This window comes from Biomphalaria glabrata, chromosome 16, assembly GCF_947242115.1.
Source record: "Biomphalaria glabrata chromosome 16, xgBioGlab47.1, whole genome shotgun sequence".
Lineage (NCBI taxonomy): Eukaryota > Metazoa > Mollusca > Gastropoda > Planorbidae > Biomphalaria > Biomphalaria glabrata.
The window spans coordinates 13,556,758-13,827,527 of NC_074726.1; the positions used below are offsets into that span (position 1 = coordinate 13,556,758).

The window sequence follows — 270,770 nt, forward strand, 5'->3', positions numbered from 1 at the left end:
AGGCTGTAACGGCATGGGCGCAGGTTTGAGGCAAAGAGATGCAGGGCTGACCCGAATAACATGTCGAGGTAGCTTCACAGGCGATTTATGATCTGTAGACTTCAGCCGCTAGCGACCGACATCACTGAAGACAACTTTGTGCCAGTGGCTCTGAACGACGCACTTAGGAAGATCTAAATAATGTTTGATATCACACCGTCCCGTTCTAAGGCCCCACTCTGCTTTAATAAGTACATAGCAATATCAGAGATAAATAAAGCCGGTTGGTCAAAGGGCTGTAGTCTATATGCCCTTTGTGATAAAATAAAATTGTATAAATGAAAACAAAAAAACCCAAAGTAGATCGATGTGCCAAACTTTGAATGCTCATTACTCAAATGCAATCCTGATTTTGTGATTTTTCTTCTTCTTCGTTCTCATATTACATGTCGGAGGATCTCGGATCAGTAATCCTATATCTGAGATGAACCGCGCAGTGGTTTCAGATCAGGCAGTTCTCCGTATAGTTTTTTTTTTTTTTGTATATCATAGGAGGGTCTTGGGTCCAGCGTCTTGCTCAGGCCTATTTTGTGATTAGTTTCCAAGCTTTTTGACCTTTACGATATGTATACCAGAGCAGGCACTTTATGTTTCAGTATTGCAGAAGAATTCATAGTATAAAATGTTTATCCCTCAATTCACCTCACCTATTCATTAGTCTGTTAAATCGTTGGGGCATCACACATGATCTTTCGATTGTCTTTCTCCATTCCTGTCTCTGTGTTGTATATTTGTGTTAAAATGTCTATATATTCGTATTTGTCCGTGATATCTTATATTCAAATGCAACCCTTTGTCATTCAGTTCAATGCGTTGAACTTTTGATCCATTCAAAGTGATGGTTTGAGCTACTAGCTAGATAATGTCAGTTACTTTGTGAGGCCATATCTCTGTCACGACATGATGGTGATAGCAGCCCTAGACAACCTGTTATCACACTTTGTGTCAATGGATTTGAAATGAGGTCAAAATAGATACTTCAAGAAATGGACAAATCAGAACACATGATTCTTACATGTGTGTGTGTTATCTTTTTGTGTGTCGCAGGCGCTGATCATGTGTTTTAAGAAGCTACTTCTTGGTAGTTGTACGACACACTTTTGTTTCGTTTTGACTTTGTACAAACTGAAGGATTTACTTAGCATGTTGACTAATGGATTAGAAAACTGGAACATGTTGGATTCTGTTGTGTGCTATTCTTCAAAGGATTAACTTTTTTTTGTGCTCTAATGTAAGTCACTTGTAGCCTTACGCGAAGTTCAGATTGTGTTCTACTTCTTACGCAAATCTATGCGCCATTTACACATTTATGTTTAAAAAAGTTAAAAGTATATCTTTAAGAAAAAGGACAATAGTAAAGATATTTATTTTACTTTCTCAATGTAGTTTCAATAAAAGTTAGCCAGTTTCATTTATTTGGACACATCTGTGGCAGAAAGTTGATTAAATTGACGCACTAACCTTTGTATATTACTGTTTTAGTTTAGGTCTTCACCTTCACCTATCCCTTAGTCTGTTGGACTTTTGGGTCACCACACAAGATCTGTTGACCGTCTTCCTCTATTACTCTTTATCTTTTGGCTTGGTTAGAATCTCTTTCAAAGTTTTATGTTGTTGTGCCATCGCTTTCTCTGTCTGTCTCTTCTTCTTTTTTTCCTGGTTCTGTTCTCTGCAGGAAGGTATTTTTGAGCCCTGAGAACCTTGTGATATGGCCATAGAGTTAAAGTTTGCGTGTTTGACAGTAGTTAGACGGTCATTGTGGGGTAAATAGCTGGACTAATACTGCCTCTAATCTCTTTGTTTGTGATGCGGTCAGTGTATGTAATATATCTCAATTCCATTGCTCGGATCCTCCTCTATAGATCTACAGTTAGCCTCCAATATTTGCAAGCCTAGGTGGCTAGAAACAGGGAGCGCATCAGTCTGGGTTTAGTTTCGAGGGCTATGTTTTTGTCTTTCCATTGTGTTTGAGTTTTGCACTGCTGTGGACTGTGTGCAATATTGGCCAGTAGTGCAGGTTCTATTACTTCATCTGAAACCAACTCTCGGTGAACAAGTTGTGTGTGAGCAAGTTGTCGGTGAGCGATATGTCGGGTGAACGAATAGTCGTGTGTACGAAATATCGGGTGAACGAATAGTCGGGTGAACGAATAATCGGGTGAACGAAAGATCGTGAAAGATTTGTCGGTGAACGAAATGTCAGTAAATAAATTGTCGTGGGACCCGCAAAGCGCAAGTTGGAAATTCTTCTTCCTCGAGAGCATATCTAATTATGTATTGAAGGGAGATGATAATGTAGACGGTCTGGTCTACCTCCATGGTTTCAAACCAGTCTCTTATGTTTTTGTTGTACGCGCACTAGTGGCCTGGCACTTTCTGGACTCCTTTTATGTCGTCTTTATTTACGTTGCACTTTTCCATTGTCGCCCAAAGTGACCCAGAGTTGAGTGTAGAGTAAAAGAATATTGCATAGAGAGTAGAGTATAAGAATATTGCATAGAGAGTAGAGTATAAGAATATTGCATAGAGAGTAGAGTATAAGAATATTGCATAGAGAGTAGAGTATAAGAATATTGCATAGAGAGTAGAGTATAAGAATATTGCATAGAGAGTAGAGTATAAGAATAATGCATAGAGAGTAGAGTATAAGAATATTGCATAGAGAGTAGAGTATAAGAATATTGCATAGAGAGTAGAGTATAAGAATATTGCATAGAGAGTGGAGTATAAGAATATTGCACAGAGAGTAGAGTATAAGAATATTGCATAGAGAGTAAAGTATAAGAATATTGCATAGAGAGTAGAGTATAATAATAATGCATAGAGAGTAGAGTATAAGAATAATGCATAGAGAGTAGAGTATAAGAATATTGCATAGAGAGTAGAGTATAAGAATATTGCATAGAGACTAGAGTATAAGAATATTGCATAGAGAGTAGAGTATAAGAATATTGCATAGAGAGTAGAGTATAAGAATAATGCATAGAGTGTAGAGTATAAGAATATTGCATAGAGACTAGAGTAGATGAATAATGCATAGAGAGTAGAGTATAAGAATAATGCATAGAGACTAGAGTAGATGAATAAGAATATTGCTTTAGAGTAGAGTACACTGTCGTTAAAAACAGAACCAATGGAGCATGTCATTCCTTTTAATTACAGGGTTTTAAGTGTGTATTTTTTTTTTCGTTTGATCAATTAGACTACGAATTATAGTTGTTAATTTCTCGACTTTGAAGACACAAAACGGAACCAAGCGTTAATTCTTCCCAAAGTGTTCAGTATGACTGCCATCAGATTCTCAACCAAGTACCTTACAGTACTTCACACCTCTCTTTGTGCTCTGTACTTTATGAGTTTCACTGCTACCGCTGCTACCACAGATCTTGCAAACTCCACATTCAGCAATACAACAGTCGCAGCAACACAGAGCACGTCTATAGCATCTACAACCAGCAACTTGACTTCAGCTTCAACCACAGCTTCAAGTACGTCGCCACATACAGCATCCCCGAAGTCTGGCCAATCGCCAACGCTTAAAAGTAAGTTTGAAATTTACGAAAATATATTTTTTTAAATAAACAAATGCAAGACGTGACTGTGGCTGGCTGCGGCAAATCTTTTGGTTGTCTGGATGAACCAGGGTTCATACCCTGCCCGCAGCCATCCCTCGTGATCCTTCGGGAGGTTTGGACTACGAAGTAGATTATCTTCAACTCTGAAGGAACATCCGAAACATTTTATAGTTACAAATGATCTAATTTAATGAGCTCATTCATCTATGACCATCGGTTGTGCTATGTAACAAAATGCTGTTTTTTTACTATCTCTCTACTGGATGACATAACTGTTAAGCTTTTTTTTTTATTCCACAGCTGGTAATATTGCATTAAATTTCAGTATTAAATACAAAAATGAGTTGTATACAAGTAAACTTGGTGATTCCAATTCAGAGGAGTATAAAAATAAAAGTCAAACATTCAAATCAAAGGTAAGAAAGTTCAGTGTCTCGTATTCTTTTAATCCATCATTTTAATGTAATACGATAAGATAAGATATTTTTTTATTGATCCAATCAAATGGAAATTCAGTTTGAGTACAATTGACAAACTCAGCGTAACTACTGTACAATAACAATATAGATGCAAATAAGAATAACATTCACACTCGAAACACTTGCACACTCATAACCAGCGCTTTATAAATTATACTTCTATGTACTTCTCGATGACGACAGCTGATCTTGTAACACTCTGACCGAAAGTGGGATGAAGGAGTTTTTAAATCTTTCTGTTTTTGTCCTAATGGAAAGGAGACGACCATTTCATTCAGATCTTATGTAACAGTGGTTTAATGGGTGCATGTTATCTTTAGGATTCGTGAGTGTTTTGGAAAAGCATCTTTCATGAAAAAGCTCTTCCATTTGTCTTTTGGAACTTTGGGACACTACACATGATTTGTTGACCCTCTCTTTCCATTTTTTCATGTCTTTTGCCATCTTTCAATGATAGACCTCTTCATTCCTTTATGCTGTCTTCCTATTGCATCTATCGTTGGCATCTCATTTTTTGTCCCTAGCTCTGCAGGAAGGTCTTTGCGAGCCCTGTGGATTTTGTGACATGGCCGTACACTAAGGTACATGTATGCGTGTCTAGTATCTATTTCCGGAAAGAGGAGCGCGAAGCCTTTTCGTAGTAGAAATTAACGGATGTATTTGAAGTTATTCCATTCTCGATTATAAATAAAGTAAAAACAACATTTATCACAACTTTTAAAGAATAAATGTTGACATTAATGTGATGTTTTATCTTTAAATTGAATTGTTTTTTCCTGGAATACGTTAGCAACGAAATAGATTCAAACTGTTCTTTGAAGAGAACATTTCAAGATTCTACACCATACATTTAAACATACAATAGCTATTGATAATCTTTTTTTTTTTTTAAAATAACATTCTTTAGTTATTAAGAGCGAAATAATCACTCTATAAGATGCTTAACGGATGTATTTTCTTCTTTTTTTTTAAAGCGTTTTTTAAAAAACGTTTTTTTTGTTTGTAAATATTTTGTTCTTTATCATTAGCGCCTTCTCCCAGAACTCCTTGGATCAATTCGAAAGAAGATTTTGGAGTAAGGCATTAACATTTCTTCTCGTCCTTGTCCCGCTTTATACAAGAAACATAGAGTAAAAAGTATAGAATCAGTTTTGTTTTGGAATTAATTGATGGCTTTGATATACTTTATGTATCGGTTGCGTAGCAAGGTACCCGCGGGACCGGGCTAGAGACAGCCAGTCCAATTAAACCGTTTTAAACTTAATGTAGAATTTGAATAAAACTTGAACAGCCTTTTTTTAAAAACAAAAATGAACATAACTATTATTGACAATATATACACAGCTTATAACTACAGTGTTAGTGTATGTACAAACAATTTTATCATCAATATCTTTCCTTTTCGCTCATCGTGGAACATAGGGTCTCAGTAAAAACACGCCTCTCTCCACGGTCTCTTGCTGGTTCCTCGTGGAACATAGGGTCTCAGTAAAATCTAGCCACTCTCCACATCTCTTACTGGTTCCTCATGGAACATAGTGTCTCAGTAAAAACACGCCACTTTCCACGGTCTCTTGCTGGTTTTTTAATAGCTTCCCAGCTTTTTCCTGTCTTCTCGGATTCATCTTGGTATTCCTCTACGTCTTGTGGACTGTGGGTTCCATTCTAAGGCCCGTCTAGCTCAAAAACACACATGAACAAATAATATGTTAAACAATTGAAAAAGAAATACAACTCTTTCTAGGAACTGACGTTTTCATTTCCCTCATCACCTTGATTCCCACTTTCTCTCCCAGCTAACCTCGACTGCGATGGACGTACTCGTGGTTACGTCATAATTCAACCGATACATACTAATTCTCCACATAGTCTTCCTCAAGGTTACACCAGCCTATATTCAGCCACCCTTTCCTCCACTTTCAAGATACACGATTGTCATCCCAGTAGTTGAACTAGCAATGTGCGTCTGGTGTGGGCCGCACGGAACATCAAGTGGTAAGGGGCATCAAAGTCCCCCCCCCCCCCCCCAGTATTTATTTAGTTCCTATTTCCTTGAACTTGATCTACCTACACTCGGTACATGAAAATATACTTTTTTTTTTTTCCATCTCCTATATTTTCTTTAAACTAAATGTAAGCTGTAGAACAGATTTATTAGATTTGTTTAAATCTCCGAAGGCACACAGTATTTGTCGTTACTTCATGTTCAATGCACTTGTTTTATATGAGGGACACATTTATTATAGTACCTCTAACCTTTGCATGATATCTGTGGATTAAATATTTTTTGCTTCATTGTCCGGTACAGTGGTTTCATCTACATTTAGATTTTATCAGAATATAACTCTAGACTCTAGTAGATGTAGATGTCTAATTTATTTTCAGTTTACTTTTATTCTTTTGAGTTTTAGTCATTTTGAAATTCTTTCATTGCTTCTAGTCTCGAGCACTTTATTGAAACGCACATGAGTGTCAGAGGAGAAGCCGTAGAGATCATTAGAGATACATTTTCAAAAAATTCTAGAAACTCTGGAGACATTGGCTAGTAGAGATGACAAGTCTTCTACTAAGCAGTCTTTTAATTATATCACATACATTGAGTTTACCTTCAAAAATACGAATTGTCCATTAGAGACTGAAGCCAGTGTTTCCTTTGACAAACACATTTAAGGCCTATTCAGATTGAGGGACTACTGCAGAATTTCAAATGCTGCAAAAAATGACCCAGGCGAAAAAGCTGGAGATTCTGTATTAACACTGAAGAAATAGCTTCGGAAGGAAACTTATTGTTACGTGCGCATCTTAGTGTGAATGTGAAATGGTGCGATTGCGTGTTGAAAGGAGGGAAGAATAAAAAATGGAGGAATATGAACAAGAAAGTGTTTCCAGTATTAATAAAGATTAAAGTATTTATAAACTGTGATTTGTCGTTTTCATGTCTAAAGAGTCTCATCCAATATGAAGACGTAACACTTATTTTTTCCTTGAACCGCATCGTTCAAGAAATAATCAACTGACTAAGTCTGACTTGTGCAACTTCATCATCTGCAGATAAATGTGATTTTATTTTTGCCTTCACAACTATTGAGTCCTCAGATCGAAATCAATCTCGATAGCACCACTAGCGACTTTAAAAAAAAAACTTCGTCTATAGCGAAAGAGGCTTCAAAGGTTGGTCACAGTTTTTTCAGAAGCCTCCGAAGTTCCAAAACAAAAAGGCCTAACCTGTGGACTTATGTTGAGTTTTATTAAAAAAAAAACAACAACTATCGGCTAGAATCGTAGATGATTCAGTCCCGAAAATCTAGATTCGCCTAATTCTGACAATGACTAAAGTGGGGGCTCTACATGTGACATAGTTTATCCAAACGAAACTTGACCAAGAATTGATTGCGATCAACGATAAAAAAATTGGCAATTTTGTCCATTAAATAAGAGCTGGTGGAACGAATTGATTTCGATAACATTTAATGATAATTTTGCCTGTATGGAAGCACATGATTTATTTGTAGTATAGTAGCTGGCAGCAGATGGCCCTCTGAAAGAGACAGTTGGAGAGCTCTCACAACAATCGCGGTACATACACTTGAGATCCAGAGAAAAACTTTCCTTGAAGACAAGCGCAGAAAACGAAGACAATATAAAATAAACCTCCAGCGGGCAATGGCTTTGTCTGACTCAGAAAAATATGCTGGTTGTATCTGGCTTTGCATGAAACACGGATCTCATCTTTAATCTTCAGAATCGAATACATTGCCTTTATTATTATTTATATTTTGTAGGCCTACTATTGATTTTTTTCTATACTTTAACAATGAAGATGAATACACATTATTTTTTTTTTGGGGGGGGGGGGACAAAATCTTTTCACTGTTTTATTTATTTTGTTTTGGAGGGCATCATGAGGAGCTGCCGCAACGGGCGTCATATACCCAGGGCCGGTCTTAGGCCACTGCAACCTATGCGGCCGCACTTTCATAGGCCCCGCGCGATGCGAATTCTAGGTGTAAATTATTAAATTAAACCATTTTAACTTATTATTAAAAGGGTTCCCGGAATTCTCCTGAAATTATAAAATATAAGAAAAAGTCATGAAAATGTCATGAAAATGTCCAGATATTATGAGAATCTTCTGAAAACTGATGCAAATATTAAAACAGACAAAATTGTCATTTCCATGTGTCATTCAATATAGAAAACGCAAATCCTACTCGCGATAAAAAAAAAGGCATAGTCAGCTTTCATTTAATAAAAATGTAATAATAAGCCGAATTTTAACCAAAACAAGAAGTTCAAATACTTAATTTACTTTAATAGTCACTGGCATACAAATATAGATCTAAATCTATCTCGACCCCTTATATACAAAAAATAAACAAAAGCGATATTTTGCTAGTCGATAGTAAATGTAAAAGGCAGATCTGTATGTTTATCGGCTTTTTGTTAGAAAACTACTATCTATTGTAGATGGCTCGTAAAGTTAATTGGACAGCAATTTTGTACTTAGTTAAGTATAAATAAAATGCAAAGACGAATTTATTTTCTAAAACAAAATCTTAATTTTCACTTATTATCCTTATCACAACCCAAACTAGGCCCCGCGCTATCCGTTTCGCCTAGGGCCCCGCAACCCGTAGGACCGGCCCTGCATATACCCTAGCTACTCCACTGAGCCATACTTTCTTCCTAAATGTAATAAACGACTATCTTCCAAATGCCCCTGTGGCTCCTAAGTTCCTTTATGTTACTGCAGTGCATATCTTGTGGCTAAATTTGCGCCTGATTTCATTGATCTAATCATGAGCCAAATCAACGCCTTTAAATAGTTGAGTCTATACAAGTTCGATGTAAAGTAGAGAATTCTTGACGTCATTGAAAAACTGATTCCACAAACATTCCAGAAAATGACTCTGTAAGGATTGGCTGTTAAGATGACATGACAAAAGTGCACACCCTTACAAATTAAACATAGGACCTACTTATCTCAATACTAAATATAGTTTTACACTAGAGCCTGGGTGGGCAACCTTTTTCTACCGTGGGCCGCATTAAAAAAATTGGGGACTGGAGGGCCGCATAATTAAAGATATAAAAAAGTATATACATATATATTGTTGTAACCCTGCCTTGCACCAGTGCTTGAGGTGCGCACTAGCGCACTAGTGAACGTAAACAGGAAGAGACTAGAACGGAGATAATAACATTGCATCAGGGATTGTGAAGAGTCTGAATGTTTGGAAACTAAGAAGCCAGCTTTTGGTGCTGCCTGAAGGTTGTAGAAGGGACCTGGAGCGAAGCGGGGAAGGCTGTCGTTGGTCCACATTCGGGTTGCTGTCTAAAGGACTGGTAAATTAGTAGAAAGACTCTGAGGAAGCTGAAGGATGCTATGTGTTTGTCCTAGTGAATAAACACCTGTATTTATTTCCTGTTACACTGTGTTGAGTTGCATGCCTATTCGTTGAGTGCCTAACCTAGAGTTACAACAATTGGTATCAGAAGTGGGATTTAGGCAGCTCAACGAAAGGAAACAATGACAACGCTGAGGAAGCTAGATGAACTAAGCTGTAAACAGTTAAAAGAGGAGCTCCGAGCCAGGGAGCTGAGGATCTTCTGTGCCAAAGAAAAAATGAGAGAACACCTTCGACAAGCCTTGCTGGACGAAGATGAAGATCCGGACTCGTATCTGTTCGAAGTACAACCAGATATCAGAGAGCTCATGAATACCGTGACAGATCAGATGAACTCGTTCCAGGTACAGCTAAAAGAGGTCAACGAGCAGATCTGTACCATGATTAAACAGATAGGTATCAGTACCTCGCTGAACAAGACTGATGATACGTTTGATACCGTGATGAGCAAGACCGACGATCAGATGGCTACCATGTCGACAGGTATAAACAATCCGTTACTCAACGGAGACGCCGTTGATGGTGGCGCTGTCTATGACTGTAATAGTGAGCCGTGCAAGCTTGGCTCCTACGACAAGAATCCTAACATTTGTTGTGAAAGTACTGAGCACAGATCTGATCATGCTATCGTGATTCCTGCCTACACTCAGACGTTGAAAAATAACTGTGATGACGGGACCTCCTCAAAGGGAGAATTCGAGCACCGGAAGACCTGCCAACTAAGTATTTGTCCTGATACCAGTATCAGCAAGAGAAGCGCTGATGGTGGTACAGCAGATGGACACATAGGACGTTGTAAACGTGCCCCACAGATATGTCTTTCAGACAGGCTTAAAGATTATACCGTGTTTGACAACCTGGCCTCCTGGGGGCCCACGGCACATCGAGAAAGCCTGCTGGAGCAACGTGTAAGACAAATGGTCTTGATGACCTACGCTATGACATCCACTGCATCGCTTCTTGCCATGAGTCTGCCGTCGGTGGTAACTAAGAGAAAGGCCAGACAACGGAAACGACTTCCCCTTAACCAAAGGCAGGTCAATTGGAGCAGAAGGAGAAAGCGGCACCTGCAGAGAGCAGTGTGGATTGCTTTGTGGGGAGCACGATCAATGCAATCTGTGACTCCCACTGACCGACCTCCACCTGCACTGGCCAACCGTGAACATGTTTCTTTTCGGGACGAAAAGACTAAGGTGGGGGTAGTGTTGTAACCCTGCCTTGCACCAGTGCTTGAGGTGCGCACTAGCGCACTAGTGAACGTAAACAGGAAGAGACTAGAACGGAGATAATAACATTGCATCAGGGATTGTGAAGAGTCTGAATGTTTGGAAACTAAGAAGCCAGCTTTTGGTGCTGCCTGAAGGTTGTAGAAGGGACCTGGAGCGAAGCGGGGAAGGCTGTCGTTGGTCCACATTCGGGTTGCTGTCTAAAGGACTGGTAAATTAGTAGAAAGACTCTGAGGAAGCTGAAGGATGCTATGTGTTTGTCCTAGTGAATAAACACCTGTATTTATTTCCTATTACACTGTGTTGAGTTGCATGCCTATTCGTTGAGTGCCTAACCTAGAGTTACAACAATATATTATATTGTACTCCCAATTGAGGAATTACAGCAAGATTAAGCAATTTCTTGAACTAATTTTACGAACAATTTTTTAAAATTTTGCTATTGTCTGTTTACATCACAACATTTCACCACAAATGTAGAATAGTACTTAATATGAAGTACAAAACTATTTACTCTCGTGCATAATGTTCCGAAACCGTGGAACTAGCTTAGGAGTTGTTTTTTTTTCTTGTGACTGCTGTGAAATACAGTCAATCAGCAACGATATGTTCTAACACTTGATAATTTTCAAAAAAAAAAAGCTTGTTCACAGATGATTGTGGTTCCATATAATGCGATAGTTTAGCAGCAAGGTTTTATCAAGTGCGGAAATACAGCTTCTGGCATCCATGAAACTCCCGCGTAAGAACTGACTGAAACTTCCCTTTCAGTTAATAATTTGCTTGGAGGTATGTCCTCTGGAGCTGAATCAGCTTCTGCATTAAAGGGTAAGCTGAGGGTATTGAAAACTGGTTCCAGATTCTTGACGTCTTGAAATTTGCTTTCAAATTCCACAATCAAGGAATCCAAATAAGTCTTGTACTTTTCAAGCATTTCACTAGAAATAGTTTCACCTTTCAGCAATGAAAATCAAAAAACCTGATTTCACTTGCTGGTCTCAAGAAATGGAATAGCTTTTTTTTTGAAAAGATTTAAGATGCACATACATTTCATGTGCAAGCAACCTATTGCAATGCTTCAGATGATAAACATGAAGTCTTTCTTCAACTCTTCAATGGAAATATTAGCAACAAGGTCCCAGTCAATTTCCTTCAAGGAACCTAACAATATCTTCCTTGAGATTTCATGTTCTTCTAATGCTGGGCCAGCGGTTACTACTGTGTTACCGAACATTGGAATGTTTTGTTTCCAAATCTTCATTAATCATCATCAAATCACATGAATTTATCATGCCATCTTAATATTTATTAATTCAATTAATCATCATCAAATCGGAACTGCCAGTCGGGGCCAACCTTAGATAATTGGAGGCCCTAGCCGAAGTGAATTTGGTTGCCCAAAATAAAATAGAAAAATAAAAATGTACATCAAAAAAACTAAAAAGTTTGCAATTTATTAAAATCCTGATGTACTTCAACAATAACATTGAGGAAAAGTTTCGCTATTTCTTCTCTAATTTAACAGAATATGCATCCTGTGCAAGGCGCACAACAATTGTAGGCCCTGGGAAGCTGCATAGTTTACCTATCCTTATGATCTACTTAACTGATATCATATCAACATTGTAATTCAATGAAGCTTTATGTAAACTTGCCCGTTACGAGTTTATGGTTGGGAAATTGTTCTTTATTATATTAAAAAGCCTGTTTTTCTCAGTCAAAGCACGGGCTCCATCAGTTGTTACCCTTGCCATCTTTTACAGGCCAACCCAACACTTTCAACACAGTTCTTCATAGCATTGAATAATTTGTCTTTGAATGTTTCGAAATATTGCCATTTAAAATAATTTTCGTTTACTTTAAACTGTTTAGAATGACGTTTAGAGACAATGTTTCTTTAGCCTCTTCATCCTAACTGATAAGAATAACAAGTTTCAGTAATTTCTATAGTTATTTACAATTATTTATTTTTAATATATTTGCATTTTTATATGTGTGTAATGTTTGGGCACACCTGATTTCTTTAGGTGCCGCGGGCCACATAAAACTCTTCGGCGGGCCGCATGTGGCCCGCGGGCCGTAATTTTCCCACCCCTGCACTAGAGTCATGTACACGAACACATCGACAAGTCACTTGTTTTTTTATTATTATTTTTTTAAAGGCTATCATTTTTGTACTCACCAGATCCTTAAATATTTCGATGGGGTCTCAGCGTTTCAGAATATTACGTCTATAACGTTCAGGTAAGATGATTATTATTTCATGCAATCCTTAAATAAACATCAAACAACGATATAAGTTAATACGTTTTAAATATCACATAGAACTACATCTACTTATAGCTGCAAAACCTGCAATTATTGGATTAAAAGAGTTTTGGGATGAATGTATGAAGCCTCTATCTACATGGAATAGAAAGTCTGGCATGACATAAACATAACACCACTCTGTGTATGTATGCACGTGTGTATGATTGCTTGTGTCAGTGTGCATGTGTGCGTTGTAGGTGTGTGTATGTGTATCGTTCTTTAATTTAACTTTCATCTTCAATGTATATATTCTAGAAATGGCAGCTTAATTGTTGACTTCACAGCTCAGTTTCAATATAAGGACGAGCTGGCCACCGAGTTGGCTGACAAAACGCTTCCAAGACTAATTTCAAGTGACATTGATTCCATATATACTCTTCCTTCTTTCACTCGAGGACTTAAAGGTAATATCGGAGTTTTTTTAGAGCTAATATTTGATGGATTTTAGAGGAAATATCTGAGGTTTTTTTTAGAGATAGGCCTAATATCTGAGGGTTTCTTTAGAGTTTCAGCTTAGGTTTATTCTATTGTTTATTATTTTCTCAAATTGTACGATTAAAACTTTGATGTATAAAAGCTTCTATGCATTCTGACTTACATTTGTCAATGAAAGAGAAACGATGCCGGAGTAAGTCTTCTGGGGCGTGAATGCTTAAACTATTGTCTCGTTCGGTTAGACTAATTGGTAAGGAAGTGTTATGATACATCCACATAGCGATGTCTTGTGGACAAATACAAATGAAGAAGACACAAATTGTCAAACTGAAAACCTCTACAACTTCGGAGTTTTAATTTTATGTTTTTATAGTCACTGAACACAATGAGTTTGATAGAAGGTCTATAAGGTACTTGGCCTGTGTGGCTAATCGTTATTCACAATGAGTCGTTTCCCTTAGCAGCTTTTCCATGTTATTGGTGATACCGTATGTATGGTGATACCGTAGACATGGTGATACCGTAGACATGGTGAGATCGTAGACATGGTGATACCGTAGACATGGTGATACCGTAGACATGGTGATACCGTAGACATGGTGATACCGTAGACATGGTGATACCGTAGACATGGTGATACCGTATGTATGGTGATACCGTATGTATGGTGATACCGTATGTATGGTGATACCGTAGACATAGTGATACCGTAGACATGGTGATACCGTATGCATGGTGATACCGTATGTATGGTGATACCGTAGACATGGTGATACCGTAGACATGGTGATACCGTAGACATGGTGATACCGTGTCGAACAGGAAGTGGACTCTTTCTAAGGCCTCAACCTGACACTTTCTTTGATAGCAAATTCTTCGGGCTTCATAAAGGCACCAGCTGTGCAAACCTGTACTTACCACAAGGAGCCCATTATGGCCCAAACGAAGGCTTAGGGGTGAACTTGGGCTCAGACAGGGGGCGTAGAGACAAAACTCTTATGAAATCCTTGTGGGGCCAGAAAGGGACTAGACTTTAGGGCACCAACAGGACCAAACACATGGGGCCAGTTTAAGGTACGAAAGACAGCCATAGTGGGGGCTCATTGCTTTATAATCTCTCTCTATATATTTAACACATTAAAAATGTATTACAATTCGTCTCTCTAGAAATGGAAATTGAAGTTGTTGTGACTTCATTACTACATTCTCTTTCTCAGAACTGTTCATCTTTAGTCCATTGTACAGTATCAATGTCTACCAGAAGATTGTTTCATTAATCCCTACCAAATGTATTATTTCTAATGGTGCTCCCGATCGCACTAAAAAGAGAAGGTCCAGAAAATGGTTTATCTTTTTCTGGAAAACTAACCTAAATGGTATTGCGTGTATTTAATTAGATTTTGAATCATAGAAATCAATTGCATGATGAAATCAAAATAATTGATGCAATTTCACTCAATATAATCAAAGTTTTTTTTAAAAGTATTTTTATATTCAACTTGTAAGAAAAAAAAATCTTAAGAATGTAAATAATATTTTCTATTGTGAAGAAAGTAACAACAATATTTTGTGTGTGTCTGTGCTACTTTTGAAACTTGACTTTTCAATGACGTTTGTAGGTAGCAAAGAAAAAAAAAATATTTGTCTGGAAAACGCCTTCGCGTGTTTCTACTTGTAATGTGTATTATTTAATTTATTACCGGTATAGTATATTATAAATAGACCTCTCAAATCTTGTCTAGCAAATGAAGATGCTGGACCTGATATCTCTGTTTATGAGCGTTATGTGATTCATTTGACTTCAGTATTAGAAACATAGAAGTTATTTAATTTGAATACGTTATGTTACATACATTCATACTTTGCTGAAGGGCGCAAGTTATAGACCTCAATAATGATGGCTACTAATGGAAAAGGGGGGGGGGCTTTAAATTTAACTAGAGTTGACACAATTATCATTCAATTTTTCATGAAGATCGAAGTTGGTAACTTTTCCTAGAAAACATCTGGAAGGAAAGATAATACGATACGCCCCTTGTGTTCGTTAACTCCTCTTGTCATTGTATATTTTTTTTTAAAGACGGAAACAGTAGAGGCTAACATTTAAGTTTGGTATAACGTGAGTGTTACAGGACATTGGAGGGGAGGGTACAGATTTAGAAGATCCTTTTACCCTTGAATCTGCCAAACAAAAAGTTCTTAATTGTGAGCATCAATGATCTAATGCTTCTAACACACAAAGGTCAAATCCCATTTTAACTTCTGCCATTGCTTTCAATCATTCATTAGAAGCAGATGAGTTAAACAATGTCACGTTAACCCAAGTTTCTTTAAATCACTAGGGGCTGACTTTCACCTCCGCCACACAGGGCACCTGAACAGTGGCGTAGCTAGGAATTTGCAATCCTTTGGGGGCCCGGAGGGCTTGACCTCTTTGGGGAACCCTGCATTTTGCGTAATAATTAATATTTAATGTAAAAAACACACATTTTGGGAGCCCCCATCAAGTTGGGGCCCAGGGGGATTTTCAAATTCTTCCCCTCCCTCCCCCCACCCTAGATACGCCTCCGCACATGAAAGTGTATTCAACAGAAGGTTTTCTTTTTTTTTTTCAACAAATGAAAATAATTTATTTGCATGACTATGAACGATCTTTCTGTATTAAATATAAAATGTTGCACGCATTGTTAGAAAAATAAATTACAAGAGGACAATAACAATTTATAAATTAAACCATTGAAATTGTCTTTAGCTGTTAGCGGCTGTGAAATCTACAAATGCCCGGATCATCAGTACTGCAAAGACGACAATGGCTTACCGCAATGTGTCGATAGTTGTACTTTGAACTGTGGCGTCAATGGTGAATGTATCGTCGACCACGTTACACTTAAACCGCTGTGCAGGTAAAGTACAAGAGAAAGAATAAAAGGGGGGGGGGTTGACATTGAGAGTAATGCGAGCTATGATACGTCCAGCGGTGTGGTGGCCAAGTCGGCAACGCGCTGGGCTTCTCAATGCTTCAGATTTCAAATTCTGATTTCAGGCCGTCCACCTAACTACAATGGTGTTGGTCGTTTTTGATGGTCACGTGTTATTCTTGTCATAACCTCGAGCTTACATGATCTGTATTTCTCATTGAATCGTCTTATTATTCTTTGTTTATGCAGCACGGGGAAGAAATATAAATATATAAATCTGTCAAGCTGAATCTTCAAAACGTTGAATTTAATCTTTTATATTCTTTTTTAGTCAAGATAAGCTGTGCTGCTAGGTCTAGATTCTAATGTCGATGTATTCTAGCGTGAAATTGTTGCTTCGTGCAAAGCTTCTATCAACTCACTCTGTCGGTCTATCGTGTCCATTTTGTTTCTCCCATTTTCCATTCTCAGATTAAATTAAAACTTGCACAATTATTCATAGAACCTGACAAGACATAAATCAATTTTTAAAAATTAGCTAATTAGTTCATTAATTGTTGATGGTGAATTAATTTTGTTTGATATCGAAATAAAGGGAGTAAATGCTACTTAATTAGAGATGTGGATGTATATATGGATTTCCTCCCTTACTATGGATTGACACTTTTTTTCTTCCACGTCCCATTCTCAGATCAAGTTGTCATTTTGCATAATTATTCATAGTCGATGACAATACACGTATAAATCCAACAATTAACCAATTAATTAATTATCTATTACTAATTAATTAATTTTGTTTTTACAAAGCAGGGAGCTAAGCACTGTAATTTTCAGATGAATGGCAGTAATTAGCGCTTCTTTCCGTTAGATAAGCTTTTTTTTTTTTTTAAGTATTATTTTCTATTGCTTGTTTAAATCACTTAAATACTTAACTATCTCCGAATAGCTAGAGGACACTGGAAAAATAATCTAAACAAAAGTTCAGGGATGAAGAACTGAAGGCAGGAACATCTTATTAGACGTCATATTTCCTCACTGTAAGACAGCATAATTCTTATTTCATCGCTGTAAGACCGTATAAGTCTTATTTCATCGCTGTAAGATATAAGTCTTATTTCATCGCTGTAATATCGTATAAGTCTTATTTTATCGCTGTAAGACCGTATATACCGTATAAGTAAGGTAATATTATTGTTTATGTCTCACTCTACTCGTATGGTTTTCTGGTTTCAGATGTAAGCAGAACGACGACGAGGTCTATGTCGGAGAGCTGTGCACAGATAAAGTGGAGAAATTCGCACTGCCGAAAGATTACATAATTGCCATCGCTGCGGGTGGAGGGGGCGCCTTGGTGCTCATACTTCTGGTCATTACCATCCTCACCTGCGTCATGAAACCAAAGGACTTGAAACAGGACAGCGAGGATGAAAGAGACAATAGATCTGAGTGAGATCACGTGACTTTCTGTTACTAACATCTCTACCTAAATATAAATAGTTTGCAGTTTGTTTTACCCTCCACTCTTATATGTGATTTGAAACATTGAAACATCTCCGTGACCTAAACTTTTATTTTTAACTTTGCTGGGGGGGGGGGAGAGGACGTCAATATTTGCAGACATACAAGAATATAAATCAATACCGAGCCTGATCTTTTGTTATAATCATTAAAAGTTGATAACAATTTGTCAATAATTTAGTACTAATTAATAAACTTTGGGTTTCTATAGCACGAAGGGATGAACCCTTGTATTTTTCAGAATAATGTCAGTACTTAGCGGTTTCTTCCCTTTAATTACGTTGTTTTTTTAAAGAGTTTTCTTTTTTCTATTGCTTATAAACGTATAAATTCATGATTTTGTTTTGGTCCTTGTTTTTTTTCTTCAGACAATCGTTTCAGTCAATGAAAGACTCAGAAGATCCAATCAGTCAACCATACCGACCTAAAATAGACACAGTCATGGCTGAGCCGACATTTAGGTTGGTGACAATGTGGGTCCCTCCATTACTTTCTCTTTGTTTTGTTTTGTTCGTTAAAATGTTGACGTCTACAGTGAACACAAACTTGGTTGATGTTGTAGACCTTCTGTGTTTCTCAATTAGTCATTTCTTTCATAAGATCCACAATAAATCCAATACAAAAGTAGAGAACACTGCTTAACTCTTTCTCTCCTAATCGATGACACTATCTTTCATTTTGACCTCATTTAAATTTAATTAATGTTTACCTTTTTAAACTTGACTTTGAATTATATAAAAAGAGCATGCATTTCCCTTTAATTCTATACCAAATACAACATTTTCCGATAACAAACAACAAAGCTATTAAAGCCCAATCAAAACGGTAGTGAAATAGTAAAGAGCAAAATGAAGAATTCCTTCCAAAACGTGGAAAAATAATTACAGAGAGAAAGAATTAAACATTTTTGTTTCAAAGCTTCTATCAACTCACTCTGTCTGGTAACATGTTTGTTTCAAAGCTTCTATCAACTCACTCTGTCTGGTAACATGTTTGTTTCAAAGCTTCTATCAACTCACTCTGTCTGGTAACATGTTTGTTTCAAAGCTTCTATCAACTCACTCTGTCTGGTAACATGTTTGTTTCAAAGCTTCTATCAACTCACTCTGTCTGGTAACATGTTTGTTTCAAAGCTTCTATCAACTCACTCTGTCTGGTAACATGTTTGTTTCAAAGCTTCTATCAACTCACTCTGTCTGGTAACATGTTTGTTTCAAAGCTTCTATCAACTCACTCTGTCTGGTAACATGTTTGTTTCAAAGCTTCTATCAACTCACTCTGTCTGGTAACATGTTTGTTTCAAAGCTTCTATCAACTCACTCTGTCTGGTAACATTTTTGTTTCAAAGCTTCTATCAACTCACTCTGTCTGGTAACATGTTTGTTTCAAAGCTTCTATCAACTCACTCTGTCTGGTAACATGTTTGTTTCAAAGCTTCTATCAACTCACTCTGTCTGGTAACATGTTTGTTTCAAAGCTTCTATCAACTCACTCTGTCTGGTAACATGTTTGTTTCAAAGCTTCTATCAACTCACTCTGTCTGGTAACATGTTTGTTTCAAAGCTTCTATCAACTCACTCTGTCTGGTAACATTTTTGTTTCAAAGCTTCTATCAACTCACTCTGTCTGGTAACATGTTTGTTTCAAAGCTTCTATCAACTCACTCTGTCTGGTAACATGTTTGTTTCAAAGCTTCTATCAACTCACTCTGTCTGGTAACATGTTTGTTTCAAAGCTTCTATCAACTCACTCTGTCTGGTAACATTTTTGTTTCAAAGCTTCTATCAACTCACTCTGTCTGGTAACATGTTTGTTTCAAAGCTTCTATCAACTCACTCTGTCTGGTAACATTTTTGTTTCAAAGCTTCTATCAACTCACTCTGTCTGGTAACATGTTTGTTTCAAAGCTTCTATCAACTCACTCTGTCTGGTAACATTTTTGTTTCAAAGCTTCTATCAACTCACTCTGTCTGGTAACATGTTTGTTTCAAAGCTTCTATCAACTCACTCTGTCTGGTAACATGTTTGTTTCAAAGCTTCTATCAACTCACTCTGTCTGGTAACATTTTTGTTTCAAAGCTTCTATCAACTCACTCTGTCTGGTAACATGTTTGTTTCAAAGCTTCTATCAACTCACTCTGTCTGGTAACATGTTTGTTTCAAAGCTTCTATCAACTCACTCTGTCTGGTAACATGTTTGTTTCAAAGCTTCTATCAACTCACTCTGTCTGGTAACATGTTTGTTTCAAAGCTTCTATCAACTCACTCTGTCTGGTAACATTTTTGTTTCAAAGCTTCTATCAACTCACTCTGTCTGGTAACATGTTTGTTTCAAAGCTTCTATCAACTCACTCTGTCTGGTAACATGTTTGTTTCAAAGCTTCTATCAACTCACTCTGTCTGGTAACATGTTTGTTTCAAAGCTTCTATCAACTCACTCTGTCTGGTAACATGTTTGTTTCAAAGCTTCTATCAACTCACTCTGTCTGGTAACATGTTTGTTTCAAAGCTTCTATCAACTCACTCTGTCTGGTAACATGTTTGTTTCAAAGCTTCTATCAACTCACTCTGTCTGGTAACATGTTTGTTTCAAAGCTTCTATCAACTCACTCTGTCTGGTAACATGTTTGTTTCAAAGCTTCTATCAACTCACTCTGTCTGGTAACATGTTTGTTTCAAAGCTTCTATCAACTCACTCTGTCTGGTAACATGTTTGTTTCAAAGCTTCTATCAACTCACTCTGTCTGGTAACATGTTTGTTTCAAAGCTTCTATCAACTCACTCTGTCTGGTAACATTTTTGTTTCAAAGCTTCTATCAACTCACTCTGTCTGGTAACATGTTTGTTTCAAAGCTTCTATCAACTCACTCTGTCTGGTAACATTTTTGTTTCAAAGCTTCTATCAACTCACTCTGTCTGGTAACATGTTTGTTTCAAAGCTTCTATCAACTCACTCTGTCTGGTAACATTTTTGTTTCAAAGCTTCTATCAACTCACTCTGTCTGGTAACATGTTTGTTTCAAAGCTTCTATCAACTCACTCTGTCTGGTAACATTTTTGTTTCAAAGCTTCTATCAACTCACTCTGTCTGGTAACATGTTTGTTTCAAAGCTTCTATCAACTCACTCTGTCTGGTAACATGTTTGTTTCAAAGCTTCTATCAACTCACTCTGTCTGGTAACATTTTTGTTTCAAAGCTTCTATCAACTCACTCTGTCTGGTAACATGTTTGTTTCAAAGCTTCTATCAACTCACTCTGTCTGGTAACATGTTTGTTTCAAAGTTTCTATCAACTCACTCTGTCTGGTAACATGTTTGTTTCAAAGCTTCTATCAACTCACTCTGTCTGGTAACATGTTTGTTTCAAAGCTTCTATCAACTCACTCTGTCTGGTAACATGTTTGTTTCAAAGCTTCTATCAACTCACTCTGTCTGGTAACATTTTTGTTTTAAAGCTTCTATCAACTCACTCTGTCTGGTAACATGTTTGTTTCAAAGCTTCTATCAACTCACTCTGTCTGGTAACATGTTTGTTTCAAAGCTTCTATCAACTCACTCTGTCTGGTAACATGTTTGTTTCAAAGCTTCTATCAACTCACTCTGTCTGGTAACATGTTTGTTTCAAAGCTTCTATCAACTCACTCTGTCTGGTAACATTTTTGTTTCAAAGCTTCTATCAACTCACTCTGTCTGGTAACATGTTTGTTTCAAAGCTTCTATCAACTCACTCTGTCTGGTAACATGTTTGTTTCAAAGCTTCTATCAACTCACTCTGTCTGGTAACATGTTTGTTTCAAAGCTTCTATCAACTCACTCTGTCTGGTAACATGTTTGTTTCAAAGCTTCTATCAACTCACTCTGTCTGGTAACATGTTTGTTTCAAAGCTTCTATCAACTCACTCTGTCTGGTAACATGTTTGTTTCAAAGCTTCTATCAACTCACTCTGTCTGGTAACATGTTTGTTTCAAAGCTTCTATCAACTCACTCTGTCTGGTAACATTTTTGTTTCAAAGCTTCTATCAACTCACTCTGTCTGGTAACATGTTTGTTTCAAAGCTTCTATCAACTCACTCTGTCTGGTAACATGTTTGTTTCAAAGCTTCTATCAACTCACTCTGTCTGGTAACATTTTTGTTTCAAAGCTTCTATCAACTCACTCTGTCTGGTAACATGTTTGTTTCAAAGCTTCTATCAACTCACTCTGTCTGGTAACATTTTTGTTTCAAAGCTTCTATCAACTCACTCTGTCTGGTAACATTTTTGTTTCAAAGCTTCTATCAACTCACTCTGTCTGGTAACATGTTTGTTTCAAAGCTTCTATCAACTCACTCTGTCTGGTAACATGTTTGTTTCAAAACTTCTATCAACTCACTCTGTCTGGTAACATTTTTGTTTCAAAGCTTCTATCAACTCACTCTGTCTGGTAACATGTTTGTTTCAAAGCTTCTATCAACTCACTCTGTCTGGTAACATGTTTGTTTCAAAGCTTCTATCAACTCACTCTGTCTGGTAATATGTTTGTTTCAAAGCTTCTATCAACTCACTCTGTCTGGTAACATTTTTGTTTCAAAGCTTCTATCAACTCACTCTGTCTGGTAACATGTTTGTTTCAAAGCTTCTATCAACTCACTCTGTCTGGTAACATGTTTGTTTCAAAGCTTCTATCAACTCACTCTGTCTGGTAACATGTTTGTTTCAAAGCTTCTATCAACTCACTCTGTCTGGTAACATGTTTGTTTCAAAGCTTCTATCAACTCACTCTGTCTGGTAACATGTTTGTTTCAAAGCTTCTATCAACTCACTCTGTCTGGTAACATGTTTGTTTCAAAGCTTCTATCAACTCACTCTGTCTGGTAACATGTTTGTTTCAAAGCTTCTATCAACTCACTCTGTCTGGTAACATGTTTGTTTCAAAGCTTCTATCAACTCACTCTGTCTGGTAACATTTTTGTTTCAAAGCTTCTATCAACTCACTCTGTCTGGTAACATGTTTGTTTCAAAGCTTCTATCAACTCACTCTGTCTGGTAACATTTTTGTTTCAAAGCTTCTATCAACTCACTCTGTCTGGTAACATGTTTGTTTCAAAGCTTCTATCAACTCACTCTGTCTGGTAACATTTTTGTTTCAAAGCTTCTATCAACTCACTCTGTCTGGTAACATGTTTGTTTCAAAGCTTCTATCAACTCACTCTGTCTGGTAACATTTTTGTTTCAAAGCTTCTATCAACTCACTCTGTCTGGTAACATGTTTGTTTCAAAGCTTCTATCAACTCACTCTGTCTGGTAACATGTTTGTTTCAAAGCTTCTATCAACTCACTCTGTCTGGTAACATTTTTGTTTCAAAGCTTCTATCAACTCACTCTGTCTGGTAACATGTTTGTTTCAAAGCTTCTATCAACTCACTCTGTCTGGTAACATTTTTGTTTCAAAGCTTCTATCAACTCACTCTGTCTGGTAACATGTTTGTTTCAAAGCTTCTATCAACTCACTCTGTCTGGTAACATTTTTGTTTCAAAGCTTCTATCAACTCACTCTGTCTGGTAACATGTTTGTTTCAAAGCTTCTATCAACTCACTCTGTCTGGTAACATGTTTGTTTCAAAGCTTCTATCAACTCACTCTGTCTGGTAACATTTTTGTTTCAAAGCTTCTATCAACTCACTCTGTCTGGTAACATTTTTGTTTCAAAGCTTCTATCAACTCACTCTGTCTGGTAACATGTTTGTTTCAAAGCTTCTATCAACTCACTCTGTCTGGTAACATGTTTGTTTCAAAGCTTCTATCAACTCACTCTGTCTGGTAACATGTTTGTTTCAAAGCTTCTATCAACTCACTCTGTCTGGTAACATGTTTGTTTCAAAGCTTCTATCAACTCACTCTGTCTGGTAACATGTTTGTTTCAAAGCTTCTATCAACTCACTCTGTCTGGTAACATGTTTGTTTCAAAGCTTCTATCAACTCACTCTGTCTGGTAACATTTTTGTTTCAAAGCTTCTATCAACTCACTCTGTCTGGTAACATGTTTGTTTCAAAGCTTCTATCATCTCACTCTGTCTGGTAACATGTTTGTTTCAAAGCTTCTATCAACTCACTCTGTCTGGTAACATTTTTGTTTCAAAGCTTCTATCAACTCACTCTGTCTGGTAACATGTTTGTTTCAAAGCTTCTATCAACTCACTCTGTCTGGTAACATTTTTGTTTCAAAGCTTCTATCAACCTACTCTGTCTGGTAACATTTTTGTTTCAAAGCTTCTATCAACTCACTCTGTCTGGTAACATGTTTGTTTCAAAGCTTCTATCAACTCACTCTGTCTGGTAACATGTTTGTTTCAAAGCTTCTATCAACTCACTCTGTCTGGTAACATTTTTGTTTCAAAGCTTCTATCAACTCACTCTGTCTGGTAACATGTTTGTTTCAAAGCTTCTATCAACTCACTCTGTCTGGTAACATGTTTGTTTCAAAGCTTCTATCAACTCACTCTGTCTGGTAACATTTTTGTTTCAAAGCTTCTATCAACTCACTCTGTCTGGTAACATGTTTGTTTCAAAGCTTCTATCAACTCACTCTGTCTGGTAACATGTTTGTTTCAAAGCTTCTATCAACTCACTCTGTCTGGTAACATGTTTGTTTCAAAGCTTCTATCAACTCACTCTGTCTGGTAACATTTTTGTTTCAAAGCTTCTATCAACTCACTCTGTCTGGTAACATGTTTGTTTCAAAGCTTCTATCAACTCACTCTGTCTGGTAACATTTTTGTTTCAAAGCTTCTATCAACTCACTCTGTCTGGTAACATGTTTGTTTCAAAGCTTCTATCAACTCACTCTGTCTGGTAACATGTTTGTTTCAAAGCTTCTATCAACTCACTCTGTCTGGTAACATGTTTGTTTCAAAGCTTCTATCAACTCACTCTGTCTGGTAACATGTTTGTTTCAAAGCTTCTATCAACTCACTCTGTCTGGTAACATGTTTGTTTCAAAGCTTCTATCAACTCACTCTGTCTGGTAACATTTTTGTTTCAAAGCTTCTATCAACTCACTCTGTCTGGTAACATGTTTGTTTCAAAGCTTCTATCAACTCACTCTGTCTGGTAACATTTTTGTTTCAAAGCTTCTATCAACTCACTCTGTCTGGTAACATGTTTGTTTCAAAGCTTCTATCAACTCACTCTGTCTGGTAACATTTTTGTTTCAAAGCTTCTATCAACTCACTCTGTCTGGTAACATGTTTGTTTCAAAGCTTCTATCAACTCACTCTGTCTGGTAACATTTTTGTTTCAAAGCTTCTATCAACTCACTCTGTCTGGTAACATGTTTGTTTCAAAGCTTCTATCAACTCACTCTGTCTGGTAACATGTTTGTTTCAAAGCTTCTATCAACTCACTCTGTCTGGTAACATGTTTGTTTCAAAGCTTCTATCAACTCACTCTGTCTGGTAACATTTTTGTTTCAAAGCTTCTATCAACTCACTCTGTCTGGTAACATGTTTGTACATGTTATTTCTCCCTCACCGATTCTCAGATAAAGTTGAAACTTTGTACAATTATTCATTGGCAGAGACAAGACGTGAATAAAAACAAATTAACCATTTAATTACTGGTACATAATTATTTTGTGTGATACCAGCAAGTGAAATTAATCCTTCAGTATTTACCCATACGGCAAAATATGTAGGGTTTAGTTCCCTAAGATAATTGCTCCCTTTATTTCTCCCACACATCTCGGATCAAGTTAAAACTTTAAACAATTAATTCATTTTACCTAACCAAACATAACCAATTAGTCAATAACTTATTTGTAATTAATTATTTTGTTTAATATCGAAAAGGGAAAACGCTTCTACATTATTCAGATATAGATGTAAGTGCGGAGTAATTCCCCTTAGATAAGTTTTTCAAAAGGACTTTTATATTTTGCTTGTTTTCAGTTATTTATTTAAAATTCTCTTTCATTACACAAGAAACATTTTTTAAATTCTAAACTATAACACTTCCATTTTATTGTACGTTCTCCAACTGTAATGTTCAAACATTAATTGATGTAAAGTAATGTAGAACGACTTATCCCTAGTTGTAAACTGTGAGTGTGGTACAAACATCAGCTGAGCAATTTTTATGGGAACAAAAATTGTTCAATACATTTTTATTTATGCCATTTAGGAGAAACGACGGGAACGCGAGAGATAACAGTCCAGCTCCTTATACAGTCGCCGCAATATCAGGTCTACCGGCCACAAGGCCATCTTATGACTTAACCGGGAACATGACATCAGAATACCAGTACAGCGGGATAAGGTAAATTACGACTTAACTTGGTCGTCAGAGATTTTCACGACAAACTAAACAATGTCAAGGGCGCTCAATGAACTTCAAAAATGACCAACTAAATAAAACCTAGAAACAGAAGAGCTTAAAAACTTGGGATTCTGCAGTGGTGCACAAAGATTATCATGAAACTTTTAAAAAACACAGCCTTTAGTTTGTACACCGGATACGCCAAAAAGCTTTGCTATTTATAGGTTTGCAGCCATGTATGAAAATCTCCAATATCTAGATCTGGGGTTGGGGAAGGAGAAAAGCTTGTGAAATGACAAAAAGTAGCTTGAAATTTTGTTGAATTCTTTCTGATACATCTTTTTGTAAAAATGTTTCACTGACTGATTGATTGTTTTAAACAAAAAAAAAAAATTAACACGTAGCACTTCTAATAGCGTGAAGTTCGTATTCACATTTCTCTTTGCGATGTCTTTAAATATTTTTACAAGCCTATATCAACAAACTCCGGTAAAAGGTGTGTAGATGTAATGTTATTACTGCCCATGGGCGTAGCCAGGATTTTTTTTCGGGGAGGGTTTTTGGGGGGGGGATTTCAAATCCCCCCCCCCCCCCGCAAAAAAAAATATGTGTGTGTGTGTGTGTGTATATAATTAATCTTTATTACATTCTGACCCTTTCGGAAGACGTTTATTGTTTATTGTAGACTCCCCGCCGTTGCTAGCAAGGGGGTCTGGGGGAGTTCGCAGCGCTCCCCCAGCGCGGGGCGAAGCCCCGCCGCCGAACACTATTTCTGGTATTGAAAGCCAACAAAATGCATATTCTGAGGTATCTACAGTGAATTATCTTGCTATTAAAAAGTATTATTTCAAAAACCTAATGTGCTATTCTTACTGACTTAGACCCTCTCGCGCCGTTCGACGCATTTTCCGGCAAGCTGTTTACGCAACTCTTATTTTGCGTAATTCATTTTGTCGGAAAACATGTCCCGCAAAACCTCATGCGACGCTCTGTCACAACCTTACTAAGGATTCGACTCTCAGTTCGGCATATGATTTCTTTGATTTAGACCCGATCTCTATGACTGACTCCTAAAATCTGTCTTAGCCATCTTTGTTGAGACACATTTAATGATTTTCAATTTCGGCAGAAGACTATTCACACTTAATTAATGGAGCCCAAGCCACTGGTAGAAATTTGTAACCTTTCTTGACTACGCTCTAGGAATTACATGCCTGTATTTCTCTTAGATTTTATATGGAAAAGGAAAGTTTTTTCGTGAAATCATCTGTTGAGGGGTTTTAAACTAAAAAATCTCTGAGTTTTTTTTTTTGTTTTGTTTTTAATTCAAAACCCCATTTAGCTACGATCAAAGAATTTGGTGACTGTAGTTTGCTTTAAAATAATATTGAAGAGAGAGGTTTTCAACTCTAAACGCTCTGTAGGGGAATTTTAAACTCAAAACCATCTGGAGGGGTTTTAAACTTTAAAGAAAAAGCCATCTGGAGGAGGGGGATTTAAACTCAAAACCCCTTTGGCTACGCTCATAGATTTTATAGTGTGTAATTTGCTTTTTTTTTTATATTGAAGAGGTACTTTTTAGCTTCAAACCCCAACTGGAAGGGGGAGGGGGGTTAAACTCAAAACCCCTTTGGCTACGCTCATAGAATTTTGAGTGTGTAATTTGCTTTTTTTTATATTGAAGATGGGGTTGTCGTAAATTTTGGATGGGGTTTTAAAATCAAAATCTTCCTCAACTGTGCTGTTGGAATTTGGGGATTGTTGTTTGCATTTTTTTGTGTTTTGTTTTATAGAAGAGGGGGATTTAACTGCAAAAACCTCTGGTAGGGGCTTTAAAATTCAAAACCCCCTGTAGGGGGTTTTAAACTCAAAGCCCCATGGTAGAGGGATTTGTATCTCAAAACCCCCTGATAGGGGTTTTTAAAATCTCAAAACCCCCTGGTAGGGGGATTTAAACTCAAAACCCCCTGTAGGGGGTTTGAAACTCAAAGCCCCCTGGTAGAGGGATTTGTATCTCAAAACCCCCTGATAGGGGTTTTTAAAATCTCAAAACCCCCTGGTAGGGGGATTTAAACTCAAAACCCCCTGGTAGAGGGTTTTTAACTCAAAACTGCCTCGGCTGTGCTGTGGTAAGTGATGATTTAGTATTAAAATCTCACCTAAAATAAACAAAATGAAAGCAAAAATCAGTCACTTAATTCCGTCCCTCCCCCCTGCGGGGGGGGGGGGGGATTTCATTTCGGGGGGGGGGGGGTTTGAACCCCAAGAACCCCCCCCCCTGGCTACGCCCATGTTACTGCCAGACCCATTCTCGGATCAAACTGAAACTTTGCACAATTATTCATTGACATACACAAGGCATGAATAAAAAAGTTACCAATTAGACAATTAATTACTGGTAATTCATTGTTTTGTTTAATAGCAACAAGAGAAACTAAAACTTCAGTATTCACAAATATGTGTTGGGTTTAGTCCCCTTATATAGATGTAAACGCTATTTCTCCCTCACGCAATCTCCGATCAAGTTAATACTTTAAACAATTATTTATTGTACCTAACAAAACAAGAATCAACAAACAGAAGTACTCATTCAGTCAATTAATTATTTTGTTTGATATTGACTACGGGAAATAGTTTTAAGGACTGAGCTTTGTTGTTGTTTTTTTTTAAGGGATTTTTTTATATTTTGCTTTTTTCTTGCTATCTATTGGTGATTCACACGCTAAACGTTTATCCCAGAATGCTCTTTGTTTACACTTGATTTTAAAGATCACTCTCTTATTCCTGCGGATAGTCACCCCACGAAACAAAACAAGAGGGGAGGGGGAACAAGTATTCACCGGTCACTACGGGTCCTGGTCGTGCGGTTTGCGCGCTGGACTGTCGTTTGGATTTATCAAACACTGCCCGCTTCCATCCCCGTTTGTCCTTCAACTCTGAAGGATCATATGAAACATGTAAACATTTTACAAACACTGAATAGCAGCGCCAGACTTAACCATTGTGACCAAGAAGTCATGGAAAGAGAACAAGTAATCTACTATGTCACTAAATAGCAGGGCCGGACTTAACTATTGTGGGGCCCTATGCGTAACGTATTTCGCGAGACCAAGTTTGGTTAGGGAAGCAGTTAATAAATGAAATTTAAGAGTTTGTATTAAAAAATAAATTCGTCTATGCATTTTATTTATTCTTTTCTACTTACAGAACTACTTTATGAGCCTTGCGTGTTGCAAAGTCATACAGTATATCATAATAATTCTGTTTCCTACATAGATCACGCTCAATAGCAAGAATTACCAAATGTTTTAATCTATCTTGTTGACCTCAAGTAATTCTTCATTAGTTTGAGGCGCGAGAAGCTTCTTTCACCAGATTACACAATTACGGCTTATGCATAATGCCGTTTTTTCTTATCTCGCGTAGGATTGGCGTTTTCCATATTGAATGAATGACAATGACAATTTTTATCTATGTATTTCAGGAGATTTGTATGTGTTTTCTAAAGATTTTAAGAATTTCCGGATATTTTCAGGACTTTTTGGTATATTTTGCAATTTCAGGGATTATACAATGGTTTAACTGCGATCACCTAAGGCCGGCTCTGCAAAATAGCGGCGTATGCTACGCCGCCGGTCGACTAGTATATACATAATTCTCTTCATGGCTCAACAGTTTAGACATCAAGAAGTAATGGAAAGATCACTCTTTTATTTCTGCAAGTCGAAACTTTAGCGGCGAAAAAAAAGGCGGGGGGGGGGGGCGGGCGAGAGCAAGTAATCTACTCTGTATTCACCCGTCACTAAATAGCAGGGCTGGAATAACCATTGTGGGGTCATATGCGAAACGGATTTCGCAGGCCCAGTTTGGGTAAGGATACGGATAATAAGTGAAAATTTAGAGTTTGTATTATAAAATAAATTCTTCTTTGCATTTTATTCATTTCTTACTATGCACAGATTGCTTTACGAGCCTTGCGTGTAGCGAAGTCATACAGTATATCATAATAATGTTATTTCCTACATAGATCACGCTCAGTAGCAAAAATTACCGAATGTCTATATCTATCTTCGAGAATTGTTGACCTCAAGTAAATCTTCATTAGTTTGAGGCGCGAGAAGTTTCTTTCACCAGATTCCACAATTACGAGTATAGCATAATGCCGTGTTTTTTTTTTTTTTTGTCGCGCGTAGGGTTAGCGTTTTACATATTAAATTTGGTCTATATATTTCAGTAGATTTTTATGAGTTTTCAAAAGATTTTAATAATTTCCGGAGATTTCCAGGACTTTTTCCTATGTTTTTGCAAGTTCGGGAGATTTCCACGAGCTCCTGGTAAATCAGGAGACCGCGGGAAATCTGTTATAAGTTATAAAATAGTTTAATTTAATAATTTACACCTAGAATTAGCGCGGGTCCTATGAAAGTGCGGGGCCCACTGCGGTCGCATAGGTTGCAGTGGCCTTAGGTCGGCCCTGCAAAATAGCGGCGTTTGCTACGCCGTGGGTCTACTAGTTCTATATTACTTACGACCTAATTCGAATCAAGCATGGATATGACGTGACTGTTCGTTTTTGGTGATTGAAGTCCATTGACGCCATATTGACATATGGTTGCTGCCAACTAAAAAATGAAATTGCTTTGCGCTACAAAGGATATTTCTAAGAGCTTAGAAATGTAAGTCTGCAGTGCTAAAAAATGCACATAAATTTCCATGTCTTATAAAAATACTTCACTTATCAATATTTCTGTATTCTGTACACCGGTTACACCTAATAGCTTGCTATTTAAAAATTGGCCTCCATGTATGAAAATCTTCAATGTATACCAAATACTTTGGTTTCAGAAGTCCAGGAAATAATGGAGACATGAGAAGACAGAGCAGAGTTCGTGTAGCAGATGACATTGAAAATGTAAGAAACGTGTGCGTGTGTTTGTATGTAGCTGGATATATTTATACACAGCTGTGTATATGTGTACATTGAGTTATGATGATATTGTAAGACAGCAAACTTGGCAATACATTAGAACCGGAACATTTCAAAACTTAGTTGTTATTTTTTATAGGTAACAGATACCTAGAAGATATATGGAAAACTCAAGCTCAAAAGTCATCCCATTGGAACCTTTCTCTTTGAAATAATAAAAAATAACAATAACAAAAAATCCAGTTTGTCTGTGTGTGTGTGTTGAAATAATGTATATTTTAGTAGGAAAATCCACAAGTTACTTCCATTTATAATTTAGCCTACTGTTTTAAACTAAATATTGACAGACTCCAGATTATAACAGAAGAGATAGCCGAGCAGCCAGAGATTCTATTGATGGTGTTAACTTTAGAAAGGTCAGTCTATGTTAACTTTAGAAAGGTCAGTCTATGTTAACTTTAGAAAGGTCAGTCTATGTTAACTTTAGAAAGGTCAGTCTATGTTAACTTTAGAAAGGTCAGTCTATGTTAACTTTAGAAAGGTCAGTCTATGTTAACTTTAGAAAGGTCAGTCTATGTTAACTTTAGAAAGGTCAGTCTAATACTCGGAGATACAGAAGCTCAATTCTTTTTTTCAATACAAAATTATCTTTATTTGATTGAGTGCTAGGAAGTGATACGCATCCTTTACGAAGGAAAGTACAAAACTTGTACATCAAAACAAAACAAATTTACAAGCTGGTGGATGATACAAGTTTTGAGTGCTAGGGAAAATGTCAAAAAGCCCGCGGTGTATGAGTGCGCACCAGGCGCCCTAACAAAACCTTCCACTGGTAGAAACCTAACAAACTATGATGTTAGGGTTAGGACTTCCTTTAAAGCCTTGGCTCGTTTGCCCGGACTCTTGACATTCTAATGAAGCAAAATGTAACAAATTAATACATGATGAGTAAGTAATATTTCATATTTAATGCAAGAACAAAATTAGGACATTCATTTGGGGGTGCCCTTAAGTTGGGGCTCGGGGGGGGACTTTCAAATTTGAACCCCTCCACCAATCCTAGCTAACACTGTTTTTCATGCATGCCCATGACTTTCCCAGGTCTAAAAGGCCTAATTCATCTTGACTTGCTCGGAAGCAAAGGTTACACGTATAACACGACTTTTAAAAGGCAGCGTTAATGTTTACAAGTCCACATTCAAATACAGTTTGTTACCAATTATAAATGAAGTATGGAATGTTAAGACAATGCTGCTAATGTTAATTCTTACACTGCGGATGTTTCAAGTCACTTTCATTTGTATCAACAGAATTCAAATTTCAACATTCTACCACAACGACGTCGATCGTCTGCTACGGCAGACATGAGAAGCAATGTCACCTCGGTTTGTACAGAGAAGAAAGAGAATTATACGAATAAAAAGAATAAAATATTTCTAAAAAATATATATCTTTTAATTATACTTTTGATGTTTAAGGGATGTTTTTCCTTTCCCAGAATCCTTTGTTTGGTATACCGGAAAATCGATATCGCAGAAAGTCGTCAGTATTCTCAGAAATAGAAGACAATTATTCTAAGGTAGGCATGTGAACAAATGTAAAACATAAACTAGTAGATCTACGTCGATCAAGGCTGGTAGGGTGAAAGGTGAAAGTGGGGCCAAATGTGTATGATTGGCTGATGCGAGACATGCGCTGGAGTTATAAAATGCATTAACAGAGAGAACGGAATGCTAAATTGACCAACTTTTCTGATTCTTTTTATACTTAATGTACCATTCAGGCTCGAATTTTACTAAGTGGAGGCCCTGGGCTGGATAATTTAAGTTACCGAGGCCCCCATTACCAAATCGGTAAGAAATGCACTTAATACTACAATTACGTTTCAAATTTTTGAAGCAAGAGTTAAAGTAATTGTAAACTTACTTTTGGGGGTACTGTGGCCTAGTGGTTAATCTTGGCTTCCGAACCTTTGGTCCTTGGTTCGGATCTCGGTGAAGACTGGTATTTTGAATTTCGGGATTTTTTGGGCGCCCCTGAGTCCACCCAACTTTAATGGATACTCACCTTTAGTTGGTTATTGGTCGTTGTGCTTTTCACATGACACCCTGCTCTTAGCCGTTGACGAAAGAAACAGATGACCTTAGCAACATAGGCCCTATTAATTGCGATGGCAAGGTCTGAAAAGTGGAACTTTACTTACTAAACTTACTTTCATTTAATGTATTTTCATATATTTTATATGCATATGCAATATATATATATATATATATATATATATATATATAGGTTTGGAGTTTTCGCAGAGGTTCCTATAAAAAATTTAGTAACTGTATATTTTGCCTCCAAGATAATTCTTCGTGTTTACCTTTCTTTTTGCTCTAGTCTACAATGTACCAACCGGGCAAAAACACAGACTATCCAATAAGACCAGGAGCCAATGCTCGAGTTTTTGATTATTACAAGAGGAAAGATTCAGAGGTAGCACTACAAAATATTTAGAATGTTTCCTCTCAAATTGTAGTACTTTTAGCAAAAGTTCTTTAAAACATTTTTTTTTTAAACTTTGAACTTCATAAAGCAATAGGCCTAATAACCATATAACTCTTGTTTTTAAATATTCAAATTATTGCAACTCCAACAAAATAATTTAGTGTATCATATATGAAAAAGTTAATCAGAAGTTTGCTACACTAGGGTTGTGATGCCCAAAATGCGGCCCGCGGGCCACATACGGCCCGCAAAGTGGCTCCGTTCGCCAAGTCGAAACGTCGGCACAAAGTGTAGAAAATTACCATCCAAAAATAACCTCACAAAATAACTTGACACGAGTGTTAGAAATTAAAATGGCCCGCGACACGAGTGTTGGAAATTAAAATGGCCCGCGACAAAAGTGTTGGAAATTAAAATGGCTCGCGACACGAGAGTTGGAAATTAAAATGGCCGAGTAAGGTTGGGCATCACTGCTTTAGATGATTCATTAGACTCTATAAATGGATTAGTAACTAGCAAATAGTGAATCCACTGACATTTTCTTTTCATATTACAGAAACTATTTTGTATTTTTCTTTTGTACTTAATCATCAAAAAGTATAGCATGAATATTCTTTCACATTAGGCCTATTTGTTAAATACAATCATTTATTTTTTAACCCTCAAGGTGTTTCCATCAACCGGGAGACTAACTTCTCAAACAGAAATCTATGACTATGTCGATGCCAATAATCGAATGGTAGGTCCAAAAAAGTCTTTATGAGATAAAATATATTTACTGCTTGACTTATAATATGAAAAACACGTCACAACGTTCACCCATTGAAGTTTTTGGCTCAAAAGAGGTTCGGAAGATTATGTATAAAACTTAGAACTTTATAATAAATTTTGTTTTTTACTATACTATATTATTGTACTAGAAATATATTACCAGCGGCACGCGGGTCTTAATTTGCGTATTACTGTCGATATAGTCAATGAGAGTGCTTTGGAAACAATTAAACGAAAAAATAATGCTATAAGAAAGCGAATGCGTGAATTTAAAAAATAGTATGAATGGAGTTATCAAAATAGCTAATCGACCAACATCCATTTTTTTTATAAAAACATTTACTTTTAGGTCTACATATATTTAGATCTAGATCTAGAGTCTATATACTATTATCATATAAACATGATAAACATGGCCTAGATCCATAAAATAGGAATACTTTCATAGAGCTGGGCAACTTTTTTTTTTGCAGCCTATGCGACCACAGTGGGCCCCTCACTTTCATACGACTCGCGCTGATTCGAGTTGTAAATTATTAAATTAAACCATTTTATAACTTATAACAAATTTCCCACGGCCTCTTTCATTTACCAGGAGCTCCTGGAAATCTCCTGAAATTGAAAAATATACGAAAAGGTCCTGGTAATCTCCGGAAATTATTAAAATGTTTCAAAAACTCAAAAAATTCTCCTGAAATATGTTGACAAAAATTTTCATTTTGGAGTGTCATTCAATATGGAAAACGGCAATCCTACGCGCAATAAAAAAAAAAAAAAAAACGGCATTATGCTATACCCGTAATAGTGGAATCTGGTAAAAGAAATTTCTCCTCAAACTAATGAAGAATTACTTGAGGTCAACAATTCTCGAAGATAGATTATTATTATTATAGCTTTTATATAGCGCTACTTTCATGCTTATAGCATGCTCAGAGCGCTTTGGTCCAGTTTTATTTGTGGACCGGTGGGGGGGGGGGGTATCTAGGAGTTGGTTTTCTGTGCTGGTTTTAGGCGCTCAGTAAACACAACTCTGCACGAGACGGGTGTCGAACCTCGAGCCCCCTTCTAGGTAGCCAAGCCAAGCCAAGTTATATATAGATATAATAGATATAAACATTTGGTAATTCTTGCTATTGAGCGTGATCTATGTAGGAAATAGAATTTTTATGATATACTGTATGACTTCGCTACACTCATGGCTCGTAATGTAATTCTGTAGGTAGTAAAGAATGAATAAAATGCAAAGACGAATTTATTTTCTAATACAAACTCTTAATTTTCACTTATAATCCGTATCCCTACCTAAACTTGGCCCCACGAAATCCGCTTCGTATAGGGCCCAACAATGGTTAAATCCGGCCCTGCTATTTAGTGACGTGAATACATAGTAGATTACTTGTTCCCCTTCTTTTGTTTTTCGCGCTAAAGTTACGTGGGGTAACTCTAGTACGACTTGCAGAAATAAAAGAGTGATCTTTCCATGACTTCTTGGTCACAATAGTTAAGCCCGGCCCTGCTATTTAGTGACGGGTGAATACTACTTGTTCTCCCCCCCCCCCTTTTTTTTTTCGCCGCTAAAGTAGCGTACAGAAATGGTGATCTTTCCTTTACTTCTTGGTGTCAGGAATGGTTGAGCCATGAAGAGAATTATATATAAATATATATATATATATATATATATATATATATATATATATATATGATTCTCCCCTCCCCCGAATAATTCTTTTTCGAATTATTTTGACTGTCATGAACGCATATTGCGAAATATGGCTGGCTGGCTGCCTGGTCATGTGGCATGTGCTCGCACTGTTGTCTCGAAACCCTGCCCCTGCAATCCTGTGTGAGGTTTGGGTGAGAATGGTATTATCTTTATCTCCGAAACATGTACAACATACATACTATGAAAGGTCAGATTCCTTACCTGAGACCATGAGATTGACATGATTAAAATGCTTTATGTTTATATGCTTAGATACATTACATAAAAAGTATGGCATGTATATTACGCATCACGTATCATATATGTGGTGATTAGATTGATATATTTATCATTTCTAACAGTATGGTATTAGGAAACCGCAGCCGAATCCGTTGCAAAGATATGTAAGTCAATGTTTTTTTCAACGCGTCTTTTATGAAATAACTTTTTTAAATGTCATTTTAAATTAATTTAATTTTTAATAACTTTTTTTTTAAAAGAAGAAAATCCTTTTTACTTGAAAATATAATTAGGAATTTCGTCCCATCGCTACATTAGAATTATTTCTAAAATTGTCTCATGTAGAAACATTGTATAGGTCTATAGGTCTTTTTTTTTTTGTTTTTTGTTTTTTTAGTCTTTCTTTTCAAAGATAACTAATTTAAAAAAAAAATCATTGTATATCATTATTTCTTTTTTTTTTCAAACTTCTTTCGTATACAGACATAACATTCTTAAGTCTTTCATTTCAGTGAGTCGCTAATGGAAACACTTTCAGAAATTCAAAGAATCAAGGTTTTAAGTCTTTATCAAGTTATCTTAACACAGCTACAAACTTTGATGCCTAGAAAATACCTACAATGATTGAATACTACTACTACCATTCTGTTAAACCTAGAGAGAGAGAGAGAGTAACAACATGGCAATGAAGAAATTTGTGGACTTTACAAGGCACCCTACAACGTATAGTTTTATATCAGTGTCGTATAGTTTTATATCAGTGTCCTATAGAAATATGAGGCAATACACTGCCTTCAGGTATTTTCTTACATTCATTGTAAATAAACATCGGTCCATTTGATTACTTTTCCTGCCTATAGAATACATGTAATAAACATTAAAATATATATAGCTCAGTGCTTGCACATAGCTAATATGACGTTATTCAAATTTATTTAATGACAAATATAAGCAAGACTAGATACATGGGCGTTAGGGGGAAGCGTCGGGGTTCAAACCACCAAACCCCGAAATGAAATCCCCCCATCACTTGCCCCAGCGCAGCTATAGTGGGTTTTGAGTTTAAAATCCCCTCCATGGAGTTTTGAGTTAAAACCCTCCCTCTTCTATAAAAAAAAAATCAAACGACAAACACCAAATTCCATGAGCATTGCTAAGAAGGGTTTGAGTTTACCCCCCCCCCCCAAAAAAAAAATTGTTTTTACGATAATACTCCCTCTTGAAAATAAGACTAAAGCTGCTAAAGCATACAACAGTCACCAGATTAATCAATTTATTATTATTATAGCTTTTATGTAGCTCTACTTTCATGCTTATAGCATGCTCAGAGCGCTATAAACCAATCTCATTTGTGGGCAAGAGGGGGGAGGGGATATCTGGGAGAAGGTTTTCCGCGCTGCCTTTGGGCGCTCAGTAAACACAACTCTGCTCGAATCGGGTGTCGAACCTCGAGCCCCCTTCATAAGTAGCCAAGGCAAGCCAAGTTCAAGTGTTCTTAGCCTCTCGACCACGCTTTCTATGAACCATAGGGTTTTGGGTTTAAAACAAAAAAACAACCTTCCATCTGGTTTTCAAGCAAAAAAACTACCTCTTCATTATAAATTTAAAGCAAAATACAGTCACAAAATTCTATGAGCGTAGCAACCCCCCCCCCTCAAAATAGCTTTAAGTTTAAAACCCCCTCCAGATGGTTTTGACTTTAAAACCCCCCTACAGAGAGTTTTGAGGTTTAAAACCACTTCTTCAATTATATTCTAAAGCAAAATAAAGTCACCTAATTCTATAACCGTAGCTAAGGGGTTTTGATTTTGTTTAATAAAAAACATCAGATTTTTTTTTTGTTTAACCCCCCCCCCCCCTACAAATCGTTTTGACGATAAATTTCCCTCTTCAATATAAAATCTAAAGCAAACTACAGTCTAAAATCCCCTCCAGATGATTTTGACTTTAAAACCCCCCTACAGAGAGTTTTGAGGTTTAAAACCACTTCTTCAATATTATTCTAAAGCAAAATAAAGTCACCAAATTCTATAACCGTAGCTAAGGGGTTTTGATTTTGTTTAATAAAAAACATCAGATTTTTTTTTTGTTTAACCTCCCCCCCCCCAACTAATCGTTTTGACGATAAATTTCCCTCTTCGATATAAAATCTAAAGCAAACTACAGTCACCAAATTCCATGAGCGTAGCCAAGAAGTGTTACCGATTTCTATCAGTCGCTGTGTTCCATTAATAAAGTGCATTGTATAGAAGATTTGGTTTTTGAACACAATTTTTTAATAGCAGCATAAAAAGCTCAGGACTCCACTGGTGGAGCTCACAGCGCTCCCCCAAACCCCCTGTCTAGCATGGAGGGGGGTGTCTACTGTCATTTCACTAACTCCAGGAAAAATTATTCTAGGGTACACAGTCTTCCGAAAGAATGAAGGGTTGGAATATAACAAATATTAATTAAAGACATACATATATACATATATTTGGGAGGGGAATAATGGCTACGCCCATGAATAGATACAAGAAGTATTAAGGAGAAAATTTTATGTGTTGCATTTCTGGAAGTCTAATTAGCACACACAATAAAAGCTTTAGTGAAACCTACAATTCAAATTTCTATTCTCCGTCGAACTCTAGCTAAGATTTAATTTTGCTATAAAAATAAGTTAAAGGATTACATTTATTTCCCTGAATTGTAGAACTCGTTTATTTCTAATGATATTTTTTGCATCATTAAAGATTTCGTCTAATTGAAACAATGCCTGTAATGTATAAGATTCTGATAACCATTGTGTGGAGGCAGAATTTATTGTTCAGAATCGATTCTATTCTTTTTATATTTGATTCATAATTTAAAAGTTTTCTGAGTGTGTATGTGTGTGTTCAATTGTTACACTTGTTGAACTGATGTTTTTTTTTTTTTAATATTCGCAAATTACCCTGTAATTTAAAAAAAGTCGATTGTTATTGCCTCAACAAAAAATAATTAACAAATTGAAGAAACCTAGTAAATGCATAGCGTACGCTGTATAAATATTAATATAAAAATTATACAATATCTTGATGACTGTGCAAAATTTATTAGTTTTTTTTTTCATGTAATATAAATATTTGACCTAGTTTGTTTTTTTTCAACTGGAAACTAAAAGTCATGGAATAGATTACTTCTGTCATTTCCTGAAAAGGCCTCTCGAAATAAAAATCTGATCTTTTAGTTGCTCATTAATGACGATCACTCTTCATCAATCTTAACGCTATTGATGACATGAATGCTATTAAAAAAAAAGCAATGTGTGTTAAACATGTTCCTGGCCTTTTCCAGACACTGACAAGCGCTGGCGCTCTGACGTCTGCTATAGGCAAACAATTACCAAACGTTGATTCCTTATTGTTCTTGTCCTTACCCCAATTCTTTCTCCCCCTTGTTGTCCTAATTGGGCGCCTTCTATTGACCTGCTGAATGAATTCAATGGCCCCTGCTTTTCATATATATATGATATATATTATTTGAGGAACGCATATGATTAGAGTCCCTGGCAGCTGTAGGATAATGTTGGTTTATTTTGAGTCTCTTTCAATCACGTGAAATATATGGTCACTGTTGACAACTTTTCAGCCGTGAACTTTGTCCGATAAGAACAATTAGAAATAGACAATTTTTTTTTTTACTGTAAGAACTCGTTATTTAGTCAGTGAAATTTATTTACATTATATTACAAAATTGACACTATTATCTTTCATATTTTCTTAATAAAACAAAACAAAATAACAAAAGATTTTTTTAACTACTTTTGTCTATTTTTCAAGCATTGAATATTGCACTGAGCACCTAGGGATGCCGCAGACCAAACAAGATCACGTGATAAGACTTGAAAGGGGAAATAATATTACACTAGTTACAGATTTCCTCTGGAAACCTAAGAAGGACGGGGTTGAGTTGGTGGGACATTTTTTTTTAATGCCTTCTATTTCCGAACAATGATTTATCGGTAAGAAGATTACACAGAGAGTTTGTGTCATCACATAAACTCGTGCGTCCCGCCGAAGGATCCACCCATTATTCAGAATTGCAAATAGGTTTACTTTAGGCAGTGCTAAAAAGGTGCCGGTACTCAATAATAAATTTCGTAACTTTTAACTACTAATAAATTAATATAAAAAACACGTTAAAATACAAGAAAAGTAATAAATTTTCCCCACATAGATAAAGGTGCCGGTACGCCGTATCGGTGCGTACCGTCACCAAAAAACAACAACACTGGGTTTAGATATTTTCAGCAAGAATATCAAAAGCTATGAACTACCAGCTACCAATAACCACAACTCCCTCCCTACTAAATGGTCATTTAAAGAAAGATTGACTGCGATGACACATATAACACAATGCGCAAGTTTCTGCATGTCGACTGTCTGAATTCGGCTAACGTTAATATTTTGTGATTTTCTACATGTAGACAAGGAGATTTCTGGCAACATTGGGGTCCTAGTGAATGATGACTATATACGGATTGGGTTGAATGAGAGTTGATAAGGGCCCTTTGGAACAGGGGATGACGTTTTCATTTGGATTCATTAGTTCTTCCTGTTATTTATGATTTATAGAACAACAGTAAATTACAGGTGTATATGTATTCATAATTCCACTTCTAAATAAGTGTATCAGATGACACACAAATAAGTGTATCATATGACACATACATAATTGTATTAGAAGACACATAAATAAGTGTATTAGATGAAACACAAATAAGCAATACAAATATGTAAAATGTTAAAAAAAAACAATGACAGAAATGAATCCTCTTTATTATTGTTAAAATAATCTCCCTTACATTTATGTATTGTTAAAAAAAAAATATTTTTGAAAACAATGGCATGCATAATTATTTAAAAAACAAAATGGTTCAATTTCAGAACATAGAAAGTAGACATTGAGCCTAAACATTGCAAGTCTCAAAATGTGGTGAAATAAGATTTGAATAGCTCTTATAGTTTTTGACCTCTAAACATGACAGAAAGATGAAACAAAACTAATAGAGACTTCTCCTCTTACTGAGACAGCTAAAAATGGATTGTAATAGTGAGCTTCAAATGTAAATCTTTACTAGATCCTAAACAACATATAAAAATAAGACTTTATCAGTTCTGAAGTGGACTTGTGGACCTGCAATGAATAGGATGACCACATCTATTCTTAACAAACTCGGAACAATACATTCTAATAGGTAACATCACTTTTTGTTTGACTTCAAATATTTATTGCAATGAAAAAATGTGTGTCTTGGTACTCAAATATGTGATTCAATTAAAAAAACAAAAAACAACTTATATTGGCGTCAGCAACAATGACTAAAGGAAAACTTACATCTAAAACTAAAATTGAAAATGAAAGCACATAGAAAGAGTATATTTAATTTGTGTAGCAATAAATTACAAACTGGGAAATTGTAGACCAGTGCTAAAGTTCGTTACTTCCAAACAGAGGGATCTTGAGTGTGAGTCCCAGTGAAGACTGAAATTTTAAGTTCCGGGATTTTTAGGACGCCCATGTACCAGCCACAAAAAACAGACAAGCTTTACAAAATCTAGCCCCAAAAAGTTGCAAGATTTAAAAGTGGTACCTTAAATCACAAACTGGCCTTCACATTATCCGCTCATTTAATTAGCAGTAGCTAACAATCTTGAAATATATTGACAGAAATTAACATTACAAAAGTATGACTTTAAAATAAATGATTTTTTTTTCTTGAATTTCCATTCTTTGTACTTATTTGATATAAAAAAGGTAAAAAAACAACATAAAAACATAATTTTTTTGTCAGTCACTAAAAAATCATTCTGAAATGTAAACTATAAAAACAACAAGAAACTTCTGAGAATACACAAAATGTCTAGTCTAGCTACAATTTCTCAATGCGTATTATAAAAATGGTGTAAAGATTTATCAGGTACTAATAATTTATATTAAAAAATTGTTTTAGTTAATTAGTTGTTTTTTTTTTAACTTCTTAAAAATTTTATGGGTTAGAAAGCCAGTGGAGTATTTTTGTATTTTTTTTTTCAATTTATTAAGTTTTTCATTAGTTTTATAAAGTTGTAAAAACAAAAAAGGACAGCAACAAGTTGAAACAAGAGTGATGATTGAAAACAAAAGGACAGCAACAAGTTGAAACAAGAGTGATGATTGAAAACAAAAGGACAGCAACAAGTTGAAACAAGAGTGATCATTGAAAACAAAAGGACAGCAACAAGTTGAAACAAGAGTGATGATTGAAAACAAAAGGACAGCAACAAGTTGAAACAAGAGTGATGATTGAAAACAAAAGGACAGCAACAAGCTGAAACAAGAGTGATGATTGAAAACAAAAGGACAGCAACAAGTTGAAACAAGAGTGATGATTGAAAACAAAAGGACAGCAACAAGCTGAAACAAGAGTGATGATTGAAAACAAAAAGGCTGCATAAAAAAAAAGTTCTTGCATTCAAACAAGGTATTGAAAGTTTGTAAAACAAACTAGTGGGGAGACCCTGTGAGTCAGTCAATCTTTCACATCTCAATGCAAACCAATAAATATATCCCAAACAAGTTGATAAACACACACAAACTATTAGATTTGTAATGAAAAATGTTTATATCTATGATGTAAAATGTAATCATCTGTATTTAAAAGAAGATGTGTCTGTCTCTTTTACTCTGTTTCATGTCCTATCTGTATTGCTCCAGGATTAAGGGTTTCTCTTGTTTCCTGCATGAGTTCATGTTCACAAGTACTGCTACGATGAGCAACTGTGTGTGTGTGTGTGTCAATAAGGAATATAAACTATGTAATGTAGCGTGTTTGACTTGTAGAAATATAGATAAACAGATTTATTCAATTTACAATGCATATAAAATGAACTGCCTGTTAAGTCTTAAGTTGGCGTAATTGCCTAATTATGTTTTGTTAAACAAATTGCACAATTTCATAAGTACTCAGTAGTTTAAGGGACAAATAATGCCCATTAGAACTTAAACAGGTATCTAACATTAGTTGTGGAGAGAAAAGAATATATATATATATGTATGCATGTATGTATGTGTGTGCATGCTTGTTTGTGTACATGTGTGTGTACATACATTTGTTGAAAGTAGCTTTATCAATTATTTGTCTTGCCAAAATGTAGTTTGAAAGAAAACAAATATATCCAAACAAAATAATGTGTTCCAAACTATTCCTTGGTTCCAATTGACACACACAATAAGGGGGCTTATGCAACATATAAATGGACAAAAACATTACTTTAAAACAAAATCCTTAAACATCAACATAAAATAAAGCAAGAAAAATATCTAAAATATATAAAAAAATAAAGCTTATATAAAGCGTAATTGTATCAATTAGTTTGGATCAGTCATGTAATTAAATTTTGTAACTAACAATAATAAATTTGTGCAATTAGAAATATTGTTACCAATTGTGTTTGTTTAGTGCAATCTCATGCTTTTTGCTTTCTCAGTGGGCTATGATCCTATCTCTTGTCTGAACCAGTTGGGAGGGGAAGGTGGAGAAAGAAAGGAGGTAATGTATTTTATAAAAAGAAAAAATGTAAAACTTGAATTCAAACTCATGGGCTCATGTCTCCTTAAGCCAATACACTAACCAATGTGCTAGCCAAGTGTTTACAAAAATAGATTTCATAATTATCTATTATTGGTTTCAAACTTTTAAGTGACGACCTAATTCTCTACACAAAGTATAATGGGGACTAATTCAACTTATACTGCCAGATCTGTCAAGTAGAATTTCTTTTTTATTTAATTAGATATTGATTCTTGATTTGTCAGATACAAGAAATAATGGTGTGAAATTTCAACTTGATCAGAGATTGAGTGTGGGAGAAATTATGTGTTTCAAAAACTGTACAAGACAGACAGATAGACTAAGTGAATAGATATAAGCTTTGTAAAAACAAACAACTAACAATCAATGAATAATGTGAAAAACACACACCAAAATAATACTAAAAAAATATTGTGATGAAAAGATAAAAAACATCTGAACAGAGATGTATTTTGTATGTTACAATTTCTAGGCAAACAATTCATCAGATATTTATTCACTATTGAGGTAAATTCCAATAAATAAACACACTTCAATGCTATGAATCAATCAAAACAACTAAGGTCTAAAGTAAATTTAATAGACACACAAAATCATTGTAGAAAAATGTTTAAATACCAGTCCTACTAATGACTGCCTAATACCTGACAAGCGACTGATGCCAGTATGAAAGCATGTTATGATAGTTACCTGTTTTAAGTGGGTGAAGAATAAGGGTTGGGGAACCATCAATAGGAAATTATGTACTATAAAAAAAATTGGATAAACTTGATGAAAACCCTTACCTAATCTAAATCCGACTAAAGCCAATAAATTTCTTGTGGAAAAAATAGAAGAGTTGACTAGTTTATACATAAATATAACCAAATTATAAATGCATTTTTTTTTCTTTGGTGTTTTCATTATATAATGACCACTGCAATAGAAACATCTTAGACTTGCATTACAATTTTTGTGGTGAACCCCAAAAAAAAAGAGGAAATGATGACATGGTAAAAAAATGAAACTTAATAAAAAGAAAAATATAAAATATACTTTTTTAAAAACAAAAATTTTAGTAAGCATAGTTGTATCAATTAGTTTGGATCAGTCATGAAACTGAATTTGAAATAGATTTAGACTAACAATAATAAATCTGTGCAATGGACATCATTCACCAATCGTAAACAAACAACATTTAGTCACATGATCTTATTGATAAAACAACGAAAAAAACTGTCACGTGACAACCATCAATGAATTAAACATAAGATCGTAAATTATATAAAAGAGATAGAGCACCACATGGCTAAATGTTGTTTGTTTACGATTGGTGAATGAGGTCCATTAGAAATATTTTTACCAACATTTTTGTATAGTGCAACTCATGCTTTTGGCATTCTCAACATGCTATGATCCTATCACTCTGGGTTGGTTGGGGAAAGGATGGAGGGAAAAAGAAGGAGACATCTAGGTGAATGGTAATGTAATAGCTTTTAATTGCATTTATAAAAAAAAGGATAATGACCTGAATTTGAACTCAGGGATCAAGCCTCCTCAAGCCGACATACAAACCACTAAGCTAGTGAACTGCATAAGAAAACAGAATGTTTTGTAGTATTCTTTTGTTAGTTAAAAACTTTAAAGCGGTAACCTATAGAGGGGACTAATTCAGCTTATACCAATACATCAGTCAAGTACAATTTCTTTCCCTTTTCAAAACCAAACAAACAAAATAATTAACTACCAATTGGTTAATTATTTTTTTTATTGAATCTTGTTTTTTGAAGTAAAAGAAATAGTTGTGCAAAATTTCAGCTTGATCCGAGATAAGTGTCAGAGAAATAACGTGTACAAACAGACAGACAGAGACAGTGAGTTGATATAATTTAAAAAAAAAATAACTGAATGAGACTAAATAAAAATATGTCAGAGCACAAAATAATGACTCTTTTTCAATGGGGTTACAAATATAAAGGATTGTTTTTTTTAGTAAACATTGAGATTGAGACAATTAGTGACAACCAAATGCTAATGATCAGACAGCAGTATAGAAGTTGAATCCCAAACAACAACAATGTCATAGTAACATCCTATTTGATAGCTCTGTCTTCTAGCAAGGACAGTAGCTATGCAAGTGTTTGAGAAGAAAACAAACTATTCAGTGAGCTTGGAATACAAATATGTTGAACAGTTGTCAGTCTTTGTTCAATAAATAATGCCAAGGCAAAATGTCAATAAAACTTAGAATTGGCCTCTTTGGGCCACACATTTCCAAATACCTGCTTTTTACAAATAATGTCCAAATGTGCTATTATAGTTACATTTAAATAAATAAAAGCTGTAACAGCAAACAAAAAAATTTACAATGGAAGAAAATAATGCTTTAGGTAAAAAAAAATACTTTGAAAAAAACTCAATGCAGCATCATGGTTCCATCAAATCTATTCTAAGCAAAGATAGCATATATTTGTGAGAGTGTACCGTGTGCAATTACCTGATAAAATAAATGTTGCATTATTATGACTCAAGGATTTCAGGAAGTGCATAATTGATATAAAAATATTGAATACTCTAGGAAATTAAATACATTGAATACTTGAGGAATGAAAAAATAAACTTTTTCATAGATGCATATTTTTGTAGAATGGATGAACACCAAGTTGAACAAAAATTAAAAGTGGAAGCCAGAAAAAAGTTTAGTAACTGTGTTGGCTAGGCTAACGTAATGTGAAGAATAAGTGAAGTAACTGAGTAGGCTAATACAATGCCAGGGTAAAGTGAAGTTATGATGGATTTTGAAAGCACTGATAATAACAAAGCATTTATCACATTTTTTTTTATGTTATGAAATTGCGAGAATCAACTAAAAAGAAATCAATATCATAAAGAACTCAATCAATCTGCAGATAATGGCCAGGGAAATCTTGTGCCTCAACTTTAGGTTTTATTGTTTTTTTTTACAATGTAAAAAAACAATTACATTTGACTAATGCATTTTAGAGCAATATAACAATATACATATCAAAATAACAAGGAAAATGCTTTACTGTATAAATAAAATTTAATTTGTTGTTCACAACTTCTAAAGTGCGCCTTGAAAATTGAAAGTAATTATATCAACTTCACGAGGTCTAATATGTTTTCAATACTGTGGATTAACTCCGGTGGGGGGATGATCAAACTGGACTTGTTGGATGTGTTGGCCAACAGCTCTTGAAAGTCTGCCTCGTCCACCATATTTCTGACTAGCTCTAGGACACGCTGAATGTCAAAGAATGCTAGGTAGTGGCCGCAGTGAGCCCAGTGTGGGCAATGATGATGTTTGCACAAGGAAACTGAGGATTGCACTGAAGGATCTTGAATGAGGTCTTTATTAGAATATTCTGATTTGGAATTATAGTGAACAACAGTGCCAGTTCTTAAACATAGACATTCTTGACATGGCAAATGATCTTGACATTTTGTTTTAGATTGTTTTCTTTGTTCAAGTTCTTTAACATGTTGTAATTGAACAGGGGTATTTTGTAACTTGTGTGAATCCTCTAATGATAGTGATGTGGGATGATCACTAGTTTTATCATCTGTTTTTACCTTTCCATTATCACAGCTATTGCTAAAGCACTCAGTTTGAAATCCTGAGAAGTCATGGTTAAAATTGTCATCAACAAAAACTATCACAGAGCTGTCCAATGTTACACATTCAACACAATGTAAAAACTTAAGCTCCAGAAGAGTCTCACTTGTCACAATCTTTGTATCACAGACTGAAGTGTTTTCTAGAAGGGCCACAACCACATCACAGCTAATCACATTGTTAGAGGGGAGAGAGCCCATAGGGTTCTTGAAAGCATTCCTGTTAGAACTAGAGTGCTCAGATATCATAGAGTACACACTATCTGTGAGAAGAAACCTTTGCACATATTTCTGCAGCAGGGTATTCACCAAGTAGCTATGCAGAGCTCTTACCCTGTGGTTGGCAATGGTGGCCAGGAAGTTGTAGAAGTCAATGTAATTCATTCCACTGTCAGCTTTTAGTATCACCTGAAAATGTATTTGATTTGTACATGATCTAATCATTTCAATGATCAAATTAAATAAAAGATTTAATAATATACATGTTCTGAAAAGGACACTTTAAAATAGCAGCAACAAAGTTTCTTAAAAGAACAAGTGGTGGATAGGGCACACAATGGAAATCTGATCTGTAGCTAATGGTTTAATGACAATAACCAAATAAAAATATCATTAACTCATTAGAAATGGATGAACTAGAAGTATGTGATCCCAGTCTTCATCTTAATTCAAACCTGAGTCTTTCAGTTCTGAAGTTTGTCATATGCCTACCATGACCTCCCCGCTTCCCCTCTAAAACATAATTCTGTCTGTAATAATGAATAATAAAATATTTTTTATCACTCAGTTCTTGATTGTACATACCCATTATGCTGTTCAAATATCATGATGCATGTTCCTTTCAATAAAGTGTTTTCTTAAATTCTAATATTTTTATTGTTACCATCCTGTACTGCACACAAGTTTTCACTGTGCACATAATGCATACCAATGCACCATTCAAAACAGACCATAAAAGCAATGTTGTGAAACAAGGACACAAAGGCAGTGAGAGAGAGAAAGAGGCAAAAGGTAGGTAACTATTCTATGATGGGGGTCATCACCATTAAGAACTTCTGTAGTAAAGGAGATATACTGTATATTGGGAAGTTGTTCTCTGGAAGAAGAAGATTTATTAGTAAAACTGGAATGTGTGACTAATTCTTAAAGCAATACTGGACAAGACTGTTGTGCATCACCATTCTCATTGTGAAAATAAAAAATCCATGTTCAATTTGACTCCCTTTCAATGATTTGCCTATATTTACAACATCAATGCAGAAACATGCAAAGCATGTCTTAGAAATCATTTTTAAAAACTAAAACGACATTTAAATACAGAATAGAAACATCAAAGTTCAAATACTGGTAAACAACTGTATTGTGGAACCTTTAATGTTTCTTTGATGGATGGATGGAAGAATTTGGGGAGAGTAAAGACATTGATTGTGATGGCAAAGCAAAGATCAGTGTGGATTAATGAAAACCTTATATTCACTTAACTACATACCATCATGTCTCTTAGCATACTGGCCACAAAACAAAATGTAAGTTTTCACCATTTGGATTAAAAATGTTGCCACCATCTGTGAATACAAACACTAACAATCTACTTGCCTGGCAATGATCATTCCAGTTCTTCATATCCTTGCAATCACTAATCTCCTTCTGGATGGCATTCAGGCGATCCCTAATGTATATCCATACTAGATGGCAATTGCATCCATTTATCCAGTTATGGTTGATGGATATTGTGTCATCCTGGTTAAACAAAAAATCTCAAATTAAATTATTACAATTTATGTTTTCTGTAAAAAAAAAATGTGAGTTGGAGCATTTTCCTCTTCATCAGGGTGTGACAGGTTAGGGAATATGACGTGTGTTTGGCGCGTTTAATGTCTAGGGGATGATTATTTTTGATATTATCACACACCAACCTGTCAGCATATAAATCAGGAGCAGACATGCAACGAGACAAGCAATGAAAGATATATACAAAGTTAAAAATGCAGAATATTTATTTACATAAATATTTACATAGAGGAATAAAAAGGGGGAGGGTTTGCATCTATCTCTAATTGATACTAATTTTGATCATCACTCTTGCACTTAATAAGAGAGTATGTCACTTTGTCTTCTGAACTTAGCTGGTTGTCCTGTTGATGTCGCAGCTGGCTGTGATCCTGGCTTGAGGTTCTGCAGCTGGAGGTGGCGCTCTAGCTGGCTAGCTGGTAGAGGGACGCCGGTGATATAGTTCTTGTGGAGTCTCAATCCAAAGTTCTGATATCTGTAGTGGGCACAGCAGGGCGGGTGGCCAGCTACCGTGGGCACAAAGGTACTGCGGGCAGAGCTGATCTGCCATGGGCAGCGTAGTTACAGGATATGTCCAGTGAGTTGTGAAGGGTTTGGCGTAGCTATGACGTCTCACACAGATCTGGGTCTATAGGGACATCGCACCTAATAAGTTGACAGGTGGGCTGTCGAATAGGCGGGCAAATAGATCCGATAGCGCCAAGTAGTAGAGTTGAGTAGATCCACATAGGCAGTAGATGATACTCAATAGCAATAATAATAGTAATCTTAATTATCCATAAGGATAACAATAAGTGCATTACACCAAACAGAACATTATAACTATAGAAAGCTAAAATATACATTCACACCAGACTCACTCATAATTTACATTCAAAAAGTTTGGGTATGTATAATTACTGATGAAGCTTGTAATACAAAATATGGATTAGTCAAAGAGGTTGATCAAGTACAATCTTATATTGACAATGTTTGACTTTCATTTTAACAATAATCTTTTTGCACTACCTCCCCCATACCCCACCCCTTAAAAAAAGCTATTTTAAATGATGTTGCTTTTTTTACCTTAAAGCTCTTATTTGTTCAATATTCCTTTGGAACAGCCTACTTCAATCACATCAATCTACTTCAACAAGATTATAATAATGTCTTCACTAACAATTTTTATTTTTATTTAATATCTACTTCAGCTTCAGATGGAATGAAATCAAGAAATATTATCATCTTGAGGACTTAATAAGCATCAACACAAGATGGAAAAGTACACTCCAAATAATGACCTAAAGTAAATATAGCTAGTATTATATGTTTGCAGATAAAGAAACATTGAGGAATAAACCAGTTATGAGTGCTACTTGGTGGTTATTGACAGTGTCACAACGTGTGTTGTGGTGCCGGGGATTTCACTTGAATTAAAATAGTTGAATAAATGACGATCTAGGATTCACAATAAAAGATTCTTTGTTAAAACACAACTCTGGAACTTTATTTAAATATAAAACGTAAGTACAGCTTATGTACAAGTTACAGATCAACAAGCACAAGTAATATTACAAAGGCTTTAAATCAGAGCAATTAGAAAACGTGACTGTCTACTAGGACATTCTTTCATCGACTGGCGTTCTTTCTACTCTCGTCCATTCTCTGGCGCTAAAATGTCTTTATTTATTTTCAAATCAACCAATAGATTTGCAACATCGTAATTACGTCTCGGGTAAAACCTGAGGCGCTGTCAAGGATCTAGATTTGTGGGGTAATTCCTGAGGCTCAGTCAAGGGTTTATATTTCTATTTACACATAAGCTTTTAAATGTGAAATATACAAATAAATCTATAATGGCATCTGTGACAGACAGCAAAAAACCAAAACAACTAACCAGATTAATAACTTGATGGTACCATCCACTAGGTATAAAAATAATCTCCCCTGGATTTTGAAACACAGTAATGGCTTCCTCCAAGGCCATCAACGCTTCAGGGAATAGCTTTGAATCTTTTAGCTCATCTGACCTGATGTCAAAAGCCATTTGTTTGTGTTTGTCTAGAAGTTTGGTTTCACATCCTATATAAGGTATAAATTGATAACAAGACAAAACAGTAAAAAAAAAATCCAAGTCTAAATTAAAACAAAATAAACCAGCAATAGAAAAAACAATACTTTTAAAAACAAAGCTTATCTAAGGGAAGGAACTGCTAAGTACTGCCATTTGTCTAAAAATTACAGGTTTTATCTCTATTTCTGTTATGTAGAACAAAATTAATGAATTAGTACTAAATTATTAAATAATTGGTTCATTTTTGGATTGGTTCGGGTATTGCTAAGAATATGAATAATAATGCAAAATTTCAACCGATCTGAGAATGGGAAGTGGGAGAAAAAACATGTTCAAACTTTTTTCCAGACAGACAGAGTGGGTTTGTAAAAAGAGGAATTATGCATAAATGTACAGAATAGTTTTAGGGGTTTTGGACAGAAAAGTGTTCCTCATCTAACCTGGTGGGAAAAGTATCCATTTCTTCTGTCCACAGATATTAGCAGACCAGCTGTAGGAGTGTAGAACATCTACATGAAATGGTGTCCAAGAATGCTTGGGTCCCATGTACACAAATCTGTAGTCATCCTTAGTATTCATATCCTTCCTGACATCCCAGAATTCATTCATCCAATCAGAACACAGAAAAGATGGTGGGATGTATGCATTGTACAAAGGGAAATGCCTAAGGGCAAAATAAATAAATAAATATATATATAATATATTATCTGAGGCATGCTTATATTAATCCATTTCTAAATCCCATAGTGTGTGTGTGGAAAGCATAAGTTTATGTTACATCATTTATGTGTTGAGTGACCTAGTCTGGGTGGGTGTATTAAGGAATAAAGAATGTCCAGCTGATATCTCTCCCTTCTCTTCTCTATCTCACAATCACCAGATGATATGCTCTGCTGTTAGGGTTTGAACCATGCAAACTAGGGCTAACCTTTCTCTCTCTTTTGTGACCGAACATGTACACTGAGTTATACTCACAGAACTGACTAGTTTACCTTTGAAAATGCCAATCTTTTAAATACAAGCATTTTTCTTTAGTTTTTTCCTGGAATTTCTGCTCCTGCCAATAATTGATGTAGTTCTTGACCAGCATATCTGTTTTAGGATGGGTAGAGAACTCTTGCTTATTACAATCTGCCACTGAGGCAGTTGTCTCCCCTGAAGGAAAAAAAAAATTAATATGATGACTTTATCATCATTTGAAGAACAGTTTATTGATGTGCACTATAAAGGTTTTCTTTAGGTGAGATACATAAAAAAAAATACTATTCCTATAATCAAGAAATACTCTTTTAAGGCTTAATTTTAGTTAAACATAGATGAAAAAGGGAAAAAGATTAAAACAATTTGCACTATTAGAAAATAAAACATTTCTGATTAACATTTTGAGGGAAATGTGAAATGTACATGTAGAAAAAAGTGATAATAAAATATAATAAACAGATGTGGTACCCCCCACCCCCACACACACTTTGTTTAAGAAGATAGAAAGTGTTATCCTGTTAATATATTTAAAATCAATAGTCTATTTAAAATTCCAATAGCTTGACAAAAAAGAAATGTTATTGTGCATCTTTTTCACTCTTTTTAATTTGAAAAGCATTAATGAACATATCAAAGTTAATTTTGTTCAAAATAAATAATAACTTGGTGTCGTCACAAGCAATTCAGTTTTATTACAATCCTTGCAGATGTGTGTTCCCCAACAGTGGCAATTTAAAACACTTCTTCATTAGCACATGGAGTTGGTTTTTGTTTTATCAGCAGATGTTTTGAAGCTTCAAAATTATTAGCTTTTTAGAATTTGCATAATTAGAGTACGACCTTTTTGATTGCCTTTTGTAGTTCACATGCATGAGCATCTTTGGGGTTAGCAGCATTGCAGGCTCTACCAGGGTATAGCAATTAGTGCTGCAAACTGGCGAAGGGTTGCCATCTCCTGATTTTTCCTCAGGGTAACTCCCATAGTTGGGTATAGCTGCAAGACAACAGAGGTTTGAATTCAGAATTTTCCTTCTTCTAGGTGGGTAGCCAACGATGGCTAATGAGCCCCTTCTGCCCAAGATGTTCAGAAGGACATTGGGTGGTATGTGCTCTAGATTGTCTTGATAGTCCAAAGTTTGGACCCTGTCCACTGCCATCTTATGGGAAGTTTGGGCTAGGATGAAATAATCTTCAATTCTGAAGGAACATTTTCATCATCATCAAATTATATCACAAAACAATTACCATAAGTTTTAACCCAGAACTTCCAGGCACCATAAAAGCTGCAAAAATAGGGATGTTTTTAATATATTATTAAAAATCCCTAACATTCTTTGGGATTCAAAATTGTTGAGATCATCAAGTCAAACACTTGGTTACCACAGCTAAAAGTGAACATATATATTCTAATTTTACAATAACTCTAAATGTCTAAGAAACAGAACAACAAAGAAATCAACACACAAAAAAAGTTATCCAAGAAAATTTTAAAGGTTGCCTCATACCATAATTTTCAACCAGAAAGTTAAAATTGGGACTTCCATCTTCAGAGACCCAGTCTTTCTTGCTGGCCCAATGGGAAGTAACACTTGGCCCGAGAACACAGAGTTGATTTTTGAGAAAAATGTCTTGAAAAAACTGATCATAGGACAGATGGTAATCAATATAGATTGCACCTTTGTGAACAGGGTCATTCAACTGCCATGGCTTTGCTAGCAGTGCAGTTTGCTGGTTTATTTCAGGAAAGTCCATGATAACTATAAATAAATAATGAATAAGAATGAAAAAACAAGCAAAATATAAATTAATACTTTTCTAAAACTTTTCTAACTTCTTATTTAGATCTAGTATAGATCTAGATTAGATGATGATCATCATGTTATTCATGTATTATTATTTTTTATAAAAATAAAGTCACTGTATTCATGATAATGATGATGCTAATTGATGTGAATCATATCATGATCAAGACTTAAGTAATCAAGATATAGATAATAGATAGATTAAATATAAGAAGATTAGAAGGAGATCTAGAATCTAGATCTAGATTTTTATCTGCTTTCTCTAGTCTTTCTAATCTATATTCTAGACTCTCTACTACTACTACTCTCTACTACTAGTAACTAGTACGCTAGTCTCTACTCTAGTGACTCTAGTAACTAGTCTCTACTGATTCATAATTACTTCAATTACTAATAATATTACTAATTACTAAACTAGATTAGAATTTAATATTTTTTTTATTAGATTTAGATCTGTCTGTGTCTCTAGAACTCTTAGACTGACTAACTAAGACTGAGTCTACTAATTACTTACTTACCCTTTTTAATATTTAGTATAGCTCAGCTACTTGACTACTGACTACTGTCTAGAGTCTAGACTTAAGACTAGACTAGAGACACTAGAGTACTCACTTTAGAGTCTAGAGAGGAGAGGAGAGTCAGAGACAGGCTGTCACTGTCAGAGTCTTAGTACTCTTAGTCTTAGACTTAGTCTAGAGTCTAGACTCAAGAGCATAAGACTCTACGACTCTACTCTTACTCTACTCAGACTCTAGGTCTCTGCCTCTCAGCCTCTACCTCTACTCTGGCTCTACTCTACAGAAACAGACTAACATTTAATCTTAACTAAGAGTCTAAGATTAAGTAAGACAATCATAATAATAGACTAGATCTAGATTTGACTAGAATCTAGATGATAGATCTGATCTAGATATATCTAATCTAGACATTTTGATTTTCAACTCATTGAAGTCATTGCTCTTCTGCGATTCTGAAAGGTGAAACGAACGTCCATGTCACAGGAAATAATTCTCAACAAATCGAAAATAAAAGTTGTTTATTATATCTAAATACCGAAAACCATCATTACCCTACATCTAGACCTACTTAAAGGGAAACTCCGATAGTTTTTCAAATTTTAGTTATTGACATATTTAAATTCTGCGTAAAAAGTTGTAATAGTAAACATTATATCATTTTTTATTTAAATGCTCGGAAAATTTTATATTTAATAAATTAGACAGAAAATTCTCCACGCCCCCCAAAAAACGGGATTCTGCGAGATGTTTTTAGTTTTTAAAAACGTGACGTCACGAAGGTGCTGGCTAAATATAGATCTAGACCTAAACTCTCTAGTCTAGATCTAGACCTAACGGATCGCATTTATTGTTACGCTTCACAGCTAGATCTAGTCTCCACGTTGATTTATAATCGGTCATTGTTTATAAACCTCTATTTCTACTTAAAGAAAATTAAATATTGTTCTTCAGCTTGTTGCAGTAGTTCCAATCACAAAGATAAAATCAGCAAGTATGCTGATACAGAAATTAGTGTCTCTTTTCATTTGTTTCCAAGAGATGAAGTTTTAAAGGGAAAATTTATTCGCCTGAAGAGCAAATATTTTACAAAGGCATTAGCTAATTCCTGTTTGTGCTCAAACCATTTTGAGAGAAGCTGTTTCAGCAACTTCATTGCTGTGGAAATGGGATTTAAAAAAAAAATTGAAGTTAATACCAGGTGCAGTACCAACAATACATTGGATTTCCAGGCCAAAGAATTCAATTAATGATACTACTGAGACATTTTAAACAACTGAAGTTCATAAATATAAATGAAATCAGATTTGTGAGCTAGAAATTTACTACGAATACTAGATCTACTATTAAATTTCTTATTTAATAAGTAGATCTATCGTCTACGAAACTCAATTCCAACTTTTTAACTTTTGACCTTGGGGGTGTGTCTCGCCGGCTGAGCCAGCGTCAAGCTCTCTCATCACTTTTTCCATGTCAACCAATGTTAGGTCGAAACAGCACAAAAAAATCATAATTTTATTACGGTCAAACATACAGTCATAATTTATACACCATTAGAAATTTCTTTTAAAGTATTTTAATGATGTAATAACGAAAATTTTTTTTTATCAAAGATAATTTCTTTTTCGCTTCCCTATCAATGAGTATCAATAGGATTTGAGTGCACCGTCGTGACGTCACACAGAAATTCAGTGAAAATCTGACTGTTTTGGATGCGCAGAAAAATTATGTCACAAAAACATCAATTACTAAGTTATTCTTGCAAATAAAAAAAAAGAATAATATATTCATTATCTATAAATCAAAACACATATTATATCAAAAATTGTCAAAACCATCGGAGTTACCCTTTAAAGGGAAACTCCGATAGTTTTTCAAATTTTAGTTATTGACATATTTAAATTCTGCGTAAAAAGTTGTAATAGTAAACATTATATCATTTTTTATTTAAATGCTCGGAAAATTTTATATTTAATAAATTAGACAGAAAATTCTCCACGCCCCCCAAAAAACGGGATTCTGCGAGATGTTTTTAGTTTTTAAAAACGTGACGTCACGAAGGTGCTGGCTAAATATAGATCTAGACCTAAACTCTCTAGTCTAGATCTAGACCTAACGGATCGCATTTATTGTTACGCTTCACAGCTAGATCTAGTCTCCACGTTGATTTATAATCGGTCATTGTTTATAAACCTCTATTTCTACTTAAAGAAAATTAAATATTGTTCTTCAGCTTGTTGCAGTAGTTCCAATCACAAAGATAAAATCAGCAAGTATGCTGATACAGAAATTAGTGTCTCTTTTCATTTGTTTCCAAGAGATGAAGTTTTAAAGGGAAAATTTATTCGCCTGAAGAGCAAATATTTTACAAAGGCATTAGCTAATTCCTGTTTGTGCTCAAACCATTTTGAGAGAAGCTGTTTCAGCAACTTCATTGCTGTGGAAATGGGATTTAAAAAAAAAATTGAAGTTAATACCAGGTGCAGTACCAACAATACATTGGATTTCCAGGCCAAAGAATTCAATTAATGATACTACTGAGACATTTTAAACAACTGAAGTTCATAAATATAAATGAAATCAGGTTTGTGAGCTAGAAATTTACTACGAATACTAGATCTACTATTAAATTTCTTATTTAATAAGTAGATCTATCGTCTACGAAACTCAATTCCAACTTTTTAACTTTTGACCTTGGGGGTGTGTCTCGCCGGCTGAGCCAGCGTCAAGCTCTCTCATCACTTTTTCCATGTCAACCAATGTTAGGTCGAAACAGCACAAAAAAATCATAATTTTATTACGGTCAAACATACAGTCATAATTTATACACCATTAGAAATTTCTTTTAAAGTATTTTAATGATGTAATAACGAAAATTTTTTTTTATCAAAGATAATTTCTTTTTCGCTTCCCTATCAATGAGTATCAATAGGATTTGAGTGCACCGTCGTGACGTCACACAGAAATTCAGTGAAAATCTGACTGTTTTGGATGCGCAGAAAAATTATGTCACAAAAACATCAATTACTAAGTTATTCTTGCAAATAAAAAAAAAGAATAATATATTCATTATCTATAAATCAAAACACATATTATATCAAAAATTGTCAAAACCATCGGAGTTACCCTTTAAAGGGAAACTCCGATAGTTTTTCAAATTTTAGTTATTGACATATTTAAATTCTGCGTAAAAAGTTGTAATAGTAAACATTATATCATTTTTTATTTAAATGCTCGGAAAATTTTATATTTAATAAATTAGACAGAAAATTCTCCACGCCCCCCAAAAAAACGGGATTCTGCGAGATGTTTTTAGTTTTTAAAAACGTGACGTCACGAAGGTGCTGGCTAAATATAGATCTAGACCTAAACTCTCTAGTCTAGATCTAGACCTAACGGATCGCATTTATTGTTACGCTTCACAGCTAGATCTAGTCTCCACGTTGATTTATAATCGGTCATTGTTTATAAACCTCTATTTCTACTTAAAGAAAATTAAATATTGTTCTTCAGCTTGTTGCAGTAGTTCCAATCACAAAGATAAAATCAGCAAGTATGCTGATACAGAAATTAGTGTCTCTTTTCATTTGTTTCCAAGAGATGAAGTTTTAAAGGGAAAATTTATTCGCCTGAAGAGCAAATATTTTACAAAGGCATTAGCTAATTCCTGTTTGTGCTCAAACCATTTTGAGAGAAGCTGTTTCAGCAACTTCATTGCTGTGGAAATGGGATTTAAAAAAAAAATTGAAGTTAATACCAGGTGCAGTACCAACAATACATTGGATTTCCAGGCCAAAGAATTCAATTAATGATACTACTGAGACATTTTAAACAACTGAAGTTCATAAATATAAATGAAATCAGATTTGTGAGCTAGAAATTTACTACGAATACTAGATCTACTATTAAATTTCTTATTTAATAAGTAGATCTATCGTCTACGAAACTCAATTCCAACTTTTTAACTTTTGACCTTGGGGGTGTGTCTCGCCGGCTGAGCCAGCGTCAAGCTCTCTCATCACTTTTTCCATGTCAACCAATGTTAGGTCGAAACAGCACAAAAAAAATCATAATTTTATTACGGTCAAACATACAGTCATAATTTATACACCATTAGAAATTTCTTTTAAAGTATTTTAATGATGTAATAACGAAAATTTTTTTTTATCAAAGATAATTTCTTTTTCGCTTCCCTATCAATGAGTATCAATAGGATTTGAGTGCACCGTCGTGACGTCACACAGAAATTCAGTGAAAATCTGACTGTTTTGGATGCGCAGAAAAATTATGTCACAAAAACATCAATTACTAAGTTATTCTTGCAAATAAAAAAAAAAGAATAATATATTCATTATCTATAAATCAAAACACATATTATATCAAAAATTGTCAAAACCATCGGAGTTACCCTTTAACAGTAGATGACATAAGTCATATTAATTTATACCGTCTTGTGTTGTTTTGTTTTGATCGATTCAGTCATTCATTCACGCCAAGCTCAATTTTAAAAGTTATTCTACTATAGAATGGCAAAGGACAGCAGCAGCTTTAAACTCATCGTGATGATAGACGTCTGCTGTCGCTCTGTCATATAGGATAGGCTATGACAGTACCCAGTTCGAAGCGCATCATCATCATGACACTGCCAAGCAGCCAAGCATTGTAATGATTGTTTAATATAATTGATTAGATCAAGAATTTAATGATCAAAATTTAAATGTTTTTATGTTAAGTACTAGATATTCCCCCAGCAATATTTATTTAGGTCTATATATATATATATATATATCATGGGCGTAGCCATGATTTTTTTTCGGGGGGGGGGGGGGGGTTGGGGAATTTTTTTTATATGTATTTATGTGTGTGTGTGTGTGTGTGTGTACATATTCTTTATTGCGTTCTGACCCTTCATTCTTTCGGAAGACGTTTATTGTGCCCTAGAATAGGTTCTTCCATGAATTAGTGGGAAAATTGTAGATTCCCCGCCATTACTAGCAAGGGGATCTGGGGGAGAGCTAGGAGAACATATATATGTCCCTCAAACCTCATGCGTCGCTCTCTCACAATCTTGCTATGGGGTCGACTCCCAGTTCGGCATAGGATTTCCTTGATTTAAACCCGATCTCTATAACTGACTCCTAAAATCTGTCTTAGCCATCTTTGTTGAGCCACATTTAGTGTTTTTCAATTTCGGCAGATGACTATTCACTGCAGTTTATTAAGGGAGCCCTGCCACTGGTAAAAATGTGTAACCTCTCTTGAATACGCTCTTGGAATTAAGTGACTGTAATTTGCTTTAGATTTTAGATCGAAAAGAGAAGTTTTATCGTCAAAATCATCTAAAGGGGTTTTAAACTTAAAAAAAAAAACGCCATCTGTAGAAGAGGGGTTTAAACTCAAAACCCCCGATAGGATTGGCTACGCTCAAATAATTTTAGTGTGTAATTTGCTTTTTTTTTGATATATTGAAGAGGTCTTTTTTAGCATCAAACCCCTCTGAATGGGGATTTAAACTCAAAACCCCTTTTGGCAACGCTCATAGCATTTTGAGTGCGTAATTTGCTTTTTTTTTTCTTACACTGAAGATTTTTTTTTAGCCTCAAACCCCACTGGCGGGGGGTTTAAACTTAAAACCCCTTTGGCTACGCTCATAGATTTTAGAGTGAGTAATTTGCTTTTATTTATATTGAAGAGGTACTTTTTAGCTTCAAACTCCACTGGAGGGGAGTTTAAACTCAAAACCCCTTTGACTACACTCGTGACATTTTGAGTGTATAATTTGCTTTGTTTTTATTATTAAAGAGGTATTTTTTACCTTCGAACCCCGCTGGAGTGGGGTTTAAACTCAAAACTACGCTCATAACATTTTGAGTGCGTAATTAGCTTTTTTATATTGAAGATTTACATATCGTAAATTTTGGAGGGGGTTTTAAAATCAAAATCTCCCTTAACTGTGCTCTTGGAATTAGGGGATTTTCGTTTGCATTTTTTTGTTTTGTTTTATAGAAGAGGGGGAGTTAACTGCAAAAACCCCAAGTAGGGGGTTTAAAACTCAAAACCCCTGGTAGGGGTTTTTAAACTCGAACCCCCCTGGTAGGGGATTTTAAATTCAAAACCCCATTGGTTGTGTATTAAAATCTCACCTAAAATAAACAAAATCAAAGCAAAAAATCATTCACTAAATTCCGATCCCCCCCCCCCCCAAGGGGGGGGATTTCATTTCGGCGGGGGGGTTTGAACCCCAAACCCCTCCCCCTGGCTACGCCCATGATATATATATATATATATATATATATATATATATATATATATATATATATATATATATATATATATATATATATATATATATATATATATATATATGTATATATGGCTCCTTCTGTCTCGGAAGACAATGGATGCGCCCAGATGAGTCACTGGCTTTGGTTCAGCAGTACCAGTGTTTCCTCTCTCGACCTTGCTGATATGATCCAAATTAAGGAACGCATCCATGGGCGCCCACAGGATTTTTTTGCAGGGAGGTGCAAGCTGCCACCCATGGCTCAAAATCGTATCCTAAAACTTTCTTGTTATATTCGGGCCCTCATACATAATCGATATTAAATGCACAATAATTTTTTTTTCATGAAATAAAAATAAAAAAGAAACTAAACACGTGAACAAAGTATTTACTGTACACAATGTTAACTTTATCCGTGAGGCCGTGCGGGCTTGCCTACGTTCGATCAAACAAAAACTGCAAATGTTGACTGTGGTTGAAGAAACTGTATCTATTCTATTGTAAACTGGTGGACGTGTTTAACCTGCAGTTTTATCGAGCGCTGACACCGACCGCAACTCCGAAAAACTCTTTACTTTTGTTAAAAGAAAATATATCATTTATCACATCGAAAGATAATTGGCAAAAAACAAAAATAATATTCTAGACCTTAACTAAATATTATAAAAAATAATTGTGGCATTTTACGTCTCGAAACGATTTTTTTCTCTTTGCAATGCAACTTCTTGTGAGACTAAAGAGGCCAATCCTTTGTACTTTCACCCTTCTTTCTACTACTATTGTGTATGGCATCTACAATCCAGGACCTTCCTTTAATGCTCGCTCTTCATATGGATCTATCCAGTGCCACTTTTCCCCCAGCTGTTAAATTAGTGCCGATTTTGAAGAGCTTGCATACATCAGTATACCTTAGCAGTGGACGACCAGCGAATCTCCTGCCTTCTGTTAAATCACCATACAAAATGTCTTGTCATCCTTGTGGCATTCATAATAACTATAGCTATGTGCAAATATAAAAAAATTGTCACGACTAACATGCTATAGAATATGTGACATCCTTTATAGAGCAAAGAATTGCAAGCCTAGAATAAATCGTACATGGTATGACATGAACTACAGATTTGTCTATTCTAGTTACAATAATAGCATATCTTTACAACTGTACTTCAGTGGTAGCACCACATGTTAAGATACTACACTTTATAAAATTCTAATGATAGGCCTTTAGATTTAGGCTTAGAAGACGATGCGGAAAATTTTTCTGAACATTAATTTATGAAACTCTTGAATCAATAATGCATGGGCACCCGCAGGGGGTATATTGTGGTCACTTGCACCCCCCTGGATTCAGATGCGGAAAATTTTTCTGAACATTAATTTATGAAACTCTTGAATCAATAATGCATGGGCACCCGCAGGGGGTATATTGTGGTCACTTGCACCCCCCTGGATTCAGACTAAATTTTAATCTACATCTACATAATAAAAAAAAAACAGACCTGAAAGATGTATTCCATTATGGTTGACCATCCATTTCATACGTCTAGGTTAATCTGCTTATTAAATTTCTACTACTACATTAACCAGAGGAAGCACTACTTGTTCAGTTGCTACTTAGAAGTTAATTGATTTGATGGTGAGAAAAAATGGCTAGAATTTGGCTACTCAGAATCCAGTGGGGTGCAAAGTGCACCCCCTTGAACCCTCCTGCGGGCGCCCATGAACGCATCGCGTTACATTTGGCACCAACTGAGTTGCAGAAGTTGTCAGAAGCTATAAATATATACGGGCGTAGCCAGGATTTTTTTTCGGGGGGGGGGTTAAGGGGATCCCCCCCTCCGCAATATATATGTGTGTGTGTGTGTGTATGTTTGTATGTGTATATAATTAATCTTCATTACATTATGACTCTTCATTCTTTCGGAAGAAGTTAATTATACCCTAGAATATTTTCCTGGAGTTAGTGGAAAATTTGTAGACTCCCCGCCTTTGATAGCAATCGGGGTCTGGGGAGCGCTGTGAGCTCTCCCAGCGCGGGGCAGAGCCCCGCCGACAAGCACTATTTCTGGTATTGAAAGACTAAAAAATGCATATTCTGAGGTATATACAGTGCCTTATGCTGGTATTAAAAGTTTTATTTTAAAACCTGTGCTATTCTTACTGACTTAGATCCTCCCGCGCCGTTCGGCGCATTGGGCGTCAAGCTGTTTCCACAAACATCTGTCACTGGCAATGTCTGAAGCATCTTCCCACCTGTTCTGAGGACCTCCATGAAAGTGTGGCGCCAAGTTGTTATAGGATGTCCCTGTTTGTGCCTTCCTCGTAATGGCCTACTTGTCATCGCAACTCTTATTATGAGTAATTCATTTTGTTGGAGAACATGTCCCGCAAACCTCATGTTACGCTCTGTCACAATCTTACTAAGGGGTCGACTCCCAGTTTGGCATAGGATTTCCTTGATTGAGACCCGATCTCTATAACTGACTCCTAAAATCCGTCTTAGCCATCTTTGTTGAGCCACATTTAGGGCTAACCCTAACCCCTAACCCTCGCGGCAACAAAAAAAAAAAATAATTCTTTGAACTTTGAACTATGGTTGCTTTAGGCCTCTAGCGGATCCAGAACTTTGGAGTGGGCGGGGGGGTGATTTTTTTTCCAAACCCTAACCCTAACGCCGAGTAAACCCTAACCCTATGCATAAACGTGCGTACAGCATATATATATATATAAATATATATATATGAGAATAAAATAGAGCAGTGTTTCTCAACATTCGGTGAAAAAAAAAGGTCATGTTGAAGCATTTCTCTTGTAAGCTTGGGGGTCTGGGGGAGCGCTGTAAGATTCCCCAGTGGTGTTCGAGGCGAGGCCCCGACGCCAAAAGCGTTTTCTTGCATTTTTCACTGAAGAAACGCATTCTCCTGACATTTACAGCTCATTATTCATAAGTGGGGTTCGGGGCGAGGCCCCGAGGCAAAAGCGTTTTCTTGCATTTTTCACTGCAGAAACGCATCCTTCTGACATCTAGAGCTCATTATAATATTTATCAGTGGGGTCCCGACGCCAAAAGCGATTTCTTGCATTCGTCACTGAAGAAACGCATTCTCCTGACATTAATAGCTCATTATTCATCAGTGGGGTTCGGGTCAAAGCCCAATCACTAAAAGCGTTTTCTTGCATTCTTCACTGAAGAAACGCATTCTCCTGACCTAAAGCTCATTAAATACTGTTAAACTGTTATCAATGTTATAGATTTAGATATATATAGATTTATTTTTTAATTGCTATCTCGGTAAATTTGTATAAGTTTTGGTATGTTGGCTAACTAATTCTAGTCTATATACTATATCACAGACCTATGTAATCTCTCTACCTAGACATAATGACATAGTCTATAGTCTATATATAGGAGATAGATCTGTTTACCTGTTGTAAACATCAATGATTGCATACTTTTGTAATGTAGTGTAATTAACTGTAAACACTCTACACTAGTCTACACTCTACTCTAGTAAAGTCTCTAGACAGTGACAGTCTAGATTGGCTAGATCAGTAGATTCTAGATAGATACTCTAAAAAAGAAACTCAACTCTATAATAATTAGTAAATTACTATCTATAACTTATAACTATAATTAAATTAATTAGTATAATTATTATAAACAGCTGAGTAGTACACTACATTAAAAGTTACAGTACTCAAGACAATACTCAAGTCAGTCAAGTACTCTACTGAAAGTCTACACTCACACTGTCTACAGTACTGTGACTGTAGATGATAGTAAGTTGAGTGATAGTGTCTAAGTCAAGGCAAGGGAATCAACAACCTATTCATAGATCTATTAAATCTATACATTTTAAAACATATAATACCTTATCATCATATCACATGACATGTCTTATGCAAGTTTATGTACAAGTTTTGTAACAACAGCACCAGTGCTGTTTCTGCCAGATTTTTTTTTAAGTGCAACACATCAGTCTAGATCTATTACTAGATATAATAATGAAGAAAGCCTAACTGATTGTATAAATGAGTTGGGTGATGGTGATGCTCCTTCAACTGTCAGCTGTTTTATAAGTCCATTCATTGACAACACAGACTACAGAACTATCAGGGTAAGCCTTAGATGCCTTAGTACACAGTACACAGTGTTTATCAAACATGTACACTCCCTTACATACTTACTAAACAACATAGATTAGAACAATAAAACAAGCTGCAATGCTGATGTAATTTTAATTCTAAAGATTTAAAATTAATTAGATAAAGGTATAATTTATTTGTAGATACAGAGATGCTATAGGTCTACCAGCGCTCACATTCAAGGTTTAAGAAGCAAGCAAACAGATGATGTACAATTATAATTGTATGATCAAACTCCATTTGAGTGAGGGCTTGAGAGGCTTAAATCCTCTCTTGCAAAAGCCCTGGACAGAAACCCTGCTGTTTTGCGTAGTGCAAAAGTCACCATACGGGTCGAGAATTTTTGGTTTCCCAGACCTGTTGAGACGAAGATCAGCAATTCTGGGGCAGTCAAAAAGAATATGAGACACAGTTTCCTCTGATCAACCGCCGCCCTGGAGACTAGTGAAGGGTCAAGCCATTAAAATCTGCAGGCTCTAAACTGGTGGTTAAAAAAAAAAAATTCTCCTCCCTCTCTCCAGTTTGGTAGAGAATTTCTTTAGTTAAAAATAGACAAAAAGATTTGATAAATGACAATGCAAAAACAGTAGGGATAACAATAGTAGGGAGAAATGATAATAACCTTAGGAAGTAATTATATAAATAGAAAGTTGTGAAAGTTAAATCATCTTTCAACAGCTGATAGTATGAATATGTGTACCCTATTGTTTTTCTGACTTAGCTTAGTGAACAGTTAACACTTTGTAGTGATGATTTCTTCAGTAGAGAATGGTTGCAAATAATATGCAGATTAAGCCTGTTTAGTATTTATATATGCTGCGGGAAGAGTCAGTATATATAATGGTGACTCTGTCTCTAATTTAATTAATAGTTTCCCAGAGAGATGCATCATATCTCTGTATTTGGGGGCTTGCCAATTGTTAAGACCTTCATAAGCTGAGGGTACTGGGATTGAAGAGAGTGAAGGTTTTGCCTTGTGATTGGGCTATACCTATATATTTTGTAGTAAGCAATCTTTACATAAGGAATATAGTAGTATAAAGTAAAGCTAATTGCCCCCTTTCAGACCTAGATGATGATCTGTTTCTATGCTCAACTGGGTTAACCAGTGTGTTAGGTGGCTTGCACAATGACCATCCACCTTTACTTTCCCCAACTGATGTCAGGTTGGGTGGATTCAGGGCATCCTAAAAATCCCAGTCTAGACAGAGATTCAAACTGAAATCCCTTCTGTTTGGAAGCCAAGCACTTCACCACTCCTCTACTCTGCCACCACATAATAAATATATGATGTTTTAATGCTAATCTTGACTATTTCTTGGAGATTAGTCTGTCTCTAAAAAAAATAGTTAGGACATTCTAGATTTGTGATTCTTAGAAAGAGAACACTCCATTGTGTTTGTTTAATTATTGGTATAGTTTGATGAAAAAAAGTTTATTATCAGAGTAGATATTATAATGTTTGATGTAACAGCCTAATTAATTATTGTGGCTGCCACACTTTTTTATAGATATGATTTAATATTATTGAAGTTCATCAACTTAGATGCAGTTATGTTCTCATGTTAAGGATGAACAATAAAACCACACAGCCCTGCACACATATCATTTTTTCTTCAAGAAAATAATACTAATCCTTGAAATATCTTCATATATTCTTACAAATATATCTAATCACAGTAATGAACTTCAACAGTCATAATTACACCAAATTAACAATATAATGTACTATGTTCTTCATACAAAATATATTCAGAAATATGCACACACAAAAACGCCATTACAAAACTGCAAACAAATGCAAACTTTTTTTTGCATCATGTATTTCATCTTCTGACAAACTTTTACCTTAAATACCATATTATTTCAGTCTCTACCTATATATCTATAAGTCTTGACTATATGGTATAAGGTACACAATATCTATATATGTTACATTTTGTAATGTCTGAGAGTGTTAAAATTTTCTTAAATTTTGTTTTTACCTTATCAGAATATAGAAGAGACAGGAGATGTTCTGACAAAAAGGAAAGAGATCAGACATGTCAAGGACTCATCAAAACGAGAACTAAAATTAGAAAATGAAAATGCTGAAGCTTTCTTGAATTTTCCTTTCTTCACTGATAGAGCTACATGCATGCACTTAAAGAGACCGAGCACAAAAGTTATGTTTATCATGAGAGGACTCTCCGGCTCAGGCAAATCTACCATTGTCCAGAAGATAAAATCAATATATGCTAAAGCTGTCATCTGCTCAGCTGATGATTATTTCTATTCTAAGGATGGTGTCTACAACCATGATAATAATTTGCTGGGAGCTGCTCATGCTGACTGCCAAAGTAAAGCAGCACAAGCCTGCCAACAGAATGCACCCATCATTGTGATTGACAACACCAATGTCAAGAGGTGGGAGATGAAGTATTATGCTGACCTTGGCAATGTCCATGGCTATGTGATTGTCACCGTGCAGCCCAAGACACCCTGGAAAATGGACCCAGTGCAGCTGGCACAGAGAAACAAACATGGAGTGCCTTATGACATTCTTAAAAAAAAGGTCCAGATGTTTGATGATGTCGTCCCAGTCTATTATGGCTGGTTTCTCTGTGAGAAAAAATCAAACAGTCTTATGAGCCTGGCATCAAAAATATTTCTTGAATGTATAATCAAACTTCCAGAGTTTAAAAAGTATTTACTGAATGCAATGAACATTAAGCCTGAACATATCTCTGATGGTAAGTCACATTTCATAAGCAGTATTATTTTTCAATAGTGCATCATCCTGCTCCTAAAGCAAGCTCAATTTGCTCTGGTCCAATCTCATGTGCCGGGGGGGGGGGGGGGGTAGGTCTTTGTGTTCATTTGCTGCCATTAAGCTCTCAGCAAATACAACTTAGATTGAGTCTTCTTCAGGATTTAAACTCCAGCCATTCAGTTGTACTGAAGTCACACATCTCATTCATCTAAGTTTTATTTTAAAAATTGTGTATTGAATTAAAAAAAAAATTGTTTGCAAAATTTTTAAGAACAAAAAAATTAAAATTGCTATATACATCTAGTTTTCATTTTCAAAAGATTAGCTAAGTATACCTTCTCATAATGAAAAGCTCTTCTTATACAAAAGACTCAAAAACTGCTGGTAACTTCTTTATTGCTTTGTACTACATTTGGATTTAACTGTAAACACTGCATTCTATCACACAAAGAGATATGTGTTGATATTCAACTAACTTTTTAAAAATCTATTTTCCTTTTCTTTATCATACACAGCCATAGTAATAATGCATATATATTAATATATAACAGTGATGCCTAACCTTATTCGTCCTGCAAGCCATTTATTAAATTTCTGACACTCCTGTTGCAGGCAACCTAGCCAAAACGATACAAATAAGAAAGGAAATCAACTTGAAATCATTTTTAAAAAAATAACAGTGGACCTTGGAATGAATAGGAAACAAAGTGCTCTATAGCACACACCATTCACTTAAGAGCAAAACAATAGCAAGGAAAACAAAGAAAATGATATACAAAGCCATAATAATACCATTAGCCATGTATGCAAATGAGACTTGGATGCTGATAAAAGCAACAGAAAATCTGCTAAACACTTGGGAGTAAAAAATACTTAGAAAAATGTACAAGATGAAAGTGGTTTGACCAAACAACTAACCATGAGATATACCAATTGTATGAAGACCTACCTGTTGTGATGGAAATAAAAAAGAACAGACTTTGCTGGGCAGGTCACCTTGAAAGAATGTCAGAAAACAAAGAACCAAAAATAGTATGCTGGCAAAAACCAAAAGGCAGGCACCTCAAAGGCAGACCACAAATATGATGGCTTGATGATGATAAGCAGATCTACTACAGCTAAGAGTTCAGGATGGGAGACAAAAAGCTCAAGAGAGATTTGAATGGAAGGATGTGTGGAAGCACTTATATGTTGACTTTATAAAGACCTTTGGGAATAAAACTAAAAAAAAAGTTTTGGGTAACAGCAACTGCTGCCATTTTGATAGTGAAATGTGCTTAGTTGTTTTAGTTACACATACAGTTAAATTTTTTGTACTTTTTTCAACCACCAAAATTGTGGGAGAATTAGTGATATATGAACCAATCATTCAACCATTCATTCAGGGCTTTGGCTTGTATAGAAGTTAGTTGAAGCATTACAAACCACATTGCAGAACTTTGTCTCAAATGTTCTTTAAAATGCCACAGTTTAGATTTTATTTAGTAAATCAAACTGTAATAATTGTTATATTTAAATGCAACTACAGACATTGCTGTTCACATATAGCTTATTATTGCCTCCCATCTCCTAAGTTATTGTCAATAAAAAGAATGTTGACTTGTAGTGTTATTTCAACACTTATTTCTTTAATCTGATTTTGTTGAACTCATTTTCTTTTCCTAGAAATGGCTGAGCACTTATTATCAACCTACCACACCAAACCTGTCAAGAAGAGCCCACTTCTGCATTGTACATCCATGTACTGTGGCTCAGGCAGAGCACCAGGCTGTCTACAGTATCACAGGAGCATCAACATTCAGAGTGCTTGTGGGCAAGTCTTTGAACTGGCCCTGTCAGGATTAATTATAACAAAGAGGACAATGGCAGCTAGGGTGACATTGAGTTCAGCTGCAGCACCCCTGTTCAAAAATGCAGCTGTAGAAGAATGGAATGAAAGGACATCGCAAGCAAATTTAAGTTCCAGAAAAAATGAAAAGTTCAGAAAGATAAAGAGCAAGAAAAATGGCAAACTTAAAAAAAATATGCCAGATGTTCCATTGTTAATGGCAGATGATAATTTAAACACGAGTCCTTTCTTGTCATTCCTGACAAGAAAGTTTCCTAAGCTTACTGTCAGTGGTTCATTGAGAAATGCTCACTTCACATTAAAAACAAGTCCAGGAGTTGAATCAAAAGAAGTCAACACAGATATTTTAGACATTTGCCAAGTTGAAAGCTCAAGTGCGATAGAAATTCCAGAATTTGTACCAGTTACTGGGGGTCAAGCATGCTATCTTGGTGATGGGATTTGCTGTGTCTACTTTGATGTTACTCCAAAAGTCAAAACCATATTTTCAGGCTACTATTAAATCATATTTAAAAATGCGTTAATTCCAGTCCTTAACATAGTGATAAAAAAGAAAGTAAAGTTTCCCATTCAGACCTTGCCATCTATGGGGCAGATGATGTAAAGTTCATCTGTTTCTGTGGCCAACAGTTAACAAGAGTGTCATGTGGTCAGCTTAACAACCTGCTGCCTTTACTTTTCCCCAACTAATGTTAGAGCTGGGTGGACTCAGAGGTGCCCAAAGGTCCCGAAATTTAAAATTCCAGTCTTCAACAGGATTTGAACCCAGGACCCCCTATTCAGAAGCCAAGTGCTTTACCGCTCAGCCACCAGGCCTCCTTTAACATAGTGATAATTGTTACTAAATATTATGTTGCTAAACAAATTTTATTTTAAATGTATATTTCGCTAGAGGTTTTTTTAATTAACTTTTTAAAGGTAAGTCTTTTTGTGTGTATGTGGGCCATATTTATTTCCATTAAAATTTTTTTTTACTCTTTTTTAAAACAACATCTAAACATAGATGTTAAATGTTAGTATAATGTTGTTGTTGTTTTCAAATTCATTTTACTAATTCTTTTTATTACAAAGGCTGGCTGTTTAAATTATATTCTAACTATTGGAGATCAAAATATAAAACTTTGTTTCCAGCACAGTTAATTTTTGAAGGCTTATTCCCCTTTGAACCATTCATTGTGATAGCACTGATGAATAATCAAACTGCTCTTATAATCAGCTCGCTGTGATGTTGTACAAAGTACCAGTAAATTTTTCTTGAATGTTTGCATGTGAAGAATAAAGAAAAAGATCAGTTCCAACAGGACTATAATCCTAGACCCTCGGTTGTATTTTTTAATTTTCTCTACATATCTGTCATGTGATCAATATTGATGTTTCTCTATAGTTTTAATTTCTATGTGAACCTTTCTTTGAATATTAAACCCTAACCCTAACCTCATGTTTGATTTTCAAATCTTACCAAATAATGTTAGGATTCCATTGCAGTTTTAATTATAACTCTGAAGTATTTTTCATTTTTGGTTTGAGTTTTTATTTAATTCAGTTGTGTATTTTTCTAAAAGAAACAAGCTTTAATTAGCTACTCATTTTCGAACACAATAATTTCATTTTGCAAAATTCTTGTATGTTTTGTTTGATTGTTTAAGCTGCTTGAAAATAATCTTTTTTTTTTCGTTCCTGATTTAATGCAACAGGGTAGCCTTAAGATTTTTCAGTAGGTAATAAAAATGGCACCAGTATTTTCTTATCCAATGATGTTATTAAGACTTGTATTCTGAAAAGAAAATTTTTTAACTGATAATGCTTGTGGCACCTTGAATGCTGCATATTGGCTACCTACTTCTACCTTTGAATTTTTGTGAGTCATTTCCTGTACCTTTATATCCTTCATTTCTTTCTGAAAAACTTATCTTGCTTAAATTCTTTGGGTCACTTAAATGGTCAATGTTTATTCTCTTAGTCTTTGGCTGGGGGAAAATGTACTCCTTTTTAAGGAGTGGTTTGACCTTGCTTATGACCAGCTAATGGTTGCAATCTGTTATCAGAGGCGTAGTGAGGAAAACGTGCGTCCAGGGCAGGGTACTTTATTGGTGCCCCACCCCCTTTCCATGAACATCAAATAGAAATATAAGGTTATAAATAAAAAGTATTTAATAATAATAGGATACAAATAACCTTAGGATGTATTACCTAACTAAAATATTCACAATAATTTTAATTTTTTTTTGGTCCCTCTCTGCATGCGCTGCTCTACTGGTGGTGGCGCCCAGGGCATTGTGCCCCTTGTCCACCCCTCACTACACCTCTGGGGTTAATGACACTTGAAAGCATTTCTCACCTTTTTTTTTTGAGTTCTATTCTCTCATAAGCTGTCCCTAACAAATGCATCTAGCTTGACATCCTGGCCTATAAAATTCAAGTAAATCTAGTGACTTGTTTTATTAACAGGCATGTCTCCTATCAGTGGTGGGCATTCTCTAGAATAATTTCTCTGTAAATCAATCTTTTCCTATCAATAAAATTAACACTTCTCCCTATTGTTACTTTGATAGTTGGTAACAGGTTCTTTTTATTGGTGCCAATTATTGGTCCTCTCTACTTTGTCTTCAAATAGGGTTATCTAAATTAGCATAGACTAGGAGATATCTTTTAATTTTAACATTAATCCATATTTAAATTAATATTCCAACTCAGTTTGTTTTAGAACCCATTTAGATATTTTATCTGAGAGTATAAGTCTTGGACTCTAAAATAGATTTTTCATTCATTGCATCATGCTTTTGTTTCTAATGTACTGTTCCCAGAGCTGTCAAATTGTAGTTCATCTTCTAGTCTGTCACTTTTGAAAGATGTGATGCTTGTTTACTTTCTCTGTACAGGTACTATTGGGATTTTGTTATCTTGACTGTCAGAATAGTTTCTGTAATGAGATTTTGTTTTCTTCTATTGTTCTGATTCTGATAATGAACTGTTGATTTTCTATCCTTGGTAGTTCATTGTCACAATCATTTCTGTTATTGTTTCTTGTACTCTATTGATTCTAATAGTGAATCACTGATCTATCCTGATAACTTGATGTCATTGTCTCTTAAAGCACTGTCTAGCTATAAGCTCTGTGTTGTTCACAATTATATACTACTTGTATTCTCTCTGTCCATATGAAGCATTACTAGAGGCAGCAGCAACACAAACTGGGCTCTACTTGTTATTTTTAAATAAATCTTCTCCATGGTGTGAATTGAAAAAAAAAATGTTTCTATACTTTGTTCTGCTTTGTTCTCAATTGTGTAAAGTTTGTCTCAAATTAATAAGATACTCATGGAAGTCAGCCATTTTTCTGCAACCATTATGTTTTAATTGACCCATCGCATAAAACAATTTGATTGCTATTTTAAACCATAATCCTGTCAGTATTATCATTTGTTAAAATTCATTGGTCATGCATTATTGTTGGCTTATATTTTGGCACATGGGCTTTTTTAAAGTCAATATCTAAAAGTGATTATTATGTAATATTTTATTTTTTTTTATAATAAAAATAGTAAGATTAGAGATTTTATTTTAAAAAATAATGTACCACACTAACAAAAAATAGTACCTAAGTACTCAATTTTTTTAGTAGGTGGCAGAAAAGTTTAAGCTGTGCTTGTAAACAAAAATTATTTCTACCACTCTTACAGTCTACTGGTAACTAAAGAATTGTGATATTTGATAATAAGAGTGAAACCTAAACTCAAGCCACATTCCAAACCAACACAGGTAACACAGTAATGAATTAGTTTATGCAATCTGTGATTATTCAAATTATATAAGAATTTAATTAGAATTTCATGTTATCTTTTCAAATCTTTTATGTTATTGTTATTTCATTATTGACTCATATTTGTATTTTCTTTCAACCCTTTTGTTTTTGATGGAGTTTAAACATTGTCTCATTTTTTTAAAATCTAAATAGCTGTTCCATGCCTAGTAGAATTCATTTCTTATTTCTTGAGTTCATGAAATGTAAAATATGAAAGATTAATATTTATATATTTTGAATGAATTTTGAGTGGGGTATTTGTTAAAAAAACAAACAAATTCAAATTGTGGAGGTTAGTTTTAGTTTTCTTTTGAATTGATATTTTTCTGCTTATGTTACACTTGTATGTTATGAAAAATATTGAAATAAATGACATTCTTTACAAAAATTTTCACTGTTTTTTTAATGAAGGTACTTGAAAGACAATACATTGCTCATAATGAGAACAATAAAATTGCCTTGTTTGATATTTGTCATTTAATGGTAGTCTCCTGAATAGTTTTAATGAGTTCCCCAATGAATTTTTATTCAAATCTACAATGATTGCATAGTATTTGTTGTGGAAATGTGTGATTGGTTGCAACATTAAACCAGCACTAACCAATTGCCTTAGTAACACATCTTTAAATCATCAGCCCCAGAACTGCTAAGTTATTATTTATATGTTGACTGGCCTTGCTACAAAGTCTACTAGGCAAACCTTTTCAGAAAATCGATAGGGTTATATACTACATAAAATCTTAACATTAAAAAATGTAAATTAAAAAAAAGGCCAGTTAACAAAGAAAAAAAAATAATACAAAGCTTATATTGAGTGAAATAGCATCAATTATTTTGAATCAATCATGTAATTAATTCTTGGTAGATATAGACTAACAATAATAAACTTGTTCAATTGGAAATAATTACATTATTTTTGTTTTAATGCAAATTCCATGCTAATAGAATGCTCAGTCCAATAACTATTGTGACTTATTAGTATTTTAGTTTTAAAATTTTAGCAAATGACTTAATTCTCTACACAAGGCGTATCTTCCCTAAGCTTAGAAGGTCTCTATCTAAAATGAAATTAATTAATTATGACTAATTGATTAACTGTTTATTTTTTCTTTGACTCATGTTGTCATCAACAATGTGATTAGCAAAGTTTCAACTTAATCCAGTAAGTGGGATAAAAAACGATAAAATAATGAGCTTTGTAAAAAAAAAATGTCAGGAAGTTGTTGATAGCTTTGATTCAAAGGAAGTTCAAATAAAAGGAATAAGACAGCTTCTTGTCTCTACCACTTGGGTCAAATTGTGATCTGAAAAGTTTTCTTAGTGTTTTGTCAAATCATTACTACAATTAAAGAATAAAATCAATACAGGTTTCAGTGAATGACTTTATTGATATTACTGGCATAAAAAAAAAAATTATTTACATTTTAAAATATATACACAAGATGACTAAAATATTACATGTAGTACATGTACTGATTACTGTAGTACATCACAGAAAGAAAGACAACTACTTGTTCATGTTTTCATTTAAAATTTCCACTTCTTTTTAATGTAATTTATAATTATACACTTAAAAGCTATTACAAATATTATGACTCACAAAAACATAAGTTAACAGCCTAGATGAAAGAAAGGTCTGAACACTACAACCTGATAATAAAAAATATTTGCCAAGTACGGTAAAAAGTTCTCAGAATAAAAATTTAGCTTTGTTTGAACAAGCACAATGGTTATGAATTATTGAAAAAGAAATGCTGGAAAATTATTGCAGAATTCTTGAATATTGAGTATACAAGACAGATTATTAAATACGTAAACAAGACTGAATGAATTGTATTTGGAAGACAGAAAAAAAACTTTTAAGGAAGCAGCAGAGAAAATACTGACCTACAAAAACATTAGATTTTATATAAACCTTTGAACCTTATTCTAAAAAAAAAATTAAAAATTTCATCATGTCAAGGTTTAAAAAAAAGGCTGCATGATCATGTAAATTTAAGTTTTATTGAGAACAAGTTGTGCACACAATGTGAACTCAAAACTGTGAGAAAATACATAACGTAAGTTGATTTTAAAAAAGAAAAATCAAATTTACTTTGATCGTCAAGCTTACAAAGTGGTGCTCAAAGTGACAGCTTTTTGGCTTTCAGAAAAAAAAAATTAAAGGCAAATTAAATTAATCTCTCGTAAATACAATATTTCTTGTGACAAACTTATCTAGTAGAGCATGAAGAGAAGAGAGTTCTGCGACCATCAAAGTGAATTACAAGATTCAACAATTAATGACATTTGTTGGAAGATATTTATTAGGTTTTAAACAATACCGAACTAAATTTAAAACAGAAATGAAACTTAAAGGTGATCAATAAATTCATGTATCTTATCTAAAAACCAAAACACCTTTCTTATTTACAGTCAAAAGTCAAGATGTGAAAGAACAATGCTTAAGTTGAAGAAAACATTTTCTCTGCTTCATTGAACAAAATACTGGCCTTATGCTTTCTTTCAAAACTTTTTTTGGGGTTGTTAAGATTTTTAACATTGCATCAGAGAACAGTGAAGATCCACCATTTATCAATGTTTATAATGTGCTGTTTTGGCAACATATCAAAATAGTATCATTTCTCTCTTCTAAACAATCTTGCCTCCAAGTTTCACCAGTACTACAAGTTTGCTTCCTTTCCAGATGCAGGCTTAAGTCTTTTTAATACATGTATTTATGAATGCATGACCAAATAAAAAAAAAGTAATAGTCATTACAAAATAATTGTTTGCTATGACTGACAAAGCTTTCATTGAAAATTTATACAATTTAAAAAAATATTTTTTTCCATTACATTAAAACATGCGTAAACCAAACAAAAAAATCAGCTGTCAGTATTAAGATAGAATAAGGTTGAAGTCTTGAATAACTTTATTAGTAACAGCTTTCTTGTAGATGTTGAATTACATTTATCTAAGTAGAGTACTCATTAAAATGTTTGATGTTAATATCAATGTTTTAGCTTTCTAATGAGGCACAGAAGCACATAGGTTTCTTAACAGGATTGTGTGGCCAGCACAAAGACACAATTTTTTTTTATATTATTTCCCATACAATGTTAGACCATATTCATGAATTTGTATCTTGTGACCCAGGGATTCAATTCAAAAACTAAATAGCTTTTTCTTCAACAACACAACCATGATTATTACATTATTATTTGCCTGTTTATAAAAAAAAAAAAAAAAGAAAGAAAGAAAAAAAAGCTTCCTAATGAGGTAAGTAAAACATTTGACCACAAATTACTGCTGTGAGAACTGGCCAAAAAAATTAAATTATTCCAATATTGGCAAGGATGGAATCAGGTTTTGGACACACACAAAATGAAAGCAATGGGGGGTCAATTATGTGCTTCTTTAAGGAATGAAACCCTTTTCCAATTAAAAAAAACAAAAAAAAAAAAAGCTCCACTACTCTAGAAACATAAACCTAAAAATACTTAGTGATATAAATAAAATATTCTAACAACCATGAAGTTGAAATGATGAGAATCCTTATTAAACAAGATCGTGGCTTAATCCAATTCATGAAACAGTGTTAACATGGCATGACACACTCAATTACACACCATTTTGAGGTTACTCTAAAAGTGGTCTAAAGTTTTACCCAAATTAATTTTTAAAAAAAAGTAGTAATAATGAAAATAAATTTGAAAAGAAAAACAGTAGGAAGGAGAATATAATAAATAATAAGAAGTTTAAATTGTAATTTATGGTCATTTTATGATTAAATGAAATATAAAAAAAGTTTTCTGACCATTGTCATTGACCTGCATAAAAAATAAATTATACATTATAAATATTATACACAGATATATTCATACATGAGTATTAACACAAGAGAAGTCATTCTTGATGGACACAAAGAATTAAATTTTGAAATTATTAATTAATAGAATACAAGAATTAAATTTTTAAAGAACATTATTTTTTCTAATAATCAAAAGAAATCAAAATAATGAATTACGTAACAAAAAAAAAAGACATCTATATTTGGACAAATTTTGATTTTATTTTTGTTACATTGACAAATACTTTGTCCTATATACAAAAACAAAAATTTCATGGCTGGTAAAAAAATTTTTAATGGGAAAAAGATGAAAATCAAATACAAGATGACTGATGCCACTGTTTAAATTTTTTATCGAGTTCGAAGTTAATTTTCTGCATGCTAGTTTTCCTCATAGAAACTACACAACTACAGAGTGTCAGATAGTCCTAACTGATGCACAAATACTTTACACTGTACCAACTATAGAGCAACTTTATTATATTACAACTACACAACTGTCACATAGTCGTTTATTGTGTAATTGTTATAATTCTGTACTGTCTTTTAACAACGTTATAAGAATACAAATAAACTTTAAAATTATTTAGTCTTGAGGTAACAAATAATTAAGTCAGCCATGTTGTGTTGAAAATGTCTGATTATTCAACCAAGACTAAATTATCTGCTTTTAAACATATAAGCTATTTAGTATAATATTAGTATAATCTAGTTCATTACAAGAAGCATTTTGAATATTGTAAATAAAAAGAAAACAAAAACAAATGTGCTTGTTAAATTTGAAATAAGTCTGAAGTTTAGGCCACCCAACCTAAGATACAAATAATACTTTTCCCTGTTTACTGCTATGACTGTTACCCATTTAGTTGATGAATGTACAGGTGAGAACAGGTGTGTACAAATCTACCCCCCCCCTTCTTTCTGATACGGTATGTTGCTTATGCCAAGACATCATCAGCACACTTACACTTTAAAGAGGATCAAACTAGAGAGTATTCCTAACCTACTATTTAAAAAGTAAGTTGATCTATTTAATACATTGTTTCAATGAAACCTTTCTTTTAACCTGAGTCTTATTCTCAATAACAGTTAGCAGGGGGAGAAGGTTTGAACAAATCTGACTGGTGCAGTGCAGTGCATTAGCTTCTAAGGGCGTCATGATGCCAGCAAAAGAGAGCATAAAAGCTATGAAAAACTTAGTTTATAATTGTTAAAATTAACCATTATTTTTGGTATATTCTTCTAGGGTTGTGTCATATTCAAAACAGTTTGAACTGTAAATAAATATATATATATACATATATATCACATTCTAATATTAACACCAATTAATGCAATGTACATGCATCAGAAATGGCATTTATTATTTTTAAGCAGATTGAAAAACTTAAGGGATATACAGTTAATTTAAAAATATAAACCCAATCACCAATAGATCTTGTGACATGATATGATTGATATATAAATGTATATGTAGATTTGAAAAAAAACATTACAGCAATCTTATATTATCTTATAAAATACATACGTTACTTCAAAAAAGAAGATGATTACCTCCTACGTGTGTCCCTAGGTCAATCTAGTCATGCATGTTAACCAAATTCTGCCTAGTCATTGGTCCTCCTGGCTGGCTCAGGCAACCCATTTCATGCTCTAATAGTACTAGGAAAGAAGGAGCATTGCACAAATTTGTCCTAGCATATGGAACGAGTTGTAATCATTTTATCAGTCAAGTATCAGGCTCCTTAAATATTTATTTAAATGTCTAATTTTGTGAAAATGAAAAGGTAAATAAGAAGTGGACTAAAAACCTATTTAATATGGGATGTGACAAAGGTGCTGCAAAATTAACAAAGAGTAAGAATGTTGTGATTTAAAGGCTGATTTACAGAACTAGAAACATCTAGATGGTGGAGTCAATTTCTTGCATGATAAAATAATAGTTTAGAGAACTGTTTGAACCAACAAGTTTTACCTTAAAGTTGAACAATTTAGTTCAGCTTGAAAAAAAGTATACAAGCTTTTGAATTGCATAAGTATTTTTTTCCCCTTAAGATAATGTGTTTGTTAACACTCAGTACTTGTTTGACCAAATTTCATAGTCAAAGGTTTCTTATTTCCCAACAAGCCCTTGACCATTCTTCAGAAATCCATCTTTATAGGCGACTGGCCATTTTCTTTGAATGCTCATAAGTTATTGTAAAAAAGTCTTCATCTTTTCTTTTTCTACACTCCAAAGTAAAAGTAAACATTAGTCATTGGTCACATACTTAAACTCATCCACTCACACCTATATACTGTAACAACTAACATTTACACCCTGACGACTTGGTCTCCTCTTCATTTGTCAAACGAACGCCTTGATTAAAATTTCCTGGAGACTTCGTCAAAAGCTTGTGTGCTAGAGTTAATAAGAAGTCAAAACCAAATTAATCTGAAATGCCAATTTTATAAAGTAGCTTCTATTTAATTAGCTAGGCTATTTATAATTAAGAATTAAATAGTAGGTTTAGTGTCTTTAAATGTGAACATTGAGAAAGTATTTAATATGGTGATGTAGACCCAACTCTAACAAATATTGTCACATCTGATGGAGATGAATCCATTGTCTAGAGAGAATTGATTTTTCTATCACTTGTACAGGCTGTCTTTTGAAGGAATATTTCTTTTGGGTCTGAGATGCATGTGCTGTGGTCTCGTTCTAAGTCTTTTCCAGCTTTTGGAGGTCAGTTACTGCAAGGCTGTTCTTATGTCTTCCAGTGAGAGTAAGCTGACTCCTCAGCCAGTCTTTAAATATTTCCCAAAATACATGTTTCTTTTTTATATCCTATTTTAACTCACTAAAAAAGATTTCCTTTTGGCATTTAGATGTCCAACTGAGAACAGCTGTAACATGAATTGCCTTTATACTATCCAGATTAGCATTCACCAGAATATCCTTATTCATTGTTTAGTTTTGCCTTTTAATATCCTAATGTAGATAAAGGAGTTGCCAACTTTAATACAAGTGTTCTAGTAGTTTAATATTTCTGTTTAGCTGGCATGTATCTGAGAACTTCATAATGGCTGCAAGTTCTGATAAACATATTTGTTAGTTGGAAGACAAAGAGGCTTATATTCCATTTAACTCTTATTAAAGGTAGTCATTAGTGCAGCTAAATTTAGCCAGGTATTCAAGGGCAGTATTATATGCTAAAGGTATCACAATAATACTTTGACAAGAAAATAATTAAATGTAAAAATAATTGACAAAAGTGAGCTAAAAAATAAGGCTTTCACCTCTTTATTGAGAAAACGACCACTGATAGTGAGAAAATACTTGTTAAAGTAAACAGTCCCCACCACAGGCAGTATCACAGTACCTCATTTAAAATTAAATAGAAATGTGTATGTCCTCATCCAAAGAGCAGAAGACCATTTGATCAATACTGTTATGGCACAATAAGGAATTAGTTATTTGTTTCGTAAATAAGGGATGTTTTGACTTAGAGACAATGACGCGACTAGTAAAAACAATAATAAAATTTTAGGAAGAATAGTGAAACGTAAACAGACTACTCCTGACGGCTGTAGAGAGACGAGCTTTTTATGAACATAAGGAGGTTTATCTTGACGACATTCGATGGTTACTTTTGGCTATTATAAACTTCTTGTTTTACATTCGCTATCAGCATTGACTAACTTCTCTTGTTGGCCTTTTGCCTGTGGTATTGGATTTTGTTATTTGAGTTTTACCTCCATTTGACTTAGCTGCATAAAACACAGCCAGGAAGCACCTAACAATACTCAACAAAAAAACAAAAGTTAATGGCCAACTTACCAATCATTAAAAACATTTCATTGATAGCCAGACCTGTTCTGGCAGAAGCTTCAGCAAAAATCAGTCCATTTTCTTCTGCAAATGCCCTGGCTTCCTGCAATGTATGATATAAAATAACACTGATTTGCTAAAGTACATTTTTATGGCGTACTCATAGTTACTTATATCAACAAACAGTGGCATGTAGAAGTCTCTAGATGTCTGCTGCCAACTTTCTAATCTAATACAAGTATAGTAACAACAAATGAAAAAACAAATAAAAGGACAAATATTTAGTATACTGGAGGCTGAAGATTTTTATTTTTTGTTCTTTTATAGCATTTTACTTTGATCTCTATTTACTATAACCAGTGATGGGAACTGACTTTGCAAAAATTTTAGGAAATTTTGTAAGCGCCGCCCCCCTCCCCCCCTTTGAACTGGCCTGTCGCGGCGAATTAAAAAAAAAGATGTTGCTGAATTTTTTAAAACTAAGTAGAATCATTTTATTTAATATTTTCTTTAATTAATGTTGTATTACATAACATTTACACTGCATGAGCATTACTGCACACAAAATGCATGCATAGCACTATTGTTTGTATATATAGATGGGAGGAGAAAGCTTTTTGCAGTCTGAGCATTCTATAATAGATAACTGCTTTACAGATATTGTAACAACTTCTCTCTTTTGAAAATCAAAACATGCTTGAGTTTTGGAAATACTTCAAAAGTATGAGCTACACTTCTGTTTGTTTCACTAATTATTAAATTTTGTACAGGAGAAACTGTTTACTAAGCTTTGCACATGAAGTCCACCAAAAATGCTTTGAAATTGAAAAGCAATTGAGAGAAAGCTGCTGAATCTCAGCTGAGTTCTTAGGCAAACGAGCAAGAACAACCAGTTGAGGAGCAATGCTTAGAGGAAGAAAATGTTATGCAATAAAACTGCATATTGAGGCTTCCTTAAGTGACTCTTTTTCATGCTGATACAAGTTGTTTAGAATAAGTGGATCTCTACCACACTGGGCCTTTATAGCTTTAGTAAGGATAAGTTATTAGTTAGAGAAAATTTTTAAACTTTAATATATATATTTCTCACTATAGATCTATATCTAAGCTACTTATATCTAATAACTTGGATCTACCTCTCCAGTGACTCTAGATTCAATATATTATTATTAGAGCTACATTCCATCAGGCTTATACTCAGTAACTCACTATAGTCATGTAAAGAAGGCCTATTATATTCTATATATATATATATATCCAGATGGCCGGTAGGTCTACTAGATCTAGATCTTATTATTATTATAATAGATCTAGATGTCTAAATCTAATCCCATTTGAACTCATGGAAGTCGGCAGGCAGGGTTTAAATTAGAAAAATCTAGGGGCCATTGTAACAGCAGTGAAAAAATAATAGATCTAGAATTGTAGTAATAGCAGCGATACTCTTAAGTCTAATACTTTTCAAAAGCTGGCAAGCAGCCATTGAAGTCTAGATGCTCTAGATCTAGATCAAAAGTATTCAAATTAAAGAATCTAGATATCTTATCTAGAATATACCTATCTAGACTGATTCAAACCACTCTAGTTTAGACTCTAGACCAAGACTTTTATAAGAGAATACGGTAACACGAGATTTATTTAAAAATAGAACTTTAACTGTGTCAAAAGAACGGATGTGCACATGTTCAAAACAAATCATAAATATATTTCGCATTCTTCCGAAAATGGAAAAATAATAAAAATCTGATTTTTTTTTTTCATAAAAAATAAATTGAAAAAAAAATTGATTTAAAAAAAAAAATGTCAGGAAAATTTCTGATTTTTTAGCTAGAAAATCGGATCAGAAGAAATTTTCGGAATTCGACAACTGCCGGAAAATTCCCATCATATAAAATCCCTAAAATATTCCAAAGATGAAAAATTTAAGGCAAAAAAAAAAAAAAAAAAAAAAAAAAAAAAAAAAAAAGAGATTATTTTACTTCTGTGGCAACAGCTCTGTGTTCTGCAGCAAGATCTGCTTTGTTGCCAGCTAAAACAATAATGATATTGCCTGTGGCTTGTTGTCGCAATTCTTTCACCCATGTGACAGCCCGATTAAATGTGTTCTGTAAAAAACAAAAACTCTTTAATTACAAAAAGTTAATGACCACAACAATAATAACAGTCTCATTTTTTTTTAAAGCCAAAGGACCTTTCATGAATTTCAGTTATCTGGAAAGATTTATACTAGATTACATTTTAATTGCTAATAATAATTTTGTGTCATCATCTTTTAAAGCTAAGATTATGTTTATTATCTAATCAGGCCTAGAGCTAAGAATTATCTATATTCTAGAGAACATTTCTGATAGCTGGAATATAGCTTAAAGTGGCATAAACATGAAACAAAGAAATAATGATTTTTTGTACAAATAGTCCAAGAAAAAAATTTAGAAATTAACCAGGGCAAGAACCCTGACACAAGAAGCACCACACAACTGCAAGATTGACATAGCAAGAAGCTCTAGGCAGTCTATGTGACAGCATGATCCCTCGATGATCAATGCAAGGCCAGGTAAAAAAAAGATTTGTTTTGGAAGCTGGCTAGTAGGTCTATACGTTCACTTCACTGGCCAGAGGTAACAAGTTTGTGCCTTAGTTGGGGGGCTGATCTTCATAGTGATTTCTTTTATTGTTTCTCTAACAGACAATTTGTTTGTTTTTGAAATGCATGCTCATCTAATGCTGCTATCCAGTGTTTATGTTACTTCTATAGTCTGGAAAACAAACTTGTAATGATCTCCCAGTTTAAATTGAATAAGACATAAGGTTAAGGCAAAGGACTTAAACTTTCTTTGTATGTGGATGTTGGAGGAGGCTGTCTGTGTTTCCAAAACTTACTTTGTATGTGGATGTTTGAGGCTGTCTGTAATTCCAAAACTTATTTTGTATGTGGATGTTTGAGGCTGTCTGTGTTTCCCAATCTGGTGAAAATTTAGTAGTGTGCATTTACATCTTGTCACACTTCAGTGCGTAAACCAGAGAGAAAGAGTGGGCTAGTTACAAGTGTGTATAGTGTCACACTTGACAAAACACAATATTGACTGACCAGTATTACTCAATATTATGAGGTCACATTGAGATGTGTGGTTAAAGTATGCCGTTTTTGCTAGACTCAATAGAGTTACAAAACCTATATATAAGGTAAAAAAATAATTGTACTATGGGAAGGTGATAGTAAATTCTAACAGTGTCGGTTACTATCCAAAAAATTCTATATACACTACTATATAAATGTGAAACTAGCTATGGCAAGGGGTCAGTCAGTCACTCGCTAGTCATCAGTCATTGTTCCATGTCTACTATTTAATGTGCTTCTTCAATATTGGATTACATTATATTTACTGTGTTTTATTTCAATTACTCTATTTAAGATTTATACTTAGGATTATTTATTTTCTCAATATGAGTTTGAAGATTAAACTCAAGAAAAATATAGTTCATGGCATTGTTTCTTTAGTGTATCCTAGCAGTGTGCTGTATATATTTATAGGTACCCCTGAGTCCGAGTAAGTCATATGATTGTGGAGACAATACACAGTATCTAGAACAGGTTTAATATTAAGAGCTGAAGTTACTTACTGCATTATTGATATCATAGACAACGACTGCAGCCTGGGCTCCTCTGTAGTACATTGGTGCTAAACTGTGATATCTTTCTTGACCAGCTGTATCCCAAATATCTAGCTTGAGACTTTGCCCTTGGGTTTGTATTGTCTGTGTCAGGAAGGCAGCTAAGAGATGTACAGATTCTAGTTACTAAAGTATTTATAAAAATCTGTTGTAAATATATATAACTATTCTTTTAGTAACCAGTAGCACTTCAATAATGAAATAGTGTTTTTTTAATGATTAAATGGAGCATAAGCTTAACTTTTTTACCAGACAGAGAGAGTGAGTTGATATTTATAATAAGCTTTGTAAAAAGCTGAGAGTCTTCACCAGGTTTCACAACCTTTAGTGCGTGTTGATGCATAGCCGTTATAATAAGATGGATAAATGTTACTTTCTCATAATATATTTATAGTTATTATGAAGTGACAGAATGTCTTTTACCTCCTACAGTTGCTTCACTGTGCTCAGGAAACTGGCCTCTGACAAATCTCAAGGCTATACTAGATTTCCCCACACCTTGGTCACCAAGGAGCACAAGCTTAGCCTGATGCCCCCTCTGGCCACCTACAGGAGCAGTGCGAGGGCCCGTATTGCGTCGGGCAGAACTCATGTTTCATACAAGGAAATATCACAGAGGAAGTTTGTGTTAAGGCACTGGCTCTATAAAGTATTGATTCAATCCTTTAATCAAACCTGGAAACAATAAGTATACTATTGTTAAATATACAACAAATAGTTAGGTGTAAAAGTTAAATGTAAATTGAGTTATATAAAAGGGTCATGCTTTTTTTTTATAAAGAAAAGTAAAATAAATAAAAGCTAATATTTTACATTGTTTGGAAGTTATGTAGAAAAATAAGAATGATTGTGGAATTACAGTTTAATAAAAAACAAACAAACACATTTTTAATTAATATGTGAAAAAAAAAAAACCCACTAAAACTCAGAGCCATAAGAGAACAAAGACATATATAATAATCAAACAAGAAAACATTCATAAAAAAAAATTGCCAGTTAGAAACACAGAACAAAATAAAGTCATGCTAATGAAAACAGATGCAAATAAATTACAAAATAGAACAGAAAGTAGAACAAAATATGAAAATAGAGCAAATAAAACTACAAGATAGAAACAAGGTTAAAAAATCAGGCAAATCAAGTGGCTAAAGAACAGAACAAAACATAATTAGCAGACACAAAATAAAGAGAGAATGCAAGACACTTTTAACAAATGAGAATAATATTGGAAGATGTTTAGCTGAAAAAAATTGTTCTGGTAATATAAGCATTGATGGTATGGCTAGCATTTTAACAATAATGTTGCTTTTAACTTACATTTACTCATTAGCTTCTAAGTCAAATCTAAAGGCCAGGTGATACCATTGTTAGTAACAGAAGTAAACATGTTACTGATACACACACCAACAGAATGACTACAGCCTACTTAGGCAAACAAGATATTTGTCAGTATCAGCTGTGTATCAAGGGTAGTAACTCAGAGCAAACTTTTAAAGAGAGCCTGCTCCACTATGGAATTGTTGTTTGTTGATAAATAACAAACTAATTATATTCAGGGTCGTATTAATTTATTTTTATTACTTTATCGTTTTAAACTCTAATACTGATTGATAAATTAAAGTTAAACATCATTTATTAAAAGATAGGTCTATCACAACATATGAGATGGTGAGTGTGTATGTACAAGGCCACCAACTGTAAAGGCGTATGTGGGATGACCAATGTAGAATATATATATATATATATATAATATATATATGCCTAAAGCCATAATAGATTAGCTAGGTGTAGACATAACAAACCACACACACAACAACAAAAAATTATGAAAAGTTTTGAGTTTATTTTTTTTTAGTTTAGTTTAACTATTTTTTTTAAATTGGTGATTAACTTTTAGTCCAACTACGTCTTTTAATTTTTTACATTTAGTTTAGTTCCCATCACTAATGAAATATAGTTATTGTCACGTAGCATTTAAATTAAAGCAGTTGTCGCACTAAGTTTATTTTTAGTTTCTGCAACCATCTCCAAAACAAGGTCTAGGTGTTAATTGTCGATGGGTTCTAGCAACAAGCATGCTTTTTAGGAACAGAAGTGATTCCATAACCATAAAAGGAGTTGGGATTTAATGGGCAAAAGGTTTCTGTTTGTTCGCAAATGCAGAGAGAGGTTGATTAATAAAAGGTTTTGGAATGACGGGGAAAGTCAGTTGTAGATATGAGGGTGAAGATAGTTTTATAAACTTGCTTTTAAAATTGGACAGTGATGTTACTATAAATAATAACATCCTCTGTTTTTCATGCAATAATGTAGTCTAGCATTTTATTGTTAGTCAGTAACTTAGAATACTGCAATCATAATCTTAAATCTAGTTTATTAGTCTTAAATCTAGATCTAAATCTATTATTCTAACATTTACTAAGAAAAATAAATCTAGAATCCAGATTATTCTAGATAATAATAATAATAATAACTTTATTACAGACTCTAGATCTTGTCATCTATGAGTATGAGTTAATTTTATATAATATAAAGTAACTTTATCATATATATATATATATTATATATTATATATATATATATATTATATATATATATATATTATATATTATATATATATTATATATATATATATATATATATATAATCAATGACTCAATTGACTTAATGACAATGACTTGGTTACAATTTTCTGCCAGATAATAAAATTTAAATAATTACCAGTAATATTAGCTAAGTGTAATTTAATTAGATTTTATTAGATCTAGATATAGACTACATCTATAGATAGTAGAGATCTTATTTCTTAGTATCTATATTTAGAAAAATACCAGATACTGAAGTCCTTCAAAGAGTGGGTCTGCAAAGCATCCACACAATCCTGTAGTCTCGACTGCAATGGGCAGGACATGTCTGCAGAATGGAAGACTGCTGCATCCCTAAAAAACTTTTGTATGGCCAACTAAGCAAAGGAAAGCGCTAGCAAGGCGGTCAAAGAAAACGGGACACCCTCAAAGCTTCTCTGCATAGACCCAGCCACCTGGGAGACAGAGGCACATGACAGAGCATCATGGCGTCGGGCTGTGAAGACTGGCGCACATGTTGCTGAGGAAAAGAGAACAACACTGGCAGAAGAAAAACGCCAGAGAAGAAAAGCAAGGCCAATGACACTAGCTCCAGCTGGAATAACCTGCCCAGTGTGCAGCCGAACATTTCAGCTCACATAGGTCTCACCAGCCACATGGCTGCATGGTCGTGTGGTTTGCACATTGGACTGTCGTTTGGATTTATCGATGGTCCCGGGTTCAAACCCTGCCCGCTCCCATCCCCTGTTGTCCTGCTACTAGGAAGTAAACTATCTTCAAATCTTCAACTCTGAACTGTCTGAAGGAACATCCGAAATATGTAAAACATTTTTAATCATTTTACAAACATTTTTATATCTAGTAGAGATATAATCATATACTTCATATAGAATCTTCAGATCTAGATTTATAATGACTAGATTCTTAGTATCTCTACAATTATATTTAAATTTAATAAAATTAATAAATATTAAATTTTAAAATAAATTAAAATTTTATTATATCTATTTTTTTAAATTTTAACTCACCTATTAGTCCTATTTTATCGTTCGACCTACAGAAACTACTCTCAAAATGGAAAGGAAATAGTCTATTTAATATTTTTTTATTTGATATTTAAAATCCAAATCTATTATATAGATCTAGTTAATGCTTCCATGCACAGGTTTCCTTTTTTAGATCTTGGCCATTAGCATGTTTACCCATTAATGATTAATAAAATAGTGTTAGGGGGTTGTTCATCCCCTTGTTTATTTTTCTCATGGACTTCCGTTTGTGTTTCATAACTACTTCCTAGTTCAAAGTAATGCTGTGAGCACAGACCTATATACTGTGTACAATGTGTGACTGTGAAGAGTGTGGACCAAAAATAATAATAAGGCTTGTCTTTAATAATAATACTAATAATAATAATAATAATCTTTATTATCCGTAAGGAAATTTGTCTTACAATTTGTGCATTACCAAACAAAAAACATTATAACTATAAGAAACCAAAGTGTACATTCACACCAGACTCACTCATAATTTACATGTGACAAAGTTTGTACCAGATTGTTCTTATTTAATGATTTGATTGCCAGGGGAATAAAAGAGTGTTTGTGTCTGTTTGTCTTTGCTATCGGTGACCTACATATTTTGCCACATCCAACGCAGGCATAACCAAAATGAAACACGTAAAATAAATTATAAATACTTTAAAAAACAAACAAACTTATATGAAGTGTAATTGTATCAATATGTTTGAACCAATCATGTAATAAATTTTAATACATAAATATATCATTCAAAAATGTGTACGATTGGAAGTATTTTTTTTCTTTACACTAATTTTCATGATTTTGCCACACTCAGTGCGCTATGGCCCAATCATGAAACTAACCACTTGTGTGGACCAATTAAAGGGGGGTGGGGGTAGGCCTATATGTGATAAGATTTCTGTGCTGTATTTTTAAAAGCAATTTTTTTTTATATTGCTTGAGTCTGAATTCGAACTTTATGGCTCAAGCCACTATGATCATGGAAGAGCCACTGATTCCTATTGATAGACCTATCTGTGGTCGTCTTCCTATTTCCGCTACTTATCATCCTGATCGCCAAACATTATATCTTCAGCGTGTAGGCATCAATGCCATTCATTGTATTTAGCTTCACATTTGTATTTACGTTTAGGAGATTATTCGTTACACACTCGCTTTAGCCTTATTGTGTTAAGTTTAAGGGGCTGCCCAAAACTAAGTCCCCCGGGCCCATCCGTCCATCTGAGAAGGTCTTCAAAGAATTTCAAGCCCATTTGATACGCTTTCTTTCTTTAAGCTTGGTTTAAAAAATAAATCTAGTATTTTTGACAAAGCTTATATCAACTCATTCTGTCTGTTTGTCTGGTCAAAAGTTTGTACACGTTATTTCCCCCACATCCAATCTCGGATTAGCTGAAATTTCGCTCAATTATTTATTTTACCTGACAACACAAGAATTGATAGAAAAAATTAACCAATTAGTTAATAAAATATTGGTAATTATTTTTTATTTGTTTGGTATCTTGAACAAGGGAAAGAAATAGTACTTGAAAGATAAGGTGGTATTAGTTGAAATAGTCCCCCTTTGAGGACTAAGCCATGAGTAAATATTGTTTATGTGTTTAAAAAACGATCATGTAAACATTCACCAAGATACCCCCCTTTTCCATCCCTCTTTTTACAACTGGCCCAGGCAAATGATAGCATCATAGCGCATTGAGAAAGCTAAAAGGTCAACAAAAATAATTGGTAACAATATTTATAATCGCACAGATTAGATTATGTCTAGGTCGATTATGTAGCCTATAGATTTACATGACTGATTCAAACAAATTGATACTATTACACTTAATATAAGCTTTTTATATATTTTTTTTCGTCAAAGCTTTTAAAATCAATTACAGTAAAATCTACACAGATATCCCTCCCCCTCCCCTCCCCAATTTTCCCAACTGGTCCATATAAGTGATAGATCAAAGTGTATTGAGAAAGCTAAAAGCACGAAATAGCACTAAACAAAAACAATTGGTAATACTATTTATCGCACAGATTTATAGATCTTTTACAAATTAAATTACATGACTGATCCAAACTCATTGGTAGGCCTACAATACGCTTCGTTTAAACTTTGTTGTTTTTTTTTTAAGCAATATTTTATTTTTTGTCATAGAAGCTAATTAGGAAACTAATATAAACAAGGTTACAAAAGACAGTTTGTGTTTCCACACAAACTCAAAATCGGCCCCCGAAGTAAAATGTTTTACATAATTCGAATAATCCTTCAGAGTTGAAGATAGTTTACTTCCTAGTCCAAACCTCCCGCAGGACGACGGGGGATGGGAGCAGGCAGGGTTTGAACCTTCGATCGTCGATAAATCCAAACGACAGTCCAGCGCGCAAACCGCACGACCAGTGGTCCACCCAGGTAGGCTTCAATATTTTCAGAAAGAACATCCGAATGAAATTATATCAAAGACAAATGAGAGATAAGAATGGAGAAAAAAAGTTAACAGATCTTGTGTAGTGCCCCAACCGTCCCGCAGATCAAAGGATACGTGAAAGTGAATGTAAAGTTAGATGTGAACCTGGCCTAACTAGTTTGTGGTCTATAGGGCAGATGATGTAAAGTTCATCTGTTTTTGTGGCCTACGGTTAACGAGGGTGTCATGTAGCCAGCACAACGACCAACTAATGTCAGGTACCCATTAGAGCTGGGTAGACTCAGAAGTTGAAAATCCCAGTCTTCACCAGGATTCGAAACCGGGACCCTCGGTTCGAACTAAATAAGTTAATTGTTTTGAAAATGTTCAAACTCATATTCGAATTCTCAAAAAAAAAAAAAAAAAAAAAAAAAAATCCTCTATATAGAAAAATGTTCAGGAAAATTATGTTTATAAGATTACTATTCGTCTTAAATTAGGTCTAACATATAATGCATACTAATTAGCTTTTTCTTATAAAAAAAACTGCTTGCATAATTGATTTTAAAAATTAGAATTTTCGCTTTCAGGAAAAAAAAAAAGTAGCCGTTGCATCAGAACTTTGAATGGTCTAAAATATTGTGAAGTCGAGATCTAAACGGGACGGACGGACAGACATTTCGCACAAAACTAATAGCGTCTTTTCCCCTTTCGGGGGCCGCTAAAAATTCAACAAAATAACTGAACTGATAAAAAAGACCATACATCGACATTTAGCATAAATATATATTTTACAAATGTATTGATATGATAGATTTGTATTTAGGTAAGTATGACATCTAAGCATTGGTAATATTAAATAAACAGTAGCGTATCAGCAGTCTCCGTCAGGGGTGTTGTCCAGAATGTTGGATTTGTTCTTTCTCAGACATTCCTCTCTTTTGGAAAAAGTTTCGCTGTAAATTTAAGAAACTATAAAATAAATATTTACTTATTAATTATGAGATTTTATTACTTCTGCAAAATGGGATAACCAATTTTTTTTTTCATTTGAATTATAGGCTACACATAGAGGTTAAGCTCTGAGAAATTCGAATACCACCAGGATGACTGGCTGGTCGTGCGGTAAGCGCATTGGACTGACGTTGGGACTTGTCGATGGTCGCGGGTTCATACCATGCCCGGTGCCATCTCCCGAGGTCCTGCGGGAGGTTTAGTCTAGGAAGTAAATTATCTTCAACTGTGAAGGAACATCCGAAACATGTAAAACATTTTACAAACAAACGTTCAACTTATTTGTAACGATTATCTTTGCTAAACATGTCTCGAATGTTCCTTCAGAAGATTATTACATTCTAGCTCAAACATCCCGCAGAAAGACGCAAGATGGCACCGGGCAAGGTTCAAACCCGGGACTGAAGAGACCATTAAGACATTAGTCCAGAGTGCGAACCACACATGTTGATATCTTGCTTCTTCCTTTGTTAATAATACATCTTAAATGGATTTAACGATATTTTAAGGAGTTTCCAAGACTTTAGTTCAGGAGGCTTTTCCGGAAAAGGGAGAGAGAGGGAGGAGAAAAAGAGGGATAGGCAAGGAAGAGAGAGAGAGAGAGAGAGAGAAAGGACAGAGAGAGATGAAGAGACAGAGAGAGGGAGAGAGAGAGAGAAAGAAAGAGAGAGAGAGAGGGAGAGAGAGAGAGAAAGAGAGAGAGAATGAAAGAGAGAGAGGGAGAGAGAGAAAGAAAGGGAGAGAGAGAGAGAGGGGGGAGAGAGAAAGAGAGAGAGAGAGATGGAGAGACAGAGAGAGAGTTTGAGAAAGAAGGAAGGCGTGATGGAAGACAATATACATCTAACTATTGAATGTGAGTTGTTGTTTTTTTTTAATTTTCTTTGTCATATTGGGATAACAATCATAACATATTGGGCTTTGCGAATAAATATTAGGAAAATTAGCAAATAATATGATATGCTAAAAATATACGAAATATCACACAGATACATTTGTATACACATGTATTCAACTAACAAGAATATCGAAAAGGAAACTACCTGGAATCTGGCGACAGTGCCGACAGAGACACCGGTCCTCGACTACTGTCTAAATAGAACAGAAACAGTTATTTCTTAAATTATGCGTTTTAATTATTTAAAAAAAATTGTCAGGGTCACTTCAAGACTCCACGAAAACGTAGTAGAGTCAATCGTCTGGACACACTGGGACTGGACACACTGGGACTGGACACACTGGGACTGGACACACTGGGACTGGACACACTGGGACTGGACACACTGGGACTGGACACACTGGGTATGTACACACTGGGTCTGGACACACTGGGACTGGACACACTGGATCTGTACACACTGGGACTGGACACATTGGGTCTGTACACACTGGGACTGGACACATTGGGACTGGACACACTGGGACTGGACACACTGGGACTGGACACACAGGGACTGGACACATTGGGACTGGACACACTGGGACTGGACACACTGGGTCTGTACACACTGGGACTGGACACATTGGGTCTGTACACACTGGGACTGGACACACTGGGACTAATCTCAGCGAAAATATCCTACGCACTAAAGCCAATGTAGAAACATGACAGGCTTTGAGATCAATATCATTTCACTGCTTCATCTAGACACTTTAGTTAGACACCAGACATTTCAGCTAGACACTGTTTAAAGGTGCCAGAATCATAGCAGAGTTATTTTGTCTTCTACTTTCTTTGTAGACCTTCTGCTGTTTGTTATATAAAAAAAAACTTGCTGGTAATCTGAAATCATTGCAGACAGAGACGATGATAGCGAGAGTATTGGTTATATCTGAAGCAGGCAGCCAGTAGTACGGGACTTCCAGAGAGTATTGGTTATATCTGAAGCAGGCAGCCAGTAGTACGGGACTTCCAGCATTGAAATTAAACACGAAGAAGGAATTTGTGTAGGCTACATGTGAAGTCACATACACGTTACATATATGAAAGCAGAGCTAGGGACCACATTTGTTGATGAGAGAAACTGGTGAATTAATATAGAACGAAACAGTTCGACAACTCCGCCAAAATTTTAATGAGAGGTGGGGGAGGGGCTGGACATCGGATGTGACCGTTGACCTTTAAGTGGCATTAAGTGCATGCTTGAAAGTAGCTCATTAAGATCTTTTTAGATATCTATGCTCTAGTGGCCTGGCACTGGGTTGCTAGTGCGCGGATCGAATGGTCCATGTGCAGTCCCTTATTTCGTTATATATAATTTAATATGTAATGTAATATGTATTGTTTCAGTACTCAGCTTTACATTTGTATTCACACTGACCGCCCGACAAGATGTCTGCCTACTTCCTCTGGGCCCATTTCACTGACCAGTGTCATGTGAGACAATTCTTTGATTAGCCCAAGCCATGCTTTTTACCTCTCTCTCCTCTCTACTCCTGAACAAAGAAACAAAGGGGCGCTTTGAATGAAAGAGATAATCCTTAGCTGGACTCAGTGACGTAACATCTCTCTGGTAAATTCCCCCTCCCTCCCTCCTCTGTCTTTTGGTTAACGCTCATACGTCATCTTTCCCTAGTCGCTGTGTTTCTCAGGTCAAAGGGTACATCTTGCCAATTGTTGAGGAAATGTCTATGTGTTCCCTGGTCGCTCTGTTTCTCAGGTCAAAGGGTAAATCTTGCCAATTGTCGAGGAAATGTCTATGTGTTCCCTGGTCGCTCTGTTTCTCAGGTCAAAGGGTACATCTTGCCAATTGTCGAGGAAATGTCTATGTGTTCCCTGGTCGCTCTGTTTCTCAGGTCAAAGGGTACATCTTGCCAATTGTCGAGGAAATGTCTATGTGTTCCCTGGTCGCTCCTTTTTTCAGGTCAAAGGGTACATCTTGCCAATTGTTGAGGAAATGTCTATGTGTTCCCTGGTCGCTCTGTTTCTCAGGTCAAAGGGTACATCTTGCCAATTGTCGAGGAAATGTCTATGTGTTCCATGGTCGCTCTGTTTCTCAGGTCAAAGGGTACATCTTGCCAATTGTCGAGGAAATGTCTATGTGTTCCCTGGTCGCTCTGTTTCTCAGGTCAAAGGGTACATCTTGCCAATTGTCGAGGAAATGTCTATGTGTTCCCTGGTCGCTCTGTTTCTCAGGTCAAAGGGTACATCTTGCCAATTGTCGAGGAAATGTCTATGTGTTCCCTGGTCGCTCTGTTTCTCAGGTCAAAGGGTACATCTTGCCAATTGTCGAGGAAATGTCTATGTGTTCCCTGGTCGCTCTGTTTCTCAGGTCAAAGGGTACATCTTGCCAATTGTTGAGGAAATGTCTATGTGTTCCCTGGTCGCTCTGTTTCTCAGGTCAAAGGGTACATCTTGCCAATTGTTGAGGAAATGTCTATGTGTTCCCTGGTCGCTCTGTTTCTCAGGTCAAAGGGTACATCTTGCCAATTGTTGAGGAAATGTCTATGTGTTCCTTGGTCGTTCTGTTTCTCAGGTCAAAGGTTACATCTTGCCAATTGTCGAGGAAATTTCTATGCCTTTACACCTGCCTGACCTACCCCCAAACACTCTCCGCCATCTTGAAGAGCACTTCTCGCCCACATTGAAGTGATTCTGCCTTTTGGCTCCTGTTTGCTATTTCTAGCTCCCATTTTCGGAGCGATGCCTAATATTCCACAGGTCTCTGCCCCTGTGCTACACCTTGTACTAGACCTCAGTGCTAAACCTTGTACTAGACCTCAGTGCTAAACTTCAGAGCTACACCTAGGTGCTACTTAGTAGTATCCCTGGATGCCTATAAACACACGATTGTTGGTTGCCAGTATCCTAGTATTGTACCTGTGCGTATCAATTTAAGTGCAAGTGTAATTTAGTCAAACCCATCCACTAGACATCACGCGACACGCAAACCCTGCACAAAACCCTACGCGGGTCACAATTTCATCCATTCCATAGAGAACCCTGGCCTGCTTTAGCACTTCTTTCCATTCTATCCTGAGCTTTACGTCTCCTTGCCCGGACTCTAAGCCCTAAGTTGTTGTAGATCTGCCTCTACATCATCCAGCCACAGTACTCGTGGTCTGCCTTTGGGGCGCCTGCCTTTTGATTTTTGCTCCTCTGTTCTCTAACATTATTTTATTATTATAGCTTTTATTTAGCGCTACTTTCATGCTTATAGCATGCTCAGAGCGCTTTGGTCCAATTTTATTTGTGGACCGGGGGGGGGGGGGTATCTAGGAGTTGGTTTTCCGTGCTGCCTATAGGCGCTCAGTAAACACAACTCTGCCCGAGTTGGGTGTCGGACCTCGAGCCCCCTTCTAGGTAGCCAAGACAAGCCAAGTTCAAGCGCACTTACTTTAAAGGTGACCTACCCAGCGTAATCTGCTCATTTTTATTTCCACTACAGTATCAATTTTCAAAACGTGGGGAGATACAAAAACATAACTTATGTCTGCGTTCCACAAATGTTTTTGTTAACTCTGCTCTACATTGACTACTTTAATCTCACCCCTGCTCTCCCCTACAGTATTATGAAGTTCTAAGCAGTCGATTAGCATATAAGCCAATGTCAGTCGTAAAATACATACTTTTTAGATCGGGAGGTACTTCTCCCAAGCACAGACAGCAGCAATCTCTGCAGGGGAAGAATAGCAGACGAACTTGGCTTCGCAATCGTTTCTCCACGAAGCAGTAGAGAAAATAATTCACAGTGTGGTTCATAAAAAGTAGAATTCTAGCCATCGTATTATCTGAAAAAAAAAAACAACAACAACAAAACAAACTTAATTATTTTAAAGAATATATGCAAGTGTTGAATTACTACAGCTACTTCAAAGGTAAGAACATTCTGAATTGCAGTTAATTTTTTAATTAGTCTATGAGATCCTTATCGATAAATGGTTATGGTTTTAATCGAAGAATATAATATCCTTTTTACTCTATTGAACACCAACTTACACAAATTTGTCTCCGCTTGTGTCCTAAAGAATTTTTCTTTAAAGTTCTCCACCATTCTGATGGGTAGAGAGGTAACAATAATCAATAAGGTCGACATGAAGACCACAGGCAACAAACGTTTGCTCAAACCTGTAGGGGTCAAGTGTTTAACATGTAGTTATTAACTTCATTGTTCAGTAGAATTTTTTTTTTATTATTATTAAAGAAGATCTCTAGTGTTAAGCACACTTTGTTTTTAAAGCTTAGTTGTAAAAAAAAAAAAAAAAGCTTAAGGAAATTAATTGAGCAGACGATACAGTGCTACTACTTTAAAACGAATTATCTACCTTTAGAAGTGGTTAACAGAATGTTGTTCACGGGAGTTAAGGCAATGTTTGAGACCCTAGGGACCTGAGCCAATAGAACAGATTCCCTGCCTTTTTCCATTTGGTATTTATGAGAAATTGACTCTTTGGTGGCAGCAAGGTTGATGCTAAAGGTCAAGCACCACGAGGGAACTCATCCCCCTAGTCTATATAAAATGAACCTCCTTGACCATTCGTAGTTCAAATGAAGTACCAAATTTGTTTACTTTAAAGTAAATATAGACCTAGCCATTTATTTTCCCCTCACAGAAGGCCTACGTTGTAGAAAAAAGAGTTAAACAAATATTTTTTTCCCTAGCAAAGAGTAGCTTTCGGGAACCCTGCTCGCTTTGGTTCTGTAATTATAAACTTATTTAAATATTTATTACAGAGATCCAACAGACAAAGTAAGATGAACCTCGAGCAGTAAGACCAAAGTTGGAGGTCCGAGACCGGAGGTACAAGCTAAGCAAACACAAAGAGACATCACACATGAGTAACAGGGCCATTGGAAGAAATGCGTTCACTGTAGACTCGAACCAGAACTGCCAGGTACCAGCGTCGAGCTCACAGAGTGAGTGGGTTCTGAAATGTACATTAAAATAGAAAGGAATGAGCAGAAACTTCTTTTTTTTGGGGGGTGGGGGTTAAGGGCGATGGGTCAAAACAGTATAAAGAAAACGAAGGAACAAAAAGAAAAAAAAAGAAGGTTATAAAGACAGTTTGTGTGGAAACACAAAACAAATTGGCTCCCTAAGTTGTCCGCTCAGGCATGCACAAAGACAAAGTTTCAATGTTTTCAGAATGAATATCTATAACATTTTTTTGTGTGTAAATGTGGGTAGTAAGTATGACAAACATTTCTTAACTACGTAATACAATAAAACCGTTTGCATAACTACATTTTAAAAAAATGGTAAATTGTCACCTCCCTTACTATATAGTCTCCCGTGTTTGTAACTATTAGCAGTGTATATTTGAAAACAAATTGTGTTGTTTTTTTTAATGAAGAAAACTGCTTGCATAGTGGATTTTAAAAATTAAATTTTTCGCGTTCAGACATGACAAAATTAGCCGTTGCATCAGAACTTTAAAATATTTCAAATATCATGATGCCAGATTTTCAATATCTTTTCTAGTTTACGAGATCTAAAGGGGACGGACGTACGGACAGACAGACCAGACAAAACTAATAAGGGCTTTTCCCCTTTCGGGGGAGGCCGCTAAAAAAAGACACATTTCCATTCATTTTCTGTTGAATAGTAAATAATTAAATTATCTCGCGCAGTCACAGATTAATTAAAAAAAAGGAAGATACAAACGAGGTTGTAAAGAAGTTGAAACCAATTTATCCAGTACAATGAACAACATCTACTATACAGTGTATAACAGGCTCCATTTTGCCCTCACCGGCACAGAGGATTACAGCCTGCAGCAAATGGTCTCTGAAAGACACAGCTGGAGAGCTTTCACGAAGGTCGCGGAACAAATTTAAGGCCCAAAGAAACGCTCTTGCCGAAGATAGTATCAAACAACGAAGAGACCTCCAGCGGACAAGGGCTTTGTCTGCAGCCGTGAGGTCGTAGCTGGATCTGCATAGTCAAGTAAAATACTGCACTCATCCTCAAAAATCTTTAGATTATTTTTAGATCTTCCTTAACGCATAATATAATCGACAGTTATGGTCCTTAATAATCCAGGGCACAATACTTTAATGCCAAAATAATAATATTTTTTTAAAGTGGAAACAATTGGACTAGTAACAAATAATGTAAATCCTTACCCATTGTTAGTGAAGACTACGAGTCCTTTCTGAATCAGAGTTGCATTGACCATACTGCACAATGTGCACAGCAAGAGAATAGCAACTACACTGCACTTCTGTGAACTGAAGTTTCTGGGTCTGTACAGAAATCAATATGTTCATTCATAATAATACTAATAAGTAATAATAATAAAAATAATTTGCAAAATTAATATACCAATATTTGACTTTGATCCATAATTTGATTAATAAGGATACGAATCCTTATTACAAATACTCGCCAGTATGGGCACATTTTGACGGACATAATGATGGATTTTAATCGCATTGATAAAAAAGAAAAAAACAACGCTACAATCATTGACATTGCCGAACCACAATCCCATAATATAAGGAAAACTGAAGTGGAAAAACAAAGAAAATATGGGAGCCTAAGCTTGAAGATCAATCGGTCATAGATGCTGTCTAAAATAATAATATATCCTGTTGTCATATCAACTGAGAGGATAATGACACCTTTCAGTTACCTTCACGACCCTTAACATCCCTAAGAAGATTCTCGTTGCCTTTCAGAAGGCGGCACAGCTGCAGACATGCCACATCGCCAGGAAACTTCTTAGATAACACTGTTAAAGGGAGACTACAATGAATTTTGTTTCTTTCTAACGAAGCTCGACCCTGGCAGTGCCAGAGAATGAATATTAGTTCGTTTTTCAATATAATAATAATAATAATAATAATTTATGACACACTTTTAACAAACATAATGTAGGTTCAAGCGTGACCCCTGTGACCTCTATGTCGAAAGTGTCGATAATGTTGACTGTTTTCATTACATTTCTTTTATTTATAGAGTTTACTACAAGCAGAAACAAATTGTTTCATGTAGTTGATGATAATCTGGAAATGATGCAACAGTTTGTAACGAAGGGGGCAGGGCTTTAAATACAGGAAAGAAGTGAATGAAAGGCGGGAAAGGGGAATGTCACGTGCGGGCCGCAGCAAAGTTGCCAGAAAATTGTAAACAGGGAGTTGTTTACATTCTAGTAACTTCCAGTTTCTGCACAAAAGAGCTATTCAATAAAAAGGAGAGACATGTTTTCCGGTACCTACAATTTTGAGAACTTTTGATTTTTAAAAGAGTTTAGGAAACTATAAATAGGGATCCACGCCAATATCGAGGTCAATTCAGTTCATACGTTTTAAGCTTTTATAAGTTTATTGTTAAGAATGTATTTTTGAATTCGATTATAAAGTGCGTGTACAATCGTTTCATGATTTCTACTTAGAAGATTAAACTATTTTATAAAGACAAGTCTTCCTTTACGAAGCTGATCACTTTTTGTAACAGCGATTCCTTGACTCAAAATCTTTCTGAACGTTTATTGATGTAACTCTTTAATGACTACACGACGAAACATACGGAAATACATGCTTACGTATGTATGTTTAAGATATAGATTATGTAGACCCAGTGGCGTCACTAGGGTCGGTGTCACCCGGTGCGGTAAGCTCAGGGTGTCACCCCCCTCCCTAGGAAGAAAACAATCTCCCCCTTTCTCTTATGTTGAATAATAAAACTGTAAGTTAATTAATTGATTGGTTTCACCCGAAAATGGTTTACTATTCTTTTTAAAAAGTCGTTGTTTGACATTTTATCAAAAAAAAAAAAAAAAAAAGAAGCTTGATAGCTCTAGAAAATAGCAAGAGAGTAAGGCATCTCACAACAATTTATCCAGATTCAGGGACATGTCTAAAGTAAAACAAGCTGCTATGTCACAACTGACGCTCAGACTCTTCAACACCGAGACGAATATGAGATTAGGGTTTATCTTATCCCCATTTCTCTTTCTTGTAGCCATCGGCGATGTCATAGAAACAGGCTGCATCCGGGTTCCCATGACGTAAAGCAAACCGCGTTGGATTTTGCAGACGACACAGCATTACTTTGAAATAGAATTAAATGTATACACGATATGACGGATAAAGACGCCCCCAAAGTTAAGCATATTGGGAGCAGGTGACCCAAAACGCCCATCAATATTAGTCATACAGATCTTGAACCAATAGAAATTTTAACTTATTTAGGCAGTGTTATCTTAATCAATGGAGTTGCATATCATGGTGTTGCATGTCGGATTGAAAAGCAGGAGCAGTCTTTCAAAAAAGTACGACCTATCTAAATAAACAAATCAATTAGACTGTAGATTAAAATCAACCTACTCAATACAATAATTGTCCCAAAGGCCACCTACACTTCGAGATGTGGAAGGCTGAAAAGAAGCTGAGTAGTGATAGCTGAGAAACATCCTACCGAGATAATGTTACCAATAGAGAAATCTTTTCAAGCACATTCGCAGTCTTAGGTAAGTGGCAACTGAACGTCGATTGAAATTTGTGAGACATATCATTCAAAAAGACGTAACCAAAGTCAGCAATAAGATGAAAGCCAAAAAGAGGAACGCCATAACATGACCGTCCACGTTTAATCGTGCCGTCACACCTTTTTAGAAGGAAAGTGGCTGTGAAAGTCGTTTAAGACTAATTAATGTGGAGAGAGCTTGCAGACATATGCGTCGAATGTTTCTCAACATTTTACAATAAAAAATGTTACGTTCGCCACTCAACTGATCAGGTTAGATGTTTGTGAGAGCACCTTAAGCTCACTCGGATTTTCCGGGGCAAAGTCCCGGCGCCAAGCGATTTTTTTCTTACATTTCTGAGCTTCAGAAACTTTTTCTCCTGGCGTCTATAACGTATTATTTTTCTCATAATAGGAAAATTACAAGTAAAATAGAATTAAATTAAGAAAGTTTGGGACGTTGATACTAAACTGAGACATTCAAGCTAGTAATTTGTATTTCTAAAAGTTGCTTTTTGAAAAAGTGCATTTTTCCGACTTGGGTGTCACCCCCTTGATGGGTGTCACTCGTTGCGGCTCGCACCTCCATAGTGACGCCACTGTCTAGACCTTCAGAGTGAATTAATTTTAAAGATTATGATATCTTTAAAAATCGTAAGGTAAAACCAGAGTTTTCCCTGTGTGGCCAATTATCTAGTAATGTTTTGCCAAAAATTATCTGCTAATATTTTTTCCCCCAAAAATATAAATAAACTGTCAAATTTTTAGGAAAATTATTAGAGCCATTTCCAAGATCCGTGTTTAGTGTCCACTTACCTTTTTCTACCCATGAAGAATTTGCAAGCTGATAAGAGGAATTGTAAAAAGGAAACTTAAAATGAGTCACATGGAGCACTCACCTACACAAAACGTAGACTACTCGACACACAGTAATAAACGTCACGTGCCATGTTGTTATGGACACTAGGGTCAAATCTAACCATAGGAGATACCTTTCAGCATAGCAAGTAGAAAGAAAGGTACTTTAATTTTCTTATTTAATAAACATTACCTAGTGTATGTTTACTGTATATTTCTTTTGGATGAAAGACCATTATAGCAGCTTTGTAAAATAAATCTATAACAACCCATTGTAAAATAAAGCTTCATCGAAATACAACTAAAGTAATTCGTACAGTCACGCCTAATATAACATCTCGCTTAGTTTTCCCGCTCAACCTCGTTTACTTTTTTTCTAGCACAATCTCGTTTGTTCATGGTTACTAGACTAAAAAAAAGTTCCACAACGTTATTCAATAGTTACAACATTATCTCCTCTTTGTTTTCTTAGCACATTTTGAATTGTTTTATTTTGAATTTACAATTAAGGAGTCAAATAGATTAGGACAGACATGTCAAACTCGTTAAGGTGTATGGGCCGCATAAAAAACTTACTATATCCTAAGGCATGGGCGTAGCCAGGGGAGGGGGGGTTTGGGGTTCCAACCCCTCCCCCAAAATGAAATCCCCCCCCCCCCTTCGAGTCGGAATTTAGTGACTGATTTTTTGCTTTGATTTTGTTTATTTTAGTTTAGATTTTAATACTAAACCATCACTTGCCCCAGCACAACCAAAGGGGTTTTGAGTTTAAAACCCCCTACCAAGGGGATTCGAGTTTAAAAACCCCTACCAGGGGGGTTCGAGTTAAAAACCCCTACCAGAGGGGTTCGAGTTTAAAAACCCCTACCAGGGGTTTTGAGTTTAAAACCCCCTACCAGGGGTTTTGAGTTTTAAACCCTTTACCTGGGGTTTTTGCAGTTAACTCCCCCTCTTCTATAAAACAAAACAAAAAAAAAAATGCAAACGAAAATCCCCTATTTCCAAGAGCACTGTTAAGGAAGATTTTGATTTTAAACCCCCCTCTAAAATTTACGATAAACCCCCTCTTCAAAAAAAAAAAAAAAGCTAATAACGCACTCAAAATGTTATGAGCGTAGCTAAATGGGTTTTGACTCAGTTTTGAGTTTAAACCCAACTTCAGCGAGTTTAAACCCAACTTCAGCGGGGTTTGAAGGTAAAAAAAATACCTCTTCAGTAATAAAAACAAAGCAAATTATACACTCAAAATGTATGAGTGTAGTCAAAGGGATTTTGAGTTTAAACTCACCTCCAGTGGAGTTAGAAGCTAAAAAGTACCTCTTCAATATAAATAAAAGCAAATTACTCACTCTAAAATCTATGAGCGTAGCCAAAGGGGTTTTGAGTTTAAACCCCCCGGGAGGGGGGTTTCAGGATAAAAAATACATCTTCAGTGTAAGAAAAAAAGCAAATTACGCACTCAAAATGCTATGAGCGTTGCCAAAAGGGGTTTTGAGTTTAAACCCCCATTCAGAGGGGTTGATGCTAAAAATACCTCTTCAATATAAAAAAAAAGCAAATTACACACTAAAATTATTTGAGCGTAGCCAATCCAATCGGGGGGTTTGAGTTTAAAACCCTCTTCTACAGATGGCTTTTTTTAAAAGTTTAAAACCCCTCCAGATGGTTTCGAGTTTAAGATCCCCCTACAAAGCATTTTGAGGTGGAAAACCCCCAACAGATGATTTTGACGATAAAACTTCTCTTTTCGATATAAAATCTAAAGCAAACTACAGTCACTCAATTCCAAGAGCGTATTCAAGAGAGGTTACACATTTTTACCAGTGGCAGGGCTCCATTAATAAACTGGAGTGAATAGTCATCTGCCGAAATTGAAAAACACTAAATGTGGCTCAACAAAGATGGCTAAGACAGATTTTAGGAGTCAGTTATAGAGATCGGGTCTAAATCAAGGAAATCCTATGCCGAATCGGGAGTCGACCCTTTAGTAAGATTGTGAGAGAACGACGCATGAGGTTTGCGGGACATGTTCTCCGACAAAATGAATTACGCATAAGAAGAGTTGCAATGATATCCTAGTACAACTTGACGCCACTCATTCATGGAAGTCCTCATGGCAGGTGGAAAGAGGCTTCAGACATTACCAGTGACAGATTTTTATGGAAACAGCTTGACGTCAAATGATCCGAACGGCGCGGTAGGATCTAAGTCAGTAAGAATAGCACATTAGGTTTTTGAAATAAAACTTTTTAATAGCAGGAAAATGCTGTGTAGATACCTCAGAATATGCATTTTGTTGGCTTTCAATACCAGAAATAATGCATGGCGACGGGGCTTCGCCCCGCGCTGGGGGAGCTCCTAGCGCTCCCCCAGACCCACTTGCTAGTATTGGCGGGGAATTTTTCCATTAACTCATGGAAGAACCTATTCTAGGGCACAATAAGCGTCTTCCGAAAGAATGAAGGTTCAGAATGTAATAAAGATTATGTACACACACACACACACATAAATACATACAATTTTTTTTTCGCGGGGGGGGGGGGGGGGGAATCCCCCAAACCCCCCCCCCCCCCCCCCACCACCACCACCACCCACCGAAAAAAATCCTGGCTACGCCCAAGTCCTAAGGGGCCGCGGCCAAAAATCAGTTGCAAAACAGCTTACTAGTTTTATGTAAATTAGAAACAATACAATAGAATACAATAATTAATGGCATGCATGTCCCTTAGTTAGCTAAATTTGCAGTGCGGTTTCATAATTAAAAATTACTAAGATTGCGCATTTTTTTCTCTGTCCTGATTCTTGACATATTTCTGGGATACAAGTTTATTTTATATCGGGTGCAAGTTTGTTTGTCACTGACACTATCATCACTGACGACAAATTTTGATCAGATAATCTCGAACGGTGAGGTGATTTGTAGCTTTCATTATAGAAAAGAACTGCTCACAGAGATCAGTGCTTGCAAAAATAGCTAGAATTCTGGCTGCAAATCTCCGCAATTGAACGTACCGTTTAGGTATATAACTAAATTTTGGCTCAGCCACTTCTTTATTCTTCGCTTTCAACAAAGAATCTAACTGCTATTCTATCAGCTCTAGTTGCACACTACCAGCAGCATTTTCAGAAGCAAATGAAAGTGGTTATAAAAACAACGAAAACTCTTGCTCGTATCAAACAAAGTCATGAAAACAGCCAGTGGAAGCATCTACTAACGATTCCAGGTGTAAGACATAGTTACCAAATGTTGTAGCCGTATTTAATCTTTTTAGTTTCTGACAAGTGAACAAGATTTTCTCTTCATATTTGGTTTATCCACAGTCATAATTTTGCTTGAAAGCACTTCATATGATCACACGCAGTGGTGACAATTTAGTCTTTACTTTGAAGTTTCAAATTCAAGTCTTGCAGATGACCAGTGAGATCAATTGCAAATGCCAAATCCTGAACCCATTTGTCAGTATGGAAATGTTCAACAGGTTCACCTTTCATGTTCAGAAACAATACAATTTCTTCATGCAGTACAACAAATCTCTTCAATTCTTTATGACAGGAGAGCCAGCAAATTTCGTGTCCAATGTCATTCAGAAACATTGAAAATTGGCAATGATTTAAGCCACGGGCATGAATAAAATTGAAAGTGACTGAAATCAGTCTTATGACATGTTGGAATTGTAATTGCTTTGTGCGTTATGTTTCTTGGTGAATGATGCACTGAAAATGAGCAAATTTAAAATTAGCATTAGTCTCTCTTATTTTTGCAAGTAGCTATGCATCAAAACCATTTCATAATGGTTAGTGCGCCATCCGTTGTTAGACTAGCTAGCTTTACCAAAGGTAAATTGTACTGCAATATCACCTCCTGTTATTTCTCAAAAAACATCCTCGCTTGTTGTGGTGTTATGTATAGAACAAAGTTCAAGTAGCTCCTCAAGTATCTCAAAATTCCTGTCACAGGTCCTTATGAGTATAGCCAACTGTGCAACACCCTTTACATCAGTTGACTCATAGTGAGCCAATGAGAATATTTCAAAATCTATTTTGTTCTTTAATTGTTCACTCAAGCTGACTGACATGTCAATTATTCTATCTGCCACAGTGTTACTAGTTAAAGTTATTTCTTTCAATGCTTTCACATTTTCTGGACTTCCGCAGCTTTAACGACACACTCTTTCATAAAATCCCTTTTCACTAAATGATTCGCTATGGCTTGCAAATTAAGTTTGAAAAAATGTAGCTGGCTTTCACTGCAGACTCTATCTCGTTGTTCAGTTTAACAAATACTATTTTTCAATTCAAGTAGCTTGTCATCTTATATAGATACTGCATTGTCCAATTATTATTTGGTATTGTATGATAAATGGCAAGTGATGCGGGACTTCATCAAAGATATTAACATTATTAATGCTACCGAAGCCCTAGATCAAAATGCGAATAGCTCAGTACTTCTAACCAACCGAATCAGAGAAAATTTAGGACACTCTGGCTGCCAAAAAAAAAATGGAACTCAGTACTGTGAAGAGACGAAAGTTGAGCTGGTTTGGTCAATTTGTAAGACTTGACTCACTGTCACACGAAGAGAGAGTCATTCAAAGAAAAGCTGGCTGGACAACGTAAAAGAATGGACGGGAACCTCTCCTTCTAAAACAGCTGCTGACCGGGGAAAGTGGAGGGATTGTGATACCGGTACGCGAACTGCCTCTACAACGAAAGTCAAAGGATCTACGGTGGTGATGATTTTAAAAAATTTTAAGGGAAATAGTATTTGGAATAAATTAAGGGCCATAATATTTTCACTATAAATGTTCGATCTTAAACAATGTCAAGGACACTATATGAACAAATCACTGGTGCCAGCTAGATAGAAACCAAGCAAAAGCGCTTAGAAAATTTGATTTTCTAGTGCTAAAAATTTCACAAAATTTCTCGTATACTTTAAAACTACATAACTAATTAACACATTCCCTATGTTCTGTATATAGTTCCTAGTTGTGTGGCTCTGATCTGTCCAGACTCACATGCAAGCAGTCATGTTGAACTGTGAGACATCCTTCTCTAGGACGTACTCCATCAGGAATCTGGGAACACGCACGCACAGGACCACAATGTTGAAGCAGCACAGGCTGGCCAGGAAAAAGTGTAGGTTCCGGTCTTTCAAAGAGCGACGGTAGAGGACGACGACGGTCAGCAGGTTGCCTGGGAACAGGTCAGTTGGTTAGTGTAGAGACACACACATAGCAACACAGGCTCTAATGGCATGTCAGTTGGTTAGTGTAGAGACACACACACATAGCAACACAGGCTCTAATGGCAGGTTAGTTTGTTAGTTTAGAGACACACACATAGCAACACAGGCTCTAATGGCATGTCAGTTGGTTAGAGACACACACACATAGCAACACAGGCTCTAATGGCATGTCAGTTGTTTAGTGTAGAGACACACACACATAGCAACACAGGCTCTAATGGCATGTCAGTTGGTTAGTGTAGAGACACACACACATAGCAACACAGGCTCTAATGGCATGTCAGTTGGTTAGTGTAGAGACACACACACATAGCAACACAGGCTCTAATGGCAGGTCAGTTTGTTAGTGTAGAGACACACACACATAGCAACACAGGCTCTAATGGCAGGTCAGTTTGTTAGTGTAGAGACACACACACATAGCAACACAGGCTCTAATGGCAGGTCAGTTTGTTAGTGTAGAGACACACACACATAGCAACACAGGCTCTAATGGCATGTCAGTTGGTTAGTGTAGAGACACACACACATAGCAACACAGGTTCTAATGGCATGTCAGTTGGTTAGTGTAGAGACACACACACATAGCAACACAAGTTCTAATGGCAGGTCAGTTTGTTAGTGTAGAGACACACACATAGCAACACAGGCTCTAATGGAAATTGTAGACACATACATTACCGCAGTCACTATTGGTTATTTTAGACACACACATCACTACAGACACCACTGGTAATTGTAGATACACATCATTACAGAAACTATTGGTTATTGTAGACAAACACACCACTACAGACTGTGTGAAGACACACAGATCAATTCAGCTACAATTTGTTTGTAAATATATAAACTTCTATAATTAACTTAAGGTTACTACATCTCAATAATAATAATTTTAATGATAATACTAATTTTATTTATAAAGCACTGTTAACAAACAAAATTTGATTTGCTAGAAAATTACTTCAAAAATGTAAATTGTAATTGAACTTTTTCCATTTTATATCTTTTATTTATCTTTTTTCAAAATTATTTTCTTGATTATGTGTGTGGTGTGTGTGTGTGTGTGTTTGTGTTGTAACAAAGTAAATAACAACAACAACAACACAACATTATCTACTTTTACTTAAAACTTTTTCTTCACTTATTTAAAAAATAATTTTTTTGATCTTTACGTTATATGCGCGTCTGTCAGTCGCAAAGCGACTACGGTTCATCTCTTAGAAATGAGATAATGGGCGTTATCTTTGATCGGAGCGATGTCATCTTCAGTTTCGCAAAGCTGATTTGTTCAAAGGAACGGCAAGTGCATATACAGTTTAGGATCTGCGGGGTAGAAAGTGCTGCAAGCTGCATAACGTCACCGGTACTTGATTTTTTCCTGAGGGTTGACTTCCTAATCCTTTCCCATGTTTGGGTATAGCCGCAAGGCAGCGGAGTATTGAATTCAGTTTCCTTCTCCTATGTGGGTCGTCATCCAAAGCTAACGAGCCCATTCTGCCCAAAGTAACTGGTTTGGGTGCCAGTTATTCGCCTTTGCCCCTTCTCCTATCATTTAACAGCAATGCCACCGGACCAGACCCAATATCTGAGCCACACGTTTAGGCCAGGAATCGGACTGGTTGTCAGAGGCTATTTGAGACGCATGCCATTGGAAGCATTTTATAGGTCTTGGAGTTCTTATACCCATAAACACTTCCGAAATAACAACAAATAAAGGTACCACTAAACCACTAAAGGTCAAATGCAAACTAGTAATCTTCCTGCGATATCTAAACCATGACCCGTGGGTCGTCTCCGGTCCGTCATGCGGTGCTATTATACCTTCGTAACTTCTACCGAAAATGCAAAATGAACCACTGAGACTCAACAGTGTCGCTCGAATATTTTATAGAATAAGGTTAACTAGTTATACAGATAAAGTTTACCTAGTCATACAGAAAAAGTTTACCTAGTCATAAAGATAAAGTTTACCTTGTCATATACATAAAGTTTACCTATTCATATAGATAAAGTTTACCTAAACATATAGATAAAGTTTACCTACTCACACAGATAAAGTTTACCTAGACATATACATAAAGTTTACCTATTCATATAGATAAAGTTTACCTAAACATATAGATAGAGTTTACCTACTCACACAGATAAAGTTTACCTAGTCATATAGATAATGATTACCTAGTCATATAGATAATGGTTAGATAGTCATACGGATAATGGTTACCTAGTCATATAGATAATAGTTACCTAATCATATAGATAATGGTTACCTAGTCATACTGATAAAGGAAAGGTTACTTAGTCATAGCGTTAATGTTATGATTTCAGGTCAAAGCATTATATATCTATAAATCAAATCACATTACATAGATCTAATACTTATCTATTAAACCGACCAAAAATAGCCTTTCTAGTTGCAGGCACTAACTGCTTTTATATTGCTAATTTCCCGAAATGAAAAAAAAAATTGTTTCCCCATTTCCTTTCACAAATGCCCACCACCCCTCATCACCCTCTCCCGATATCCAATACCTGCCTGGTATGCCGAAAACCAGCAAGATGAGACTCCCAGACAGCAAGGTAAGTCTTGTGAAGAAAATAAATTTCTTGTCCATCTCTTCAGTTTCTAAGGACGTAGTGGTGAAATTCTTCATGGCATGCCCGAGACGCTCATTCTATAATTCACGTCGCAGGGTGTGACCAAGGCGTCAAGAAAATACAATTCACATGAGCTCTTTACAATCAACCAAAATAACCGGAACTGATGCAATCAGCTTGATATGTTCGTGTTGGGGAGATGTCCTTGTCTGAACCACATTCTTCTAGAAGGGATAGAAAACAGAAGTATTGTATTACATTTCGTTAATACATTTTGTAAGACACTTTATGGAAACAGCTTTTATTTGTTGGGATTCTCACACTCACATCTGTTTCTCAAGATCAATACTCGTGTAAAAGTCGTGTAACTCAGCTGAATCCAGATATTGCACTGCTAAAAAAAACAAAACTGCATTCTTTTGATATTTCAAAGTTTCTTAATGACTCATTCACTTTTAGCTTTTAGTTGATACTTTTATTACACGTTTTGACTACGTTAATGAGTGTTTCGAGTTTTAAAATTGAATTGGTGCATAGTTATAACCTAATCAGAGGCTAATCAGCTCAAATATCCTCTTAGAGATCATCCCTAACCCACGTGAAACTTAGAAAACACAAGATTCTGATCTTTAGATTTTAAAATGACTCAGTTATTTATTCATCAAAGTTTGTAGACATCAGAACGAGAGGAACCCCATTTGTGTTCTATTGGTTCAATTCTTATCAATGAACTTCCAAAAGTACACATTAAGATGGCGTGTGCAGAGTGTGTCAAGTTGAAGCGCTAGGATTTGTATATTGGACTCCTTCAGTCATAGAACGACTATGATTCATCTCGAAAAGAGAGATGAAAACCTGGGCATTGTCTATGGTCGGAACAATGTCCCCCTGGCAGCAGTTCTTAAGGTTCACCAGCTCCTGAGTTTTCCTCAGAGTTGTCTCCCGAAACTTTCCTGTGTTTGGGTATAGCCGCAAGGCAGCGGAGGTTTGGAATCAGCGTTTTCCTTCTCCTAGGATTTGTATTCGCATGATATTCGAACTGAGGTCTAGAAAAAGAAAAATCTTTATCGCCGAGCAAGAGACAAGGATCTAAGTTATAGCTCATGTTGCCAGTAGGTAAAACCAGCACTGAGAGGGCGACACCTACATAGAATCATCTTAAGTCTTCTTTCACTCTTAACATAGCCAACTGAATGTTTGCACTTCCATCACACAATTGTTTGTTAAGATGTTAATCAACTCATAATCGTGAACTGCCGATACCTAAAAAAACCCAACCCAGTTAGGAGGGCGACCTCTCCTATGACACATTAACTCTTTTGATCTGTTTTTGATGCACTCTTTGCGCAGGCTATCAATGCCGATTATAAAGATGTTAGCTTCCAATGAAAATGTAGCAAACTTCAGCTGCATCTCATCCCCTACTTCTTATTAATACAATGTTTATATTTGGAAGCTTTACAAACCCGCGCCATAGTAATTGGTAATAGATCTAAATCTAGAATCTAGTTCTAGTCTGCAACAAAATGTGGATATAAAATGAATGTCAACAATTAGATCTAGTCAGACTTCTGTGAGCTCTCTATAAAAAGTATATAGATATAGTATATATATAGAGAGAGTATAGACTTATATAGAATGTATCAATTCTAGAGAATGCTAGTCAAAGTGATCTCTAGGTTTCTAGATCTGTCTTATCTTCTTATAGATTACAGACGTTACTTCAAAAAAGAAGATAATCACGTCTTACGCATTTCATGTGTCAATCTAGTCATGCATGTTAATCAATGACTTAAACTCTGCCAAGTCTTTGGTTTTCATGGCTGATTCAGGCAACCCATTCCATTCTCTTATGGCACTAGGCACTAGGGAAGAAGGAACATTACACTTGTACAACTTTGTTCTAGCGTATGGAATAATAAATGTGTCTTTATCTATCTCTACTGATCGAATTAAAAATAAGAAAAATTTCTAAACACAAAAAGATCTAAATAAAGCTATTGTCCTACAAGTGACTAAGTGTAGATTGTAGTCACAACGTAATCTAGTCTTTGTACAGGTAGCAAAATTTGAGATTTATACTATTATCATTTTGTGACTTCCGATTTTGATAAGTAAAAAAGTCGAACTTCCTATCTAAGACTCTGACGTGTTTTTTAAGAACAAAAATGAATTATCATGCTAATACAAGAAACAATATTGTTTTAGAAAGTAGCCGATTGTCCGAGCCTGTAAAATGAACAAGTTTCGTCCAATTCATTAATTTATTGGTTTTCTTTTCGTTATCGCTTTCATTAACTCTTTCTCTCCTAACTAACGATACCAACGTTGATTCCACCAGAATGTGGTAAATAATTACGGAGGAAAAGAGTTAAACTTAATTCATATTAAATTACTGTCTTACTCGATACTAATAACACGCCAACCAAATGTTTATTTAATTTGTCAGCTGAAGTGCTTAAAGCCTTAAGAAGGCTCAATCAGTTGCTGACTTTGTAAGCTCTGCCTGGGAATAGTTTATCTACACCTTCATAGCATGCACTAGCAACTCCAAAAAACAACACAACAACTAATAAAATAAACAAACACATGCACAGAACAAAAGAAATAAAGGCAAATTAAAATATTACAACAATTTATTATACCAGTGTATAGAGTTCATACCAATATATATTTATAAATAAATACGTCTTTGATTCGCTTGTGTAAAAGTTTATAACATCATATTTATACGACCCTTCATGATAAGGCCAAAACAAAACAACAAATACAACATGGGGTTTATATAAATAAAGTTTACAAAAGAAGATAACTAATGTAAAAGCTAAGAAACATGTTTTAGGGTGAATCGCAAGTCGTGAATAGAGGTGGTGGGTGGTGAATAGGTGACATTCAGGCACATTTGTTGTTTATTCTTTGATATTATGTGGGCGATGGATGGATAGGATAACAAAAAAAAAAGAGTTATTTCTTTAGATTGCACTTGGATACAGATAACTCGATTTCTGTATGACTTGATCGTAGTAAAAAAGTTGATTGTCATTTATAACAAAAATATAGCAAGAAAAGAAAAGAGAAGTACAATTATTGAATGCACAAAAAAAAGTGACTTTCTTTTTCACAAATTGATTGTAACAATTTGACATAAAGAAATAACTCAAACTACTTAGCAATGCAGTCAACTACCACACTAGATTGTGGGTCTGTACTAGGAAAAGAGAAAGAGACTGCAAGAGATTGTCAGAGACTGTAAAGAAAATCAGAGACTGTAAGTGAAAGAGACTGCAAGAGATTGTCAGAGACTGAAAGGAAGTTTTGAGACTGTGAATGATATTCAGAGATTGCAAGGGTAAGTCAGAGATTATAAGAGATTGTCAGAGACTGTAAAGGTAAGAAAAGAGACTGTTAGGGATGAAACTACAAGTGTAATCAGTAGCAGTGTTTTAAGATGACTTCTAACCCACTTCATTTGATGACTATCATCTTCTCACGCAATGCCAGGGACATTACACACCCAATAATATAGAATTGCGACGTGTGAACACAACTTTGAATTTGATTGTAAAAACAAATATTTTAAATGAGGTTTGACACTCTTGGGAATCACAAGAAACAATGCAAAATACTGTTTCCTTCTTTTCAGCTCTAATATAAAATCAACAACAAACAAAGAAATCATATTTAAAAAAAAAGAAATAACACAGAGTTATAATTAGTACCCCCAAAGTAGGTCAGAAAAGAGTGTTTAACAACCATAAAATCACAAGAGATGTTATTTATTATGTATAACTAACATAACAAAGAGACGCGATGTCCTTGTAACAAAGGTAACAACGCAGAGACGAGAAGTCATTATAAATATTAATCATAACAACAAACAAACGCGAGATGTCATGGTGTGGAATAAACATAAAGAAAAAAACAAAAGAGATATATATTCTCACTATTGCTGTTTATCAAAAAAAAAATATTTTTTTTCATAAATAGAATCAGTTTTAATCTACACAATTACTGATCCATTGAACAAAAATCAAACTACATAACCAGTTTTAAAAGAAAGACGAATTCGTTCAATAAGTTTTTAAAATGATACTCAAGATAACATGTTTTACTTTCAGCAGAGAATTGTACAACAAAAAAAAACAACACATAATTACATCAGCATATAACGCAGAATTTAATCTAAATATACACTGCCTATGTTTGTAAGGCAAGGATTTATTTAAGGCTACAATTATATAAACATATCGTATATAGATAGATAAATACAAGAAGGCATTTAAATGTATATAAAAAAGGTTAAATAAATGGATTTAAAAGAGTGAGGTGACCCATGCAACATTTGTTGAAAGAAAACGTCAGGGACTCAATGATGATGTACAAACGACATGTCCGATGACCTGCTCGGAACTTCACACATAACGTTTTTGTTTACCATTATTTGTAACATACTGGTATGTACATTTGCACACTAGCTCGTCTATGCAACACCACTTGTGCTTACGCAATTTAAAAAGTTCCTAATATGTCTTCCCTCATCAAAATTTCTTTGTTAATTGTTTAACACAATTATTTTACATGGTGTCAGAAGTGAGATTGAAATAAAAAAAATACTCAACAATAGGCAAAGAAATACATTTACCTATGTCTGCAGAGATTCCCATTAACTATTTTTATTATTTCATGCATAGAAACATACGAATGTTTTAAGTTCATGGTATTATGCAGTCTATGCTGAAAGTGAAAAACTGAGTGGTTGTTTAATTTGTCAGTTTTAAGAATTTAATTACAACACTTTTCTTTTACTCCCCAATTTTATCTTTCTGCCTCCTTATATAAAACAAAGAAACATATACATTTTTCTAACTAACTTTTTCTAATTACCATTTCCAACAAACTCTTGACAAGATATGGCCAAGATCTCAAGATCAAATCTAATTATTAAGACTAGATTTTAGTGGAAATCTTACACGAAAAAGATTAGGGTATGCTGTCCGGTTAATTTATGCATGGCGCAAATCACTACAAAGATCATGGGATAACCCTTTTTACTTATTATAGGGTAATAAATTGTTCAGTTTTGTTCATAGTTCGGGAACCCAGTGGCTGTCTGGTTTTCTTGTTTATTTCTTATCACAATAATTTGAAAGAATGTCAAGTAAACATTTTTGTTTCGAGCTGTGGAGAGTAGGGTGAAAGATAAGTGTGGATCTAGCCACAAAAATCACAGGCTTATATTTGGAAAATAATTCAGAAATCTTTTCTCAAAACTAGGCTTCAATGATTTCCAAGCCCTTGTTGAAAACCCTGAATCTAATGACGAAACGAAAAAAAAGTAACAATGTTTTGTTATTTTCAGAGTTTCGAAAAAGAACTATGTTGCAGTGTTTCAGTGATAGAGAGTCGACTTCTTGTTTATCAAGGATGAACAAAAAGTCATTATGCAAGAACGTGTATTTTCTTGAAAAACTTTTGCCTAATAGCAGCACTACCAAAACCAAAAGAAGAAAAGAAAATGAAATTGAGTAGAAAAAGGGAGGAATTCGTATTTTAAAAACTTTCTCATATTGTATTACAATGATTTAAAAAGATTGATAAAACTGAGACATTGTTTTTCTTGATATTACCTTCAACCTGTGCAGTTTTTTGTTATGTTATTGCATCCATTGTCAGGTGCACATTGAACTGTCATGACCAAGTAAATAGAATACACATTTGTCTTTGGGGGTTCAAGTACACACGTGTTTAAGCTGATTCACCCCCATCACTCCAAGAAGACCATCTTGCATTCCAATTGGCCCTGGGATTGTGAGCAAGTGGAAGACCGCGGCCGAACTGGCTGGCTCGAATGTCCCTAAAACGGCCCTGGCTTTCCCCTGCCGACTGTCTTCCAGCGATATCGGAGCCCGAATAAGGGAAGCGCGCATCTGGTGGGTATATGGACTCCTGGTAAGCTAGACTGCTTTGACGTTTGAGTTGGCTTGGCTGCCTGGACACCCTGGGGAGTCTCAGGGTTTCGAAACGCCCATATAGAGCCGGCTGTAAAGGAGCAGCTCCATCAAGAGGTGACTGTCGGGTCTCAAAGTCACTTTCATCGCTTGAAGTTGGCGATTTTTTGCTGATGTGAAGAAATAAGTACAACATTTCTTTAATATGCTTGCTTTTAACGAAATGTAGCATATACTATATTGAGGCTTAAATGGATAGGCCTATTATTGTTGTAAGTAAAATAAACTTTTGATCCTACAGTAGAGATCCTAGAATTATGCGCATACCTTTAAACTATTTTTATTTCATTCTCTAATGTCTATAATTTATTTTTCATTTTTTTTCCCATTAGAGTACAGTAGTAGATTATAAATAGTCATTAAGCCGTGGATATATTTCTTGGAACCTTTAGACTTCTATAGGAAATAAGGACAGATCCTTCCAAAAGGATCCCAGTATCAATGATTTCGTTCGTATACAATAGAGGACAATGGACGACCTGTGACCGTCAAGTTTAGACAGTTTATGAACAATGTTAATGTGAATTGTGTAAGCCGGGAGCTTACGTTTTCATCTTACGGGTTATGTAATCTCTTCTCGAGAATAAAAACATAAAAAACTGTGGATCAATCTACCATCTGTATCTTTAAGTATTTCAGATTGAGAAAATTTAGGCAAGTCATCGTGTGTACACAATTCATTTTTAAGTGGTGTCAGTGGACCGAAACGATGAATCGATGACTCGGTCTCGTATTGGTATGTACTTAAATACGTTGATTGTTTTTCATATGGAGGTCAAAAGTTTTCCATTTATATATATATATATTTATTTAAAGCAAGGGAATTTCTATTCTTCCCCAATATTTTCATTAAAGTGGCATTGTGTCGTTAGAAAGCACATGTTAGTACTAAGTTTAGTACTAAGTAAGTACTAGGTGGAGTAAAAGGTCCACGGAAGAAAGCGAGCTTAAAGGAGAAAGAAAACGTTTATGTCACACCTGAGAGCTTTCAACGTGGACCCTGCCACCTGCGAGACGGAAGCTAATGATTGTGGCTATTGACACAGGCTCTTGCAGGAATAGCTCACTCAGTGCAGCGAACATTCCGGAATCACATAGGTCTAGTCATACACACGCGAAGAGGCACAAAACTACAGCCCTCAGCCACCTTGACGACAAAAGTAGTCGTCATCTCATATGCATTCGAGTTTACAGCTCTCAAAGTATAGGGAATTCACACATTAAATAATCTCTACCCGAGAGGAGAACTGAATCACACCATCAATGAACGTCCGTGTTTAATTAGTGTTTATCATGTTTTTTTTTTTCCATTAATAAAGAAGATTATTAATCCGGACTAAGTTAAGAACTTAAGAGATGAAAGAATGTGTTGACCACTTACTGACGTCGTCGCCTGTACACAATGGCCAGCACGATAAGGATGGTGAGAATAATGGCAGCCAGCCCAACGCTGACAGCAATGGCGATGATCTCATTGACTCCAAGGGCCAGTTTCTCTACGGCCACTGCACAGTCCTGTCCACTGTAGACATACTTGTCACTGGACTTGCACCTGCAGCAACACACACACACATAAAATGTTAGGCAAAATTTAATTTAAGACTCAATGGATTTGCAAACAAATGATTTCAATAAAAAGATAAATACGCCTAAATAACGGAAATGGCGGATTAGAGACTTAAACAGGGATCAGTCAATGGTATCCATGACCGATTCATGCCATCCATTCCACATTCTGTAAAGGCGCAAGGGAAGGAGCGCGTGTATAAATGGGTTCCTAGCATATGGAATAAGTTTCTGAGTATTTCATTAGCTTGTGATTTGTATTTGTTAAGTTTTGGTATGGCTATAAGGTATATAGTTGGGTAGTTTTAGAAAATGAAGTTTTTCTGCCTTTTTTGCATTCCCTAGTGTGTAACTTTTGTTTATGTCAACATTTATTTTATCTTAATTTTTATTGATAAATAATTGGTGAAAAAAAAAGTATATACCCACTAATAGACGCGAAAAAAGGCAGAAAAACTTCATTTTCTAAAACTCTTGGCACTGTTTATCAAACTTTGTAGCAATGAAAAATGAATAAACAGGAAACACATAGATTTGATATGTGCACTAGAATACTATAGGCTTTTATTGAAAGAATATGGTGACTTGAATGCAATGAATTTAAGATATGCTCCGAGAAGACTACGAACAAAGAACAAGGATTGGGGCCGTGACAACAAGGCGAGTCAGATTCATATTTCTTTATCTCACACTAACAGAATTTCATTGTTACAGTGAATAGAATATAATGCAATCAATCAAATCAACCATCATATCTTTTAACCAGTACTGCCCAATCTTTTGTTTTTCGTCCAAGGGGCCAAATAAATTTCCTTCACATTTGTCAAGGGCTGAGTAAAAAAAAAAACCAGTCCGTTGGATCATCTGAGGCTTTACTGTGGGAAGAAGTGTCGAGAGGCCGGATAGTATAGCGCCACGGGCCGAATCTGAACCGCGGGTCTTAGTTTGGGCGTCACAGTCTATAGGAATTATCACAGTGAGGAAAGAAATTTTCCCGATGACAACAGTTAATGCCTTGTTTAAACTTGAACATGCCCTAGTCTACTTGAGATATGGAACCTTTTTGGGACCCTTTAATATAATATTATAGGTCCAGATATTATATGTCAATGCAAAATATTTCTTGGGTGTTCTAAGCTAGAGCTTGTGTTGTGTAACAGGACTTCCAACAATTTAATAAAAATGACCAAGACGAGCAGAAACCCTAAACACAAAAAGAACTTGGTTTGCTCCTTAGAGGCATTCCCCAACATCAACTCACAACTCAGAAAACTTACTTGCACTGTGGATTGTTGAATGTGTTGATAAAGCACTCTGCGTTCTCTGGGCATGTGTAGTTGGAACACAGGCTGTGGCATTCAAGCCTCATTGTTGCTTGGTTGAATGTACAAAACTGCGAAAGGTCACAAGCACTGGGAGCCGAACAAGGGTCATTATTTACTTTTGTGGCCATTGCCGCCGCTGTAACAATGTAGGAACAGGATATTATTTTAAAGGAAGAAAAGAATTATGGTTGTGACCTAAATTCTAAAATATTAGCTTCGATTTGTGGACACCCCCTTTTTTTTAAAATAAGAGAACCTCATTCTCTGATTCTGAAAAGCTTAATCCCATAATAATAATAATAAAAAATAATAATTACTAGAATTATAATTATGAGAGTAATAATCGTAATAATAGACATATGTGAGAAACTTTTCAAATACAATATTGTTACCACATTAAGAAGGGAGGTTAATCTAATGTGCATTTTCGCAGGAAATAAAAATTCCGCTATGAGCTCTTTAAAGTGAAAGACATGCCGAAAGATAAGCATTAAATTGATAGAAATGTCTTTCTGTTTCAAAGAGGTAGGCTACTTGTCTAATTATGCAATTCATTGGATAAGCTTCCTAGGCTAATGATCAGTTTTGATTTACACAAGACAAAATGTTCAGCTTTTCCAAAGCTACGATTTGGATATCACTGAGGCCTGAAGAGGAACAGATGATACTAGATTGTCTAGAATAGTCTAGATCTACTCATCTACATCTACATGTTCATGTTGACAATGGCAATGTTGGTAACAATGGAATATGATAAAGATGTAATATACTTTTATATAGGCTAGTCATAATTGTGATTTAGAATGTTATATTTTTGTATCTAGACTTATTATAGATCTATACGATTTAATTTAGACCTAGATCCAGAGGTCTACTATCTATACGTGAACCGTATTTTAACGACAGCACCCTTGCATACTAGTCTTACTAGATCTAGAACGATGTCATATGTGAGTCTAAATTGATCAAGTTTTAAATTATTATGAAATTACATGGATTTCTTCATTTCAAATTTCACTATGCGATGTCAATGCGGGAAAATTACTCTTTATAATTCCTTTTATGAATACAAACAGTTTACACAGAGTTACAACGGCACACCAGAGGCTTTGGACTATTGTAATGTTTTACCAACCCAAGAAAATAAAAAAAAAAAAAATAACATTGCCTTTCAAAAGCTACCTGCATCTAGATCTACTACGCAATAACTACAAGTATCGTAAGTCTACCAGCTCTTTCAGTGATGGTTAAAATGGTATGTAGCCTATAATTATTATTTTTTTTACAAAGCTCTGTCTGTCTGTTTGGTAAAAAGATTATACACTATTTTTTTCTCCCACACCCATACTCAGATCAAGCTGAAATTTAGCTCAATTCTTTCTTTTACCTGACAAAACAAGAATCAATAAAAGGATAACCGATTAGTGAATTAACTATTGGTATTTATTATTTTGTTTCATAACTCGAACAACGGAACGAAATTGTACTTGACTGATGTGAGGGTGTTGAATTAGTCCATTTATACATTTGTAGAGAGAAAAATTTAAAACTAACAATAGATAACTATAAAACCTTCTATTTTTATAAGCTTTTTCCTGGCACAGTGGTTGATGTATAAACTTGAGGAGACTTTAGTCTTCGAGTTCGAATTCAGGCCGTTCAACTTTTTTCTTTTACAAATGCATTTAAAAAACGATCACGGAAATATTCACCCAGAGCCCCTCTTCTTTTCCAGCCGTCCCTTTCCCAACTGATACTGTATAAGCGTCTTATCAAAACTTTTCACGATTTATTTGTTAGTTTGAGTGAACTTCAAGTAATATCTTGTTTATAGACTTACCGCTTTTTATCTGTGCGGGAAAAGTGAAGCTTAAATAGTCAGAGTCTATCCCGGGAGTGTTAGATAATGCCATTTGGACATCTTTTAGTTCATTTTTGAGTTTTTCAGCGTCAAATTGTTTTTTTGTTTGATTGAGTATGACGTTGAACTTTACAATAATACTTCCAGGCCTGTGACGAAGTACAGAGATCAGAGAGTTACTATTAGTCATGGACACAATAAATGGTTAACCACACTATATATCTATGCTAACATATGCCACACCAACGGCTATTCTGGTCATATCTTTTACTCTCCAGAGATTTTGAACGATATTGAAAAACGTTCTCGACAAATAGAGCTTCTATAAACTTATTTCACCCACCCCCCTGTCTATCATTATCATCATCATCATCATCAAACTTCATTTTAGTGAGAGCCTGGGAGGTTCAAATCCTTTCTTACAAAAGTCCTGGACAGAAACCTTGCTGTTGTGTGTTGTACATGTATGCATGCTATGTACAAGTCAAGGCTTTATGGTTTCTCAGACCTGTCAGGGCGAAGATCAGCAAGTCTGGGGCAGTTGGAAAGAATATGAGACACGGTTTCCACTTCTCTCCCTCCCACCTCCCGTGAGTCGAAGTTTGACCCGAAACGTTCAAAATGCGAACCAACGATGAGGGGATCAACTTGCACTGCACTATATAGTAGCAGGTTCGGGGCTGGCTGCCTCCCCCGCGGTGGGGGGGGGGCCTTGATGTGTCCTAGAGTCTCTACACTTCTCTGAAGTTTTGGGTTTTGTCCCAGCAATCAAACAACATATTTATCGTTTGAATTGTTGCCAGAGCAGGTACCCCCCCCCCCAAAGAGTTAGAGATGATGGCTGTGTATCAGACAACGAAAAATAAAAATATTTGAAGAGCCAAAATGTTACAGAAATATTGTTGTAACTCTATACACCAATATTTATGGTGAAATCCAGCACACTGATTCGGGCCGAGACATTATTGTTATGAAAAAGTGATTGCGGCTTGTGTTCAAATAGATGAGATGAAATGAGAGTTATTGAAGTTGAAATGGAGAAAGAGACGCTTTTCTTTCTGCAGGGTATCTGTCCTGTTACGACATTTTCGCTGTTGAAAGCTTACTTGTTTTAGAGAAGGTATTCCTAGGCAGATGGAGACTTGTTTGTATGGCTGTGGATCCATGCTACATTTGTTCCTATCATTCCTGTAGTACTCCTGACCAGTTGAAACACTCAACAGTTTTAGTTGTTGCTGTGTAACGGATGTATGTGTGAGTTGCATTTGATGTATTTCTACAGTACCTTGATAACAATTCTAGATGCTTGTGTTTACTGTATGGTGTATACTGTATGGTGTATTACAGATGCGAGTTCTACTACTAAGACATGCACCGTCACAAACACAGAAGTAAAGGGTCAATGCCCATTGTCCAGTAACTAAGTTCACTCGCGATGAAGTCAATAACGAAACTTGAATACAGAATGGGCCACAGTCCAGTCAGTAACTAAAAACGATGTTATCCCTTCATGAGCCTAGCAGGAACTGTCCTAAACGTCTTCATCAATAATCTCTAACCCAATGCCTATGTGGTCACTAAAAATGTCGCCTTCAAAGTTTGTCTACTACAGTGCGTCTCTTACTAAACTAAGTGTCTAACAGGAGGTTCCAGATTAGATTAGCAAAAGAACTAGTGAACCTACAGATTGTACTGCTGGGATGAGCTGAAACTCGAAGACTCTGATTTTATGTTTTTTCATCGTTCGTTGTAAGTAAAATTCACCATTAACTCTGATTTCCTTTTGTTTAGTTGAAAAAGAAAACTTCTAAACATAGACACTTATAGTTGACTAGTACAGAATCATTGTGTAGAAGCCGACTCAAATCGTTCAGGTTCTATTGATGTGCGCTGTGGTAGAGATCATTCCGACCATAGCAAATGGCCAGGCTTTCATCTCATTTCATTCACTTCATCTCATTTCATTCATTTCATTCCTTCCATTCATTTAATCTCATTTCATTCACTTCATCCCATTTCATTCATTTTATTTTCATTTCATTCATATCATCTCATTTGTTGGGTTTGACTCACAAAATGTACAAACTATAACTAATTTATTGTACACACACGTATATGTATAGAGTATATCTATAAAAGTGGTTGAATCACTTACAAAAATTGTGTGATGTCTATTCTATCGAAGTTTTGCAAATCTTTGAATTTAGCTTGTAGCTGGGGAAAGGAAGAAAAAAAAAGACAAAAAAAAAATCGATTTAGTTTGTATACTTTAAAGAATAAAAAGCCATAAATTACGTTGTCCTCGTTGGGGGTTATGTTGATGTACTTTGATTCTGGGTAGGGTGACTGTTGCTTTTTTTTTGCTGTCCATAGAATGAGTTATGTTATATACCATAAAGTTTGGCTTGCATTACGATGTATTGAGTTTGTTTCAATTTCATATTTTCACTTTCCATGTACGTGTGATTTATTTCGTATCAATAGATTTACAGTGAGGAATTATTTCTTTATTAGTCGTATTTCAAAATTAGACAAATATATGTATCGCCAGATAGTGTACTTTATATAGCCTACGATACCTTAAACATTTTGAAGAACTAAACCTACCTGTTCAGTGTAATTCTGATTGGTCTGTAAATAGAGTTCGGAGGTCGAGTTATACAAATCTTCACTAAAGTTGTCAGTAAACTTGACGAAGAAGGGCAACTCTACAACACCTCCATCTGAAAAAGAGTACAAAATGTCATTACCTTAGGAATAAGTAAAACAAAACAAAATAAAAAAGCAAGATAATTACGTCATACGCATTTCATTTGTCAATCTAGTCATGCATGTTAATACATGGCTTGAACTCTGCTAGTTCGTTGGTTTTCCTGGCTGATCCACTCTCTAATGGCACTAAGGAAGAAGGAGGCCTTATACGATTTTATCCTAGCTTAAGGAATAAGAAATGTGCGTCTAGCTTTGCCCGGGTACGCTGTTCTGCCTCACCGTGGCACCCGGGTGGAAACGGTTGCTTGAGGGGGCAACTAGGCTAAATGAATGGCGAAACATAATTCCCGTGGGGATGCCCACGGGTAGACGAGAGTCCATGCCCACGGGTAGACGAGAGTCCACCTCTTGCACGGGCGGATTTGCAAAAAAGTCCCCACAACCTGTCACACACCCATGCGCTGTTCCTCAAAGGGACCGTTACATAAATGGCGAGTCCCCAACGGTTAGCTTGGTATAATGAAGGAAAATGGTGGAGGCTCCCGGTGTCCTCGGCCTTCGGCCATGTGCAGCCAAGCATGCGTCGGGGGCCAAAGGCATTGGAAATAGCAATGCTTTACATAGGCATTGACTCGGGTCTCTCTCAAACAGAACTGTGTTCCCACATGTTTTTTTTTTCAAACTTTGAGCTCGAAGAGCCTTCGGCTCAGCTCATAAGACGATCAAACGGCGTCTAGCTTTGTGTCTTTCTGAGTATTTCGTTAAGTTTTTTTTTTTTATTTATATATTATAGTTTGGTGTTTTACGTATTATAGCTACTTTTACTTTGTATTCTTCTACCCTGAAGTCTCTCTACATTTAGTGTTTTTACTCATTCTTGTCAATTAGAAACAGTAGTGGGCATAAGAGTTTATTATTGGTGCTTGTTCTCTTCCTATAAGAAAATCTTAAAACCATTGATGTCATGAGCCATTAATGTCAAAGTATTTTAGCTTTTTAAGCAGGCTATGGGGGTGAACTTTGTCGAATGCCTTAGAAAAGTCGAATAAAATTGCATCTATTTGCTTATTATTATTTAATCCCTTCGGAAAATCATGAATTAATCCTATAAGTTGAGTTTTACATAACCTATGTAACCTAGTCATGATGGTATGGAGTGAGGACATTAAGGGATTTTATGATGTTTTTACATATTATGTGTTCTAGTATTTTACACGTGAAGCTGGTGAGTGATACTAGTCTGTAGTTCCCTGGATAAGATTTTTCTCCTTTTTTAAATAGGGGGTTGACATTAGCTTCTTTCCAGTCCCTAGGTACCCTGCCCTGATTAAATGATGCCTGAAAAAGTACTTTGAACACTGGTGCTAGCTCGTGGCCTAGTTCTTTGAGCAATCCAGCTAAAATACAATCAGGTCCAGAAGCTTTATTTGGGTTTATGCTAGATAATAGATTTTAGATCCCTTTTTCTTGTATATTTATATCTCCCATGTTTTCTACTTGGTTTAAATTTATTAATATGTGTTTGTCTCCTGTGGCTCAGAATGCTGATGCAAAATATTTTTTCAAAATGTTTATATATAGTTGCCAAAGTAACTAAAAGTTAGCGTGCTTCAGAGAGTTACATGCTGATCAACCTTAACTAATTTACTAAGACAGTGAGAACATGATCCTTCATAAATGATACATAAATCATAATACTGCATTAAAAAAAAGTATAAATGACACTCTACTATACACACCTCACGAGTTATCTATCTGACTATTAAAGTTCTACGTCTATAAAGCACTAAACGTATACAAAAGTACAAACTAAACAATCATTATTATTATTATTGGCCTCCTTCAGTCGTAGAACGACTATGGTTCATCTCAGAGCACACTTCCTCATGTGGCTGTGGAGCCCTATTTTGGAGAGACACTCGCGTCCACAAATAGCGCAGGTTAGGGTTAGCTTTTGCTTCGGTGGTAGAGGAGCTGGTCATTTTTCGGATTGTAAGTTTTTCTTCCTGAGCTGAGACCCATGTTCTTTCACTGTCCATAGCTTTCTTGTTCAGTCTCTCTTCCTCTGGTGCGGTCTAGAGCTATGTCTTCCCAATGGTCAGTATTGATGTTCACTGATTTGAGGTTCCGTTTTATTACATCTATGTAACGGAGAACATGTCCAAGCCAGCGCAAAAAGGCGTTGTTTGAGGTCTGTAAAGATGCTGGAAATACATGATCTTAGTATTGCACATTTTTTCTTTCCAGTTTTCTTGCATAACGCATGCCTTGTAGACTTCCATTTTGGTCACCGTAGTTAGCTTCTGGTTTTCTCAATTTCTTGGCCTGAGTCTAGCGATGGTCGAGGCAGCCTCCCTGTGCGTTTTTTCTTTATCTCTTCTAGAGACAGGCCATCTTTAATTGTGGATCCCAGATAGCAGAATTCGTTTACGGCGTCCAGCTTATTATCGTCTATGAGGATGGAGGGTGGTGCTGTAGCAGGTGGTCCCATAACATTTGTTTTCCTCGTGCTAATAGTCAAGCCATATTCTTTTCAGGCCTGAGAGAAGCGGGACATTAGTGACTAAAGTTCCTCTTGCGTGTGTGCCACTACCGCTGCGTCATCTGCGAATAACATGTCTCTTACGAGGGTGGTTCTGATTTTAGTTTTGGCCCTCAGTCTGGCAATATTTAGGAGTTTGCCATCAAATCTGGAATGGAGATAGATGCCTTCGGTGGATTTGTCAAATGCGTTGTGGATTATCAGTGAAAATAGTATTCCAAAGAGTGTTGGGGCTAGCACACATCATTGTTTAACTCCGCTGTTTATACTGTAACTTTCGGAGCTGGCACCGTTGAATTGCACTGTACCCATCATATTTTGGTGGAAAGATACGATTACATTTAGTAGCTTGGGTGGACATCTGTAAAATTTTAAATAGGCCATCTCTGCTGACTAGATCGAAGGCCTTTGTCAGGTCAATGAACACAATATACAAAGGCATCTTTTGTTCTCTGCACTTTTCATGGAGTTGTGATGGAGAAAATCATGTCAATCGTGGATCTCCCTGAGCGAAAGCCGCATTGTGATTCTGGATAGACCCGATCAACGAATTTTTGTAACTGGGAAGTATCACTCGAGCAAAGACTTTGCATAAAATACTTAAGAGGGAGATTCCCCTGTAATTGTTGAAGTCGCTAGTGTCATCTATGTTCTTATAAAGTGTAATGATTTTAGTATCCCGCAGGTCTTGTGGCACAGCACCTTCTTGCCAACATTTGCGGAGCAGTTCGTGTAGAGGTTGGATTAGAATAATATTGAAAGCTTAAGATTCTATAGCAGGCTTAAAAAAACAACAATTCTAATCAAATCAAATCAAGAACTATTAAAAAGACAATTAAAAGAAATTCAATATATCTAAAAAAAAAAAAACAGAAACAAAACAAACTTACTTGAATTAACAAATATAATATCGTTTGAAGAACTAGTTGTAGTAGTTATAGTAGTTGTAGTAGTTGGGGTAGTTGTAGTAGTTGTAGGAGTAGTAGTAGTTGTAGTAGTTGGTGTAGTTGTAGTAGTTGGTGTGGTAGGTGTTGGTGTAGTTGGTATAGTAGTAGTTGGTTTAGTTGTAGTAGATGGTGTGGTAGGTGTTGGTGTGGTAGTAGTTGGTGTGGTAGTATTAGTTGGTGTAGTTGTAGTAGATGGTGTGGTAGGTGTTGGTGTGGTAGTAGTAGTTGGTGTGGTAGTAGTAGTTGGTGTGGTAGTAGTAGTTGGTGTAGTTGTAGTAGTTGGTGTGGTAGTAGTAGTTGTGGTAGTTGGTGTAGTAGTAGTAGTTGGTGTAGTTGTGGTACTTAGTGTGGTAGTAGTAGTTGGTGTAGTTGAAGTAGTTGGTATGGTAGTAGTACTTGGTGTGGTAGTAGTTGTTGTGGTAGTAGTAATTGGTGTGGTAGGAGTAGTTGGTGTAGTAGTAGTAGTTGGTGAAGTTGAAATAGTTGGTGTAGTCGTAGTAGTTGTAGTAGTTGGTGTAGTTGGTGTAGTAGTAGTAGTTGGTGTGGTAGTAGAAGTTGGTGTAGTTGTAGTAGTTGTTGTGGTAGTAGTAGTTGGTGTGGTAGTAGTAGTTGCTATATTTGTAGTACTTGGTGTGGTAGTAGTTGGTGTGGTAGTAGTGGTTGGTCTGGTAGTAAAAGTTTGTGTAGTTGTAGTAGTTGGTGTAGTTGTAGTAGTTGGTGTAGTTGTAGTAGTTGGTGTAGTTGTAGTAGTAGTTGTTGTGGTAGTAGTAGTTGGTGTCTTAGTAGTAGTTGGTATAGTTGTAGTACTTGGTGTGGTAGTAGTTGGTGTGGTAGTAGTGGTTGGTCTGGTAGTAGTAGTTTGTGTAGTTGAAGTAGTTGGTATAGTTGTAGTTCTTGGTGTGGTAGTAGTTGGTGTGGTAGTAGTGGTTTGTCTGGTAGTAGTAGTTTGTGTAGTTGTAGTAGTTGGTGTAGTTGTAGTAGTTGGTGTGGTAGTAGTATATGGTGTGGTAGTAGTAGTTGGTGTGGTAGTAGTAGTTGGTGTGTTAGTAGTAGTTGGTGTGCTAGTAGTAGTTAGTGTGGTAGTAGTTTGTGTTGTTGAAGTATTTGATGTAGTTGTAGTAGTTGGTGTAGTTGTGGTAGTTGGTGTGGTAGTAGTAGTTGGTGTAGTTGTAGTAGTTGGTGTGGTAGTAGTAGCTGGTGTAGTTGTAGTACTTGGTGTAGTAGTAGTAGTTGGTGTAGTTGTAGTACTTGGTGTGGTAGTAGTAGCTGGTGTAGTTGTAGTACTTGGTGTGGTAGTAGTAGCTGGTGTAGTTGTAGTAGTTGGTGTGGTAGTAGTAGTTGGTGTAGTTGTGGTACTTGGTGTGGTAGTAGTAGTTGTGGTAGTAGTAGTTGGTGTAGTTGAATTAGTAGTTGGTGTAGTTGTAGTTGTTGGTGTGGTAGTAGTAGTTGGTGTAGCTGTAGTAGTTGATGTGGTAGTAGTAGTTGGTGTGGTAGTAGTAGTTGGTGTAGTAGTAGTAGTTGGTGTGGTGGTAGTAGTTAATGTATTGGTAGTTGTTGGTGTAGTTGAAGTAGTTTTCGTGGTAGTAGTAGTTGGTGTGGTAGTAGTAGTTGGTATGGTAGTAGTTTGTGTTGTTGAAGTAGTTGGTGTAGTTGTAGTAGTTGGTGTAGTTGTGGTAGTTGGTGTGGTAGTAGTAGTTGGTGTGGTAGTAGTAGTTGGTGTGGTAGAAGTAGTTGGTGTAGTTGTAGTAGTTGGTGTGGTAGTAGTAGTTGGTGTGGTAGTAGTAGTTGGTGTAGTTGTGGTAGTTAATGTGGTAGTAGTACTTGGTGTGGTAGTAGTAGTTGGTGTAGTTGTAGTACTTGGTGTAGAAGTAGTAGTTGGTGTGGTAGTAGTAGTTGGTGTAGTTGTAGTAGTTGGTGTAGTAGTAGTAGTTGGTGTGGTATAAGTAGTTGGTGTAGTTGTAGTACTTGGTGTGGTAGTAGTAGTTGGTGTGGTTGTAGTAGTTGGTGTAGTTGTAATAGTTGGGGTAGTTGTAGTTGTTGGTGTAGTAGTAGTAGTTGGTGTGGTAGTAGTAGTTGGTGTAGTTGTAGTACTTGGTGTGGTAGTAGTAGTTAGTGTAGTTGTAGTACTTGGTGTAGTAGTAGTAGTTGGTGTAGTTAAAGTAGTTGGTGTAGTTGTAGTAGTTGGTATGGTAGTAGTAGTTGGTTTGGTAGTAGTAGTTAGTGTAGTAGTAGTAGTTGGTGTGATAGTAGTTTGTGTTGTTGAAGTAGTTGGTGTAGTTGTAGTAGTTGGTGTAATTGTGGTAGTAGGTGTGGTAGTAGTAGTTGGTGTAGTTGTAGTAGTTGGTGTGGTAGTAGTAGTTGGTGAGGTAGTAAAAGTTGGTGTGATAGTAGTAGTTGTTGTAGTTGTAGTACTTGGTGTGGTAGTAGTTGTTGGTGTAGTTGTAGTACTTGGTGTGGTAGTAGTAGTTGGTGTGGTAGTACTAGTTGGTGTAGTTGTAGTAGTTTGTGTAGAAGTAGTAGTTGGTGTGGTAGTAGTAGTTGGTGTAGTTGTAGTACTTGGTGTGGTAGTAGTAGTTGGTGTGGTAGTAGTAGTTGGTGTAGTTATAGTACTTAGTGTGGTAGTAGTAGTTGGTGTAGTTGTAGTACTTGGTGTGGTAGTAGTAGTTGGTGTAGTAGTAGTAGTTGGTGTAGTTGTAGTACTTGGTGTAGAAGTAGTAGTTGGTGTGGTAGAAGTAGTTGGTGTAGTTGTAGTAGTTGGTGTAGAAGTAGTAGTTGATGTGGTAGTAGTAGTTGGTGTAGTTGTAGTACTTGGTGTGGTAGTAGTAGTTGGTGTGGTAGTAGTACTTGGTGTGGTAGTAGTTGGTGTGGTAGTAGTAGTTGGTGTGGTAGTAGTAGTAGGTGTGGTGGTAGTAGTTGGTGTATTTGTAGTTGTTGGTGTAGTTGTAGTAGTTGGCGTGGTAGTAGTAGTTGGTGTGGTAGTAGTTTGTGTTGTTGAAGTAGTTGTTGTAGTTTTAGTAGTTGGTGTAGTTGTGGTAGTAGGTGTGGTAGTAGTAGTTAGTGTAGTTGTAGTAGTTGGTGTGGTAGTAGTAGTTGGTGTGGTAGTAGTAGTTGGTGTGGTAGTAGTAGTTGGTGTAGTTGTAGTACTTGGTGTGGTAGTAGTAGTTGGTGTAGTTGTAGTACTTGGTGTGGTAGTAGTAGTTGGTGTGGTAGTACTAGTTTGTGTAGTTGTAGTAGTTGGTGTAGAAGTAGTAGTTAGTGTGGTAGTAGTAGTTGTGGTAGTTGGTGTGGTAGTATTAGTTGGTGTAGTTGTAGTAGTTGGTGTTGTAGTAGTACTTGGTAAAGTTGTAGTAGTAGGTGTGGTAGTAGTAGTTGCTGTGGTAGTAGTAGTTGGTATAGTTGTAGTACTTGGTGTGGTAGTAGTAGTTGGTGTAGTTGTAGTAGTTGGTGTGGTAGTAGTAGCTGGTGTAGTTGTAGTACTTGGTGTCGTAGTAGTAGTTGGTGTGGTAGTAGTAGTTGTGGTAGTTGGTGTGGTAGTAGTAGTTGGTGAAGTTGTAGTAGTTGGTGTGGTAGTAGTAGTTGGTGTGGTAGTAGTAGTTGGTGTAGTTGTAGTAGTTGGTGTGGTAGTAGTAGTTGGTGTAGTTGTAGTAGTTGGTGTAGTTGTAGTTGTTGGTGTAGTAGTAGTAGTTGGTGTAGTAGTAGTAGTTGGTGTAGTTGAAGTAGTTAGTGTGGTAGTAGTAGTTGGTGTGGTAGTAGTACTTGGTGTAGTATTAGTAGTTGGTGTGGTGGTAGAAGGTGGTGTATTTGTAGTTGTTGGTGTAGTTGTAGTAGTTGGCGTGGTAGTAGTAGTTGGTGTGGTAGTAGTTTGTGTTGTTGAAGTAGTTGGTGTAGTTGTAGTAGTTGTAGTAGTTGTCGTAGTTGGTGTGGAAGTAGTAGTTGGTGTAGTTGTAGTAGTTGGTGTGGTAGTAGTAGTTGGTGTAGTTGTAGTAGTTGGTGTGGTAGTAGTAGTTGGTGTGCTAGTAGTAGTTGGTGTAGTTGTAGTACTTGGTGTGGTAGTAGTAGTTGGTAAAGTTGTAGTAGTTGGTGTGGTAGTAGTAGTTGGTGTGGTAGTAGTACTTGGTGTGGTAGTAGGTTGTGTAGTAGTAGTAGTTGGTGTAGTTGTAGTAGTTGGTGTAGAAGTAGTAGTTAGTGTGGTAGTAGTAGTTGGTGTAGAAGTAGTAGTTGGTGTGGTAGTAGTAGTTGGTGTAGTTGTAGTACTTGGTGTGGTAGTAGTAGTTGGTGTGGTAGTTGTACTTGGTGTGGTAGTAGTTGGTGTGGTAGTAGTAGTAGGTGTGGTGGTAGTAGTTGGTGTATTTGTATTTGTTGGTGTAGTTGTAGTAGTTGGCGTGGTAGTAGTAGTTGGTGTGGTAGTAGTTTGTGTTGTTGAAGTAGTTGTTGTAGTTGTAGTAGTTGGTGTAGTTGTGGTTGTAGGTGTGGTAGTAGTTAGTGTAGTTGTAGTAGTTGGTGTGGTAGTAGTAGTTGGTGTGGTAGTAGTAGTTGGTGTGGTAGTAGTAGTTGGTGTAGTTGTAGTACTTGGTGTGGTAGTAGTAGTTGGTGTGGTAGTACTAGTTGGTGTAGTTGTAGTTGTTGGTGTAGAAGTAGTAGTTGGTGTGGTAGTAGTAGCTGGTGTAGTTGTAGTACTTGGTGTGGTAGTAGTAGTTGGTGTGGTAGTAGTAGTTGTGGTAGTTGGTGTGGTAGTAGTAGTTGGTGTAGTTGTAGTAGTTGGTGTTGTAGTAGTACTTGGTGTAGTTGTAGTAGTTGGTGTGGTAGTAGTAGTTGCTGTGGTAGTAGTAGTTGGTGTAGTTGTAGTACTTGGTGTGGTAGTAGTAGCTGGTGTAGTTGTAGTACTTGGTGTCGTAGTAGTAGTTGGTGTGGTAGTAGTAGTTGGTGTGGTAGTAGTAGTTGGTGTAGTTGTAGTAGTTGGTGTGGTAGTAGTAGTTGGTGTGGTAGTAGTAGTTTGTGTAGTTGTAGTAGTTGGTGTGGTAGTAGTAGTTGGTGTAGTTGTAGTTGTTGGTGTAGTTGTAGTTGTTGGTGTAGTAGTAGTAGTTGGTGTAGTAGTAGTAAATGGTGTAGTTGTAGTAGTTGGTGTGGTAGTAGTAGTTGGTGTGGTAGTAGTAGTTGGTGTAGTAGTAGTAGTTGGTGTGGTGGTAGAAGTTGGTGTATTTGTAGTTGTTGGTGTGGTAGTAGTAGTTGCTGTGGTAGTAGTAGTTGGTGTAGTTGTAGTACTTGGTGTGGTAGTAGTAGTTGGTGTAGTTGTAGTAGTTGGTGTGGTAGTAGTAGCTGGTGTAGTTGTAGTACTTGGTGTCGTAGTAGTAGTTGGTGTGGTAGTAGTAGTTGTGGTAGTTGGTGTGGTAGTAGTAGTTGGTGTAGTTGTAGTAGTTGGTGTGGTAGTAGTAGTTGGTGTGGTAGTAGTAGTTGGTGTAGTTGTAGTAGTTGGTGTAATAGTAGTAGTTGGTGTAGTTCTAGTAGTTGTAGTTGTTGGTGTAGTTGTAGTTGTTGATGTAGTTGTAGTAGTTGGCGTATTAGTAGTAGTTGGTGTAGTTGTAGTAGTTGGTGTGGTAGTAGTAGTTGGTGTAGTAGTAGTAGTTGATGTGGTGGTAGAAATTGGTGTATTTGTAGTTATTGGTGTAGTTGTAGTGGTTGGCGTGGTAGTAGTAGTTGGTGTGGTAGTAGTTTGTGTTGTTGAAGTAGTTGGTGTAGTTGTAGTAGTTGGTGTAGTTCTCGTAGTTGGTGTGGTAGTAGTAGTTGGTGTAGTAGTAGTAGTTGGTGTAGTTGTAGTAGTTGGTGTAGAAGTAGTAGTTGGTGTGGTAGTAGTAGTTGGTGTAGTTGTAGTAGTTGGTGTAGAAGTAGTAGTTGGTGTGGTAGTAGTAGTTGGTGTAGTTGTAGTACTTGGTGTGGTAGTAGTAGTTGGTGTGGTAGTAGTACTTGGTGTGGTAGTAGTTGGTGTGGTAGAAGTAGTTGGTGTAGTTGTAGTACTTGGTGTGGTAGTAGTAGTTGGTGTAGTTGTAAAAGTTGGTGTGGTAGTAGTAGCTGGTGCAGTTGTAGTACTTGGTGTCGTAGTAGTAGTTGGTGTGGTAGTAGTAGTTGTGGTAGTTGGTGTGGTAGTAGTAGTTGGTGTGGTTGTAGTAGTTGGTGTGGTAGTAGTAGTTGGTGTAGTTGTAGTAGTTGGTGTAGTTGTAGTAGTTGGTGTCGTAGTAGTAGTTGGTGTAGTTGTAGTAGTTGGTGTGGTAGTAGTAGTTGGTGTGCTAGTAGTAGTTGGTGTAGTTGTAGTACTTGGTGTGGTAGTAGTAGTTGGTAAAGTTGTAGTAGTTGGTGTGGTAGTAGTAGTTGGTGTGGTAGTAGTACTTGGTGTGGTAGTAGGTTGTGTAGTAGTAGTAGTTGGTGTAGTTGTAGTAGTTGGTGTAGAAGTAGTAGTTAGTGTGGTAGTAGTAGTTGGTGTAGAAGTAGTAGTTGGTGTGGTAGTAGTAGTTGGTGTAGTTGTAGTACTTGGTGTGGTAGTAGTAGTTGGTGTGGTAGTTGTACTTGGTGTGGTAGTAGTTGGTGTGGTAGTAGTAGTAGGTGTGGTGGTAGTAGTTGGTGTATTTGTATTTGTTGGTGTAGTTGTAGTAGTTGGCGTGGTAGTAGTAGTTGGTGTGGTAGTAGTTTGTGTTGTTGAAGTAGTTGTTGTAGTTGTAGTAGTTGGTGTAGTTGTGGTTGTAGGTGTGGTAGTAGTTAGTGTAGTTGTAGTAGTTGGTGTGGTAGTAGTAGTTGGTGTGGTAGTAGTAGTTGGTGTGGTAGTAGTAGTTGGTGTAGTTGTAGTACTTGGTGTGGTAGTAGTAGTTGGTGTGGTAGTACTAGTTGGTGTAGTTGTAGTTGTTGGTGTAGAAGTAGTAGTTGGTGTGGTAGTAGTAGCTGGTGTAGTTGTAGTACTTGGTGTGGTAGTAGTAGTTGGTGTGGTAGTAGTAGTTGTGGTAGTTGGTGTGGTAGTAGTAGTTGGTGTAGTTGTAGTAGTTGGTGTTGTAGTAGTACTTGGTGTAGTTGTAGTAGTTGGTGTGGTAGTAGTAGTTGCTGTGGTAGTAGTAGTTGGTGTAGTTGTAGTACTTGGTGTGGTAGTAGTAGCTGGTGTAGTTGTAGTACTTGGTGTCGTAGTAGTAGTTGGTGTGGTAGTAGTAGTTGGTGTGGTAGTAGTAGTTGGTGTAGTTGTAGTAGTTGGTGTGGTAGTAGTAGTTGGTGTGGTAGTAGTAGTTTGTGTAGTTGTAGTAGTTGGTGTGGTAGTAGTAGTTGGTGTAGTTGTAGTTGTTGGTGTAGTTGTAGTTGTTGGTGTAGTAGTAGTAGTTGGTGTAGTAGTAGTAAATGGTGTAGTTGTAGTAGTTGGTGTGGTAGTAGTAGTTGGTGTGGTAGTAGTAGTTGGTGTAGTAGTAGTAGTTGGTGTGGTGGTAGAAGTTGGTGTATTTGTAGTTGTTGGTGTGGTAGTAGTAGTTGCTGTGGTAGTAGTAGTTGGTGTAGTTGTAGTACTTGGTGTGGTAGTAGTAGTTGGTGTAGTTGTAGTAGTTGGTGTGGTAGTAGTAGCTGGTGTAGTTGTAGTACTTGGTGTCGTAGTAGTAGTTGGTGTGGTAGTAGTAGTTGTGGTAGTTGGTGTGGTAGTAGTAGTTGGTGTAGTTGTAGTAGTTGGTGTGGTAGTAGTAGTTGGTGTGGTAGTAGTAGTTGGTGTAGTTGTAGTAGTTGGTGTAATAGTAGTAGTTGGTGTAGTTCTAGTAGTTGTAGTAGTTGGTGTAGTTGTAGTTGTTGATGTAGTTGTAGTAGTTGGCGTATTAGTAGTAGTTGGTGTAGTTGTAGTAGTTGGTGTGGTAGTAGTAGTTGGTGTAGTAGTAGTAGTTGATGTGGTGGTAGAAGTTGGTGTATTTGTAGTTATTGGTGTAGTTGTAGTGGTTGGCGTGGTAGTAGTAGTTGGTGTGGTAGTAGTTTGTGTTGTTGAAGTAGTTGGTGTAGTTGTAGTAGTTGGTGTAGTTCTCGTAGTTGGTGTGGTAGTAGTAGTTGGTGTAGTAGTAGTAGTTGGTGTAGTTGTAGTAGTTGGTGTAGAAGTAGTAGTTGGTGTGGTAGTAGTAGTTGGTGTAGTTGTAGTAGTTGGTGTAGAAGTAGTAGTTGGTGTGGTAGTAGTAGTTGGTGTAGTTGTAGTACTTGGTGTGGTAGTAGTAGTTGGTGTGGTAGTAGTACTTGGTGTGGTAGTAGTTGGTGTGGTAGAAGTAGTTGGTGTAGTTGTAGTACTTGGTGTGGTAGTAGTAGTTGGTGTAGTTGTAAAAGTTGGTGTGGTAGTAGTAGCTGGTGCAGTTGTAGTACTTGGTGTCGTAGTAGTAGTTGGTGTGGTAGTAGTAGTTGTGGTAGTTGGTGTGGTAGTAGTAGTTGGTGTGGTTGTAGTAGTTGGTGTGGTAGTAGTAGTTGGTGTAGTTGTAGTAGTTGGTGTAGTTGTAGTAGTTGGTGTAGTTGTAGTAGTTGGTGTCGTAGTAGTAGTTGGTGTGGTAGTAGTAGTTGGGGTGGTAGTAGTAGTTGGTGTAGTTGTAGTTGTTGGTGTAGTAGTAGTAGTTGGTGTAGTAGTAGTAAATGGTGTAGTTGTAGAAGTTGGTGTAGTTGGTGTAGTTGTAGTTGTTGGTGTAGTAGTAGTAGTTGTTGTAGTAGTAGTAAATAGTGTAGTTGTAGTAGTTGGTGTGGTAGTAGTAGTTGGTATGGTAGTAGTAGTTGGTGTAGTAGTAGTAGTTGGTGTGGTGGTAGAAGTTGGTGTAGTTGTAGTTGTTGGTGTGGTAGTAGTAGTTGCTGTGGTAGTAGTAGTTGGTGTAGTTGTAGTACTTGGTGTGGTAGTAGTAGTTGGTGTAGTTGTAGTAGTTGGTGTGGTAGTAGTAGTTGGTGTGGTAGTAGTAGTTGTGGTAGTTGGTGTGGTATTAATAGTTGGTGTAGTTGTAGTAGTTGGTGTGGTAGTAGTAGTTGGTGTGGTAGTAGTAGTTGCTGTAGTTGTAGTAGTTGGTGTGGTAGTAGTAGTTGGTGTAGTTGTAGTAGTTGTAATAGTTGGTGTAGTTGTAGTTGTTGGTGTAGTAGTAGTAGTTGGTGTAGTAGTAGTAGTTGGTGTAGTTGTAGTAGTTGGTGTGGTAGTAGTAGTTGGTGAGGTAGTAGTAGTTGGTGTAGTAGTAATAGTTGGTGTGGTGGTAGAAGTTGGTGTATTTGTAGTTATTGGTGTAGTTGTAGTGGTTGGCGTGGTAGTAGTAGTTGGTCTGGTAGTAGTTTGTGTTGTTGAAGTAGTTGGTGTAGTTGTAGTAGTTGGTGTAGTTGTCGTAGTTGGTGTGGTAGTAGTAGTTGGTGTAGTTGTAGTAGTTGGTGTGGTAGTAGTAGTTGGTGTAGTTGTAGTAGTTGGTGTGGTAGTAGTAGTTGGTGTGGTAGTAGTAGTTGGTGTAGTTGTAGTAATTGGTGTGGTAGTAGTAGTTTGTGTAGTTGTAGTAGTTTGTGTGGTAGTAGTAGTTGGTGTAGTTGTAGTAGTTTGTGTGGTAGTAGTAGTTGGTGTAGTTGTAGTACTTGGTGTGGTAGTAGTAGTTCGTGTAGTTGTAGTTGTTGGTGTAGTTGTCGTAGTTGGTGTGGTAGTAGTAGTTGGTGTAGTTGTAGTAGTTGGTGTGGTAGTAGTAGTTAGTGTAGTTGTAGTAGTTGGTGTGGTAGTAGTAGTTGGTGTGGTAGTAGTAGTTGGTGTGGTAGTAGTAGTTGGTGTAGTTGTAGTACTTGGTGTGGTAGTAGTAGTTGGTGTAGTTGTAGTAGTTTGTGTGGTAGTAGTAGTTGGTGTAGTTGTAGTAGTTTGTGTGGTAGTAGTAGTTGGTGTAGTTGTAGTACTTGGTGTGGTAGTAGTAGTTGGTGTAGTTGTAGTTGTTGGTGTAGTTGTAGTAGTTGGTGTGGTAGTAGTAGTTGGTGTGGTAGTAGTAGTTGTTGAAGTTGTAGTACTTGGTGTGGTAGTAGTAGTTGGTGTAGTTGTAGTACTTGGTTTGGTAGTAGTAGTTGGTGTGGTAGTACTAGTTGGTGTAGTTGTAGTAGTTGGTGTGGTAGTAGTACTTGGTGTGGTAGTAGTTGGTGTGGTAGTAGTAGTTGGTGTGGTAGTAGTAGTTGGTGTGGTAGTAGTAGTTGTGGTAGTTGGTGTGGTAGTAGTAGTTGTAGTAGTTGGTGTGGTATTAGTAGTTGGTGTGGTAGTAGTAGTTGGTGTAGTTGTAGTAGTTGGTGTTGTAGTACTACTTGGTGTAGTTGTAGTAGTTGTTGTAGTTGGTGTAGTTGTAGTTGTTGGTGTAGTAGTAGTAGTTGGTGTAGTAGTAGTAGTTGATGTAGAAGTAGTAGTTGGTGTGGTAGTGGTAGTTGGTGTAGTTGTAGTAGTTGGTGTGGTAGTAGTACTTGGTGTGGTAGTAGTTGGTGTGGTAGTAGTAGATGGTGTAGTAGTAGTAGTAGGTGTGGTGGTAGTAGTTGGTGTATTTGTAGTTGTTGGTGTAGTTGTAGTAGTTGACGTGGTAGTAGTAGTTGGTGTGGTAGAAGAAGTTGGTGTAGTTGTAGTAGTTGGTGTAGTTGTGATAGTAGTAGTTGGTGTAGTTGTAGTAGTTGGTGTGGTAGTAGTAGTTGGTGTGATAGTAGTAGTTGGTGTGGTAGTAGTAGTTGGTGTAGTTGTAGTACCTGGTGTGGTAGTAGTAGTTGGTGTAGTTGTAGTACTTGGTGTGGTAGTAGTAGTTGGTGTGGTAGTACTAGTTGGTTTAGTTGTAGTAGTTGGTGTAGAAGTAGTAGTTGGTGTGGTAGTAGTAGCTGGTGTAGTTGTAGTACTTGGTGTGGTAGTAGTAGTTGGTGTAGTTATAGTAGTTGGTGTGGTAGTAGTAGTTGGTGTGGTAGTAGTAGTTTGTGTAGTTGTAGTACTTGGTGTGGTAGTAGTAGTTGGTGTAGTTGTAGTACTTGGTGTTGTAGTAGTTGGTGTAGTTGTAGTAGTTTGTGTGGTAGTAGTAGTTGTAGTACTTGTAGTACTTGGTGTGGTAGTAGTAGTTGGTGTGGTAGTAGTAGTTGTTGTAGTTGTAGTACTTGGTGTGGTAGTAGTAGTTGGTGTAGTTGTAGGTGTAGTTGTAGTAGTTGGTGTGGTAGTAGTAGTTTGTGTGGTAGTAGTAGTTGGTGTAGTTGTAGTACTTGGTGTGGTAGTAGTAGTTGGTGTAGTTGTAGTAGTTGGTGTGGTAGTAGTAGCTGGTGTAGTTGTAGTACTTGGTGTCGTAGTAGTAGTTGGTGTGGTAGTAGTAGTTGTGGTAGTTGGTGTGGTAGTAGTAGTTGGTGTAGTTAAAGTAGTTGGTGTGGTAGTAGTAGTTGGTGTGGTAGTAGTAGTTGCTGTAGTTGTAGTAGTTGGTGTGGTAGTAGTATTTGGTGTAGTTGTAGTAGTTGTAATAGTTGTTGTAGTTGTAGTTGTTGGTGTAGTAGTAGTAGTTGGTGTAGTAGTAGTAGTTGGTGTAGTTGTAGTAAATGGTGTGGTAGTAGTAGTTGGTGTGGTAGTAGTAGTTGGTGTATTTGTAGTTATTGGTGTAGTTGTAGTGGTTGGCGTGGTAGTAGTAGTTGGTGTGGTAGTAGTTTGTGTTGTTGAAGTAGTTGGTGTAGTTGTAGTAGTTGATGTAGTTGTCGTAGTTGGTGTGGTAGTAGTAGTTGGTGTAGTTGTAGTAGTTGGTGTGGTAGTAGTAGTTGGTGTAGTTGTAGTAGTTGGTGTGGTAGTAGTAGTTGGTGTGGTAGTAGTAGTTGGTGTAATTGTAGTACTTGGTGTGGTAGTAGTAGTTGGTGTAGTTGTAGTAGTTTGTGTGGTAGTAGTAGTTGGTGTAGTTGTAGTAGTTTGTGTGGTAGTAGTAGTTGGTGTAGTTGTAGTACTTGGTGTGGTAGTAGTAGTTGGTGTAGTTGTAGTTGTTGGTGTAGTTGTAGAAGTTGGTTTAGTTGTAGTAGTTGGTGTGGTAGAAGTACTTGGTGTGGTAGTAATTGGTGTGGTAGTAGTAGTTGGTGTGGTAGTACTAGTTGGTGTGGTAGTAGTAGTTGGTGTAGTTGTAGTACTTGGTGTGGTAGTAGTAGTTGGTGTAGTTGTAGTACTTGGTGTGGTAGTAGTAGTTGGTATGGTAGTACTAGTTGGTTTAGTTGTAGTAGTTGGTGTAGAAGTAGTAGTTGGTGTGGTAGTAGTAGCTGGTGTAGTTGTAGTACTTGGTGTGGTAGTAGTAGTTGGTGTGGTAGTAGTAGTTGTGGTAGTTGGTGTGGTAGTAGTAGTTGGTGTAGTTGTAGTAGTTGATGTTGTAGTAGTACTTTGTGAAGTTGTAGTAGTTGGTGTGGTAGTAGTAGTTGCTGTGGTAGTAGTAGTTGGTGTAGTTGTAGTACTTGGTGTGGTAGTAGTAGTTGGTGTAGTTGTAGTAGTTGATGTTGTAGTAGTACTTTGTGAAGTTGTAGTAGTTGGTGTGGTAGTAGTAGTTGCTGTGGTAGTAGTAGTTGGTGTAGTTGTAGTACTTGGTGTGGTAGTAGTAGTTGGTGTAGTTGTAGTAGTTGGTGTGGTAGTAGTAGCTGGTGTAGTTGTAGTACTTGGTGTGGTAGTAGTAGTTGGTGTGGTAGTAGTAGTTGTGGTAGTTGGTGTAGTAGTAGTAGTTGGTGTAGTTGTAGTACTTAGTGTGGTAGTAGTAGTTGGTGTAGTTGTAGTAGTTGGTGTGGTAGTAGTAGTTGGTGTAGTTGTAGTAGTGGGTGTAGTTGGTGTAGTTGTAGTTGTTGGTTTAGTAGTAGTAGTTGGTGTAGTAGTAGTAGTTGTTGTAGTTGTACTAGTTGGTGTAGTTGTAGTAGTTGGTGTGGTAGTAGTAGTTGGTGTAGTTGTAGTAGTTGGTGTGGTAGTAGTACTTGGTGTGGTAGTAGTTGGTGTGGTAGTAGTAGTTGGTGTAGTTGTAGTAGTTGGTGTGGTAGTAGTACTTGGTGTGGTAGTAGTAGGTGTGGTGGTAGTAGTTGTTGTATTTGTTGTTGTTGGTGTAGTTGTAGTAGTTGGCGTGGTAGTAATAGTTGGTGTGGTAGTACTTTGTGTTGTTAAAGTAGTTGGTGTAGTTGTAGTAGTTGGTGTAGTTGTAGTAGTTTGTGTAGTTGTGGTAGTAGGTGTGGTAGTAGTAGTAGTTGGTGTAGTTGTAGTAGTTGGTGTGGTAGTAGTACTTGGTGTGGTAGTAGTAGTTGGTGTGGAAGTAGTAGTTGGTGTAGTTGTAGTACTTGGTGTGGTAGTAGTAGTTGGTGTAGTTGTAGTACTTGGTGTGGTAGTAGTAGTTGGTATGGTAGTACTAGTTGGTTTAGTTGTAGTAGTTGGTGTAGAAGTAGTAGTTGGTGTGGTAGTAGTAGCTGGTGTAGTTGTAGTACTTGGTGTGGTAGTAGTAGTTGGTGTGGTGGTAGAAGTTGGTGTAGTTGTAGTTGTTAGTGTAGTTGTAATAGTTGGTGTGGTAGTAGTAGTTGGTGTGGTAGTAGTACTTGGTGTATTAGTAGTAGTTGGTCTGGTAGTAGAAGTTGGTGTAGTTGTAGTTGTTGGTGTGGCAGTAGTAAATGGTGTGGTAGTAGTACTTGGTGTGGTAGTAGTAGTTGGTGTGGTAGTAGTAGTTGCTGTAGTTGTAGTAGTTTGTGTGGTAGTAGGAGTTGGTGAAGTTGTAGTAGTTTGTGTGGTAGTAGTAGTTGGTGTAGTTATAGTACTTGGTGTGGTAGTAGTAGTTAGTGTAGTTGAAGTAGTTGGTGTAGTTGTAGTAGTTGGTGTGGTAGTAGTAGTTGGTGTGGTAGTAGTAGTTGGTGTGGTAGTAGTAGTTGGTGTAGTGGTAGTAGTTGGTGTATTTGTAGTTGTTGGTGTAGTTGTAGTAGATGGCGTGGTAGTAGTAGTTGGTGTGGTAGTAGTAGTTGGTGTGGTAGTAGTTTGTGTTGTTGAAGTACTTGGTGTAGTTGTAGTAGTTGGTGTAGTTGTGGTTGTTGGTGTGGTAGTAATAGTTGGTGTAGTTGTGGTAGTTGGTGTGGTAGTAGTAGTTGGTGTGATAGTAGTAGTTGGTGTAGTTGTAGTACTTGGTGTGGTAGTAGTAGTTGGTGTGGTAGTAGTAGTTGTGGTAGTTGGTGTGGTAGTAGTAGTTGGTGTAGTTGTAGTAGTTGGTGTAGTAGTAGTAGTTGGTGTGGTAGTAGTTTGTGTTGTTAAAGTAGTTGGTGTAGTTGTAGTAGTTGGTGTAGTTGTGGTAGTAGGTGTGGTAGTAGTAGTAGTTGGTGTAGTTGTAGTAGTTGGTGTGGTAGTAGTAGTTGGTGTGGTAGTAGTAGTTGGTGTGGAAGTAGTAGTTGGTGTAGTTGTAGTACTTGGTGTGGTAGTAGTAGTTGGTGTAGTTGTAGTACTTGGTGTGGTAGTAGTAGTTGGTATGGTAGTACTAGTTGGTTTAGTTGTAGTAGTTGGTGTAGAAGTAGTAGTTGGTGTGGTAGTAGTAGCTGGTGTAGTTGTAGTACTTGGTGTGGTAGTAGTAGTTGGTGTGGTAGTAGTAGTTGTGGTAGTTGGTGTGGTAGTAGTAGTTGGTGTAGTTGTAGTAGTTGGTGTAGTAGTAGTAGCTGGTGTAGTTGTAGTACTTGGTGTGGTAGTAGTAGTTGGTGTGGTAGTAGTAGTTGTGGTAGTTGGTGTAGTAGTAGTATTTGGTGTAGTTGTAGTACTTGGTGTGGTAGTAGTAGTTGGTGTGGTAGTAGTAGTTGTGGTAGTTGGTGTGGTAGTAGTAGTTGGTGTAGTTGTAGTAGTTGGTGTGGTAGTAGTAGTTGGTGTGGTAGTAGTTTGTGTTGTTAAAGTAGTTGTTGTAGTTGTAGTAGTTGGTGTAGTTGTGGTAGTAGGTGTGGTAGTAGTAGTAGTTGGTGTAGTTGTAGTAGATGGTGTGGTAGTAGTAGTTGGTGTGGTAGTAGTAGTTGGTGTGGAAGCAGTAGTTGATGTAGTTGTAGTACTTGGTGTGGTAGTAGTAGTTGGTGTAGTTGTAGTACTTGGTGTGGTAGTAGTAGTTGGTATGATAGTACTAGTTGGTTTAGTTGTAGTAGTTGGTGTAGAAGTAGTAGTTGGTGTGGTAGTAGTAGCTGGTGTAGTTGTAGTACTTGGTGTGGTAGTAGTAGTTGGTGTTGTAGTAGTAGTTGTGGTAGTTGGTGTGGTAGTAGTAGTTGGTGTAGTTGTAGTAGTTGGTGTGGTAGTAGTAGCTGGTGTAGTTGTAGTACTTGGTGTGGTAGTAGTAGTTGGTGTGGTAGTAGTAAATGTGGTAGTTGGTGTAGTAGTAGTAGTTGGTGTAGTTGTAGTACTTAGTGTTGTAGTAGTAGTTGGTGTAGTTGTAGTAGTTGGTGTGGAAGTAGTAGTTGGTGTAGTTGTAGTAGTTGGTGTAGTTGGTGTAGTTGTAGTTGTTGGTGTATTTGTAGTTGTTGGTGTAGTTGTAGTAGTTGGCGTGGTAGTAGTAGTTGGTGTGGTAGTAGTTTGTGTTGTTGAAGTAGTTGGTGTAGTTGTAGTAGTTGGTGTAGTTGTCGTAGTTTGTGTGGTAGTAGTAGTTGGTGTAGTTGTAGTAGTTGGTGTGGTAGTAGTAGTTGGTGTAGTTAAAGTAGTTGGTGTGGTAGTAGTAGTTGGTGTGGTAGTAGTAGTTGGTGTAGTTGTAGTACTTGGTGTTGTAGTAGTTGGTGTAGTTGTAGTAGTTTGTGTGGTAGTAGTAGTTTGTGTAGTTGTAGTACTTGGTGTGGTAGTAGTAGTTGGTGTAGTTGTAGTTGTTGGTGTAGTTGTAGTAGTTGGTGTGGTAGTAGTAGTTGGTGTGGTAGTAGTACTTGGTGTAATAGTAGTAGTTGGTGTGGTAGTAGTACTTGGTGTAATTGTAGTAGTTGGTGTGGCAGTAGTAAATGGTGTTGTAGTAGTACTTGGTGTGGTAGTAGTAGTTGGTGTGGTAGTAGTAGTTGGTGTAGTTGTAGTAGTTTGTGTGGTAGTAGTAGTTTGTGTAGTTGTAGTACTTGGTGTGGTAGTAGTAGTTAGTGTAGTTGAGGTAGTTGGTGTAGTTGTAGTAGTTGGCGTGGTAGTAGTAGTTGGTGTGGTAGTAGTAGTTGGTGTGGTAGTAGTTTGTGTTGTTGAAGTGGATGGTGTAGTTGTAGTAGTTGGTGTAGTTGTGGTAGTTGGTGTGGTAGTAGTAGTTGGTGTAGTTGTGGTAGTTGGTGTGGTAGTAGTAGTTGTGGTAGTAGTAGTTGGTGTAGTTGAAGTAGTTGGTGTAGTTGTAGTAGTTGGTGTGGTAGAAGTAGTTGGTGTAGTTGTAGTAGCTTGTGTAGTAGTAGTTGGTGTGGTATTAGTAGTTGGTGTAGTTGTAGTAGTTGGTGTGGTAGTAGTAGTTGGTGTGGTAGTAGTAGTTGGTGTAGTATTAGTAGTTGGTGTGGTGGTAGAAGTTGGTGTAGTTGTAGTTGTTAGTGTAGTTGTATTAGTTGGTGTGGTAGTAGTAGTTGGTGTGGTAGTAGTACTTGGTGTATTAGTAGAAGTTGGTCTGGTAGTAGAAGTTGGTGTAGTTGTAGTTGTTGGTGTGGCAGTAGTAAATGGTGTGGTAGTAGTACTTGGTGTGGTAGTAGTAGTTGGTGTGGTAGTAGTAGTTGGTGTAGTTGTAGTAATTTGTGTGGTAGTAGGAGTTGGTGAAGTTGTAGTAGTTTGTGTGGTAGTAGTAGTTGGTGTATTACTTGGTGTGGTAGTAGTATTTAGTGTAGTTGAAGTAGTTGGTGTAGTTGTAGTAGTTGGTGTGGTAGTAGTAATTGGTGTGGTAGTAGTAGTTGGTGTGGTAGTAGTAGTTGGTGTAGTGGTAGTAGTTGGTGTATTTGTAGTTGTTGGTGTAGTTGTAGTAGATGGCGTGGTAGTAGTAGTTGGTGTGGTAGTAGTTTGTGTTGTTGAAGTACTTGGTGTAGTTGTAGTAGTTGGTGTAGTTGTGGTTGTTGGTGTGGTAGTAATAGTTGGTGTAGTTGTGGTAGTTGGTGTGGTGGTAGTAGTAGTTGGTGTGATAGTAGTAGTTGGTGTAGTTGTAGTACTTGGTGTGGTAGTAGTAGTTGGTGTGGTAGTAGTAGTTGGTGTAGTTGTAGTAGTTGGTGTGGTAGTAGTAGTTGGTGTGGTAGTAGTAGTTGGTGTAGTTGTAGTAGTTGGTGTGGTAGTAGTAGTTGGTGTAGTAGTTGGTGTAGTTGTAGTAGTTGGTGTAGTTGTAGTTGTTGATGTAGTAAAAGTTGGTGTGGTAGTAGTAGTTGGTGTGGTAGTAGTAGTTGGTGTAGTTGTAGTAGTTGGTGTGGTAGTAGTAGTTGGTGTAGTTGTAGTAGTTGGTGTAGTTGTAGTAGTTGGTGTAGTTGTAGTTGTTGGTGTAGTAGTAAAAGTTGGTGTGGTAGTAGTAGTTGGTGTAGTTGTAGTACTTGGTGTGGTAGTAGTAGTTGGTGTGGTAGTAGTAGCTGGTGTAGTTGTAGTACTTGGTGTGGTAGTAGTAGTTGTGGTAGTTGTAGTACTTTGTGTGGTAGTAGTAGTTGGTGTAGTTGTAGTAGTTGGTGTGGTAGTAGTAGCTGGTGTAGTTGTAGTACTTGGTGTGGTAGTAGTAGTTGGTGTGGTAGTAGTAGTTGTAGTAGTTGGTGTGGTAGTAGTAGTTGCTGTGGTAGTAGTAGTTGGTGTAGTTGTAGTACTTGGTGTGGTAGTAGTAGTTGGTGTAGTTGTAATAGTTGTTGTGGTAGTAGTAGCTGGTGTAGTTGTAATACTTGGTGTGGTAGTAGTAGTTGGTGTGGTAGTAGTAGTTGTGGTAGACGGTGTGGTAGTAGTAGTTGGTGTAGTTGTAGTAGCTGGTGTGGTAGTAGTAGTTGGTGTAGTTGTAGTACTTGGTGTGGTAGTAGTAGTTGGTGTAGTTGTAGTACTTGGTGTGGTAGTAGTAGTTGGTGTAGTTGTAGTAGTTGTTGTGGTAGTAGTAGCTGGTGTAGTTGTAATACTTGGTGTGGTAGTAGTAGTTGGTGTGGTAGTAGTAGTTGTGGTAGACGGTGTGGTAGTAGTAGTTGGTGTAGTTGTAGTAGTTGGTGTGGTAGTAGTAGTTGGTGTGGTAGTAGTAGTTGGTGTAGTTGTAGTAGTTGGTGTGGTAGTAGTAGTTGGTGTAGTGGTAGTAGTTGGTGTATTTGTAGTTGTTGGTGTAGTTGTAGTAGTTGGCGTGGTAGTAGTAGTTGGTGTGGTAGTAGTAGTTGGTGTGGTAGTAGTAGTTGGTGTGGTAGTAGTTTGTGTTGTTGAAGTAGTTGTTGTAGTTGTAGTAGATGGTGTGGTAGTAGTAGCTGGTGTGGTAGTAGTAGTTGGTGTAGTTGTAGTACTTGGTGTGGTAGTAGTAGTTGGTGTAGTTGTAGTACTTGGTGTTGTAGTAGTTGGTGTAGTTGTAGTAAATTGTGTGGTAGTAGTAGTTGATGTAGTTGTAGTACTTGGTGTGGTAGTAGTAGTTGGTGTAGTTGTAGTTGTTGGTGTAGTTGTAGTAGTTGGTGTGGCAGTAGTAAATGGCGTGGTAGTAGTACTTGGTGTGGTAGTAGTAGTTGGTGTGGTAGTAGTAGTTGGTGTAGATGTAGTAGTTTGTGTGGTAGTAGTAGTTGGTGAAGTTGTAGTAGTTTGTGTGGTAGTAGTAGTTGGTGTAGTTGTAGTACTTGGTGTGGTAGTAGTAGTTGGTGTGGTTGTAGTAGTTGGTGTAGTTGTAGTAGTTGGTGTAGTTGTAGTTGTTGGTGTAGTAGTAGTAGTTGGTTTGGTAGTAGTAGTTGGTGTAGTTGTAGTACTTGGTGTGGTAGTAGTAGTTGGTGTAGTTGTAGTACTTGGTATGTTAGTAGTTGTTAGTGTAGTTGTAGTAGTCTGTGTAGTTGTAGTAGTTGGTGTAGTTGTAGTAGTTGGTGTAGTTGTAGTAGTTGGTGTTGTAGTAGTACTTGGTGTGGTAGTAGTAGTTGGTGTAGTTGTAGTAGTTGGTGTAGTTGTAGTAGTTGGTGTAGTTGTAGTTGTTGTTGTAGTAGTAAAAGTTGGTGTGGTAGTAGTAGTTGGTGTAGTTGTAGTACTTGGTGTGGTAGTAGTAGTTGTTGTGGTAGTATTAGTTGGTGTAGTTGTAGTAGATGGTGTGGTAGTAGTAGTTGGTGTGGTAGTAGTAGTTGGTGTGGAAGCAGTAGTTGATGTAGTTGTAGTACTTGGTGTGGTAGTAGTAGTTGGTGTAGTTGTAGTACTTGGTGTGGTAGTAGTAGTTGGTATGATAGTACTAGTTGGTTTAGTTGTAGTAGTTGGTGTAGAAGTAGTAGTTGGTGTGGTAGTAGTAGCTGGTGTAGTTGTAGTACTTGGTGTGGTAGTAGTAGTTGGTGTTGTAGTAGTAGTTGTGGTAGTTGGTGTGGTAGTAGTAGTTGGTGTAGTTGTAGTAGTTGGTGTGGTAGTAGTAGCTGGTGTAGTTGTAGTACTTGGTGTGGTAGTAGTAGTTGGTGTGGTAGTAGTAAATGTGGTAGTTGGTGTAGTAGTAGTAGTTGGTGTAGTTGTAGTACTTAGTGTTGTAGTAGTAGTTGGTGTAGTTGTAGTAGTTGGTGTGGAAGTAGTAGTTGGTGTAGTTGTAGTAGTTGGTGTAGTTGGTGTAGTTGTAGTTGTTGGTGTATTTGTAGTTGTTGGTGTAGTTGTAGTAGTTGGCGTGGTAGTAGTAGTTGGTGTGGTAGTAGTTTGTGTTGTTGAAGTAGTTGGTGTAGTTGTAGTAGTTGGTGTAGTTGTCGTAGTTTGTGTGGTAGTAGTAGTTGGTGTAGTTGTAGTAGTTGGTGTGGTAGTAGTAGTTGGTGTAGTTAAAGTAGTTGGTGTGGTAGTAGTAGTTGGTGTGGTAGTAGTAGTTGGTGTAGTTGTAGTACTTGGTGTTGTAGTAGTTGGTGTAGTTGTAGTAGTTTGTGTGGTAGTAGTAGTTTGTGTAGTTGTAGTACTTGGTGTGGTAGTAGTAGTTGGTGTAGTTGTAGTTGTTGGTGTAGTTGTAGTAGTTGGTGTGGTAGTAGTAGTTGGTGTGGTAGTAGTACTTGGTGTAATAGTAGTAGTTGGTGTGGTAGTAGTACTTGGTGTAATTGTAGTAGTTGGTGTGGCAGTAGTAAATGGTGTTGTAGTAGTACTTGGTGTGGTAGTAGTAGTTGGTGTGGTAGTAGTAGTTGGTGTAGTTGTAGTAGTTTGTGTGGTAGTAGTAGTTTGTGTAGTTGTAGTACTTGGTGTGGTAGTAGTAGTTAGTGTAGTTGAGGTAGTTGGTGTAGTTGTAGTAGTTGGCGTGGTAGTAGTAGTTGGTGTGGTAGTAGTAGTTGGTGTGGTAGTAGTTTGTGTTGTTGAAGTGGATGGTGTAGTTGTAGTAGTTGGTGTAGTTGTGGTAGTTGGTGTGGTAGTAGTAGTTGGTGTAGTTGTGGTAGTTGGTGTGGTAGTAGTAGTTGTGGTAGTAGTAGTTGGTGTAGTTGAAGTAGTTGGTGTAGTTGTAGTAGTTGGTGTGGTAGAAGTAGTTGGTGTAGTTGTAGTAGCTTGTGTAGTAGTAGTTGGTGTGGTATTAGTAGTTGGTGTAGTTGTAGTAGTTGGTGTGGTAGTAGTAGTTGGTGTGGTAGTAGTAGTTGGTGTAGTATTAGTAGTTGGTGTGGTGGTAGAAGTTGGTGTAGTTGTAGTTGTTAGTGTAGTTGTATTAGTTGGTGTGGTAGTAGTAGTTGGTGTGGTAGTAGTACTTGGTGTATTAGTAGAAGTTGGTCTGGTAGTAGAAGTTGGTGTAGTTGTAGTTGTTGGTGTGGCAGTAGTAAATGGTGTGGTAGTAGTACTTGGTGTGGTAGTAGTAGTTGGTGTGGTAGTAGTAGTTGGTGTAGTTGTAGTAGTTTGTGTGGTAGTAGGAGTTGGTGAAGTTGTAGTAGTTTGTGTGGTAGTAGTAGTTGGTGTATTACTTGGTGTGGTAGTAGTATTTAGTGTAGTTGAAGTAGTTGGTGTAGTTGTAGTAGTTGGTGTGGTAGTAGTAATTGGTGTGGTAGTAGTAGTTGGTGTGGTAGTAGTAGTTGGTGTAGTGGTAGTAGTTGGTGTATTTGTAGTTGTTGGTGTAGTTGTAGTAGATGGCGTGGTAGTAGTAGTTGGTGTGGTAGTAGTTTGTGTTGTTGAAGTACTTGGTGTAGTTGTAGTAGTTGGTGTAGTTGTGGTTGTTGGTGTGGTAGTAATAGTTGGTGTAGTTGTGGTAGTTGGTGTGGTGGTAGTAGTAGTTGGTGTGATAGTAGTAGTTGGTGTAGTTGTAGTACTTGGTGTGGTAGTAGTAGTTGGTGTGGTAGTAGTAGTTGGTGTAGTTGTAGTAGTTGGTGTGGTAGTAGTAGTTGGTGTGGTAGTAGTAGTTGGTGTAGTTGTAGTAGTTGGTGTGGTAGTAGTAGTTGGTGTAGTAGTTGGTGTAGTTGTAGTAGTTGGTGTAGTTGTAGTTGTTGATGTAGTAAAAGTTGGTGTGGTAGTAGTAGTTGGTGTGGTAGTAGTAGTTGGTGTAGTTGTAGTAGTTGGTGTGGTAGTAGTAGTTGGTGTAGTTGTAGTAGTTGGTGTAGTTGTAGTAGTTGGTGTAGTTGTAGTTGTTGGTGTAGTAGTAAAAGTTGGTGTGGTAGTAGTAGTTGGTGTAGTTGTAGTACTTGGTGTGGTAGTAGTAGTTGGTGTGGTAGTAGTAGCTGGTGTAGTTGTAGTACTTGGTGTGGTAGTAGTAGTTGTGGTAGTTGTAGTACTTTGTGTGGTAGTAGTAGTTGGTGTAGTTGTAGTAGTTGGTGTGGTAGTAGTAGCTGGTGTAGTTGTAGTACTTGGTGTGGTAGTAGTAGTTGGTGTGGTAGTAGTAGTTGTAGTAGTTGGTGTGGTAGTAGTAGTTGCTGTGGTAGTAGTAGTTGGTGTAGTTGTAGTACTTGGTGTGGTAGTAGTAGTTGGTGTAGTTGTAATAGTTGTTGTGGTAGTAGTAGCTGGTGTAGTTGTAATACTTGGTGTGGTAGTAGTAGTTGGTGTGGTAGTAGTAGTTGTGGTAGACGGTGTGGTAGTAGTAGTTGGTGTAGTTGTAGTAGCTGGTGTGGTAGTAGTAGTTGGTGTAGTTGTAGTACTTGGTGTGGTAGTAGTAGTTGGTGTAGTTGTAGTACTTGGTGTGGTAGTAGTAGTTGGTGTAGTTGTAGTAGTTGTTGTGGTAGTAGTAGCTGGTGTAGTTGTAATACTTGGTGTGGTAGTAGTAGTTGGTGTGGTAGTAGTAGTTGTGGTAGACGGTGTGGTAGTAGTAGTTGGTGTAGTTGTAGTAGTTGGTGTGGTAGTAGTAGTTGGTGTGGTAGTAGTAGTTGGTGTAGTTGTAGTAGTTGGTGTGGTAGTAGTAGTTGGTGTAGTGGTAGTAGTTGGTGTATTTGTAGTTGTTGGTGTAGTTGTAGTAGTTGGCGTGGTAGTAGTAGTTGGTGTGGTAGTAGTAGTTGGTGTGGTAGTAGTAGTTGGTGTGGTAGTAGTTTGTGTTGTTGAAGTAGTTGTTGTAGTTGTAGTAGATGGTGTGGTAGTAGTAGCTGGTGTGGTAGTAGTAGTTGGTGTAGTTGTAGTACTTGGTGTGGTAGTAGTAGTTGGTGTAGTTGTAGTACTTGGTGTTGTAGTAGTTGGTGTAGTTGTAGTAAATTGTGTGGTAGTAGTAGTTGATGTAGTTGTAGTACTTGGTGTGGTAGTAGTAGTTGGTGTAGTTGTAGTTGTTGGTGTAGTTGTAGTAGTTGGTGTGGCAGTAGTAAATGGCGTGGTAGTAGTACTTGGTGTGGTAGTAGTAGTTGGTGTGGTAGTAGTAGTTGGTGTAGATGTAGTAGTTTGTGTGGTAGTAGTAGTTGGTGAAGTTGTAGTAGTTTGTGTGGTAGTAGTAGTTGGTGTAGTTGTAGTACTTGGTGTGGTAGTAGTAGTTGGTGTGGTTGTAGTAGTTGGTGTAGTTGTAGTAGTTGGTGTAGTTGTAGTTGTTGGTGTAGTAGTAGTAGTTGGTTTGGTAGTAGTAGTTGGTGTAGTTGTAGTACTTGGTGTGGTAGTAGTAGTTGGTGTAGTTGTAGTACTTGGTATGTTAGTAGTTGTTAGTGTAGTTGTAGTAGTCTGTGTAGTTGTAGTAGTTGGTGTAGTTGTAGTAGTTGGTGTAGTTGTAGTAGTTGGTGTTGTAGTAGTACTTGGTGTGGTAGTAGTAGTTGGTGTAGTTGTAGTAGTTGGTGTAGTTGTAGTAGTTGGTGTAGTTGTAGTTGTTGTTGTAGTAGTAAAAGTTGGTGTGGTAGTAGTAGTTGGTGTAGTTGTAGTACTTGGTGTGGTAGTAGTAGTTGTTGTGGTAGTATTAGTTGGTGTAGTTGTAGTAGTTGGTGTAGTAGTAGTAGTTGGTGTGGTAGTAGTAGCTGGTGTAGTTGTAGTACTTGGTGTGGTAGTAGTAGTTGCTGTGGTAGTAGTAGTTGGTGTGGTAGTAGTAGTTGGTGTAGTTGTAGTAGTTGGTGTAGTTGTAGTAGTTGGTGTGGCAGTAGTAAATGGTGTGGTAGTAGTACTTGGTGTGGTAGAAGTAGTTAATGTGGTAGTAGTAGTTGGTGTAGTTGTAGTAGTTTGTGTGGTAGTAGTAGTTGGTGAAGTTGAAGTAGTTTGTGTGGTAGTAGTAGTTGGTGTAGTTGTAGTACTTGGTGTGGTAGTAGTAGTTAATGTAGCTGAAGTAGTTGGTGTAGTTGTAGTAGTTGGTGTGGTAGTAGTAGTTGGTGTGGTAATAGTAGTTGGTGTAGTAGTAGTAGTTGGTGTAGTGGTAGTAGTTGGTGTATTTGTAGTTGTTGGTATAGTTGTAGTAGTTGGCGTGGTAGTAGTAGTTGTGGTAGTAGTAGTTGGTGTAGTTCTAGTAGTTGGTGTTGTAGTAGTACTTGGTGTAGTTGTAGTAGTTGGTGTGGTAGTAGTAGTTTCTGTGGTAGTAGTAGTGGGTGTAGTTGTAGTACTTGGTGTGGTAGTAGTAGTTGCTGTGGTAGTAGTAGTTGGTGTGGTAGTAGTAGTTGGTGTAGTTGTAGTAGTTGGTGTAGTTGTAGTAGTTTGTGTGGCAGTAGTAAATGGTGTGGTAGTAGTACTTGGTGTGGTAGAAGTAGTTAATGTGGTAGTAGTAGTTGGTGTAGTTGTAGTAGTTTGTGTGGTAGTAGTAGTTGGTGAAGTTGAAGTAGTTTGTGTGGTAGTAGTAGTTGGTGTAGTTGTAGTACTTGGTGTGGTAGTAGTAGTTAATGTAGCTGAAGTAGTTGGTGTAGTTGTAGTAGTTGGTGTGGTAGTAGTAGTTGGTGTGGTAATAGTAGTTGGTGTAGTAGTAGTAGTTGGTGTAGTGGTAGTAGTTGGTGTATTTGTAGTTGTTGGTATAGTTGTAGTAGTTGGCGTGGTAGTAGTAGTTGTGGTAGTAGTAGTTGGTGTAGTTCTAGTAGTTGGTGTTGTAGTAGTACTTGGTGTAGTTGTAGTAGTTGGTGTGGTAGTAGTAGTTTCTGTGGTAGTAGTAGTGGGTGTAGTTGTAGTACTTGGTGTAGTAGTAGTAGTTGGTGTAGTTGTAATAGTTGGTGTGGTAGTAGTAGCTGGTGTAGTTGTAGTACTTTGTGTGGTAGTAGTAGTTGGTGTGGTAGTAGTAGTTGTGGTAGTTGGTTTGGTAGTAGTAGTTGGTGTAGTTGTAGTACTTGGTGTGGTAGTAGTAGTTGGTGTAGTTGTAGTACTTGGTATGTTAGTTGTTGTTAGTGTAGTTGTAGTAGTCTGTGTAGTTGTAGTAGTTGGTGTAGTTGTAGTAGTTGGTGTAGTTGTAGTAGTTGGTGTTGTAGTAGTACTTGGTGTGGTAGTAGTAGTTGGTGTAGTTGTAGTAGTTGGTGTAGTTGTAGTAGTTGGTGTAGTTGTAGTTGTTGTTGTAGTAGTAAAAGTTGGTGTGGTAGTAGTAGTTGGTGTAGTTGTAGTACTTGGTGTGGTAGTAGTAGTTGGTGTGGTAGTATTAGTTGGTGTAGTTGTAGTAGTTGGTGTAGTAGTAGTAGTTGGTGTGGTAGTAGTAGCTGGTGTAGTTGTAGTACTTGGTGTGGTAGTAGTAGTTGCTGTGGTAGTAGTAGTTGGTGTGGTAGTAGTAGTTGGTGTAGTTGTAGTAGCTGGTGTAGTTGTAGTAGTTGGTGTGGCAGTAGTAAATGGTGTGGTAGTAGTACTTGGTGTGGTAGAAGTAGTTAATGTGGTAGTAGTAGTTGGTGTAGTTGTAGTAGTTTGTGTGGTAGTAGTAGTTGGTGAAGTTGAAGTAGTTTGTGTGGTAGTAGTAGTTGGTGTAGTTGTAGTACTTGGTGTGGTAGTAGTAGTTAATGTAGCTGAAGTAGTTGGTGTAGTTGTAGTAGTTGGTGTGGTAGTAGTAGTTGGTGTGGTAATAGTAGTTGGTGTAGTAGTAGTAGTTGGTGTAGTGGTAGTAGTTGGTGTATTTGTAGTTGTTGGTGTAGTTGTAGTAGTTGGCGTGGTAGTAGTAGTTGTGGTAGTAGTAGTTGGTGTAGTTGTAGTAGTTGGTGTTGTAGTAGTACTTGGTGTAGTTGTAGTAGTTGGTGTGGTAGTAGTAGTTTCTGTGGTAGTAGTAGTGGGTGTAGTTGTAGTACTTGGTGTAGTAGTAGTAGTTGGTGTAGTTGTAATAGTTGGTGTGGTAGTAGTAGCTGGTGTAGTTGTAGTACTTGGTGTGGTAGTAGTAGTTGGTGTGGTAGTAGTAGTTGTGGTAGTTGGTGTGGTAGTAGTAGTTGGTGTAGTTGTAGTAGTTGGTGTGGTAGTAGTAGTAGTTGGTGTAGTTGTAGTAGTTGGTGTAGTTGTAGTATTTGGTGTGGTAGTAGTAGTTGGTGTGGTAGTAGTAGTTGGTGTAGTTGTAGTACTTGGTGTGGTAGTAGTAGTTGGTGTATTTGTAGTACTTGGTGTGGTAGTAGTTGTTGGTGTAGTTGTAGTAGTCTGTGTTGTTGTAGTAATTGGTGTGGCAGTAGTAAATAGTGTGGTACTAGTAGTCTGTGTGGTAGTAGTAGTTGCTGTGGTACTAGTAGTTGGTGTGGTAGTAGTTGGTGTAGTTGTAGTAGTTGGTGTGGTAGTATTAGTTGCTGTGGTACTAGTAGTTGGTGTGGTAGTATTAGTGGCTGTGGTAGTAGTAGTTGGTGTGGTAGTAGTACTTGTTGTGGTAGTAGTAGTTGGTGTAGTTGTAGTTGTTTGTGATGTTACATGTAAAAATATAGCTAATAGGACAAATATTGTTTCACTTCGATAAAATTTTTCCATATATCTTCTTTGTTTTTCCATTTCTCTGTTTATAATATAGTTTCCGATTCGTTTCTAGTTTTAGAATAATAATATTAAATCTCCGTTTCAAGTGCTGTACAATTTTATATTGCAAATGTTAACTGTGTTTTTTGGATTCATCTCTTTCTGAAATAAAAAAAAAAGATAAATAGATAGATATAGGTATAGAAGTATAGATATATATAAATATAAATACACTCTACTACATATACATATATTGTGCATCTATATTGTTATTGTACAGTAGTTTTTCTAAGGTTGTCAACTGTAGTCAAACCGAATTTCCATTTGATTGGATCAATACAAGTTTTCTTATCTTATCTTGTATATCTATATTATAAAGTAGAATGTGAGGTGTATGTATGTATGTTACTTATAGACATCAAAACCGCTTGACCAATCTTGATAAAACTAAGCAGGAATGTTCCTTGGGTACTAACTTAGACCGTAGTGTATGTATTGTACCCTAAAACAAACTTTAGACCCTCAAAAAAAAAATAAAGTTGTCCGACTCTATTACAGCTATAGTATTTTATGGATCTAGGCCATGTCTACAATGTTGACATGAGAAAAGATAGAAAGGATTTAGACCTAGATCTAATTTTAAGAAATACACTTTGCGCAGATAGTTTTTTACTTTGACACATGAAAATACAAAAGAAGATCCATTGATTTCATTATATAATAAAATTAACCTTCAATTTTGTGTTTCAAAAGCATTTTTTGCATTAATTAGTTCGTTATATCTGTGACTACAGATTTCCTTGCGAACATTCTTTCATTAGACATTACCAAATGGTTACACATAAACACATCTCTCTACTGAGTCTTTTCCTAGGCCTAGGTGTAAAACCCTCATTGAACTCTAAGATGATGAAATTTCTTTTCGGAAAGATAGTTTTATGCTTTAACACATAAATATACTAATTATTGTCCATTCATTTCATATTTTAATCAAATTAACATTCAAATTTGTTTTTCTACAGCATTTTTAATACATTCGTTAGCTGTTCGCTAAAGCTGCGTAGCCGTGTAGAGACAGGCCATATATTCATTCATGAAAAAAGGTCACGCATGCGCAACACAGAATGAACTCTATAAAAGCCAATTTAGATTAGTGTAGATTTAGATCTATGTCTACCTCAAGATCTACTTTATACTCTAACACATGAACATACAAAATTAAGTCTATTCATCTCAAATTTTAATCAAATATATGTAGGCCTACAAGCGAATGTTTTAATTTGAAAAAATGGATTTAAGCCTATTAGCTATTTTGATTTGATAGCTTCATTCACACTATTTTTACATTGACACATTCGCTTTACTTATTACATTATTATTTCGTTCAATTGTTTAAAAAACACTCTCAGTGACTATATCGACAGTAATGCGCAAATAAAGACCCGCGGGTCGCGGGTAACATATGTCTAGTCTATACTATAAAGTAGAATGTGAGGTGTATGTATGTTGCTTATAGACATCAAAACCGCTTGACCAATCTTGATAAAACTTGGCAGAAATGTTTCTTGGGTACCAACTTAGACCTTAGTGTATGTATTGTAGCCCTAAAAGACCCTAAAAAAAAAGTTGTCCGACTCTTTTAAAGCTATAGTATTTTATGGATCTAGGCCATGGTTAACAATGTTGACATGAGAAAAGATCGAAAGGATTTAGACCTAGATCTAATTTTAAGAAATACACTTTGCGCAGATAGTTTTTTACTTTGACACATGAAAATACAAAAGAAGATCCTTTTATTTCATTATATAATAAAATTAACCTTCAATTTTGTGTTTCAAAAGCATTTTGTACAAATATTAGTTCCTGATATCTATGACTACAGATTTCCTTGCGAACATTCTTTCATTAGACTACCGTAATGAATCACGTACTAAAATTAATTGGTTTTCTAAAGCATTTTCGTTTACGAAAGCTGCGAAGCCGAGTTGAGATAGGCCTAGATCTATATTCATTCATGAATTGTGTACTAAAAATTATTTTGTTTAATTGTTCACTTTATAATCCCATTCATTTAACAAAGCTATCGCTCTTTTCGTTTTTAATAGATATGAATGTATCGGCTTCGGGTAAACCCATTTTCGCAAAACTGATTTTATTTTCGTAGCGAAAGAGAAAAAACTTGAAAGGATCATTAGCTAAGTTTAACATACATCTAAATCCAATCTACTAGATTAGTAAACATAAACTTAGACCCGCAGGCCGCGGGTAATGTCAGGCTAGTATACATATATATACACAAGCCGAGCTCTCTTTACTAAGACTCAAGGTCCGTTAGTCGATTAATGATAAATAATAAGCAAGATATCATTTTGTCTCTGGAATATTCACAATTTGTACGAGGCTTCGCTGTCCTTAAAGCACAGAAAATAGATTGTTTAAAATTATTTATGCTATTGGCGCAAATATGCTTAAAGAAACATACGGAAAGCGAGTTGAACTCTTTTGGAGATTTCTGTTATTCCTTGATGTAGATATCAAGATGGTTAATAAAGTGCTTAATTTGTGTATTTGTGTGTGTGTGTGTGTGTCTATTTATTTTATTTACTATTTCATTTGGGGGCCACAAAAAATATAACTTATTTCTACTAGCAACTGTCAATTATCTCTTTGTATTCTGAAAAAATAACGGAACACCGTGCACATTTTTTTCCCAGATTCATACTTAGAGATAAAAATGCCTTTCAGTAAGATGCTAGAAATTTTTATATATTTTCAGCGGCCCCTGAAAGGGGACTAGCCGCTATTTGTTTTGTGTTGTCTGTCTGTCCGTCCCATTTAGATATAAAAAAAAACTAGAAAAGATATTGAAAATCTGAAATCATGACATTTTAGATCTTTGAAAGTTCTGATACAACTTTTGCTTTCTTTTCTGAAAGCGAAAATTTTAATTTTCAAAATTAACTATCCAATCATGTTTTTAAAAAAAATAAAAATACACTTTTTTTTTACAACCTTTCATTATTAATAGTAACACACACAAACAGGGTAGCTATATTAGTAATGGAGGTGAGTTTTCAGTATATTTTTCTACACATTTATCCATAAGGTGCGTTTGTCCGATCACATATCAGACACAGAAATCTTAAAGTTGTCCAACATGAACAGTATCAATGCGACAGTGTAAATATCGTAACTTCGATGGGCTGGACATGTAGTCCGCATGCCAGACAATCGCCTTCCCTAACGACTTCTGTGTATGGAGTTGTATGTAGGAAAGCGCTCCAAGATAGGTCAATACAAGCGCTATAAAGACACTTTCAAGAGCTCCTTCAAGGAATGCGATATCGACATTCACTGCTGGGAAGCATTAGCTCATGGCTTGAAGCTGTGAGTCTCGGAGTCTCGAGATTTTAAGCAAGATGAGTGGCCAGTTGAAAGAGCGCCGAACAAACAAAAAGCTGAGAGAAGAAGCAGGCCTATCTACAACTGACCTTACCTACCCATGCCATGTAAGCGGCCGGCTTTTTAAAGCGAGGATTGGACTTTACAGTCATCTTCGAGTGTTCATATGAAATGAGAAATGTGCTCATTTTCGACCACGAAGGAGGAGCTATATATTGCTAACAAGATCCTCGAAATAAAGAATCACCCTTTGTGTCAGGATTTTGTGATTTTACCATCACAAAAGAGATACAAGACACCGATAGCAAAGACAAACAGACACAAACACTCTTTTGTTCCCCTGGCAATCAAATCATTAAATAAGAACAATCTGGTATAAACTTTGGTTTCTTATAGTTATAATGTTTTTTGTTTGGTGTAATGCACAAATTGTAAGACAAATTTCCTTACGGATAATAAAGATTATTATTATTATTATTATTATTATTAAATAAAGTATTTTCTGTCATACGGGTTACTTAAGTTTTTATATAAATTGTTTACTTTTGTCTTAAAATAGAAAGAATGCAATTAGTATGAATATAGGACGAATATAATTTTAGATATCAACTAATAATCAGCATATCACATTTATAGGATATTAGTACCAATGTTTATATCATCGGTATGTCTCCAGAGCGTTGATCAGTCAAAAAGCTCTATGCACGAGAGCGTTATGCCCGATAAATGCCTAAGAAATATTTGAATAACAGCCCTCTATATACACAATTTATATAGAGGAGGTATTTAAGAAACTTGTCAATTTTCTGCTGTGTATGTTTAAATCAGATGATATGAAGAAGAGAGTTAAATTGATGAAAAATATGCGACCGTAGTAGACAGCAGAGGGAAAGTCTAACATTTTTACTCTATAGGCCGAAACAAACGAACATGGGCCCCCCCCCCCCAAAAAAAGGCACTTTTGTCGGCTGGGGGGGGGGGTGTCAGCCCTTGACCCTTCGAAATGAAAATTCGTTGAATATAGGGGCGATTGTGAGGCTGACCCCCTTACTCGCAGCGTATCCAAGCCAGGGGTTTTAGTTAAACCCACTCTCCAATAAACAACTAAAGTTTTACTAAAGCAGAAACTACATTCACCAAATTTCATGACTGTAGCGGAGTGAAAGGGATTGAGGTTCAACTATAATTTTGGCAATTATTTTTTTTGGTCGAGGTTTCGGGGTTCAAACCCCTCCTAAAAAAAGCAAAAATATTGTAGCGTAAAAAAGAACCTCCAAAAAAAAAAAAAAAAAAAAAGAAGTATGTGTCTGGAAAGAAACTAAAATACAGACATTATCAACTCTACATCTCACGTCCATGTTAGATTTAAGTCAAGTCGCAGATGGAACGACGTAAAAAAAAAGTTTCCCCTTTCAGACCTTGTGCTCTATAGGGCAGATGATGTAAAGGTCATCTGTTTCAGTGGCCTACGGTTAACAAGGGTATCATGTGGCCAGCACAACGACAAACCGCCTTTACTTTTCCCTAACTAATGTCAGGTACCCATTAGAGCTGGGTGGACTCAAGAGACCCCTCTCCAGCGGGGTTTGAAGCTAAAAACCCTAAATCCCCCTACATAGAGTTTTGAGGTTGAAAATCCCCTCTTCAATATTATTCTAAAGCAAACTACAGTCACCAAATTCTCTGAGCGTAGCTAAGGGGGTTTCGAGTTTCTTCAAAAAAAAACTCCAGAGATTTTTTACTTTTAAACTCCCCGCCCCCTTTCAATAGTTAGTTTTGACTATAAAACTTCCCTTTTGGAAACTACAGTCACAAAATTCAAAGAGCCTAGCCAATAGAGGTTACACATTTCTACCAGTGGCTGGGCTCAATGAATAAAGTGCAGTGAAAAGCATGGAAGCCATCTGCCGAAATTGGAAAAGGACTAACAATGGCTCAACAAAGACGAATTTTAGGAGTCAGTTATAGAGGTCGGGTCTCAATCAAGGAAATCCTTTGCCGAACTGGGAGTCGACCACTTAGGGAGGTTGTGGCAGAGAGTCGTATGTTCTCCGACAAAATGAATTACGCTTACCATGAGTTGCGATGACATGGAGGCTATTACGAGGAAAGCGCAAACGGGACACCCCCTTTCATGGAGGACCTCAGAGCAATGGACACCAGGGTTAGGGGTTAGGAGGCTTCAGACATTGCCATTTTATATATGCGAGTGACAGATTTTTGTTGAGACAGCTAGCCGCCCAATGCGCCGAACGATGCGGGAGGATCTAAGTCATAAGTAAGAATAGCAGATTAGGTTTTTGAGCTAAAATTTTGTAATGCACTGTAGATACCTCAGAATATGCTTTTAAATACCGGAAATAGTGCCTGGCGTCGGGGCTCCACCTTGTAACCCCGCTGGGGGAGCTCACAGCGCTCTCTCAGACCCCTTGCTGGCTGACAATGGCGGAGTGTCTAAAGAACTTATTCTAGGGCAATATAAACGTATTCCGAGTCGGGGGGGAGGAGAACAAAATCCCCCTCTCCCCCCCCCCATCCCCCAAGAGATTCAACAAGTAATGCCAACCAAACGAAATGAAATTGTAATATCAATTATCTCATTTCTGTTCGTTGCCATTATGTTGGAAAATCCCATTTGGTGATGAACGACTTCTCTAGCACTAGTCCTTCAAAGAAATTATATATCTTGGCCCCCTCAATCTCAATACTGCAAGGTTTATACGCCCTTTTCTATTTCAAAGAAAGTTATTTAATTACCCTTAATTGATGAGCTAATTGGTTATTTTTTTTTTGTAATTGATTCGTGTTGTGTCTCCGACTATGAATAATTGTGTAAAATTTCAACTTGATCTGAGAATGTGAAGTAAGGGAAATAATTGTGCAGGAATCCTCATAGACAGACTAAGACTGCTTTATTGATCCTTACGGAAATTTGTTGTGATTACAAGGACTCGTTTCTCATATAAAGACAACACAACAGAAAAGTACACATAAATACAACAGACAACATAAAGAGTTCATTCAGCGACTACACACAGGTATCTTGGTGCATTTCATGTTCCCTGATCAATGAGTGGCGGTGATAGAGTCTGACCCAGTGAGGTACGAACGAGTTTTTGTACCGCTTCGTTCTTGTTTTGATTGACAGCAGTCGCCCACTTCGCGACGACCTGGCGTAGTTCTGATGGAGCGGGTGGCCGTTGTCTTCCAAGATTTTTTCGATTTTTCTTAGGCACGTTTGTTCAAAAAGTTCCTTTAAATGTGGTAATGTTGTGAGTGTAATTTTTGACAGACGGAGTGTTAATATAAACTTTGTAATGAGAAAAACATAAGACAAAACTATAAAAAAAAAAGGTTTATATTGAATGTAATTGTATGAATTACTTTGGATTAGTCATATAATTAAATGTATAATAGATCTAGACTAACAATAACACAATCTGTGCGATTAGAAATATTTTTACTAATCTTTGTGGCGGGCACCAGAGTACAACAGGGGAGGGATTGAATCCTCGAACCGTCATGGCGATATTGCGAAACTCCGTTCACATTGCACGCTATTCATCTTGGTCTGTAGATACCTCAGAAGTCTTACATGAGAGAGAGAGAGAGAGAGAAAGAAAGAAAGAGGCAGAGAGAATGAGGGAGATAGAGATGTGGAGAGGGGAGAGAGATTAAGGTAGATAAGGGTAAAAAGAGGCTTTAGTGGTAGAGATGTAGTAGAGAGGTAAAGAGTGAGGATAGAGAGATGTAATCATCCAGTTCAGTGTTTCCCAAACTGTGTTCCGCGGAACCCTAGTGTTCCGTGAGGCCTGAATAGGTGTTCTACGAACTACTGGAATAATTAATTAATCTCCCTAAAAATAACCAAAGTGTTCCGCTAAATACTCAGAATAAGTGAAGTGTTCCTTTAAGGAAAAAGTTTGGGAAACACCGATCCCTGGCCTCTGCAAGAAGTCCTACCCTTTTGTATTGGAGCTATTGATGTTTTAATATTAAATACGAATCAAAGCGAATTGAATTTCATTTATAACAAGAGAGTGTGTGATAACACGAAACCCGAGGCGGCCCCACTGAATTTCGCCTATGGGCACGGAATATTCAACCAAGGTCTTATTTAGATAGTCTAAAGTAATACGATTTCAAATAATCTTTTTCTTACTTGAAAACAAACTTAACAACCTATTAACGATACCTCTGGACATTTAGACAAGAAAACTAAATGTAATATTTCAGAAAAGCGATTTCAGATAATCTTTGAGCGTTTTTTTTAAATAGAAAACAAATAATACATCTTATTAGGTTTTCGTATTTTTTAAAATAGAAACGTGACAAACCGACAGACAGACGATACAAAACTTAATGTGGGGTTTCATTTTACGGAGTCCGCCAAAAACAGCAACTGGAAACAAACTATTATTTGAGACTTTTTGGAGACTAACATAGCCCCCCCCCCTTTTTTTTTGTGAACACTAAAGGCCGATAAACTATCAAAGGCGGGATCATCTATGGAACAACCAGATAGACCTGTTAACCACCTCACCCTATGGTAAATGTTAGTCAACAATAGCAAAGAGGAGTGGCTCAAACCAATGGGCATAAGGAAACAGACAGAGCTATGTAAAAAAAAAATGGCCATGCCAAACAAACTGGACAGCATTGACTTTCTCCCCCGCAAAGAGCAATCTACAACCTTCCAACCAAGAACTGGACACACACCTCTTTTAAATTACCATTTTAACAAAATAAATCCCACACACCTACCCCTTTGCAGACACAGCGCCCACCCTTATGAAACTGTAAGCAACATCCTCTTTGATTGCCCCTTCCGAATCCTACAGCCCAACAAAACCAACACCCTGTACGTCAGTGCTGAACAACTGAAGAAAACAACACACTATTTTTCCTTGGCACAGTCTGCAAAAGAGCTCAGCAGCAAAAAGCTGACTAGAAGAAGAAGATCATTGTCGTACTATGATTGATTTTCAGGTTTATGTAGGGCCTACATAAGTGGACTAGGTCTAGGGTTAGGGCCTACTTAAGTGGACTAGGTCTAGGGTTAGGGCCTACATAAGTGGACTAGGTCTAGGGTTAAGGCCTACATAAGTGGACTAGGTCTAGGGTTAGGGCCTACATAAGTGGACTAGGTCTAGGGTTAGGGCCTACATAAGTGGACTAGGTCTAGGGTTAGGGCCTACATAAGTGGACTAGGTCTAGGGTTAGGGCTTACATAAGTGGACTAGGTCTAGGGTTAGGGCCTACATAAGTGGACTAGGTCTAAGGTTAGGGCCTACATAAGTGGTCTAGGGTTAGGGCCTACATAAGTGGACTAGGTCTAGGGTTAGGGCCTACATAAGTGGACTAGGTCTAGAGTTAGGGCCTACATAAGTGGACTAGGTCTAGGGTTAGGGCCTAGTAAGTGGACTAGGTCTAGGGTTAGGGCCTACATAAGTGGACTAGGTCTAGGGTTAGGGCCTACATAAGTGGACTAGGTCTAGGGTTAGGGCCTACATAAGTGGACTAGGTCTAGGGTTAGGGCCTACATAAGTGGACTAGGTCTAGGGTTAGGGCTTACATAAGTGGACTAGGTCTAGGGTTAGGGCCTACATAAGTGGACTAGGTCTAGGGTTAGGGCCTACATAAGTGGTCTAGGGTTAGGGCCTACATAAGTGGACTAGGTCTAGGGTTAGGGCCTACATAAGTGGACTAGGTCTAGAGTTAGGGCCTACATAAGTGGACTAGGTCTAGGGTTAGGGCCTAGTAAGTGGACTAGGTCTAGGGTTAGGGCCTACATAATTGGACTAGGTCTAGGGTTAGGGCCTACATAAGTGGTCTAGGGTTAGGGCCTACATAAGTGGACTAGGTCTAGGGTTAGGGCCTACATAAGTGGACTAGGTCTAGGGTTAGGGCCTACATAAGTAGACTAGGTCTAGGGTTAGGGCCTACATAAGTGGACTAGGTCTAGGGTTAGGGCCTACATAAGTGGACTAGGTCTAGGGTTAGGGCCAACATAAGTGGACTAGGTCTAGGGTTAGGGCCTACATAAGTGGACTAGGTTTAGGGTTAGGGCCTACATAAGTGGACTAGGTCTAGGGTTAGGGCCTACATAAGTGGACTAGGTCTAGGGTTAGGGCCTATATAAGTGGACTAGGTATTGATATTGGGATGGAAGCTGAAGGGAGTATCACAGAAAGAATGGGGGAAAAAAAAGAAATTGAAGAAATGAACATCATTGAAAGTAGCTTTTGGGGGGTGGGTGAGAGGGGTGCATTGTTCAAATAAATGTCAACTATTGTGACTCAACCTAAAGGTGCCCCTAACCCTAACCCCACCAGTATATCTGCTTCTAACTATCTCACATGCTCTGGGACGTGCTAACGATAAACAAAGACTTTGTACGGTGTTTAATGTGACATTTAATGTTCCCAAATTGTCTCCTCATGGCATTGTCCATTGTTCGCTACCCATGGGGCGTCCGGTTCATTCGAGTGCTCTTTCTACGAGTTAGGGCGGAGGTGAGAGTTGAACATTGTGTAACCAGACAGTCCGAATTCAGACCTGTGTCAATAATGCGAAACCAAACAGGAACTTGAGCTGTAAAATGCCTCGCATTTTTTTTTAAATTTCTTTTTTTATTAACTCATTATTTCGTAATAGTCAAAACCTTTTCTCAATAAGTCGAAATCACAAATATAAAAAAAAAAAAAATTGAATCATTTATTTCCAGTTGTTAGAGCGTTGTTGTAATACGATAATGTCGTGGGCTCGATTCTTTTATTCTGACCTTTTTTTTTTCATTTCCATAAAAAAGATGATTGTTAAGTTTGCTACATTATTTGAACATAAATAAGGAATATATTTTTGTTTAAATTACATATTTCTTGTTTAATAATGCGTTTCTGCAGTAGAGATGGGAATCGAACCCAACTTTTAAAGTTCGGGTTCGGTTCGGTTCGGTCAGATTTAAGTTCGAGTTCGGTTCGGTTCGATGACGAGTATAGTTCGAGTTCGGTTCGGTTCGGTCAGGTCTAAAGTTCGGGTTCGGCTCGGTTCGATGTTATGAAATTATGTAATAGCAAAATTAAGTTATAAGGTTTAATACAATTTATCAGTTAAAACACTTTCATTTTAATTTTTACATAAAACAAATACTTTGCAATATATAATATGCCTATGGGCAATACTTTTTCCAAAATAATGTTGCCTACATACATTTAAAGCGTTGTAAAAATTTCTTAATGGAGATAGAAATAAAGATGCGGCAGGTTTTCGCTCAAGTAGGCAAGTGGTTTCATTCAGGGCGTGACTCGGCGCTAAGCGAATTTTTTTTAAAAGGCTAATATCGATGTGCTTTCTTTCAGAACGCACTATTTATCATAATAAAAAAGTCGAGGGCCATATTAAATCTAATAATAAAGAGGCAGACCTGGTCAATAGAATTATGCAAGGGACATTCTAGGTAGGCCTACATATTGCGCACGTACTTCTATAATGGGCGTGATCTTTTTAAAGAAATATTCTTCATGTAAAGACGTCTCTATCGAGGATTTTTTTTCACACATAAGTCGTCACTATTATAAATTGCAATATACGGAAGAAATTCGACTATTCTGTGACAAAAAAAATGCAGAAGAATCACACTAGCGGAGATGTTTTAAAATGTTTTCTTCAAAACGTTTTGACCCACATTGTGCATACGCGCCTCGCAAAAAGCAGTCTTCAGTTGACAAGGTCTTTTTAGAAGATAAAATGACATCTCCTACTTAATATATTTTAATTTTTAAACATGTAATTATACTAATATTCAGATAAGTTACACTAAAAATAAAACTTTTTTTTTCGAAGCCCCCTCTCTTTGTTAGTTGGTCGTTGGTTTATCGCTTACAAACAGCTAGTACAATTGAACCAATATAGGCGTTTTATATTTTTACCGGTAAGGATAGTATAGATGGACTTCTTATGGTCCGACAGTTATGCTGGGCAGGGCACGTATCCCGTATGGGAAACGAACGTATGCCAAAGGCAGTCTTTTTTTTTGGTGAGCTAAAAGATGGTCAACGTTACAGAGGCGCCCCATGGAAACGCTTCAAAGACCAGCTTAGGAGTCAACTTTCCTTAGCTGACATAGAAGAGAGCACCTGGTCACATGTGGCCTTAGAACGAGTCAGTTGGATTTCACTCCCGAAGGCCGCGGGATACACATTTGAGACCAAAAGAAAATCCGCTGCCGGGGACAAACGCAGACGCGAAAAGAAAAAACTAAATCGACCAAATGCGAACAGTGGTTATGCTTGCCCTGGATGTGGCAAAATATGTAGGTCACAGCTGGGCCTGCGCAGCCATGGGAAAAACTGCATTCCTCACTAATCTTCGGACTCGAAGACAAGCCTTATAATAACATATAAACTTAATACACTTTCAAATAAAGTTCTTATGTGAACAACTCAATATAGCCTAACTATTATTACAATATTCACATATTTAACTTGTGATAGAGATGTAATATTAATGAAATATACTGATATTTAAACAAAATCTAGGTCACCACAAAACCACGTCTTTACTCTTTCATGTCTCAAAATTGTTTGCCGTTTCACATTTGCATTACGCTAATTTCATCATCCTTAATGCATAAACACCAATCAATCGCTTAACCTCTTCTTACCGCCACCAGAAAACACACACACACACACACTCTATGACACCCATTTTTGTCAAGAAGTTGCGCCTCCACATCCCCCAATTCAAGATACTAAACATCCCCACCCACTTGAAAGGACCCAAAGTTTGAGAAATGCTGCATTAAAAATACTGATGATCAATGCAAAACAGAATAATAGTAAGAATATTCAGGGGCGTAGATAGGAATTTTTCATCATTAGGGGGCCCGGGAGGGGCTGGACCTCTTTGGGGGCCCCTGCATTTTGCGTAATATTGAATATTTATTGTAAAAAACACTAATTTGGGGCCCCCCTCAAAAGGGTGCCGGGGGGGTTACATTTCTCACCCTCCTCCCCCACCCTTGCTACGCCACTGATAATATTCCAATATGGAATACTTCAAAATTTTGTAAAAATAAATCACTTAATAGAAGATAATTAAAATTTATTTTAAACTAGAACACAAATGAACCTATTTATATCTATCTACACTCTCTAATCGGCAAAAAAAATTCTACTCTTAACTAACAGCCATCTCAAATAAAAGTGTCAATGTTTTAATGTTGACTTTCTACTTACTAGGAACTTGAATCTAGATCTAGATTTAATTAGAGGGCGCCTATTCGACTCAAAACCAATATTGCAAACAGCCCGCGAACATTCAAGGTTAGGGGAGAGTCGGCACGTACGGAAAAACCCATGGGAATCAAAGCGAGCCGCTTTTTTTTTTTTTTTTTTCAAAATACCACCACCACCCCCTCCCAAGTTTTCAAAGTATAATGGAATCATTAGAATTTAAATAAAATATTGAAGTAATTTTTTTTTAAACCCAAAATATAAAAAAGGGATGTAAAAATTGCAAATTAGTTCGGTTAAGAAAAGGAGGGTTCGTTCGGTTCGGTTCGTACCAAGCAGTTTCAAAGTTCGGGTTCGGTTCGGTTCGGTCATAAGTGAGGTTCGAGTTCGGTTCGTTCGGTTCGGGTTCGGTTCGTTTCCCATCTCTATTCTGCAGCTCATAATCATGACTTCCACCTCTTATTTCAGAATAATGGGGCATCCTTTGCCCTCAACCATCCAAACCCCAGGTCTGTGGCTAATCAAACGTGTGGAGTATGCTCATCTTTTAACTAGTAGTTATTGCAATGCATAGGAACAAGTATGACACCAAAAGAAAGGGAAAAAAAGGTGTGAGGGGGAGGAGGTGGCTAAGTAGTACACACTATGAAACAAATATTGTGACTAGTCATTCTTTACTATGAAACAAATATTGTGACTAGTCATTCTTTACTATGAAACAAATATTGTGACTAGTCATTCTTTACTATGAAACAAATATTGTGACTAGTCATTCTTTACTATGAAACAAATATTGTGACTAGTCATTCTTTACTATGAAACAAATATTGTGACTAGTCATTCTTTACTATGAAACAAATATTGTGACTAGTCATTCTTTACTATGAAACAAATATTGTGACTAGTCATTCTTTACTATGAAACAAATATTGTGACTAGTCATTCTTTACTATGAAACAAATATTGTGACTAGTCATTCTTTACTATGAAACAAATATTGTGACTAGTCATTCTTTACTATGAAACAAATATTGTGACTAGTCATTCTTTACTATGAAACTAAACTGCTGATAATGCAAGTCCACCATCTTTGGCTGTACCACCCCCTTCTCTCCCCCTCCCCGATCCCGCTGCGACACTGAATGCTCTATGGTAGGCCTGTGGGTTTGTGGCTCATTTTGCGTGTGTGCTCTATTTGCTATGGTAGACGTACCCTTTTGACCATTGACAGAATTGAGAAATGTCTTGACTCGTCTCTACAAGCCTTGTAAAGACAATTTGAATATGAAGTCGATATAAAGTCAATTGAACACATCGGACGCGTTAGGGCGCCGAAACTATAAGCGCTTCTCAAACTGTAGGTGGCGCGCATTAAATTTATTATTGGAGTTTGTTTTTTTTTAATTGCTCTCTGCAGTGTAGTTATAAATCCACATTTGAATATTAATCCAGTAAAAATGAAATTACTGCCAATCTTTCAACGTCATTTAGAGATGTCACAACGTTTACGACCTTTCAATGTTTCGCTAAACAGGCTCTCACCAATGTTGTTGCTGTTGGAGAGGATGAAGACATCTCTGTAAGTCCTACTCAACCCGATTCTACTCAACTTTCTTATCTCAGAGAGATCAAATCCAGACTGGTGTGCATGGTCGACACGATTTGAAGGGATAAAAACAGGCCCGCTTTAAGATATCTTGCTTAACCTAAAGATGATCTTTACATTATCACGACAAATGACATAATTACGTGCGCTTTATATGGATCGAATGTCGCTCGATTTTTTGATATTTATTTTTTTTTTTTTTTACCTGGGTTTTTTAATTCAAAAAAAAAATAGGATGAATATTACTCCTGAGGAATACATTCTTTTTAAGCTCGATTCGGGGAAACGTTTGTCATACTCTCCGAGGACCTTACAGCACACCCAAAAGTTTTGTCGTCTAGGGGGACATCTCAGGTAAAAGTTTTGAGTTGTCATACTTTCCGAGGACCTTACAGCACACCAAAAGTTTTGTCGTCTAGGGGGACATCTCAGGTAAAAGTTTTGAGAAACACAAATCTAGGGCATTTTTCGCGGACCACGAAGCAGAACAGTTCAGAACAATCAGTCAAAGACCACGTTTCCTGATCTGCAAATGGTTGTAGTCAGTTACGTTCAAATGCGTTTAAAAATGTTATGGAAATACTGTTACATAGTTGGGGAAAAAAAAGAATTCAAGACTAAACAAATGTTGCACCAACGGACCGTGGTTTGAATCTCTCTCTCTTTCTCTCTCTTTCTCTCTCTTTCTCTCCCTCCTTCTCTATCTCTTACACACACATACACTTATAAACGCTCGCATTTTAAAAATTGAGAAAAGATGTCAAATGTTGAACCAACGGACCGTGGTTTGCATCTCTCTCTCTCCCTTTCTCTCCCTCTCCCTCCTTCTCTCTCTCTCTCTCACACACATATACACTTATAAACGCTCGCATTTAAAAAATTGAGAAAAGATGTGAATGAGAGATGGGTTCTATCTATATCTTGAACAAATAAAGAGAAAAGAGGCGCTTTGTGACACTCTCTACAAGCATATGTCAGAAGTAAAGAAAAAAACATGAGACAGAACTAAAGAAAGACATAAATAGTACAGACCTTTGACAGAAGAAATACATGTAACATAAAAAAAGAAAGACATATGACAAATGAGATGACATATTCCCTAGCTCTTATGCTGAAGTCTAATGATAAATATTATTTAAAAAAAAAACAGAATTAACCACTGACCCTAACGCTTACACTGACCCTAACGCTTACACTGACCCTAACGCTAACTCTGATCCTCTTACACCGATCCTAATGCTTACACTGATCCTAATGCTTACACTGATCATAAAGCTTACACTGATCCTAACGCTTACACGGATCCTAACGCTTACACTGACCCTAACGCTAACTCTGATCCTCTTACACTGACCCTAACGCTTACACTGATCCTAACGCTTACACTGATCCTAATGCTTACACTGATCCTAACGCTTACACTGATACTAACCCTCTGACCCTTACCAAACTTTGATCAAATGCTAGGATAAATTTTAAATTAAAATTAAAAAATATTTTTATTTAGAAATTTTTACATTGTGAATCTCTTAAGTTAGTTTTTTTTTTCTTGGAAGATCTTCCGTGATGTTTGATTTTTATTTCCCTTCACTTTTTGTTTCGTTTTCATGTCAATTGACAGAACCAGACTTCGTAGATCTATAGATCTATATGTTGACATACTTTAACACCCATGCCAATTGACAGAACCAGACTTCGTAGATCTATAGATCTATATGTTGACATACTTTAACACCCATGCCAATTGACAGAACCAGACTTCGTAGATCTATAGATCTATATGTTGACATACTTTAACACCCATGCCAATTGACAGAACCAGACTTCGTAGATCTATAGATCTATATGTTGACATACTTTAACACCCATGCCAATTGACAGAACCAGACTTCGTAGATCTATAGATCTATATGTTGACATACTTTAACACCCATGCCCATTCTCAGAAAATTATATTTCAGGTTTTTTATTGCTTTATTTATTTGGGTAGATTTGTTTCCTGTTCAGATAACAAACGACAGACTAGCAGGTGATTCGGTATGTTAAGGTTTGATCGATAAAGTGTAACAAGACAATAATAAAAGTGTGACGTCCATGTGTCATGAAGTAAATGAGGTCGTGTCTCTAATCGTATTGTCTTGGAAAATGTCTGCTGATCATGTCTCAATGTTTTGGGTTGTTGTTTTTTTTACTTTCATCTTGTCTTTTTTCTGTCATATGTTGTTTTTTTAAAAACTTTTGTCATATGTCTTTCTTTATTTCTTTCGTCATAGGTCTCTACTTTTTATTACAAAGCTTATATTAATTTATCAACTCACCCTGTCTGTCTGGTCAGAAGTTTGTACACGTTATTTATCCGACACCCAATCTCGGATCAAGCTGAAATTTGACACTATTATTTTTTTTTTGCCTGACAACACCAGGATCGATTAACTATTGGTAGAAAATTACTTTGTTTGGTATCACATACAAGGGAAAGAAATAGTACTTGACCGAAGTGGTGGTATTAGCTGAATTAGTCCCCTTTATATATTGCTGTCTGAGGCTTATTACAAAGCTAATTACATGATGATCCAAACCTAATTGATACAATTAATATAAGCTTTTTTTTTAAAGTACACTTTTGTATTTTGCTTGTTATATCTTCCTTTAGTTCTGTCATACGTTTTTCTTTACTGCTGTCATACGATGTATGCCTTGAGCTGGTGTCACAAAGCGTCTCATTTCTCTTTATTTGTTCATGATATAGATCCCTTGTGTTTGTGTCTCTTTGATTCTCTCTTTGCAGCCTGTCTCATTGTGCCTCTCTTTACATAGGTCATGACATATGACTGGTGTCAATGTCTTAATATTTATCTCTTCAACCTAAAAAAGAAACACCAACTTGAAGAAATTACTCTGGAATCCTCGATACACTATAATGAATCTCCACCCTGGGACGAAAGCCCTCTTCCTACTATAAGGGACCATATTGAAAACATAAAAAGAAAATCTGATTACAGACCAACAGAGCTCAAGGAAATAGTGAACTGTTTTCTACATACCAATTACCCTAGCAATCAGTGGATCAGAGTTTACACGGATGGCTCATCCCATAAAGCCACCACACATGGAGGAGCTGGAATACTTATCGAATGGCCAGATGGAGGAAAACTAGAAAAATCCATTGCAACTGGAGAGCTCTCTGACAGTCACAGAACAGAAAGGGAAGCACTAGCACTAGCTGCTACCATGCTAGCAAATCATCCAAGTTCCCCTCACAGTCAGATTGTCTTTCTAACAGACGCGAAAACAACCCTCCAAAGCTTGCAAAACTCCGATTCCCCTTATATTAAAAACCTCAGAACAGCACTTATAAAGCTCAACAACAACAGCAAAAAAACTGTTATTCAATGGATACCAGCTCACATACAACTAGCAGGAAATGAGAAGGCTGACACACTCGCCAAGAGTGGGAGAACAAACTCACAAGTAAACTCTGCACTCTATCCAGAAGAAATGAAGAAATTAATTGTACATAAAATAAATGAGAAATGGACGAGCTCTCATCCAAATCACAAGAAAGATGACGCTTACTATAAGCTATCCCGACAAGACCAACGTCTAATCTTTCGACTCAGGACCGGACACAACAGAATGCGACAACACATGTTCCGGAAGCTCAAAATTGGAACCAGTGAAATCTGCCCATGTGGAGTATCACCAGAAAATGCCGACCACGTCCTCCAAAACTGCTCTCTCTACCAAGAGGCCCGTATAAGACATTGGCCCCAAATCACCCCAATAGAAAGAAAACTATATGGAGAGCTCCCTGATTTGGAAACCACTGCGCAGTTCATCTCATGTATTGGTCTAGTCATATGAACACTCCAACATAACAATGAGAACGATGAAGAAGAAGAAGAAGAAATCTCTTCAATTCTTCCGTCAGCACAAATGTCAGTGCAGGCGTGTCTCGGTGTGTCTCAAATGCCAGTGTGTCTCAAATACCAGTGTTTCACTCTTTGATAATTTACTAGTCGACCCAAAGCGTAGCATACGCCGCTATTTTGCAGGGCCGGCCTTAGGCAACTGCAACACATGCAACTGCAGTGGGCCCCGCACTTTCATAGGAGCTCCTGGAAATCTTCTGAAATAGCAAAATCTACAAAAAAAAAAAAGTCATGGAAATCTTGGGAAATTATTAAAATCTTTTGAAAACTCATACAAATCTCCTCAAATATATAGACACAAATTGTCATTGTCATTCAATATGGTAATTCTTGCTAATGAGCGTGATGTATGTAGGAAATAACATTTTTATGATATACTGTACGACTTCTCTACACGCAAGACTCACAAAGTAATTCTGTAAAGAATGAATAAAATGCAAAGACGAATATATTTTCTTATACAAACTCTTAATTTTCACGTATTATCCGAATCCCTACCCAAAGTTGGCCCCGCGAAATCCGTTTTGCATAGGGCCCGACAACGGTTGAGTCCGGCCCTGCTATTTAGTGACGGGTGAATACAGAGTAGATTACTTGTTATCCCCCCTTCCCCTCTTTCTTTCGCCGCTAAAGTTATGTGGGGTAGAAATAATTTAAAGAGTGATCTTTCCATGACTTCTTTGTCACAATGGTTAAGTCCGGCCCTGCTATTTAGTGACGGCTAAATACTACTTGTTCTCCCCCCTCCTCTTTTTTTTTTCGTGGGATAACTCTAGTCCGACTTGCAGAAATAAAAGAGAGATTTTTCCTTTACTTCCTCGTGTCCAAGCTGTTGAGCCTTGAAGAGAATTATATAGAGAGATTTTTTTCAATCACCCAGAAGTTTCATTATCACTTTTTTTATAAGCCGGCTTTCCCTTTGTCAATAAAAAAATACAAACAACCTTTATACTTAAAGGTTTATCAGATAAAACTACTACTAGTAAACTAAAGTCTTCATCAACTATTTCTGTTCGTTCGTTATTCGTTATGCGCGAACATGGGGGCGAGGTGAAATAGTGGTAAGCACTTGGCTTCCAAACCTAGGGTTTTCGAGTTCGAATCTCGGCGAAGACGTCCTGAGTCCACCCAGAAAGAGCTTCAGGCCCCATGTTATGTGTTGCTCTTATTTAGCACCGGGTGAACTTACCTACTGCACCAGAATGAGGTCATCTTGTTTAGGTGACACGTGTGTAGCGAGACTTGACTTATATCGACAGAAGGAATAAAGAGGTAGGGAAGGGGTGCAACTCTACGCGTGTTAAACATCTAAAAACAACAAACAAAAAATTGGGGGAGGGAAACTTCGACAAGTTGAAATAGAAATGTGTAATGACGGGGTGGTATTAACAAGAGAGAAGTCAATCGAACAGAAACCAGGTGCTTAATCTCGAACACAGTGATTCTAAAAACTTTTACAAGTGACCTCGACCGAAATAAAAATGTGTATATTTAGCGCTCCCCCCCCATGCCCCCCCCCCCCCAAACCTTAGTCAGCTAGGAATTGGATGGATCGCTGTTAGTTCCCACAGTATGTTCGAACCCTTGCGTTTTCCTTCATTCTGAGTGATATAAATTCATTGTCCCGGCGCCTCATCTCACAGGCCCTCCGACACTTTCCTCCATGCGTTTCGCGTTAGAGTTAGATAGACTCAGGGGCGCCCTAAAAATCACGGAACTCAAAATCCATGTCTTCACCGAGATTCGAACCCAGGACCGCGTGTTCGGAAACCAAGCGCTTAACTCAGCCACCGCACTCCAAACAAGACGGTGTGTACATTTTGACAGTTTAAAGAACATTATGCGGAAAAAAACGAACGTAACCCAATCACTCATTAAAAAAAATTTAATAACAAAATTAAACCCCCAATGCTAAAGGTTTTATCTCTATTCCACTAAATTTAATGTAAAAAAAAAATACTACCATAAGAGTATGATTTGTAATATCTGAGCTTGATCATGGAAATACGAAGAAATCAATACATTGGGATTCTTTAATTTAAATCCAGATAAGTCTAACATAATCCTGGGCAGGAGTTTTAAAAATACTGAATGATTTTTATGATCAGACTTTTATCAAGAATTAAACGTACTCTATTACCTAAATAAAATCACTCCCAATAGAAAAGCCCCCGTAAATCTTTGGAATTTATGTCATATTTAAAACCCAACGCTATAATTGGAAATGTCTGAGAGCCTGTACAGGGGTGTTACTAGAAATATAGCTGACTAGGAGTGGTCCCTTCGGTAAGAAAGGAGTTTGATTAACTTAAAGGCTTTTTGGCTAGAGGAAGAGACAGACTTGAGGCAGGACTGGGTTATCTTTGCATTGTACTTCAGCTTTCCGTATGTAGCCCCGCCTACATGTCTACAGGTGTACATTTGATTTAAGAATAGTTTTTTGATGACAATACACTAAACATATCACGGCTCAGTTCACACGATTCAAGAGATGTTCCGCCATGATTGTTCTATATCAGCGGTTCTCAGCCTTTTGAGCTCCGCGACCCCCTAATACAATTTTTTTACCAGGGCGCGACCCCCAACCATAAAAAAATTTTGTCATAGGTCTAGGTTAATGTGATTTAGCTAATGATATGGTTATCAAAATGTATATATCTAATATCCATGATGTTAATTTTTATTGTTACAAACGTATCCTATTGATTTAGTGCAAAATAAATTTGTGCTTTAATTTTTAAAAAAGCAGATTTTATTATTTTTAATTTATTTACTTATCATTGCGTGTTTATAATATTCACATTATATACATATTTAATAATTTAAAAAGTATTAAATCATGGAAACTGTTGAGACAGTATAATCAAACACGTCAAAGTTAGTGCGAAGGTTGAGCTTGTTTTTATTTCACTAGTTTAGGAATTCACATCAAGTTTATTTCTGTATTTAGACTTGATCATTGACAGGCAGAAAAAAAAAACATGTTTCACAAAGATACAGGGTTGGAAATGGAGGAGGAAGTCTAGAACAAATCTCCAATAAAACAGAATGACTTCAAACACTTGATCCAAAATTGTGTAACTGATATTGAAGAGAAATATTTAGATGCATTGCTAATGACGTTGCTAATATATATGTCGATGAATCATTAACGAGTTACAATGGATTCTTATGGTGACTCATTCTGTACCAAACATTGACATCCAGACCGACATCCAAGCATACTTACAGCACCATCTGTGCAGACACCACAAATATTTTTCCATGAGGTCTTTTACTTTTTCAAATTTAACCAACTTTGTCAGTTACATCACACGCTGTAGATGTCGTTTATAGAGGTTTGCATAGAAACTAATCTTTAAAATCGCCATTACCGGAACTAGTAATTGTGAACAATTTACAACAACAATCAATTTGGCTCCAATCATAACGAGCTTTGGCCGCTGACAAGAACTTCTTGGTAATGGTGTGAGGTTTCAGAACTCTGGCGATTCTGAGAGCCACCAAAATAAGAAGCTTCAAACGCTTATATGTTTTAATTATGGTACTGAATCAAGTCTGAACTTCATCAGGATTCAAAACTAAACCACTGAATTTCGTTATCGACAAAGCTCGGCCGTTTGTTCGGCCTCCATTCATACGTCAGAGAGAACTTCATTACAAATGCTGCATAGTGGTCTCTGTATTCCTGCTTAAACTATTGAAGTAAAACTTTAATCGTCATTCTCCAACGACCCCTGGCAAATGGTCATTCGACCCCCAAAAGGGGTTGCGACCCACAGGTTGAGAACCCCTGTTCTATATTGATTCGTATCAATTCTTGATCGTATTAAGCCATTATTTCGTTTTATTATCGACTTGTTTTTTCTGTTCAATCTAGAGGTATGTTTCGAGTTAGCTAGATTCACATGTTCCCGGTTTATGAGCCCTATCGCCTGCTCATCTATCGATATCAGTGATGTCCCCTTTATGCTCTTCAAAGTACTGAATTCTTAACAGGGGTCTATGACATCATCGCATATGGCTTCCTCCTGATATCATATAGACAACGGGACAAATAAAAGAAAAGTAAAAGTTCCCTTTCAGACCTTGTGCTCTATAGGGCAGATGATGTAAAAGTCATCAGTTTCTGTGGCCTACGGTTAACGAGGGTGTCATGTGTCAAGCACAACGACCAACCGCCTTTACTTTGCCCAAAGAATGTCAGTTACCCATTAGAGCTGGGTGGACTAAGAGGCGCCCAAAAATCCCAAAATTTAAAATCCCAGTCTTCATCAGGATTCGAACCCCGGACCCCGGTTTGGAAGCTAAGCGCTTTACCGCTCAAACACATCGCCTCATTGAATTCTTAATATGGTCTATGAAATCTTCGCATATGGCTTCCTCCTGATATCAAGTAGTTCAATATACAACTGAACAAGTAAAGGTGTTTTTTGAAATTTCCTGATTTTACGGTACCGCCAGCGAGTCCAGTGATAGAATTGTGACCTGAAATTTAGAATGTTAGATCGAGCAAAGTAATCCGGTTCCTATAAGCTTAAGATCGTCCCAAAAGAAAACAATGTAAAATAAGGTTACAAAGCAAATGTGTATTCTTACACAAACTCAGAGGCGACCCCCCGCCCCCCAAGCGTCTACCTCTTTGGTGACCAGTGCAAGTCAAAAGAAAAGCAGGTTTCAATATTTTTTTTTAATTAAATAACCCAAGTATAAAGTGAAAACAATCAAAAAACCGTTACAATTGTTCAAAGTAAAAAAAAAATTAAGTTTAGCTAGAGAACGAGAACACATTGATCTAGAACGGGTATTTCCGCTTGTAGGCATTAGTCATTCCAAAGTTTATTAATGAATATTCACGAACATTTTGCGCATCGTCTTTTATTGGAATTTTATCCAGTCTAGTAGATTTTACTTTCACATAACCAGGATGTCTTCTCTATCGGAGGGGAGGAGGAATTCGGCGTGGGAAAAAAAATTTTCAATTTTTAAAAATGTAACATTCCTTAGTGATTATAAGATAAGATAATCGTCTTATAAACTGTAGAAAGGATGTAATGTTTGTTGTTTTCTTGTTGACATACTAGACGCAAACTTGAAACCCGGCAACGCAGTCATTGACATTTAGAGTTGGCTGTAAATGAGCACATCATTGATACAATTTTCATTCAGTTGTGATAACACAGTTATTTAAAGGCAGCTCCGAGTCCGCGTATGTCATAAGATTGTGGAGACAATACAAAGCTCTCTCCAGAGATAATATCGTGACAACATAAACTTAAAGTTTTATTACATGTTTCAATGAAAATTAATTCATTATACCTGATATTTTGTATAAAATAAAAAATAAAAATAAATTCCGAAAAGTTGTTTTAGTTTTAATCAGTTTTATTTAAGTATTTTTAAAAATTATTTCATGTATAGGAAGCGGGAGCGGAGAATGTTGCATTTTAATTTAAGTCTTATCACTAGAAGTATGACAACTTTCCTAATGTGACGAACTTCTAAATTCTCTGAAATATGCATTGCATTTTAGTCAAATGTTTTGAGTATAGAGAAAAAAAAATTAATTTCCATATACATAGTTTAGCTTTGAGATGTAAGAGGACCTTTATTAAAAACAAATGTTTAAACACTTCTATGGAACGATACACTGATTTTGACCAGTCCAAAGTCCTATTTCTAGATGAAAAGAGGTCGTCGAGAGTTCAACCTATTCTATTATTCCTCCATGATGTTTGCACTGGACTAACAGAATCAAGAAATAATTGTAGCACACTCCGGGGACACTCGTAGTTCAGCAAAGCTCTCATACTGGTGTGGTCCATTTGCATTCATTTGGTTCTATTGGAAGTGAAATTTTCTTATTTTGTCTTTGAGGTGACCAAAGGTGATTCAAAGTGAACCTAATTGTATATACTAATGGGTAGGGGGGTATCAGCTTTCAGGAACCCAACCCTTTGTATGGGTTGGGCTCCTGAGACCCTGATTGGTCACTTTCACTCTAGCATTCAGCCAGAGTAGTAAACAACATAAATAAAACCTTTATTCAATAATAATTTCATATTGATGTCCTTCAGTCGAAGAAAGACTATGGTTCATCTCGAACACTATGTCATGTGACTGTGGAGCCCTATTTTTGGAGAGACATTCCCGTCCAAACAACCAAGAAAAGAAATCACTGGATGCCATACCCGGAGTTGAGAGATTAAAACAAGTATTAAAAAACAAAGCTTTTTTAAAAAACAAAAGCTTTTATTAAGCTTACTTGTATCAATTAGATTGAATCGGTCGTGTAATTAAATGTGTAATAGTTCTAGACTAACAATAATAAAGCATTTTAAAAACAACAAAAAAATGGAATTTTTACTCATGGCTCAAGCCTTCTCAGGCTTCTCAAGCCAACACGGTAACCACTCTGCTAGTGGACTGCGTTTTATAGATATATAGTTATATAGTGTTTCTCTGTCTCTTCCTATTTTCAGTTTTTTGTTCACTCAGACTCAGACAACGACCTTTAAAGTGGACTAATTCAGCTTATACCATCACTTCAGTCAACTACAATTTCTTTCCCTTGTTCGATGGCTGCCTGGTCGTGCGGTTTGCGCGCTGGACTGTCGTTCGAGGGTTCAAATCCTGCCCGCTCCCATCCCCCGTCGTCCTGCGGGACGTTTGGACTAGGAAGTAAACTATCTTTAACTCTAAAGGAACATCCGAAACATGTAAAACATTTTACAACATTTTTTTACCAAACAAAAATAATATATTAACATTAGTTAATTAACTTATTGGTTACATTTTTAAAATTGGTTCTTTTAAAATTGGTTCTTGTGTTGTCAAAAGAAATAATCGTGCACAATTTGCTGCTTGATCCGAAATTGGGTGTGGGAGAAATAACGTGTACACAATTTTTAACAGACAGACAGACAGAGTAGATACAATGTTTTGTAAAAAAAAAAAAGGATACCCCTTTCAGATATTGCGGTGTATAGGGCAGATAATGTAAAGGTCATCTGTTTCTATGGCCGACGGTTACGAGGATGTCATGTGGCCAGCCGCCTTTACTTTCTCCAACTAAAGTCAGATACACTTTATAGAGATACTAATTCCGAAATTAAAAATTCCAGCCTTCATGGAGATTTGAACCAGGGACGTCTCGGTTTATAACTTAGCCACAATGTTTAAACTAATGTTATAGGAGGTCTAGGAAAGAATTCCTTTTTTTTTTAATTCATTCAAGTATAAAGACGAGATCAAGAAAGAAACCAAAACATTTTTGCAATCAATCGATAAAAAGTTGTATAATTTATTTACAAAACAAATTCCTTAAAGTTGTATAATTTATTTACAAAACAAATTCCTATTTAATGTTCCAATAAAATTTTAGCTGCCATTGAAAAATAAAAAAAGATGGAAGAATAATTGGACAGTACGGGGTCGAATCCATGACATTCTTGTTGTCAGCGCAATGCTATATCATCGTAGCTATTAAGCTTTTCTACTATGTGCGAAATTGTAGCTGTAATGGGTACCTGACATTAGTTAAAGAATAGTAAAGACGCTTGGTCGTTGTACTGGCCACATGACCGTTAACCGTGAGCCACAGAAATAGATGACCTCTACATCATTTGAAAAGGCTTAGCTCTTTTTACTTCACTCTCAAAGAACTGAGTCTTAAATTAAAGGGAAAAAATCTATTTACGATAAGCAAATACAAATCAAAGCCTCAGAGTTTTTTTGCTTTAAAGAATGCATTATGTTTCAAAGGACCGTAGACGACAAAGAATGGCAAGTCTACATACTCAATGTAATAAGATAAAACAGAGCAACAACTCACGCTGTTAGTAAATCCTCGACATTGTAACACCATGCGGCTTCTTAAGTTTTGTTTTCTGTTACTTATTAAAAATAATCAAAAGAAAACCGCTGGGGTGTTGTGTGTTCTGTATAATATATCCAACTGAATATTTCTCATAATCCTATCTGGTCGTCTTTGAGAATATCACTTTATCCATAGACAAATTGATAGTTCGAATCACAGACCCAACATTTGAATGAAACTCATTAGATCTATTAGGGTTTCATAATCACCTGCATTTTGGACTACTATTCTATTTTTAGAATAAAAAAAAATGGCTTCATAAAAAGATATTTTATAAGAAAATCACTTTTAGTTCCTGAATGTTTGGATGATAAACTTTATGTCCGTGCTTAACCATTACAATCTGTTCTATTGGTTTCTCTCTCTCTCTCTCTCTCTATATATATATATATCTATCTCCCTCTCGCTCTCTTTTACGAGTGTTGTCCTTTTAATGATCCAATTACCATTTGATTTCTTTTCTAGATTCCAGTCCCACCCCCACCCTTCTCTTTAAATAACATTAAAAGCATGAATATAAGAATCGGCCGTGCGTCTTTATGAAACCAGGCCACGAGAGCTAGACAAGGAAGAGAGGTGACATAGTTGTTTCAAGTTTGTGATTTCAATCTAACGGAGAATTGAGTTGTTTCTGATGTTATGTTCGTTAAGAGAACACAAACACAGTTTTAACCATTGAGTCACACTAGTTGTACTCGTTGAAACACACATTCATAAAATAAACTCGATTTCACACAAATAGTTGTTTTATAATAGACTGGATATTGCACAAATAATTGTCATATAACGGACTCGATTTCACACAAATAGTTGTCATATAACGGACTCGATTTCACACAAATAATTGTCATCCGCTTTCCTTTCCTTTACTGATGTCTGGTCCCATTGGAGTTGGGTGGATTAAAATCCCGAAATTAAAAACCCCAGTCTCTCTGAGATTTGAACCCCTCGGTTCGGAAGCCAAGCACTTTACCATTCCACCACCACGACACGGACATTTAGACAACAATCCTCATTTCTTAAGGAGCATATGGAAAGTACATATTAATGTTTACTTTTTCTCATTACTCTTTCTCATTTAGAGAGATCAAATATGAATACTAAATAAATCAACTTGTAGTGAACTCTTTCAGAAATTAGTAGCAAAAAATTCGTATGTGAGTTTTTATTTTTTGTTGTTCAGAAAATGAGAAGAAATGATTACCAAGAAACTTATGATCAATTTCTACTTTCATTTTCTGAAAAATAAAAACTCACACACGATCCTTCAACAAAAATACTCAGTTCCTAAGCACAATTCACTTGCTATGGATTCATGCTTCTGTTCACTACAAGGCTATGCGGGTAATAGTGCACTCGACCAAACCTATCCAAGCCACTCTTAGACATTTTAAATCAAAGAGACAGGGTAATGCAAGCTGACTTTACGAAAACAAAGAAATATTTATCTTCCACAATTAAATTTTTTCAAAATGAGTTTCTTCATATTTCTGATTTTGTTTTCGTTTTTCTCATTCTTTCTATTTGTTTGTCTTATATGCCTGAGTTTCTCATTCTTTCTATTTGTTTGTCTTATAAGCCTGAGTTTCTCATCCTTTCTATTTGTTTGTCTTATAAGCCTGAGTTTCTCATCCTTTCTATTTGTTTGTCTTATAAGCCTGAGTTTCTCATCCTTTCTATATCTTTGTCTTATAAGCCTGAGTTTCTGGAAATTACCAGAACACTTAAGTAAAACTGTGACATGTTATTTTAATGAAACTCTGTACGACCCTAAAGAAACGACAGACATGGGCCTACCATCAAATGCATTACTCTATGACACAATGGAAATAAGGTAAACATTTCCTTGACAGTCTCCTACTGCCGAAGTGTTTCTCTCCCTGCCTAAGCTCGGGTGTCTCAGAAAATAGCAAAAGCTATTTGCCGTTTATATAGGCAAATATAAATAGCACTGCGGTCCAGCCCTCCCCTCTCTTTCTTTCTTTTTGCTTCTCCCCCCCCCCTCAACAAACAGCCACCCTCCTTCCAACCCACTTCGTTTCATGTAGCACTGTCCAACGTTGTTAATCTGAATGTCGAGACACATGGTAAGGCCTATTGGTAAATTCTAATCATTTCAATAAATAAACGAACACACACACACGCCCAATAGACTTTTGTTCCTAGCGTTAACAGAGCGTCTCAAAAAAGGAAACGCTGGATTGCGAAGAGTTTTGATTGTAACCGTTTTGTTTTCTGCAGTCGAAATGTGAACATTGTTTTTGGAGGTAGAATATTAATCTCTACATTTGATTTGCTTGAAGCTGAGAAACTCCCTTCAGCTTGTGCATGTATCTTCGACAAAAAAAAAATAGATGGTGCTTTGCATTTGTGCAATTTGAGAGTCCCCGTTAGTACGCACAAAATTGATGCCAAAGGCAAGGTTAGGAATTGAATGCACCAACAGTTTTGAAAGAGTTAATTGTAATATATTTTTTTTAAAAACATATTTGAACTTGAATCACTTACAAATACAGCTATTCCAATGGGAAAAGAAAAAAATAAATCTGTTAAAAAGGGCAATAACCACTAGGGCAAATGATTTTCGACGAGCGTACCAGATTCAATAAGATTGTTAACTGGAGAATTACCTTCTGCCTTGAACTACAATGTGTGGATTTTCTTGTTCATTTTCCTGGGGTTAACGCTTCACATTTTTACAGTTCATGAGGAATTCAACTTAATTTAACTCTATCCCCCCTTCCCCTCGATTGTCTTCACTCGTTCACTACGGTAGTTCTGGATTCCGAACTCCTCTATTCCAACGCCACTTGATATTCAAAGTCATAGACATCTTCTTGTGTTTCGCAAACGGTGAAGCCATTCAATTTGGTGTATGTGTAAGACCAGTCATTGTTTTCATTCACTAGTGTTTTTTTTTCTTGAGCTTTTCACGTTGTGTCCTTGTAGGACAAGTATCTAGTGTCCTTAAGTATTTTGATGAGATTAACGACACATTACGACATAGTCTTTCTATCTGAATTATTTTTGTTTCCCATTTCTTACACTCTCTCCTCCTGGGTGATGGGAAGGTGGAAGAAAAAAGTGGATCAAAACCTGGCAGTCTGGTGAATACGAAACTAATGGAAAAGTATGTAGAGCGGAGCTAAAATAGCGTGAATGGCGTGAGTTCGATTTCCTGATTGGCCAGTTCTTTTTCAACAATACGATCCTATAAGATTTTATTGGAGTAGGAATTAATTTTAAATTTTAAATTACTTGTTTGAAGTTTATCATGATCCAAAATCTACTTTTCAAATGTGAAGATGTCTCTTGAGTAGCTCCCTAAGGCAGTTCCTCTAAATGTGTTTAACCTTTAACCCAAACTCTGACGTTAGAGAGCGAAGACGAACAGACAACACCGAAGTACGCTTAAGTCAAATCGTTGTGTCTGTAACGTTGGCTGTCTGACTGAATGACATGGCTACCTTAAGTGACCTGAGTTCGAATCCCAATGTAGACTAACATTTGACTCAAGCTAGGGCGTGTTTGCTGAGCTCCTAAAGGGAGCAGGAAAACCTTTTTCCAAGTACTCGCCTTGCCCCCATGAAACGATGTAGAAACATGAAATGCTCACTGTACAGAAACAATAACAACAATAAGAATAGGCTGTAGCCTTTTTTATTTGTTTGCATCCTGTGCCATGGAAAGTTTTGCGAGATGTTCATCTCCTGCTCCGCACTGCCATACAGAGTGTTGGTCATGCTGGATTGTTGTCGTAATACTGTCTGTAAGTGTAAAAAAAAATGGACACATTCTAAATGAAAATTGGACGGTTTCATAAGGATGGGGGAGGCCCGAGGGGCATGTATGGGTTTATTTAATCTATTTAGAGGGGAGTTACAGGCTGTACATCCTGTTATGAGTTGAAAGAGTATAGTGTGGGAAAATGTTATTGTTTAGTTTATTGGGCGTTTACATTTGTGTGTACTAATGCCCTGATATAAATCGTGTTAAGAGACGTAGAATTTATCTGGAAATAAAAATATATATATAAAAAAACTAGATTACCTTGTTGACCATTGCGAGTTTAGTATTAAAATCGTGCCGAAAAAGGATACATACATAAAATAAAACGGAAGCAGAATCAAAGTTTTTCTTTTAAAAACTCAACTATATGAGTTGGACCTCTATTTATTTATGTGTCTACATATCTTAGACATTTATCTATAAGGACTCTCTTCTTTCTTTCACTCATGCTTTCTCTCTCTCTACTTCTCCCACTCCTCATGTCTCCCTATCTCTCTACTTCTCCCACTCCTCCTGTCTCCCTATCTCTCTACTTCTCCCACTCCTCCTGTCTCCCTATCTCTCTACTTCTCCCACTCCTATGTCTCCCTATCTCTCTACTTCTCCCACTCCTTCTGTCTCCCTATCTCTCTACTTCTCCCACTCCTATGTCTCCCTATCTCTCTACTTCTCCCACTCCTCCTGTCTCCCTATCTCTCTCTACTTCTCACACTCTTGCTGTCTTTCTCACTCTCTCTCACACTCCGTCTCTCTTACTCTAAATTTAAACAAAAAGTATCCTATGATACGATATCCTAGTTAACTGTCAGCCATAGTTACTTATGACCTATTCATATTCTTCCCCATTGATCGCAAGCTCTGAAAGGGAAACTATTCTGTTGTACATTTTCCTGAAAATGCGCCACTACTTTGTGCGTGCTCAAAGGTAACATTGGTTCTTTTAAAGGAAGTCATGGTCGGCAATGACAGTCACGCTTCACTCCTAGTCACGTGAATACTTTTCTTATCAAACTGATCATTATCAAAGACTACTTTTACTTTTTTTTTAAATTACTAATGTACTTTCTCTTGCTGACATAGTCCCTAACTTGTCAATCCTTTTTATAATCTTTTCTTCCTGGGGCGTCGTCTCATTGCGGTTTGTTTCTTTGTCAGGAAGTCTCTGATAACATTCTGATAACACAATTATCACATTGTTACGACCAGTCACTCGCTCGTCTAATAAACAAAAAGGGTTTCCAAGCCTGTGGTACGCGTGTCCTTTGTGGTTCTCGTTCCTTTTCATAGTGGGCATAAGAATCAGATCATTTTCTTAATAGGCTCTGAGAAACAGAACTTTTTCAAGTCCTTTCATACTGGGCTTTAAGAAATAGGTCCATTTCCATATGGGCACTGAGAAACGGAGCCGGTCTTAGGCCACTGCAACCTATGCGGTCGCAGTGGGCCCCGCGCTTTCATAGGCCCCGCTCTAATTCTAGGTGTCATTATTAAATTGCAGAGTATATACGAAAAAGTCATGGAAATCTCCTGAAAATAATCAAAATTGTCATTTGTGTGTCATTCATTGCGGAAAACGCCAATCTTAAGCGCGATAAAAGAAAAAAGGCATTCATCCTTATTCCCACCCAGACTAGGCCCCGCGCAATCAGTTTCGCGTAGGGCCCCGCAATTGTTAGGACCGGCCCTGCTGAGAAACATGTCCTTTTCTTAATGGTCAATGAGAAACATGTCCTTTTCTTAATGGTCAATGAGAAACATGTCCTTTTCTCAATAGACACCGACAAACAGGTCTTTTTTCTTTATGAGCACTTAGAAACAGTTCCTTTTATAATGAGTACTGAGAAACATGTACTTTTTATAATGGACACTGAGATACAGGTTGATCACAAGCCAGCATAACTGCACTTAAAAGTACACTTTTGTAAGCTGTAATCTACCTGGACTACACAATCATATATATACACATACACACATTCAAAGAAGATCATTAGAGTCGCGCCTACGTTTTAGAAGTAACGCTTTCATCTGTGAATACAGTATGGACTAGATCTACTTGAAATAGTCCACCAAACATTCTTAAAATAGTCAAACTATTGTTTTGTTTCATATGCTAGTGGACATTTTCAAGATCAAGTAAACAATGCAAAGGACGCTAAATTGAACTGCCCTGTTGCCAACTCAATAAAAAGAATTGAGCCTTAAATTTTAACGCTATCTCAATGCCTGACAGTTGATCTTCGTATAATCCTTCTTTATTACCGCTAGTTAGTGGCCTTTTTAGTGTTTTTTTTTAATACGTTGTGAGTCATCGAGTGAAAGTCTAATGCTTCCTTCTAGTGAAATTATTTTGTTACAAATGGAAGAGCTTAGAAGTTTTGATTCTGCAGCGCTAAAAATAACAGAAATAGTATCATATACATTTAAATTCAACCTAGCTTTTCAAAGAATCCTGTAGTCTCTACACCGGAGACACCAACAAGTGAACTATTTATAGGTTTTTATCCAAAACTTTATTTTGTGTTTCCTCTTTTAATAAGTTAATTTTAAAATAAACGAAATAATTATTCTTGCTTGCTCTAACAACGTGCGGTCTATATATTGCGTATGTGTCTATAATTAGCTGCAAAAAAAAAAAAAAAATCAAATCGTAACGATATTATAATCTGTTATTTCAGCAATTATGCCACAAGGACAACTGCTACAAGACTTTCTTTTTGGTGATCTTATATAAGGGAGAAGAGCGGTAAGTCGCCCACATTCAATATATACTGATGTTTGCAAACGCGACATGATAAAACCTATTGTACAATTTGTGCACAGCCATCAGGAGGCCTAATTCTGATCTGATTTTTTAAATGTGATAATATTATCATTGAAGCAAGAGAACTAGCTTGTGCTATATAGGCTAATACAGAATTTTCACGGAAATAAAAAAAAAAAGAAAACATGTTTGATTTCAAGCATTATGATGAACGAAAATCAGGCCTAGTATACCTCTACCAGCTCTAAGTCTTATTGATTAGAGCGCATTGCTTAATATGGGATTTGGGCAGTATTCTGGAAGGAGTTTTCTCGCTAATGACGGTAAAGTAAATGCCATGGTAATTAGAGCACTCGGACGTGTCGCCTTTTTTTTTTTGTACAGGGATGTGGTGGTGTCGTCCTAACGTAAAGTGAAGAGGTCTGTTTGACTTTTCGTGAGAGAGGTACACCTATTTTAAGGACTTCTGCTGGAAGAGCATCAGAGCCAGAAGCTTGATGTCTTTTTTGAGTTTTCCCATTGCCGCCTCAATTGATGGGAAGTCATATCTTTGATTTAACTGTTACCTGCAGAGTTTCAGAAAGGAGACGTCTCAGAGACAATCATTTCGCCTTTAAAAAGTAAATTATCGTGCTCTGTCTTCCGGTTAACATTAACCTGTCATGACGAGACCGGCGGCGTTTCTCAGAGGAGTCATAGTCCGGTATGTTGGGTCGTAGGCAGAAAGAAGCGACTCAAAGATAGTGCAATAGTCTACAGTGTCAGCTTTTCTCTGTGTCTTTTCTGAAAGCTTCAGTCACCATAGACGACCATCTGGCTAATACTAAAGAGCTTTTGGTCGTCTCCAAATGAGAGTATTGTGGAATGGGGTTCTACACCTACCAATGTATACAAGCAGTGGTTTTACACTTTTGTATGCGTCTGAGGACTAGTGTTCTATGTGAGGCGTCAAAGGCTCCACGAACGCTTCCATCAAATGTGCCTTCGCTCCATAATGTGAATACACAGGAATGACTACATTACAAATTACCTTTTTTTTTTGCTGGAGGCAACTGAATAGCTATTTGATATATATGTTGAGGTATGCAATAACTTATTGAAACATTGAAGAGCATAGAAATGTATTTGAAACTTGAAATGGGTTCCGTTGAAATACTGGAATATATTTGTAGAAATACATTTTCCTCAACTTGTTCACATGTAGTAATTTTATTGCAAATTTTTTAAAACTCTTTCAGTGTCAATGGTTAGAAGCAACGGTCATTTTCAAAATAAAACTACTTTAAGTTACCCAAGAATAACAATGTCACAAGATTGACAATCAGCGCTAGCACTGACGGCATGGAAGAAATGTAAATTCGTGGTTTTACTTTAAGTATGAAATATTTTGTTGTTGGTAAGAATCTACAGTGAAAATTTGTTGTTGTTTTTTTTAGTAAACATTTCTAGTGTGAAAACTTATGTTTAGACTACTCCAATGATTAGCGATAAGTGTCCATCTGCTAACACATGCACCATTACATACCGCATTTATATCCAATAAAAAAAACTGCGAAATACATATAGGGTGGGGCGGCACATGCCTCGCGCTGGAAAACTGAATCACTGGATAGATCCAGCTGCAGAGCAAGCATCAAGGAAGGCTCATGGATTGCTGATGGCATACACACCAGAAGTAGATAGAAGGGTGAAAGTACAACGGAGCCTGGTGATTACATATGCCAACCAGTGGCCGCAGATGTGTATCAAGGAGTGGCTTCTTTAGTCACATGAGAAGTCGCAAAGAGAAAATATTGTCTCTTAAAACTTAAAAGATAGAAAGAAAGAGAGCCCCGCCTGCCCTACACCAAATCCGGCCCTGGGTGTGAGGATGACATCAAATATATTTTTTAAGACCCTGAACAGTCCAGTTCAACAAATCGATGTGAATGGCCATCTCCTTAATGTTGTTGACCACTTGACCTATCTAGGCAGCATAACGATGCGTCACAGTCCAGAGAAATAGCCGTCTCGCAAAGGCCAATGGCACTTTTTGGACCTCAGACTGAGAGTATGGCGGAAAAGGTCTTCACCTAGCAACAAAAATCAAATTTTTATAATGTATTGGTTCTCACTACACTCTTGTTTGACTGTGAGACCTTGGTGCTCTAACGAAGGTATTTAAAGGCACCTCGAACGCTTCCAATCAACGGTGCCTTCGCCTCTTGATTGGCATACGTTGACTAGACCACATTACAAACAACTATATTCTGCTGAAGGCTGGAGTGGACAATATAAAAGCACTAATTACCATTCGACACCTGTGCTGGGTTGGACACTTATCCCGCATGGGAGACGACCACACGCCAAAGGCGATCTTTTCTGGCGAGCTTAGAGGAGGACGGCGTAGCAGTGGTGCTGCCCGTTATCGCTAAAAAGATCAACTGGGGCGCCCTTTGCCCTCACTGGCATAGAGGAAAGTAGCTGGCAGCAGATGGCCTCTGAGAGAGATAGTTGGACAGCTCTCTCAAAGGCTGCGGGATAAACATTTGAGACTCAAAGAAAAGCCATTATTGAAGACAAGCGCAGAGGACGGAAAGAAAACTTAAATAGAACGCCAGCGGACAATGGCTTAGTCGGCACAAAATGCGGGAAAATATGCAGGTCGTAACCAGGTTTGCGTAGTCATGTGATACATTGCACTCATCCTTAATCTTCGAAATCGAAGATGTTGCCATTATTATTATCATCATAACTATAACAACTATAACAATAGAGCTATTGTACTTTGCGTCACAGAATAAACATGTTAAACTTTTGAATGGAACCACTGAAGCTCTCAGTGGCCCCAAAGTAAACATAATGCTAGAACTGTATGCTTTTGTTTATACAAGGTCTTACGAAGACATGCAGGACAGGTGAACAAATACGTTCACACCCAATCAGGATGTAGAGAATAGCTAGTATTACGTACAATCATGACTTTTCTCCCTTTAGGAAATGAGCTCATGATATGTTCAATAACTTTAAATCTGAGATTAACGTTTGTAATTTTTTTTTTTACAAAGCTTATATTAACTTGCCCCGCCTGTCTATGTGGTACAAATTGTGCACACTTTATTTCTTCGACATCCTTTTCTCGGATCAAGCTGAAATTTTGTACAATTATTTATAATCGATGACTACTTGGATCAATAAAAAACAAATAACTAATTAGTAAATAATTAATTGTAATTAATAAGATTCATATTATTTAAAGAAAAAGTGAATTAAACCTTGCAGCATTGAGAGACAATGCGGTGATTTAGCAGTTCTTCCTCTTAGATAAGCTTTGCCTTTTTTTAAAAGTTGATTTTTTTTTTATTTTGTTTCATCTTATCTTTAAGAATACCTGTGTAACGCAATGAGGAGATACAAATTGAACTTGTTTATTTTTAAAACAGCACAACAACATGAACAAAAACCAAACGCTGAATCACCACAACGGGGGCACTGAAGCGTGCTGCCTAATGTGTGATGCGTATGATTGGAAATAGACTGTGGAGACATATTCACGGTCCCAGCAGACCACGACACTTTGTTTATGTATGAATGGCTCTAAGCTTGGCCGAATCCATTTTGTCATTGTTCTTGTTGACTTCAACTATATTTTAAATTTTTACTTAAAAATTAAAATGTGTTCCATATATAATCTGTAGAGTATATAACCTGTAGAGTCTATAACCTGTAGAGTATATAACCTGTAGAGTCTATAACCTGTAGAGTATATAACTTGTAGAGTATATTACGTAGTATAAATAAACATTTGAGTATATAAGCTGTGGAGTATATAACCTGTATTGTATATAACCTGTAGGGCATATGACCAGTAGAGAATATAACCTGTATTGAATATAACCTGTAGGGCATATGACCAGTAGAGAATATAACCTGTATTGTATATAACCTGTAGAATGATATATACTAATAATTTAAAAAATGTGAAGGGTACATTCACCATGTATGACATAGATCTAAATCAAATCCACTAGCTAGATCTGTAATACCCAAAATAAGTCTGGTCTGGTCTTATCCAGCTAGATAAAAATATAACTAAAATATAGGCACAGTTCTAACCAATGAAATATCCAATATAAATGAATAGCCAATAGATCAAATCTTAGTTGTACTAAATGATGAAAGTATATCTTTCAACTCTAGAAACTCACGCCCAACTGTCCTGGACAGGAAACAAAGTCCATACTGTTTAATTAAGAGTTGCATTCAATTCAAAAGAACATATCTCAAAGAAAAGAAAACAAATTATCTTCAAGTAAACAACCTGAATTGCCCCCCCCCCCCCTTCTCCTGAGAGGAGACAGAGACTGACCAAAACTCAGTTATGAATATTCTCCCCCTCCTCTAATTTTGCCTGTTTCGGGATAACGTGCATAGTATATAACCTGGCCTGTAGATTATATAACTTGTATATAGCACGTAGTATATATATATATATATATATATATATATATATATATATATATATATATATATATATATATATATATATATATATGTATATAAACGCTTCAGGGACAACCTCAAAGCTTCTCTGGAAGCCTTCAGCATTGACCCCAGCCACCTGGGAGACAGAAGCACATGACAGAGCATCATGGCGTCGCGCTGTGAGAACTGGCGAAAAAATAGCAGAGGACAAGAGAACCGCGCTGGCAGAAGAAAAGCGTCAGAGAAAAAAAAAAAGCAAGGCCAATGACACTAGCTCCAGAGTAATTACCTGCCCAGTGTGCAGCCGAACATTACGGGCTCACATAGGTCTCACCAGCCACTCGAGGAGGCACAGAACCGCAGTGCAAAGCCCTCAGCTCCCATGGATTACAAGAGTGGTCATCATTGAACCACGATGGACGAACTATATATGTAACCTGTAGTGTATATAGCTTGTAGAGTATATAACCTGTAGAGTATATAACCTGTAGTCACTGGCGGATCCAGGGGGGGGGGGGGGGGGCGGAACAATTTTATTATAGAATTCACAAAATTTGTATACGAATTTATTACTTATGTTAATAATATATACTAATTATTTATATTTCAACCTATGTTTAAATTATTTCGCACCCCCCCCCCCTCTAGTATGTTGGCCGATTTGGTGGCGTCGGGAGTGGGCGATGGTATCAATCCCGCCCCCCCATACACTTTCGATTGGGGGGGGCGGTCCAATTTATTTGTAGAAATCACAGCATGCTAACAGAATCTATTAAATATCTATATGATTATAACTTGTTATTGATATTTTAACCGATCTTTATATATTGTCGTATTTTCGTTCCCCTTTTAGCCGATTGGGTGTGGGTGTGGGGGGGGGGGGCGAATACATCTACTGCCTTTCCAACCTAAACCCTGTGAGTGGGGGGGGGGGGGGGCGGTCCGTTTTTATGGAGAAATCATAGTTTGTGAACAAAATTAGTTGAATTAATATATACATTTTATATTTGTCGCTCCCCTTCTGGTATCTTAGCCGATTCGGTGGGGTTGGGGAGAGGGCAATTGCATGTACTGCCCTCCCCACTGTAGCCCTCTGAGTGGGGGGGGGGGGGCGTGTCTATTTTTATGGAGAATCATAGTTTGTGAACAAAATTAGTTGAATGTCAATATAATATAAACTACTTATTGATATGTGACCCATTGTATATTATGTCGTACCACACTCTAATCTCAAATTGTATCATTAGTAAATTTAAATGAAAAAGGGTTGTACCAGGTGGGAGGGGTGATACATGCAATTGCATTTCCCCCATCGGACAAATCAATACTTTTTCTTTTTGTATTATAGTTATGAAATTACAAAATGTAAAAAATCTGTCACTAATATAATTTATATATACTATAAATCAAATTCTTATATCGAGTCGCCCCACACATATTCTTTAAAGCCAAATGCAAACTTTAGCAGAAATTATGAAAGGAGCGAGTATTAATGTTTTCACTCTACCGCCCCTCCCATTTCCAAACAGAGTTTATGTAATTTCACATGAATTTATCATAATTATTTTATGAAGGACTTTGCATTGGAAATGTTAGAATTCAAACGAAATTTCTCAGTATAAGAATCATGATTGAGATGAGTTCTAAACCCACATAGTCTTTTCATAGTCGCCCTTTCCCAACCTTTACTCAATCTGATATTTTTCTAGTTAAAAAAATTTGGGACTATAACTCACAATTTATACTTCAATATTCTTGATTATTATTTATGGAATTTTTTTTTTCGGCGGCGATCCTCAAATCCAAAATCTAAATATGTGGGGTATCTTATCTTTTCAAGGAACACATCGGTTTTATTTGCAATGTATTAGGGGCATATAAATTCATATTAGAATATTTTTCAAGTACAACATTATTGAAAAGGTCCTTTTTTAATAGTATAAATAATGAGCTTTAGGTCAGGAGAATGCGTTTCTGCAGTAAAGAATGCAAGAAAACACTTTTGGCGTCGGGGCTTTGCCCCGAACTCCATTGATGAATAATGAGCTGTAGATCTTAGGAGAATACGTTTCTGCAGTGAAAAAAGCAAGAAAACGCTTTTGGCGTCGGGGCTTCGCTCCGAACTCCATTTATTAATAATGAGCTGTACTTGTCAGGAGAATGCGTTTCTGCGATTAGGAATGCAAGAAAACGCTTTTGGCGTCGGGGCTTCGCCCCGAATTCCATTGATGAATAATGAGCTGTACTTGTCAGGAGAATGTGTTTCTGCAGTGAAGAATGCAATAAAACGCTTTTGGCGTCGGGGCTTCGCTCCGAACTCCATTGATGAATAATGAGCTGTACTTGTCAGGAGAATGTGTTTCTGTAGTGAAGAATGCAAGAAAATGCTTTTGTCGTCGGGGCTTCGCCCCGAACCCCACAATAGAACCTTATAGCGCTGCCCCAGTTTTGTTTTTCGCGAAGGTTGAGAAATGCTGCTTTTTTTATTCTCATATGTATATGTGTGTGTGTGCGTGTGTGTGTGTGTGTGTGTGCTGTACGCATGTTTATGCATATGTTTAGGGTTTACAGGGCGTTAGGGTTAGGGTTTGAAAAAAATTCGCCCCCCCCCCACTCCAAAGTTCTGGATCCGCTAGTGCCTGTAGTGTATTGTTGCTAGACGAGAGTTTTATTAATATTTATCTTGATCATAGACAAACAGAAAACACAATTGAAAGCATTCTCTATTGAATATTTTGTAACAGTCATTGGATCTTGTCTGGTCGAGGCACTATCAAAAGTTGTGTTTATTTGATATCTAGTGCATGTATTGTCACTTACACAAGTCAGGGTGACTTAGACCACGCCCACTGATCACTTCAATTGTTCTTTTCCAAACATTAACATTTATTACGCTCAGGATCATAAATAAATCAACTTGCCAACCTCAAGCGTTCAATCGCCTCAGGGCGCTACGAGTTGCAGGGTAGGTTTATTAGATCACCTCTCGTGTGGCGTAATATTCGTATTTTACTAACCTCCATTGGTGAGCTGAAAACAAAAACATCAATAGAAAAACAATTTGAAAATGTCATCTTTAAAACATTACCAAAGAAAAAGTAACCATCGAAACATAGCAAAAAGCTCCGGAAAGATTCTCGTTGTTTGCGTGGAAATGTTTTTTTAAGAAAACCGTCCTCGACTAGTTTGTTAATGCACGTGCAGTATTTTCTTGGGACTGTCGTCATGACGGTCTTGAATTCGAGTTCGAGTCATCCCCCCCTGTCTTATGGGCACTGTTGCTCCACATTGGAGTCGTTTGGCTAATGCATGAGATGAAATCCGGAATGTATATCTGATGACTCGATATCCATTTGTAGTCTGAGATCCTCGGCTGATGTGAAGAAATGAAAGAATCTTCGTTACGAATTAAAATATTTTAAACAGACCGAACAACAAGCAAAATGAAAAATTAAAAAAATTTCAGCGAAGCTTATGTAAGGGAAAAGACTACACAATTACTGATAAATAAATATATATATATATATATATCAATGTTGCAAAATGCTCTATCTAAAACCAAAATAATTCATTACCACTAATCAATTAACTAATTCGTTTTTTTTTTAATTGATTCATGTGATGTCGTAGACTAAAAGTTATCATGCAAAGTTTGAACTTGATCCGAGAATGGGAAGTGGGAGAAATAACATGCATAAGATATTTGTACCAGACAGACAGACGGGCTGCGTTGATCTAACAATTATAAGACCAGAGGCTGTCCCCCTCAAAATGTTGTATAGCTAGATTTGGCACAACGAAACCTGTGCTTTGCGAAACCGACATTGTCAGATAAAAACTCGTCCACATCACAACAAATAATGACGTAATATAAACATATTAGCACAGCGGCGACGGGGAATTGGCCGCGTGGCAAGGAGTTGATACACTGGCATATTTATGAGGAGTTTGTGAGTTTTAAAAAGAGGATTTGAAAGATTGAATTCAAGTCGTGTAATAAAAGCAGTTGCAAACAACATCTGTATAAAAGCTGATACTTAGGGCCGACGCCTGCCGGACTTCAGACACTACCCATAGTAACCTATCTACACCATTATTTTCAAATGATATTCAAGTCATTCTGTACAACTGGCATATCTGTTCTGTACAACTGATATATCTGTTCTGTCCAACTGATATATCTGTTCTGTCCAACTGGTATATCTGTTCTGTCCAACTGATATATCTGTTATGTCCAACTGGTATATCTGTTCTGTCCAGCTGGTATATCTGTTCTGTACAACTGATATATCTGTTCTGTCCAACTGGTATATATGATCAGTCCAACTGATATATCTGTTCTGTCCAACTGGTATATCTGTTCTGTCCAACTGGTATATCTGTTCTGTCCAACTGATATATCTGTTCTGTCCAACTGGTATATCTGTCTGTCCAACTGGTATATCTGTTCTGTCCAACTGATATATCCACTATTTTATTCTAATGATAAAGATCCACGCGCCAGAATGTTCAAGTTATACACACGTCATTTTTGTTTCTAAACGTCTTTCATGCCATTCTAATCAAAGACTCCCCCACCCACTTTCTGATGTTCAAATGTGTTTCAATTTGGTTCAACACAGACGACACAGAGGTTATGCTAACCGTCCTAAATGTGTAACAACTCTGACTCTATGGTAAAAAAAAAATGAAGGAACTGTACCAGAATTGCCATTCGATATTATTCAAATTAGTTTCTAGTCATAGCATGCTGAAATTGAATATCTTGGCGAGCTCGGTATTCAGCATGACAAAATTGTGGGCAGATAATAAATCACATTTAAGCATGGCATTACTTCCTGTTGCAGCAAATGTTTTGTATTTTTATTTACTGTACAGGATTTAGAAACAAAAATCTACGCTGTTATTTCCCTTGCTTTCAGTGCAAGATTTAAACTCGATTATGTCCAAAAGTATTCAAGATATTGGGCACTTTATAATTCCAGATATTTTATGTTAAAGCCAAAAATGATTTTCGGATACCTTGAACATATACATTTAAGAAATATAAAGATAGTGATATAAGATATCTTTAAATAAAAATCATTATTATTCATAATAAACATACGAAATAAAGCAAACTATGGTAAAAACAAAAGTTCTCTTATTAAAGCGGCACAATTTTCTTCAGCGGAAAGTATTACAAAAGTGGGACTATCCCAGAAGTGAGCTTCGCATGACATTCACCATTCCATATTATTCAAATTAGTTTCTAGTTAATTGTATGTTGAAATTGTATATGTTAGTGTTGTTCTTGTTTAATGTTACCAAATGTTATATCCTATGGCTTGTCGTGTAGTCTGAAGCTGAATGAGGAGTACAGCATTTCATTTTGCCTCCAGCCTGCGCTGAGTATGTTTAATGGGATGATTGGCTTGAGCAGTCTAATCTATTTTATCTAATCTGTTTTATATAAAAAAAAATGCATGCGTTTCCCTTTAATTCCATACCAAATAAAAAAAATTCTGATAACAAACGTTATTGAAGCTTAATAATAACAAGGTAGTGAAACACTTAGAGAAAAATGAATAATTCAGTCGGAACGTGGAAAATAATCACGTAGAGAAAGGGTTAAGCCAACATGCATCTAGACTCGTGGGTCATGCAGTGATTGATTAGTATTGTGAAATTCATCTATAGAGTTACTCCATAAATATAACATTACCATATATTTCAACTCCAGTGTTTTCACAATGTTTATGGGCTGATATCTTGTTTGCTTACTTTCAAGAACGCGATTGTCCTTTCAAAACCGATATTGGATCTAGAGTTGTAGACCTATATCCAGTTCTCTAGCCAAATTCAAATTTATTTCATTTTTTAATTACAAAAAGATAATTGTCAAACTAGAATTTTTCCGGTGTGGCCAATGAGCAATTAATTCTTTTCTCAGCGATCAACTGTTAAATTTCTAGAAATATTGTTAGAGCCGTTTATGAGATCAGCGTCAAGGTTCCACCTTCCACCCACCCACCCTCCATAAAGTTCTGACTTAATTAGAGGTATTGTAAAAAAAAAAAGTTTTTTACATTAAAATAAAATATGTTTTGTTTAATTTATACAGCAAACAATCAAAAAGAAACACAAAGAACCAAAAGAACACAATAAAACAACAAGCAACAGAAAGAACACAAATCATGCACAAACCCAAAGTAAAACAAGATTACAAAGAGAGTTTGCGTTACACAAACTCAGAGGCGGCCCCCGTCGAAGTCGGATCCCTGTCGGATCTGCATATTCGCAAATAATATTCAAGAGGTGATTTAATTTTGATGTAAAATGTTTTACACGTTTCGGATGTTCCTAGAGTTGAAGATAATTACTTCCTAGTCCAAACCTCCCGCAGGACGACGGGGGATGGGAGCGGGCAGGGTTTGAACCCTGGGCCATCCATAAATCTGAACGACAGTCCAGCGCGCAAACCGCACTACCAGGCAGCCATCCAATGGTCAAAAGTAATAATGTTTCAAAGATTCATTTGCCGTAAATTTAAATTTGAATTCAATAAAAAAATAGATTAGTTTTAGTATATTAAAACATTACAATATTGATCAAAACGTTTGGAAATAAAAATCTACACTTTTTTTACACTTTAAGTTTAGAAATTGAAATTCTACATCTTAATCTAGTCTATTTTAGTCTAAACTAGATCTAGAAATTCTAGATCTAGACTCTAAAATAATTTTAATTAGAATATAAATCCAGATCTAGATATACTGTAATAAAAATCTAGATCTAGTTTAAAAAATCTAGATTAGATCTAAATCAAGATATCATTCCTTTTTTAAACGCGAGTCACATAACGAGGCTTAATAAACATTACTATGCCGAGTTCTTTTTTCATTTCGTTTGAAGAATTTATTCCATATAACGTCAGAGGGAAAAAAAAACACTACGTCACACGGCCTAGCTAGACTAAAAATCGCCTTCATCTATAAGAGCCATTTATCGAGTGTTCATAGACTTTGGTGCACCGAGTGCGTTCTTTAAGCATTTCATTTAAAGAATTCATTCCATATGACGTCAAAGGAAAAAAAAACACTACGTCACACGGCCTAGCTAGAATAAAAATCGCCTTCATCATTACGAGCCTTTTATCGAGTGTTCATAGACATTGGTGCACCGAGTGCGTTCTTTTAGCATTTCTTTTAAAGAATTCATTCCATATGACGTCAAAGGAAAAAAAAACACTACGTCACAAGGCCTAGCTAGACTAAAAATCACCTTTATCAACACGAGCCATTTCTCGAGTGTTCATAGACATTGGTGCACCGAGTGCGTTCTTTTAGCATTTCATTTAAAGAATTCATTCCATGTGACGTCAAAGGAAAAAAAAACACTACGTCACACGGCTTAGTTAGACTAAAATATGTTTTCATTAATACAAGCAATTTTTTCGAGGGTTAATAGACATTGGTGCACCGAGTGCGTTCTTTTAACATTACATTTAAAGAGTCCATTCATATGACGTCAAAGAAAAAAAATTCCATTACCTCACAATAGGCTAGTACCGGTACCATAAAAAAAAATGTCTTTATTTACACGAGATATTTAACGAGGGTTCATAGACATTTGTGCACTGAGTTCTAATAGATATTATTTAAAAAGGATCAAAGCCGCATTGTTTTTGCGTTTTGTCTGTCAGTCGGTCTGTCCGTTATCTTGATATAAAAAAAACAACTAAAAGTTATTAAAAATTGATTAACCTTTATTTTACGTTTCAAAACATCGCAATAATTTTTAGGTATGAACACAATTGAAAAGTTTATATAATAGATTGTTCCGGATGTTTGTATAAATAGTAAAAGAAAAAGAGAATTTCAGATAAATGTAATACCGTTAATTAAATTTTTTGGATGGTCTCGTATAAAAATTAGATGTACTACAGCCACGTGGAGAGATTTTCATACCTTACTTTGGTGTTTGGATTCTGTTTTCCTTAAAAATCGGAACATAATATTAACGATAATTAGATTTTTTAATGTTTTAGGTAGAAAGTTAAATGTACTGTAAGGGAGTAGTGAGTTAAAATATTTTTCATAAAAATCCGTAAAAACATTATTTCGTAAATGAGAAGATTATTTGTTTATTAATTAGAAGAGGGAGTTTAAACAATTATTTGGCGTTAGTAGATTTTTAAATAAATTCGGAAATTTCTGGCGACGATTTGTAAGAAACAAAATCCGGAACTTTCTTTATCGATTACAAAACTTCTATGTTATGTTTTACAAGAAAATTAAATGTCTAAAAAGTAATTTTCAGTAATCAATTCTAGTAAATTACTTTTTTTAAAAGCCTTATGCGATTTCAAACAATCATTAGGCATAATTCATGTTTTATAAAACAATATCCGGAACTTTTTTACACTTAATGAAATATAAGTCAGTATAGAGATTTTGATTTAGCCTTAATATGCTATTTACATAAAATACGGAACAACATATTATTGATAATGTGTTTTTGCAAAGTTTAAGCATGGAAATTGAATGTAATATAAGTTAGAAGAGCAAACAAACATTTGTTGGCGTTGATTAGTTTTGCACAAAAAAATCCGGAACAATCAATTATTAGATACTTAAAACTATTGAGATGTTATGGGAGGAACATTAAAGGGTAAATCAGATTTTCAATAGCTTTTAGAGTTCTAGTTTTTTAAATCTAATCGTGACGGACAGACCGACCAACAGACAAAACGCACAAAAATAAGCTTCTTTTATTCGGATGGGGGCACTAAACAAAAAAAAATAAAATCTGATTTTTTTAAAAAGTTTAAGGAATTGGTTTAGCACCTGATCATGTTGCGACGTTACGCTACTGCACGAAAATCGCTGCATAAAAAGTCCATTTAAAAAAATGTGCGTGATATTTACATACAAAGTGCATTATTAGCCTTTATAAACAAACAGAAATGTTTTCTTTCAATTTTAGCAGCTAGTTGACCAGAAAAAACGTCTTTAACTATTATTTATATTTGTTGTAAACATTTCCTGTACATTTTTAAAATATATTTGACTTAGTGATACTAAAAATACACAGAAACTGTTCATCTTTGTTAGCATATTGTAACATTGCCTCCCTTACATTTACGTAATTGTTTTAGAATTGGTGTATTTTTATGAAAAAATCGCTTGCATAATTAATTTTATAAATTAAACGGTTTGCTTTTAGAAAACCAAAAGTAGCCGTTGCACCTAAACTTTTCAAGCCGGATTTAATGATGAAATAATATTTTTCATATCTCTTCTAGTTTTCGAGATCTGAGTGTGACAGACGGACAGACGGACATTTTGCACAAACCTAATAGCGGCTTTTTCCCCTTACGGGGGCCGCTAAAAACAACAACAACAGAATGTCAACTCAACAAAAATATAAGTTACAAAAAAAAAAAACGACAAAAAAAAAGAACAAAACAACACACACAAAAAAAAAACAAGAACATAGGAACTTAATAACAGAACACAACTCAAAGAATCTATAAAATATATATGAAACCCATCGAAGTCACCAATGGACCAGGAATATTTAAGCCATAGTCTTGTTTTCATCGTTTACATTAATAAAATTGTAAAAAATCATTTGGCGTTTTTTTTTTCACATAAAAGCAAACATCACAACACTTTATCTTTGATAAGACTTTATTTATTCCAGAAGAGTTAGAAGAGATCCAACTGATCACCTAAATAAGTAGAGTAGAGATCCAACTGATCACCTAAATAAGTAGAGTAGAGATCCAACTGATATCCTAGAAAGTAGAGTAGAGATCCAACAGATCACCTAGAAAGTAGAGTAGAGATCCAACTGATCACCTAGAAAGTAGAGTAGAGATCCAACTGATCACCTAGAAAGTAGAGTAGAGATCCAACTGATCACCTAGAAAGTAGAGTAGAGATCCAACTGATCACCTAGAAAGTAGAGTAGAGATCCAACTGATCACCTAGAAAGTAGAGTAGAGATCCAACTGATCACCTAGAAAGTAGAGTAGAGATCCAACTGATCACCTAAAACGTTAAGTAGAGATCCAACTGATCACCTAGAAAGTAGAGTAGAGATCCAACTGATCACCTAAAAAGTTAAGTAGAGATCCAACTGATCACCTAAAAAGTTAAGTAGAGATCCAACTGATCACCTAGAAAGTAGAGTAGAGATCCAACTAATCACCTAGGAAGTAGAGTAGAGATCCAACTGATCACCTAGAAAGTAGAGTAAAGATCCAACTGATCACCTAAAAAGTTAAGTAGAGATCCAACTGATCACCTAGAAAGTAGAGTAGAGATCCAACTGATCACCTAAAAAGTTAAGTAGAGATCCAACTGATCACCTAAAAAGTTAAGTAGAGATCCAACTGATCACCTAAAAAGTTAAGTAGAGTAGAGATCCAACTGATCACCTAAAAAGTTAAGTAGAGTAGAGATCCAACTCATCACCTAGAAAGTAGAGTAGAGATCCAACTGATCACCTAAAAAGTTAAGTAGAGTAGAGATCCAACTGATCACCTAGAAAGTAGAGTAGAGATCTAACTGATCACCTAAAAAGTTAAGTAGAGATCCAACTGATCACCTAGAAAGTTAAGTAGAGATCCAACTGATCACCTAGAAAGTAGAGTAGAGATCCAACTGATCACCTAAATAAGTAGAGTAGAGATCCAACTGATATCCTAGAAAGTAGAGTAGAGATCCAACAGATCACCTAGAAAGTAGAGTAAAGATCCAACTGATCACCTAAAAAGTTAAGTAGAGATCCAACTGATCACCTAGAAAGTAGAGTAGAGATCCAACTGATCACCTAAAAAGTTAAGTAGAGATCCAACTGATCACCTAAAAAGTTAAGTAGAGATCCAACTGATCACCTAAAAAGTTAAGTAGAGTAGAGATCCAACTGATCACCTAAAAAGTTAAGTAGAGTAGAGATCCAACTGATCACCTAAAAAGTTAAGTAGAGTAGAGATCCAACTGATCACCTAAAAAGTTAAGTAGAGTAGAGATCGAACTGATCACCTAGAAAGTAGAGTAGAGATCCAACTGATCACCTAAAAAGTTAAGTAGAGTAGAGATCCAACTGATCACCTAGAAAGTAGAGTAGAGATCCAACTGATCACCTAGAACGTAGAGTAGAGATCCAACTGATCACCTAAAAAGTTAAGTAGATTAGATATCCAACTGATCACCTAAAAAGTTAAGTAGAGTAGAGATCCAACTGATCACCTAAAAAGTTAAGTAGAGTAGAGATCCAACTGATCACCTAGAAAGTAGAGTAGAGATCCAACTGATCACCTAAAAAGTTAAGTAGAGTATATAGAGATCCAACTGATCACCTAGAAAGTAGAGTAGAGATTCAACTGATCACCTAGAAAGTAGAGTAGAGATCCAACTGATCACCTAGAAAGTAGAGTAGAGATCCAACTGATCACCGAGAAAGTAGAGTAGAGATCCAACTGATCACCTAAAAAGTTAAGTAGAGATCCAACTGATCACCTAAAAAGTTAAGTAGAGATCCAACTGATCACCTAGAAAGTAGAGTAGAGATCCAACTGATCACCTAAAAAGTTAAGTAGAGATCCAACTGATCACCTAGAAAGTTAAGTAGAGATCCAACTGATCACCTAGAAAGTAGAGTAGAGATCCAACTGATCACCTAAAAAGTTAAGTAGAGATCCAACTGATCACCTAGAATGTAGAGTAGAGATCCAACTGATCACCTAAAAAGTTAAGTAGAGATCCCACTGATCACCTAGAAAGTAGAGTAGAGATCCAACTGATCACCTAAATAAGTAGAGTAGAGATCCAACTGATCACCTAAAAAGTTAAGTAGAGATCCAACTGATCACCTAGAAAGTAGAGTAGAGATCCAACTGATCACCTAGAAAGTAGAGTAGAGATCCAACTGATCACCTAGAAAGTAGAGTAGAGATCCAACTGATCACCTAGAAAGTAGAGTAGAGATCCAACTGATCACCTAGAAAGTAGAGTAGAGATCCAACTGATCACCTAGAAAGTAGAGTAGAGATCCAACTGATCACCTAAAACGTTAAGTAGAGATCCAACTGATCACCTAGAAAGTAGAGTAGAGATCCAACTGATCACCTAAAAAGTTAAGTAGAGATCCAACTGATCACCTAAAAAGTTAAGTAGAGATCCAACTGATCACCTAGAAAGTAGAGTAGAGATCCAACTAATTACCTAGGAAGTAGAGTAGAGATCCAACTGATCACCTAGAAAGTAGAGTAAAGATCCAACTGATCACCTAAAAAGTTAAGTAGAGATCCAACTGATCACCTAGAAAGTAGAGTAGAGATCCAACTGATCACCTAAAAAGTTAAGTAGAGATCCAACTGATCACCTAAAAAGTTAAGTAGAGATCCAACTGATCACCTAAAAAGTTAAGTAGAGTAGAGATCCAACTGATCACCTAAAAAGTTAAGTAGAGTAGAGATCCAACTCATCACCTAGAAAGTAGAGTAGAGATCCAACTGATCACCTAAAAAGTTAAGTAGAGTAGAGATCCAACTGATCACCTAGAAAGTAGAGTAGAGATCTAACTGATCACCTAAAAAGTTAAGTAGAGATCCAACTGATCACCTAGAAAGTTAAGTAGAGATCCAACTGATCACCTAGAAATTAGAGTAGAGATCCAACTGATCACCTAAAAAGTTAAGTAGAGATCCAACTGATCACCTAGAATGTAGAGTAGAGATCCAACTAATCACCTAAAAAGTTAAGTAGAGATCCAACTGATCACCTAGAAAGTAGAGTAGAGATCCAACTGATCACCTAAATAAGTAGAGTAGAGATCCAACTGATCACCTAAAAAGTTAAGTAGAGATCCAACTGATCACCTAGAAAGTAGAGTAGAGATCCAACTGATCACCTAAATAAGTAGAGTAGAAATCCAACTGATCACCTAAAAAGTTAAGTATAGATCCAACTGATCACCTAGAAAGTAGAGTAGAGATCCAACTGATCACCTAGAAAGTAGAGTAGAGATCCAACTGATCACCTAGAAAGTAGAGTAGAGATCCGACTGATCACCTAGAAAGTAGAGTAGAGATCCAACTGATCACCTAGAAAGTAGAGTAGAGATCCAACTGATCACCTAAAAAGTTAAGTAGAGATCCAACTGATCACCTAAAAAGTTAAGTAGAGATCCAACTGATCACCTAGAAAGTAGAGTAGAGATCCAACTGATCACCTAAAAAGTTAAGTAGAGATCCAACTGATCACCTAAAAAGTTAAGTAGAAATCCAACTGATCACCTAGAAAGTAGAGTAGAGATCCAACTGATCACCTAGAAAGTAGAGTAGAGATCCAACTGATCACCTAAAACGTTAAGTAGAGATCCAACTGATCACCTAGATAGTAGAGTAGAGATCCAACTAATCACCTAAAAAGTTAAGTAGAGATCCAACTGATCACCTAAAAAGTTAAGTAGAGATCCAACTGATCACCTAGAAAGTAGAGTAGAGATCCAACTGATCACCTAGAAAGTAGAGTAGAGATCCAACTGATCACCTAGAAAGTAGAGTAAAGATCCAACTGATCACCTAAAAAGTTAAGTAGAGATCCAACTGATCACCTAGAAAGTAGAGTAGAGATCCAACTGATCACCTAAAAAGTTAAGTAGAGATCCAACTGATCACCTAAAAAGTTAAGTAGAGATCCAACTGATCACCTAAAAAGTTAAGTAGAGTAGAGATCCAACTGATCACCTAAAAAGTTAAGTAGAGTAGAGATCCAACTGATCACCTAGAAAGTAGAGTAGAGATCCAACTGATCACCTAAAAAGTTAAGTAGAGTAGAGATCCAACTGATCACCTAGAAAGTAGAGTAGAGATCCAACTGATCACCTAGAACGTAGAGTAGAGATCCAACTGATCACCTAAAAAGTTAAGTAGAGTAGAGATCCAACTGATCACCTAAAAAGTTAAGTAGAGTAGAGATCCAACTGATCACCTAAAAAGTTAAGTAGAGTAGAGATCCAACTGATCACCTAGAAAGTAGAGTAGAGATCCAACTGATCACCTAAAAAGTTAAGTAGAGTAGAGATCCAACTGATCACCTAGAAAGTAGAGTAGAGATTCAACTGATCACCTAAAAAGTTAAGTAGAGATTTAACTGATCACCTAGAAAGTAGAGTAGAGATCCAACTGATCGCCTAAAAAGTAGAGTAGAGATCCAACTGATCACCTAGAAAGTTAAGTAGAGATCCAACTGATCACCTAGAAAGTAGAGTAGAGATCCAACTGATCACCTAGAAACTAGAGTAGAGATCCAACTGATCACCTAAAAAGTTAAGTAGAGATCCAACTGATCACCTAGAAAGTAGAGTAGAGATCCAACTGATCACCTAAAAAGTTAAGTAGAGATCCAACTGATCACCTAAAAAGTTAAGTAGAAATCCAACTGATCACCTAGAAAGTAGAGTAGAGATCCAACTGATCACCTAAATAAGTAGAGTAGAGATCCAACTGATCACCTAAAAAGTTAAGTAGAGATCCAACTGATCACCTAGAAAGTAGAGTAGAGATCCAACTGATCACCTAAATAAGTAGAATAGAGATCCAACTGATCACCTAAAAAGTTAAGTATAGATCCAACTGATCACCTAGAAAGTAGAGTAGAGATCCAACTGATCACCTAGAAAGTAGAGTAGAAATCCAACTGATCACCTAGAAAGTAGAGTAGAGATCCAACTGATCACCTAGAAAGTAGAGTAGAGATCCAACTGATCACCTAGAAAGTAGAGTAGAGATCCAACTGATCACCTAAAAAGTTAAGTAGAGATCCAACTGATCACCTAAAAAGTTAAGTAGAGATCCAACTGATCACCTAGAAAGTAGAGTAGAGATCCAACTGATCACCTAAAAAGTTAAGTAGAGATCCAACTGATCACTTAAAAAGTTAAGTAGAAATCCAACTGATCACCTAGAAAGTAGAGTAGAGATCCAACTGATCACCTAGAAAGTAGAGTAGAGATCCAACTGATCACCTAAAAAGTTAAGTAGAGATCCAACTGATCACCTAAAAAGTTAAGTAGAGATCCAACTGATCACCTAGAAAGTAGAGTAGAGATCCAACTGATCACCTAAAAAGTTAAGTAGAGATCCAACTGATCACCTAGAAAGTAGAGTAGAGATCCAACTGATCACCTAGAAAGTAGAGTAGAGATCCAACTGATCACCTAAAAAGTTAAGTAGAGATCCAACTGATCACCTAAAAAGTTAAGTAGAGATCCAACTGATCACCTAAAAAGTTAAGTAGAGTAGAGATCCAACTGATCACCTAAAAAGTTAAGTAGAGTAGAGATCCAACTGATCACCTAAAAAGTTAAGTAGAGTAGAGATCCAACTGATCACCTAAAAAGTTAAGTAGAGTAGAGATCCAACTGATCACCTAGAAAGTAGAGTAGAGATCCAACTGATCACCTAAAAAGTTAAGTAGAGTAGAGATCCAACTGATCACCTAGAAAGTAGAGTAGAGATCCAACTGATCACCTAAATAAGTAGAGTAGAGATCCAACTGATCACCTAAAAAGTTAAGTAGAGATCCAACTGATCACCTAGAAAGTAGAGTAGAGATCCAACTGATCACCTAAATAAGTAGAGTAGAAATCCAACTGATCACCTAAAAAGTTAAGTATAGATCCAACTGATCACCTAGAAAGTAGAGTAGAGATCCAACTGATCACCTAGAAAGTAGAGTAGAGATCCAACTGATCACCTAGAAAGTAGAGTAGAGATCCGACTGATCACCTAGAAAGTAGAGTAGAGATCCAACTGATCACCTAGAAAGTAGAGTAGAGATCCAACTGATCACCTAAAAAGTTAAGTAGAGATCCAACTGATCACCTAAAAAGTTAAGAAGAGATCCAACTGATCACCTAGAAAGTAGAGTAGAGATCCAACTGATCACCTAAAAAGTTAAGTAGAGATCCAACTGATCACCTAAAAAGTTAAGTAGAAATCCAACTGATCACCTAGAAAGTAGAGTAGAGATCCAACTGATCACCTAGAAAGTAGAGTAGAGATCCAACTGATCACCTAAAACGTTAAGTAAAGATCCAACTGATCACCTAGATAGTAGAGTAGAGATCCAACTAATCACCTAAAAAGTTAAGTAGAGATCCAACTGATCACCTAAAAAGTTAAGTAGAGATCCAACTGATCACCTAGAAAGTAGAGTAGAGATCCAACTGATCACCTAGAAAGTAGAGTAGAGATCCAACTGATCACCTAGAAAGTAGAGTAAAGATCCAACTGATCACCTAAAAAGTTAAGTAGAGATCCAACTGATCACCTAGAAAGGAGAGTAGAGATCCAACTGATCACCTAAAAAGTTAAGTAGAGATCCAACTGATCACCTAAAAAGTTAAGTAGAGATCCAACTGATCACCTAAAAAGTTAAGTAGAGTAGAGATCCAACTGATCACCTAAAAAGTTAAGTAGAGTAGAGATCCAACTGATCACCTAGAAAGTAGAGTAGAGATCCAACTGATCACCTAAAAAGTTAAGTAGAGTAGAGATCCAACTGATCACCTAGAAAGTAGAGTAGAGATCCAACTGATCACCTAGAACGTAGAGTAGAGATCCAACTGATCACCTAAAAAGTTAAGTAGAGTAGAGATCCAACTGATCACCTAAAAAGTTAAGTAGAGTAGAGATCCAACTGATCACCTAAAAAGTTAAGTAGAGTAGAGATCCAACTGATCACCTAGAAAGTAGAGTAGAGATCCAACTGATCACCTAAAAAGTTAAGTAGAGTAGAGATCCAACTGATCACCTAGAAAGTAGAGTAGAGATTCAACTGATCACCTAAAAAGTTAAGTAGAGATTTAACTGATCACCTAGAAAGTAGAGTAGAGATCCAACTGATCGCCTAAAAAGTAGAGTAGAGATCCAACTGATCACCTAGAAAGTTAAGTAGAGATCCAACTGATCACCTAGAAAGTAGAGTAGAGATCCAACTGATCACCTAGAAACTAGAGTAGAGATCCAACTGATCACCTAAAAAGTTAAGTAGAGATCCAACTGATCACCTAGAAAGTAGAGTAGAGATCCAACTGATCACCTAAAAAGTTAAGTAGAGATCCAACTGATCACCTAAAAAGTTAAGTAGAAATCCAACTGATCACCTAGAAAGTAGAGTAGAGATCCAAATGATCACCTAAATAAGTAGAGTAGAGATCCAACTGATCACCTAAAAAGTTAAGTAGAGATCCAACTGATCACCTAGAAAGTAGAGTAGAGATCCAACTGATCACCTAAATAAGTAGAATAGAGATCCAACTGATCACCTAAAAAGTTAAGTATAGATCCAACTGATCACCTAGAAAGTAGAGTAGAGATCCAACTGATCACCTAGAAAGTAGAGTAGAAATCCAACTGATCACCTAGAAAGTAGAGTAGAGATCCAACTGATCACCTAGAAAGTAGAGTAGAGATCCAACTGATCACCTAGAAAGTAGAGTAGAGATCCAACTGATCACCTAAAAAGTTAAGTAGAGATCCAACTGATCACCTAAAAAGTTAAGTAGAGATCCAACTGATCACCTAGAAAGTAGAGTAGAGATCCAACTGATCACCTAAAAAGTTAAGTAGAGATCCAACTGATCACTTAAAAAGTTAAGTAGAAATCCAACTGATCACCTAGAAAGTAGAGTAGAGATCCAACTGATCACCTAGAAAGTAGAGTAGAGATCCAACTGATCACCTAAAAAGTTAAGTAGAGATCCAACTGATCACCTAAAAAGTTAAGTAGAGATCCAACTGATCACCTAGAAAGTAGAGTAGAGATCCAACTGATCACCTAAAAAGTTAAGTAGAGATCCAACTGATCACCTAGAAAGTAGAGTAGAGATCCAACTGATCACCTAGAAAGTAGAGTAGAGATCCAACTGATCACCTAAAAAGTTAAGTAGAGATCCAACTGATCACCTAAAAAGTTAAGTAGAGATCCAACTGATCACCTAAAAAGTTAAGTAGAGTAGAGATCCAACTGATCACCTAAAAAGTTAAGTAGAGTAGAGATCCAACTGATCACCTAAAAAGTTAAGTAGAGTAGAGATCCAACTGATCACCTAAAAAGTTAAGTAGAGTAGAGATCCAACTGATCACCTAGAAAGTAGAGTAGAGATCCAACTGATCACCTAAAAAGTTAAGTAGAGTAGAGATCCAACTGATCACCTAGAAAGTAGAGTAGAGATCCAACTGATCACCTAGAACGTCGAGTAGAGATCCAACTGATCACCTAAAAAGTTAAGTAGAGTAGAGATCCAACTGATCACCTAAAAAGTTAAGTAGAGTAGAGATCCAACTGATCACCTAAAAAGTTAAGTAGAGTAGAGATCCAACTGATCACCTAGAAAGTAGAGTAGAGATCCAACTTATCACCTAAAAAGTTAAGTAGAGTAGAGATCCAACTGATTACCTAGAAAGTAGAGTAGAGATCCAACTGATCACCTAGAACGTAGAGTAGAGATCCAACTGATCACCTAAAAAGTTAAGTAGAGTAGAGATCCAACTGATCACCTAAAAAGTTAAGTAGAGTAGAGATCCAACTGATCACCTAAAAAGTTAAGTAGAGTAGAGATCCAACTGATCACCTAGAAAGTAGAGTAGAGATCCAACTGATCACCTAAAAAGTTAAGTAGAGTAGAGATCCAACTGATCACCTAGAAAGTAGAGTAGAGATTCAACTGATCACCTAGAAAGTAGAGTAGAGATCCAACTGATCACCTAGAAAGTAGAGTAGAGATCCAACTGATCACCTAAAAAGTTAAGTAGAGATCCAACTGATCACCTAAAAAGTTAATTAGAGATCCAACTGATCACCTAGAAAGTAGAGTAGAGATCCAACTGATCACCTAAAAAGTTAAGTAGAGATCCAACTGATCACCTAGAAAGTTAAGTAGAGATCCAACTGATCACCTAGAAAGTAGAGTAGAGATCCAACTGATCACCTAGAAAGTAGAGTAGAGATCCAACTGATCACCTAAATAAGTAGAGTAGAGATCCAATTGATCACCTAAATAAGTAGAGTAGAGATCCAACTGATCACCTAAAAAGTTAAGTAGAGATCCAACTGATCACCTAGAAAGTAGAGTAGAGATCCAACTGATCACCTAGAAAGTAGAGTAGAGATCCAACTGATCACCTAAAAAGTTAAGTAGAGATCCAACTGATCACCTAAAAAGTTAAGTAGAGATCCAACTGATCACCTAAATAAGTAGAGTAGAGATCCAACTGATCACCTAAAAAGTTAAGTAGAGATCCAACTGATCACCTAGAAAGTAGAGTAGAGATCCAACTGATCACCTAGAAAGTAGAGTAGAGATCCAACTGATTACCTAAAAAGTTTAGTAGAGATCCAACTGATCACCTAGAAAGTAGAGTAGAGATCCAACTGATCACCTAAAAAGTTAAGTAGAGATCCAACTGATCACCTAAAAAGTTAAGTAGAGTAGAGATCCAACTGATCACCTAGAAAGTAGAGTAGAGATCCAACTGATCACCTAAAAAGTTAAGTAGAGTAGAGATCCAACTGATCACCTAGAAAGTAGAGTAGAGATCCAACTGATCACCTAGAACGTCGAGTAGAGATCCAACTGATCACCTAAAAAGTTAAGTAGAGTAGAGATCCAACTGATCACCTAAAAAGTTAAGTAGAGTAGAGATCCAACTGATCACCTAAAAAGTTAAGTAGAGTAGAGATCCAACTGATCACCTAGAAAGTAGAGTAGAGATCCAACTGATCACCTAAAAAGTTAAGTAGAGTAGAGATCCAACTGATTACCTAGAAAGTAGAGTAGAGATCCAACTGATCACCTAGAACGTAGAGTAGAGATCCAACTGATCACCTAAAAAGTTAAGTAGAGTAGAGATCCAACTGATCACCTAAAAAGTTAAGTAGAGTAGAGATCCAACTGATCACCTAAAAAGTTAAGTAGAGTAGAGATCCAACTGATCACCTAGAAAGTAGAGTAGAGATCCAACTGATCACCTAAAAAGTTAAGTAGAGTAGAGATCCAACTGATCACCTAGAAAGTAGAGTAGAGATTCAACTGATCACCTAGAAAGTAGAGTAGAGATCCAACTGATCACCTAGAAAGTAGAGTAGAGATCCAACTGATCACCTAGAAAGTAGAGTAGAGATCCAACTGATCACCTAAAAAGTTAAGTAGAGATCCAACTGATCACCTAAAAAGTTAAGTAGAGATCCAACTGATCACCTAGAAAGTAGAGTAGAGATCCAACTGATCACCTAAAAAGTTAAGTAGAGATCCAACTGATCACCTAGAAAGTTAAGTAGAGATCCAACTGATCACCTAGAAAGTAGAGTAGAGATCCAACTGATCACCTAGAAAGTAGAGTAGAGATCCAACTGATCACCTAAATAAGTAGAGTAGAGATCCAATTGATCACCTAAATAAGTAGAGTAGAGATCCAACTGATCACCTAAAAAGTTAAGTAGAGATCCAACTGATCACCTAGAAAGTAGAGTAGAGATCCAACTGATCACCTAGAAAGTAGAGTAGAGATCCAACTGATCACCTAAAAAGTTAGGTAGAGATCCAACTGATCACCTAAAAAGTTAAGTAGAGATCCAACTGATCACCTAAATAAGTAGAGTAGAGATCCAACTGATCACCTAAAAAGTTAAGTAGAGATCCAACTGATCACCTAGAAAGTAGAGTAGAGATCCAACTGATCACCTAGAAAGTAGAGTAGAGATCCAACTGATCACCTAAAAAGTTAAGTAGAGATCCAACTGATGACCTAGAAAGTAGAGTAGAGATCCAACTGATCACCTAAATAAGTAGAGTAGAGATCCAACTGATCACCTAAAAAGTTAAGTAGAGATCCAACTGATCACCTAGAAAGTAGAGTAGAGATCCAACTGATCACCTAGAAAGTAGAGTAGAGATCCAACTGATCACCTAAAAAGTTAAGTAGAGATCCAACTGATCACCTAGAAAGTAGAGTAGAGATCCAACTGATCACCTAAATAAGTAGAGTAGAGATCCAACTGATTACCTAGAAAGTTAAGTAGAGATCCAACTGATCACCTAGAAAGTAGAGTAGAGATCCAACTGATAACCTAGAAAGTAGAGTAGAGATCCAACTGATCACCTAAAAAGTTAAGTAGAGATCCAACTGATCACCTAGAAAGTAGAGTAGAGATCCAACTGATCACCTAAAAAGTTAAGTAGAGATCCAACTGATCACCTAAAAAGTTAAGTAGAGATCCAACTGATCACCTAGAAACAGAATGGAAACCTCCCAGACAGTGTCTGTGGCACCTGGTGCGTTAGCTCAAGGTGTCATCCCTTCCCATCAACTTTCTTCAAATATGTTCCAATAAACACTATTGCTAGTGAGTTGTTTTTGTTGAACAAATACAGTGAACTGATTACCTACTACTAATAAACACTAGTGCTAATTAGTTCTTTTTGTTGAACAAATACAGTGAGCTGATTACCTACTATTATTGAGTTTTACTCAAATGTAAAATGAGTGTCGATTCTATTATAAAATGACACTGTTTATGTTATTGCAAATTTTATAATGATATTTATTAAAATAAGAAACAGACTGAACATCATATGAACATGTTTCTTTTCTTATACTTTATAACGTTGTGCTTTGACATTTAAACTTACACTACAATCTAGACGTGTCGAGGCATGTTTGGGCATATATCTAGAGATTTTAATATAATTATCTTTTCCTATGTGTCTGCTTTTGCCAAGATATAATTTTTAAAACTTGGTTGTCATCCCCAAAATCGTTTCACACTGTGCTACCGAACCCCTCGCACCCCCCTATTGACGCTACTGCTACTAGATAGGCCTACGTACCTTTCCCCAACAATGTCGATTAATATATTGGAGTAGACGGGCTAGGAAATTAAAAAAAATAGCCCGCACAAATAACCGGTTTCCCATGTGAACAGCATAGTGCACTATTACCAACTTAATTTGTAGACTAGTTCTAGATGTTGTGTAGATATCTAGGTCTAGACCTAGTATCTAGACTAGGTCTAGATCTCGAGTCTTGATTTGGTCTAGATCTCGAATCTAGACTAGGTGTAGATTAAGATCTAGAACTAAATCTAGAATACAGGCTATATCTAGAATGTAGACTAGAATCTAGACTAGACCTGGAATCTAGATATATAATCTAGATCTAGAATAGAATTCGTATGACTTTAAATCTTAAAATTACTAGAGTTAGGAAATTAATATGTTCAGGATTAGATGTAGATCTAGTAAATTCTAGTAGGCCTAGTACTGGATAATAAATAATGCACTATGCTGTTCGCATCACATTCACTTCTTAATGTGATACTGCTGTTTACATAATAAATAAATCTGCAGCCCTAAACTGTAAGAAGATAAACTATTTCCTTAATAATTTATAGATGTAAATTTTGTTCAATACGTTCAAATCTAAAGCTAGATCTACACCTGGCCTCTGTTGTATCTAATTTAGACTGTTGTCAAGTGTATAATGAAGATATGTCAAAACCACGCGCTATAAAAGTAGTTTGTTTTTTGTAACTTTAAACTAAAACAAAGTTCGTATTAAAATTATATTTAAAAACAATATTTGAATCAGTATTCTATTTCATGAGTTAGTTAATAAATGGCTAATCTATTTTATAATTATCCATTGATACTTTTTTCATTGTGACCTTAGACTTAGATGCTAAGTTTTTTTTTACCAATGCGGCGATGCGCGAATCTATGAATGAAGCTCCATTTTATTAATTAAGAAGTCTGTGGCTTTTTCAAAGACTTACCTCCCCTGAAGTTTTTCATTTAAAAGTGGTGTATTTGAAAAAATCTGCTTGCATAGATAATTTTAAAAATTAGATTTTCGGAAAAGTAAAAAGAAAAAAATAGCCGTTGCATCAGAACTTTGAATGATCTAAAATATCATGATGTCCGATTTTCATTTTCTCTTCTAGTTTCTGAGATCTAAAAGGGACAGACGGACAGACACAAAACTAATAGCTTTTTTTTCCCCTTTCGGGTGCCGCTAAAAATGTTTTTAAAAAGCACATACACAAAACTATGAAGTCAAGACATATAAAACAGCGTGAAGTGGTCAACATTAGGATAGAATTAAAACAATTTATGCTTCAGTCTCATACTGTCTCTATAGAAATAAAACAGTTAACACTATCTCATAGTAAATGACAAGTTGATAGGCTCTACTAGTAAGATTAATATTTCATAGCATCTTAGTTTAAAAGCTTTTGGAATGATATAAAGGAATGGGTTATAATATTAACTCCACCCAGTGCGCCCTCAACCGAAACCTTAAATACGCCTCAAACGTAGTTTAAAAGGGGTTCGAAAAACGTCATTGCGACATTCATTCATTTCACCCTAGAAAAGATAGAGTTGAAATCCAAAAGAAAACTTAGCTGCGCCTTCCAGCGTAATCTGCATTCCGGGGGGGGGGACACACGATTTCCACTTTGAATAAATGCAGTCTGAACAAGAAATAAAGGTCGGATGAACATATGAACTTATGTATATCACAATTACATCAACTATTGAACTACTATTGAACTACTAATGAAATAACCATACATCAGGCTCCTGTCTTGTGTTTTATATTGGCAACACCGCCGAGAAGCAAGCAAATATTTATTGATATTTTTTTTATTACATTAAGTTCAGTATTTATCATCATAATTGTTATAAGATTTGATATGTTCTCGATAAACTAAACAATGTCACGGACTCTCAATGGGACATTAAAGTTGCCAACTAAATTAAATTGACAAAGTGGGGAGCTGAGGAATGTCATTCTGCAGTCCTAACAAAGTGCTCATACTCTCTACACTTGACTTTTTCAAAACGTAGGTCATCAAAACTTCTTTGAGTTTGTATACCGGCCACACCATGCTATTTATAGTTGGTACCGCGATGTGTGAAACTCTTCAATAGAGATATTTTATGAGAACGTTTCTGTAGCTTTAACAAACAGGATATACACTGTCTCTCATCGTTCTCTTGTTTGATGTATTGCTTGGGGGAGGTAACCATAGCAATACGTTATATGAACATCAGATAGGTAGACTGAGCTGATTGAGTTGAACTTGAAACAGGTGTTTACAAACAGTGGCGCATGAGAGGACAGACCTTCAAACGTGCTAATCATAGGCCTGGTTGCTTTTTTTTTTTTCCCTAAGCGCTATGATCCAATCGCATAAGATTATCTGATTGGATCAGAGAGAGAGAGAGAGAGACACACACACACATTTGTATGTTAACTCAGACGGAGAGGACGGGGAATACGAGTGATTTTTAAATGCTTGATGTGTTGCCTTTTTTGGAATTCAAGAAACTTAGCTTAAGCTAAATCCTAGCCTTTATTTGAAACCTAGAGGTCTTCATTGTGAGGGTGTATACCAGAAACATGTTTTTGTGTTATCTTTATACTTATGTTTTCTTGGTTTTGTTTCATTTCTTGAATTGTAATAAAAAATTTACTTTCTTTGGCTGCTTCTAACGAAGCTGATATTTAATTATTGTAATAAACCTGGTGGTGACACAGATAGGGGTAGTGGTGTATGTAGACAGCCGACGCAAATCGCCTCCAAGCCCGCGCTAGAGGAGCAATCAACCGTGACGAGCCAAGACGGTCAACTGCGATGTCTGGCTAAGTTTGTAGAAACGTCTAGAGTGAATAGAGCTCAGGAGCGTCAAGAGGGATGTGGTCATGTGATTAACCGAATCATAAACCCCATTAGTAACGAAACATGCTGGGAATTACTCCATTAGAGCACGTGAGAGGAAGCGAGCAGTGAGTCTTAAGGTCGCCTTGTCCCCATACAAGGACAACCTTTGTGTCGGACATGTACCAGTTATCTCTCTATCAAATCCTTGTCCCAATCATCCTTCGTGCAGAACTCTGCATTCATAGAGAATGTGTTCTATTGTTTCATCGTCCTCCATGCAGTGGCGACACCGTGTGTCGTAATTTTCACTTCACCGTCCGAAATAAACACCAATTGGACAGTGGCCGACCCGGAACTAGGCTAGGACCCCATGTTCCGCACGATTAAGTTGCCAACACGCATCTCTTTTTTCTGGTCTACTCATTGCCCTGTGGAGCTCACGTCCCTTGTCCGAAGAATCCCAGCCATCGTACCAAAGCGCCAACAAACGTTTGTCGGCCAATGCATCGTACATTTTGGTATGTGCACGGTTCATCATGCACGAGTGCCGTCTGGACCGCGGTTTTTGCGAGGTGGTCAGCCAAGTCGTGGCTTACCACTCCACAATGGACGGGCACCCATTGTAAAGTAATGCTCACTCCGAATCGTAGGAGACGCCCTCCGACCGTTAAGACGTCCCATACCCTTCTAACACCTTCTTCTAAGGCCTCTACTGCGGACATCGAATCCGTGAACAAGACTACGTTTTTGGCTGGCGCAGCCCCGCTACGTACTTTGTCTTCCACCCAATCCAGTGCCTGAAACATTGCCTCCAATTCAGCCTCGATGCTGCTTTTCCCCTGGCAGGGTCACATGAGTTCGTCTCTTTCGGGGGTGCCAGAGAGTCAAACTACCGCTCCATACCCAACTTTCACAGTGCCCTCGAGCGTCTGCACAGAGCCGTCTGTGTAGATGGCGGTCACTCTGGCTGGATACGATACGATAGCCTCTCTGGCTGTTGAAGTAACCGTGTGGGATGACTCTGCTTTGTTACCACTGGGTCAAGTAGGCACTTCCGTATCCTCGGCATGCCGAGAGTCTCCATCGGGAAGAAATAGCCGGACGTGGAAGGAGCAGCCCGCTCCACCGGCAGATTCGCCTCTCTGACCAGCCCACGCCGCATATATCTCTCGTGAGCTAGTATGACGGCTCGCTCTCTGTGAAATTTTAACGGTGGTACGTTTGCCATAATCTCGCCAGCGGCTATTGGCGTTGTCCTGAAGGTTCCACAGTCTAGTCGTATGGCGCGGTTCTGAACAGCGTCTAGGCTTGCTAGAGTCGTTTGTGAGGCCCAGACCTGAACAGGAAGACTGTAGTCCAAGTGAGAGCGTACTGCACCCATGTACAGACCTCTCAGCACGTCCGTAATTTCCCCTCTACCGTCCGAAGTAAACACCAATTGGACAGTGTCCGAGCCGGAATATATATACATGAACACAAGAATTGCTCGGTTAAGAGTATAGGATATATTTAAAACCAGTTCCCGGTCATTTCATCCTCGATCATTTCATCTTTGGTCACTTCATCCCCGGTCATTTCATCCTCTGGTCATTTCATCCTCTAATGCATCAAATAATCAATACTTCATATATTTATTTTCATTGACGTGACAAACAAAAGTGACACATTAACTAAGACTAGAATAGAATGTCATTTAAAATATAAAAATGTAGCATCTATAAATATAAAGCTAGTGTAAAAATTGTTGTTGATTTTTAACTAAAATCAATAAGTTATGGTGTTGAATTGTTGATAGTAGGTACAGAAAACGATCCATTGATTTCGTATTGCTGTACACTGTTTGTAATTTCTTGGCCAGTGTTGCTTATTTCTTGAAGTCAGCGTTCGTTAGACTAAATAAAACATGATATCAGGGTTTGAACTGACACGCTCATACTCAAGAAAGAATGAATGACAAAAAAAGTGAAAGATGGCCTTCAGGAGATAAGTTATCAGAGGCGTGATCATATGTATTCTAATCTTTCTCGTCTCTCAAAAGATTTTCATTACTTCAACCACACCTTTGATCATTACATCATGCAATATGCGCAGGATAATATTGACATTCGTACATCAAATAGAAACACTATAACTAAATACAAACCCCGCATCACAATATATCTACTTATTGACATATGTTCTTTCATTTATCTACAAGTATGAAGAGAGGAGGGGGAACACTATAAACACAGGAGGGAGAACACTATAAACACAAGCGGGAGAACACTATAAACACACGAGGGGGAACACTATAAACACTGGAGGGAGAACACTATAAACACAGGAGGGAGAACACTATAAACACAGGAGGGAGAACACTATAAACACAGGAGGGAGAACACTATAAACACAGGAGGGAGAACACTATAAACACTAGAGGGAGAACACTATAAACACAGGAGGTAGAACACTATAAACACAGGAGGTTGAACACTATAAACACTGGAGGGAGAACACTATAAACACAGGAGGGAGAACACTATAAACACAGGCGGGAGAACACTATAAACACACGAGGGGGAACACTATAAACACTGGAGGGAGAACACTATAAACACTGGAGGGGGAACACTATAAACACAGGAGGGAGAACACTATAAACACAGGCGGGAGAACACTATAAACACAAGAGGGGGAACACTATAAACACTGGAGGGAGAACACTATAAACACAGGAGGGAGAACACTATAAACACAGGAGGGAGAACACTATAAACACAGGCGGGAGAACAATATAAACACAGGAGGGAGAACACTATAAACACTGGAGGGGGAACACTATAAACACTGGAGGGAGAACACTATAAACACAGGCGGGAGAACACTATAAACACAGGAGGGAGAACACTATAAACACAGGCGGGAGAACACTATAAACACTGGAGGGGGAACACTATAAACACACGAGGGGGAACACTATAAACACACGAGGGGGAACACTATAAACACTGGAGGGGAACACTATAAACACAGGAGGGAGAACACTATAAACACAGGAGGGGGAACACTATAAACACACGAGGGGGAACACTATAAACACAGGAGGGAGAACACTATAAACACAGGAGGGAGAACACTATAAACACAGGAGGGTGAACACTATAAACACAGGAGGGAGAACACTATAAACACAGGAGGGAGAACACTATAATCACAGGCGGGAGAACACTATAAACACTGGAGGGAGAACACTATAAACACAGGAGGGAGAACACTATAAACACAGGCGGGAGAACACTATAAACACACGAGGGGGAACACTATAAACACACGAGGGGGAACACTATAAACACACGAAGGGGAACACTATAAACACAGGAGGGAGAACACTATAAACACAGGCGGGAGAACACTATAAACACTGGAGGGAGAACACTATAAACACAGGAGGGGGAACACTATAAACACTGGAGGGAGAACACTATAAACACTGGAGGGAGAACACTATAAACACAGGAGGGAGAACACTATAAACACAGGAGGGAGAACACTATAAAGACAGGAGGGAGAACACTATAAACACAGGAGGGAGAACACTATAAACACACGAAAGGGAACACTATAAACACAGGAGGGAGAACACTATAAACACAGGAGGGAGAACACTATAAACACTGGAGGGGAACACTATAAACACAGGAGGGAGAACACTATAAACACTGGAGGGAGAACACTATAAACACAGGAGGGAGAACACTATAAACACAGGAGGGAGAACACTATAAAGACAGGAGGGAGAACACTATAAACACAGGAGGGAGAACACTATAAACACACGAAAGGGAACACTATAAACACACGAGGGGGAACACTATAAACACACGAGGGGGAACACTATAAACACTGGAGGGGAACACTATAAACACAGGAGGGAGAACACTATAAACACAGGAGGGGGAACACTATAAACACACGAGGGGGAACACTATAAACACAGGAGGGAGAACACTATAAACACAGGAGGGGGAACACTATAAACACAGGAGGGAGAACACTATAAACACTGGAGTGAGAACACTATAAACACAGGAGGGGGAACACTATAAACACAGGAGGGAGAACACTATAAACACTGGAGGGAGAACACTATAAACATTGGAGGGAGAACACTATAAACACAGGAGGGAGAACACTATAAACACAGGAGGGAGAACACTATAAACACACGAAAGGGAACACTATAAACACACGAAGGGGAACACTATAATAACGTTTCAAAAATATCAAAAACCATTTCAAATAAACAAATTTATATATTAGATGAAATGAGGGCTTAAATGCAAAGCCTTAACAACACAATTACACAATGACTAAGAAAAAAATATTTAATTGGGATGAAATGACCGGTCATTTAAAAAAGACACAAACAACTCAAATGACTGGGAAATGCAATGATATCGGCAATACATATTTATATCTTATCTTATCTTATTAAATACAGACGTAACTTAAAAAAAAAATAATGATAATTAGTATTAATTACGTCTTACTCGTGCTCCTAGGTCCATCTAGTCATGCAAGGTTCTGAACTTCCCATTGTTCTCTGACCAACTAAATGCCACTGTCACGTAGCATAATGAAGCTTAGTATATTTTTAGTTCTCTGCAACCATCTCCATAGCAACGTCAAGGTTGAGTGTCGACAAGCTCTTGCAGCAATCATGCTTTCTTGGAAAATAATTAATTCAATGACCATAAAAGGAGCAGCGAAGATTTAGCTGCGTGAAAGTCGTGGCTTGTTCGCAATTGCAGAGGTTAATCGCTAAAAAGTTTTGGAAGGATAAAGAAACAAGTAAGTTGCAGTTTGAGTTATAGAACCAGAACCATGGCTAGTTTTAGTTGTAGTTATGAGCTTGAACGAAGAGAGTTAACTGGTTTAAGTTTATTGTACAGTGTGTATTTGATTCAATTGATTCCTAGTTCCAGAATCAAAGCTTTGTATTTATTATTCAAGGATTTTCATTGTTTGAATTAATGTATGTATTTGAATCTCTGGCATGATGATCTTATTTAAGTATTCAGTAATTGTTTAAAATAAAAATCTACACTAATTTGTAATATCAGAAACACATTGTCTGATCAACACAATCTCATGGTAACATCAAGACATTGACATTTCTACATGAAGCACTCAAAAACAAAAGACAGTCACAGCTATACTACATTCAAATACAACATTTACACCTACTTACTGAAAAGTTTTTTTTACCTACTAACTGAAAAAGTAATTGTTTTTGTTTTTTTTTGGTTTTGTTTTTGTTTTCCATTCTCCATCTAGTGTCTATTCTGTTCTCATAACGCCTTGAGTCGACGTTAAGTTTGTTAACAGCACTTAATAAAGTGAGTTATTATTGGTTTCTATTTTTAATCTCTTCCGGCTTACACAGTATGATAGTTTATACTCTTCTACAAATAGTTTAAACACAAATACCTATAGGACAAGTCTATCTACTTGGTGCTTCACTCTGAATTCGTAAAAAGTGAGTTTATTTTCGGCAGGCATATTTTCTCCGCAAAGAGAAGCTCTTGAAAAAGAGAAGCCCTGTATGAAACATAGTCATTCCGACCTACATTTTTTTTCCAATCTGCAATCTATTGATACGTACAAAGCAGTGAGAGTTAAGTGTGTGTTCCCTCCCCTTGCTGGAATGTGACCTTCTTATATGGTCACGCCTGAGGTAACAGTGAAACAGATTAAGTCCTTTTTGGGGACAATTTGAGCTTATCTTTTCTCTGGTTGAATGCATGAATGTCGCAATGTAGTCTTTCATATCGCATTTAACCAGTTTTACGATGTGTTTAATGTTTCCTTTGAGGGCGTGTACGAACAGTGTTGGGGTTAATGTAAACAAAAATAACCTGGTCTTTATATTTCATCAACTTTAAGGATAATATGTTCTATTGATTTGTTATTGTAAATTTGGCGTTGAGAATTCCAAATAAACTTTCTTCAGATCAGGAAAAAGAAGAAGAGGCAGACAGAGAAACCGACAACATACACACAAACACACACATATATATTTGCCGTGGGGGGGGGGGAGAGAAAAATCCCCCCCCCTCCGAAAAAAGATCCTGGCCACTCCCATGTTAACCACTGTTATCTTGTTTCATTTACTTTTGTCGTACCCTGTCTTTCCTTCTTTTAAAACATTTTCTTTGAATTTCTATCTGCAAAAACTTTCTACTTCGTTGATTATTGACTATTGATAGGGTTTAAGAGTGCACTTTGTTTTCTTTCTATGTATTGTTCCAGTAGTGGACAAATATAAGCTGGTCGAAAATGTGTTTGCGTAGGCATTTGAAAGACTGCACTCAATCTTAATCTTCGGAATCGAAAACATTAGTATTATGTTCCAGTCACGATCCAGTTCCTTGTTAGTAGTATTATTTACTACTCTAAGCAAGGAGCGCCCATTGTATATCTGCTTTGTAGGTTTGTGTCTTGTTCATTGTCATTTCAATGACTTGTCCCTCTGTCCCTCGCCTTTAAATACAAGTGTGTGTATGCTTGTTCAAGTCTCTTGTATTTACCTTAATACTTGACTATCTTTCCCTCATTGCTTGGGCCAGATGGATCTATAATCTACGGTCTATAATCTATGTTCTATAATCTATGGTCTATAAGCTACGGTCTATGGTCTATAAGCTATGGTCTATAATCTATAATCTATGGTCTATAATCTATAATCTATGGTCTATAATCTATGGTCTATAAGCTACGGTCTATGGTCTATAAGCTATGGTCTATAATCTATAATCTATGGTCTATAAGCTTTGGTCTATAATCTATGGTCTTTAATCTAAGGTCTATAATCTAAGGTCTATAATCTATGGTCTATAATCTATAATCTATGGTCTATAATCTATGGTCTATAATCTATGGTCTATAGTCTATGGTCTAGTACAAACTTTCATAGTTCTCTCCTTCTCCACAAGTCTCTGAGAAGAAAAATGGAATTCAACTAAGCGCAACTCAAATTTGATGTTTGGTAAGTGTACGATATTATTGTAACTGTAACCTCCCTTGAAAACATAAAGCGCATGATAAGTCTTTAAATTCGCCTCTAAATAAACGAGAAATAATTTTAAAAAAATACATACAAATAAACCTGAATTTATAAGTAGAAAAAAATGTTCACTAATACAAACACATACACTGACAAACGAATAAACAAACAAACAAACGACAATAAAAATCGTGACTTCGAGACTTAGCATTGCATTGGTGCTAAGGGCGTGAAGCCCACAGGTCAACAATTATGCAATGTGAGCAGCCCAACAGACAGACTTCATTACTATCCCCAAGCCATGTGTCCGGTATCTCGGGCTAGCTACTCTGCCTCGCTGTGGCGCCCGGGTGGAAACGGTAGTGAGAGGGGACAACTAGTCCAAAAGGGTAGCAAGACAAGACTCCCGTGGAGGGTGCCTAAGATGGTGTGAGAGCATCCTCATTGCAATGTGCGGGGTTGTAAAAGAGCTCCCACAGCCATTGCCGAAATCCAGGCGTAGTCCCTCGAGGGGACGTTGCATAAATGGCGTTTCCCGCACGGTTAACCTGGTAGAGTAAAGGAATATGGCGGGGGGTCATTTCTCTAGTCTGCGAGTCCGGAGTGTCTGAGTCACTGGAAGTCAATTTAAACACGAATTTAACCCCAAGTCTGATCCCCCGTCAGACAGAACAGTGTATAGGAGGTGTACACAGTTCATTCAGGCCGGTGAGAGGGAGCTCTTGTTCGCTTTTGCTTACCTTAGGGTTCCAAGTGCAATGCACAACTCTACACAACAATTTCATGTGTGACCGGTATCAACCGGAGCATGAGTCAATAGAATTGTCGTACAGATACCTCCCCCCCCCCCCAAAAAAAAAAAAAAAAACCAACACATGGGTTTAAATCTGAGAAACTTGTGTCTGTATCTATCTATCTATCTATCTATTTATCTATCTATCTATCTATCTATCTATCTATCTATCTATCTATCTATTACGTAGTCCTATATATTTAAACTTTCTTTGCTATCAGTCTGTCCTTCTCTCAATTGGATGTATCAAATAATTACACTTTGAAGCCTACCATCAACCCATTCTAAATTACCTCTAATAGAACATTACAATAAAATTAAAAATGTGTAAATTTCACATTTTAACCCCTTAAGTACCAATTAGTGTATTGGCCTTTTGAAATGTTTCTTCAATATGACTACCCCCCCCCCCTCTTTTCCCTACCTTCCCCTAACCCGAGCATAGAAACCTAGAAATTCTTTTAGAAAGCAGGCCACGTGCAAACAAATACATCGGGACTATTCATTGGTCTACCGTGTGATAACCCAATGTTGGTCTGTTTGGTAGAGTCGGTCTGTTTGGGGAGTAAGTCTATTGGTACGGCTTCCTGTGTTCTCAAACTGGCAATGTAAACATACACGAGAGCAGTTGACCTTCCTAATCTTTTGTGTCTTGTCACAGATGGAGTAAAAAGTAATCCCCCCGCTCCTTGAAAAACGTTTGGGACGAAGTTACCAGGGAAGAACGTTCTCCGATTTGGGGGGAAATTTTTTATTTGTTTTTAGATATTTACTTTTGATGGTTGAGAAGTGCGACACCTCTGTTTGACCTGTCCTCTTTTCGGCCCCACGCTAAGCTACTTTGGGTGGACTTCCTCTTGTCACCTGTCGTCATTTTGTGCTTGTTACATTAAAATTGGGCGGTGAACGTATTTTTTTAAATAGTACTTTAGAAGATAAGTCCGATGCCAATATTCAATGTATACAGAAGATCCTGAAACAAACTCTTCTCTTGTAAATATAGATTTACTAATTGAAAGTTCTCGTAGCGGAAACAAAAGTACATATTTTTCATGTCTAACTCACTTTCTTGAAAAATTGACTATTCTGTCTAGAAACTCGAATCTTCGAGAAAGCAATATGTCAATAAGCTTTCTGTTTGTTTACACTTCTCTTGCAGCAGTGTTGTTGTTTTTATATTATTTAGGCCTTTTTAGTCAATTTTTTTACAAACACTAATTTATATATGTCTCAGGTATTGAAATTAATGTAATATAGTATTAAAACAAAATTAATTAATTACGAATTATTGATTAAATAATTAATTATTTCATTTTTATTATTGATTTATGTGTTGTCAAGGAGCATAAGCTTGTATGCAAAATTTGATGAGTAGACGTGGTTGAGAAATTGGATTGCGAAAATCTAAATATACATGAAAGATACAGAGTGAGTTGTAAAAAAAAAAAAGCCCAATGTAAATCTTTGCGAATAAACACATAACTACGACAGAAACTTGACTTTACAAATTATTTTTGTAGGAATTTATTTACTGGAATGTAGCGTATATATATATAAGCAGGCATGTGTAGTTTTATATATAAAAGTATGAATCTATTTAGATCTATGTAGGTTTGAGCAGATCTTTATTAACAAATCTAATTTTTAAGTAGATCTTTGAAATTTTTTTTTTAATTGCCACCCATTTCTATTTCATACGAATGTTGAATTAAAAAAAAAGACATAAAAGTGTTTGAATCTGTTTTTCCATTTCAGGAGCCATACATCCAAGATGTCTGTAGTGTGAAGTGGTTCAAGTCTATTGCAAGAAAACGACAAGATAAATATACAGTACAGACATTCACTTCGGATAACCACAAGAAAAATAAAAATGTGAACATTATGTCTTGCAGCCATGCCCTTGTGTTCCGTAACCCTAGTTCTATACAGATATTGTTATTTGTGTGTGGTCCAGTTCATGGGTGAATATGGACGAGAAATAAGAAGTGAACATAGCAATTAGGAAAATGAACAAGAAATATGGGTGTGAACTAGGACGGTGGAGTTTCAATACAAAGATTACTAAGTAAACAAAAAGAGTTGTTGTTTTTTTCTTTCCAGACGTTCAATTTTGTCTACCACTTTAAAAAAAAAATCCTTTTAGATGGTGCATCTTTCATGCTCAGCGCGCTATACTTTAATATCCTCCGTGGAGCAGGGGGTGTCTGGGAGTAGTTTCCTTGCTGCCCCGGAAGATGCGGACAAATATTCAGGTCGCTATTGGGATTGCGTAGTCACGTGAAACACTGCACACATTCTTAATATTCAAGATGAGGGACATTACCATTAGTATTATTACTGTGACTTATGTCTAATATATGATTACAACTTTTTATTAGGTAATGTTCAAGTTAGACATATTAAAGTAAATATAGAGGACGGCCTATAATCATAAAAGACAATGCTTTTAAAAGTATAATTAATTCAAGCACTTAAAACTTATTGTCAATGGTCAACTAGGTAACAGTTATGTACGAGAATGTCTATAATGTATTAACACTGTCTGGATAGCGTAATAGTCTATTCAAGAGTCGACGTCCATTACAGAAGTGAAAAAGATCTCACGGTATTGATTTCTGAGATCTAGATGACGGAAGTGCTTGTAACATAATAGACAGGTATTAGCTTAACGCCTTAGACAGTTCAATATGAATGTTCTGTTGATATCAACTTTCACCGAAGGCAATTAGCTCCGTGACGAGTTTCTATTAGAATCTAGCAATATGCAAACAATAAAAAGGTTTTCACTCGATTGGAATTAGGAAGTGACATTGGTATAAGCTGATAGACCCCCTCTGTCGATGTCGTGCGGTCACGTGTCAACAGGCTTGGTTAAAGATTATTGTTTCTTTAAGAGATAACAGTTTTGAAGTTACTGCTTTTATTTCTACATGGTAGTTTATTTTTTTCGCTTTAAATAATTTAATGTAAAACATTTCTTTCTCCTTTACAAATATTCCATTGCTTGGCTAAGTTACGTCTAGTTCTAGTTCTTACCAAGCTTCTATCAGCTCTCATTCTTTCTGTCTGGCTGAAAACTTGTACAGGTTAGTTCTTTTACTTCCCCCTCTCGGACTCAGTTGAAACTTTGCACAATTATACGGTGTCGATGACAACACATGAATCAGTACACAAAAATTAATCTATTAGTTCATTAATTAATGTTGTTGTTTTTTTAAAGAAAAAAAATGGAAATAAATATTGCAGTATTAACAGTTATTACGCGGTTCTTTATATTTTGTTATAGGCCTATATATTTTTAAAAGTATTATTTAATATTTTGTTTGTTTGTTGTTCTTGTTTTGTTATTAATTTTTTTTTTACCAAAAAAAATGTTCCGGCAAAATTTTCCACGGATTGATCTAACGTTTACTAACCCACAACTAATCCGCCTCGGATGGACACATTTGTAAGTATATAAAAGATGGACTGACAAATTTGAAATCCAGAGATAAAACGTCGCATTTACTTCGTATCGTCATGTACTTTAAAATAAAATTGAAGATACTAGAAAGTTCATGTGCGTTTCTGAATGGGATGGAAAGAGCGGAGAAATAGAGAGAGGTGCAATCTCAGCTCTGGACTGTCAATGGTCCCGTGTTTGAACTATGCCCTCAGCCGGACCCAAGTCCTATGGGAGGTTTGGGCTAGGATGTAATAATCTTCAATTCTGAAGGAACACCCTGAACCAGTTAAACAAAGAAATATAACAAACTTTAAGAGCTTCATATATTGGATCATTAGAACGTTTAAACCAATGATTATTGTTACGGCCCCTAGTATATATCTGTTTCATGACGTGGTGCGGTCCCCTCGAAACTTTCGCACAAAGTGCAGAAGAGATTCAGTTCCCTTGGACTCGAAACGCATATTGAAAATTATAAGCCGTCAATTTTTTAAACTTTGAGATGACTGACCACACTGAATTAGTCGAGCCATGCCCGTTATGCCGAAAGTGTTTATTAATGGCACACCACTGTTTTGAGAAATAGACAACCGTCAGGCTAAAACCAACAGAGCTTCCCCATACCAACAGAGCTCAGTCTCTATAAAGCAGTTGTGTACGGCTCTTAGATCTGACTACCTTATACGAGGCTTCTAAAGTTCCTCTAATGTGTAGCTGAAAGGCATTAAAAAAAAAACTTGGTTACAAAAAGGCTTGAGTTCGAAACCGGACTCGTGCTGAATTTTTTTTTTTGGTGAGCGCCTGAGGGTAGCACAGAAACCTTATCCCCCCTCCTCCTCAGGCCCACAAAAGAGATTGGATCCTAACTCGCTGTGCATGCTATGGCAGGGCACTATACAACAGTAATTCAAAGAAGACAAAATACTGAAAAGGTAGCTACGCTCCATAATGGGCATACCCTAGACTACCTAACACAGCGATGTCCAAACTACTGCGCGCGGGCCAGATCCGGCCCGCGACGTGCTTCTATCCGGCCCGCCAAAACATTGGAACAAAACGTAAAAAAAAAATTACAAAATTAAAATGTTGAAAAAATATTCTCTTGAAGTTAGGATTGTAACCCTTTCTTGGAGGATTTCCACCTTTAGGATTGTTATTCTAACATTTATAGACAACATTTGTTTAATTGTAAGTACACAAGTGTTGTTGTTTTTTTTTCAATGGCGATAAAACTTGACAGCCATTTTTAATTCTTGGACAATTCCGCTACTATCTTGAGTTAGCCGTGTCCTTGACACCTTGTGTGTGCAACACAAAGCATCATTAATGCATCAATTAGGGTCGTTTTCTTTTGATGTCATAGCGATTGGCACCGTAGTGTTGAACGTGTAATAAAGTGGGAGAGCCTAAGAAACGAAAAGTGGACTCTGGATGTAGAAACTTTCAAGAAAACTGGACAGATCTTTACTTTTTTTGTGGAATATGATAGTAAGCCAACATGATTGATTTGTAAAGAAAGTGTGGCTGTTTATAAAGAACATAACATTAAAAGGCATTATGAAGCCAAACACATAAACACATATGGTGGCATTCTTGGTTGGATCCGCGAAGACAAGATTGTCAAGTTACGACTAGAGATTGTGGGGTTGACGAGAATATTTAACAAAAGGAAACAAGAAAATGAGTCGGCGATAAGGGCCAGCTACAGAATTGCTCACATTTTAGGTAGAGCGATGAAGACTTTTTCCGATGGCGAATGTGTAAAAAAAAAGTGCTTGCTAGCAGTGATGGAAGAAATGTGTCCTGAAAAGCAGAATGCAATAGAAGCTGTCAGCCTTTCTCGCATGACAATTACAATGCGAGTGGAAGATTTGGGTGAAAATCTCCATTCAAAATTAAAAGAGCAGCAGAATTCGAAATGTTTTCTATTGCCGCTGACGTGTCCACTGACATAACTGATACTGCACAACTCTTAGTATTTATTCGCGGTACAAACAGCAATTTTGATATAACAGAGAAGTAAGTAGCTATGAGGAGCATGCATGGGACTACACCTGGAGGTGCTAGATGGCGCTAGAAATATGGTTGGATGTTGCAGCGGACTGACAGTAAGAGTTATTTTAAAAGTTGTTGAGTCAAATGGAACTGAACTTCTGCGGCTTTACTGCATCATTCACCAACAAAATCTCTGTGAAAAGGTTTTGAATCTGGACCATGTGATGATGATTGTGCTCAACACTGTACATTTCATCAAATCAATGAACGTTGATTCACATAACTTTCAAAGATTTTCTGACAGAAATACAGTCCTAATATGAAGACGTTCTATTTCACAGTGAAGTGCGGGGCTGCTTAAGCCGAGGAAAGGTAATAACATATTTTTTTTATTTGAGACACGAAATTGAAATATTTATGACGGAAAAATCAAAACAAGTGCCACAACTGAAGGACCCCTCATGGTTGTGTTTTTTTTTTTATGCGACATCACATCACATCTAAATGAACTCAAGACCAAAGTACAGGGGAAAGTCAAAATGATTTCGCATGTGTATGCAGACATAAGCGCTTCCCAAACAAATTTTAACATTCAACAGGCGGAAAAGGTGCATCTTGTCCACTCTCCAAACTGTGCCACTCTTCAAAATGATAAGCAGCTAAATATGTCTTTCCCAAAAGAAAGGATGATCCAACTTTTGAGGCTCTTGATGGGTAATTGCAGTTAATTTTTTTGGATTTTCATAACTTAAACAAATCTTTTTGAAAATCCTTTTGCTGCCGATGTATCAAGTGCCCTGACAGATCTGCAACTGGAACTGATTGACTTACAAAGCTAGACATCCCTGCTTGACAAATTTCAAGTGATGCAAACTATTGACTTCTACTCCATGTTACCTGCAGAAATTTTCCAGATCTTCGAGAGCAAGCGCTAAGGATGATCACAATGTTTACAAGCACTTATTTGTGTTGACAAACTATTCTTGGTGTTTCACCTATGCAGCTAGATATTCAGAAGATGGTTTTGGATAAACTTCATGTATCGCATTAATTTATGTAAGTAGGTCCACAAATAAAACTAGTAAGGCCAATGCCGAAAATTAAAATGGCCCGCAGACCAAGTGAGGTTGGGCATCACTGACCTAACAAATAAGTTTCTTCTAAATCCGGTATGGACAGTATTCGTCGTACCCTATAAAGTTACTATGACGATTGGTCTCAATTGGAACCTTGGATGACCGCATGCCAAAGCCGTTTTAAGGAAGACAGCGTTACAGTGGTGCCTCAGGAAGCGTTTTAAAGATCAGACAAAATATGTGAGTCGCAAATCTGCCAATTTGCGCGAAATACTGCACTCATCTTTAATCTTAATCTTTTTTTTTGATAACACTCCTATCCAGAAGGCAGTATCAAGGTTATTAGGTTCCCTTTCAGACTTACAAATCTATAGGCAGATAATGTTAAGCTCATCTGATTCTATAGCCATTAACTAACGTTTCTGTCATGTGGTTAGCACAATGACCAATCACTTTTACGTTCACCAACTTATACCAGGTACCCATTTGAGTTAACTCAAGGTGTACTAAAAAACACATTTCGAAATCTCAGATCTCACCGAAATTCGATTCCTTGGCTCGAAAGGCGTGTGTAACCACACATCCTTCAGACTTTCAGTAACAAGGACCAACCATTCCTATTATCAAGGACCCTTTCTTTGTCAACCTTTCACTTCTCAAAAATTAGCTACGCCCTCGACTTGAGTGTAAGCCACAAAGGATGTCATTTAGCCAAACGTGGCACAGAGGTTGTGGATTATTCATGACAGTGACCAAGAAGTGACACACCAAACATCCACCCGCTAAAGTAAAACCAGCGTCTAGCAGTACAGGTATTGAATAACATGAATTCAAACAGGGATTTGTGTACTGCGCATGTTTGTGCGTGTTTGCATATGGTTTATCTTTAATAGCATGAATCAACCCATTGTGCGTCTCCGTATGTGCAAGCTTGTGCCTCATTGCTGTTGTACTGGCAGGGCCGGCCTTAGACATAGGCAAACTGGGCAGTCGACTAGGGCCTCCGATTGGTGGGGTCCTTGCAATGACTCAAAAAAGAATTAAAGAATAAAATTGCGAAACTTGGTTCAAATCTCAAACATAGCAGAACTCTATGACTCGTCTGTTATTGTAGATCTAAGTCTACAATGATTCAATAAGCCCCACGGAACGCTATGCAAATTGCACTATATGAATCTATTTTATTTGTTGTTTCAGATAAAGATGAAGGAAGGATTAATTGCGTAATTTTATTTTTTTCTTTCTTTTTAGCGGCCTCCGAAAGGGGAAAAGACGCTATTAGTTTTGTGTGACCTGTCTGTCCGTCTATTCGTCCGTCCTTCCTGTTTAGATCTCAGAAACTAGAAGAAAAAATGAAAATCGAACATCATGATATTTTAGATAATTCAAAGTTCTGATGCAACGGCTACATTTTTCTTTTCCGAAAGTGAACCATTTAATTTTTAAAATTATATATGCAAGCAGAGTTTTCAAAAAAAATTACACTATTCTTAAATGAAAAACTTCAGGGGAGGTAAGTCTTTTAAAAGGTCACAGACTTTTTCATTAATAAATCAAGCTTCATTCATAGATTCGCGCTTTGGTACAAAAATTTTGCATCTAAGGTCACAATTGAAAAAGTAATAATGGATCATTATAAAATAGATTTTCCATTTATTAACTAACTCATGGAATAGAATACTAATTCAAATGTTGTTTTTAAAAAGAATTTTCTTGGGGGAGCTACCACTTTCTACCAAGCGCGTCCCCAGGTGGCGGATAGGGGAAAGACCCTTAGATATAAGGGTTAGCTGTAAATAGCAAATAAACAGCCGCGGACCAACTGGTTTGCAGTCATGGAGGATGAGGTGAAGTATTCCAGTGGTAAGAATATTTACTAAAAACATCTCAGAAATCCAGGGAAATGATTGCAAAAAGCGAGTATAGGGCGCTCTAACTCTAAACACGGGTAGATGAAACCCGTTAGCTAGGGATAGCAATTCATCTAGGAGAGAAAACTCCGAAAATAAACACCTGCTGCCTTGCAGATGATCTTGGATGATCAAAGGCTATGGGAGCACACCCAGAAAGAAAAGCAGGCTGAAGTCGGAGTCAATGGGCCTCCTGGCGCATAACACATTGACACGCAACCTCATCTATGTTGGAGTTCAGTAACGATTCTAATAGATGTGGCGTCCTGCCTGTGGAATCCCGCCGGGCAGGTAGGGGGCCGGGCTCTCCGCCTCGAAGGAGCCCACACAAGCGAGCTGGTGGTTCTTCTATCTCTGCCTGTGGAGCCAGGAGCAGGGACAAGAAAGTAAATACTACTGGCCAACACTCCAAGACCAAAAGTCTAAAAATCTTACAATGGAACGCAGAGGGCATCCAAAAGAAAAAAGAAGCTCTAAAAATATTTCTGCATGAGAAAGAAATTGATGTAGCTTGCATCCAAGAAACTCATTTGAACAGTAATCTATGTTTCTCCATTAGAGGCTACACCTGCATCAGACAAGATAGAGAAATCAGACCCAAAGGAGGAATCCTCACCCTCATTAAAAATGACATCCCTACCATAGACATAACTATGCTCAACTCCTCAGAATCAGAAATAATGGGAACTAAGTTAATTCTCCCAGATGGAAACATTAATCTATTTAACTGCTACTTCCCACCTGACACGGAAATAGAGATTGACCACATACAAATACCTGACCAAGAAGACTGTCTAATCTTAGGAGATATGAATAGTCACTCTCAGAGCTGGGGATACCCAGACCTAAATGCCAGGGGAGAAGAAATTGAAGAATGGCAAGCAGAGAACAGACTTATCTTGCTTAATAAACCTGAGGACAATCCAACCTTTTTTTCAAGAGCCTGGCTAACATCAACCACTCCAGATCTAGCCTTTGCAACAGACAACTTATCCAAAAAGTGCACCAGAGAAGTTGCAGACCAGCTAGCCACCAGTGACCACAGACCCATATTGATCAGTATCGATACCTCCTTCAAAATATCAGAAAACTCCACCATCCCCAGATGGAACTACAAAAAAGCCAACTGGCACCTATTCTCAAAGCTCACAGACCTATACACAACTTCAATAAACTGCAAATCAAACCAGGTTAATAAGTAATTCTCAGCTTTCTCCAAAGCAATCCTCCTAGCAGCTAAGGAATCAATTCCTAGAGGAGCAAGAAAAGATTATATCCCCAACTGGTCTGATCACCTTCAACAACTCCACAATGCCACTATTGAAGCCAGAAACACAGTAGAAAATAACCCTTGTATAGAAAATAACATAAATCTAAAAGCAGCTAACGCAGTTTTCAGGAAAAATTACCTTTCCGCCATGAGGAAAAGTTGGCATGAAAAAACAGAACAACTAAACGTAGAGAGAGATGGCCACAAACTCTGGCGTATAGTCAAATGTCTCAACCAGGAAGAAAACAGAACAACTCCTATAGTAATAGAAAAGGACAACAAACCCCTGAAAGGCCAAGAAGCAGCAAATGAATTCATTAAGTTTTTCCAAAGCGTAGGACAAATACAAATTAATGAAAGTAGAAATAAAGATGTAAACTCAGAAATCCAAGATAAAATTAAAGAAAACAATCCAGCTTACTCCTTGGGAATGACCACTAATCTTAAAATGAAGGAACTAGATGAATCCCTAAAAGTCCTCAAACCAAAACAAGCCCCGGGCCCAGACAAAATATCAAATGACATGCTTCTTCACTTGGGTCCTCAAGCCAAAAGAAAACTGCTACAATTATTCAATGCTAGCTGGAAATCTGGCAGAATTCCAAACATCTGGAAAAAAGCCATTATGATCCCTATAATAAAGCACGGCAAACCAAGAAATAAACTGGATAGCTACCGTCCCATCAGCCTCACTAGCTGTACTTGCAAACTGATGGAAAGAGTGATAAATAGAAGGCTGACATGGATCCTTGAGTCAAATGACCTACGCACTGAAGTCCAGGCTGGCTTTAGAAAAGGCAGATCAACAGAAGATCAAATTGCCTTCATCACACAAGAAATAGAAGACGGCTTTCAAGAAAAGAAACCAACAATTGTGTGGGTTGACTTAGAAAAAGCATTTGACATCTCATATCCCACAGAATGTACAACTGGATAAAGGAATACCTAAATAACAGAAAAGCCTTAGTTTGCATGCAAGGACAAAGAAGCCACACAGTGGGTATAAAAATTGGCGTCCCCCAAGGAGGAGTCCTATCCCCAACACTTTTTCTAATATTCATAAACGATCTAAATCAAAACCTACCCAAAAAAGTTAAAAGCAGCATGTATGCAGATGACCTTTCCTTAATTAGCACAGAAGAATATGTAGGAACATCGAAATTTCGATTACAAGATGGTCTTGATAAACTCAATAATTGGTCCAAAGACTGGGGCATGTCCATTAACACAAAAAAGACAACATATACCATATTCTCACTGTCAACAAAACAACAAACAATAAAATTAACATTAAATAAGAAAGCTTTAGAAAAAAATGACAGCCCTACTTATCTTGGAGTCACCTATGACCCGAGACTAACCTGGAAAAACCAAATAGATAAAACACAGAGTAAAGGCATCCAGAGACTATCCCTCTTGAAAAAATTAGCTGGCACAGATTGGGGAGCTAATCACAACATCCTGAAAAAGACCTATACCAGTTATGTAAGACCTGTACTAGAATATGGTGCCACAGCATGGGGCTCAGCAGCCCAAACCAACCTAAGAAAAATAGACAAGTTTCAAAATATTGGTCTAAGGATAATGACAGGAGCAATCAAAACAACACCCATAAGAGCTATCGAGGAAACCGCTGCCCTGATTTCTCTGGATGAAAGAAGAGAAATAAAAATCCTTTCCCAATTCGCTAAATTGGAAACCTTGGAGAGGCACCCACTCAGTACAAAAATCCACAAAACTGGCACAAAAAACCGTCTCAAAAGGACCAATTTCATACAGGAATCTCTTAACCTAAAAAAGAAACACCAACTTGAAAAAATTACTCTGGAATCCTCGATACACTATAATAAATCTCCACCCTAGGACGAAAGCCCTCTTCCTACTATAAGGGACCATATTGAAAACATAAAAAGAAAATCTGATTACAGACCAACAGAGCTCAAGGAAATAGTGAACTGTTTTCTACATACCAATTACCCTAGCAATCAGTGGATCAGAGTTTACACGGATGGCTCATCCCATAAAGCCACCACACATGGAGGAGCTGGAATACTTATCGAATGGCCAGATGGAGGAAAACTAGAAAAATCCATTGCAACTGGAGAGCTCTCTGACAGTCACAGAGCAGAAAGGGAAGCACTAGCACTAGCTGCTACCATGCTAGCAAATCATCCAAGTTCCCCTCACAGTCAGATTGTCTTTCTAACAGACGCGAAAACAACCCTCCAAAGCTTGCAAAACTCTGATTCCCCTTATATTAAAAACCTCAGAACAGCACTTATAAAGCTCAACAACAACAGCAAAAAAAAAACAGCTCACAAACAACTAGCAGGAAATGAGAAGGCGGACACACTCGCCAAGAGTGGGAGAACAAACTCACAAGTAAACTCTGCACTCTATCCAGAAGAAATGAAGAAATTAATTGTACATTAAATAAATGAGAAATGGACGAGCTCTCATCCAAATCACAAGAAAGATGACGCTTACTATAAGCTATCCCGACAAGACCAACGTCTAATCTTTCGACTCAGGACCGGACACAACAGAATGCGACAACACATGTTCCGGAAGCTCAAAATTGGAACCAGTGAAATCTGCCCATGTGGAGTATCACCAGAAAATGCCGACCACGTCCTCCAAAACTGCTCTCTCTACCAAGAGGCCCGTATAAGACATTAGCCCCAAATCACCCCAATAGAAAGAAAACTGTATGGAGAGCTCCCTGATTTGGAAACCACTGCGCAGTTCATCTCATGTATTGGTCTAGTCATATGAACACTCCAACATAACAATGAGAACGATGAAGAAGAAGAAGAAAAAAAGAATTTTAATAAGAACTTCGTTTCAATTGCAAGTTTAAAAAAAAAACGAATTAGTTTTTTAGGGCGCAGTTTTCAGATATCCTCATTAGGCTATACACTTGACAACAATCTAAATTACAATTAATAGAGGCCAGACACAGATCTAGATTTAGATTTAATTGTATTAAACAATTTGAACAAAATTTACATTTATGATGCATTAAGAAAATAGTTTATCTTCTAATAGCTTAGGGGTGCATATTATTTATTATGTAAGCAGTAGTTTCACATCAAGAAGTGAATCTGATGCGAACAGCAAAAGTGCACTATAACCCAATAACTAATCCTGATCATAATATTGACCTAGATCTAGCTCTAGTAGATCTAGATTTTATTTCTAGATTTCTTGATCTAGTCTAGATTCTAGTCTGGATTAGACTATAGATTTAGTTCTTCTTCTTTATCTAGAGCAGTGGTTCCCAAACTTTTTTATCTCGTAGACCCCTTGCCATGTTTTCTGCTTTTCGGTAGACCCCCTGCCAGTGGCGTAGCAAGGTACCTCCTCCAGCCAATAAGACAAATGTGTGACAAAAATGAGTAATCTAAATGCAAAGACATTCTGATGTAAAGATCGTACCTTTTTTTAAAAAAATAAGTTATTCGAATGGATGGTTTTAAGGTCATACGATGTGAATGAGTGGGCATTGCATCATATTGGTTTCAAAATCAACCACCACTAGAAAACAAAGAAACAAACTTCGAATGGATGGTTTTGAGGTCATACGATGAGAATGTATGGGCATTGGCATCGTATTGGTTTCAAAATCAACCAACGCTGGAATCCGCTATCGGAATAATTTAAATAGGCACTCGCTGAACCTCCAAGAAAACTTTTAACATCTATATTTCATTTAGTATGGGGATCCAACCCAGGACTTGTGTGACAGGCTCGAGCTAAATGGGAGATGGCATAAACACGGCTTGGTGTTGGACCGAATTGATGTTGGAAATCAAGTGTCAGTGCTTATTGTGACTGAATTAGAGACAGTCTTATAAGTGCACATTCTTAAAAGCACGGGATAAAACGATATTATTAATTAATATCTATTCGTTTTAAGACAAACTAGAAAGTAATATGTAAGCATGTAGTTTAAATATTGGACTATTAGTGTTAAGTTAAATTTTAATTTAGGTGATGGCCAGATGTATACGACGTAACCACTGCCTGCTACATAAGTAAATATCACACCAGTACTGCGAGGACTATAGGACGTAACCACTGCCTGCTACACAAGTAAATATCACACTAGTACTCCGGGTTCAAGAACATCTTGATGGGCTCCTCTCTAGCCAATAAGATAAATTTAGTGTGTGACAAAAAATGAGTAAACTAAATGTAACTAAATGTTACACTAAACTAAATGTAAAGACATTCCAATGTAAAGATCGTACCTTTTCTTTAAAAAAAAGTAATTATGTCATAACGTTTGATTCAGTTAGGACTGCATATAAGTAATAGTGTCTTAAAAGTCAATGTTTTTACAACTTCTTAACAGAGTTAAACTACTTAAAAGTGTTTCAAATGAACAAACAAATGTTCTTCCTAAGTTCTAATGTGGGCTCCAACTGGCCTTGAGGCATGGGCCCAAGCGTAATGAGCTCCTTCGCGACATGGTTGCTACGCCACAGATCTGGGCCCCTATTGCTTGTGGGCCCGGGTTCATTTAAACCCCTTCGCGCCATGGATGCTACGCCACTGCCCCCTGCTTAACTTATATTGCATTTTTGCAAATTCATCAACTCCATTTTTTAAAACTAATTTCTAACTGTAGTGGGTGTAAGAATGAAAAATAGAGATTTATCTTTTTTTATTCATAAAATTCAAATTTAAACCAATTAAAATAACAATTAATATTTTTTTACTGGAATCACCAAAACACACTGGAAATGTTGTCTTTTTTGTACGTCTATTATCCGTTGCTATGGATATTATGTTTCATATAGGAATTTGTTGTTCTATGATGTAATCATCAAACATTAAAAATTTTGGTCAATTGCTCCTTCACACTGAAGTATGATAGTTTTCGAAAGGCTTATCTTTGACACTATTTTTTCTGAGTTCTTGGTTGCTAAGATCCTATTTTAAAACATAGAAATTAAACGGGAATCGGACATAGTCTATTTCACAAACTTGTTTCATAAATTGAATGAGGTTAACTTGCAGCTACAATGTGATAACCTAAATTTGATCAACACGAAGGCATAATCTCAGGGTTTCATGTGAGGATTAAATTAATAAAGCACACAATGACAATGATAAATTTTCTTAATTTCCAAATTTAAATCAGTCAGACATCATCTAATCGAGAAGATAGAATGTTAACCCGAACTAAACTGAAGCCCAAGATTGACATTTTATTATCAAAGCTGCCTACCAATAAGCGTTTTTTGTTGTTGTTGTTGTTGTTTAGTTACTTCTTGTAATGCATATTAAATTTTATTTTGCTTTATTATGCTTTGAATGTCATCAATAAATATATATCGCATAGTAATCAGTGAGAAAAGCACATCTGAAGTTAATGAATTTTCAAAAAAATGCTGGGGGGTCTACCGAAAACTTAAAAACATGGCAAGGGGTCTAAGAGACAAAAAAGTTTGGGAACCACTGGGTTAAAATATCAATAACAAGTTCCAATTATATAGATATTTAATTGATTTTGTTAGCAAGCTGTGATTTCTACAATTAAATTTGACCGCCCCCTCCACTCGAAAGTGTAAGGGGGGGGGCGGGATTGATACCATTGCCCCCTCCCGACCCCACCAAATCAGCCAACATACTAGAGGGGGGGGGGGCGAAATAATCTAAAAATAGGTTGAAATATAAATAATTAGTATATATTTTTAACATAAGTAATAAATGCGTATACAAATTGTGTGAATCCTATACTATGTTTATTAGCGTTTAATGTCTTAATACAGTTATACACTTTATGCATCTAATACATTTTTCATCTTGGGGCTGTGGTCAATTCTTAAAAACAAAAGAAATATTAAGCAGGCGTGAACCCAACAGACTAGAATGCTGAGCGGACACTCCAAGAACCATTTCATAATTTCTGCCGACGGAGTGTCCAGTGCTGCCTCGTGGTCCTCGTTGCTTATCAGTATCTTTTGGTGTTCCTTCTCTGCAGACGTTACTTTTCTGCGTTCCTGGCTTTCACTGTAAGCTTTGTGTTTTGTGTCACTCGGTCGGCTTACGTCGACGGTCACAATGTCATGCGGTCTTGGCGTTTCTGGGGAGACTGGAGTGGGGGAGAGTTTCAGGAAAAGAGAGTTTGTTCCGCAAAACTGTGGGTTCAAGTTTTCTACATGTTTGATGAAGTACGTGTAGTCGCGCCAGTACGTTACCGTGGATGAGATCTGATTGATAATGTTGATGGTAGCTGATGGTTTGATGGTTCTGTCGTCGCTCCTATGGCAAGAGGTTGCCGTCTGCTCTGATGTGGTTGGCAAACACATAGATTGAGTTGATCGTTCATTGTTTTTCGGAGTGTGGTAAGTAATTTCTGTGTTTTCAAAAGAGGTCGGTAGAGTTTCCAAAACTGTCTGTGATTTTTTTAAATTAGGCAAAACTGGAGTAGCCTTTGATTTTTCTACAACAATTTTTGTCGCATCTTCTTTGGCAAGTTTCGAAGACTCCGGTATGTGTCTGGAAGTAGACTGTAAAGCGAACTCGTGTTTGTCTTTCAAGGTGCTCGACGCCGATATGAGCGGTTTTGGACTCTCCGAGTCTGTACTTGCCACTGTAAGTGTGGTGTATTTGGACAGGTCAACATTCGGTAGTTTTAAATCTGGGATCTCTTTCTCGGGCATATTTAAATCAATATCATATAATTTCTGAGAGGACCAAGTGTTGGCATCACCTGTTGGTGGAGGTTCTTTGTTGTAAGGAGCATGCCACACAAAATGTGATGTTTCTGATGATGGAAAATCTAATATTCTCGATGCTTCGGCTTCTGAACTTTGATATAGCGCAATGCTACTACTTTTACATTTGTTACAAATACTAAGTGTTGGAGTTATAATACTATCAGCTTCCGTGGCTCTAGTAAGTGTTGAATAAACGGATCGAGCTTCTTTGGTATCTATAGAAGCCTGCTCGGGCAGATTTTGTCTAGATTCGCGCCACGATTTCTGTGTTACGATGCTTGTTTCTAAATCAAAGTTTCTTTCTGGGCTGATGGCCTGAGTATCCAAAGAAAACCTTACTCGCTTCTGTCTATTTTTGTACCTGCTACATTCTAGCGGGTAGCTCTGAATGAAAACCACATTGTCTCGAAAGAAGCAGGTTCCTTTTAATTGACCTTGCAAAGCTTCCAGTCGCCTGACCTGAACATCGCAACTACACCTGAGGCTCGTGTCAAATGCTATCAAATTTACCAAGACGTCCTTTTTGACGAAGTTCAGGTTTGAAATAGGCGTGTGACTGATATCAAGGTGAAGGCTGATCAAACCGTCAAACACGGCGTTGCCGAGGCTGAACAGGTTTGGATTGTGTGATACATTGAAATATCTCAGGTAGGCACACCTGTCTAGGACGCCCTCTTCAATCCATGTAATTCTGTTATAACTGAGATCTATAAAAATGAGTCGGCAATCTGTTGAGATATCCGAATCAGTGATTTCGGTTATTTTATTTGCGGACATATAGAGTATGGTAATAGATTTCGAAATCGCTCTAACTAGCTCCTGGGGAATATGTGTCATGTGATTGTTATTTAAGTTCAATACTTTTAAAGGTACACTCTTAAACACGCCATTGGTTATGTTCTGCAGGCGACATTTTTGTAACCGCAATTCTGTTAGCGCGGGGAATGAAAGCCTTGCGGATAAAATTTGCAGCTCTTCTGTTACGGAAGTCAAATGCAATACTCTCAAACCTGTCAGTTTTCTTAGTGAATCTATAAGAGCATTTACGTCAGCGGCTATGGGCTCTAGCTTTAAAGTCTCCAGAGTCTCAGCAAAACCGTCGAATGCGTAGCGAGCCAGCTCGATACTGAAAGAGTTGGAGGTTATTTCAAGATGGACGAGCCTATTTCTGAGGTGGTACAGCGAATTCTTTAGCACATAGCGGAAGTTGTTTCCGTTGGCGTGAAGCTCCACTTTTTTGTGGCTCTCGTCGTTCTCGAAGGCGCAAAGGAAAGGTAGGGTGGTGAGGTTTTTGGCGTTGCAGTCAATGATGTAGCGATCTTGGCGTAGATGGCATTTACACTGGAGGGGACAGACAGGCGTTTCGCATTTCGATGTTACGAAGAGCATGAAACAACGTAGAATCCAAAGTCTGTGCATATTATCAATAGTGCAGGCATCGATTGTGTCAGACCCATGTAGTCTTCCTTTTGAGAATGCGATCTCTCTGAAAATAAAAAAATAAATGAAATATTTTTGGAAGCGAAGAATTGTTATTATAACAAATTGGAATTACTTTTGTTCACGTAGTGGCTAAGCGGTAAAGCTTTTGACTGTCGAACCGAATGTCACGGGTTCGTATCTAGGGGAAGACTCATTTTTAATTTTGGAATCTTTCGGCGCCTCTGAGTTTATTATCTCTAATAGGAAAACCAAAGGCGGTTAGTCGTTGTGCTGGCCACATGACACTCTCGCTAACCGTGGGCTACATCGTCTGCCCTCTAAACCGCAAGTTCAAGTAGGAAAGAGAAATACTGAAGTTGGTTTTACCTATAGTAAACATAAGCTATAGCTGAGAGTCCCCACTTGATCCAAAAAGGGTTTCAGGGATAATTTCAATAGTTTTGAAGAAAGTGCAAAGAATAATTGCTTTATATTTTTATTACATTGATCCTATATGTCAAATAGCTAAAGGCCTAATGAAGTCAGGATTGGATTGGATTAATGAAAATGTTTAATGTGTGACAACTCATGGCGTCACCATTGTCACGTCCCTAGTGACACCTCATTGTTCACAAAATGAGGACAGTCTACCTATCTCAAATCCACGCTTAAATGCCAGAAAGACGCCGATTAAAACTTATTTCAAGGCTACAGCAGGGAAACATAATTAACATAGGTTAAATTTTAAAAAAAATTAAAAAGAAAATTAAATGTAAACGGGTCAAGGAGTCAAGGATGGGTATTGAGATGTCACGGTTCTTTATTCTAAAGAAAGATATAAACGGAGGAGTGTTAGCTTGAGATGGGAGAGAGAGCTAGAAAGTTAGACTTAGAAGTCGCTAGTTTTTAAAGTAAATAGTTACTCAGTTTATTGATTATTTTCACTGAATCCTGTATCTGTTATATATATCTTTGTACATACATTTATTGTTTCAAGTTCAAGTTTTAAATAATTAAAACTCAAGAAAACATATCAGCACTTTGTTACTTCATTGATTATTAAAGTGTTTGAACTTTAATTAAGGCACTTCCAATCCGCATATGTCACAAGTTTATCTCATCAAGATCTTCTAGTCAAACAAACATAATAAACGCGTGACAACCATCATTGGACTTCAAAGTTGAGTTTAAGGCCTTTATAAACTAAAACAAATATGCCAAATTTAATTGGAAGTGTGAACTAGACATATACAAAAATAAAAAGAGAATAATGTTAAGATTACGTGTTGAATTATTCATGTGCGCCAATCCCCTTTATAAATATTTGTGGACAAAGAAAACGCTTCAGGGACACCCTCAAAGCTTCTATGAAAGACTTCAGCATTGACCCAGCCATCTGGGAAACAGAATCACATGATAGAGCATCATGGATGTGAAAACTGGCACAAACATTGCAGAGAAAAAGAAGATTGCTGGCAGAAGAAAAGTGTCAAAGAAATAAAAAGCAAGGCCAATGACACTAGCTCCAACTGGAATAAGCTGTCCAGTGTGTAGCACAACATTCCGGGCTCACATAGGTCTCACCAGTGACATGAGGAGGCACAAAAGCCCAGTGCAAAGCCCTCAGCCCCCTGGATGACATAAGTGGTCAGTATAACAACAACGTTGCACAAACTATATATATTTGTTTACTAAAAATTAAAAGCGAGTGTCTTATTTAATTCAACAAACAGAAGCGAAATGATCATAAGCTTGTGCGATTCACTTTATGTATTTACTTATTTAAAGAAAAGTGATGAGTGATTTGTATTAAAAATTGTTCATCTTCATACCTCGACTTATGGATAGCATTCTATGAATATTTATTAATATTATAATTACTTTTAGAAGTTAATGTTGCACAGTTATTTTTATTTCTTTGAAGCTGTGTAGACATTAAATACTAAGAGAAACAAAGTTGCCAATAAGGAACTGAATATAATAGAGTTTCACAGCCACTGTCGCGCTACATTGCCACAACCAAGTTAGCGTATCCATTTCCAATATGAAGGGAGAGTAATCCTTGAAGGATTACGGGCAAGACATGGCCTAAATTGTGCCAATGTGCCAAAAACTCAAAACTCAAACTCCAATAATTGGTCCGATCACGTGGTGTACGCGTCAAGGTGGCCAGTTGTGTAAACAAGATACATTTTGTTTTGCACATTGGCTTGTAGTAGCTTCCAGTTTCTACATGGAAGAGTAAATAAAGTAGGGGAGATAATTCGATTTCGCTTCCCGAACATTCTCCATTCTCCAACTTTCTTTATCATCATTTTTATGTTGGCGGGATCAGACGACTAATCTTATATCTGGTTTGAACTCTGCAGTGGTTTCTATGTCAGGCAGTTCACCGTATAGTGTTTTTCTTGCATAGGAAGGCTTTGGCGCCAGGTTCTTGTTCCACAAAGGTAAGTTTCGCTAATTACATTTTTTAGGTTTCCGAAAACAATCAGTTTCTTTCTGTTGCGTCCCTCTCTGAGGCAAAAAATTACATGTTGGTCCTGTCGGGATATCGTTTTTCTTGAAAAATTTGGGTGAGAGCCCATTTATTGTAATTTATACTTTTTTTCCTTTCTTCCTAGTAAAGATGAATATTTTATTGTTTGTTCCTTCTCCCAACCTTGGCCAGTATGTTTGATTTTTTTAAATTCCCTTCTGTCTCCATGACACACATATTTGTGTTTTAGGTTTCGCAAGTTTTTCATTGCCGGACATGGTAATGGATATAAGCGCTCTGTCCCATTTGGTAGTTAGAGTACTGGTATTTTAGAAAACCATCAATACATTTTAAATCAAACATTCAGCTTTCGTCAAAAGAGTCCTCATAGCAGCTAAGGAGTCTCTTCCTATAAGAGCTAGGAAAGATTATATCTCTGGTCTGATTACCTACAACAGCTCCACAATGCCACCGTTGAGGCCAGAAATACAGTAAAAAAATAACCCTAGTTTAGATAACTGAACGAAGCTAATGTAGTTTTTAGGGGAAAAAATACCTCTCTGCTTTGAGGAAAAGTTGGTTTAGGAAAAAATGAACAACTAAATGTAGATGGAGCATTACAAAATGCCTAAATAAAGAAGAAAACAGAGTAACTTGTTCAGTAAAGAAGTGATTTAAAAAACTTTATTAAAACCAAATATCGTCAAATACTTCGTCTTTAATCTTTGACACGAGGACTCAATACTATTTCTATGATACAATGCTATTGGTGTTGCTTATTCAGATTCATTTAGTAGGCAATATGATCAATAATACTTTTTTTAAAGCTTATTTAAAAATGTACGTTTTTCTTTTATTTTGATATAGAAATTAAACTTTTTTTCTTCCAAAAACATGTTATATTTACTAGTCATCAACAAAAGGATGGGCCTGTACAAAGTTTCAGCCTTGGTGTTCCACTTACGTAAAGCCGGGTCTTGCAAGAAGTTGGGTTTAGATACTTCGGCTACTTCTTTCTTATCATCTCCTTATCTAATAATAGCACATTGGCGGAAACTGTCTCGTGGTGTCGATCGCGCTAACAAGATGAAAGAAATGACATTTTCGGAATTTTGTGTTTTACCTCATTACAAGTGGTGGGATCTTCTTATCTTATAAAATACAGACGTTACTTAAAAAAAAACAAAAAAAAAAACAAAACAAGAAGATGATTACGTCCTACGTGTCATACATTTAGTCATGCATGTTAATCAACGACTTAAATTCTGCCAAGTCACTGGTTTTCCATGCACTAAAAGCACTAGGGAAGAAGGACCATTTGTACAAATTTGTCCTAGCTTATGGAACGAGGAATGTGCATTTAACAACTACAACATTTTATCGAAGTAAAAGTGTTTTAATTACAACTATAGCGCACTGGGCATGTAAGTTGTGCTATAGAAAAACTATTTCAAAACTTAACTTCCAGAGAATCGTCGCGTCGGTGTAGCAAACACACTCACACAAAACTAACATATAAATGTAAAGCACTCAACTGCGTCTTTCAACGGGCACTGTATAGGTACAAACATCTATAGGCCTAATAATCTATAGTTGTAAATAGTTTAAACGTAGTCGCCAGTCTAGAATGGCTAATTCTCCTCTTAATAATAATGAGGCGTCCTCAAGTTTGAAGAATATATTTATCGAAGAGTGCACTACTTCACATAGCTAGACTAGATTACAAAGACTCTGATGTGACTTAAGATTTAAATACATTTAAATCTATAGTCACTCTCTTTTCGATTGCAGTATGACTAACCAAATACCTAACAAACACAACTGTTACGTAAAAGAAGAAGAAAAAAAAAAAACCACTCTTACAGTAAGTAAAGAAGTTTGCTTGCACAGTTCTAGATCTGATCTAGATATAATAGTCTAGCCATCCCAGCATTCAGTTAGGTTTTTAAAAAACAATCAATGTTACTTATGTTATCTCATCGGGAAAACCCGATTAAGATGTAGACACTAGTTTTGAGATGCGCATTTTTTTCTTCAATTTGACAAGGTTTTCACTTTAAAAAAAAAAAAAAAAAAAAAAATGAACTGAAAAATTTAGAATTAGTACAATCTAGTCATGCGTAAATAAAAACAGTTTAAAATATAGCCTATACTCCTTTCTATTCGCAATACAATTTGGTCTATTTGTCACTAGCAAGGTCCATTTTAGTGGATCGTTCAAAATTTAGTACCTATCCATACCTATTTAGCATTGTTATGACAAAACTGTATGTATCAGTAATTGTTACAAAAGAATGTCGATAGCACAGAGAAAAGGAGTATGAAAAGACTGTATCGCTGCCGGCGAGCTAGAGAAATAACAATTGTGTAGATTTGTAAAAAAAAGGCGGGTTTATAAAGGTGCCGGAAGAGATGGGGGGAGAGGGGGCGATCGATTAAAGATTCTCCACCTCGAGGCTAGACGCATCTGGGAATGTCTTCTTGATTAAAGAGAGACCAGAGGTAGGGGGGTGGAGAAAGAGTACAGCAAAGAGTGAAGCATGGCCGGAAATGCGGGGTGGGGTAGGTTTGCCTGATAATGTCCAGGTGGGATCATTGATGACCAGCAGACACAAGGCGCCTATGACCAGCGCCTTACTAGGACAGTGTTTGTCTTTCCTGCGTCAAGGGGAGCATGACAACGTGGTCACCAATGTGGTGGGTTCAGTCCAGCGAGAAGAGGAAAAGGTGGCGTTAGGCGACATAGAAAGGGGAAATAATCTAAGTGGGATTTATAAATAATAATGCTGTGATAAACTTAAGCGACATTGTTAGTAAGTAGTCGGCCTACCTAAATGTATATATCTAGTGACATTGGATTTTCAAGAACTTTTCTAGTTTTCAATATCTAGGACTAAGAGTGACAAAAACAGACTACTACGCAAAACTAATAGAGGCTTTACCCTTATTGGGACTTAACATTTTTATAAAGGTAAGCTTAAAATGATTTAGTAGTATAGATACCAGTGCTATATATAGCTCCTCCTTCGCGATCGAAGATGAGCACATTTCTCATATCCTTAAAACTCGAAGATGACTGTTAAGTTCAATACTCGCTTTAGAAAGCCGGCCGCATATGTGGCATGGGTGGGTTAGGTCAATTGCAGATAGGCCTTCTTCTTTCGCCCCGGCACTCTTTCGCCCTGGTCACTCTTCTTGCTTTATATTTCGAGACTCCGAGATTCACAGCTTCACGCCATAAGAAGCGATCGAGAGCTAGTGTTTCCAATCCGTGAATGTCAATATCACACTCCTTGAAGTAGCTCTTAATGGTGTCTTTATAGCGCTTGCATTGACCCCCCCCCCCCCCACCACGGGAGCGCTTTCCAGCACACAGCTCCCCATACAGAAGTAGTTTGGGAAGGCGTGTTGGAGTACATGTCCCGCCCATTGAAATTCGGACTTGATGTAGGATTTCTGTATTTGGTATGTGGTCAGACCAATGAATTATCTTGAACACTATTAAATCCTTAAATAAAATGCCCCGCATTACAAAGTTACCCTATATCTAACACAATTTTCTAGCCCTCATATTCTATTAGTACCCTTTATTTTTCCTTAAATCGAACGGCCCTCAAACCCATACTATGGAGTATGCACAAACACTTCTTAGGTCCATCAGTTGTAGTCTTCTAATATGCCTGTATAATAATGCCCACAAACACCCACACATAAAACGCCCCTCCCCAACAATACACTTTTTGGCCCTTGCCTATATGAATATATTCATTGGAACAACAATTATTTTAAAAATATCTGAATACGCAACTTAATTCACTCGTTACATATTTTTATTTTTATTTAGTCAATCTAGATCTAGAGCGTCAACTTATTTAGAATAAGCCCACTTAAGAAAAAACATGCACAGGTAGGGTACATTTTTAGGGCTTTTATTAATTTTTGCTTTAGAATAGAAGACTACTTGTAGGTCTAGTCGTTTTAAAATTGTTCTACATACACACGCTTTCTTACAGATGTTTGATGAATTATCTTGAACACATTTGATAATCACAATGATCTAAGGATAATCCACCTAGGATTTTTGAAACATTATCTCAATGGAAACTAACAGGAAATGGCCTTGTTTCATTTATTTGCGTGAATATATAGTTCTGTGATTAATAGCCCATTCTAAAGAAAATCCGAGAAATGATTTTGCATTATTTCTAAACTTTGAAAACAAAATCTCATTACTTTTCTAAGACAGAAAAGATTGATTGGGGCGCATAGACATAAATAAATATAGACTGGCCGATAATAGAGTTTTATGAAACGAAAATGTGTGACTTGCATTTCTGTGTACTTTATTTATGTCTAGGAGTTTTGTTTAATCTCTAAGACTGAAGATCATGTAATTTTTCATTTTTTTCAGAATTCGGAAATCCGAATACAATAGATATACATGTTTTCAAGTTACATGAAGTTATTTCCTTTTCCCATTCTATATTTATTTATGTCTATGTTGGGGCGACTTCCCTTACAGCTTGAAAAAAAGTTACGTATTTAAAAATCTCTATATTTTATAGGTCTGTGAATAGATCAATCGCGGATAAGAATTTGTTTTTGATTTCCAGTCTAGATATCATATATATATAAGTCTATGGGGCATACATAGTTTGTAGAAATCGCGAATAAAAAAACATTTTTTTGTAAATTTAACCGTTGCGGTTTCTATCTTGAAAATGGCTATTAGTTGTTAAGTAAGAATAGGTTAAATGTTCGTATTTTATCGATCACGGCAAGTGGGAGCATAAGTGATCATAATTATGAGTGATCAGGACTAAGAATTTTATGTAGTAGATATAAGTAAAACCTATTTTATTGTATTTATTTGTTTACAAAGCCTATATCAACGAACGCTGTCAGTCTGTTACCAATTCTGAATAGGGCATACGCTATTTCTCCCACATCCATTCTCTGCTTAAGTTAACACCATTATTTATTGATCCAAATAAAACATATATCAATTATATATATTAAATTAAGTAGTCAATTAAATATTGGCTGCTCATTATTTTGTTTGATATAGAAAAAGGTAAATACATTCTACATTATTGACATATATATATTGTATCTTATCTTATATAATACAGACGTTATGTCGGAAGTTCTTCCCCTTTTAAAGCTTTGTTGGATTTTTTAAACGCATTTTTAAATTTTGCTTTTGTACCTATAGCATTCAACACACGGTATATAAAATGAAAAAAAAAACAACAACAAAACATAGATCTATAATAAGTTTAATTAGTTAATAATTATCCATTATTATTTAATATCGTTGTTGTTTGGATAATAATAAACTGGGCCCAAAAAAAAAAAAAAACATGTACAACTGCGATAAAAATAAAATTGTAAGTTCCGTTAAGAATAAACGAAACTTGAACTTGAATTATTGTGTATCAACAAGCTTTGGATTTACTATCTCTCTCTCTAGATCTAGATCTAGTCTAGATCATGTGGTAGATCTTTATTATACTAATTATAGATCTAGATTTTAAATCTAGATTAGTATAGAAATCTAGATTAATCTAGGTCTATTTCAGGATTGGGCTGGCGATACTAAACTAAAGCGATAAAACTTAAAAGTAAATAAAAAATAAAGTGATATAAAAGTAAAAGTGACACTACTCTGTAAGTAGTGTAAGTCTGTTACTCATACTCTCACTGTCTACTGTGAGTGTGACTACGTCGAACTTCAACTTGTCAAAAGTTACAAAGTTGAAAGTATCACAAGTAATTCTATTAATATTAGTTAGATCTAAGTCTAGATCTAGATCTATAATCTATAACTCTATAGTGAGTCTATAGACTACTATAGTAAACTATAGTATAATAGCTAGATCCATAGAGGTGTATAGAGTCTAGTACTAGTACTATACACTACCATATATAATATATAGTTACTAGTATAACATACTATTCAAGTGTTAGGTGTATGATTACTGTATGACAGTGTATGTCTATTCAACTTTCTAGATCTATTTACTATTATATATATACAAAAATATTCTATTCTGTAGTAGACTAGTAGTCAGAGTATAGACGTCTAGCATCTCCTAAGACTACTTAAGATCTATTATATTTATTTCATATTATACTAGTTACTAGATCTAATTAAATTATTAATTATACTGTATAGAAAAATAGGTCATATATATTTCATATAATGATATAGTCAGTATAATATTAAATTAATTAAATATACTGTGAATACAGAGTATATTCTATTGACACTAGATCTATATCTATGTACGTAATACTATTTATATATAGAGTTACTAATGAGTCTAGACAGTCTAGTCTATGTACTATAGTGTAACTATAGTATAGGACTTCACTAAGCACATACAGTATACTAGGTAGAGGCTATATAGTGAGTAGATCTGTAGATACTATCTAGTCTATTAGTTATTAGTAATTATTAGTAATATAAATATAAATAATATATTATGTACTTAATTTTAATATAGAGTCTATCTAGATCTATAATAATATTTTATAATACGTTTAGAATTTTTAGATCTATATTATATATTATTTATTAATATATACATTTAATATAATTTAGAATTATTGATCTACTAGGGAGGTGAAATACAAAATTTATCTTTGAAAAAACAATTTTTCGTTAGTACATCATTAAAAACTTTAACAGAACTTTCCAATATTGTATAAATTATGACTGTATGTTTAACAGTTAGAAAGTTATGATTTTTTATGTGGTGCTTTGAGCTAACATTAATTGACATGAAACAAATAAGATGAGAGCTTGTAAGACACACCCCCAGGTCAAAAGTTAAAAAGTTGGAATTGAGTTTCGTAGACGCTAGATCTACTTATTAAATAAGAACTTATTAAATAAGAAATTTCATAGTAGATCTAGTATTAGTAGTAAAAGTAGCGTGAAAAGAAAATTAATGTTCGATTATTTTCCAGGACCCTGTATTGCTAAAAACAAAGGGGTATTTTTGATATTAAATTTAAAAAAGATAATTAACTTTTTCAAAAAAATCCTAAAAATGCATTAATTAGGCCATAGTCTAAAGTAATCGATAACACAACTTTAAAACTTCTCACATTTCATTCAAAAGTGTAATAAATTTCCAAGCGCAGCCTATGTAAAAAAAAAAACACATCAAAAACGCCATCTCTAAATTATCAGTGTTTATTTACTTCCGCATTTCTGTTTTTTTTTCTCCTAGCTAAATCTACTTCTATTCTAGAGTTCTAGACTTTATTACAGTCTACTAGTGATTTAACTTAAATCTATATATATATCATAAATATATATAAATATATATATATCATTTGTTAAAAAACTAAACCTAGGGTTTAGAAATACAGAATTGTATTATACACCCTGATGTTGTTCAGGGATCCACTAAATCAATTTAAATTTTACAAGAACCCTTTGAATGATATTGAAGACCCCTAGGGTCTGTACAGACTACTTTGGGAACCACTGATCTAGATCTAGAACAAAAAAATCAATCCCTAGATTTGAACTTCTTAAAAACTGTCTACATTTTATCATTATAGACTTAGAGATCTACTCAAAGCGTTGACTTGAATACTATTACTGAAACTAGATCTACAAAGACTACAAAAACATACATTGTCGTGCTGTCAATACAAAATTAGGTAGTTGTAATATGTATATTCTCACATTTTTTTAATGTAATTTTTTGTTTTTCTCAGACTGAGCTAAAAATAAAGAAGAATCATGAAAATTGCTGTAGAAGGCTGTTGTCATGGGGAATTAGACAAAATTTATGAAACTATCAAAGAATTAGAAAAACAGAATGGCTTTAAGGTAAGCTCTTTCTATCTGCCATGTATATTACTTATTGTAAAGTTAAAGGGTGGGTTAATATCTAACCCTTTGATTGATATTTGTACCTTTTTCAGACCTTCAATCTTTAGGGGGGTTGATGGTGTAAAGTTCTTCTCTTTCTATTAGCGAGGCTGTCTTGTTGCCAGCACAACAACCAACTGCCTTACCTCCCCAATGTATGACAGGCATCCTCTAGTGTTGGGTGAAATTGGGGAAGGAGGAATTCTAAAAATCAGAGTTTTAAAATCCCAGGATTCAAACTCGAGAGTCCTTGGTTTGGAAGATAATCCCTTTACTTTTCAGTCATCACATCCCTCTCCCTTATTATTCATGTAACTTTCAACAATTTTTTTTTTTTTTGCATCTCTAGTAATATATATTTTTTTCAGGTTGATCTCCTGCTTATTTGTGGTGACTTTCAGTCAGTTAGGAACTTTGATGACCTTCAAGCGATGGCAGTCCCACCAAAATATCAGCAACTGAACACATTTTACAAGTAAGTGAAATAATCATGTCAGTAGTCTATACATGGTACAATTTTGTTTTTCATTTTTTTGGAATAAAAACGTTTTATGTAAAATAAAAAAATTAAAATGTTTCAATTTAATCACTTTCCAATTAATGGAAGCAGGCTAAACTCATTTCCATATATCAGCCAAACATGATTGGATGTCAATTTAATTATTTGTTAATTATAGATATCTGTTACATTACAAAAATTATTAATATAAATACTAGTATTTTAAATTTGTGTTTTTATGCAAATATTTCTAATCAATATAATAAAAATTGATTGTTGTTATAAACAGAAAAATATAGATTTTTTTATCAATTTGCAAAGAAATTAATTAAAAATATATACTTTAAAAGACAATTTTTTGTGGGAAAGCAACTAATGGTATTGGTCTCAATATCCATACGTTAGGTGTTTCTGCTCTGTTTCTTGTGCTGATAAGTCTAAACGTAGGTAACCCTCAAATAATTAAATCAAATAACACAGGCAAAGGCCAACAAAGCTAAAAATACTCGATGCTGATGAATAAGGTGTTTAAATCATAATAAAGGGAACCGTCAGAGATGTCAGTAAGTTAAATATCTACTTCAGAAACTAAAGTTGACCTCTCTCTAAACTGCCAAAAGTATTCTGTGTTTACTTTCGTTACACTTTAAATCCTAGTCTTGATTTTACTAGTCCTGTGATTGCCTTTAAGCTGAAACTTTACCCTTTTGATGAAACAAATATATATATATGTATATTACAAATTTTGTTAAATTTAATTTTTTTTTTCTTGTGTACTATCTATTTGTATTTGCAGTGGTTTTCTAAATTTATGCACTGCTGTTTCTGCAAAACTAAATTTACTTATTTGTATTAGCATTCTCAAAAGCAAGATTTAATAAGGCAAGGATTCAAGTGACTATAGACTTAAGACATATGAGCAGACTCACAAAGCCACCCATTTGTTACACAACACTTACTCCATTCATCTTTTTTTTTCTTTTTATTCTTTAGATACTATAGTGGAGAGAAAGTGGCACCTGTGTTGACAGTTTTCATTGGAGGAAACCATGAGGCGTCTAACTACCTTCAAGAGCTGCCTTATGGGGGATGGGTGGCACCCAATATCTATTACATGGGTTTGTGTTTTTTCCTTGCTAAATTTGATCAAAACCTTTCATTGTGTGTGATTTAGCAAATTAGTTTTAGTAACATATTTAAACTGGGAAATATTTGTAAAACAAAGAATACATTTTCAGGCTATGCTGGTGTCATACAAGTTGGAGGTGTTCGCATCGGTGGAATATCTGGTATCTACAAAGGTCATGATTACAACAAGGGTCATCATGAATGTGCTCCATATGATGAGGGGACAAAGAAAAGTGTCTACCATGTCCGCAACTTGGAAGTTTTTCGGCTGAAGCAGATTACAAGACCAGTGGATATATTTTTGTCACATGACTGGCCGAGAGGCATCTATCATCATGGTGATACTGCAGGCCTTATAAAGAAAAAGCCATTCTTTCAGTAAGGACTGTTTGGTTTTATATATCTTTTTTTTTTTTTTTTGTTTTGTGTTGTAAAATTGACCATTGTGTCTTGCACAGTTGCCTTATTTAAAACATTCTTTTAATTGTCTGTATTAATTTTGTTCAGTGGCAATTCGAATGATCCCAGCTTCTAACTGGGCTCATATCTGCCCTGCGGGAGGTTTGGACTAGGATGTGATCTTCTATTCTGAAGTAACATCCAAAAAATGTAAAAACAAATCAGCTTCTAAGCTGATTCATTATGTCCACAAATCACTTGAGAGCCTCATTTTCACAGCTGAACACTTTATAACTTTGATGTTGCTTCTGATTTAGAAGTATGAGTTTTTTTTTGTTTTTGTTTTTTTTCTTTTAAATTTTTTTCTTTTTTTATAAAAATTAGAAAAGAAATAGAAGACAATAAACTTGGCTCTTGGGCCCTAACAGAGCTGATGACACACTTGAAGCCCACATACTGGTTCTCTGCTCACCTTCATGTCAAGTTTGTTGCTCATGTACAACATGAGGTAGGCAAGCTCACTTTTACTTAATTATTCTCTATCTACATAATTTGAAAGACATTAAAAAAAAATATTAAAAATTTGGCGCAGGACTCACCAAGTGTTATGTTTGTCAAAATATGCATTCAGATTTTTTATTATATGTTATGAGGGTTTAGTTTATCTATTAATGTGTTCTATTATGTTGTTTTTTTGTTTTTACTAATTTATATAACAACTAACAACAACTAACCACCTTTACTTTCCCCAACTAAAGTCAGCCTTTAGAATTGGTTGGACTGCTTAACTTTTTAACCACCGCACCCCCGATATATATTATATATATATATGAATGACTTGTTGTGTTCTGTCCCTAAATCTGTTAGACCATTGAGGCATCATACATAATCTCTCAGTTCCTCTCGATCTTTTGCTATAATTAGAATCACTTTCATTGACAGGATGTTCATCCCTTGATGTTCTCATTCACTTCTTTTGTCTGCTTCTCCTTTTCTTTTTTGTCTTTGTGGGTCCTGAGGAATTTGTGATATGGTCCTACAGTCTTAGCTTGCATTTTTTGACAATAGTAAGAAGCTCATCATAGAGCCCAATCATCATTGCTCTTCTTGGATCTCCTCATGTGTAATGTGGTCTTTGTATGTGCTACCTAGCTCCTTTTGTAACATCTTAATTCCATGGCTAGGACCTTCCACTCTAGTTCATTCATCTGATTTTTCTTTTGTTTTTTTTCTAGTCACTTAAATATGTTGTAATGAAACATTTTTTTTAAATCTGTGTAATCTTCCTATTTTAAAGTTGATGCTTTAATTCATCTACATGACATTTAGTACTCTTATCATTTATTCATAACTATCCTGGGTAGCTGAATACTAGATTCTTATATTATACTCAACTTATTATACAAATATTTGTGATTGATCAAAAGATTACTTAGTTAGTTAATCAAATTATGCTATTTTCAGTCAATTGCACTGCTATTTTGGTGTCCCCAGGTATTGTCTGACTCACAATCTGCTAAATCAACAAAGTTTTTAGCACTAGATAAATGTTTACCTCGTCGGAACTTCTTACAGGTTGGTGGATTTTAGATTTGACTTTTATGCATGTTAATGATAACCAGAATAATTGTATTGATTATTTTGATTAGAAGGAGGCAAATCCTTAAATGGCAAGCTATAACTACCATCTAGTGTACAGAATACTCATGTATTCATCAATTAGGCTTTTTTTCTAACTATATAATAATATTTGTGCATTTTTTAGAAGTTTGTAAACAAATTGCAGATTACTCTGAATAACTTTTAGTAAGAAAATCTCCAGTCCAATGTAACTATAACAATTACCATATTATAAACCATGATACTTTCCCTTTACTAATGGTGAGTCAGATAGAGGCACTAATGCTAACTCTTTCACAACCATCATCTTGACACTGTGCTATTGTTTAATAGTTTTCACTTGGTTATAAAGATCTTTTCAAAAGTCCTTATATTCCAAGCCTTTTAGCTCTGATGATGTTTCCTGACTCATCAGCATGGTCTGTGACTGTTTTTTTGCTAAGCATTTATTAGCTGTATGTTGTTTTACTGCAACTTCTTCTATATATGTTACTCTAATGCCTATTCTTATATATAATGGCCAGGTAGCTAAGAAGCAATTATTCAGTAAAATTTTACTAAATTTAGTGTGAATAGAAAGTAATGATTATGTTTTCAGGTTGTGGATGTACCCCAGAAAGAAGAAAGTTTGAAAATTAAATTGGATGCAGAATGGCTTTCAATTCTCCAGTTGACAGATCATTTATTGAACTTAACACCCAGAGTTCGATATATGCCTGGTCCTGGTGGCAGAGAAAGGTAATCTATAGTAGTGTATAAGATACTAGATTAAGCCATTGGTGTTTACTCCACAGAAGGACAGGGGGCAAGGTATCAGAGGGGTAAAGGGCTGAGCTTCTGAGCGGGGGGGGGGGGGGGGGGGGGGTCCTCAGGTTCTAATTCCTGTCAAGATTTTACTATAGGATCACAAGGGAAACACAGCCCTTCATCCATCTTCAGCCTTAGAAAGAAATATCAGCCCTTTGTAAGGTAAGTAAGTAAAGTGCCTCTTTCAGACCTTGTGGTCTATAGGGCAGATGATGTATAGGTCATCTGTTTATAAGGCCTACGGTTAATTAGTGTGTCATGTGGCCAGCACAACGACCAACCGCCTTTACTTTTCCCCAAACTAATATCAGGTACCCATTAGAGCTGGGTCGACTCAGAGGCACACAAAAATCCCGAAATTAAAAATCCCAGGATTCAAACCCGGGACCCCTAGTTCAGAAGCCAAGTGCTTTACCACTCAGCCACTGTGCCTCCATCAGCCCTTTTTGCAAGCATTAAAATAATTTCTAATGTGTTTTTACTTGAGAGAAATTTAAATAAAAAAAAAATACATGTTATTTTGCTTTTTATTTGTACAAATTTTACCCTAATATTGTTTATTCTATTTCTTTTTTAGATTTGACTTTAAAATATCCGAGAAAGAAATTGAAAACATAACATCTCTGTTTGGTAATGATCTCACTTTGCCAGAAAACTTCCAACCGACATCCCCTCCTTTGGAGAACATTCATGCTCGTGGCAGGAGGCAAACCCTTAGTGTTCAGGTCAATCCCCAAACCACACTCCTCTGCACCATGCTGGAGATTACTGACCCTAACGCCAAGCTGCTAGGGAAAACTTCACAGGAACTCTTGGATGAGAGCCGCATCGGACTCACTAGTAGAGCTGAGGAGGACAATAGTGGTGACGATGTGGTGGATGATGACAGCGATGAAGATATGCCCAGTACCATTGACAGCACACTGGACATCTCTGGTTTATCAACAAGCACCTCCTCAAACATGGACAGCTTTCATACAGCCAAAGATCTTTCCTTACTTCAAAGCGGCGAGTCTCTAAATCTATCAACAGCTGCTACATCGACACCATATCAAAGCCCAGTAGGGGTGAAAGGAAACCCTCGAAACATAACCATACAGGATGATGATGAGGAGTTCTTATCCATTTTGTCTGCTCAGAAAAATAAAAGCAGCTCTCGCTCATTGCATGATTCAGACATTTTGTGTGATGAAGCTTCCGCTGCAGCTCACACTGAACCTGAGCTTAAAGAGGCTGACACTTCGGCTACTGACATCTCAGCTCCCTACTCACTTAAGTCTGAACGCTCCAGCCTTGGCATGTCAGGCTTGTGCCTCGACTCGTCCATGTTGTCCTCCCCCCCAGCCTCATTTTCCTTGAAGAAAAGGAGCAGTGATGGTGGGGAAAACCAGGAAGTAGCCTCTGAACAGCTGGCATCTGAGAAGAACTCTGGGAATGGCTGTGCTGTGAAGAAATTCAAGAGAAGGAATGTTTCTGTGTACTCAGAACCTTCAGACTGAACTCTAAACACAAAAATTGTGTGACTGAATGCATTGTATGTGATACAATCAATTTTTGTTTTATGGCACTGTTGGCTTAGAAATAATGTGTAATTTAATAGAAGAACTATTTCTGTGGATCACTTCTACAGGCAGCAGGGAACTGGAAATATTTTTTTAATGCTGTAATTTGGTTGAATCATTAGTTTTTAAAATTATTTTTTAAAATGTGTTTTTCATGATTTTAGAAATGTTTTGAAATTTAAACTCTTTTGTAAATTGTCTTAATTGTTGTTACCCTTCATGATGACAGTCATTCAGTGGGGAAAAAATCAAATAAGGGATGTAAAATGCTGACAATGATTAAAAAAAATAATAAATTAAAAATAAGACAAATCTTGATCTCTAACAATAACTAGAGATCTCATGAAATCATTTAATTAACTGGAAATCAAGTATTTAATATTAACTCTTTGCAGGCGCAGTATAAGTTGCTAATTTTGCCATAAAAATATTTCTTTTGAGTGTTCATTTGTTTCATATTTTTTGTAGGTAAACTACAATTTTGTTTTTGTAATTCAATCGTTGGTTTGGAATAGGTAATTAGAAAAAAATATTGATCAATAATTTCTGCATTTATATCGTACCATAATTTGACATTCTTTTATAGTCTTAAGCATCTGAGTAATGAAATGAGTAATCAGTTTGTATAAATAGTAAATATTACATTGAGTTGGGCTGATGGAACACTGTCATTTTTGAATGTTTTAACATAATGTGTTACAGACTTTACATTGACAGTGTTTATAAACATATGAGAATTACTATACATCATGCTTACTTATACAATACAATTTTATAGAAAAGTATTCTGTTTTTTTTTTTGTTTTTTGTATATAGATATTTCTCCAATAGTTATACAACATTTAGCAATTTTTAAAATATTTTTTGGGTAATTTTAAAGTTGGCTGTGAAGTTTAACTTGTTTATATTAACTGTAGAGGTATCAATTATTATTATTTTTTTTTACAAAGCACTTTAGTTCTTCCCACTTCCCATTCTTGGATAAAGTTCAAACTTTACGTTATATTTTATTGTCAGAGACAATACATTAATCAATAAAAAAAAATAACCAATTATGTAATTAATTGGTGGTAATTAATTACATTTATTAAATACAGAAACAAAAGGAAGCTAAATCTTACAATATTGAAAGAGATATGGAAATAATTGTGTGGTTCTTATCCTTTATATAAACTTTGTTTTAAAAAAATGTTTTTTAATATATTGCTTGTTTAATTTTTGAATAGTGCATCTCCACGCGACTGTGCCATCTCGTTTATTTCCCTTGGACTGCCTTGGATTATTCACGTGGCTACCAGGGGCTGACAATCGGTGTGCTGGTTGGACTATCAAATGAGCTCTTTAAATGTCAGGAAACGTAATTGGCCTCCCTTTACCTTTTATTAAAGTAAAAACCTTTATAGACTTGACTGTGTACAACTAGATACATATCTCCAACTAATGGATTGTCTTGTACCCATATAAACTTATAACAGATGCAATACAACTACTGATTTCCTCGACAGTTTAGCATCAACAATCTAGATACGATGCTGAATCTCAAAACTTTCGCGGTGGAAAATGTCACTCTCCAGGAAATCGTGCCTCGATATCTAAGTAGAAACAGTAACTCGTATCCACAAAGATGCATATTTAAACTCTCTAATTCCTTGAGATACAACTTCGGATGTCTTTTAATAATTAAGTATCTCAAAATGCGATCACGACACAGTGGAGTAGGGTCTGGAAACAAGAATGTTATTTAATTGACTTTGAATGAACTGAGTAAGCGTTAACACTTTACGCAACGAATTAATGACTAGAAATGTGACACTATAAGGACGATGGCTGTTGTGGAGATGGTAGCAAAGAGTGCTGTCCAGTAATATCTGTCCCAATGGGTATTAATGAATTATTAATTGAGGGAAGGATATTTTGCAATCATCAGTTATGCTCATGAGTTAGGCCTAGTTGTAAACATGTACTACTGTAATATTCTTATGTAACTTGTGAAATAAGATTTCTGCGTGTTTCTGCATGTCAAGAATAAGCTAAAAAGCATCATAGCAGTAGAACACTTGCAAAGTTTCATGTCGAAGGCTGGTCATAAAGAAGTTCACAAGAAATTGTTATGGACTGAACCATAAACGATCTCAGAAGGTAGTTTGGTGATGAGGTACCTTGGTTATCCCTTGGAGCGTTACTTCCTTTCCAAATTCTTGGTTTGGCTTATTTCTAATGCTTTGATTGTTACTTCAAAATGGTCCAAACATCAGTCAGGACGGCTTGGGGTAGGGGGGGGGGAGTGAGTAGGCGGCAAGCTGAATTCGAACCCGGGACCATCAAGAGGACACTCCAGAGAGCATAATAAACGAATAGGCAGCCATCACGTGTTATTCTGTACCCTTTTTAGTTATATCAAAATAATGTAATAGACTTAAATATTGCGATTGTACTGTAGAATATTTTTTTTACAAAATTGGGAGTTCCTATAGTCCCTTAGCCTATGTAGAAATACAATACGTTATTGAAAACCACGTTTGCATAGGCCTATATCCGTTCAGTTTTATGCCTGTCATTAGCAATGGTGGGCCGAATCGTATGGTAATTCTCGGGCTGATTTTGACACCCAGTCCGCCCATGGTGACTAGCCAGCCCTAGCTGTGAACTACATATTTTATCACAGCCACTGTACACAACTTTGTCCGATGGTGTCCGAATTAAGTTTTTTTTTTTTGGTCCTTAACAGCAGTAGCTTTCTTTGCCTTTAATCTCAAACGTGAATCTTCATCTGAGAGCTCCATGTATTATCCTTTATGCCAGTTATGCAAGCCAAAGTAAAGTTCTATCTGTATTTATCTATCTATCTGTCCGTCTGTGTCTATCTATCTATCTATCTATCTATCTATCTATCTATCTATCTATCTATCTATCTATCTATCTATCTATCTATCTATCCATCCATCCATCCATCCATCCATCCATCCATCCATCCATCCATCTATCTATCTATCTATCTATCTATCTATCTATCTATCTATCTATCTATCTATCCATATTATGTTAGTAATTTCCGTGTTTTCTGTTGTTGAAGCTAAAATGATCTGAACGTTCCGGGGATTGGGACACTAATGTACCAGGATCTTAGTAGTCGGCCTGCAACTGGAGAGACTCCACGCTACAGATGTTACTTGCAATGGTTATCTACATGAGCAATCGTCATTGTCTCCGCGTGTTTCTCCATGTTCTGACATTTGACCTTTTCATCACACGACCAACTGGAAAACCGAGAAAACTACATTCAACTCCGAGAGTCTGGAAATAACCGGGAATTACCTCGCACCATTTGCAGTGGCGACCCCCATCTCCACGCCACTATGCTTGTGATGAGCACATTTGAAACGAATCCAGACACCCCTCACCAGAAGCCTCCTTTCCGCTGACTAACTCTCTCATAACCGGAGAAAACAATAACCTATATGCTGTAAACTTAAAGGAAAAAAAACAACAACAAAAAAACAAAGAGAACAGAGTGGGGGGGGGGAGGGTATTTTGTTCGTCTGCTTTCGGGTGCTATTTTTATCCCAGCCAACAACTAAACATTGCGCAACATTGACAGAAATGAGTGCTGTCTTCTGTTCAAAGTGGAAACGTAAGCTTTCGGTATGTGGTTGAACCCCCCGTGAGCACAGTTTGAACTCAACCACTGTAGTCCAGTGGCTCTCAAATCTTTTTTTTTTTTTTTGGTGGCCATTCTCATTCACATACCTGCAGAAGGTTGAGCTCCTGTAGCGATCTTATCGTATAAACAGAAAGTTGTTACAGTTTAGACGTTAGAAACATATCAACTATTTTGGAGTGGGGGAGTCTACATTATATCTGAAGCAGTCATTAAGGAATTCAAACAACATTCTTGACATCAATCAAGATTTCATTCAATTCCTAGCACGATCTACTGCGCAGAGTCTATTCGGCTTACTGTTAGATTATTCAATAACAGGATATTGGCACACTAGATGTTTTCGACCGGAACCCAGGGGTGGGGGAGATAGAAAGAGCCCAAACACCGTTCCCCAAAGAGACATTTTATCTCGGACACCCGCACGGCTCATGTGGTACAGAGAAGGAATATGGGGAAGGTTCTCACTTGTGCTCGGCCTTTGACCTCGTCTCTACCCCGAGCAATGTTGAATACGAGATACAGGTAATAGGGATGTAACAAAATCAAACTACACGGATCTCTTCTAGACAGAACAGTAGTTCAAGCAGGCCGATGGAGGCGAGTTTTCCAAGAGTCTTGGACATCTATAGGACAATAGCAAACACGAAGAAATGTCGTACAGGCGAAGCCGTGTAATGTGTGCGCCCGAGTGCAGTGTTAAGAATATTTTTTTTCTTTGACCATAAAACGAAGGAAATAGCCAAGCAAACGTTACTGCTTGAATCCAAGCATCAAAGAAAGATGACGGTAATCGCTTAACAACGACACCCGACAAACTAAAAGGTTTTCATCTGAAATCTTGCACTTCGAATCCCATTAGGTAAGAACTAATCATCGGGAACACTGTGGCAGATACAAGCAACCGTCCCATATAATGCTCTTACATGTAGCCCTCTGTAAATGTGTCCTTATGTGCCATTACTTAGAAGACACAAATAAAGTTGATCTCTTGTTGCTACACGTTTGTTCTGTACTTTTTAATTCCAAACATGCTCATGATTTCCTTCTACTTTCCCGCCAAGAAACAAACTCGACATACCCCAGAGCTTTATTGTTTCTCTAACGGACTGACACGACTTCTGAATATGACTGAGTCGGTCATTGTGCAAGAATCTAGTGAATGATGATTAGAACGTTCTTTTAACCGTTGTTTTTAATACTATATCTATATCTATAATACTATAACCTATCTATACTACTATATCTACAGTTTTCTGATGTAAAATTTCTTCTTTGTTTTTTTTTTTTTTCTTCTTCTTTTTCTTTCCAATATACAAACCTAACATCTCCCCCCTCCCCCCTACGTTCTCTAGTTTCATTTGTAACAGAATTATAACTGGAAAGGTTCCAGTTTTTGTTCTCACCCAATGAATAGAGTCGAAATATGTAGTTCAATACAAACGTATGATGAATCTATCTATCTATCTATCTATCTATCTATCTATCTATCTATCTATCTATCTATCTATCTGTGTCTGTCTGTTTGTCTATCTATCTATCTATCTATCTATCTATCTATCTATCTATCTATCTATCTATCTATCTATCTATCTATCTATCTATCTATCTATGTCTGTCTGTTTGTCTATCTATCTATCTATCTATCTATCTATCTATCTATCTATCTGTGTCTGTCTGTTTGTCTATCTATCTATGTATCTATCTATCTATCTATCTATCTATCTATCTGTGTCTGTCTGTTTGTCTATCTATCTATCTATCTATCTATCTATCTATCTATCTATCTATCTACTTGTGTCTGTCTATCTATCTATCTATCTATCTATCTATCTATCTATTTATCTATCTATCTATCTATTTATCTATCTATCTATCTATCTATCTATCTATCTATCTATCTATCTATCTATCTATTTATCTATCTATCTATCTATCTATCTATCTATCTATCTATCTATCTATCTATCTATCTGTGTCTGTCTGTTTGTCTATCTATCTATCTATCTATCTATCTATCTATCTATCTATCTATCTATCTATCTACTTGTGTCTATCTATCTATCTATCTATCTATCTGTCTATCTATCTATTTATCTATCTATCTATCTATCTATCTATCTATCTATCTATCTATCTGTGTCTGTCTATCTATCTATCTATCTATCTATCTATCTATCTATCTATCTATCTATCTATCTAACGACATGGCCAAAATTGTGCCGACGTGCCAAAACTCAGACACGGTGTTAAATGCCACATGCCTAATAGTAATTTTTGTCCTTTTAAAGCAAACTATTATCGGATGATCAGATTTGTCCACTTTCCTGTAGTAACCTTATAAAACACTACAATAACAATTAATAACATGTCTCTGTCAAAGGCTTTATTGTACAAAAATGACAAAACATTTTATAATCACAATACACACACAAGACACCAAGCCAGTTTGACACACAAGTACAGATCAGTTCACAACACACAACAAGAAACATAAATACACAACATGTCCTTTATTTTAAATTTAGACTTTTTGCAAATAAACCTGTCTTTAAAGTCCGTAGAGCTACGCCAATGTATCTTACTAAATATTTAGTTGAAATTCTTTTATTTTAGTCTTAAGACAAAAGCTTGGATTCAATTGTCCAGAAACAGGTAATACATGTCTGCAGGCAATGAAACTTTTGCAATACACGTAATGTGTCTTATCCAGGTTGTCTAAGCTCAGGGTAAAAAGATGGTTCTATAGAAATACTGTCTCTCTTGCAGTAAACTAGGCCTGATTTATATTTTGTTGAGCTGTGACATTTGCTAGACAGTTATGTCGAAATAACAAATGATTTGAATCAAAGTCATGACAATGACATAATTTTTCTATAATAATTATATTTTAGACAGCATGAATATTAATAAATAAATACATTTTTGTTTTGCTTAGAGGGGGGCGTTGGCGGATTTTTTAAAAAGAAAATGGGGTGGCAGACCAAAAAGGTTGAAGGTCACTGGTATAGATCTCCTACACTTTATAAGATTCCAACGATCGGCCTTTAGATCTAGAATAAGAAGACGATGCGCACAATTTTCATGAAACATAATTTATTAAAATATTGAATCAATAAAATTCCCGAAAGCGAGAGTCCTATAAAGAACGCGATAGTCCTTTCAAAACCGATGTTAGATCGAAACCTAGATTTAGTTCTGTAGCCAAATTTAAACGTATCTCATTTTTTACTTGAAAAATGATAACAGTCAAACCAGAGTTTTCCCTGTGTGATCATCAAGCTAGTAGGCTAATTCTTTTCTCAGCAATATACATCAACTTTTAAATTTCTATTTTAAAAAATTGTTAGAGCCGTTTTTTTAGATCAGCTTCCAGGTTCCATTTAGTAATCTCGCCAAAGGGTCTTGAAGTCTCACTATTGATAACAGGTTGTTCAGTTATTGTTGTTATTTTTTTTCAAGTAAATCAATGTAAGCTCTTGGTTTGAATATTAGGCCTACTTGCCCATGGGCGGATCGCTAGACCTGAGTGTGTGATAACACAAACTCACTTTATAATCTTGTTCTTTTTACTATTAAATAGTTTAAGAATGGTGTATTTTTTAATAAAAAAAAAAAGGCTTTAATGCTTAATTGAAAAAAACAAAGCTGTTTAACATTTCTGACGAAAATAAAATGTTCAAAATATTATGTATTTTCAAGGCGTTAAAATGATACCGGACAAGAGCGCTATTCCGGAGGGGAACACCTAAACCTTATTCTACAGTACTGAAACTTTTAAACATTACATTTGTACACTGAAAATAGCAATAACAAACATGGACAGTATACAATTTAAAAAAAGCAGAACTTTGACTTCAGATTACAAAGAAACGGAAAACAAGTTAGATACAAATATACTTTGTAAGACCATCGCTTACACTGAGTGAAATTACAGTAACTATATTGAATCAGTCATGTTATCAGGCATTTTGGGAAGGTTTCCTTGCTGCCTTTTAAAAAGCAATTTTAAAAATGGTCTGCTTGAGTCGTAATTACTCGTAATTCTAATTCGAACCTACATAATGGAAGGCCAGCGTGTTTCGCCACAGCTATTTAAGTTCTTATACTATTGAAGGATTTATAAGGCCATTCCTCTCTGTCTTTTGCCTTGGATAGAATGCAGGCCTATCCATTATGTTATGTTGTCTTCCCATCGCTTTCTCTATCTGCTTCTTTTTCTTTTTCCTGCTACTGTTCCTTGACGGAAGATCTTTGCGAGCCATGAATACCTTGTGATTAAGACATAGAGTTTAAGTTTGTGTTTTCGACAGTAGTTAGCAGGTCAATTGCTGTATTAATCTTGTTTTTGAATCTCTTTGTAAGTGATACCTAGGATTTTTCATTAGCATCTCAATTTCATAGCTACGATTCTCCGCTCTAGATCTGCAGTCAGCGTCCAAAGCTCAAAAGAATATAAGAATATGGCCGTAACCAGGAAGAGCATTTATAAAAGGTATTTTAAACTACAGACACTTGTTAGCTTTTCCACTCCATTTCCAGGTATTACTCGCAAAGTATCATGAGGTTTAGATTTGTTCTGTTGTTCTGTTGTGCTGCGACCTTGTCTAAAACCTTGTCTAAAACCCGGTTGTTCTTCTGATATAATTTTGTCTGCTATTAGTTTTAACCGATTTAATATAATAACATGACTTTGGTGGGAAGACTTTTAAGGCTGATGTTGCAGTAGTTTTGACAACCAACATCCTGCACGGCAGTGCTGAACAACTGAAGAAAACAGCACATTATTTTTCCTTGGCACAGTCTGCAAAAGAGCTGACAGCTCAGCAGCAATAAAGCTGGCTAGAAGAAGAAGACAGAGTTGTACATTGTCTTTCTTTCTTTGGAAGAGTGATGATGGGTGATTGGGTTTAGGGTTTGGACCATTCTCCTGACAGCCATATCTTGTTGCTAACATTAAAAAGTAAGTTTATCATGGTTTCACCTCAGTCTGTAGAAGTTCACCAGCAATATTTGTCTACTTCGGCTGATTTTGCCTTTTTCAGGACTTTCACCAATCATGCTACTTCAGAGCGAAGAATAGGATATTCGTTGATGTTTGATACTGCAGGGACTTTTAGTAACTCGAGATTTGAAAGTTGTACAACTTTGTACAGTACTCAATCTATATTCTTATTTCAGTCAGACATCTATAGTTTTTGTCTTGTATTGTGGTAGTTCTACCATGCATTGAAGTTGTCAGGTCCTTTACCAGTTGGCACTCTTTTTAACTGTCGTGTCTGTTCAGCCCATGATCCATTTCTTGACACTTTTTCAATAACTTATTCTTCGCTTCTTTCGTTTCCTTCTTAATCCTTATATTGACATTTTTGTAGTGGTGGGCATATTTTGGGTCGGACAACGTTTTCCCTTTAAGCTCTCATTGCTTGTCACTTGTCACAGAGTTGGAGTATATCCTCTGTTACCAAAGTTGTTGTGTTTTTTTTTTGGGGTGGGGGAGGGCTGAGATTCTCTTATACTTCAAGGGTGGTATCTGTGATTGCTGTATTCAACTTATTGACTTGTGTGTCAAAAACTTGGTCATTGGTGTCCAAGATATTCAGGGCTACAAAGCATCCTCCTACTTGTGCCTCGAATATGGCAGCTACTTGGGGGTCTTTCAGCTTGTCCATTTTATCCTAATACTATTTAGTTACCTTTTGAAAGTATAATTTGAAGGCATAATAACATGATCATGGTCACTTTCAATGTCAGCCCCAGAAAAACTTCTTGTTTTGGCCTTTATGGATCCTTGACTTAAAATACTACGGCAACATGATATAGTCAATCTGGTTGAGGTGTTCTCTATTGGGACTGTGTCATGTGGTTATTCGCAACTTTTTTTGTGCCATCCTATTGTGTTAGTCCAACAGCTACGCTGGGCACGGCACGTATCCCGTAAGGGGACGAAAGTATGTTAAAAGCAGTCCTTTCTTGGTGAGCTGAAAGGTGGTCGAGGTAATAGAGGTACTCCACGGAAACGCTTTAGAGCCTAACTAGACGCCAACTTACTGACATAGAAGAGAGCACCTGACTGCTGGCGTCTTCAGAACGAGCCAGCAAGAGATCACTTACAAAGGCCGCGGGATACACCATTTGAGGCCAAAAGAAAATCCGCTGCTAAGGGCATTTCGTAGACGACGAAAAGAAAATCTAAATCGACCAACGGTGGGCAATGGTTATGCTTGCCCTGGATGTGGCAAAATATGTAGGTCGCAGCTTGGGCTTCGTAGCCACGGGAAATAATGCATTCCTCATTAATCTTCTGACTCGAAGACAAGCCTTATTATTATTAATAGTAAGCAAGAGGTTGGTGTATTTATTTTTTTTGGGCTAACGCCTATTTTTTAGTGTGTGTGTGGGGGGGGGGGGGCTTCGTGCCTCTTTTTTCCGGTCATTCCGCCCCACACAGTTTTGTTTGGGTGGACACCTACCTCCAATATTAAATGTTCCCAATTAATATCGGGGAGGTTGAAGTCCGAAAATCATTTCACTAGCCGGGTATCTAGCTCATACTTCTGCACCACCAACTTGATGTCGCAACCATGTTAGCCACTGAGCTAAATCTACAATGGGCTTTGTTGCTGCACATAAAAAATTATATATGTGTCAGACGCGTATAGCCCAAATTTTCAGTAAAAGAAATTACAAAAGCCATTTCTCTATAGAAGAAGTTACGAAAGTTATATAATATAAAACAACAGACCTATATATGCTACGATAAAAAGGTATTTTTTATGATTTATTTAGGTAGGTGAAAATCTAAATGTAAAATGGTTTACATTTTTCTGGTGTTCTCTGGGAGCTGAAGATAATCTACTTCCTAGTCCAAACCTCCCACAGGACGACGGGTAAGGCAGCGGACAGGGTTTGAACCCAGGACCATGGAGACGACAGAACAAGACTAGCACGTACACTTCACGAACAGGCAGCCATTCCAATTAATATCAGGAAGATTTGAGAGATTGTTTTTGTTTTGTAAAAAAAAAATAGGTGCCGGTACTACAATGATGTATTGCCTAACTTTTAACTACTAATAAATTAATAATTAACGTTAGAATACAACAAAAGTAATATTTTTCCACACATTGAAAATGAAGCCGATACGCCGTACCGGTGCGTATATAAGGCTTGTCTTCGAGTCCGAAGATTAGTGAGGAATACAGTATTTCCCTCGGCTGCGCAGCCCCAGCTGTGACTTATATATTTTGCCACATCCAGGGCAAGCATAACCATTGTCCGCAGATGGTCGATTTAGATTTTCTTTTCGTCGTCTGCGTTTGTCCTCGGCAGCAGATTTTCTTTTGGTCTCAAATGTGTATCCCGCGGCCTTCGTGAGTGACCTCCAGCTGTCTCATTCCGACGCCGCATGCAGCCAGGTGCCTACCGTCACAAAAAAGCACTATATGTAGGCATATATATATATATATATATATATATGGGCTTCCTGTCTCTTTCTAGCTATTCAATTCTCATACTCATACATGAGTTTGTAAATTTTTTTTTCCTTTATACCTAATTTGAACATCAATGACATCTAAAAATTGTCATTTCTATTTAAATATAATGCATCCTAGAAGCGAATAGGAAGGTAAGGTAAATTGCGTAGATGTCATTAGGCAGTAATTCATTTGAGTTTGAGTTTGTCCACAAACAAGTTATTTGAGATTATAAAACGCTTTAAAATAGATTTAATATCTCAATAAAAGAGAAAATGATTTAATCACTGAAAGTCAAATTCTTTCCTTGCAGTTGGAGGTTGGTTTCATTCATTTGGGTTAGATGTCGACCATGTAAAACATTTTTCCCTCTTCTTTAAGTTATTGCCAACCCATGAATCTTCCTGTTTCTAAAAAAAAAAAAAATCCAAAATTGTATTTAAGAGCTTGAGAAAACGACAAAATATAACTCCCCTTCGAAATCCAGCGACTTTTTTTTTTTTGCAAAAAAAAAAATAAAAAAAATATAAAATTTTCTAAGAGGCCACAAAACCATATTCTGCTTTGCCTTCTTTAAAAAAAATATTGTTTGAATAGTAGAAAGTTTTTAATTGTTCACGAATATTCTTAATTACTTTTTGGATGTTGCTATATGTTCGTAAAGCTGTTCATAACCTCATTTGAAAACGACATTCAAAGTAACTGTGGAATACTTTGAACTGCAAATCTCATGTAATGTGCAATAAAAAATACGCCAACTAGCAAGTTATTGTCAATGTTTTTAGTGTCAGATGAAAGGTTAAATTATTCTGTTTGAATGTTACCTTTAGCGTTTTTTTTTTTTAAATTAACATTTACTTATTAAAATATGTATATAAAATAAACTAAAATCTAATCTAAAAAGCCTATTACCTCGGTTGTTTATCAATTCATAAACCATTACGCGCGTAAGAACTAAAGACAATAGATACCTCCAGCCAGTGGCGTCACTAGGGGGGTGCGGGGGGTGAAGTCCACACTGAGTGACTAAAAATCAGAGGGTGACACCCAAATGGAAACAAATTGAATATAGGCAAAACTAGCAGATTCAAAAATAAATAAATCTCAAGATATATACCCAAATATGTCTAGGCATATCTACTGTACTAATATAGATCTATATATATATATTTATTGTTTTATTGTATATATTTTACTTTCTTTGGTAAAAATTACGTGATAACAAGGGAACGCAAAGGCAGTTTTATTTTAAGAACAAACATTGTTTGTATTTGCATAGTAGTTATTTTATATTTTGGTATTAATTAGGCAAAAGAGACTTTATTACTAAATTTTAAGACAAAATAAATTATTAATTATGTGACGTCGTTTTGTCGTCCAAGTAGAACTTTTCTACGTTAGCAGCAAGATCGATTCCAAAGATTCTTTTAAAGAAAACATAGTAATGCCTCCTAGAGTCTACACCATTTTGTTACGGCAGAACAAACCAATTTCTCTCGACTAACTTAACATCGTAATATTGACATTTTTTTGCTTGAACAGAACAGTCCCGCTACAACACACCTTACTAAAGATGAGGATGATAGGAGAACAACAAGCCCACTACAAACTCGCATATGTTTTCTTTAAACGCTTCCCAAATTAACGCTCCCAAATACCAATAGATAACTAAGGTAGCTGCTAACTTACATTTTACCATTTAGATGGTAGTGAAAGTTTGAATGACACAGCATAATGTTATACCGTTGCGTTTAAAAGTCTAACAAAAGAAACATGTTTAGGTGATGTTAGCAAGTATGCATTGTAAAATATGCAAAAATATTGAAAAAATGCCATAAACGATTGAATTTTCTAATAGAATCGATTAATTTTACATTTGTGCAAATATCGATGAAATAGATAGTCAGCTTACTGTATTGGTTCAACTAAATGAATTTCTATTAGGAAAAGTGGATAAAGTTGATAGGGGGTGTGGGGGATGACACCCTGACACCGACCCTAGTGACGCCACTGTATGATCCGGCTACAGCAACAGAGTTATAATTTAAATATAGAGAAAAGGGGTTCCTTAATGCAATATCTAACGTTGTTTCTGTTCTTAATTTAGTTTGCTAGCGTGAATTTCGACATTTTTTGGATTTGTTATGTTTCAGTGGCCCATCTAGTTTTTATTCCATCTCTACATCCCACTTGTATGCCTAGCGTCTCACTACCACCCACCATTGTACCTAGCGCCCCCCTACCACCCCTTTGGCTTCCAGTGCCCCCCAATTTCACGAAAACGCCACCCCCGGGGGCACTAGAGCCCCGTTGAAAACCACTGATTTATACATTCGCTTAATCAGGATTCTTACTAGGAGAAGGGCGAGGTAGGAGGTAGCGGGTCAAAAAATGTTCATTGTTTTTTTAATTGAACCTTCATTAGTTATTCAGAGAAAAACAGTCTCTCTATAAGTTGTATTAAGAAGGTTTTGTCTTTTTTACAATACCTCTATTCAAGTCATAACTTCTTGGAAGTTGGGTTCCGCTCATTATTTTATTTAAATTATTTTTTTTAAATATTTTATTTTATTTTAAGTTGTATAAAAAGAGT

At 36.5% G+C, this 270,770-nt stretch overlaps 9 protein-coding genes and 1 long non-coding RNA gene across 21 annotated transcripts; 4 read left to right on the forward strand and 6 right to left on the reverse strand.

Moving 5' to 3' along the window:
- The first annotated feature begins 1,044 nt into the window (after positions 1-1,044).
- On the forward strand, positions 1,045-40,101 carry LOC106066512 (uncharacterized). 3 transcript variants are annotated; one of them, XM_056014015.1, is made up of 17 exons: positions 1,045-1,270; positions 3,202-3,581; positions 3,915-4,030; positions 12,913-12,971; positions 13,293-13,441; positions 16,225-16,375; positions 17,624-17,836; positions 18,277-18,381; positions 26,067-26,201; positions 31,047-31,113; positions 31,476-31,544; positions 32,439-32,513; positions 32,627-32,707; positions 33,514-33,609; positions 34,289-34,360; positions 36,457-36,498; positions 36,847-40,101. In XM_056014015.1, exons 2-17 carry the CDS (start codon positions 3,323-3,325, stop codon positions 36,847-36,849), a joined length of 1,692 nt encoding a protein of 563 aa, XP_055869990.1. In that variant the 5' UTR covers positions 1,045-1,270; positions 3,202-3,322; the 3' UTR covers positions 36,850-40,101. The 3 variants fall into 3 exon arrangements, with proteins under 3 accessions (XP_055869990.1, XP_055869991.1, XP_055869992.1); XM_056014016.1 differs by having other exon boundaries at positions 3,242-3,581; XM_056014017.1 differs by having other exon boundaries at positions 1,047-1,270; positions 18,277-18,369; positions 36,847-39,642.
- A 1,016-nt stretch (positions 40,102-41,117) lies between these two features.
- Positions 41,118-54,403, reverse strand: LOC106066515 (2-oxoglutarate and iron-dependent oxygenase JMJD4-like). Its single transcript, XM_056014632.1, has 6 exons — positions 53,874-54,403; positions 52,380-52,542; positions 51,828-52,051; positions 51,211-51,395; positions 49,140-49,283; positions 41,118-47,951 (listed from the first exon to the last, which is right to left on the reverse strand). Exons 1-6 carry the CDS (start codon positions 54,118-54,120, stop codon positions 47,022-47,024), a joined length of 1,893 nt encoding a protein of 630 aa, XP_055870607.1. The 5' UTR covers positions 54,121-54,403; the 3' UTR covers positions 41,118-47,021.
- A 10,236-nt stretch (positions 54,404-64,639) lies between these two features.
- Positions 64,640-73,238, forward strand: LOC106066505 (2',3'-cyclic-nucleotide 3'-phosphodiesterase-like). Its single transcript, XM_013225563.2, has 3 exons — positions 64,640-65,086; positions 67,108-67,846; positions 69,532-73,238. Exons 1-3 carry the CDS (start codon positions 64,862-64,864, stop codon positions 70,215-70,217), a joined length of 1,650 nt encoding a protein of 549 aa, XP_013081017.2. The 5' UTR covers positions 64,640-64,861; the 3' UTR covers positions 70,218-73,238.
- A 1,643-nt stretch (positions 73,239-74,881) lies between these two features.
- On the reverse strand, positions 74,882-87,900 carry LOC106066504 (ras-related protein Rab-5C-like). 2 transcript variants are annotated; one of them, XM_013225562.2, is made up of 6 exons: positions 87,664-87,900; positions 85,256-85,507; positions 84,782-84,933; positions 83,140-83,265; positions 81,170-81,263; positions 74,882-79,750 (listed from the first exon to the last, which is right to left on the reverse strand). In XM_013225562.2, the coding sequence occupies exons 2-6, from the start codon at positions 85,422-85,424 to the stop codon at positions 79,656-79,658; spliced, it is 636 nt and encodes a 211-aa protein (XP_013081016.1). In that variant the 5' UTR covers positions 85,425-85,507; positions 87,664-87,900; the 3' UTR covers positions 74,882-79,655. The 2 variants fall into 2 exon arrangements, with proteins under 2 accessions (XP_013081016.1, XP_013081015.1); XM_013225561.2 differs by lacking the exon at positions 87,664-87,900 and adding an exon at positions 86,150-86,265.
- A 3,731-nt stretch (positions 87,901-91,631) lies between these two features.
- LOC106066511 (probable G-protein coupled receptor 139) lies at positions 91,632-112,094 on the reverse strand. Of its 4 annotated transcripts, none has more exons than XM_056013444.1 (10): positions 111,994-112,094; positions 109,923-110,208; positions 107,154-107,331; positions 102,177-102,269; positions 98,934-99,053; positions 97,569-97,735; positions 96,807-96,935; positions 96,437-96,598; positions 92,911-92,959; positions 91,632-91,828 (listed from the first exon to the last, which is right to left on the reverse strand). In XM_056013444.1, the coding sequence occupies exons 2-10, from the start codon at positions 110,038-110,040 to the stop codon at positions 91,744-91,746; spliced, it is 1,101 nt and encodes a 366-aa protein (XP_055869419.1). In that variant the 5' UTR covers positions 110,041-110,208; positions 111,994-112,094; the 3' UTR covers positions 91,632-91,743. The 4 variants fall into 4 exon arrangements, with proteins under 4 accessions (XP_055869419.1, XP_055869421.1, XP_055869420.1 ...); XM_056013446.1 differs by having other exon boundaries at positions 91,632-91,812; positions 109,923-110,205; positions 111,994-112,088; XM_056013445.1 differs by having other exon boundaries at positions 109,923-110,205; positions 111,994-112,088.
- Positions 112,095-112,602: 508 nt separating this feature from the next.
- LOC106066510 (uncharacterized) lies at positions 112,603-127,018 on the reverse strand. Its single transcript, XM_056014167.1, has 7 exons — positions 126,889-127,018; positions 123,352-123,467; positions 122,900-122,958; positions 120,724-120,893; positions 118,836-119,019; positions 117,374-117,544; positions 112,603-116,102 (listed from the first exon to the last, which is right to left on the reverse strand). The coding sequence occupies exons 4-7, from the start codon at positions 120,794-120,796 to the stop codon at positions 115,730-115,732; spliced, it is 801 nt and encodes a 266-aa protein (XP_055870142.1). The 5' UTR covers positions 120,797-120,893; positions 122,900-122,958; positions 123,352-123,467; positions 126,889-127,018; the 3' UTR covers positions 112,603-115,729.
- LOC129923434 (mucin-2-like) lies at positions 122,896-147,658 on the reverse strand (the record flags this gene model as incomplete). The annotated part of the gene is made up of 7 exons (XM_056014338.1): positions 122,896-122,958; positions 123,352-123,467; positions 130,159-132,412; positions 132,572-134,680; positions 135,281-137,493; positions 142,207-144,358; positions 146,093-147,658. Coding segments are annotated over 7 exons (10,473 nt in total), but the record flags the coding sequence as incomplete, so codon positions are not given.
- Positions 147,659-185,246: 37,588 nt separating this feature from the next.
- On the forward strand, positions 185,247-224,867 carry LOC129923398 (uncharacterized). 2 transcript variants are annotated; one of them, XR_008775357.1, is made up of 3 exons: positions 185,247-185,510; positions 185,692-185,759; positions 224,560-224,867. It is a non-coding gene; the product is annotated as an uncharacterized LOC129923398 (long non-coding RNA). The 2 variants fall into 2 exon arrangements; XR_008775356.1 differs by lacking the exon at positions 224,560-224,867 and adding an exon at positions 189,200-189,458.
- A 13,382-nt stretch (positions 224,868-238,249) lies between these two features.
- LOC106052423 (uncharacterized) lies at positions 238,250-245,077 on the reverse strand. 3 transcript variants are annotated; one of them, XM_013207796.2, is made up of 2 exons: positions 244,996-245,077; positions 238,250-240,717 (listed from the first exon to the last, which is right to left on the reverse strand). In XM_013207796.2, the coding sequence occupies exon 2, from the start codon at positions 240,648-240,650 to the stop codon at positions 238,290-238,292; it is 2,361 nt and encodes a 786-aa protein (XP_013063250.2). In that variant the 5' UTR covers positions 240,651-240,717; positions 244,996-245,077; the 3' UTR covers positions 238,250-238,289. The 3 variants fall into 3 exon arrangements, with proteins under 3 accessions (XP_013063250.2, XP_013063252.2, XP_013063251.2); XM_013207798.2 differs by having other exon boundaries at positions 244,990-245,063; XM_013207797.2 differs by lacking the exon at positions 244,996-245,077 and adding an exon at positions 244,097-244,210.
- Positions 245,078-248,532: 3,455 nt separating this feature from the next.
- Positions 248,533-257,826, forward strand: LOC106052422 (lariat debranching enzyme B-like). 3 transcript variants are annotated; one of them, XM_056014659.1, is made up of 9 exons: positions 248,533-248,630; positions 250,870-250,984; positions 251,395-251,501; positions 252,519-252,643; positions 252,764-253,031; positions 253,437-253,560; positions 254,547-254,627; positions 255,271-255,410; positions 256,057-257,826. In XM_056014659.1, exons 2-9 carry the CDS (start codon positions 250,895-250,897, stop codon positions 256,976-256,978), a joined length of 1,857 nt encoding a protein of 618 aa, XP_055870634.1. In that variant the 5' UTR covers positions 248,533-248,630; positions 250,870-250,894; the 3' UTR covers positions 256,979-257,826. The 3 variants fall into 3 exon arrangements, with proteins under 3 accessions (XP_055870634.1, XP_055870632.1, XP_055870635.1); XM_056014657.1 differs by having other exon boundaries at positions 248,545-248,756; XM_056014660.1 differs by lacking the exon at positions 248,533-248,630 and adding an exon at positions 248,805-248,904.
- Positions 257,827-270,770: the final 12,944 nt, after the last annotated feature.

What these genes read in the sequence shown, in the direction of transcription:
- LOC106066512 (XM_056014015.1), top strand. Translation starts at nt 3,323, where the DNA reads ATGACTGCCATCAGATTCTCAACCAAGTACCTTACAGTACTTCACACC. An exon ending in TTTCACTCGAGGACTTAAAG is followed by an intron (nt 13,442 to 16,224) that starts GTAATATCGGAG and finishes AATTGTCTTTAG; the next exon opens with CTGTTAGCGGCTGTGAAATC. An exon ending in ACAAGAGGAAAGATTCAGAG is followed by an intron (nt 33,610 to 34,288) that starts GTAGCACTACAA and finishes TTAACCCTCAAG; the next exon opens with GTGTTTCCATCAACCGGGAG.
- LOC106066510 (XM_056014167.1), bottom strand. Translation starts at nt 120,796, where the DNA reads ATGGCATTATCTAACACTCCCGGGATAGACTCTGACTATTTAAGCTTC. An exon ending in TCCCGCACAGATAAAAAGCG is followed by an intron (nt 119,020 to 120,723) that starts GTAAGTCTATAA and finishes ACATTGTTACAG; the next exon opens with CGGCGGCAATGGCCACAAAA. An exon ending in TTCAACAATCCACAGTGCAA is followed by an intron (nt 117,545 to 118,835) that starts GTAAGTTTTCTG and finishes GTGTTGCTGCAG; the next exon opens with GTGCAAGTCCAGTGACAAGT.
- LOC106066511 (XM_056013444.1), bottom strand. Translation starts at nt 110,040, where the DNA reads ATGAAGAATTTCACCACTACGTCCTTAGAAACTGAAGAGATGGACAAG. An exon ending in ACAAGCGGAGACAAATTTGT is followed by an intron (nt 96,599 to 96,806) that starts GTAAGTTGGTGT and finishes TTTTTTTTTCAG; the next exon opens with ATAATACGATGGCTAGAATT. An exon ending in GCACTGTCGCCAGATTCCAG is followed by an intron (nt 91,829 to 92,910) that starts GTAGTTTCCTTT and finishes TTTATTTTATAG; the next exon opens with TTTCTTAAATTTACAGCGAA.
- LOC106052423 (XM_013207796.2), bottom strand. Translation starts at nt 240,650, where the DNA reads ATGCACAGACTTTGGATTCTACGTTGTTTCATGCTCTTCGTAACATCG.
- LOC106066515 (XM_056014632.1), bottom strand. Translation starts at nt 54,120, where the DNA reads ATGGACTTTCCTGAAATAAACCAGCAAACTGCACTGCTAGCAAAGCCA. An exon ending in ACCATCAAGTTATTAATCTG is followed by an intron (nt 49,284 to 51,210) that starts GTTAGTTGTTTT and finishes TTGTTTAACCAG; the next exon opens with GATGACACAATATCCATCAA. An exon ending in ACTGGAATGATCATTGCCAG is followed by an intron (nt 47,952 to 49,139) that starts GCAAGTAGATTG and finishes ATACATTTTCAG; the next exon opens with GTGATACTAAAAGCTGACAG.
- LOC106066504 (XM_013225562.2), bottom strand. Translation starts at nt 85,424, where the DNA reads ATGAGTTCTGCCCGACGCAATACGGGCCCTCGCACTGCTCCTGTAGGT. An exon ending in CAGTGAAGCAACTGTAGGAG is followed by an intron (nt 84,934 to 85,255) that starts GTAAAAGACATT and finishes TACATCTCTTAG; the next exon opens with CTGCCTTCCTGACACAGACA. An exon ending in TCTATGATATCAATAATGCA is followed by an intron (nt 83,266 to 84,781) that starts GTAAGTAACTTC and finishes TGTTTTTTACAG; the next exon opens with AACACATTTAATCGGGCTGT.
- LOC106052422 (XM_056014659.1), top strand. Translation starts at nt 250,895, where the DNA reads ATGAAAATTGCTGTAGAAGGCTGTTGTCATGGGGAATTAGACAAAATT. An exon ending in CAACTGAACACATTTTACAA is followed by an intron (nt 251,502 to 252,518) that starts GTAAGTGAAATA and finishes TTTATTCTTTAG; the next exon opens with ATACTATAGTGGAGAGAAAG. An exon ending in AAGAAAAAGCCATTCTTTCA is followed by an intron (nt 253,032 to 253,436) that starts GTAAGGACTGTT and finishes TATAAAAATTAG; the next exon opens with AAAAGAAATAGAAGACAATA.
- LOC106066505 (XM_013225563.2), top strand. Translation starts at nt 64,862, where the DNA reads ATGTCTTATGCAAGTTTATGTACAAGTTTTGTAACAACAGCACCAGTG. An exon ending in CAGACTACAGAACTATCAGG is followed by an intron (nt 65,087 to 67,107) that starts GTAAGCCTTAGA and finishes TTACCTTATCAG; the next exon opens with AATATAGAAGAGACAGGAGA. An exon ending in GCCTGAACATATCTCTGATG is followed by an intron (nt 67,847 to 69,531) that starts GTAAGTCACATT and finishes TTCTTTTCCTAG; the next exon opens with AAATGGCTGAGCACTTATTA.